Below are 230,173 nucleotides of genomic sequence, written 5' to 3' on the forward strand. Positions count from 1 at the left end.
CGTTGACATCGGCGTTTCTGAGGAACAGGTATAGATGAAGCAGAAGATCAGGATCACGGCTACCTAAGATATCCCGGACGGGGATATCCGATTGTCTGCCTTTTGCTCTCAGTGCTCTAGAGAGCTGAGAGCGAACAGCATGGAACCGGATACACGACCAGACAACATGCTCGATGTCGTGGTAGCCATCGCCACAATCACAAAGATTGTTTGCTGCGAGCCCAATGCGATAGAGATGCGCGTTTAGGTTGTAGTAATTGGACATAAGCCGAGATATCACCCGAATGAAATCACGACCTACATTCAATCCCTTAAACCAAGCTTTCATCGAAACCTTAGGAATAATCGTGTGTAGCCAGCGACCGAACTCATCTTCACTCCACATGCGCTGCCAACTAACGAGTGTGTCCTGACGAGGAATGTGAAAAAATTCATTATAGGCAATTTGCCTTTCAAAAAGTGTGCCTTCTGAAGCGCCCACCTTAGCTAGCGAGTCCGCTTTCTCATTCCCCGGAATCGAGCAATGAGAGGGAACCCATGCTAAGGTTGTGTGGCATATAGAGTAAAAGTGTAAATAGAACTTAATTCAGACCTTGTCCCCCGTCGCTATCGTGTGAGCAAACAGCGGCAGAACGGACAATGTCTTAACACACACATCGAGCTGAACTCGTCCTCGCGCACACACACTCTCGTGAGCGACTTTCCTCCACATCTCCACATTCTTGGATCAACGCTCGAGAAGGTAAGTTGCACATTTGGCGATCCTGCCATTCAATTATTTGAAAAGCGAACGGAATCTACATGCGCAAGCTCATAAATTTGTGAATAAAAGTCACATTTAGCAAGCGGATTGGGACAACCGCGTAATTATGCATTGCCAAACCTGAAGGTTAAACTGCTGCCGCTCAGATCGTTTCAAAACGATGCTAATTTTGATGTGTTATGCTAAAATAAATCTGCTAGAGTCGTTTCAAAACGACGCCATTTCCAAAATGTTGAGAATGCTTGCTTAATCGTTTCGAAACGATGCTATTTTTTCCTGATGTCAAAAAGAAATCTGCTGCGTTTCAAAAAGACGCCATTTTTGAAAACTTGGTTCAATCGCTTCGAAATGACGCCATTGCAAAAATGCGGATCTGCTTCAATCGTAAAAAAAAAAAGAACGATGCCATTTCGAAAAACGTAAATTTGCTACCTAATAATGCAAAGCGAGGAAAATGCTGAAACTAATTTTTTTTCTGTTTGTTGTTATGGAACAAATACATCACTATTAATAATACTGAATAGCTTTAGCAATCTATCAGTGATTAATAATTGTGTCGAAAATTACAGGCAAAAAAAATAAAATAAATTTCGAAGTCTCCAAAACAAATCACCCGAAAAGCTGCACAAAAATGGCAAACAACGGTAAATATGTTCGATCGATGGAAGATAATGAGGATCTCCATAGCGAGCATAATCTGGAACGAGAAACACACCACGAAATCATCGGCGAAGATATGAATCATGATGATACCAGTGGGTATTCAATGGAACACAGCGATGACAACTCATCTGAAGAAACCGAAAACGATACCAGCGATAACGACTGTAGCACTACGTACAGTTCGGATACACCTGACGAAAAAGAAGAAACTACGACAAAGGCAAAGGAATCTGACGTGAATCATGAACCGAAAACCACTGAAGCTAACAGCACGACCGAACGAGTGAAGCAAATTGAGAAAGTGCTGGTCGACCTATCCAAAGCTATCGCACTATTGCAACATCCTGTTTCCAGTATCAATCCTTCACAGCCAGTGCATACTGAAGCTGAACAGAGCTGGAACATTAGCCATCAGAGCTCCAGCACTCAGGGTTCACATACGACCATACGTCCGGAACACATCAAGGCTTTCCCTAGCGGCGTCCGCCCCAACAAAATGTGGGCCGAATGGTTCGATTTCATTGAAAACTTCGAAGTTGCGGTGTCTTTGCATAACGCAAACGACCCAATTTATAAATTGAAGTTGCTATATTTGTCGCTTGGACATGAACTACAGGCAATTGTCAAAGCAGCTAATCTACGACCCAGTTTGGGTGAGCCAGACTGTTACTCAATATTTGTGAAAAACATCGAGAATCATTTGCGCTCGATGACGGATACGGTTGCCGAACATCAGTCATTTATGAAGATGAGGCAAAGAAGTGACGAATCTACTGTTGCATTCCATGCCCGGCTCATGAAAAACGTAAAGCTGTGTGGTTACAATTCAAGCGATCAGAACCGATTCGTGCGAACCCAGTTGCTTGAAGGATTGAGGAACAAGGAACTGGTGAGAGCAGCACGTACTTATGGATATGACATACATTTTATCGTGCAATCAGCTACTCGAAACGAAGCATACGACGCAGAAACGACTGACCATGCACTCGATAATAGCATACTACAGATAGGACAGAGATATGGAGCTGATCGGAAGAGGTTGAACACTTTCCAAGAGCATGGGTACTCAAACGCTAAATATCGGCGAACAAACACGGATATTGAACGAATATCAGACCGTCGGTCGAACCCGTCAAGAGGAAAAGGCAATTTTAAACTACAATCGAGAGAGGACCAATCATTCCCGCCAACACAAGGTCGTCGGTCACGTTGCCCGAGATGCAATAACGCTTTTCATCGAAATCCGCAGTGTCCCGCCTTATCCAGAACGTGCGATAAGTGTGGTAAACGAGGACACTTTGCAGTCGCTTGTCGAACAGGACGTACCGTTCAGCAGATCATAAAGCCCCCCGAAATCGAATCCTCAAGCGAAGAACGCATCGTCAACAAACAGCAGGTAAATCAATGATTAAAATAGGAATTGAAAGCATTTTAAATATACGTTTATACAATACGTTATACAATATATCCATTTTATTTATTATTCTTCCAACATCCCTCCAAATTACTCTTCTAGAATATAAGTGCCCTCAGTTTGGAGGAAGCAATAGTCGATTGCAGTGTAGGATTCGCAAATCCTATTGGCTTCCTTATCGACTCTGGAGCCGACGTTAACGTCATTGGTGGTATTGATTGGCTACACTTAAAACGGGAATACGACAGGGGCCTGGCGAAACTTCACATCGCCCAACAACCTCAGCAAAAGCTACATGCCTATGCTTCCTCTAAACCAATGTTGATAGAATGCACATTCAAAGCCACAATCGAAGTACCAGGAACAACAAAACCATCGGTAAATGCTACATTCCATGTCGTTCCTGACGGTGCGAGATCACTGCTAGGCCGTTCCACTGCTCATGATTTGAAGCTCTTGCATGTGGGCAAAACCGTTAACAACACTGAAAGCGTAAATAGTAATAACTTCCCTAAGATGCCTGGAGTGCAAGTCAAATTTAGCGTGAATAAGTCGATCCCCCCGACAAAAAACGCATATTATAATGTCCCAGCAGCCTTTAGGGAGGCCGCCCGCAACCGATTACATGAGATGGAAGAAAGCGGGATAATCGAGAAAGTATCGAAAGCGCCGCTCTGGATAAGCGGCATGTCTGCCGTGGCGAAAGGCAAGTCAGACTTCCGTCTCGTGGTAAACATGAGGGCGCCAAACAAGGCCATAAACCGAGAGTATTTCAGGCTGCCCCTGGTAGATGAAATGCGAGTTAAACTTCATGGCGCAAAATATTTCACGAAATTGGACCTGAAAAATGCGTTCTATCATCTGGAACTAAGCGAAGAATCAAGGGATCTTACCACCTTTCTCACTGAAAACGGAATGTATCGTTTTACACGGCTGATGTTCGGGGTCAATTGCGCCCCCGAAATATTCCAGCGAGAGATGGTTCACTTACTTGCTAGTTTTGAAAATTTGATCGTTTACATCGACGACATCTTGATCTTTGCGGAAACCTTGGATGAGTTGCGACAAACCGTAAATAAAGTACTTTCTGTATTACGGAACAACAACCTCACGCTTAACCCGACGAAATGTGAATATAACAAAAGCAGTATCAAGTTCCTTGGTCATCAGTTGGATGGGGACGGTTTCCATGTTGATGAGGAGAAGGTCAGAAGCATTCGTAACTTCCGGGACCCTATCACTATTTCTGAACTGAGAAGCTTCCTAGGTCTTGCGTCCTTCATTAGTTCATACGTAAGGAATTTCGCAGAAATATCGCGTCCATTGTGGGAAATTGTTTCACAAAAAATATGGAATTGGGGTACGGACCAGAAGAAAGCGTTCGACTTAATTAAGCAACGCGTAGTGCATTGTACAACAGCGCTTGGGTTCTTCTCAGAAACTGATAAAACTGTTTTATATACTGACGCTTCCCCTAGAGCTTTAGGTGCCGTACTAGCACAAGAGAACGACACCCGTAATCCCAGAATTATTAGCTTCGCATCGAAAGCGCTTACGACAACAGAACGGAAATATGCCCAGAATCAACGAGAGGCACTCAGCGCAGTTTGGGGAGTTGAGCACTTCTCCTATTTTCTCTTGGGCAGGCATTTTACTCTTCGTACAGACGCCCAAGGAGTAGCGTTTATCCTCAATCGGACACGGGAGGATTCCAAAAGAGCTTTAACACGAGCAGATGGCTGGGCTCTTCGGCTGAGCCCCTATAGTTACGATGTGGAATACGTTCGTGGACAAGATAACATTGCGGATCCGTCATCTAGGCTTTACGAAGGCGAAGATAAACCTTTCGACGATGATTCCAGCCCATGGGAAATTGGAATGCTAGAGGCGAATGCTGTTGAAATTTTAACCGAGGAAGAAATTACATACGCCACATCGCAAGATGAGTCACTTCAACGAATATTGGCTGCCATAGAATCTGGGAATTGGTTAAATACAGACGCAAACTACCGTAATGTCCGAAATCAGTTGTCCATTTTTAACGGCATGATAATAAAGACCGGCTGTGCTGTTATACCGCCATCTTTACGCAGCAAAGCTTTAAGAGTTGCTCATGAAGGGCACCCCTCCATAGCAAAAATGAAAAGCATAGTAAGGCAACGAGTGTGGTGGCCGGGATTATCTTCCCAAGTGCAAAAATGGGTTGAATCGTGCGAAATTTGTGCAACAAATGGCAAACCAGAGAAGCCCACCCCCATGCAAAGAATTTTTGCTCCTAATGTCGTGTGGGAGACAATCGCAGTCGACTTTAATGGCCCCTACGTTCTGCTCGGTGGAATCTCTATTCTCGTTATTATAGATTATAGGTCAAGATTTCTTTTCGCGAAACCCGTAAAGTCAACTACGTTCGATTGCACGAGGAAGGTGCTCGACGAAATATTCGAAAAAGGATACCCAAAGAATATAAAGTCTGATAATGGACCTCCATTCAATGGAGCAGAATATAGACAATATTGCACAGAACGGGGTATAACAGCAGTATTCTCCACTCCTCTTTTCCCCCAACAAAATGGATTGGTAGAGAGCAGTATGAAAATCGTGAACAAGGCAATTTCCGCTGCTATTGCCAATAAAACGAATTATATAGTTGAATTGCGCGAAGCAGTAAATGCTCATAACGCGGCGGCTCACAGTATAACACAACTTCCTCCCGAGGAAATTATGATGAAACGGAAAATTAGACGAGGATTGCCTCTACTTAACCGCACAGAAACACTCATAGACGAGGCATTGCTTGACGAAAGAGATCGGAAAGCAAAACTTGAAGCTAAACGAAGAGAAGATACTCGTCGTGGCGCACGCGAATGCCGTGTGAAACCCGGCGATACTGTAATCATACAGCGCCAACTTCGCAGTAAAGGACAGTCACGATTCTCTCCCACAAGGTACACGGTAGCGGATGAGAAAAACGGGAACTTGGTCCTACATAGCGAAGCTGGCCAAACCATCAAACGGCACGTAACACACACGAAGAAAGTGTTTCCCTGGCAGAAACACCAGAATCCCGGTGAGAAGAACAGAGTAGCAAAACCTGATTGCAATGTCCCGAGTAGAGTGGTTGAGAATTACAATCGCAGAGAGAGTCGTGTGAAGGCGGCTCCGGCGTACTTGGATCAGTACGTACGACTGATCGAATAATTATTCTTCATCATATTCAATTGACCTAGAACGAAAAAAATGTTAAGAGAAAATATTACATACTTACAATCCGTGTTGTTTTTATTTTCATCCTTCCTCTCGCTGTTTACCGTCAAATGTCAAAAAGGCGAATTGCAAATTGTGGACTCATACAATTACATCACCACTAATTACACCACCTAATTTGGAAACGAACCGAAAAAACAGTGCAAAGTCGTATAGCGGTAAGATAGGGTAAGACACTTCAGTGACTGCAAAAATGGGGATAGGAATCCTTTTATTTGGATTTACTGATTCGTTTATTTACATCATTTTTTTTTGAGAGAGAGAGGGAGATGTGTGGCATATAGAGTAAAAGTGTAAATAGAACTTAATTCAGACCTTGTCCCCCGTTGCTATCGTGTGAGCAAACAGCGGCAGAACGGACAATGTCTTAACACACACATCGAGCTGAACTCGTCCTCGCGCACACACACTCTCGTGAGCGACTTTCCTCCACATCTCCACATTCTTGGATCAACGCTCGAGAAGGTAAGTTGCACAAAGGTAATCTTGAATAATTTTTCGACCAAAACACTCAATAGTTGTCTTATTCTAGTTAGGAAATAAGATGAGCGTTTATCAACTTTCATTGAACGAATTGCCTCTATTGAGCTGAGACTGTCTGAAAAAATAAAATAATGGTCGACGGGCAGTGTTTCAATGATCCCTAGTGCGTAGTATATCGCACCCACTTCAGCGACATACACGGAACAAGGATCTTTGAGTTTGAAAGAGGCATTGGAATTTTCATTGAAGATGCCGAAGCCAGTGGACCCGTTTATGAATGAACCGTCAGTAAAGAACATTTTATCAGATCTAACTTTCCCATATTCTGCCGAAAATATCGGCGGAATAGAATCGGAGCGTAGATGATCTGGGATTCCATGGATTTTTTGTCGCATGGACAGATCAAAATTGACAGAGGAATTGCAAAAGTATGGGAAGCAAACTTGGTTGGAGATGCCCGGTGAAGGGTGCACTTCATGGGTAAGGAAATCATGGTACAAAGACATAAAACTTGACTGAGGAGTCAGTTGGAGTAGATTTTCGAAGTTATCAATCACCAATGGATTCATGATCTTGCAACGGATGAGAAATCTGTAGGATAATTCTGTAAATCGAAGAGTAAGCGGGGGTACTCCTGCCAAGACTTCGAGACTCATCGTATGTGTCGAATGCAAACACCCCATTGCTATACGCAAGCAACGATTTTGTATTCTCTCCAGCTTGAGAATATGAATCCTGGCAGCTGATCGGAAGCAAAAACTGCCATATTCTAACACTGATAATATCGTTGTTTTGTACAACTGAATGAGGTCTCCTGGATGGGCGCCCCACCATGTTCCGGTTATTGTTTGGAGAAAATTGATTCTTTGCTGGCATTTCTGTTTCAAATACGCAATGTGTATTCCCCAGGTACATTTAGAGTCAAAATATACTCCAAGGTATTTGAAAAACATCGAGTGCCTGATCGCTTTACCGGATAGGTGAAGCTGGAATTGGGTGGGTTCGTGCTTCCTAGAAAAAACAACCATTTCGGTTTTCTCCGTAGAGAATTCGATACCCAGCTTGAGGGCCCACGTGAACAGGTTGTTCAGGGTATCTTGCAAGGATTTTTGCAGAACGGCGGGATTAGTACCGGTGATGGAAATAACTCCATCGTCTGCAAGTTGTCTCAGCGTGCAGTTTCTAGTTAGACAATCATCTATATCATTGACGTAAAAACTATACAAGAGGGGGCTTAGGCAGGAGCCTTGTGGTAGACCCATAAAACTGTATCGAGAAGAGTTCAAGCTGCCATGATTGAAAAACATGTGCTTTTCTGAGAGTAAATTGTACAGAAAATTATTCAGAATTGGCGAAAGTCCACGATTATGAAGTTTCTCTGAGAGAATTTCCATGGAAACTGAATCAAATGCCCCTTTGATATCGAGAAAAACGGAAGCCATTTGTTCTTTACGAGCAAATGCGATTTGGATTTCAGAAGATAGCAGCGCGAGACAATCGTTCGTCCCTTTACCTCGGCGGAAGCCAAACTGCGTATTTGACAACAAATTGTTCGCTTCAACCCACTTGTCCAAACGAAGTAGAATCATTTTCTCTAACAATTTACGAATACAGGATAACATTGCAATCGGCCTATACGAGTTGTGATCGCAAGCCGGCTTGTTGGGTTTCCGTATGGCTATCACTCTCACTTGTCTCCAGTCATGCGGGACAATATTCAGCTCCAGAAACTTGTTGAACAAGTTCAGGAAACGCTGTTTTGCCAAGTCGGGAAGATTCTTCAACAAGTTGAATTTAATCTTGTCCGACCCCGGAGCTGAATTGTTACATGAGAGGAGGGCAATTGAGAATTCTACCATCGAAAAATTCTCATAATCGCATTGGAGCGGAATGTCGCGTACGACGTTTTGTGCAGGAACGGAATCGGGACAAACCTTTCTTGCAAATTAGAAAATCCAACGGTCAGAGTATTCCTCACTTTCATTTGTATGGTTCCAGCCACGCATTCTTCTAGCCGTATTCCAAAGAGTGCTCATAGCTGTCTCCCTTGACAAACCATTGACGAATTTCCGCCAATATCCACGCTTTTTTGCTTTAATCAGACCTTTTAGTTTGGCTTCTAGAGCTTGGTACTTTCGAAACCATTCCACTAATCCAGTTTTCCTGAATTTTTTGAAAGCGGATGATTTTTCAAGGTAGACCTTTGAACACTCCTTGTCCCACCAAAGTGATGGAGGACGACGTCGGAAAGTTGTTGCAGGAACACGTTTCTTTTGAGCTTGAAGTGCGCTTTCGTAAATCAAACTCGATATAAAGTTATACTCTTCGAGTGGAGGAAGTTCATGCATTGAAACAAGTGCTTCAGATATTGTTTCTGCAAATTTTCTCCAGTCAATATTTTTCGTGAAGTCATACGCAATATCGACTGACTCACGAGAACCTGATTCATTGGCGATCGATAAAATTATTGGTAGGTGATCACTACCGTGGGGATCTTGGATTACCTTCCACGTGCAATCCAGGGATAACGAAGAAGAGCAAAGTGATATGTCTAGCATACTTGCCCGTGCAGGAGGGTTGGCTATCCTAGTTGCTTCCCCTGTATTTAAAACTGTCATGTTGAAGTTGTCGCACAGATCATAAATCAACGTGGCACGGCTGTCATCGTAGTGTGACCCCCATGCTGTTCCATGGGAGTTGAGGTCACCTAAGATTAGCCGCGGCTCCGGCAATGCCTCGATGATATCAAAAAACTGATGGCGGCCGACCATGGTTCTTGGAGGAATATATATCGTGGCAATGCAGAAGTCTTTGCCATTGATTTGTGTCTGGCAAGCGACAACTTCAATGCCTGTCATCGATGGGAGAGTGACTCTATAGAAGGAGTGACATTTTTTGATCCCCAATAGTATGCCACCAAACGAGTCATTTCGATCGAGGCGAATAATGTTGAAATCGTGGAAATTCAGCTCGTCGGCTGAAGAAAGCCATGTTTCACAGAGGGAAAATACATCACAGTTAGAACTATGAACTAAAAATTTAAATTGATCTAGTTTAGGGATGATGCTTCTGCAATTCCACTGTATTACAGTGGTCAAATCCTTGACCTCTTGCACTGAATTAGGCATCGAGGGAAATGAACGCTGCTAAAAAACCACATTTTTCTTTTAAAAATGTTCTCACAATCGGAAGCAAACATAATACTATACTTTTAAGAGGGTCATTTATATTTAAAGCATTTAAAATGTTGTCCACCAGGTCAGAAAGCGCAAGCAAACCAGATTGTGGCTGTTGCCTCGACCGCGAAAATGGAACAGACGGGGTGGGTGCTGCTCCGGGAAGTGCTGAGGACCCCTGGTGCGTAGAAGAACCGCTTAAACCAGGAGGTACTTGCTTCGGTCTATTCTCAGCACGTTCAATTCGAGTTTTCATTCCAACTGGGGAAGTTTCGGTCGTCTTTTTGGGGAGTGATGGAAAAGAAGTAATTTTTCTTTTCCTGACGGCACCCTGCGATGTACCGGAGCTTCCTGCATTGGGAGCGTCAGCAACAGGCTCGTCGTTCTGCAGAATGGAATAGGGATTGTCCTGATTCGTTGGTACGGAATTCTTAAGCATTTCTGCATAAGTCCGCTTGGAACGTTCCTTTAAGGAACGCTTGATTTTCTCCCCTCGTTGTTTGTACACCGGGCATTGGATAAGATCATGAGGGGTCCCGCCGCAATGAAGACACTTGTGCTCTTTCGCGCATTCTCATCATGGCTGTCTCCACAATCTGCGCAACGTTTTTTATTGCAACAATAGGCGGCCGTGTGACCGAGTTGCATACATTTGTTGCATTTCATTACCCGGGGTACAAACAACCGAACAGGTAAACGAAGTGCACCTATTGCAACGTAGTTTGGAAGGGCGGAACCCTCAAAAGTCACACGAAAAGAGTTTGTCCGATTGAGAACCCTTTTGTCATTTTTTTGTGACACAGATTTCAGTCGATCGCATGCAAGAATCTTCACAGTTTTTAGTGAAGAGTTCTTGAAGCGACCGACACCATCGATAATCTCTTTTCGAGTCAAACCCTTTTCGGTTATTACGCCGTCTATTTCGACGATGCAACAGGGCACGTATACGCGATACTCAATCGCAAAGAGGTCGCAGCGCGTGATTTCGTTCGCTTGGGTCCTGTTTGAGACGACAACTCGTAGTTTGTCTGGCCCCATCCGTGTAATCTCGGTAACTGCAGAAAACTTCTGAGTAAGTTCCTTCGAGATACGAATGACATTGAGAGGTTTAGATTTTCGTCTAAAGTATACAATGAATGGGCCTTTGGAGCCTTCATGGTTTTCTTTTGGACGAAAATCCTGTTTTTCGTCAATGTCCTCATCTTCGGAACTTCCAACTTCATATACAGAAGTTTCTTCCTCAACTTCTGCTTCATCTTCCTGCTCTTCAGGAGGAGGATCAGTATCGGAAATATTCAATGGCGTCGATGGGGGATCCTTCCCGCCCTCAGCCATATAAAAAAAATCGGTCAACTGTTCGATATGAACAGAATATAATGATTCAAAATAAATAAATGAGTGAAAAAAAAATATTTTTTTATAAGGTTATGATTTATTTTATGTCAAATAAAATGCTAAAATGAAAAAAAGTTCCAATAAAAATTCAACGGTATATAAGAAATAATGATCACCCCTAATGCCAACGTTTGCCGATTTGGTTAACACAAAGTTGAACAATGGTGTATATCGTGCACAGAAGGAAGAAGGAATGATAGGGAAACAAAAGAAAAATAAATTTCTACTTGCCGCGGCTGTGTGGCGTGTGTGATGAATGTGTCTGATTTGGATCCTCAGCGCGCACCACTTTAAATTTCGCTACACTCGCAAGCGCAACCGATGAAAAAGTACACTATTATTCGATGTGAAAAAAACACCTTTGTTGGATCGATTAATAACTTGTCCGATCTGCTTGCGAGTTGTCGAACCAATGATCCGCTTTTGGTGCAGGTAATTCTCGAATACGGTTAATCAGTGAGTGTACAATAATTTCGGGACGTCCGAACAGTACTCGCAACTCGCAAGATTACTCCTGTTAAACACGATGGATGCAAGAGACGGCTACGAACGGAATCTAGTGCTTTCCCCTTTAAACTCCGTTGAAGATGAAAAAGATTTTCTTCATCGCTAAACCCACAAATTCTCGTTAAACTTTCGTAACTCGATATGAACAACGGCCATTCCTCAGGGTTGCTAGAAAATACGGGTAAGTCTCGCGATACAGCTTGCCTGGCTGCTAACTGGCTTCTACTTAGCTCATGACTGGAGACTGCTACCGTCTGACTTCGAATTCGAATTTCCGTGATCTCTATTGCATACGAACACACTATTTATAACATTAGATCTCGATTCGAATTTCCTGCTCATGATCGGTTCCTCACCATGATCACCAAAACGTTGTAACACGGCGAAACGATCTACCAATTGCTTCTTCTCCAATGCATGTGTCTGGTCGGAAGGCTCTAGTTCCAATTATAATCGACTTGACACTCTTACTCCTACATCATTAATCGCTGCCTCGATTGTAGTCGAACATGCCTTAGGAACGGCACCGGTTGACTTCGATGCATGACACTGCTCTCCCGTTAGGTGATCTGGAACGTGTGAACTCGAAGCTGGTTGTTCTCACAGATTCTTCAGTGCCTTCAACTCCTCGTCTTTTTGCCGCAACAACTGCTCAAACGCCTTATCCTGCTCGTCTAATATCCGCTGCAACAACTCCATCTGTCATATAGCAGCAAGCCTTGGGAATAAGGTGACGTATATTTCATCACGAATAAAAACGTATTTTCCGTTCCTTTGTTTTTCTCTGTGATTTTCAGTAATATTCAAGACTATTTTTGACGGTATTTCGAAAGAAGCCGGGACGATATACTGAGAAGAAAGGATTTTTCTTGAAGTCGGAATTATTTTTCAAGTGTTTTTGGAGTGTGAAGTTGCCATTGGACCCGCTTCAAGGATTTTAGAAGTTCTCTATCATTCATCTAGATACATTTAATATAAGTTTTCGTTTTTTTCTTTCACGCATACGTATACATATACATATACATACACATATTTCATTTTATTATTTTTTTTTTTAATTTTATCATTTAATATTTACGTGTTCTAAAGAATCTTCTCTCTCATTTTTACGACTCTTTCGACTCTCAACTTCCACGTATTAGACAATACCAGAACGCCCCGGCATCATCGAAAAACCGTTGGGTGGTATATTTCCGTCCGAAAGGGAAACCTCTAAGAGTATCTCAAATTTGCAAAGACCTGACGTCTAACTACTCAGGTGTCTTAGAAATGACGAAAGCCAATAAAGATAAACTTCGTGTTGTGCTCTCAAATTACAAAGACGCTAACGCGATAGTGAGAAACTCTATGTTCACTAATGAATATAGAGTTTATATTCCGGCTCACATTGTTGAAATCGATGGTGCAGTTACGGAAAAATCTCTTCAACTTCAAGATTTTGTAAAAGCTAAGGGTATCTTCCACAATGCAAATATTCCACACTAAAGTTTTGGAGGTGAGATCTCTGAACTCTTTGAAATCTGAGGGTACAGAAAAAAAGTATTATCCTTCTGGCTCTTTTAGAATTTCCTTCGAAGGCACAGCACTTCCAAATTATGTGCTTATTGACAAACTTCGTCTTCCAGTTCGGTTATATATCCCTAAAATAATGACTTGCTTAAATTGCAATCAGTTAGGTCACACTAAAACCTACTGTTGTAATAAAACGAAATGCTCAAAATGTGGAGACGACCATAACGAAGTCACTTGTAACAAAGATGTTGGTAAATGTATTTTTTGTGGAGATGTTCCTCATATAATTAAGGATTGTCCGAAATACAAATAACGTTCGATGAAACTCAAGCAATCACTTTAGGATCGTTCTAATCGATTCTTCGCTGATATGTTCAAGGCAGCTTCACCTCAGGTACCCGAGGCTTCAGAAAATCCTTTTTCTGTTTTATCAGAGGATGATGATTCGGATTCTCAATTTGATCCAGTAATCACAGGAACAGTCAGGAAGAGAAAAATTACTTCTTCATCTAAGCCATCTAAAAAAAGAGGATTGATCTCTAATAATCCAGAATCTTCTAATTATTCTCCTCCACCCAAGAATAACCCTCCTGGTTGGAGATCTTCAAATTATGACGTTCATTTCCCTGAATTGTCAAACCATTCTCAATTTACTTCTCAATCGGTTCCTGAATCCTCATCTTTTACAGGAGGTATATCCTTTTCATCAATTGTTCAATGGATTCTTGATTTTTTCGGAATATCAGATTCAATGAAAGGTTTAATTTTTGCTTGGCTTCCTTCTATCAGCCAGATAGCTAAACAAAAGACTTCAAAGTGGCCCCTCCTCTCGTTCATTAATTTCGATGTCTAATTTATTGGATGAGTCAGGGAAATCCTCTATTTTGCAGTGGAATTGTAGAAGTATTCTTCCTAAACTTGATTCTTTCAAGCAAATGCTCCATTTTTTGAATTGTGATGCGTTTGCTCTTTCTGAGACATGGCTTCGTTCGGACAATGTGTTAAACATCCATGATTTCAATATTATCCGTTTAGACTGCGCTGATTCCTATGGAGGAGTTCTCATAGGTATTAGAAAATGCTACCCATTTTACAGGATTCTCCTGCCTTTAGTCACAGGAATTGAAATTCTTGCGTGTCAGGCACGTATCAAGGTTAAAGATTTATGCATTGCTTCTATTTATATTCCACCAAGAACTATGCTTAATTATAGAGATCTTGTGAATATTGTTGAACTTTTACAGCAACCTAATCTTATTTTGGGAGATTTCAACTCTCATGGAATTGGATGGGGTGAGTCTTTTGATGATCGAAGGGCCAATTTGATTTATGATCTTTGTGAGGACTTCAACATGGCAATTTTGAATACAGGTGATGGAACAAGAATTGCTCCATCTTCAGGCCGCACTAGTTGCTTAGATTTGTCCCTGTGTTCTTCCTCTTTTTCATTAGATTGTTATTAGAATGTCATCCAAGATCCACATGGAAGTGATCATTTGCCAATCACTATTTCCATTTCAAATAATTCAAAATCGTCTGAAACAACAAATATTCAGCATGATTTATCTAGAAACATTGATTGGAAGAGATTTTCTTCAATTATTTCAGAATCGGTGGCATTAGTTCATGAGTTACCCCCGCTGGAAGAATATAATTTTCTAACTGGTTTAATTCTTGACTGTTCTATTGATGCTCAGACGAAGCGCTTTCCTGGTAATTCGTTTCGTAGACGTCCTCCTAATCTATGGTGGGACCAAGAATGTACAAATCTCTATAAAGATAAATCGAATGCGTTCAAGGATTGGCGAAAATTGGGCACCCGTGAACGTTATGATAACTACATTTATCTGGAGCGTAAATTCAAAAGCTTCATTAAAGCTAAAAAGAGAGGCTATTGGCGTCATTTTGTAAATGGACTTTCACGAGAGACTTCCTTGAGCACTCTTTGGAGAGTTGCCAGCAGTGTTGTAAACGGTCGACATTTCTCTCAACCATCACATACCGCCCTTGCTCAAGAGTTACGGCTCAATATGTATTGCGAATGTAACCAAGAATGCATTGCTCGGTTCTAACAGTCACATCAGAAATAAACACACGACTATCAATTGAACGTTTATATGTTTTCTCTTTCTGTCGACCGTACCCAGAAGAGCGATGAAAATATGCTATTTCCATTCTACCATTCGTGCTCATAACCATCCCTCAATTCCGGCTAATATGACTGTAGTTTTAATGTCATTTGACATTAAAACTGCAGTGGTGTGCATTCTTTTTCTCCCTTTATTCTGCATTCAAGCGTAGCTGCACATATACATCCACCTGCTCACTCACACATCCATACACGATGGATGGTATTCAGACGGATTGCTATATCAAAGCAACCGTCGAACTCTCCCCTATCAAGTGCGAATGTGTTGAATGAACGTTTTCAGCGGTGAGCGTTCCCCGTGAACACTGTTGTTTAATTACGGGGCGATGGATATCTAATGTATAGGACGAAAAAAAGCCGAAATGTCATATGACATTTTTAGTTCGACGGTTGTTTGACTGTTCATTTTATGATGTTCATTAATGACACAGCACATACGTCTCCATGAACAGTCATACGATGGTGACCATTAGCAACACTGGTTGCCAGACAAATGAGAAATTCATCTCATTCAAATGAAGAAGTTGAATATTCAGAAAGGTGGATTTTTGACTTTGCCAAGAAGATATGTCCAGACTCAGCCCCCGCACCTTCTCCCTTCTTAGAGACATCTGATGATGTTGAGCCTCCGTTCAGTATGACTGATTTTTCTCTTGCTCTTCTTTCTTGCAACAACACGGCTCCAGGGTCAGATAGGATCAAATTTAATTTGTTGAAAAATCTACCTGATAATGCGAAGAGACGTTTGTTGAAACTGTTCAATGCTTTCCTTGAGCAGAATATTGTTCCACATGAGTGGCGACAAATTAAAGTTATAGCTATTCTGAAACCTGGTAAACCTGCGTCTGATTATAATTCTTATAGACCAATTGCAATGCTATCTTGCATTCGCAAATTACTAGAAAAAATGATTCTCCATCGTTTAGACAGCTGGGTTGAATCTAATAATCTTCTCTCGCCTTCGCAGTTCGGGTTTCGTAGAGGCAAAGGAACCAATGATTGTCTAGCGCTTCTTTCATCAGAGGTTGACTTTGCCTTGTGTAGTAAGCAACAAATGGCATCAGTGTTCCTAGATATCAAAGGTGCGTTTGATTCTGTTTCCATTGAAGTTCTTTTTCAAAAACTTCGTCGAAATGGGTTTTCCCAGAAATTAAATAGTTTTCTGTTTAACCTAATGCGTGAAAAACATATGAGTTTTTCTCATGGTTCTTCGTCAGTTTAGCTACATGGGTCTTCCTCAAGGCTCATGTCTTAGTCCAATTCTTTACAACTTCTATGTAAATGATATTGATGTTTGTTTATCGGGAAATTGTACCTTGAGACAGTTTGCAGATGATTGTGTAGTATCGGTAATGGGCAAAGACAGCACCGATCTTCATAATCCTTTGCAAGATTCTCTTAACAATTTGGTTGATTGGGCCTGTAGATTGGGTATTGAATTTTCTTCTGAGAAGACAGAGATGGTTGTATTCTCAAGAAAACATAATCCTGCACAAATACAGCTTAAACTTTTGGATATACCTATTCGTCGCTCGATGTCATTCAAGTATTTAGGTGTTGTGTTTGACTCCAAAGGAACATGGGGTAAACACATAGGCTACTTGAAATAAAAATGTCAGAAAAGAATAAATTTTCTTCGATCCATAACAGGAACTTGGTGGGGAGCTCATCCTGAGGATTTGATTAGGTTGTATAAAACAACCATTTTATCTGTTATGGAGTATGGCAGTTTTTGCTTCAGGTCCGCTGCCTGTACCCATATTTTGCATCTGGAAAGGATTCAATATCGCTGTTTGCGTATTGCTCTAGGTTGTATGCAGTCAACACATACAATGAGCCTAGCTGGCATACTTCCTCTTTCCGTACGTTTTTTCGAGTTATCATTCCGTTTTTTAATACGGTGTAAAAAACTTAATCCGAAGGTGATAGCAAACTTTGAAAAAATGTTGAACTCAGGCTTTCGATCTAGGCGAATGTCTCTATATCATGAATTTTTGACTTTGGAAAGTCCATCTACTTTATCTGGTTTCCAGATCATTCCTTCGATTTTATCCAATTCCTCTATTACTATCGACCTGTCAATGAAGGATTATGTGCATAATATTTCAGATGATCTCCGCCATTTAGTTATACCTGCGATATTCCTGTCAAGGTATAAACATATTGACCCAACCAAATCTTTTTTTACTGATGGATCTTGTCTTAATGGATCCACAGGCTTTGGTATATTCAATATCAACTTCTTCACTTTCCGTATGCTTAGTTTACCTTGTTCGGTGTTTGTTGCAGAATTGGCTGCAATATACATGGCCTTACTCCATATTCAGACCTTGACCCCAGATCACTTTTTTATTTTTTCTGATAGTCTCAGCTCTTTAGAGGTACTCCGTTCAGTGAAAACTAGATATGCGTCGTATTTCTTATCTGAAATCCATCAACTTTTAAGTGCTCTGATAACTAGTTCATTTAATATAACTTTTGTATGGATTCCGTCTCATTGTTCGGTACCAGGAAATGAGAAAGCAGACTTTCTAGCTAAGAAAGGCGCTATGGAAGGAGACTTATTCTATAGGCCTATTACTTTCGATGAATATCTTCATTTTCCTCGTGAACGGGCACTTGTATCTTGGCAGTCAAGTTGGAATAGTAGTGATAAAGGCCGATGGCTATATTCTATCATTCCTAGGGTTTCTCTCAAACCATGGTTTAAAGGGTATAATTTTTCTCGTGATTTTATACGGGTAGTGTGCAGACTCATGTCTAACCATTATTCTTCGAATGCACATCTTTTTCGAATTAACATCAGTGATAGTAACCTATGCGTGTGTGGTATAGGATATCAGGATATTGATCATATTGTGTGGTTTTGTTCTGAGTTTCAAAATGACAGGTTATTTTTAATAGAAAATTTTCGCAATAAGGGAATGCCACCTAATTTTCCGATTCGCGACGTTCTGGCTACTCGTAATATTGATGCTATTTCTTTAATTTATGATTTTCTCAAATCCATACACTTTCAAATATGAATATATATGTTTAGTTTTCCTTTGTTGTTTTGATTTCCATTATTAGCGTTTCCTTTTCTCTATTGCAACTTTCTTCTTCAGAATTCGAAAAGTGAGCAGATTTTCATCCCTTCCTCAGTCCCAAGGAGATAGCTAGTTCCTAGGAGATGGACATCTCTGTAACAAGAAGCTTAAACAAGAAGCCTTTAATATTATGTTATTGTGAATTTTGTCATTATCCATATTGTAACATTTTACGAAAAGATAATAGGGTTTTTATGCCTTTTTGAGAAAGAACATTGGCATTGTTCTACTCAAATAGGCTTTTCCCTATTCATTAACTCGGCTCATTGTTACTTAATGTTGCTGAGCCATTTGAAAATAAATTTAGTACAAAAAAAAAACTCCATCTGTCTATAAAGCTGACGATCCTGTTGATCTTGCTGTTTATTTTGACCAGTAGTCCTTTCAGCGAATGGTGTAGAAAATCCGACCGGGACCAGAGCTCTGGCACTGGAACATTGCTCACAACTACAATCGCGGTTCTGGATACTTTCGTTCACACCTACACATTTGAAGTGATACAATAGCCCACGAACATCGCATGTTACCATCCGGCTGCTATTTGGGGATTGACATAGCGCACAACTTGCCTCCTCGTCGCGGTTGTGACAATATGTGTGTAGAAATGTTTGTCGCGCTCAACCATCAGCGTCAAAGTTTGTTCAATCCATGAAAATCCATTAAAGTAATTGTCGCTCCCCAAACTCGTGATAGAAAGCTCAATGTCGTCAACGCGAATTACCATCTCAAGGGTGTGTAGTGAATGTGAACGAAAATACACTGCTGTTTCGCAATAAATTCCGTTCTTGTATCGAGCTGTGTGTGTTTTTTTTTTTTTTTTTTTTTTAAAGAGGTGAGGAACGCTCTACCAGCCTTACCTGGGAAGGGTTAACCCAGACGTCGAGTGGGGATCGCACCCACAAAAACCAAGCCCTCTACTCGTTGCCTTATTCCCCCTGGGACCACATCTAGGCGACTACTTCAGGGGGCGGCATGTGCTCACTTCTCGAGTTTTCAACGCTAACTAGCGTTGTCCTTCCCTTTTTCTCAATATTTTTTTTTTCTTTCTATTCGTTATTAATTCCACTGCGCTGATGTCCTCTTCGCAGGCATTTTGAATTTACCCGTCGAGACGTGAACCGATTAGGAATTGCCCTCCAACTTGACGCGCAACCCGTCACAGCCACCCTCGCGGGGTTTCTCACCTGTCGAGACGTGAACCGATTAGGAAGCGCCCTCCAACTTGACGCGCGCCCCGTCACAGTCACCCTCGCAGGATTTCTCTTCCCAACGGAGCGCCGATTAGGCAGTGCCCTCCAACCTGACGCGCACTCCGTCACAGCTACTCTCGTGGGGTATTCACCATTTTGATCGTGGCTTCATCCTTGATGCTCGTTTCTTCGAGATGTTCGCGGTGTTCCTCCATCCAGGAGGAAGCTGTGTGTGTGAAATCATCTCAAGGCATGAATGATGTCCTCTCATTGTGTTGTGCTGGTTAGCTCGGTCGCGTCTGTGGTTTCATTTCATTCCATAGTTTGTTTTAAACTACTTCAGTTCATTCACCTCTAGCCCTGAGAAGGACCCTTATGGAAAAAAAACTCTACTCCATACTTCTCCTTCACCTGTCTCGTCGCTCGTCGCTCGTCGGCTACGATGTGGCTCCGATGACCGCCAAACGAGAGGTGGTGTGGTTTCGAATCGGGGATGGCTTATTTATACCAAATATGTGTAAAATGGGCAGAAACGGATGTTTGAGTTGCTCGTTTTTGATGGTACGGAAGGTAAGTACACAAACCGGCAGAACAAATGTATGGGAAAATGGTAATGCGTCCAGTTTTCATTCATTTAAAGCTTTATGGATTACGAAATTGTAATGTAAAAAACATCAAACAAATCTTAGAGAATTTCCGATTCGATTGGTTGGATTGGCTAAATGGCCTTGTCAACAAGCAAAATATACGTTATTGGTCAGATGCAAGCCCACGTGTGCTTCATAAAATACCATTGCATTCGCATACGGATCGATGAACTACAACCGGAATAAATTTGAACTCAATATATCGAAAAACCTGTGTTTTATTGAGAAAAAAGTTCACACATCCTTAATGAAAGACCAGTTAATTTCATCTTGGTTGATAAGAAATGTGTTGGAATATGATATAGTAGTTAATTAGGCATCAATCATTACTTCAAATGTCTGCCAATGGTTTCTGACATTGTTGAAGGTGCTGTTAGTGTTGGATATGTTTTCAAACGTTGCAATTCTAGAATTGTCCCGAGTTCCAATATTTGCGAATGATGAGTTTGTACCAGACGAACGAAACGTGCGCGATCAACAATCGCCGCCATTCTAGTTTGAGCTGCTCGCTGTTCATTTTCCTCTAATTCTGAATCTTTCAGCAGATGTTGCTCTGTGACATCGATGTTCAGTTCCTGAGTTTGTTTGTCCAATAATTTATTTTCTTTCCTCTTGATGTTTATAGTGTCCTCTAGCTCTTCGACAGTTTTCTTACTGAAATGAAAATATTGATTACCTCGTGTCTACTATATTATCCACGGACACTAATTTCAAACATACACTTCAAGTAACATTTTTTCCTGTGCGTAAATCGTGTTTTCAATCTCTTTTTCAAGTGCCAATTGTCCCAAATCGGCGACTATTCCCATTTCTTTGTTCTTCAACCAATCTTGTACTTCCTTAGTAATTTTACATTTTTCAATCATTTTTACGTGGTCCTTCAGGTCCCTTATTTCAAGCTTTAACGTTTTGTGTTCCCATTCCTGGGCAATAATTTTACGCCTAAATATAGCCGCATTTATCATTGACTTAAGCTTTTTCTCGCCCGCTCGCTTTATTACGACATTTATGTCGTCAACGTCTGTGCGATGTATTAGAATACAGTTGAGGAAGTCACTAGTTTTTCCGGACATGCTTACTTCAATTAAACCACGTTTGATAATGATTTGCACATCTCGATTGGTAGAGTCGTCGTACTGAAAAAAAGAATATCAGTTATAAGAGGTCGTGTGTTCAAATATCTTGCATTGAAACGTGAATGATAAGTAAGTTTCTTTTCATAGTCAACAAAATAAAAAAAGAAAAAAAATAGTCCTCAATTGGGTTCTCAGATGGGGACCAACACTAGGGTAGGAGCCTGTTCGTCGGTCTCAAATGTTCCTATCTCACGCCTCCTCGAAGATCACATGACGACATTTTTAGATCGGGTGTGACCTGGCAACACACACCTTGTCTTGACTCCGAGGATAATGCCGACACGAATCTGCAGGCGATACGTTTGGCATCAAGACGTTGATGACATTCGCTGGATGTGCCATCAACCAAGTGAAAACATAGAGAACATTATGAGAGGCTGTTCCGTTTTGGCCAACGCAGCCTACACCGAGCGCCACAACAAAGTGTCACTCATTGTTCATGTGGTATATTGGAAGACAACGTACCAAACTACCGGTATCTGCCTACACCTGTCCTTGAAAATGACCGTTTGAAGCTGTTCTGGGATCGCACTGTTCTGACCGACCTCTCGTTCCACCACAAGCGTCCGAATATTATGACGTATAACAAGAGCGACCGACACTTCACCATCATCGATGTCGCTATTCCACTGAACCTGAATCTGGAGGAGACCCACGGTCTCAAAATTTGTAATTACCGACCATCGGCCGTGGAACTCAAAGGATTGTGGGAGCTGAGAGAGGTTCCGAGAATTGTTACAGTCGTTCTCTCTGGAACTGGAATTGTCCCGGAAACACTTCTGGGAGCGCTAAAGATGATGGACATCGTTCGCTTATTAAGCGATCGATCTTAAGTTCAAACTCAGGGCCCTCAATTGACCATCTTTGTTTTGTTATAGAATAACTACGCGATGGAGATCGATTCAGTGTCGAAATCCTGGCCACTCTCTATCCATATGCAAGCTCTTCTTGCAACAAGAGAAACTTCGGGCTGTTGTGCTATAAATAATTGTTATGTCATATCAGCTGTCTGCGCTGTCCGGTCTGCTGAATAATGGAGGAACAGAAAGAATATATTTACGCCTGAATGGCTACTACTGTGTAATTTACAATTTATAGAACCATAAACATATGTTCACGATTAAAAACCTGGCTCTGTTACAGTTAAAATGCTAATAAAGGCCGTTTTATATTATCCAGCACGTAGCGTAAACGGCACGTACAGACACGGGCAGACAAATACATGATGTATCCATATTATCAGGCATAGCAACTTCTCTGTACGGACCGGCAGCGCAGACGGAGCGGAGAAATTTGTTTTCGGAGCGGAAGAGTAAATTCGCGTTGACGAAATTGAGCCAAGCGTAGCTACTGGGGATTGAATCCGTTTCGTACCGAAGAGCGACGAACGCATCCATACCAAGAACTTCGATGTTTGATATGCATGTATGGTGCTACTCGCCCGTGTAGTTCGTGCCCGGCACCGGCAAAATATTCTTTTCGAGAATTCCTTCATGCATTTGTCTGAAACGAGCTGTCTATGCCCGGAGCCGTTCCGCTATATATACGCATACACATTTGAGACACACGCAATAATATTTGTCTTGCATGAAACGTGCCGTGCCGGTTACGCTACGTGCCTGATAATATAATATTACATTAAGCCTAAATAAATGAACAAATGGGATGAAAAAAATAAAATAGTTTTATATTCTCTGATATCTTGCTATCTACATCTACTGATGAGAAATGTTACGAGCGTTGCGTCGGCTCTGTCTTTGCATAGGTTTGTTATAGCACCCCCAAATCAAATTTAGGTTGTCTGGATAAGAAAAACCATCTGCGGTGATTTTTTTTGTAAAATTTATTTTTAGGTTTGATTGATTTAGGTTTTCTGGATAAGAAAAAAAATCTGCGGTGATTTTTTTGTAAAATTGTTTTTTTCACTTGTTTCAATAGTTATTGGAACTGTTTGATTCAATTCGTAAAGTATTTTTTGGTTGTGAATCAATATGTTTGGCGTCTATCAACATCGTTTTGAAGTGTTGAAAAAATTTTTCTATACAATGCTTATAAATGTAAACGAAAATGCTATTCAGAAACATATAATTTTTTATGCAATTTGATCAGCGATTCGTTGAGTTGAGAGCCATTGATGTAAAGAACTTTCAGATGATTATTGAACATGTTTTACAAAACAAGTTTTAAATTTAATTACATAATTCCTCCGAAAATTTAAGTTTATTTTCAGTTTATTTTCGTTTGATGAATTCCACCCCGGAGATAAATTTGCCGGTTGGTGGTACCACAGTTTTCGGTGTCGATGATTATGTGCGATCGTAATAACCTCCTATTGTTGAGGATAACTTTGTAATTTATAGTTCTATTATCATAACGAAAACCTGGCAGTTATAAACTTTTGCTCGGGTAAAGAAAAAAATGTTTCAACATAGGAGGCTAACAAACTCAATTGAAAAACATATTTCAAGTTACTTGCTGCATACAGTGTCGGGCAAAACATTAAGACAACTGCTCAAGCAAAAAATGAAATTCTGGTAAGTAATTATCGTGTAAACAAGAAGTATGTAAGGTTTCAATTCTCGAATTCTAGTTACAGTCAACGAAAAATAGGTCGTGCGGATAATTGCACGAAAACACAGCGGATGGTCATCCGGAAAATGTTCAAGGCAGGCAGTAGCCAACGCGAAATCGCAGAGTACTTGGAATGATCCAAAACTTCAGTTTTTAATGCCCTCCACGACTGCAAAAAAATCACAGGAGGGTTGTGCCCGAGACACGACCGCATAGTTGACGTAGGATTCCGTTGATTTTGGAGCAGCTCATGGCCACAGGATACTCAATATACATCACCAGGTTATAAAGTTATTACAAACAATGTTCCGGGCACCGTGCAACGAAAGAGAAAATGCTATTTCAATCTATAATATACTTCTTTGGTCATTGATTTATTTGACTTAGCTTTATATTTAGATAGATCTTGACTATTTTGACTTGGGTTTAAAAATAATACATGATGACTCTTTGTCTTCTTCTGCTTAATTGAATAAACATAAGAAAAGGTTTGTAGTGGATTTAGTGGTATTTTCTTTACATTTGTGAACAGAATGTTGTTCCGCAGTCTACCACGATATCTCATCTAACCCGTTAAAAGTATCTGGTTCATATAGGAAACGTTTTTTTTCAGAGCTTCCATTTGATGTATCAAAAGAGAAAAAAAAATTACAGATTTTGAACAATGAAAATACTTAATTCAAATGCAATTACTACACACAATTTTAGTCCTATGTCAAGATCGCGTCCGTGCCCCTAGGCTCAGACCCATCAACTTTTTCTAATATTTCTCCATTTTTCCAATTTTTCTCGCCTCATAAATTTTCCTTGGTTGAAAATGAACGCAACAAAACAGACAGTTTAAACCAAACGACCCGTTCGCGAGGGGCTACCATATACAATTTTACACTTACACTTGTGCTAAATTTTTCATAATACACGATCGGTTAATGATATGAGATTTCACGAAGCAACAAACATTAAAGTTGTAAATTTAATTTTTTTTGCTAGAATTAATCGTATCACCAATACAAAAATGCCCCTGACTTGCATATATTTGCAATGTCGATCTCCCCCAGGCAGCTTGGCTTTGATGTCTCTGTTAGGGAATACATTTCGATAGGAACGAAATCTACTTTCCCTACTTTCATGTATTTGCAATGCCGATTCCCCCCAGGCAGCTTGTTTTTGATGTCTCTGTTAGGGAACCGCCAAGCTGCCTGGGGGAGATCGACATTGCAAATATATGCAAGTCAGGGGCATTTTTGTATTGGTGATACGATTAGTTCCAGCAAAAAAAAATAAATTTACAACTTTAATGTGGGTTGCTTCGTGAAATTTCATATCATTGACCGATCGTGTATTATGAAAAATTTAGCACAAGTGTAAGTGTAAAATTGTATATGGTAGCCCCTCGCGAACGGGTCGTTTGGTTTAAACTGTCTGTTTTGTTGCGTTCATTTTCAACCAAGGAAAGTTTATGAGGCGAGAAAAATTGGAAAAGTGGAGAAATATTAGAAAAAGTTGATGGGTCTGAGCCTAGGGGCACGGACGGGATCTTGACATAGAACTATAATTGTGTGTAGTAATTGCATTTGAATTAAGTATTTTCATTGTTCAAAATCTGTAATTTTTTTCTCTTTTGATACATCAAATGGAAGCTCTGAAAAAAAAAACCGTTTCCTATATGAACCAGATCCTTTTAGCGGGTTAGATGAGATATCGAGGTAGACTCCGGAACAACATTCTGTTCCTAAATGTACAGAAAATACCACTAAAACCACTACAAACCTTTTCTTCTGTTTATTCAAATAAGCAGAAGAAGCCACATGCTGCTTCATCTTCGACTTCTCCGGGTCCTGATCCGTGGACTGCGTTGGCCATTTCATGACGTTAACTTGGCGTCGGCTTTATCCTGGAACCACTTTCTTATCCACCCAGTACAGGGAGCCAACCCCAGGCCAGAAGAAGCACCCCTACACCATAATGTTCCCTCCTCCATGCTTGAATGTCTTTGTGATATACTGTGGCATGTAAGCGCAGCCTATTGGGCGATGGACCCAAGTTTTTTCCGTCCCAGCCGATGAGGTTTACTTTCGTCTCATCCGACCACAGTATATTTCGCCACTGCTTTTCCTTCTCTGGACCGGTCCATTCCGGTTTCCTTTGGCGTCAGCATCGGGACCTTCCAGGGGCTGTGGGATAGGATCCAAGCTTGTTGGTAAACTTGGTAAACAGAAACTGATGGAATCCATGCTGAACCGGGTGCATGAAATGATCCGTAACAAAGGTTACACGACCAAGTACTATTTGTGAAGCTTTTCATGGTACGAATTGTTTTTATTTTTTCTATCATGACTTTTAAAACCGGTCTTAATTTTTGCACTAGATTGGATTAATTTTTCTCAAAGTTTTTTCACTTTCTTTTCTTTCTTGAACAGTGGTCTCATAGTTTTGTCCGACAATGTATGAGAAAATAGGTGCCATAATGTGTAGTTATAGAGAAAGGTCGCTATAGATAAATGTCACACTTAAGAAAGGAAATTCTTTGCGGGTTTGGAGGGATCTGTGTACAAGTCTGTGGAGTTTTGTCGCTCTAGAGAGCTTTTACTGTGTAATAGAAAGGTCGAAACTGAAGTCAAATCATGCCCGAAGAAATTCTTGAATTACATAAATCAGTTGAAAAATTAAACTTTTGCATTATTTATTATAAGAGAAATATTCTTTACCACTTACCTTATTATGGAGAAGATCTTGCAGTTTAGTTTCAAGTGCTAATAAAGCATTTTTCTGGGAAGAAATCTCTTTCTGGAAAGCATTAAGAGCTGCTTCTGAATCTGCCAGTTGTATTTCACAATATTTCAGCTGAAATAAAGTGAAAATTAAAAAAATATTGTTTGATAATCAATATGAATGTCACATAAATACTCTAAATTCACTCTCGATTTTGATACGTCTCATTTTACACAACGTTTGCCACATATTGTTGTCCATTCCAGCGGGACAGTTTGATGGTTGGTCCAAACTATCACATGTCAAAAGATAGTCCACGCATTCCTGCGGCAAGAGAATATTACTCTGCTGGGAGATTTTCTTCGCCATGATTCGTTTAGCCATGTCCTGATACACGGACAAAGTGACCACCGCTCGCAACTGCGCTTTTGGACGCTTCCTAGGAAATTGTAACATGATTCACAGTTAAAATGCTACGCATTACAGTTAGAATGATTATGTTACTTGAAAATCTTGTAAGCCTGATCAATAATCGCCGATTGTGCTGTATCCGAAAAGTTAATTTTAAATTGCTTATCCAACATGCGATCTTTAGTCTTCACAGTTTCGTATGTGTTCTTATAGTCGTTGACTTTATCCTGAAGTTCACACATAATTTCTGTCAATTCATTAATATGCCTGTTGGATTTTTCGATTGTTTCCCTCAGAAAATCGGCTTTTCGGTCGTATAACAACCTCCGGTAATTATAATGAGTGTTCCTCAGGATTCGCATTTCTTCTTCTCTTATGGCACTTTCTATGTGAATCTTCTCCAGTAGGTATTCGCCCACTTTAGTGTTGAACATGCTGATCTGCTCGTCTAGGCTTTGTATGATTTGAAATTTTTCTTCCTCCAGAAGTTTCTTGTATCGCATTCGTTCGTTGTATAGGAAATCGAGCTGTTCTTCGAATGCCTTCACCTCACGGATATCCGTTTCATTGTAGTATTGTGGATCTTTTCCAGTTTCCTAAAAAAAAAAAACGCAATATTAATAATAATCCTTTTTAAAGCCTATTTTTCTGCCATACCAAACAATGTGGGGTGGGTGGAGTCTTTTTTATTTCATCTTCCCAGCGGTGTTCCAACACTCCGTCCATCATTGTCATGAGGGCACGTTCTTTGAAGTCATCCGCCATGAGTTCGCGCTGTTTTCGGTCTCGTTCCGCTTTTTCCTGTGCCAATGCTTCCTTCATACTGGGAGTTAAATATGGAGCGACTGAAATTTCACTGTCTTTCGTGTTCACTATAATATCGGGGACCTCATCGGGTTGGAATTGTGGATCGATTATCAATTCCGCCTTGGAATTTTCGGTTTCCAATAATTTTGACATCGTTTCAATCTCCTGATGTATAACACGCAGCCGGTTGTTACGTTTCAAAACAACATCCATTTCATTATCCTTCAACGTTTTCAGTATATCGAACTTTTTGTTAAAGAGATCGCGTAATTTCAACATTTCAATCTAAGCGTGTACGAGAATTAGAAAAAATATGCAATAACCGAGAGGAGGATTGTTCTACTAACGTTTCCATACGCTTTCTCAAAGTATAGCTGTTCAAAACTGACCACCTCCAGCTGTTCGAATCGTAGGGGCATCGGGCTCACGTACAAATGTGTTGTCGTACCGGTGAGAGTATAATGTTTCTTTTCCGCCGCACGTGACAACACGTCAATCACGTTTCCATAGTCTGGATCACGATTAAGAATTGATTCTAACTGATAAGTGGGTGTAGGCTTCCAAGGGAGTAGAGCATCGTGACTTGCCATTAACTCTGTTTCACGATAAACCGTCATCTTCTGTAGAAAGTATGCGTCTCTTTCTCTTGGCAGCGAAGAATAATTTTCAACAGCAAGTTTTGTAAATATTGACCTGGGGGGAGTGAACCGTTAGACTAATTCATTTTTTATCCAAATCGTTTATTTGTAAGGCTCTATTGCAGGAGCTTTGCGGAGCCGCTCATTCAGTTTTGTTTACATTATTTAACTCTTTGTGGTCGTTTGTCTGCTATCAGCCACCACAGCAAGAAACCATGTATTTTTATGAAGAAACATCACATTAAAATATATTGTTAAGTTGATACATATATATATATATATATATATATATATATATAGTTCACAAAAGAAAAAGCTCATGTCATATATTTTTCATAATCTTGCATGTATCACTGGAGAAATAATTCCGACCAGTACGACACCCATGCCCAAATTCAATACGGCCGCAAAGGATTAATCTTAAATCTATGGTTAGAAGGATTCGACCGATTACTCGTGGTTTACTCGAGGTTAAGGGGCCAACAATTTTGTGGAACTGGTCAGGTTTGGGATATGGAAATTGGGTAAAGTTGTCTCAACCGAGGGTTGCCACACGCACTGTGTTGTTGTGCATTAGGACCAGGGATGGTATCTGGTGTTCGACTGGATATCGAGGGTGAGCGTCGGTGAGATGAGGGGACAAGACAAAGAAACTAATAACTTTTATTTTCATTATTTATTAACGATTTTCCATCTGTCTTGAAATTTTCTCCTATGATGTGCAACTGTACATTTGCTCAAACGTGATTTAGAAGACATAGGACGTCGTATTAACTATGATCTCAATAATGTTTCACGATGGTCTCTGAGTGATAGGCTTCCAATAAATTAATCGAAAACTAAAGCCATGTTCATTTCCAGACGACAGATTCGTACAAGTTTACCGGAGTTAACTATAAAAATAGAATATATACAAAAAGCAGCAAATCTTGGTGTTATTTTCCAATCAAACCTCGAGTGGGACTCTCAAATAAATGCACAATGTGGTAGGATCTATATGACATCTTCGACTTACAGCAGAAATGCTTCCTGTGTCCACCAAGCTTTTGCTATTCAAATCTCTTCTATTACCTCATTTTTCCTATGAATCAGAATTGATTTTGAACGCCTCAGCCGCAACGTTTGACAGACTAAGGGTATCATTAAACCAGTGTGTTCGATGGGTCTTCAGATTATCTAGATTTTCTAGAGTAAAACATTTACAACGGCAGCCGTTGGGATGTTAATTCCGTAGTTTCTTCAACTTACGATGTTATGTCACTTTATTTAAGATAAGGTACACCGGAGCAAGTTGAAATTCGGGGTAAGTTAAAACGCAAACCATAACTTTCACCAGGAATGGCGGATTGACGTGATAAAAATTTATAAAGTTAACATTATCTTTCAACTCACCTTATGACGGCTATTACCAGAATATTGGAATGCCTTAACGCAATCCACGTCTTTGTTTACTTTTCCTTGTTCTGTGAAATCAAAACAAACATTTAAGCGCACTGACTTAATCGGTCCAAAATCACTGATTTTTTTCAAAAATATCGCCAGAATCGCACGTCAGGTAATCAAATAAGGATAATCAGGTATAGAGGTTTAGGAAACTAAACTGAAAAATCTTTTTTAGTATAGCTCTGAACATTCAAACACACCCCATGTTTTTTTCAACCCTGGGATAAGTTGAAACCAGTTGAAATCGACTATTTTTCAAACATTGCTGTAGATGTCGAACGTTATTTGTCGGTGATTGCTGTAAATGAATGATGATAAATTAAAAAATTGAATCATTCATATTACGTTCCTCAGTAGGTTCTACATAATTTATGAATACACAGGCATGATATAAGTAAAATTTGTTAATTTTGCAATTAGGGGTCGTTCAAATATTACATAACGTAATGTGTTTACTATTTTAGACTTCCTCTTCCCTACGTGACATGCAACGAATAGTCATTTGCATAAAAATGTTTAGATTTAGTTGGATTTGTTCTTAAACAAGTGTCCACTAGGCACCCCCTCCTCCCTTTCTGAGTACTTTACGTAATATTTGAATATTATTTGATCCCATAAAACTCATTAGTGATCGTTTTGAGTGACTCTACTCTGACTTCAAAGCGTCTAAAATAGTATTATTTATGATATTGTTTCGAATAATTCATTTTTTATTATTTGATCCCATAAATCTCATTAGTGATCGTTTTGAGTGACTCTACTCTGACTTCAAAGCGTCTAAAATAGTATTATTGATGATATTGTTTCGAATAATTCTAGTATGTAGTGTCCATTTTGTGTGTATCAGACTACTCCCCGACATCTTGCGTGTACTAAAACCCTATTGACCCGGCTGACCCGGAAAACTTCGTTCCGCCCAAAATTTGTTTTTTGTTATCAATGCCTTCAAACATTCACGTTTTCTTACTATGAGAATAATCATGGGTCCAATCGCAGAACTGTTCAATGATTGATCTTCTAATCGACCCCGTTGAATTTTGTATGGCAGCTCCCCCTTAGAGAGGGGGGTGGAGTGTCTAACCACCTTAAAACCTTCACATGCCAAATTTGGTTTCATTTGCTTGATTAATTCTCGAGTAATGCAGAAATTTCTGTTTCATTTGTATGGCAGCCCCACCTAAGAGAGGAGGGACGAGTATCTAACCACCATAGAATCATTTATTACACCCTAAAACTTCCACATGCAAAATTTGGTTCCATTCACTTGATTAATTCTCGAGTAATGCATAAATTTGAATTTCATTTGTATGGCAGCCCCCCTCAGAGAGAGGGGAAGAGTGTCTATTCACCATGGAAACGTTTCGTGTCCCCTAAAACATTCGCATGACGAATTTGGTTCTATTTGCTTGATTAGTTTTCGAATTATGCAGAAATTTTACTTTCATTTGTATGGCAACTCCCCCTTAGAGAGAAGGGTGGAGTGTCTAACCACCGTAAAAATATTTATTGCACCCTAAAACCTTCACGTGAAAAATTCGGTTCCATTTGCTTGAATGATTCTCGAGTAATGCAGAAATTTGAGTTTCATTCGAACGGCAGCCTCCCCTCAGAGAGAGGGGTTGAGTGTTTATTCACCATGGAAACGTTTCGTGTCCCCTAAAACATTCGCATGACAAATTTGGCTCTATTTGCTTAATTAGTTTTTGAATTATGCAGAAGTTTGCCTTTCATTTGTATGGCAGCTCCCCCTTAGAGAGGAAGGTGGAGTGTTCAACCACCGTAAAAACATTTATTGCAGCCTAAAAACTTCACATGCAAAATTCGGTTCCATTTGCTTGAATAATTCTCGTGTAATGCAGAAATTTGTGTTTCATTTGTATGGCAGCCCCCCCTCAGAAAGAGGGGAGGAGTGTCTATTCACCATGGAAACGTTTCGTGTCCCCTAAAACATTCGCATGATAAATTTGGCTCCATTTGCTTGATTAGTTTTCGAATTATGCAGAAATTTGTTTTTCATTTGTATGGCACCCTAAAACCTCCATATGCCATTCGGTTGTAGGTGGTTCGAAAAGCGAAACCGCACATTAAACTTATGATAGTGCCGCGTTTCAACTTACCCCGCTCCACGTGACAAGTTGATACAATGCATATGATAGCTAAACATTTTAAATATTGATATTTTTCAAAACACCCGGTGTGAAACCCTATTTGTATGCCGCAAACAGATTGTGTAGAATGTATGAATGTATGAATTGGCTAAATTGAGGGAATCGACTTGAATGGGATGAGCGACAGTATAGGGGATGGTGTTTGCATGTATTGTGTAGTTTCTCTTCTTTTTTAAATGTATTTCAATTTAGTTTGGATTGAGTTCGTAACGGTTATAAGGATGTGGTATGAACAACGTTGAATCCGATTGTAGAATTTTTATAATGGTGAACCCTTGCTCTACAAGTATGAATAAACAAAACAAACAAAATAAACAAATAACGAAAAAGAAAAACACAAAGGCATTACATTTTCATACTAGACCGTTTCACACATAGATCGACTGGATATAGCAGATGTCGCGAGTTCCCAACACGTCTCTGAAAGGTCTTCCTTTGGCCTCAAGGGCATTGAAAAGGTACTCTCTGGCTGCGTAATTATCCGTACATTGCCAAACTGCGTAATCGATGTCATCGTAGCCGTTTCCACACCGACAGACATTGCTTTGAACATGATTTATTCTGTGGAGATGCACATCTAGCGAGTAGTAGTTGGACATAAGTCTACTCACGAATCACTCTACGAATGAAGTCACAATTTATGTCCAAACCTTTGAACCACGCTCTCGATGAAACCTTTGGAATAATTGAATATAACGACCGCCCAAGACTTCCAGTGTCCCAATCGGTTTGCCAACTCAAGGTTCCCTCGACGCAGTAATTGGCAAAAATCATCGTATGAAATCTGTCTATATTCGCCTTACTGGGCACCCACCTTTGCGAGAGTGTCCGCCTTCTCTTTGCTAGGATTGAACAATGAAAGGGGACCCAAACAAAGGTTATCTAATAGGATCTTTCGATCAGTGCACTCATCTGCTACCTCACTTTTGTGAGGAAATAAGATGGGTGCCTACTAGTTTTCATCGACTGGAGAGCCTCAAGCGAACTGATACTATCCGAGAGAATGAAGTAATGGTCTGCCGGCTTGTTGGGGATCATCCCCAATGCGAAGTCGATTGCTGCCAGCTCAGCAACATAAATGGAACAAGGTTCCTACAGTTTACGGAATGTGCTCGAATTCTCATTGAAAATACCGAAGCCAGTGAATCCATTGAGGTGAGACCCATCATTGAAGTATCTTTTCATGCAATTGACTTTTTGGTACTTTCGGCTAAAAATACGGGGAATGAAAGTTGGTCGAAGCTGATCTGAAATCCCAAGAGTTGCTTGTTTTATCGACAGATCGAATTCAATTGAGGAACTGCCGATGGTGAAGTGAGCACGGTCTGGAGTAAACGGTCGAAGACAAATATCTGACGAAACATAGTGGTGATAAAGTCTCAAAAACCGAGATCGTATATTTAGATGAAGAATTTTTTAAAATTTTTCAATCACAGGTGTGTTCGTGACTTCGCATTTCGCCAGTATTCTGGTAGAAAGTTCCCAGAATCGGTTATGTAGAGGTGTTTTTCCTGTAAGAACTTGACTTGATATCGTACTAATCCCGCTTCGTCGATTTGGGAGTTTGCGGACTTAATAGGGAAAAGTTGGGAAAGACGGACACCCCTGTATTATTATTAATTTACATTTTTATTTTAAATTTGAATGATATACAAACCTGCAATACAGTGTGTCAATGCCTTTGACACTTACTGTGTAGCTGGCTTTCTGTTAAATAAACAATAAACAAAAATAACTACAGAGAGCAGCTCGATGTAAATCTCCGTTTGCAGAAAAATAAGGTTCTCATTGTTATTGAGTTATTTTTTGGGGTATTATTCGCTACATAAGTGTTTTACCATCATCTTCCAGTTTATCGAATCAGCGGTGAATTTTTATCATTTTCACTCCAGAAATATTGATGAAAATAAAATGCTAATCAAGTCGGGTAAGGCGGACACTCCACCGACTAAAGACGAACATTTCGTTTTTAAAGAAATTGATTATCTCCTCTTTTTTTGTTTACCAGATGCCCACTAACTACGTTGGCAAGTGAAACCAGATATTATGGACGAATCAGCAGAGCGGTTTTTAAAACGCCATTTTGCAAAATTTCTGCCTCAATGACAAAAAGAGACCTAGACTATCAATTTGTGGTAGATAGCTATGTATTTTGTTGTGAAATTCACGAAAAAATTTGATCCATAGAAGTACTCCTCCATTGGAATCATCCCTATCCAGGCGAATAATGTTAAAATTGTGGAAGTTGAGTTCTGTGTCAGAAGAAAGCCATGTCTCTGAAAGGGCGAATATATCACAATCATAAATTTTAAGTAAACATTTAAACGAGTCTAGTTTAGGCACTAGACTACGGCAGTTGCATTGTAGACTTTGAATTATCCATCCAAAGATATGATTGATGCAAGGAGGGGCCATGAAGTAGTCAATTGCTTAAGATAAGACTTTAAAGATGGAAGCAAGGCAGATATAAGACTTCTGAGGGGGTCTTCAGTATTGAACGTGGTTAGTATGAAGTCCACAATGTCCGAAAAAGCTATCAATCCTCGATTAGACGCGAATTTTCAACGAGAAGATCGAGGAGCAGCGTTTTGACGTACGACTACGTCTTTCATTTCTATACCGGGGTGTAAAACCAAAGTTTCGAGAACGAAAGCGTTACGCTGGAGACCGAGATTTTGAGCGTTAATAGCTCTTAAACAACTGAACGAAATGGTATGATAAACACTTCATTTGAAAGATAAAATGTCTACGCGTCATATACTTGTTACTTTTTCATCCAAAAACTTGTTTCAATAGTCTTAAAATTGCTTTCAAAACAGGCTATTGAAATCAAAAATCGGTATATAAGCGAGCGCCACTCGTAAACCCACTCAGTTATGATTGAACAGCGATTGGAGCATGTTGTCGCTGTTGTTGTGAAGCAAATTTCGTTTATCATGAATGCGCTGATGAACGGTGTCACCAAGAGCCTGTTTGTGCACCTAAGGCCAAAAGGGAATCCATCAGGAGGAGAGTGATGCCACGGTTCCGCTTGAAACATCGGAGCAGCCGCCACACACACACACACATACACGCGCGGAATTCTCGTTGCTATCATCGTTGCTGAAAAATAATCTGCCAGTTCCCCTGGGAATTGAAAAATACATTCATGCGAAATAGTTTATTTTAATGTTTTCTATCCATATAACACTGCAACCAAATACATTTGGTTTTGTTATTTTTCAATCAATCGCAATTAACAGGAAAGCTTCTGAATATTTTTTTCCCCATCAGTGGAAATTTTCGTATCCAATATTGGATGCATAACATGAAAAACGGAAAATGTTTCACATCGCGAAAATCAAGTCATTTTCGAGCGATTATTTGCTTTCTACTCATATAATGCTTCGACCAAATACATTTCGTTTTGGATTTTTTCAATCAAGTGCGATCAACGTAAGACCACGTCTTTCGGCAATTTATTAGAGGTGCAATGAATCTTTAGGAATTCCCGCTCTACGCGCACTGGCAAACAATGTTTACTCAACAATTTCTCAAACTAGAAATGGGTGTTGTGAGAGAGGATTAGCGAACGCGAAAACGACAAACGGGAGAAAGATACGTTTGGAGGTTGAAGGAAATTGGCAGAAAACTTCTTCATTCTATCATTCAAATAATGTGATTCATACCACATTTGTGCTCCCGTGGCCGAGTGGCTAGCGTCAAACCTAACATGCCGGGGGTTCGGGTTCGATTCCCGTTCTGGTCGGGGAAATTTTTCTTCAAAGAAATTTCCTCTGACTTGCACTGTGGTCAGGCGTATTCTAGAGCTTGCCACTCAGAATGCATTCAAGGCGTGTTATTTGGCATAGAAATCTCAACTAAGTACTAATGAAAATGACGCAAGTAATATTACGTTGAGACGGCGGAGTTCCTCTAGGAACGTTAGTGCCATATAAGAAGAAGAAGAAGATTCATACCACATCGTTTTGCCAGAAAGAGATTATTAATGCTCAAAGGAGGAATCGAGTCCTCCGAGGAAATTACCCAGCGCAAATTAGAGTCGACTATCAATTGCGGCATTCGTACACAAATAATTTTATAATGCAGTTTCACCAAAGTGATTTCTTCGGATATATTCACTACATCATGTCATGTATTTCATATTCTTCATAAGGAAATCCATATCCATGGCACCTATCGGTAACGAATTATTATCGAAACCACGATTTTCGCTAAATGCTCCTTTCAGATCGGCCTGTAAAAAACTTTTCTGTACTCTAATCCATCAAATTTGGAGCCCTGAAAAGGGCCGTTGATTATATGCTAAGCTAATATAGCACGCTCTCCTCGGATACGATGGGCCAGCTGGATGTCCTTGGGCATGATGTGACGCGTTTTGCATGGATAGCACACAAATTGGTATCTTCGAATAAGCCTCCTGCAGCGTCATAACCGCGGAACTTTGGAAGCGCAAGTCGGTTTTGAAGTCCTGAGCAATTCCACGAACCAAATGCTGCAAAGGTAGCTTGCGGATCAGCAATTCGGTCGATATCTGATAGCGACGAATTTCATGCGAAGTTCCCGGTCGATAGCGATGTGGCTTCTCCACCTATCCTGCTACTGGTGCGCTTATCCGAGCTGACTTCGTGTGCCTTACCACCGAATGACTAACGAGCTGTCTGCGAAAGACTAACGAGCTCGAGTCCTCACGGTGCGAGAGTAGAGTAAGAAATGAACGAAAGCAAAGGAAGCGTCATTTTATAAACCATGAAAGTATAGAATCTAAATCCCACCCTTATTATATTCGTGAGTATACAGTAAGCTTATACAATAAAGAGGGTGGGGTTTACATTCGATTCTTTTATGTTTTATAAAATGACACTTCCCTTGCTTTCGTTCATTTCTTACTCTACTCTCGCACCGTGAGGACTCGTTTCATCGGGACTAAGCAGACAGCTCGTTAGTCTTTCGGTGGTAAGGCACCACGAAAGCAGCTCGGATAAGCGCATCAGCCGCAGGAAGCGTGAAGAAGCCACATCGCTATCGACCGGGAACGCATGAAATTCGTCGCTATCAGAAGTCGACCGAATTGCTGATCCGCAAGCTACCTTTGCAGCATTTGGTTCGTGGAATTGCTCAGGACTTCAAAACCGACTTGCGCTTCCAAAGTTCCGCGGTTATGACGCTGCAGGAGGCTTTTTAGAAGATACCAATTTGTGTGCTATCCATGCAAAACGCGTCACATCATGCCCAAGGACATCCAGCTGGCCCATCGTATCCGAGGAGAGCGTGCTATATTAGCTTAGCATATAATCAACAGCCCTTTTCAGGGCTCCAAATTTGATGGATTAGAGTTCAGAAAAGTTTTTTACAGGCCGAACTGAAAGGAGCATTTAGCGAAAATCGTGGTGTCGATGATAATTCGATACCGATAGGTGCCATGGATATGGATTTCATAATGAAAAATATGAAATATATGACATGATGTAGTGAATATATCCCCATATCGAAGAAATCACTTTGATGAAACTGTTTACCGTTTGTCGTTTTTAATTGTTGGGAAAGGGCATTATTTCTGCTGACTAAATTCCAAGAAAAAATCCATTCCTTCTTTAAGCGTGATTCATTCTGCTTCGGATCAACGGAACAGTATGATAATCATTTCATACAAAAGATAAAATGTCCAAGAGTTATATGATTGCTATTTATTGAGTCGAAAAATTGTTTCAATAGCTTAATGATAGCTTCGAAAACAGGTTATTGAAATCATTCGTATCCGTATGTAGCGCGCCCACTTGGAAACTCATTAATCTTATTGGAATGTGAGATGGGGAAGCTCATACTTACGTCTATGCATTATGCTGTACACTACAGACTTTTTTTCTCCGTACTGATTAAGAAGCCGACCGAACTATCGGTCGACAAGTCAGTCTGCAGTCGGCGCGGGCTCTTAATTTCGTTTTTGCAGGCCGAACCGAAAAAATTTCAGTCGAGTTAACTCTTTTTTACAGTAATGCTTTTGAATCCGGACACTTTGCATTACATTCAATATCATACCACAGCCATAACATTTTTTTTCATGTTGAATTTATGCGATTAATAGTTGCTAATATAGTTACTGATAGTTTCTTGATAGTTACTATTCAATCGCATTAATTCAACATGCAGAAAATGTTGTGGCTGCGGTATGGTATTAAATGTAACGCAAAGTGTCCGGATTCAAATACATTACTGTATACTTACTTCGATGTTATTCGTTTCTCTCTCAGGGTAAGCAACGAATATAATAAGGGTGGGGTTTAGATTCTATACTTTTATGGTTTATAAAATGACGCTTCCTTTGCTTTCGTTCATTTCTTACTCTACTCTCGCACCGTGACGACTCGTTTGTTTGGGACCAAGCAGATAGATAGTTAGTCTTTCAGTGGTAAGGCACACGAAAGCAGCTCGGATAAGCGCACCAGCCGCAGGATAGGTGAAGAAGCCACATCGCTATCGACCGGGAACTTTGCGTGAAATTCATCGCTATCGGAAGTCGACCGAATTGCTGATCCGCAAGCTACCTTTGCAGCTTTTGGATCGTGGAATTGCTCAGGACTTCAAAACCGACTTGCGCTTCCAAAGTTCCGCGGTTATGACGCTGCAGGAGGCTTATTCGAAGATACAAATTTGTGTGCTATCCACGCAAAACGCGTCACATCATGCCCAAGGACATTCAGCTGGCCCATCGAATCCAAGGAGAGGGTGCTATATTAGCTTAGCATATAATCATCGACCCTTTTCAGGGCTCCAAATTTGATGGATTAGAGTTTAGAAAAGTTTTTTGCAGGCCAAACTGAAACGAGAATTTTAGTTTGGATGCCATACAGCATCGAGAAAATTCCGGAAAGATCTAATCGTTGCTGAAAAATAATCTGCCAGTTCCCTGGGAATTGAAGAATACATCCAGTTTATTTTAATGTTTTCTAATTATATGGCGAACACAGCGACCAAATACATTTGATTTCGTAATTTTTCAATCAAGTGTAATTAGCTGGAAAGCTTCTGAAGATTATTCTTTCCCATCAGTAGGATATTTTCGTATCCAATATTGGATGCATAACATGAAAAACGGAAAATGTTTCGTATCGTGAAAATTATATAATTTTCAATCGATTATTGCTCAGTCGCCGAAATTTTCATACTCAGAGAGTTCATTCTCCTCTAGTTTGCCTTCCAAATTGCCATCGTAAACCACACCTTCTCTCGATTCAATCACGCACGAAAAGCATACTAAAATGATATTCTGGTGGTGAAACCGATTCATTTTTCGTGAGGCCCCGTGCACAAATTACGTAACACGATAAGGGGGGAGGGGGTAGATGTTGCGTTACTTTCTGTTTATTAGAGATAGGAAATTGCGTTACGAAAGGGGGGGGGGAGAGGTGGTTCAAAATTCGGATTTTTAGCGTTACGTAATTTGTGCACGACGCCTGAGGACATCGACAAGACAACATCGTTACTGAACGAGCTGAACGGCGAGGGATCGAGGGATTCATTACCTGGCCTGACCTGACCTGAAATGCAATCAGTTTGTTTTAACTGTGAGGGAGCGCAGAAAAGCCGATGCTGATACTCTCGTGACCAAGAGAGTATCAGCATCGAAATACGGTTCCTCGGGAAGACATAGAAGCAGCCGCCACACACACACATACACGCGCGCAACTCTTTTCGTTTGCTGGTTATCGAGAGGAAACCTGGAAAGAAATGATCGTTGCTGAAAAATAATCTGCCAGTTCCTCTTGGAATTGAAAATTACATTCAAGCGAGTTTATTTTAATGTTTTCTATCCATATAATACTGCGACCACATACATTTGGTTTTGTGATTTGTCAATCAAGTGCAGTTAGCAGGAAAGCTTCTGAAGATTATTCTTTAGAACAAGGTTTTTTGTATTCAATATTGGATGCATAAAACCTTGAGTCTCAACACTCTCGTTTTTGAACACTCTCGTTTTTGAAGTCACCCAAATATTTATTTATTCATTCATTCAGGATGGATTTAGATTCAACTTCAAACAAATGATCTCTAAATCAACGATAGTCCTACGTCACCCTTGCGGTTATACCATAGATATAACCCACTTCCTGTTTTTATTTCTCTCTTCTCTGGGTAATGACGTAAAATCCTTATTGCGACCAGGAACTGGCTGAGAAGGAGCATTCGGGTTCATTTTTTCAGTACTATTACCAGTAGAATCAGAGTCCGATTCTTGAGATGACAAAACCGAAAATTGGTTTTCATCTTGAGTGGCTGATGCGGTCTTTAGCATTTCAGCATAAGTCCGCTTGGAGCGTCCAGCGATAGAATGCTTCACTTTATCGGAGTGCTGTGTGTATCTTGGGCACTCCTGTAGAGGGTGATGATTCTCGCCACAGTGGATACATTTTCCCACTGTTTGTGTGCAAGAATCCTCCCTATGTTTATCACCACATTTGTCGCAACGAAATTGTTTCCAAGTTTCTTGCGGGGCCCAACTTGCGGATAAATTATTAAATGAAGATCAAACTTAGGTTGTAGACAACTTTTACATGATCTAGCAATATTCTTCTTAATTTGAAGATGAAATGACAACAAAAACATATGCCAAAGTCATATTATATGAGTTTCGCAAAAAATTGCAGTACAAACCATCCATACTTTAAATTAATAAAAAAATGTAGTATAAACATTATAATAATATGGTTTTGATTTTTTTATTTTTCTACAAATCCTATAGTTATATTTAGGTACCTATTCTATCAAATTACCTCGAAAAATCCTACTCAATTTGAACGAGGAAAGTGTCACCCATACCTGGGTGACGGGGCGACGAACGTGATAAACAGGCCACCAATCCGAGCTTGCCAGAGAAGTGCTTCTTCGTTGTTCCATTAAAAGTCACTTCGGGAGTCCCACAAGGCTCTCATCTTGGTCCTCTTCTTTTCATTCTGTTCAGTTAGGTCGAAGCTCTTGCCACGACCAGACGTGTTTACGGATTACACTGCGTATCGATTGTATTCGAATTGCTTTTGTTCCACACTTCGGTGTGAAGATAGACCTGCCTCGCGTTAGGACAACTAACGACAGCTCTTGCTATTTGAGTTATCATAGCAAAAATGACACCTGTGCGCTCCCGTGAGAACACCTTCAAAGTGGATTTGTCCAACTTCCCCAAGCGCCCATCGTTCGAGGAGATACACAAGTTTGTACACGAGACAATCGGTCTATCCATTGACCAGGTTTTCAGACTACAGATGAACCATGCCCAAAACTGTGCTCATGTAAAGTGCTGCGATCTGAAGACCGCTCAGGATGCTGTTGAGCAACACAACGAAAAACACGAGTTGGAGGTGAATAAAAACAAAATCAAAGTTCGACTCTTGATGGACGACGGAGGAGTAGAGGTCAAAATCCATGATTTGTCCGAGAATATTCGGAATGAGGAAATCGCAGAGTATCTCAAGCAGTACGGGGATGTTCTTCTCATCAAAGAATTGGTATGGGGCGATAACTTCGCCTACAAAGGAGTATCGACGGGAGTGCGGGTAGCGAAGATGATTTTACGAAGACACATTAAGTCGTTCGTTTCTATCCAAGGGGAACAATCATTGATTACGTATCGCAACCAGCCACAGACTTGCAAACATTGCCAAAATCTTCAGCACCCAGGCATCACTTGTGTCGAGAACAAAAAGCTTCTCGGACAAAAGACTGATCTTAACAATCGACTGAAGACAATACAAAACAAAACCTCGACCTACGCGGGAGCGCTTAATGGAACCAACCTCGGCAACGATCTTCTGCCGAAGTTTGTGGGTACCAATCTAAACAAACTCAACGAACGAGCGCGAGTTACTCAGCCGAAAGCGGATGATCGCTTGGAAGCATCCTCCTCTCGTTCAACTGCTACCACGTCATCTGGAACAACTTCGTCATCCCAAACCAATTGTCCCCTAGAACCATCTAAAGAGACAACGATGTCAATTTCCACAATAACGTCGACGGCACTCATTGATGAATCTATACATCGTGCTCATGGAGATGAGGCTGCTCTAGTGGACAACGGAATCAACGAATGCAACGACACTCGGGACCTGCTGAGAGTAGAGGGTTCTCAGCGCAACAAAGTCCAAAGTGAAACCGACGCAGTAAGTGTAAGCACTTTCAAAATTCCTCTTTCTATCCTTCATTCCCATCCCACCACAATGGAGATTTCCGAGAGTGAAAGCAATGAGTCGTCGTGTGAGAGTGTACCACCTCAAAAAGTAAAACGAGGAAGGGGGCGTCCAAAGAAACAACGGACATGCTCTCCGCCTCATGTATCTACAGATATCACTAACAAAGTATCGAATAAGTCGTCCCAGTCACGGAATGAGGGAGATGATGTTTAAGAAGTATTTCCTCTTCTACATATTACCCTCTCCTTACTAAACTATATTCAGTACCTTATGCCTCATCCATTACCATATGAATAATCTACCAATCAGCTACAACATTGGTAGTATTAATACCAACTCAATATCTAGTACTAATAAAATAGCAGCCTTGTCCACCTTCGCACGTTTAATGGAGTTCGACATAATTTTGCTCCAAGAAGTCGAAAATATTAATTTTAGTATATCTGGATTCAATGTGGTGACAAATGTAGATGAAAACAAACGAGGAACAGCAATAGCGCTTAAGCCTCACATCCCCTTCTGCAACGTGCAAAGAAGTTTAGATAGTCGAATCATAACAGTCAAGATCAACGACTCAGTCACTATATGTAATGTCTATGCACATTCAGGTTCGCAAAATTTCTCTGCTCGCGAAAATCTTTTCAAAAATCTCCCCTTCTATCTACAAAATAGTAGTGACTATTTGATTCTAGGCGGTGATTTTAATAGCGTTATAGCCTGCAAAGATGCCACAGGAACCAACAGTTTTAGTCCCTCTCTCAAACGTCTCGTTGATAATCTTGGGCATTATGATGTATGGGAGGTATTGAATGGAAATCGAATAGATTATAGTTTCATTCGGGCAAACGCAGCATCACGCATCGATCGAATTTACGTTTCACAGGTTGTTGTTCCGCATCTCCGTACGGCTGAATATTTTGTGACGTCTTTTTCGGATCACAAAGCCTGCAAGGTACGCCGTTGTTTACCTGATCTCGGACGTCCGTATGGACGAGGATTTTGGTCTATTCGTGCACATGTTCTCAACTCGGAAAACCTTGAGGAGTTCAGCAGAAAGTGGAACTATTGGCTTCGAGAAAAACGGAACTATAATAGTTGGCTAGAATGGTGGATAAATTTCGTAAAACCCAAAATTAAGAGTTTTTTCCGTTGGAAAACTAACCAAGCGTTTCGAGATTTCCACGCAAGAAACGAATTTTTGTATCGTCAATTGAAAATTGCTTATGAAAATATGCAGAACAACCTGAATGGGAGAACACAAATAAATAAAATTAAAGGACAAATGCTAAAATTGCAAAGCAATTTTTCCAAAGCGTACGAACATCTAAATGATCGATTAATCTGTGGGGAAAAACTTTCTTCTTTTCAAATCGGTGAAAGGGTACAAAAGAAGAAGAACAGTACTATCGACAAAATACAACATCAGAACCAGCTACTCACTTGCACTAATGAAATAGAGAGTCATGCGTTTGACTATTTCAAAAACCTCTACACTGCGGAGAATTTAGAACAAAATAATTACTTTCCAACAAATCGAATTGTCCCAGAAGGCTCCGTAAGTAACAATCAGCTGATGAACGAAATCACTACCTCGGAAATCTTCTTCGCTATAAAGTCAAGTGCATCGAGGAAATCCCCAGGCAGAGATGGTATTCCTAAAGAATTTTACGAAAGAGCCTATGATATTATCCACCCTCAATTGAATTTGATGCTTAACGAAGCAATTCGAGGGAATATTCCTGAAAAATTTGTTGAGGGGATAATTGTACTCTCCAAAAAGCGATCCGGAGACGATACAATTAAGTCGTACAGACCCATAAGCTTACTCAATTTCGATTATAAAATTTTGGCTAGGATATTGAAACAACGACTTGACCATGTGATGACTGAAAATGATATACTAAATAAAAGCCAAAAGTGTTCCAACTCAAAGAGAAACATATTCGAAGCCGTGAACGGAATAAAAGACCGAATAGTTGAACTAAATTGCAGAAGAAGGTCAGGGAAGATAATTTCCTTTGACTTTGATCATGCCTTTGATAGAGTGAATATAAATTTTCTTCTGGGCGTGATGCGGAACATTCGCTTGAACCAGGAATTTGTGTCACTAATTGGGAAGATAATGTCCTCGTCAATTTCGCGTTTACTAGTAAACGGAAATCTCTCTCCCGAATTCCCTATCCTACGCTCAGTAAGACAAGGCGATCCTATCAGTATGCATCTATTTGTCCTGTACCTACATCCCCTCCTTGAAAAGCTGCGCTCAGTTTGCAATGGTCCACTAGATCTAGTGATAGCATACGCGGACGACATTTCCATCATCACAACTGATAGCAATAAGCTTCCGATCATCGAACAAACCTTCGTGGACTTTGGCTTATGTTCGGGATCTATTCTGAATCTGACAAAAACCGTGGCAGTTAACATTGGCTGCTGGCAACAACCCGATGAGTCTGTTTGGCCGACAGTTCGTCCCTCCGTAAAAATTTTAGGGATCACATATTTCAACTCTATGAAGCAAACAATCGACTTCAACTGGAATGATGCAATCAGAAAGACGTCGCAATTGATGTGGATGTTCAAGCCGAGGATCCTCACATTACATCAAAAAATTATTATACTAAATACTTTCATCACCTCGCGGTTGTGGTTCCTGGCCTCTGTTATCAGTGCCCCAAATATTGCAATTGCTCGTATCACATCTCAAATAGGCAGCTTCATCTGGGATCGGCACCCAACGAGAATACCCATAGAACAACTTGCACTACCAGTTAGCATGGGTGGTCTCAATCTGCATCTGCCAAAGTATAAATGCAAAGCGCTTCTAGTCAGTCGATTCATCAGAGACATGGAATTCACTCCCTTTGCATTCACATTCTCGAATTGTCTGGGTAATCCACCGAATGTTGCAGCTGTTCCAGCACAATATCCTTGTTTAAAAAATGTTGCAAAAACTATAGCATACGTTCCTGATCGTCTCAAGCAAAATCCTTCGACTGCTTCTCTGCACGACTTTTTCAGAGAAAGCATACAAACACCAAAAATATCGTTGGAAAACCCTAACGTGCTCTGGAAAAGTGTTTGGGAGACCATCAAGAGTAGAAAACTTACATCGGCCGAACGCTCTTTATATTATCTACTGGTGAACGGGAAAATACCAAATGCTGCGTTACTTTATCGACAAAATCGAACAGACAGCCCTATGTGTCAGTACTGTCCAAATGCAGTAGAAAATTTAGAACACAAAATAACGCAGTGTCAAAGAATTAGGCTACTCTGGAGTGTCACTCTCTCACGATTGGAAACAATCGTGGGAAGAAGAGTCAATTTTAAGAATTTCATTCTTCCTGAGTTAAAGCAAATTAGAAGAAGAGACAAATTTAGAGCTCTAAGATTGTTTATAAATTATGTAAATTTTATTTTAGATGAAAATAACACACTTTCTGTAGAAGCCTTAGAATTTTATCTACAATGTGTACCTGTGTAAAACTATAATGTAATGTAATCTAGTGTTCGAAATAAATGTGTTTATAAAAAAAATTCTGTACGTTAATGACATCTCCTTCGTTCTCAAGCATATAAATGTAGCGGAACCGCGGGTAATACGGACAGTGGGGGTAAAATGGACAGGTGGTTGATTTGTATAGTTACATTTTAAATTTCAAATTTCTGTTAATGAGAACACCTTCTACATGTGTATACCTTCTACAATGAAAACTAATCAAAAGTGGAACAGGGAAACAAAAACCGAAAACCATTCATGATTCCGCGTGGGGATGTAATTTTAGCTGCTTCGATATTAAGCATTATGAGAGGTTTAATATCTAAATTCAATTCGCTGATGGTTATTTTTCGGTTTGTGAGTTAACAGAGAAGCGATATTAGGTATTTACGGAAAAAGTAAATTCATTGTTGAGTGGAAAATTTAAATTAATGAAATAATTGAACTGATGAGTAAAACGGACAGCTGCCAGTGGGAGTGAGATGGACTATGAAAAGTCTGTTTAATCTATTCCTAACGAATGACCTGCGTCTATAAATGGAAATCAAATCGCCAAATGTGACTGGAATCAAAAGCAAAATAATTGAGGGTCTGTCCGCTTATACTGCTGAAATGCACGATATCACTTCCAGGTGGATAAATTCGATTTTTTCATCATTTAACGGACATTCGTGATGAGTTCAGGCCTTGGTTGAATAAAATTATTCCTCTCGCGATCGATAAACCTCTACGCTTCATATATTACAAACTTGTCCATATTACCCCCACTATATGTCCATATAACCCGCATCGAAAAAAAGTCTTTTCATGTCTTTTAACATGTCTTTTCCTGTAAATTTCCTTGCATTTCCACTAAACCTTAATCTACAATATAAAGTCATCACCAGACACAATTTTCGTTCAAATTTTCCCCAACTTGCGGAGAATGTATTACTTTTTTACATAAAACATTCGATAAGTAAAGCTAAAAGTAAAGCTGGAAAGTGTTTATTTCACTCTAAAATCCATAACCATTTTTGGTTCACATAGATGGAACACAGAGCTCAATGTCGGCTATGTCGAATTGTGTGGTATGGTTGCCACATTTGCGCAACTCTATTGGACTTGAGTCGAACGGATTACAGAATTCAAAACTACAATCCGATCAGGTAATTCTGACTCAATCGGATTTCAGAATACTGGTTAATTTGTTGATCAGTAAAAAAATCTGGAATTTGTAAGGAAGTTGCACTATCGATTTCCTCAGGGCTTATTGATTTCGTCGACTAACCAAACTAACGAACTAATAATCCTTCTTCCATTAAACCGAATACATCCAGCAATATGTTGGACCGAATTCCACAGAACTTCATTTTTTGTTTCAACACACGATCTCTACCACGCACATATATCGATTATAAATTGTTGGTAAAAATCACGACATCGTAGAATGGCGTTGTCCTGATCATATCGAATCATCATTAAATTAAAGTGACCAGACGGTCAGAGGTCCAACGCGGGACACAAAAAAAATCGTTTTGTATATACGTTATATGAACATAAGCCATAGTTTAGTGAGTCTCATTTATTCATGAAATTCTTAACATGTTTCCTTGCAATTAAACCTGATCTGTATTATTTCTTTCAACGTACCGGCGCTTAGATGTAATTTTTCGATGGTCCAGATTTTGTTTACACCTGAGAAAACACGCTTAGCCAGAGCATTTAAGTCTGACGATTTGAGTTCTACCATTTTCTTCAAATTACCGTATGGAATGCCGCCACGTTTCAACTCATTTTTTAACGATTTCAGTGTTAAAGAAATGGACTAATTTCGAATGATGATCTGAAAAAAAAAACCTCAAAAGATAATTCAATGGAACAAATTTTCCTTAAATATTACGTTTATTACGTCTTCAACAAAAATGATTCAACGCTGTTGATTCGCGGCAGCAGCACAGTCAAGCAACTTGATGATTTTTTTCATACTGCCAGCTCCACCACACAGCGAAGGAGTTGGACATCCTGAGGCACCTCGTGTCCGCCGGATCTAGCCGATCTGGTATTTACAACATCTTCTCCCTGCCGCTCCCTAAGCCGCGAGATCGGAGCAATCGACCAAACGGCGAAGAAGAATCTGGCCAAAATAGACATTTTTATGCGGAAGCGTCAGACGAGACCGGCCGTGTCTGAACAGCAGGCTATCACCCAGAAGGAGTAGCTGGAGGTGCTGGTGAAAAACTTCTTTCCAGAGAAGTGCTATGTCGTGTTCATAATGAAAGACGAGACGTACTTGACGCTAGAATTCAGCGAATGGCGGGGGCCAAGGATCCGGTCAAATATCGTCCAATATATCTTCCAAACCATGTTCTCGTAAAAGGTCCTTCTCTGGCAGACGAGAAGGGAATGTCCAAACTGCCCTTATTTCGAGCCTTAAAGTGAACGGGGAGATATACAGTACGGAATGCCTGCCGGAAATTGTCGCCTTCACCAAGAAGTATCTCGCAAAGGTGATGTGGTCTTTAGACTGAACCTGGCAACAGTCCATTATGCCAAAGTATCAATGGAGGATTAATCGGCTGGAAATAAATATTGTAGCGAAGATCGGCATCCTACCCAACATCCTCCAGCTGCGACCAATAGAAAATTTTTGGGCGAACCTCAAATGGAACATTTCCTCCAAAAATTTCATAGCCAAAATAGAGAGACAGTTGACCGCCAGAACCACGAAAAGGGTCAAGAACCTGCCGACATCCATCTTTTCATCGGCCAACGAAGTTCCGACCAACTTCCGTAAGGCCGCCTGGCACTTCATTTACGATTCATCAAACAACTCTACGTCTTCCTGTCCAGCATACACTAGTTCTTCCGAAAATGACTGACTCTCTGCGGTCTCTGGGGATCAATACGAGACTTTTACAAAAACCATTTTTCAATATTCTTGCTGTCGTTCCTAGTTGACAAGTCTCTAAACAAAAAGTCCACTGTCGGTGCGATAAAACCAACTTCAACGTGTTAATCTACGGATGTATTGGAAGCGCTCTTGAACAGTCTGCCAAATAACAGTTTTTTTGAGGTTCATCCTTTTCAGAAAATCAACATGATCAAATTGAGACATTTTTGATTCTTTTGCCAAATGCGGGACGTTTCGCAGGACGTAATCTAACGCGGGACACTTAGTTGAAATGCGGGGCTGTCTCGCATAACGCGGGACGTCTGGTCAGTTTACATATGATACAATTCAAAATAAGAAATGATGTTCATAATGGATGAATTACCTTTAGCGGGGTCTCGTTTAATGTTTATCGGGGATAAGCTTGAAACGGGAATCGACGGTCAAGGATCTTGGATTACTACTTGATTTCAAGCTTACATTCAAGGACCACGTCGCCTACGTGGTGTCGAAAGCATCATCTCAAATCGGGTTCATGTTCCGCTTCGCCAAAGAATTCAAGGATATATATTGCCTTAAGGCTTTGTACTGTTCTTGGTTCGACCAATACTGGAATATTCGGCTGTAGTGTGGTGCCCATACTACCAAAACGAGGTGAACCGCATCGAAGCAATCCAACGAAAGTTTATCCGTTTCGCTCTGAGGCATCTTCCTTGGAATGACGGCCACAACTTGCCCAGCTACAAAAGTCGTTGCATGTTAATACACTTGGAATCACTTGAGGCGAGACGTAACATCACGATGGCATGCTTCATTGGTGACCTGCTTCAAGGTAACATCGACTGTACTTCGCTGTTAAGCTGTCTTAACATAAACATCCGCCGCCGTAATTTACGCTCTCATGTTTTCTTATGCGTCCATCCCTCGCGAACAAATTATAGATTTAACGAGCCCATGCGAAGGATGTGCCGTGTCTTCAACAGATACTACGATGTGTTTGACTTTAATGTTTCACGTTGTAGAAATAAGAGTTGTTTCCGCAGAGTTTTTAATTAATATGTGTAGTGTCGTAATTTTCATGTCATTGGGATAACTATTGTATCTGTTGGCAAATGATTAAATATCCGTCTTTTCCTTTCAGAACGGCTGGGAGATTTTTCGTCTAAGAGACCATCCTGACTTGCATTATATTCACACATGTTCCTGAGTTAGTCACTTACATTCAAGGCGTATTGTTTGACATAGAAATCTCAACCAAGTACTACTGAAAATGATGCAAGTAAAACTACGATGAACGTTGCGGAATGTTAGTGCCATTGAAGAAGAACATAGGGAGAGTCGTATGAAGGATGTGCGTTAACGATGAATTCCAGATTATTGTTTTTTTTTCGAATCACAATTTCTCGCGTCACTGTGCAGTAGCCTTCTATGATTCTAGCATTGCTCGCATTGCAGGTTTTTTTTATCATCCAGTGTAATTGTCATTTTGTAGAGCAAGTGCGATTTGAAGTATTTCAATAATTCGCTGTGCTCATTCAAAAATACTTTCAGCTTGCCACCGATACGTGTGGCTTTAGACGAAGTAAGGTTTCTTGCAAATGTGCGGATGCAAGTTCGATGTAGCGGGCGTAGCACCATCTGTCATTTAACAACATAAATAAATTCGTTCTGTTTGCAAAACGAACGACGATTAAATTATTTGGATATTTGTTATACAAAATAACAAGTCAAATTTAAGAAAAAAAGTATTCAGGTTTTTTACCTGCATGGGGCCGTATATAGTTATATAGTTTACAACATATTCTCATGCCTACCAAGTTTTTTGTGCACAATTTCATCAAAAGCGGTTGAGCCCTTTTGGAGGAGTTTGGGAACAGACACCGTGACACGATATTTATATATATATATATATTAGGCTGTCAAAAAAGTTCTGCGGTATTTCCGCGAGGTGTCGTTGTAAGCGCGTAGTTCTAGTTGTATTCATTGTATCGAGTCATACTATAGCTTGTTGGAAAGGTATTTTTGCGCGCTATAATATAGTCCTTGACAGTTTTTTGTTTGGTTAAGTCGTTGGTGAGTTATAGTGTCGCAAATATGGAGCAAAATAAAGAGAAAATCCGACATATTTTACAGTACTACTATGGACAAAGGCAAAAATGCATCTCAAGCTGCCAATAAAATTTGTGCAGTTTATGGACCCGATACAGTTTCCATTTCCACCGCACAACGATGGTTTCAACTTTTTCGTTCTGGTGTAGAGGTCGTCGAAGATGCGCCACGCTCCGGAAGGCCTTTCGTCGAAAATTGCGACAAAATCGCTGAATTAGCCGAGAAAGACCGGCATAGTAGCAGCCGTAGCATCGGCCAAGAGCTGGGGATAAGTCATCAAACCGTTATTAACCATTTGAAGAAGCTTGGATTCACAAAGAAGCTCGATGTATGGGCGCCACACACGTTGACGCAAAAAACATCTTTGACCGTATCGACGCATGTGAATCGCTGCTGAATCGCAACAAAATCGACCCGTTTCTGAAGCGGATGGTGACTGGCGATGAAAAGTGGCTCACTTACGACAACGTGGAGCGCAAACGGTCGTGGTCGAAGCCCGCTGAAGCGGCTCAGACGGTGGCCAAGCCCTCATTAACGGCCAGGAAGGTTCTGCTGTGTGTTTGGTGGGATTGTCAAGGAATAATCTATTATGAGCTGCTTCCCTATGGCCAAACGCTCAATTCGGGCCTGTACTGCTAACAACTGGACCGCTTGAAGGTAGCACTCATGAAGAAGAGGCCATCTTTGATAAACAGAGGCCGCATTGTCTTCCATCAGGACAACGCCAGGCCACACACTTCTTTGGTGACGCGCCAGAAGCTCCAGGAGCTCGGATGGGAGGTTCTTTTGCATCCGCCGTATAGTCCGGACCTTGCACCAAGTGACTACCACCTGTTTTTGTCCATGGCGAACGAGCTAGGTAGTCAGAAGTTAGCCACAAAAGAGGCCTGTGAAAATTGGCTATCCGAGTTTTTTGCCAATAAGAAAGCGAGCTTCTATAACAGGGGTATTATGAAGTTGGCATCTCATTGGGAACAAGTCATCGAGCAAAACGGCGCATATTTGATTTAAAACAGATGATTGTAACTAATTTTATGAACAAATGAAAATTCAAAAACAAATACCGCAGGACTTTTTAGACAGCCTAATATATATATATATATATATATATATATAGATATATATATATATATATATATATATATATATATATATATATATACAGCCATTCCATGTCAAACCGATATAGTGGTTCACAGATTTTCGTGGGAAGTGGAAATTTTGTACTTTGTCGCAAACCATTAGATCCGTATTTAAAAAAAAAATACTACACCTGTGGAAAATTCGAACTCTGTTCTCGTTATTGGTGATTGTATTCGTTTTTTATTCTTTTCATAGTCTCGGAACCAAGGGCGCTATATTTTTTCATATTTTTCTGAAAAGCACGTTTTCACATGACATATGTCGAAACCAGGGAAGCGTTTTTCTTCGTTTTTGAGTTTGGATTTTTATAAATTAACCGATGGCCCAAAAAAACATTTTTTTTGACGTAGGACTACGTCTAACCGGAAGATATAGGGGGTGAAATGGAAATCTAGGCACTGAACAAGTAGGAAAGATGCAAGATTTGGAACGCTTATAACTCGAGCATTTATCAATAGATCGCAAAGGTTTTGCATCAATTGATAGGAAATATACGCATCTACGCATCTATCATAACGAATAACATTTCATTTTTCTTGAGATAAATAATTGAATAATTGTGAAATATCAAGCATTGTCCAAATACATTATGTGCCCATTTTTGATTGGTCCATTTTGTGCTCCTCAAATCGTACCGACCAAAACGGGCAACCAGAGCAGCAGCGAAATAGAATGAAGCACGATTGGAAAGGAAAAAGAAAAAAATGAGGGAAACATTGGTCGCAGTCTCACACATGCGTAATTCTCGAGCCAGCCAGTCAGCTTAAAAATCCCCGCTCCGCTGCCGTAACGATCATTCTCATCCAAACCGTACACCACATCGGTTCGCATCACAACACATCAACAAACCAACCCAAGCAGCCATGCCTGGACATGGTAAAGGAGGAAAAGTGAAGGGAAAGGCAAAATCCCGCTCGAACCGTGTTGATCTGGAGTTCCCCGCAAGGGTAGCTAGGCCGAGCGCGTTAGTACCAGTGTACCAGTCCACCTAGCCGGCGTTATATAGCTTCGGCCGCCGAAGTGATCGAGTTAGCTGGCAAAGCTGCTCGCGACGATAAGAAAACCTGCATTCGGAACAGAACACATTCGGTTCGGTGGACATCAAGACAACAGGCAGTTGCAGCGAGTGGCGAGTGGCAAACGCAATCGCAAAACGGCATCAGGTAGCAGAAGAAAAAAGTTTGTTCTTTATACAAACTGCTTTGGTGGCAAATCCAGAACAAGGCGGCATCGAGGGCGTTCGAAATGGTTTTTTTTCAAAACCACGAGTACTAAGTTTTCTAAATTGGAACCATTCCATAAAACAAGGCGCTTTTCAGGGCCATTAAACCTTCCAAAAAAGAGTTTAGGAAATAAAGTTCAATGCTTTCTAAAACGTTATCCAAAATAATAATAAAACACAAATTGATGTTTTCATAATTTGTTTGCCAGGATCTGATGAGTATGTGAATTTGGCAGTTGTTCTGAGCTTATTGATAGTTGGGGACTTTCCTGATTATTCAATTTTCACCAATTCTTAAATTGTTTCCAGATTGAAAGTACAGTAATTTACAATTAGTTCGACATTTAGCTAATTGGACTGACATGTAATGCGACTTATTTAGTTGGACATTTTTGTAAACATAGAGATCCAAATTATGACCCCACATTGAAAGTCGACACTGTACCACTGTCATCGCAAATGTTCAATTACAGGTTAAAATTACCTCCAATGCGACACTGAGTGGCGCTTCGGCACGTCGCATTGAATGTAATTTACTGTACAACATGTCACAAAGCTGGATGGGAAGAAATTTTCCAACTGTGAAAGCTGTGGAGAGTGGCAACAAATCGCTAAACAGGAAGGTTTGGGGATATCGAGTGATAACAAAACAATAAACTCTTTAGACTTTTTGTGATCCTGAAAAGGACCCTTTTTAGCCTGTATGTGAATCCAACGAGCGAACAAATCGTAATGAATGTATTTTTTTGCCATCGCTCCCTTTTAACGCTCATTCGTAAAACATTCGATAAGTAAAGCTAAAAGTAAAGCTGGAAAGTGTTTATCTCACTCTAAAATCCATAACCATTTTTGGTTCACATAGATGGAACACAGAGCTCAATGTCGGCTATGTCGAATTGTGTGGTATGGTTGCCACATTTGCGCAACTCTATTGGACTTGAGTCGAACGGATTACAGAATTCAAAACTACAATCCGATCAGGTAATTCTGACTCAATCGGATTTCAGAATACTGGTTAACTTGTTGATCAGTAAAAAAATCTGGAATTTGTAAGGAAGTTGCACTATCGATTTCCTCAGGGCTTATTGATTTCGTCGACTAACCAAACTAACGAACTAATAATCCTTCTTCCATTAAACCGAATACATCCAGCAATATGTTGGACCGAATTCCACAGAACTTCATTTTTTGTTTCAACACACGATCTCTACCACGCACATATATCGATTATAAATTGTTGGTAAAAATCACGACATCGTAGTATGGCGTTGTCCTGATCATATCGAATCATCATTAAATTAAAGTGACCAGACGGTCAGAGGTCCAACGCGGGACACAAAAAAAAAACGTTTTGTATATACGTTATATGAACATAAGCCATAGTTTAGTGAGTCTCATTTATTCATGAAATTCTTAACATGTTTCCTTGCAATTAAACCTGATCTGTATTATTTCTTTCAACGTACCGGCGCTTAGATGTAATTTTTCGATGGTCCAGATTTTGTTTACACCTGAGAAAACACGCTTAGCCAGAGCATTTAAGTCTGACGATTTGAGTTCTACCATTTTCTTCAAATTACCGTATGGAATGCCGCCACGTTTCAACTCATTTTTTAACGATTTCAGTGTTAAAGAAATGGACTAATTTCGAATGATGATCTGAAAAAAAAACCTCAAAAGATAATTCAATGGAACAAATTTTCCTTAAATATTACGTTTATTACGTCTTCAACAAAAATGATTCAACGCTGTTGATTCGCGGCAGCAGCACAGTCAAGCAACTTGATGATTTTTTTCATACTGCCAGCTCCACCACACAGCGAAGGAGTTGGACATCCTGAGGCACCTCGTGTCCGCCGGATCTAGCCGATCTGGTATTTACAACATCTTCTCCCTGCCGCTCCCTAAGCCGCGAGATCGGAGCAATCGACCAAACGGCGAAGAAGAATCTGGCCAAAATAGACATTTTTATGCGGAAGCGTCAGACGAGACCGGCCGTGTCTGAACAGCAGGCTATCACCCAGAAGGAGTAGCTGGAGGTGCTGGTGAAAAACTTCTTTCCAGAGAAGTGCTATGTCGTGTTCATAATGAAAGACGAGACGTACTTGACGCTAGAATTCAGCGAATGGCGGGGGCCAAGGATCCGGTCAAATATCGTCCAATATATCTTCCAAACCATGTTCTCGTAAAAGGTCCTTCTCTGGCAGACGAGAAGGGAATGTCCAAACTGCCCTTATTTCGAGCCTTAAAGTGAACGGGGAGATATACAGTACGGAATGCCTGCCGGAAATTGTCGCCTTCACCAAGAAGTATCTCGCAAAGGTGATGTGGTCTTTAGACTGAACCTGGCAACAGTCCATTATGCCAAAGTATCAATGGAGGATTAATCGGCTGGAAATAAATATTGTAGCGAAGATCGGCATCCTACCCAACATCCTCCAGCTGCGACCAATAGAAAATTTTTGGGCGAACCTCAAATGGAACATTTCCTCCAAAAATTTCATAGCCAAAATAGAGAGACAGTTGACCGCCAGAACCACGAAAGGGGTCAAGAACCTGCCGACATCCATCTTTTCATCGGCCAACGAAGTTCCGACCAACTTCCGTAAGGCCGCCTGGCACTTCATTTACGATTCATCAAACAACTCTACGTCTTCCTGTCCAGCATACACTAGTTCTTCCGAAAATGACTGACTCTCTGCGGTCTCTGGGGATCAATACGAGACTTTTACAAAAACCATTTTTCAATATTCTTGCTGTCGTTCCTAGTTGACAAGTCTCTAAACAAAAAGTCCACTGTCGGTGCGATAAAACCAACTTCAACGTGTTAATCTACGGATGTATTGGAAGCGCTCTTGAACAGTCTGCCAAATAACAGTTTTTTTGAGGTTCATCCTTTTCAGAAAATCAACATGATCAAATTGAGACATTTTTGATTCTTTTGCCAAATGCGGGACGTTTCGCAGGACGTAATCTAACGCGGGACACTTAGTTGAAATGCGGGGCTGTCTCGCATAACGCGGGACGTCTGGTCAGTTTACATATGATACAATTCAAAATAAGAAATGATGTTCATAATGGATGAATTACCTTTAGCGGGGTCTCGTTTAATGTTTATCGGGGATAAGCTTGAAACGGGAATCGACGGTCAAGGATCTTGGATTACTACTTGATTCCAAGCTTACATTCAAGGACCACGTCGCCTACGTGGTGTCGAAAGCATCATCTCAACTCGGGTTCATGTTCCGCTTCGCCAAAGAATTCAAGGATATATATTGCCTTAAGGCTTTGTACTGTTCTTGGTTCGACCAATACTGGAATATTCGGCTGTAGTGTGGTGCCCATACTACCAAAACGAGGTGAACCGCATCGAAGCAATCCAACGAAAGTTTATCCGTTTCGCTCTGAGGCATCTTCCTTGGAATGACGGCCACAACTTGCCCAGCTACAAAAGTCGTTGCATGTTAATACACTTGGAATCACTTGAGGCGAGACGTAACATCACGATGGCATGCTTCATTGGTGACCTGCTTCAAGGTAACATCGACTGTACTTCGCTGTTAAGCTGTCTTAACATAAACATCCGCCGCCGTAATTTACGCTCTCATGTTTTCTTATGCGTCCATCCCTCGCGAACAAATTATAGATTTAACGAGCCCATGCGAAGGATGTGCCGTGTCTTCAACAGATACTACGATGTGTTTGACTTTAATGTTTCACGTTGTAGAAATAAGAGTTGTTTCCGCAGAGTTTTTAATTAATATGTGTAGTGTCGTAATTTTCATGTCATTGGGATAACTATTGTATCTGTTGGCAAATGATTAAATATCCGTCTTTTCCTTTCAGAACGGCTGGGAGATTTTTCGTCTAAGAGACCATCCTGACTTGCATTATATTCACACATGTTCCTGAGTTAGTCACTTACATTCAAGGCGTATTGTTTGACATAGAAATCTCAACCAAGTACTACTGAAAATGATGCAAGTAAAACTACGATGAACGTTGCGGAATGTTAGTGCCATTGAAGAAGAACATAGGGAGAGTCGTATGAAGGATGTGCGTTAACGATGAATTCCAGATTATTGTTTTTTTTTCGAATCACAATTTCTCGCGTCACTGTGCAGTAGCCTTCTATGATTCTAGCATTGCTCGCATTGCAGGTTTTTTTTTATCATCCAGTGTAATTGTCATTTTGTAGAGCAAGTGCGATTTGAAGTATTTCAATAATTCGCTGTGCTCATTCAAAAATACTTTCAGCTTGCCACCGATACGTGTGGCTTTAGACGAAGTAAGGTTTCTTGCAAATGTGCGGATGCAAGTTCGATGTAGCGGGCGTAGCACCATCTGTCATTTAACAACATAAATAAATTCGTTCTGTTTGCAAAACGAACGACGATTAAATTATTTGGATATTTGTTATACAAAATAACAAGTCAAATTTAAGAAAAAAAGTATTCAGGTTTTTTACCTGCATGGGGCCGTATATAGTTATATAGTTTACAACATATTCTCATGCCTACCAAGTTTTTTGTGCACAATTTCATCAAAAACGGTTGAGCCCTTTTGGAGGAGTTTGGGAACAGACACCGTGACACGATATTTATATATATATATATATTAGGCTGTCAAAAAAGTCCTGCGGTATTTCCGCGAGGTGTCGTTGTAAGCGCGTAGTTCTAGTTGTATTCATTGTATCGAGTCATACTATAGCTTGTTGGAAAGGTATTTTTGCGCGCTATAATATAGTCCTTGACAGTTTTTTGTTTGGTTAAGTCGTTGGTGAGTTATAGTGTCGCAAATATGGAGCAAAATAAAGAGAAAATCCGACATATTTTACAGTACTACTATGGACAAAGGCAAAAATGCATCTCAAGCTGCCAATAAAATTTGTGCAGTTTATGGACCCGATACAGTTTCCATTTCCACCGCACAACGATGGTTTCAACGTTTTCGTTCTGGTGTAGAGGTTGTCGAAGATGCGCCACGCTCCGGAAGGCCTTTCGTCGAAAATTGCGACAAAATCGCTGAATTAGCCGAGAAAGACCGGCATAGTAGCAGCCGTAGCATCGGCCAAGAGCTGGGGATAAGTCATCAAACCGTTATTAACCATTTGAAGAAGCTTGGATTCACAAAGAAGCTCGATGTATGGGCGCCACACACGTTGACGCAAAAAACATCTTTGACCGTATCGACGCATGTGAATCGCTGCTGAATCGCAACAAAATCGACCCGTTTCTGAAGCGGATGGTGACTGGCGATGAAAAGTGGGTCACTTACGACAACGTGGAGCGCAAACGGTCGTGGTCGAAGCCCGCTGAAGCGGCTCAGACGGTGGCCAAGCCCTAATTAACGGCCAGGAAGGTTCTGCTGTGTGTTTGGTGGGATTGTCAAGGAATAATCTATTATGAGCTGCTTCCCTATGGCCAAACGCTCAATTCGGGCCTGTACTGCTAACAACTGGACCGCTTGAAGGTAGCACTCATGAAGAAGAGGCCATCTTTGATAAACAGAGGCCGCATTGTCTTCCATCAGGACAACGCCAGGCCACACACTTCTTTGGTGACGCGCCAGAAGCTCCGGGAGCTCGGATGGGAGGTTCTTTTGCATCCGCCGTATAGTCCGGACCTTGCACCAAGTGACTACCACCTGTTTTTGTCCATGGCGAACGAGCTAGGTAGTCAGAAGTTAGCCACAAAAGAGGCCTGTGAAAATTGGCTATCCGAGTTTTTTGCCAATAAGAAAGCGAGCTTCTATAACAGGGGTATTATGAAGTTGGCATCTCGTTGGGAACAAGTCATCGAGCAAAACGGCGCATATTTGATTTAAAACAGATGATTGTAACTAATTTTATGAACAAATGAAAATTCAAAAACAAATACCGCAGGACGTTTTAGACAGCCTAATATATATAAATATATATATATATATATATATATATATATATATATATATATATATATATATATATATATATATATATATATACAGCCATTCCATGTCAAACCGATATAGTGGTTCACAGATTTTCGTGGGAAGTGGAAATTTTGTACTTTGTCGCAAACCATTAGATCCGTATTTTAAAAAAAAAATACTACACCTGCAGAAAATTCGAACTCTGTTCTCGTTATTGGTGATTGTATTCGTTTTTTATTCTTTTCATAGTCTCGGAACCAAGGGCGCTATATTTTTTTAAATTTTTCTGAAAAGCACGTTTTTCACATGACATATGTCGAAACCAGAGAGGCGTTTTTCTTCGTTTTTGAGTTTGGATTTTTATAAATTAACCGATGGCCAAAAAAAACATTTTTTTTGACGTAGGACTATGTCTAACCGGAAGATATAGGGGGTGAAATGGAAATCTAGGCACTGAACAAGTAGGAAAAAATGCAAGATTTGGAACGCTTATAACTCGAGCATTTATCAATAGATCGCAAAGGTTTTTGCATCAATTGATAGGAAATATATCTACGCATCTATCATAACGAATAACATTTCATTTTTCTTGAGATAAATAATTGAATAATTGTGAAATATCAAGCATTGTCCAAATACATTATGTGCCCATTTTTGATTGGTCCATTTTGTGCTCCTCAAATCGTACCGACCAAAACGGGCAACCAGAGCAGCAGCGAAATAGAATGAAGCACGATTGGAAAGGAAAAAGAAAAAAATGAGGGAAACATTGGTCGCAGTCTCACACATGCGTAATTCTCGAGCCAGCCAGTCAGCTTAAAAATCCCCGCTCCGCTGCCGTAACGATCATTCTCATCCAAACCGTACACCACATCGGTTCGCATCACAACACATCAACAAACCAACCCAAGCAGCCATGCCTGGACATGGTAAAGGAGGAAAAGTGAAGGGAAAGGCAAAATCCCGCTCGAACCGTGTTGATCTGGAGTTCCCCGCAAGGGTAGCTAGGCTGAGCGCGTTAGTACCAGTGTACCAGGCCACCTAGCCGGCGTTATATAGCTTCGGCAGCCGAAGTGATCGAGTTGGCAAAGCTGCTCGCGACGATAAGAAAACCTGCATTCGGAACAGAACACATTCGGTTCGGTGGACATCAAGACAACAGGCAGTTGCAGCGAGTGGCGAGTGGCAAACGCAATCGCAAAACGGCATCAGGTAGCAGAAGAAAAAAGTTTGTTCTTTATACAAACTGCTTTGGTGGCAAATCCAGAACAAGGCGGCATCGAGGGCGTTCGAAATGGTTTTTTTTCAAAACCACGAGTACTAAGTTTTCTAAATTGGAACCATTCCATAAAACAAGGCGCTTTTCAGGGCCATCCTTCCAAAAAAGAGTTTAGGAAATAAAGTTCAATGCTTCCTAAAACGTTATCCAAAATAATAATAAAACACAAATTGATGTTTTCATAATTTGTTTGCCAGGATCTGATGAGTATGTGAATTTGGCAGTTGTTCTGAGCTTATTGATAGTTGGGGACTTTCCTGATTATTCAATTTTCACCAATTCTTAAATTGTTTCCAGATTGAAAGTACAGTAATTTACAATTAGTTCGACATTTAGCTAATTGGACTGACATGTAATGCGACTTATTTAGTTGGACATTTTTGTAAACATAGAGATCCAAATTATGACCCCACATTGAAAGTCGACACTGTACCACTGTCATCGCAAATGTTTAATTACAGGTTAAAATTACCTCCAATGCGACACTGAGTGGCGCTTCGGCACGTCGCATTGAATGTAATTTACTGTACAACATGTCACAAAGCTGGATGGGAAGAAATTTTCCAACTGTGAAAGCTGTGGAGAGTGGCAACAAATCGCTAAACAGGAAGGTTTAACCGAACAAGATGGGGATATCGAGTGATAACAAAACAATAAACTCTTTAGACTTTTTGTGATCCTGAAAAGGACCCTTTTTAGCCTGTATGTGAATCCAACGAGCGAACAAATCGTAATGAATGTATTTTTTTGCCATCGCTCCCTTTTAACGCTCATTCGTTCGTCTCGTTGGACTCGCCCCTTTGGCTGAGTCTGCCGATTTGTCTCTATCCTGTGAGTGTGTACCGCTAGAGTATAAAACTCGCGGACCCCAAAAAAATATCTTATTTTCTTTCAAACCGTAAACCCGTGTGGTTGTACGGCATCGGCATCGTGTACTCAACAAAGGAGGAAAAGAGAAGGGAAAGGCAAAATCCCGCTCGAACCGTGGTGGTCTGCAATTTCCCGTAGGTGTATCCGCCAATTGCACCGGAAGGGTAGCTAGGCCGAGCGCGTTAGTACCTGTGTACCAGTCCACCTAGCCGGCGTTATATAGTTTCGGCCGCCGGAGTGATCGAGTTAGCTGACAAAGCTGCTCGCGACGATAAGAAAACCTGCATTCGGAACAGAACACATTCGGTTCGGTGGACATCAAGACAACAGGCAGTTGCAGCGAGTGGCTAGTGGCAAACGCAATCGCAAAACGGCATCAGGTAGCAGAAGAAAAAAGTTTGTTCTTTATACAAACTGCTTTGGCGGCAAATCCAGAACAAGGCGGCATCGAGGGCGTTCGAAATGGTTTTTTTTCAAACCACGAGTACTAAGTTTTCTAAATTGGAACCATTCCATAAAACACGGCGCTTATCAGGGCCATTAAACCTTTCAAAAAAGAGTTTACGGAATACAGTTCAATGCATTCCAAAATAATATCCAAAATAATAATAAAACACAAATTGATTTTTTTATAATTTGTTTGCCAGGATATGATGAGTATGTGAATTTGGCAGTTGTTCTGAGCTTATTGATGGTTGGGGACTTTCCCGATTATCCAATTTTCACCAATTCTTAATTTGCTTCTAGATTGAAAGAACAGTAATTTATATTTAGCTCGACATTGAGCTAATTGGATGGATCTGTAATGCGACATTTTTGTAAACATAGAGTTCGGGGTCCAAATTATGACCCCACATTGAAAGTCGACACTGTACCACTGTCATCGGAAATGTTCAATTACAGGTTTAAATCGCCTCAAATGTGACACTGAGTGTTTCTCCGGCACGTCGCATTAAATTTAATTTACTGACCAACATGTCACAAGCTGGATGGGAAGAAATTTTCCAACTGTGAAAGCTGTGGCGAGTGGCAAACGCAAAAGCTAAACAGGAAGGTTTAACCGAACAAGATGGGGATATCGAGTGATTAAACAGTAAACTAATCCATTTTTCAGGTAGATAGGTAGGTATTCACGTAGGAGAAGAAAATAAAACAATATATTTGAAATATATATTTAACAAAAGCTGTCCCCTTTGTATAGTCCTACGTCACTCCGGTTATGTCCCCGACATTACCCACCCGTCTTTTTTCCAAAAATTACTTTGTTCGAGAATCTATAACTTTTGAACTACTGGATCGATTTAGATGATCGATACATCAAATTAAACTCAGTTAGTTAGCCTTTTTTGAAAAAATTACACATTTGTCAATTAATTGAATTCTAGTCGCATACATCCAGTCTAGTGGCAAATAAATATTGAACGAAGACTGAAAACATGTTAACTTTGAAAAATCTTAACTAAAAAACGAAAAATAACACCTCGCTGGTATTCCGATAAGTTTTGTGAAAAAACCTCAGCTTCCAGGAAAAAAATATAAAAAAACATAGCACCCTTGGCCCCGAAACGATGTAAGCTATAAAAATAAAATCAATAATTACAAAATCCATTTTTAATCAGAGTGTAATATTTTTTCAGACAATACTAGCTCTTTGGCTTTAATTTGATATGCCGATCATCTGAATCGGTCCAGTAGATCAAAAGTTATATTTTTTGTAGTGTAAAAAATGGGAAAAATGATGTTTCGGACCATCTGTTAAATTTGAAAAATCATAACTCAAACACGAAAAAAAACGCCTCCCTGGTTTCAAAATATATATTATGTGAAAAATTCTCAGCTTTCCAGAAAAAGACGGGTGGGTAATGTCGGGGACATAACCGGAGTGACGTAGTACTATACAAAGGGGACAGCTTTTGTTAAATATATATTTTAAATATATTGTTTTATTTTCTTCTCCTACGTGAATACCTACCTATCTACCTGAAAAATGGATTAGTTTACTGTTTACTCTTTATGAACATGTTGATGGTTCTGAAAAGAACCTTTGGTGTTGTGTTTTTGTTATCACTCGATATGCCCATCTTGTTCGGTTAAACCTTCCTGTTTAGCTATTGCGTTTGTCACTCGCCACAGCTTTCACAGTTGGAAAATTTCTTCCCATCCAGCTTGTGACATGTTGTTCAGTAAATTACATTAAATGCGACGTGCCGGAGAAACACTCAGTGTAGCATTGGAGGCGATTTTAACCTGTAATTGAACATTTCCGATGACAATGGTACAGTGTCGACTTTCAATGTGGGATCATAATTTGTACCCCGAACACTATGGTCACAAAAATGTCGCATTACAGGTCCATCCAATTATCTAAATGTCGAGCTAAATATAAATTACTGTACTTTCAATCTAGAATCAATTAAAGAATTGGTGAAAATTGAATAATCGGGAAAGTCCCCAACCTTCAATAAGCTCAGCACATCTGCCAAATTCTCATACTCATCATATCCTGGCAAACAAATTATGAAATAATCAATTTGTGTTTTATTATTATTTTGGATATTATTTTAGAAAGCATTGAACTGTATTTCGTACACTCTTTTTTGAAAGGTTTAATGGCCCTGAAAAGCGCCGTGGTTTATGGTGGCTGCTTTTGCCACCAAAGCAGTCTGTATAGACAAACTTTTACCTTTTTCTACCAGCTGCCGTTTTGCGATTGCGTTTGCCACTCACTGAAACTAATTGTTGCCTTGATGAGCGCCGAACCGAAGCTGCTCTGTTCTTTCTTGATGCGGGTTTTCTGATTGTCGTGAGCAGCTTTTCAAGCCAACTCGAGCACTCCGACGGCCGAAACTCTATAATCGCTGTTAGGTATACTGGTGCTCCGGCACCAATCCGTTCGGCCTAGTTACCCTTGCGGAGCAATCAGTGAATGCGACCAACAGGGAAATGGAGACCTGCACGGATCGAGTGAGACTTTGCCTTTCCCTTAACTTGTCCTCCTTTGTTACGTCCACAATGCCGATGCCGTACAACCACACGGGTTTACGGTTTGAAAGAAAATAAGATATTTGGGGTCCGCGTGTTTTATACTCTAGCGGTACACACTCACAGGATAGAGACAAATCGGCAGACTCAGCCAGAGGGGCGAGTCCAACGAGACGAACGAATGAGCGTTAAAAGGGAGCGATGGTCTACACAGACGGTTCTGTTAACTCCGATGGAGTTGGGTGTGGAATTTTCGAGAACAGATACACCGGTAGCTTTTCTCTTCTACCGCAATGATCCACCTTCAGTGCGGAAGCTTTTGCTCTTTTAATAGCTACACAAGAGTGTACCCATGATCACCTTCCTACGGTAATTTTCTCCGATTCAGCTAGCTGTCTTCAAGACCTGCTCAGTGGAAACAGTAGACACCCATGGATAATACAGACAGAAGAGGCTGCTTCAGAAAAAACGTCTCCTACTGTTGGGTTCCTGGTTATTCCGGAATCCTCGGAAACACAGCCGCAGACAAACTGGCCGGTAAGGATAGCAAAATAGAACCACCAGTTATACCCTGTCCTCGAACTGATATAGTTCGCTGGGTCAAACAGCAAATTAGCGAAAGCTGGAACATAGGCTGGCTAAATAGCCCTCCCACCCATCTCCATCAAATCAAAAATACCACGCTTCCTTGGTTTGATCGAAACAACAGCAAAGAAAGACGGGTGATAACCCGTCTTCGAATTGAACACACTTTTTTCACACACTCACACCTAATTGAGAAAACCGAAAGACCACTTTGCGCATGTAACTCAGCCCAAGTTTCAGTTAGGCATCTTCTACTAGAATGCAAACACACCAAAGATGCTCGTGCCCGACACAATATAGGTCAGAGTCTCCGAGACATTCTCAGTAGAGACGAGACACAGGAAACCAATCTAATTGCGTTTCTGAAAGAAACCGGCTTCATTGGTAAAATCTAAAATACATTCTTATTTCAGTTAGTCACTTCACCGCCGCGTATGCATATACATGTAGATATAAATAAATAAAATGGAATATATATATATATATATATATATATATATATATATATATATATATATATATATATATATATATATATATATATATATATATATATATATATATATATATATATATACATGTACATGCGCATGCATGCACAGGTAAATGTACAAAATTACAAATCTAACAAATAAATTGGCGTGTGTATGTGTATGCATCTATAAACATAAAACATACAAAAATATTAAAACAAATAAAAATATATAAACATTAACATCTTCAATATATAACTCACAAATTAACTTTTTCCAGCATATGCAGCAGTACTATATAACCAAACCGCATACCTTTTAAACATATTATTACTTTATTTACTCAATTCTAACCACACTAATTCATTCTTATCCAGCATTTTACTAACACCATTAAATTTAACTACATTTATAAATCATCCAACATCACATCATTCCTTCCCACTCTATCCCACCCCTTTTCCTTACCTTTCCTTTCCTTTTCCTCCCCACCTCCTCAAGACTGGTGCTCAACGGCTCTTCTCAGAGCTAGAGGCGAATGAACTGAAAAGTTTAAACCCTCTTAAAGCCAAAAAGAAGAAGAAGAAGAAAATACATTCATTACGATTTGTTCGTTCGTTGGATTCACATGCAGGCTAAAAAGGGTCCTTTTCATGATCACAAAATTATATTCAATCTAAAGAGTTTATTGTTTTGTTATCACTCGATATCCCCATCTTGTTCGGCTAAACTTTTCTGCTTAGCGATTGCATTTGCCACTCGCCACAGCTTTCACAGTTGGAAAATTTCTTCCCATCCAGCTTGTGACATATTTTACAGTAAATTACATTCAATGGCACGTCGCATTACCACCACTCAGTGGTCGGATTGGAGGTAATTTCAACCTGTAATTGAACATTTGCGATGACAGTGGTACAGTGTCGACTTTCAATGTGGGGTCATAATTTGGACCCCGAATTCTATGTTTACAAAAATGTCCAACTAAATATGTCGCATAAATATGGTCCGTCCAATTAGCTAAATGTCGAGATAAGTGTAAATTACTGTACTTTCAATCTAGAAGCAATTTAAAAATTGGTGAAAATCAATAAGCTCAGAACAACTGTCAAATTCTCATACTCATCATATCCTGGAAAACAAATTATGAAAAAATCAATTTGTGTTTTATTATTATTTGGGATATTGTTTTAGAAAGCATTGAACTGTATTTCGTAAACTTTTTTTCGGAAGGTTTAATGGCCCTGAAAAGCGCCTTGTTTTATGGAATGGTTCCAATTTAGAAAACTTAGTACTCGTGGTTTTGAAAAAAAAAAAACCATTTCGAACGCCCTCGATGCCGCCTTGTTCTGGATTTGCCACCAAAGCAGTTTGTATAAAGAACAAACCTTTTTCTTGTGCTACCTGATGCCGTTTTGCGATTGCGTTTGCCACTCGCCACTCGCTGCAACTGCCTGTTGTCTTGATGTCCACCGAACCTAATGTGTTCTATTCCGAATGCGGGTTTTCTTATCGTCGCGAGCAGCTTTGCCAGCTAACTCGATCACTTCGGCGGCCGAAACTATATAACGCCGGCTAGGTGGACTGGTGCACTGGTACTAACGCGCTCGGCCTAGCTACCCTTGCGGGGAACTCTAGATCAACACGGTTCGAGCGGGATTTTGCCTTTTCCTTCACTTTTCCTCCTTAACATGACCAGACATGGCTGCTTGGGTTGGTTTGTTGATGTGTTGTGATGCGAACCGATGTGGTGTACGGTTTGGATGAGAATGATGGTTGCGGCAGCGGAGCGGGAATTTTTAAGCTGACTGGCTGGCTCGAGAATTACGCATGTGTGAGACTGCGACCAATGTTTCGTTCATTTTTTTTTTCTTTTTCCTTTCCAATCGTGCTTCATTCTATTTCGCTGCTGCTCTGGTTGCCCGTTTTGGTCGGTACTATTTGAGGAGCACAAAATGGACCAATCAAAAATGGGCACATAGTGCATTTGGACAATGCTTGATATTTCACAACTATTCAATTATTTATCTCAAGAAAAATGAAATGTTATTCGTTATGATAGATGCGTAGATATATTTCCTATCAATTGATGCAAAAACCTTTGCGATCTATTGAGAAATGCTCGAGTTATAAGCGTTCCAAATCTTGCATTTTTTCCTACTTGTTCAGTGCCTAGATTTCCATTTCACCCCCTATATCTTCCGGTTAGACGTAGTCTTACGTCAAAAATATAAAAAATATAGCGCCTTTGGTCCTGAGACCCTGAAAGCTATAAAAAACAAATACAATCAATAATAACGAAAACATAATTCAAATTTTCTGCAACTGTAGTATTTTTCTAATTTTCTAAGACCAGCTAATTGGCTTTAATTTAATATGTCGAATGCCTGAATTGGTCCAGTGGCTCGAAAGTTATGAATTTTTAAAAAAAAGTCATTTTTGGCAAATATGCGAAAAAATGGATTTTTCGGACCACCCTAAAATAGGAATGGTCACCCAAACAAAAAAAAATAAAAAAATACGGGTCTAATAATTTGGGATAAAGAACAAAACTACCACTTTCGACGAAAATCTGAGAACCGCTATATCGGTTTGGCATGGAATGGCTGTATATATATAATATAAGTATGTAGTCTACATTTGTTTGACGAATATGAAAAAATAAATAAATAAGTCATATTCACCTAACTTTCACCGGTTTGCGTTCCATTAAACTCCAACACGTTTTGATAATTGTTTCGTTGATTTTTTCCTGGCTGGTTACGTAATTCATTAGGTTTTGGTGCTCAGCTTCTCTTTCAATTTGACCCTACGATGGAATGATGTGGGCGGATTGTGCATGAGAAGAATGTAATCGAAAATCTATACCGCCACTTTGAGTTTTTCTGTGCTCGTTTCGTTTATATTAAATGCTTGGATTGGTAGTCTTTCTTCCTCGCCCTTTATCTCGTTAGCATCAAGGAGCAGTTTGAGATGCTTTTTTACAACGCCAAATTCATCCAAAATTAATATCTTTTGAGATCCATATTCCATCTTTTCGCTCTCTAATCTGTTGATTTTCTCTACATCGATCCATCGCGTAAATCCAAGTCCATTTGGGCTAAATCCTTTCGTAGGGTTACGAAACATGGACATAACATCGTCAGTTTCCAGATTGAGCTTCAGGTCGTTGTAATGCTGAGCCGAAGCAGAACTGCGATGAATTTTGTTACATATCAGGCATCCTGTTTGGCCGAGTGTCAAAACGTATCTGAAAATAGTTTTACGGTTCAGTTGATTTGTAACAAAATTGTACCCAGGTTATGTCTACTCACTGATGTAACGGATCGCACCGCGCCCGTTTTACTCCCAGACCGTTTCGGTCCTGGGCGACAAAAAATGCAACCAATTTATCTGATTTGACATCATAGATAGTGGTCAGTCCATCCATTCCCCAGGTTATCAAATGAAACTTGTCGGCATAAATTTGAAAATAGGGCACCTGATGCTTGACTTTGATGGTCAAATCAATTTTGATATTAACATCATTATTCTGGTTCTTGATAAGCTCAATTATATCGATCTCATTGGATAGATAACGGACAGCATAATATTTAGAATTGGTATTTTGTTTCCGTTCCAATTGAGTGTATTTCCTAGGTAAATCTAACAACATAGTCTCGGAATTCCCAGTTGTCAATGAAATGGTGAGTTGGTATATTTTACTTGATGAATGTGTATCGCTGTCTTGTTGCAAGCTAAAAATCTGTATATCATTTTCGAAAACACTAAATGTTGGTTGAAACAAAAGTGTCGTTGTTTCTAAATGGTAGACAACCTCCATCACGCCGCCAGGAAGTCCTTGAATTAGGAATATGTTTTTGTCCTTGTCGAATACCGCCATATGTGCACCATGTTCGGAAAATTGTATGCTTAATATAACTCCATGACTTAAATGAAAGTCCGTCAGTAGAAGAGGATCGTTTGAACGATAAAAAGATAATAGTTGAACTAATCCATTGCTCGTCCCTATAGCTATGAACGGGTACATAGGATTCTCCTGAATACAACTCATATTGTCGATTGCATACTCTGCTACTCTGATTCCAGATTTCATTTCGATAAAAATAATTTTATCATACATATTTGTACCGGCCATTACTTCTCCCAGCGGATTTAAAATGATAAAATCTGTGAAACGACATCCGAATTCTTTAACAGGTACATGTTCGATATTCTTTAGGTCATTGTCGATAACTGTTCGTATGAAATTTCCATCCACGGTCATTCCATATAATCCCTCGCTGGCAGAATAATACAACAGAAGCGAATATGTTTCTGGCGGATTAGTGGTCCACAGTTGATTCCAGATGCCTTTCTGGCGCTTGAAGAAGCTAACACATCCACTGGATTCGCTTATGAAAATTCCTCCTTTGCAGAAGAAAATGTATGAGGGATGTGATGATGGTGTCTCTGATGGTTTTATTATTTGGTTCAATTGACCTGCGGTTGAGAACTAAAATGAAAGGGAAAACAGTGGAAATTATTAGGTATGATACATTTCAAATATCAAGATGATAGTTGTTAGATCGTTGATAGGCTCCACCGTTGAATATTAAAATTCACTAATTGCAGAAGTTCTGGACAATCGACGTGGGATAATACAGCGTCGGACAAAACATTAAGACCACTGTTTAAGCAAAAAAAGAAAATGGCAAAACTTTGAGAGAAAATATTTCAATCCAGTACTTCAAACGATTTATACTAATTAATTTGCATTGTTCGAAGAAATTTATTACATACTACCTTAGAGAGAGGGGAGTAGTGTCGAACACCGATAAAAACATTTTTTTTTATCCCAACAGTTTATTTTATTAGGCTCATTTAGCAATTCAGCTGTAACAGAGCCGAATTCATTCGTGTACATTTTTTATCTTAAGATAACTTTTGTTGTATGTTACACTGTTACCATTTTTGAGACGTAAGAGTATCGCTATCTATCGATAAACATTTGTTTTATCTATAACACAGTAGCCCTTTTAGGCGCAAGAGAATTCCTATTCTATCGATGCACAACACATGTCGCCTTTTTTTCGGCGTAAGAATATTGGCTATTGTTCGAATGTTCACAGCGGGACTGTTGATATGAGGCTTCCTTTGTTGCGTTATTAATAGTGCCAATCACCGATGCAGCAGACCAAAAATTAGGCGGTAAGGGACTGGGATTACCGACACATGATGATTGTTACGTGGACAAAGTAGCTAGAATAACACACTAAGATGGTCAGTTGAGGGGCCCTGAGTTATGAGCTCATGATCGTTCGCTTAGTAGCGGACACGCAACCAATTAGGCTACGAAGACCCATTTATTGTCCCGTAGAACCTCCAAGTTTAGTTCGTCCCGTTCGTCTCGGATCTTTTTTGAGGCCTCGAAGGGATATTTCTTGGAGCCTCGCTTAATGGTAGAGTCATCCTTCGCGGTCGTTTTCTTTGGGCGTCCAATCGTTTCGAATTTTTTGCAATCTTAGAGAGCATCAAATACGAAGCTTTTGGATCGTCCCAAGTACTCTGTGATTTCGCGTTGGCTGCTGCCTGCGTTGGACATTTTGCAGATGACTATCCGCTGTGTTGCCGTGCAATTATGCGCGAGACCCATTTTTCGTTGGCTGCAAATAGAATTCAAGAAATCAAAACTTACATACTTCTTGTTTACATGATGAATACTTACCAGGATCCGAAAAGCACAAAATACCACCGAGAAACAATCAATTTTCTTCAAAAATCGGTCGAAACAACTGTCGGAACAGCCGAAACGAGGAAATTATTCTAAATGGGTTGAAGCACTGGATTGGATTATTTTTTCTTGAAGTTTAGTCACTTTTTTTTGCTCGAGTGGTCTTAATGTTTCGTCCAACACTGTGTATGTGTACATTCGACGGTCATAGATCTTGATCTACTCGAGAAAGTTAGTGCGGGTGAACCCCAGCCAAATTGCAAAACCCTATTTTGTTTTCGAAAGAAACAGTACTCTAAAAAAATAAACTTAAGAAATTTCAAACTCAGAATAAAAAACACTGAATCAATTGAACATCGGAGATGAGTGAATTGAATGATTTGCAAAGGAAAAGAAGAAGAATAAAAAGAAGAGGAAGAAAAAACAGGAAGTGGGTTATATCTATGGTATAACCGCAAGGGTGACGTAGGACTATCGTTGATTTAGAGATCATTTGTATGAAGTTGAATCTGAATTCATTCTGAATGAATGAATATTTGGAGAACTTCGAAAACGAGAGCGTTACGTTGGAGGCACAAGGTTTTATGCATCCAATATTGGATACGGAAATATCCTACTGATGGGGAAGAATAATCTTCAGAAGCTATCCTGTTGATTGCGATTGATTGAAAAATCACAAAACCTAATGTATTTGGTCACAGTGTTACATGGATAGAAAACATTAAAATAAACTCTTTCATATGAATGTAATTTTAAATTCCCAGAGGAACTGGCAGATTATTTTCAGTAATGATTAGATATTTCCACATTTTCCTCGATACTGGAAGCCCACCAGTGGTTAATGCTAACTCGATAACCATATGTTAATAGCACTTGATTGAAACATATTTGGTCACACTGTTACATGGATAGAAAACATTCAAATAAACTCTTTCACATGAATGTATTTCTAAATTCCTAGAGGAACTGGCAGATTATTTTCCGGATCTTTCTCGATCCAAACGGAAAGAATTCCGTGCGTGTATGTGTGTGTGTGTAGCGGCTGCTTCGAGATCTTCCCGGGGAACCGTTTGTAGCATCACTCTCCTCCTGATGGATTCCCTTCTGGCCTAAGGTGCACAAACAGGCTCTTGGTGACACCGTTCATCCGCGCTTTCATGATAAATGAAGAGCTTCACCACAACAGCGACAACATGCTCCAATCGCTGTTCAATTAGAACTGAGTGGATTTCCGAGCGGCGCTCGCTTATATACCGATTGGTGATTTCAATAGCCTATTTTGAAAGCAAATTTAAGACTATTGAAACAAGTTTTTGGATCAGAAAGTAACAAGTATAGAACGCGTAGACATTTTATCTTTCGAATGAAGTGTTTAACATACCATTTCGTTCAGTTGTTTAGGAGCTATTAACACTCAAAATCTCGGTCTTCGGCGTAACGCTTTCGTTTTCGAAACTTTGATTTTACACCCCGGTATAGAAATGAAAGACGTAGTTCTACGTCGAAACAGGAAGTGGGTTTTATCTATGGTATAACCGCAAGGGTGACGTAGGACTATCGTTGATTTAGAGATCATTTGTATGAAGTTGAATCTGAATTCATTCTGAATGAATGAATATTTGGAGAACTTCGAAAACGAGAGCGTTACGTTGGAGGCACAAGGTTTTATGCATCCAATATTGGATACGGAAATATCCTACTGATGGGGAAGAATAATCTTCAGAAGCTATCCTGTTGATTGCGATTGATTGAAAAACCACAAAACCAAATGTATTTGGTCACAGTGTTACATGGATAGAAAACATTCAATTAAACTCTTTCACATGAATATATTTTGAAAATTCCCAAAGGAACTGGCAGATTATTTTCAGTAACGATTAGATATTTCCACATTTTCCTCGATACTGGAAGCCCACCAGTGGTTAATGCCAACTCGATAACCACCTGTTAATAGCACTTGATTGAAACATATTTGGTCACAGTGTTACATGGATAGAAAACATTCAATTAAACTCTTTCACATGAATATATTTTGAAAATTCCCAGAGGAACTGGCAGATTATTTTCAGTAACGATTAGTTATTTCCACATTTTCCTCGATACTGGAAGCCCACCAGTGGTTAATGCCAACTCGATAACCACCTGTTAATAGCACTTGATTAAAACATATTTGGTCACAGTGTTACATGGATAGAAAACATTCAATTAAATTCATTCACATGAATATATTTTGAAAATTCCCAAAGGAACTGGCAGATTATTTTCAGTAACGATTAGATATTTCCACATTTTCCTCGATACTGGAAGCCCACCAGTGGTTAATGCCAACTCGATAACCACCTGTTAATAGCACTTGATTGAAACATATTTGGTCACAGTGTTACATGGATAGAAAACATTAAATTAAACTCTTTCACATGAATATATTTTGAAAATTCCCAGAGGAACTGGCAGATTATTTTCAGTAACGATTATTTATTTCCACATTTTCCTCGATACTGGAAGCCCACCAGTGGTTAATACCAACTCGATAACCACCTGTTAATAGCACTTGATTAAAACATATTTGGTCACAGTGTTACATGGATAGAAAACATTCAATTAAACTCTTTCACATGAATATATTTTGAAAATTCCCAAAGGAACTGGCAGATTATTTTCCAGCAATGATTAGATCTTTCCGGAACTTTCTCGATGCTGAATGGCATCCTAACGGAAAGATTTCTGCGCGTGTATGTGTCGATCCTTCGCCGTCCACCTCCTCCAGCACGTTAGGCAACGATGTTGTCTTGTCGATGTCCTCACGAAAAATTAATGTGTCTCACCACCAGAATATCGCTTAAGTATGCTTTTTGTGTGTGATTGAATCGAGAGAAGGTGTGGTTTACAATGGCAATTTGGAAGGCAAACTAGAGGGGAATGAACTCTCTGAGCTCGGAACTTTCGGCGACTGAGCAATAATCGATTGCGGGCGCATACAATATTGGATACGGAAATATCCTACTGATTTTTTTTTTTTTCCAAAATATATATTTTTATAAAGGCTCATATGGCGTTAGCCTCACGGGGCCGGGAGTTCAATACTTTTTTCTTATTATCTATGTTAGTAATATGTAACCGATTACTCGCGGTTGGCTCGAGGTTAGTATTACAAGTGTTTTCGTAATTGGGATGTTGCTGTCTCCAATGCTCTGTACGTGTGCCCGACACGGGATACTTCCTATTGGGATGCAGCTGACCATTAATCAGCAACGCCCCCCTAGTCTGTACCTCATATCTAGCGTGGTGCGTCTTTCTCGACTCGAGGAATCCAGGATAGAATGGTCACTAGCCGGCGCAATCATCAGTTCGTGTAGAGTTGTCATGAGCGGTACAACCTTTGGCTTTTGTTGAATGATCAGTGGACTGCACAACCTTTGGCCCGTGTGTCTGTAAAGAGTGTGTGTATGTATTGCCGCGACTAAGTAAAAGTTTATCGATCGGATAGGAGGGATATGAAACGGGGACACAACGAAGGAAACATCATTAAACGTTGACATCGGCGTTTCTGAGGAACAGGTATAGATGAAGCAGAAGTTCCGGTTCACGGCTACCTAAGATATCCCGGACGGGGATCTCCGATTGTCTGCCTTGTGCTCTCAGTGCTCTAGAGAGCTGAGAGCGAGCAGCATGGAACCGGATACACGACCAGACAACATGCTCGATGTCGTGGTAGCCATCGCCACAATCACAAAGATTGTTTGCTGCGAGCCCAATGCGATAGAGATGCGCGTTTAGGTTGTAGTGATTGGACATAAGCCGAGATATCATCCTACTGATGGGGAAGAATAATCTTCTGAAGCTATCCTGTTAATTGCGATTGATTGAAAAACCACAAAACCAAATGTATTTGGTCACAGTGTTACATGGATAGAAAACATTCAATTAAACTCTTTCACATGAATATATTTTGAAAATTCCCAAAGGAACTGGCAGATTATTTTCAGTAACGATTAGATATTTCCACATTTTCCTCGATACTGGAAGCCCACCAGTGGTTAATGCCAACTCGATAACCACCTGTTAATAGCACTTGATTGAAACATATTTGGTCACAGTGTAACATGGATAGAAAACATTCAATTAAACTCTTTCACATGAATATATTTTGAAAATTCCCAAAGGAACTGGCAGATTATTTTCAGTAACGATTAGATATTTCCACATTTTCCTCGATACTGGAAGCCCACCAGTGGTTAATGCCAACTCGATAACCACTTGTTAATAGCACTTGATTGAAACATATTTGGTCACAGTGTTACATGGATAGAAAACATTCAATTAAACTCTTTCACATGAATATATTTTGAAAATTCCCAAAGGAACTGGCAGATTATTTTCAGTAACGATTAGATATTTCCACATTTTCCTCGATACTGGAAGCCCACCAGTGGTTAATGCCAACTCGATAACCACCTGTTAATAGCACTTGATTGAAACATATTTGGTCACAGTGTTACATGGATAGAAAACATTCAATTAAATTCATTCACATGAATATATTTTGAAAATTCCCAAAGGAACTGGCAGATTATTTTCAGTAATGATTAGATATTTCCACATTTTCCTCGATACTGGAAGCCCACCAGTGGTTAATGCCAACTCGATAACCACCTGTTAATAGCACTTGATTGAAACATATTTGGTCACAGTGTAACATGGATAGAAAACATTCAATTAAACTCTTTCACATGAATATATTTTGAAAATTCCCAGAGGAACTGGCAGATTATTTTCAGTAACGATTAGATATTTCCACATTTTCTTCGATACTGGAAGCCCACCAGTGGTTAATGCCAACTCGATAACCACCTGTTAATAGCCGCGCGTGTATGTGTGTGTAGCGATGTCTTCCCAGGGAACCGTTTGTGGCATCACTCTCCTCCTGATAGATTCCCTTCTGGCCTAGGGTGCACAAACAGGCTCTTGGTGACACCGTTCATCCGCGCTTTCATGATAAATAAAGAGCTTCACCGCAACAGCGACAACATGCTCCAATCGCTGTTCAATTAGAACTGAGTGGATTTCCGAGCGCCGCTCGCTTATATACCGATTGGTGATTTCAATAGCCTGTTTTGAAAGCAATTTTAAGACTATTGAAACAAGTTTTTGGATCAAAAAGTAACAAGTATATAACGCGTAGACATTTTATCTTTCGAATGAAGTGTTTATCATACCATTTCGTTCAGTTGTTTAGGAGCTATTAACGCTCAAAATCTCGGTCTCCGGCGTAACGCTTTCGTTTTCGAAACTTTGATTTTACACCCCGGTATAGAAATGAAAGACGTAGTCCTACGTCAAAACCAACGATCCAAGCAATCTGCGAAGAATTTCGATGAAATTAGCCCTTGTCAGGGCAACCAAATACTTGTACTAAAGAGTACTTAGTTCTTAAATTCCTGTAATGTTCGTTCTCCCCAGTGTAGTGTATTGGACAAACCCCTTCTGCTTTTAGTGCTTCGATGGCATTAAGCTAATATAAGCTAATATAAGCTATATTGGACAAAACCCTTCTGCTTTTAGTGCTTCGATGGCATTAAGCTACCCTGGTATACAACAGGTTTCGTTAGGGACAGAGTATTTCTAATTCACCAATATTTATTTACGGTCTTTACAATATGACCTGATCCAAAAATTTTCTCCAATTAACTCGGTTCGTTCGGTTTTGTTCTCTCTCCAATTCCGCGGGCACCACACGCTCATCATGTCCTGTTCTACTTGGTCTAATTATCTTGCTCGTTGCGCTCCTCGTCGTCTCGTACCAGCCGGATTGCCGATGGACACCATTTTTGAAGGATAGTTGTCCGACATTCTTGCAACATGTCCTGGCCAACGTATCGTTTCAGCTTTGATCACTTTCTGGACACTTGGTTCACCGGTGAGTGGTTCATCCTTCGCCTCCATATGTCGTTCTCCTGTACACCGCCGAAGATAGTTTTTAACACCCGTCGTTCGAAAACTCCGAGTGCTCGCATGTCCTCTTCGAGTATTGTCCAAGTTTCGTGCCCGTAAGGACAACCGATCTTATGAGCGTTTTGTACAAGGAACACTTCACACGACTTTCTGCTTCGTGCTTAAGTCTAGTGTAATGTTCAGATACCATCTCAAATGTTCTGCCGACAATGTCTACTTCATAAACGGAAGATTCATCAGTAGATGAATCGACTGAATCTATTGAAAATCGAACCATGCCGCTCGTCTCATAACCCCCTTCAGCACAATGTTGAACAGCAGGCAAGAAAGACCATCAACTTGTCGAAGCCCCTGGCGGCACGAATAAATCTGTATTCTATCCATCGTAGCCTTGATCATTCTTGTAAGCTTCCCGAGGAAGCCGTTTTCGTCCATGATCCTCCATAGCTTCTGTAGTGTTATTGAATCATATGCGGCTCTAAAATCGATGAATGGATGATACGTTGGGACTCTGTACTCACGGTATTTCTGGAGGATCTGCCGCAAGGTTAAGATTTTGTCAGTAGTAGATTGACCTTCGATGAAGCCGGCCTGATCTGTTTGTAGGCGTGCCACAGACGACGGAAGATGATTTGGGAAAGCCCTTTGTAGACGACTTTCAAGACGGTGTAGCACGGAAGTTTTCACAGTCTAGTTTGTCACCTTTCATGAGGGTAGGGCAAACAGCACCACCATTCCATTCCTCCGGTAGCTGACCTGTTTTCCAAATTCTGACAATCAGTCTATGAAGACAATTAACCAACTTTTCCGGGGCCAATCTTGATATGTTCCGCTCTGATGCCATCTTTATCAGTTAATTTGTTGTTCTTAAGTTGTTTAATGGCATTCCTAAGATCACCTACCTAACTCAATCGCTCCCATCGTAATCTTGGTCCTCTGCCTGTACGCCATTCAGGTGTTCATCGGAAATAACTGAGCAATAGTTGTAAGTACATGAGCTGCCGCTTGTATCGTCAATTTCGACCAATCAGAACTGGGTATTTCTGTTAGAATAGGGGTTGAAATTTTTCAATTGTTCGATAGTTAGTTTCATGATATATATTATTTTATTCAATTAAAAAAATATTATGGAGTGTCGAAATCGATTGACGCAAAAATCTTATCAACCCATCATGAAATGATTGAGCAATAAGCGTTTGAAATTGGACATTTTTCACGATGCGATCGATTTTCGTTTTTCAATTTGTATCCCCAATATGTTCCCGAAAGACGTAATCCTACGTCAAAACGCGTAAACAATCATCGTGCGAAAGCGTTCACGTCTCAGTTTTTTTCTGAGATGATTTTCCTTTCAAATCACTGTGAAAACCACAAATTGTACTCGAGTTTGAAAAAATTCTGAGTATGTATACGTAATCATTACGTTCTGAGAATGTCTATATGTGAAATTTTCTCGAGCGATCCCCATACTATGAGTACTCGAAACAGAAACGATCATAATTTTAAAGATCAAAGAAGTTTTCACAATATTAACCAAATTTATCTACTTTGTGATTGACAAAAATTAAATTATTTCCAATGCTAAAGAAATGAATGGTGCTTTGTAATGACAACAGTACGAACGCTAGTAATATACCGTAATTAAGTTTACTTACGCTATACACACATCCTTGTTTATTTATGATTAATAGTGTGCCATCAATCGCGAAACAGACATCCAGCGGAGCGTCTATTTTGCCAAATGGTAGTTTCACATCTTTTTCTATCAAACGACAGATCTTAACATTTCCATAGATTTCCCACAGTGTTACCTGAGCTTTGTTGTAAGCTAGTTGACACACAGTTAGAGGCGACGATGGGCTACAAATGATTCGCTGTTTATCGGTGTGAATGCTGGTTCTTCGCTTGATCAGCAATTCCTTGTTTCTCCACACGTGAAGCTCAAGGCTATAATCCGGTATCCCGGTTAATGCTACGAGGTATTCATTTTCCGAAAAGCAAAGTGATACATATCTGGATGCTTTGTTATCTTAAAATAAATATATTGCAAGAATTAGAAAGTTGAAGGGGCTTCAAAATTCATCATGAAACGCATACCTGAGTCCAACACGAACAAAATCGCATTTTCGGGATAGGCTACGATGAAAATTCTTGGACGAGCACAACTCTCCGCGAATGCATATATGCTAAAGCTTTTGTGACCCGTAAGACAAGCTACGCCTTGGCCGTTTGCATGATCTGTTGCCCGGTAAAAGCTTTCTTTCCTTGTAGCAACATCCAACAGCAAAATATGGGTTCCCATTCCCATCGCCAATGCTTCCTTTCCAACGAAACATGCTGAACGGAAATCATGTACCTTTATCCAACTGAAAACGGTTTAGTTCTCATTAATGATTATCATTTCTGTTGATTTTTGATAATTTTACTAGGTTTTAACGATTGTTGCGTATTTTAGAGCCATACTGCGGAAAATTCAATAATCAAACAACTACAACACGTTGCTATGGAAACTGATCGCAAATTTCATTTCCGGGGAATCGTGCCAAAATGATGTCGAGTGGAAATGGTTAGTCAGAGTGCTTCTAATCGCTCAGAAGTTTAGCTACTCTGTGTTTTAAAACCCTTTTCATATATTAAGCTTCACCTGTGCTGTTGTTCATAAACATGCCCTGCAGTCACTTAGCCATGCTGACCCTTGTGCTACGCTTGGCTAGTTTCATATAACTGTTCATTTCCGCTAGAAGGTAACGTAATATACGCGCCCTACAAATTGACACGACTTCTGATGCCAGGTCGGCCGTCATTCTTACAAGTTCATTGTGCAAACAGAATACTGCACCATTGACAATAGTTGGAACATAGATGCACTTTACAAGCTTGATGTTTGGATGCCCTGGATTTTGAATTCTACAATGAATGTCTGGCATATCTGGAAAGGAAGAGCAAGAGTTGTGAATTTGCATATTCACACCAGTATTGGTATGACGCACTTGTACTTCTTCCGATCGTGAGCATAGTAAATTCTTTGTGTTTTTAGTCTATTACCATGGTGACCAGAGAAGCATAACGACGCGGTTCGCTGCTACGATAATGCTAGAGTGTGACGGAAAACTTGTTTTCTCCAGTCAAACGCCCGCACCCGTAGCTGCACAATATGGCATTTATTTACGTTCTGTTAGTATACTGTCGACGCCGGCATGTGGGAATCTTCAGAGCGGGTGGAATAATTCGATTCTCCTAATGTTATCGTTCTGCAAATGGGAAAGAGTGGAAATCCACAGACACAGTTTAGTCACTGGCCAGCAGGTTCACTTGGGCGACTTCCAGTGAAATGAAAAAGTTAATTAATGTCATTCTAATTGGAACAGTGTTCGTATCAAGTCGTGTGCGTTGGATTGTCTCCTGGAGATATGAATAAAAATGTGTTTCCTTCATTGTCGAGTTGTATGATCAAGATAGATTAAAGTACCTACGCGATGTTTTAAATTGAGTGATTGTACTAGATCTCTGGAAGCTGAATTGTAAAATGGAAGAATGATAAGACTGTGTTGACATCATCACCTATCGGGTTGATACGGAAACACATCATGTTCCTACTGTTCCGAATAAAGTTTGCTGGAATGTAAGTGTATTGTGTAAAAAAGATTGAGTAGTAAATACTACATGATTGTAAAATCGACGTAAGACGAAAATATCCTGTCGCAAAAGTGATTATGCGTACACAGAATTTCGTTTGTAGACTACGTTACTTATAGTTTGCAGCGAAATAATGTTATTATTGTGTTATTGTTTTAAAAAGGACGCCTGATGTCAATATCAAAGTGAATGCATAAATTATGGTGAATATAATACTTCAACTATGAGTGGCTCAGTAATTTCGAGCCATGGTAAACGGAAGAATCGACAGATTTCAAGATACATGTGAACACATCTGCTAATATAACATTAGGTAAATCTCTAAAACCCTTGGATTAACCCTTGTGAAAAATAAGCGCGTCTAACGAACAGTGATTGAAAGTGAAAAGTACGAAAATGTCCCGACCCCAAGTGGAGATTTTAAACCACGTCTCGAACTGCCAACTAGTGATGGTATTCTGGAGCACTACAGATTGATATTCATTGAAAGCGTTTCGACATCGATGATAATTATCGCAGAGCTAAGACTGTCAATTACAATGTGATAGTGTTCAACAGGTCTTAAGACAAAGCTGACCAGAGAGAAACGAAGCCGCTGGGATAATGAAAAATCCAAACAAAAGTTTCGTCGGAGATAACTATGTTAGTCTTGTCCCGATAAATGTTCTTCTGTGATGTGCTTTGATCACATTCAACCCTCTGTACACTTCACTGTTCTGTTATCACCTTTTTATTTCCCATCATTCCTTATTTTTCTTTTTTGTGTTTTACTTTACTTCTTTTACTTTTTATTTGAGGGGGTATTCTAGTGTAGTGGTGGATCACACCATTGAGGATAATGGCGGGTTCCTTCGGCTGAAGGAAGCCTGGATGATAGCTCAGGTTTATACACGAAATTACACGGAATATGGTACTTAAGGAAGACCATTGGATGTGGCTTGCACTGGAGAGTTAAAACACATTGGAACAATCTCTAAACACGGTATTTATTTTGGCGGTCTAACACGGTAAACGTTTGGATTTGGAATGAAAGGTATATTGGTAGGAATCTTCTTCATGCACGTATTTGTTTGTATGCGTTCGCGTCGGGCTACTGTGCTGGTTGCGGATGCGTCATACACCAAACACTGCATTTAGAATGAGAGGGATAGATTTGGATGGGAATAAGGATAGGGATCGGAAAGGGAAAAGACTTTGTTGGATAACTGCTCCTCTTTCGCGCTGTCGGTCGCGAACATACTCCCCCCGGGCTTAAATCGGAATTGGATCGCACAAATCACCACGAGTTGCCCAGTATCTATGACTGGAACATGGAGGGGAATGGAATTCCAGGTAACCTCTCGTGGTGGACAGGAATCATTCAATATGTTCCGCATTTCGTCATCTGTCTTGGGGAAGGATGCAGCGAAAACAAATTGACACGGTTGACAGCTCCGGGATGAATTACAATCGCTGTTATGATGTCCTTTACGCAAGTAGTTGTAACATATTTTCAGCTCATGGATTTTGGCTTGTCGTTTAGGAACGGATAACATACTAAGTACTCCAAATTTATAGTTGGGGTGCGCACCGACACACAGGGCACCGGATGGCTTGGCATTGATAGCACACATTTCGGTATGTGCACCTTTCATCGCGTTGTTGGGTTTCGTTATTGCATAGGTTGGTTGAATGGCATAATCACATGATGGACTTTCATAGCATTCAGGGATGACATAGCTTTCATCAACGATATCGGCATAGGTTAAAATCACAGCTTCTGGAATAGATGTTTTCCACATCTTTCTGGTATCGTTCTTCAGTACTGACACTTCGGTTAGATTCTTAGCATCTGCTTCAAAATCGGTGGGAAAATGTATATCGTCAAAGGCCACTGCATTAAAACGCGAAAAAGTCTCAGGCTCATCTTCATCTGTAGATGTGCGATCCGCTAATGGCTGCTGCTGAACAATAATGCGGGGATGATCGATTGGTGGAAATTCAACTTGCTGGGGGATGGAAACTGGGATCGGACACATCGTTTGCATCATACGTTCGACCAGGACACATGTTTCGTAATAGTGTGCCTCAAAATCAAGGTACCATTCATCATGTTCTTTGAAATGATCTTCGTGACACATAACGTATATTCGATGATGGAGGGCGACACACTCTTCAAAATGACGTTTTGAATTTCTCGCATAAACGCTCAAACTTGCGGCATCAATTTCGATTTCACTCACCGCCCCACAGACTGCGCCTCGAATACGCGTTATTTTTGCCTTCGCACTGTCACGTAAATAAATCAGTCTTTCTACATCCGCCATTTCTTCTTTTGGATTTACTTGCATTTGTGTGTGTTGCATCAATGAGATCATATGAATTGGAGAGAAAGAACACTTGAAAACACACACAATGGTATATACACGATTTCAGGATCGTGCACGTTCGGACACGTTACAGAACGGCGCTTAACACACGGCGTCGTTTGTTGGTTAGTTTCTTCTTTTCACGGGATACACGGATTTTTCGGGAAACACTACACTGGAAACGTCTTTTTTCCTCCACACAAGCCATGGAAAAACACACAACACTCGGTTGATTGCAAGTCACAAGTTGCTGGGAGCAACGGAAGTGGGCGCTCGGTTGAGCCAACACATTGTAATTACCACGGCTGTGGTTCACTAATCCGGTTCGAAGGACCAAAAAATGGTGGATCACACCATTGAGGATAATGGCGGGTTCCTTCGGCTGAAGGAAGCCTGGATGATAGCTCAGGTTTATACACGAAATTACACGGAATATGGTACTTAAGGAAGACCATTGGATGTGGCTTGCACTGGAGAGTTAAAACACATTGGAACAATCTCTAAACACGGTATTTATTTTGGCGGTCTAACACGGTAAACGTTTGGATTTGGAATGAAAGGTATATTGGTAGGAATCTTCTTCATGCACGTATTTGTTTGTATGCGTTCGCGTCGGGCTACTGTGCTGGTTGCGGATGCGTCATACACCAAACACTGCATTTAGAATGAGAGGGATAGATTTGGATGGGAATAAGGATAGGGATCGGAAAGGGAAAAGACTTTGTTGGATAACTGCTCCTCTTTCGCGCTGTCGGTCGCGAACATGTAGAGACACGAATTTTAAGACGTTTTTTTGTGCTCCGTAAAAATGAAAGAAAGAATAGTTTTACTATCCATTATATCATTATTTGTTCATCTATCTTTCAACAATAAAACAAAATTAAACGGAGAAAAAATATTCATGACTAGAATAGTTAAGAGTTGATGAAGTGAAAGAGTTCAATAAAAAGTTGTGCCATGGCGTACACGATTCCAGCCCTTCTATTTATCCGAAACATAAAAATCTAACATATTCTGAATCAGTAAAGATGCCGCTATCGCGTGAACCTCGGCCAAGTCAAAAACATGTTTTTTTTTACAAAATGGCGGTCGTTTGAAAATCAAAATGCGGTTTAAAACGTTTTTTCTTACGTTAAAAAATAGTGAAATTCAAAAAATATTATTTTTTAGAGGTTCATGCCATATATGCCTGCAGATTGTATCTATAAAAATTCGACATGAATCGTTTCAGTAGAACTTGAGATATCGTGTACGCCAGTTTGAAAAAAACTAGTTTCGAGAAAGGGCGTTTGAAGTTCATTGTTATGGCCGTACCAGGTTAGATACCGCATCACTAAAATGGCTCTAACTCAGTAAATAATAGGATTTCCGATAAGTCCTTTCTAGGGTATATTCTTGAATGCATAAACTACAGAAATATCAAGGAAAAAAATGATGTTTTTCAAATTTCTAGACTAGAAAACTGCCTTAACTTCAGCAGTCTACATTTGGCGATTGTTTTTCGCTCATAGACGCGAAGCATATCTTAGAAAAGGAATAAACAGACTTTACATTGTGTGCTTTACTCCCACTGGCAACTGTCCGCGTGTAGCAGGAATAACGTATCGATCTTAAAGCACCAAACTTCCAGCGCGCTTTTCTCGGAATCATAAAAATGTCACATGGTCCGGTCTGACTTAACACCGACCACATCGTCCCTCAATAATGAGCTTATCGCATTTGATTCGCAGCCATTCACAAGAAAGTTTCGTTTGAATTTGTAACGTAGGGGAGGAGGTGATAAAATGAACATCCTACGGAATATGCCCTTTTACTGTGTCCACATACCGCTACAATCCTCGTTTTTCGAGAAATATTCTAGCCTAACTACGGGTTGTTCAAGATATCGATCGATTTATAAATAAAAATAGCATTGTTTTCATTAAAAGAAAAAAAAAACTCGACGAACATATTCTTAGTGTGAGGTTAAAATGATCACATGGTGGTGGTAAAATGAACAATTACACATGACACGCTAAATTGGATAGATTTATGCGTCGTTTCTTATTTAAATTTGTTCAAGAGGGTAGTACATTATCATAAAAAATATGTGATTCCGCGATTTTTTTTATCGAGAAAATAAATTACTATGATTAATATGATATCACAGCTTTATTAGGTATATATTACTTAACAAACAAAAAAAATGGTGTCAATTGGTGACTGTCCCCTGAATACTCGCAATCGGTTTGTTGTCATCGTACGTAGGATTTTTTCAAAATATTGATTTTTGACGAAATGGCGACATTTTTCGTAAAAAAATGCGTTTTCTCCTCAAAAATCGCAAAAAAAGACATTCACCAAAATGTTATTTTTCAAAATATAAAAAAAAACTACGTACGATGACAGGAAATTTAGTGGAGAATTTGGGAATAACTTTTTCATCAAAACCGTTCCGAAGGTAGATCTCCCACCAGTTTGCAAAACTTAGGTTCGAGAAAAAAGCGATTCAAATTTTGGATCCACGCTCCTTACTAGAATTAGGTCCATTAATTGGCTTGTAACTTTGGAAAAGAGCATCGGACAAACCTGGCACAAAAACCATACACTATATAGATATCCCAGAATATACTTTATGCCAGATTTTTTATTTTTTATTTTTTCAAGTTTCCATAGTGTTATAATTTTTGAAATAGTAGGTACTTGTATGAAATAAACTGGGCTTATTCACCTAGATTCATATTTGAAATTTTACGTAACTTAGAAAAAAGGCGCTATATAGGTTATTTCAAGAGATAGAAAAAAAAACTTTGTTTTACAAAGATGTATCAATTAACTGGGACAACAACATTGTCGAACTATGTTTACCTCTATCTATAAATATAAGAAAGTTAGATTTTTTATTTCATCGACAATTTTGGTCACCCTATTTTTGATAACATAAAAATGACCGTGCATTATACGATATGTAACAACTTTGTCGAAGACAGTTTTTGTCTAGAGAATAACTGTCGAGCTCTAAATGTTAATTTCCACTTAAATACATCTCTTGGATCATTGTGCATTGGCCATGAGTAGAATCGAGTGACTCTGAACACAACTCGTGTATTCTGATGATGATGAATTACGGCGTTGAATCAATTCCAATGAGCTGTCTTTTGTCATCTATCAGGTGTGCGAGTCGAAATTTTCCGAAATTGGCGAAATGGACACATAATTTTCAAATATTTACTTTCGAAGTACAGGCGAACCTGTTTTTGTGAAGTCCATTTTTGTGTGATTTCTTGTTTGTGCGACTCTTTTTTTGCGATTTATTATGACATCGAGTCTTGAATCACACAATCGAAAAAAATAATGAAATCGCACCTAAACAGTCACACAAATGAGAAATCGCACAAAAAGCAACCGCGCCAAAACAGGTTTGCCTGTAATCTCCATTTGAGTCTACACATTTCACCAATTTCTCAGACAAATTGTGGATCCCTCCAAATAATTTTTTTTTTGTTTCGACGAAAACCATTCACCGACCCATTTTTGAACATCTTTATATTCGGCGAGAGGCTGTCTCGTAAGTACATGTCCTATTGAAGCATAAATCCGATAATCTTAAGGGGCCAGATCTGAAGAATGCGATGGGTTTTTCGGGAACATTAGATATTTTCGCAAATGAAACATTAACAGCACAAACTCATTTCGTATCAATTCATGCAAACACGGAAATACACAATAAGTATTGGAATGCAGCCATTTAAGCTCCGCTGTAATAGGGGAACCAATTCTCGGTGTAATTCCTTATCACATTTCACAAAGCTGCGGGTCGGGTTACGTATCCATTGAAATCTACCTTTATAACGCAGAAGAAAGAAACGTCGTCAGGAGAAAATTATCTTCCCTGTGTCTGTTTTTTATTCTGAGTCATGCTATAAATCAATATAGTTTTTCCTATTCTTTACTTTTTCTCCGCAGGATGACTAATTCATGCTCCATCAGAACTTCGAAGGACAAACAACGCCTATGTGATAACGTAACAACTCTTATTCTTCGGAACAAATCGATACTCAGATGTCTGGCACTGATGAACGTCATAATAGCATAATACTCAATAGGATTGCACCCTTCTTCACGGACTGAACTCAGTATGAAGAATTTTTTACGAAATAGTGAAATAAGTGCGAATGTAGACAACGGATCTAGTTCCATGCTGTTTTCTCCGTCTGTAAAGAAAAAACATAACAAGTTCAAAGCAAGTCTGTCGATGGTTCGCTGGATGAGAGGTAATAGACCGACCGACCAAAATAAAAGCAACGTCATTCAAGCAACACCTTGTTGCGGATTGATTACTGCCAACGATAAAGAGATTCAGACACAGAAAGAATTCCTCGATAAGTCAGTGCAATGTAATTTTTCTCTCGATGATAACCTAAATTACAGGTGAGTCCAGAAAATGTTGTTTAGAATCGAATCAAAGACAAATGGTTTATTACTTTTATATATACCAGTGCACAATGGTTCAGGAGATGCATTTAAGTAGAAATTAGCATTTACAGCTCGATAGTTATTCTCTAGACAAAAACTGTCTTAGACAAAGTTGTTACTCATGATAGAGCGCTCGTTTTTATGTTGTCAAAAATAGGGTGACCAAAATTTTCGATGAAATATAAAATCTAACTTTCTTATCTTTATAGATAGAGGTAAACATAGTTCGACAATATTGTAGCTCCAATTATTTGATATATCTCTGTAGAACAAAGCTTTTCTCTATCTCTTAAAATAACCGATATAGCGCATTTTTTCTAAGTTACGTTTAGGTCACCATTAAAAAACTGTTTTTTTTTTGCTCTAACTTTTATGTTTCAAAATTTACATGCAAACTGTCTTCGAAAGACTTTTAGAGCTCACTAATACAATGCAAAACGATGCAGAACTTGTCAATATCTCAACTTCACTCAAAGTTATTGATATTTCTTCCCAAAAAACACTCTCTTTTCATTTGTTTGTTATTTTTTCTCGGGCAAACGTGAACAAAGTTTATTGGCGGCATTTGAAGGAGCATATTTCACTCTACATGATGTGTGATTTTCAAAACTATGTAATTTTTGTGTTTGAGTAAATTAAAATTGAAATAATGAGTTTTTGGGTAAAAAACCATCAATAACTTTGAGTAGGATTAAGATATAGACAAGTTCTACATCGGAAAATGTTGGTATCGATAAGCTCTGAAAGTCGTACGAAGACAGTTTCACGTTTTTTCATGGTCACCCTAATACAACTTAGAAAAAAACGTTAAATCGATTATTTTAAAAGATATAAAAAGGCTTTGTTCTACAAAGTTGTATAAAATAATTGGGGCTACAACATTGTTGAACTATGTTTATCTATATCTATAAAGATAAGAATGTTAGATTTTTCATTTCACCGACAATTTCGATCGCCCTATTTTTGATAACATAAAAATAACAACTTTGTCTAAGACAGTTTTTGTCTAAACAATAAATATCTCCCATAAAGTTGTTTTTAGCGCCTTCTATCTGAGTTGTATTAGGGTAACTATGAAAAAACGGTTTATTTTTACTCTAACTTTTATATATAAAATTTTACATCAAAATGGTCTTCGTACGACTTTTAGAACTTATCAATACCAACATTTTGTGATGCAGAACATGTCAATACCTTAATCCTGCTCAAAGTTATTGATGGGGTTTCATCCAAAAACTCATGATTTCAATTTTAATTTACTCAAATACAAAAAATAACACAGTTTCGAAAATCACATATTAAATAGAGTGAAATCTGTTCTTTCAAATTCCGTCAACAAACATTTTTTATGTTTGTCCCAGAAAGAATGACAAACAAATGAATAGAGCGTGTTTTTGACGTAGGACTACGTCTTTCATTTCTATACCGGGGTGTAAAATCAAAGTTTCGAAAACGAAAGCGTTACGCCGGAGACCGAGATTTTGAGCGTTAATAGCTCCTAAACAACTGAACGAAATGGTATGATAAACACTTCATTCGAAAGATAAAATGTCTACGCGTTATATACTTGTTACTTTTTGATCCAAAAACTTGTTTCAATAGTCTTAAAATTGCTTTCAAAACAGGCTATTGAAATCACCAATCGGTATATAAGCGAGCGGCGCTCGGAAATCCACTCAGTTCTAATTGAACAGCGATTGGAGCATGTTGTCGCTGTTGCGGTGAAGCTCTTTATTTATCATGAAAGCGCGGATGAACGGTATCACCAAGAGCCTGTTTGTGCACCATAGGCCAGAAGGGAATCTATCAGGAGGAGAGTGATGCCACAAACGGTTCCCTGGGAAGACATTGCTACACACACATACACGCGCGGCTATTAACAGGTGGTTATCGAGTTGGCATTAACCACTGGTGGGCTTCCAGTATCGAGGAAAATGTGGAAATATCTAATCGTTACTGAGAATAATCTGCCAGTTCCTCTGGGAATTTTCAAAATATATTCATGTGAAAGAGTTTAATTGAATGTTTTCTATCCATGTTACACTGTGACCAAATATGTTTCAATCAAGTGCAATTAACAGGTTGTTATCGAGTTGGCATTAACCACTGGTGGGCTTCCAGTATCGAGGAAAATGTGGAAATATCTAATCGTTACTTAAAATAATCTGCCAGTTCCTTTGGGAATTTTCAAAATATATTCATGTGAAAGAGTTTAATTGAATGTTTTCTATCCATGTAACACTGTGACCAAATATGTTTCAATCAAGTGCTATTAACAGGTGGTCATCGAGTTGGCATTAACCACTGGTGGGCTTCCAGTATCGAGGAAAATGTGGAAATATCTAATCGTTACTGAAAATAATCTGCCAGTTCCTTTGGGAATTTTCAAAATATATTCATGTGAAAGAGTTTGATTGAATGTTTTCTATCCATGTTACACTGTGACCAAATATGTTTCAATCAAGTGCTATTAACAGGTGGTTATCGAGTTGGCATTAACCAATGGTAGGCTTCCAGTATCGAGGAAAATGTGGAAATATCTAATCGTTACTGAAAATAATCTGCCAGTTCCTTTGGGAATTTTCAAAATATATTCATGTGAAAGAGTTTAATTGAATGTTTTGTATCCATGTAACACTGTGACCAAATACATTTGGTTTTGTGGCTTTTCAATCAATCGCAATTAACAGGATAGCTTCAGAAGATTATTCTTCCCCATCAGTAGGATATTTCCGTATCCAATATTGTATGCGCCCGCAATCGATTATTGCTCAGTCGCCGAAAGTTCCCAGCTCAGAGAGTTCATTCCCCTCTAGTTTGCCTTCCAAATTGCCATCGTAAACCACACCTTCTCTCGGTTCAATCACACACAAAAAGCATACTTAAGCGATATACTGGTGGTGAGACACATTCATTTTTCGTGAGGACATCGACAAGACAACATCGTTGCCTAACGTGCTGGAGGAGGTGGACGGCGAAGGATCGACACATACACGCGCAGAACTCTTTCCGTTAGGATGCCATTCAGCATCGAGAAAGTTCCGGAAAGATCTAATCATTGCTGGAAAATAATCTGCCAGTTCCTTTGGGAATTTTCAAAATATATTCATGTGAAAGAGTTTAATTGAATGTTTTCTATCCATGTAACACTGTGACCAAATATGTTTCAATCAAGTGCTATTAACAGGTGGTTATCGAGTTGGCATTAACCACTGGTGGGCTTCCAGTATCGAGGAAAATGTGGAAATATCTAATCGTTACTTAAAATAATCTGCCAGTTCCTTTGGGAATTTTCAAAATATATTCATGTGAACGAGTTTAATTGAATGTTTTCTATCCATGTTACACTGTGACCAAATATGTTTCAATCAAGTGATATTAACAGGTGGTTATCGAGTTGGCATTAACCAATGGTGGGGTTCCAGTATCGAGGAAAATGTGGAAATAACTAATCGTTACTGAAAATAATCTGCCAGTTCCTCTGGGAATTTTCAAAATATATTCATGTGAAAGAGTTTAATTGAATGTTTTCTATCCATGTTACACTGTGACCAAATATGTTTCAATCAAGTGCTATTAACAGGTGGTTATCGAGTTGGCATTAACCACTGGTGGGCTTCCAGTATCGAGGAAAATGTGGAAATATCTAATCGTTACTGAAAATAATCTGCCAGTTCCTTTGGGAATTTTCAAAATATATTCATGTGAAAGAGTTTAATTGAATGTTTTCTATCCATGTAACACTGTGACCAAATACATTTGGTTTTGTGGTTTTTCAATCAATCGCAATTAACAGGATAGCTTCAGAAGATTATTCTTACACATCAGTAGGATATTTCCGTATCCAATATTGTATGCGCCCGCAATCGATTATTGCTCAGTCGCCGAAAGTTCCGAGCTCAGAGAGTTCATTCCCCTCTAGTTTGCCTTCCAAATTGCCATTGTAAACCACACCTTCTCTCGATTTAATCACACACAAAAAGCATACTTAAGCGATATTCTGGTGGTGAGACACATTCATTTTTCGTGAGGACATCGACAAGACAACATCGTTGCCTAACGTGCTGGAGGAGGTGGACGGCGAAGGATCGACACATACACGCGCAGAACTCTTTTCGTTAGGATGCCATTCAGCATCGAGAAAGTTCCGGAAAGATCTAATCATTGCTGGAAAATAATCTGCCAGTTCCTTTGGGAATTTTCAAAATATATTCATGTGAAAGAGTTTAATTGAATGTTTTCTATCCATGTAACACTGTGACCAAATATGTTTCAATCAAGTGCTATTAACAGGTGGTTATCGAGTTGGTATTAACCACTGGTGGGCTTCCAGTATCGAGGAAAATGTGGAAATAACTAATCGTTACTGAAAATAATCTGCCAGTTCCTCTGGGAATTTTCAAAATATATTCATCTGAAAGAGTTTAATTGAATGTTTTCTATCCATGTAACACTGTGACCAAATATGTTTCAATCAAGTGCTATTAACAGGTGGTTATCGAGTTGGCATTAACCACTGGTGGGCTTCCAGTATCGAGGAAAATGTGGAAATATCTAATCGTTACTGAAAATAATCTGCCAGTTCCTCTGGGAATTTTCAAAATATATTCATGTGAAAGAATTTAATTGAATGTTTTCTATCCATGTAACACTGTGACCAAATATGTTTCAATCAAGTGCTATTAACAGGTGGTTATCGAGTTGGAATTAACCACTGGTGGGCTTCCAGTATCGAGGAAAATGTGGAAATAACTAATCGTTACTGAAAATAATCTGCCAGTTCCTCTGGGAATTTTCAAAATATATTCATGTGAAAGAGTTTAATTGAATGTTTTCTATCCATGTAACACTGTGACCAAATACATTTGGTTTTGTGGTTTTTCAATCAATCGCAATCAACAGGATAACTTCTGAAGATTATTCTTCCCCATCAGTAGGATATTTCCGTATCCAATATTGGATGCATAAAACCTTGTGCCTCCAACGTAACGCTCTCGTTTTCGAAGTTCTCCAAATATTCATTCATTCAGAATGAATTCAGATTCAACTTCATACAAATGATCTCTATATCAACGAGAGTCCTACGTCACCCTTGCGGTTATACCATAGATATAACCCACTTCCTGTTTTTGGGAAGAAATATCAATAACTTTGAGTAAAGTTGAGATATTGACAAGTTCTGCATCGAAAAATGTTTGTATTAGTGAGCTCTAAAAGTCTTTCGAAGACAGTTTGCATGTAAAATTTGAAACATAAAAGTTAGAGCAAAAAACAGTTTTTTTAAAGGTGACCCTAACGTAACTTAGAAAAAAGGCACTATATCAGTTATTTCAAAAGATAGAGAAAAACTTTGTCCTACAAAGATGTCTTAGATAATTGGAGCTACAACATTGTCGAACTATATTTACCTCTATCTATAAAGATAAGAAAGTTAAATTTTTTATTTCATCGACAATTTTAGTCACTCTATTTTTGACAACATAAAAACGAGCGCTCTATCATGAGTAACAACTTTGTCTAAGACAGTTTTTGTCTAGAGAATAACTGTCAAGCTCTAAATGCTAATTTCCACTTAATTGCATCTCCTGGACCATTGTGCAGTGGTGGCCAGGTATATACATGGTGCGGGCCGCTTTAGAATTTTCATTATAGCAGCGGGCCGCAATGATTTTTTTCTTACTACTTTTCAGAATGAAATGTAAAACATACATATTTAACTGGTACTTTTTTTGACTCACTTTTTATTTTTAATTAGAAAGCATTCAGTTCTATACCTGTAAAATTCATAACTCGAGAAAAAAGTGAGATTGAAAACAACACTTGAATTGAAGATGTAAAAGTATCCAGAATTAACATTTTTGGCAAAATTATTCGACCATCTATTCATCACGCAGAGTCGAAAATGCTAAAGCTATTCGTCAATTGCTGGAGTTTCTCGATAGAATTCTTTAACGATTGGTAATTACAATGAGAACGTCCACAGGTAGCTCCTCCAACTTGGCCCAAAGCGAATAATCCGATGAAGTAATAAATGGCCAATCATTTGCGGAGATGAAGTCCTATAGGTTCATTGCTAGTCTCGTTTTTTAACCGTTCTAGGAGTTTTTTGCATCGATCCAAACATATTCAGCAATAAATCTGGGCATCAATAAATGACTCACATATCGGTGTACGCACCAATTAATTTATCCACTTCATTTCGACTGATGAACGCTTTTGTCTTCGAAGACGATTGCGTTGAACGTGTTCATGAACAATATAGATAACATTGTGCAGCCATACCAACCTCGGACGTCCCTTTTTAAGCCTATCGCCCACATCAGCTATTTATTTGTAATGTTTTTTTTTTTTATCTTCGCTTATTTTTCGTCGGCCTATTTCCGCCACTTTAGTGCCAATCACCGACATCAGGGAGGCGACTCCACCTGTTCCTACCTATCAGACTCAACAACTCATGAGCCGGGCCAACTTCTTTTACTTCCGCTCCGAAGGAAGACGTAACCAGAGATTTTTCGCCTCAGAAAATCCCAACGACGCCAGCTGGGATTGAACCCAGGCCGATCGGATTGTGAGGCTGTTACGCTAACCATACAACCACTGGCGCCGTCTATTTGTAATGTTGTAGGGTACGGAACTCGAATCGCTTCGTTCAATCATCAAATAGTTTCTACAATCTTTTTTGTTTGTTTCGATAAATAAAATTCTTAAACAAAAACATACTCAAACATCGTTTCGATTTCACTCGAACTTCTTTTCTTGAGCCATTTTATCTAAATCAGCTTAAATATGAGAGAAAGCGACGCGAAGCGTGTTTTCCAAATGACTGTTAGTAATTTTGTTCCTTGACTTTGATTTCACTTCTTCAATAACTGAAACAACTGCTCACAAATATTTGTGGATTCAAACAAAGTTGTCGACACTTGAGAAATTCTCAATATCAGAAAATGGGTAAAATGAAAATTTCCCATTTTTTGTTTGAACTTAAGTTTGTTTTCGAGTGAAAAAAAAGCTAGAAGCTAGGAACTCACGATGATCAAATGCGTGCGAGTTGATTGATGATTTGAAGGATATCCTTCAAGACATCCTCGAATCCTACATTCATAGGAAAAAGGCAAGCAGATTCCTCGGTAACTTCGAAATCCTTCTTTCATCTATCACCACTGAATGAAATACATAGTGGGCAACTCGTTCTTTCAAACTTTCAAACGAACAATTTTCCCATACATACAAATCAAATGTAAAATTTCATGGTTCTTTCAAACTTTCAAACAAACAGTTTTCCCATTCATACAAATCAAACGTAAAATTTCATGGTATGGGTACATTCAGGTACGTTCGCAATTCTTCGGATCGTTTGACGTTTACTCGCAACCAAGTAACTGACAGCATATAAACCCGGTTTAACTGACGTTACTTGCACAAATTTATGCAAGTGTAAGCAGAACAGAACCAAAAACGTGAAAAAATCCTTTGAGCAGTGCTTGGAAATATCTGTATCACATCAATATTTTCAGCTGAATTTCCGACTACATTCGATCATTATACCATTGCATTCGGGATACCGAAAATGAACCAACTTCAAACCTCACAATCACAGCAAGCTACTCACAGTTGATTCATCCAGTTTTGTTCATTCTGTTTTTCGTTCTGTTCTGCGTTCACGGAATGTGAGCAAAAGAAAATATCCCTAGTTTTGTCATTCATTGACATTAATATACCAGTTCATTCACTATCAGTATCGTTCTCGGACACTGACGAAATGGAGAAATTCGTTGAGGAAGATAAGAAAGTACAGAATCCTCATAATAGTGACAAGAAATTAAATTGTTCAAGCATGCAAGGTTTCCGTCTCAGTTAAATTGCTTTTATTTTACATAGCGAGTATGCAATTCCAATTCCACTTGTCAGAAATGCTTCAAAAGAAGAATTCCTATGTAAAATATACCGTCTTGACTCAAATTTCAAACATTTATTTTTGACTCAAATTCTGAACCCACGAACATAAAATGGTGGTGTCCAAGACACGACCGCAATGGGAATATTTCAAGCTTCCTTTTGCAAACGGATCAAACTGTGCCATAGGATTAGCAGATGAAATTGGGTGGAGGGTGGAGTGTCTAACCACCATAGAATCATTTACTGCACCCTTAAACCTCCATATGCCTAATTTAGTTTCATTTGCTTAATTAATTCGCGAGTAATACAGAAATTTGTGTTTCATTTGTATGGTAGCCCCCCCTTAGAGAGAGGGGTGGAGTGTCTCACTACCGTAAAAACATTTATTGCAACCTATATCCTCCACAGGCCAAATTTGGTATTATTTGCTTGATTAATGCAAATGGTTAAGGGTTTCATTTGCTTGATTTATTCTCGGGTAATGCAGAAATTTGTGCTTCATTTGTATGGCAGCCCTCCCTTAGAGAGGGGGGAGGGGTCTCAAACTGTCACAAAAACCTTCCCTGGCCCAAAAACCCCTACATACCAACAACTTCTCCCGCTCTCTAAGGGTGGGCTGTCATACAAATGAAACACAATTTTTTGCATAACTCAAAAGCTAATCAAGCACAATTTGGGATGTGAGGGTTTTTGGGTATGAGAAATGTTTTTATAATGGTATGGCACCCCTCCCTGCTCAGGAATGGTGAGGGCATCCCATAAAAATATTACAAATATTTCAACCAAAAATATTCCAGCCAAACATGACAATTGAAAATTTTCGGAAAACTCTGAAGGAAAAGGGGAAAATTCGGAAAATTTGGGAATTTATCCCATATGCTCTACAATTACATAGTGACAAGTGCTGTTAGTCCATTTGATGTTTGCGCTAGCGAAATTGATCTTCGTTCGAAACTGGAAATGGATTTTTTAATGTGATGAACCGCACTCCTATATCTTCTTCTATCTATACATTAAGATTGATAAGTTGATAAGAGCAGAACTCGAGGTAGGAATTGTCTGATTTAGGGGCTGTCTTTATTCTATCATATTTTCTGTATAAAACATTTATTCCATGTAACGGAAACACATGTTATTTACAAGTGGTTGAAAAATCTTGAACGAGAATTGTGTCTAAAAATAATCTGATATCAGATTATTGTCAGACACAATTCTCGTTCAAGATTGGGATAAATTCCCAAATTTTCCCCTTTTCCTTCAGAGTTTTCCGAAAATTTTCAATTGTCATGTTTGGCTGGAATATTTTTGGTTGAAATATGTGTAATATTTTTATGGGACTCCCTCACCATTCCAGAGGAGGGAGGGGTGTCATACCATTATAGAAACATTTCTCATACCCAAAAACCCTCACATCCCAAATTGTGCTTGATTAGCTTTTGAAGTATGCAAAAATTTGTGTTTCATTTGTATGACAGCCCACCTCTAGAGAGCGGGAGGAGCGTCTAACCACCATAGAAATATTTATTGCATCGTAAAACCTCCACATGCCAAATTTGGTTTTATTCGCTTGATTAATGCTCGAGTAATGCCCCCCCTTAGAAAGGGGGTGGAGAGTCTAACCACCATAGAAACATTAATTACACCCTTAAACCTCCATATGCCAAATTTTGTTTCATTTGCTTGATTAATTCCCGAGTAAGGGAGAAATTTGTGTTTAATTGTTATGGCAGCCCCCTTTTAGAGAGGGGGGAGGGGTCTCAAACTATCACGAAAAACTTCCCCGGCTCCAAAAACCCCTACATACCAATTTTCATGCTGATCGGTTATATATATATATATATTTTTTTTTTTCCAAAATATATATTTTTATAAAGGCTCATATGGCGTTAGCCTCACGGGGCCGGGAGTTCAATACAATTTTTCTTATTATCTATGTTAGTAATATGTAACCGATTACTCGCGGTTGGCTCGAGGTTAGTATTACAAGTGTTTTCGTAATTGGGATGTTGCTGTCTCCAATGCTCTGTACGTGTGCCCGACACGGGATACTTCCTATTGGGATGCAGCTGACCATTAATCAGCAACGCCCCCCTAGTCTGTACCTCATATCTAGCGTGGTGCGTCTTTCTCGACTCGAGGAATCCAGGATAGAATGGTCACTAGCCGGCGCAATCATCAGTTCGTGTAGAGTTGTCATGAGCGGTACAACGTTTGGCTCTTGTTGAATGATCAGTGGACTGCACAACCTGTGGCCCGTGTATCTGTAAAGAGTGTGTGTATGTATTGCCGCGACTTAAAAGTAAAGTAAACGAAGTAGTAGTAAAGACGAAGTAAAAGTTTATCGATCGGATAGGAGGGATATGAAACGGGGACACAACGAAGGAAACATCATTAAACGTTGACATCGGCGTTTCTGAGGAACAGGTATAGATGAAGCAGAAGATCAGGATCACGGCTACCTAAGAAATCCCGGACGGGGATATCCGATTGTCTGCCTTGTGCTCTTAGTGCTCTAGAGAGCTGAGAGCGAGCAGCATGGAACCGGATACACGACCAGACAACATGCTCGATGTCGTGGTAGCCATCGCCACAATCACAAAGATTGTTTGCTGCGAGCCCAATGCGATAGAGATGCGCGTTTAGGTTGTAGTGATTGGACATAAGCCGAGATATCACGCGAATGAAATCACGACCTACATTCAATCCCTTGAACCATGCCCTCGTCGAGACCTTAGGGATAATCGTGTGTAACCAACGACCGAACTCATCTCCACTCCACATGCGCTGCCAACTTACGAGCGTATACTGACGGGGAATGTGGAAAAATTCATTATAAGCAATTTGCCTTTCAAAAAGAGTGCCTTCTAAAGCGCCCACCTTAGCTAGCGAGTCCGCTTTCTCATTCCCCGGAATCGAGCAATGAGAGGGAACCCATGCTAAGGTAATCTTGAATAATTTTTCGACCAAAACACTCAATAGATGTCTTATTCTTGTTAGGAAATAAGATGAGCGTTTATCAACCTTCATTGAGCGGATTGCCTAATGAGCTGAGACTGTCTGAAAAAAATAAAAAAGTGGTCGATGGGCAATGTTTCAATGATCCCCAGTGCGTAGTATATCGCACCCAGTTCAGCAATATACACGGAACAAGGATCTTTGAGTTTGAAAGAGGCACTGGAATTTTCATTGAAGATGCCGAAGCCAGTGGACCCGTTTATGAATGAACCGTCAGTAAAGAACATTTTATCAGATCTAACTATGCCCCCATATTCTGCCGAAAATATCGGCGGAATAGAATCTGAGCGTAGATGATCTGGGATTCCATGGATTTTTTGTCGCATGGACAGATCAAAAATGACAGAGGAATTGCAAAAGTATGGGAAGCAAACTTGGTTGGAGATGCCTGGTGAAGGGTGCACGTCGTGGGTAAGGTACTCATGGTATAAAGACATAAAACTTGACTGAGGAATCAGTTGGAGTAGATTTTCGAAGTTATCAAGCACCAATGGATTCATGATCTTGCAATGGATGAGAAATCTGTAGGATAATTCTGTGAACCGAAGAGTAAGCGGGGGTACTCCTGCCAAAACTTCGAGACTCATCGTATGTGTCGAATGCAAACACCCCATTGCTATACGCAAGCAACGATATTGTATTCTCTCCAGCTTGAGAATATGAATCCTGGCAGCTGATCGGAAGCCAAAACTGCCATATTCTAACACTGATAATATCGTTGTTTTGTATAACTGAATGAGGTCTCCTGGATGGGCACCTCACCATGTTCCGGTTATTGTTTGGAGAAAATTGATTCTTTGCTGGCATTTCTGTTTCAAATACGCAATGTGTATTCCCCAGGTACATTTAGAGTCAAAATATACTCCAAGGTATTTGAAAAACATCGAGTGCTTGATCGTTTTGCCGGATAGGTGAAGCTGGAATTGGGCGGGTTCGTGCTTCCTAGAAAAAACGACCATTTCGGTTTTCTCCGTAGAGAATTCGATACCCAGCTTAAGAGCCCACGTGAGCAGATTGTTCAGGGTATCTTGCAAGGATTTTTGCAGAACGGCGGGATTAGTACCCGTGATGGAAATAACTCCATCGTCTGCAAGTTGTCTCAGCGTGCAGTCTCTAGTTAGACAATCATCTATATCATTGACGTAAAAACTGTACAAGAGGGGGCTTAGGCAAGAGCCTTGTGGTAGGCCCATAAAACTGTATCGAGAAGATTTCAAGCTGCCATGATTGAAAAACATGTGCTTTTCTGAGAGTAAATTGTACAGGAAATTATTCAGAATTGGTGAAAGTCCACGATTATGAAGTTTCTCTGAGAGAATTTCCATGGAAACTGAATCAAATGCCCCTTTGATATCGAGAAAAACGGAAGCCATTTGTTCTTTGCGAGCAAATGCGATTTGGATTTCAGAAGATAGCAGCGCGAGACAATCATTTGTCCCTTTACCTCGGCGGAAGCCAAACTGCGTATTTGACAGCAAATTGTTCGCTTCAACCCACTTGTCCAAACGAAGTAGAATCATTTTCTCTAACAATTTACGAATACAGGATAACATTGCAATCGGCCTATACGAGTTGTGATCGCAAGCCGGCTTGTTGGGTTTCCGTATGGCTATCACTCTCACTTGTCTCCAGTCATGCGGGACAATATTCAGCTCCAGAAACTTGTTGAACAAGTTCAGCAAACGCTGTTTTGCCAAGTCGGGAAGATTCTTCAACAAGTTGAATTTAATCTTGTCCGACCCCGGAGCTGAATTGTTACATGAGAGGAGGGCAATTGAGAATTCCACCATCGAAAAATTCTCATAGTCGTATTGGAGCGGAATGTCGCGTACGACGCTTTGTGCAGGAACGGAATCGGGACAAACCTTTCTTGCAAATTTGAAAATCCAACGGTCAGAGTATTCCTCACTTTCATTTGTATGGTTCCAGCCATGCATTCTCCTAGCCGTATTCCAAAGAGTACTCATAGCGGTCTCTCTTGACAAACCATTGACGAACTTTCGCCAATATCCACGCTTTTTTGCTTTAATCAGACCTTTTAGTTTGGCTTCTAGAGCTTGGTGCTTTCGAAACCATTCCACTAGTCCAGTTTTCCGGAATTTTTTGAAAGCGGATGATTTTTCAAGGAAGACCTTTGAACACTCCTTGTCCCACCAGTCAATATTTTTCGTGAGGTCATACGCAATATCGACTGACTCACGAGAACCTGATTCATTGGCGATCGATAAAATTATTGGCAGGTGGTCACTACCGTCACTAGGATCTTGGATTACCTTCCACGTGCAATCCAGGGATAACGAAGAAGAGCAAAGTGATATGTCTAGCATGCTTGCCCGTGCAGGAGGGTTGGCTATTCTAGTTGCTTCCCCAGTATTCAAAACTGTCAATTTGAAGTTGTCACACAGATCATAAATCAACGTGGCACGGTTGTCATCGTAGAGTGAACCCCATGCTGTTCCATGGGAGTTGAGGTCACCTAAGATTAGCCGCGGCTCCGGCAGTGCCTCGATGATATCAAAAAACTGATGGCGGCCAACCATAGTTCTTGGAGGAATATATATCGAGGCAATGCAGAGGTCTTTGCCATTGATTTGTGTCTGGCAAGCGACAACTTCAATGCCTGTCATCGATGGGAGAGTGACTCTATAGAAGGAGTGGCATTTTTTGATCTCCAATAGTACGCCACCAAACGAGTCATTTCGATCGAGGCGAATAATGTTGAAATCGTGGAAATTCAGTTCGTCGGCTGAAGAAAGCCATGTTTCACAGAGGGAAAATACATCACAGTTAGAACTATGAATTAAAAATTTAAATTGATCTAGTTTAGGGATGATGCTTCTGCAATTCCACTGTATTAAAGGGTGTGTCACATCAAATTGCATCACGGAAAAAACGCTGTAGAAATTCGCCCAGTAGACCGATCCTTTTGAAAATTTTAGACAGTAAAATAAATACTTTTAAACAACTTTTGGCATTTTTTTTATTCATACTTCGAGCCCAAGCCAGTATGCTCGCACCTTCCTCTTTACCCCGTCCATAAGGTTCTGTACAACGTCAGGTTGTAGTTTTTTTTGAACAGAAATCCATTTTCTCTTGAAGTCCGCCTCCGATTTGACAACTTTTGGGTTCTTCCGGAGGGCCTGCTCCATAATCGCCCAATATTTCTCTATTGGGTGAAGTTCCGGCGCGTTGGGCGGGTTCATTTACGTTGGCTTCGTACCACTCCAACACGTCCTTTGAATAGTGGCACGAAGCGAGATTCGGCCAGAAGATGGTCGGGCCCTCGTGCTGCTTCAATAGTGGTAGTAAGCGCTTCTGTAGGCACTCCTTAAGGTAAACCTGCCCCTTTACCGTGCCGGTCATCACGAAGGGGGCGCTCCGCTTTCCGCAAGAGCAGATCGCTGGCCACACCATGTACTTTTTGGCAAACTTGGATAGTTTCTGCTTGCGAATCTCCTCCGGAACGCTGAATTTGTCCTCTGCGGAGAAGAACAACAGGCCCGGCAGCTGACGAAAGTCCGCTTTGACGTAGGTTTCGTCGTCCATTACCAGGCAATGCGGCTTCGTCAGCATTTCGGTGTACAGCTTCCGGGCTCGCGTTTTCCCCACCATGTTTCGCCTTTCGTCGCGGTTAGGAGCCTTCTGAACCTTGTGTGTACGCAGGCCCTCCCGCTGTTTGTTCCGCTGGACGAATGAACTTGACAAATTCAGCTTATTGGCGACATCCCGGACCGAACTTCTCGGATCACGTCTAAACTGCTTAACTACGCGCTTGTGATCTTTTTCACTGACGGAGCATCCATTTTTGCCGTTCTTCACCTTCCGGTCGATGGTTAGGTTCTCGAAGTTTTAGTACTCTGCTGACCGTGGATTGGACGATTCCCAGCATCTTACCGATGTCCCGATGTGACAACTCCGGATTCTCGAAATGAGTGCACAGGATTAATTCACGACGCTCTTTTTCGTTCGACGACATTTTTCCAAATTTACGAAAAATTGACAGTGAAGCATGGCCAACGTGATCTATACACTCTTATCTGATTATAAGCGAAAGCTGAAGATATAATTCCTAAAAATTAAATTTCTACAGCGTTTTTTCCGTGATGCAATTTGATGTGACACACCCTTTACAGTGGTCAAATCCTTGACCTCTTGCACTGAATCAGGCATCGAGGGAAATGAACGCTGCTAAAAAACCACATTTTTCTTTCAAAAATGTTCTCACAATCGGAAGCAAACATAATACTATGCTTTTAAGAGGGTCATTTATATTTAAAGCATTTAAAATATTGTCCACCAGGTCAGAAAGCGCAAGCAAGCCAGATTGTGGCTTTTGCCTCGACCGCGAAAAATGAACAGACGTGTTGGGCTCTGCTCCGGGAAGTGCTGAGGACCCCTGGTGCGTAGAAGAACCGCTTAAACCAGGAGGTACTTGCTTCGGTCTATTCTCAGCACGTTCGATACGAGGTCTCATTCCAACTTGGGAAGTTTCGGTCTTCTTTCTGGGGAGTGATGGAAAAGAAGTAATTTTTCTTTTCCTAATGGCACCCTGCGATGTACCGGAACTTCCTGCATTGGGAGCGTCTGCAACAGGCTCGTCGTTCTGCAGAATGGAGTAGGGATTGTCCTGAGTCGTTGAGGCGGAACTCTTAAGCATTTCTGCATAAGTCCGCTTGGAACGTTCCTTTAAGGAACGCTTGAGTTTTTCCCCTCGTTGTTTGTACACCGGGCATTGAATAATATCATGAGGAGTCCCGCCGCAATGAAGACACTTGTGCTCTTTCGCGCAAGGATTCTCATCATGGCTCTCTCCACAATCTGCGCAACGTTTTTTATTGCAACAATAGGCGGCCGTGTGACCGAGTTGCCACGACAACTCGTAATTTGTCTGGCCCCATCCGAGTAATTTCAGTAACTTTGGAAAATTTCTGCGTTAGTTCTTTTGAGATGCGAATGACATTAAGAGGTTTTGATTTTCGTCTAAAGTATACAATGAATGGACCTTTGAATCCCTCCGGGTATTCCTTTAGACGAAAATCATGTTTTTCATCAATTTCCTCATCTTCAGAACTTTCTACTTCATACACAGAATTTTCCTCCTCAACGTCTGCTTCATCCTCCTGCTCTTCAGGAGGTGGGTCAGCATCAGAAACATTCAATGACGTGGATGGGGGATCCTCCCCACCCTCAGCCATAATAATGAATTAGTCACCTGTTCGATGTGAACAGTGTAGAATAAGAATAAAAAATAGAAAAAAATAAATGAGTAAATAAATTATATTTGTATTCAAGGTATATATAAATTATATTTATTTCAATTTTTTATTGTATAAAATTCAAAAATGAAAAAAAGTTTCAACAAAAGTTCAACGGTAATGTAAGAAAGATGTACACCCCTAATGCCAACGCTTGCCGATTTGGTAAATACAATGTTGGACAATGGTGTAAATCGTACACAGGAGGTTGAAGGAATGATATATGGAACAATAGAAAATAAACTTCTACTTGCCGCTGCTGTGTAGCGTGTGATGAATGTGTGTTGATCTGAACTGGATCCTCAGCGTCTCGATCGTGCACCACTTTTAATTGAGCTCGCTTCACTCGCAAGCACTGATGAAAAAAAGCACAATATAGATCTGCGTGAAAAAAAACACCGTTATCGGATCGATTCTCAAACTTGTCCGATCAGCTCGCGAGTTCTCGAACGAATGAGCTCGAATATTTCTATATTGAAATATTCGAGCTCATTCCGCTTCATTGAACATCCATCTACAAATACACAAGTAACATCAATTCATCTAAAGCAGAGAGCATCTCCGACGAGTTAGTTAGCTGGCGTATCACTATTTTCCAATTTATGAACGAGACCAAGCTGTTATAAACTAAGCCATGTTGAAAATCATATGCACGTATTTTCTAACAAGTAGACAGCAATAAATATTGATTTTCTATATTTCATTTTTTCTACTTTACGACAAACTTATATTACTTTTTTCAGTTGACGTTTAACTTTTAAGAGATCAAACATGTCAGTTACGTTAATGAAATACACCAAGAATCATCATATAACCTTTCGTTCAAATCATTTAATTCGTTTTTTTATCGGTCACATTCGATTTATTTTAAAGATCGTTAAAATATTCAAACACACTTACAATACATTAGTGTGTTTTATTCAACACCCAAAATATTCACTAGAAATAATTTATTTGGCAGAACAACGTTTGCCTGCTCAGCTAGGATATATATACATAGATTATACGCACAAATCGCGAAGAGATTTTTTGGATAAAAAACAAGATCATAATAAGTACAGCGCATACTCGTTTATATACAGTTTTTGATTTCTTTTTACTGTATATAATCGAATCTGTATATAATCTAGTCAAAAAAAACTTGTTTGTTTACGTGCTTTTTTTTTTGTTTTTGAATGTGTTGCCTCAAACTAGTTCTACATTAGAAAGTACGCTTCGGAAGACGTTTCTGATGCTTCCATTTGAAATATGAGAAAATTAAGTACAGGATATAGTAGTGGAACAACTAAATTAGTGGATTTAATGACCATTTTGGAAGTGAAAAACTTAAAAGTTAATAATTTTTAATATGTTATTATTTATTTTATCCTGAAACATTATATTAAACTAGATTGTTTCTATCAATTGAGTTCTTTAACCGCTCTACAATTTGTTCTTTGATGCCCAACTTCTATCTTTCTTAATTTGGCTGCAATATCGATATAAACGATTCCTGGTGAAAATTCAACCAAAATCTTCATAAATCAAGATTTTTACCTCACTGTACATGTAATAGCCACTAAAACTTCACCTTAATGTTGAAAGGTTACATTTCTTCTTGAAATAAGCCATATTTAAAATATGAAAGAAAAAAAAAATTTCAAACTGTATATAATCGAGTCCAAAATTGTATACAATCGAATCACATATAATCGAGTCCGACCTGTAGCTCGTTTTTTCCTGGACAAACTGGTTTCTGTATGATTGATAATTCTGGGAAGTGCTTGACGTTTATTGAGAGAGTTGTTGAGAGAATACGCGATCTTATCCATCGATGAAATTTTTTTTTCAAAATATATATTATTATCAAGGCTCATATGGCGTTAGCCTGACGGGGCCGGGAGTACAATATTTTGACAGTTTTTCTTATTATATATGTTAGTAATATATAACCGATTACTCGCGGTCGGCTCGAGGTTAGTATTACAAGTGTTCTCGTAATTGGGTTGTTGCTGTCTCCAATGCTCTGTACGTGTGCCCGACACGGGATACTTCCTATTGGGATGCAGCTGACCATTAATCAGCAACGCCCCCTAGTCTGTACCCCATATCTAGCGTGGTGTGTCTTCTCGACTCGAGGAATCCAGGATAGAATGGTCACTAGCCGGCGCAATCATCAGCTCGTGTAGAGTTGTCATGAGCGGTACAACCTTTGGCTCTTGTTGAATCATCAGTGGACTGCACAACCTTTGGCCCGTGTATCTGTAATGAGTGTGTGTATGTATGGCCGTGACTAAGTAAAAGTTTATAGATCGGATAGGAGGGATATGAAACGGGGACACAACGAAGGAAACATCATTAAACGTTGACATCGGCGTTTCTGACGAACAGGTATAGATGAAGCAGAAGATCAGGATCACGGCTACCTAAGATATCCCGGACGGGGATCTCCGATTGTCTGCCTTGTGCTCTCAGTGCTCTAGAGAGCTGAGAGCGAGCAGTATGGAACCGGATACACGACCAGACAACATGCTCGATGTCGTGGTAGCCATCGCCACAATCACAAAGATTGTTTGCTGCGAGCCCAATGCGATAGAGATGCGCGTTTAGGTTGTAATGATTGGACATGAGCTGAGATATCACGCGAATGAAATCACGACCTACATTCAATCCCTTAAATCAAGCACTCGTCGAGACCTTAGGGATAATCGTGTGTAACCAACGACCGAACTCATTTTCACTCCACATGCGCTGCCTACTAACGATCGTATACTGATGAGGAATGTGGAAAAATTCATTATAAGCAATTTGCCTTTCAAAAAGTGTCCCTTCTAAAGCCCCCACCTTAGCTAGCGAGTCCGCTTTCTCATTCCCCGGAATCGCACCCAGTTCAGCGACATACACGGAACAAGGATCTTTGAGTTTGAAAGAGGCACTGGAATTTTCATTGAAGATGCCGAAGCCAGTGGACCCGTTTATGCATGAACCGTCAGTAAAGAACATTTTATCAGATCTAGCTTTCCCATATTCTGCCGAAAATATCGGAGGAATATAATCGGAGCGTAGATGATGTGGGATTCCATGGATCTTTTGTCGCATGGACAGATCAAAATTGACAGAGGAATTGCAAAAGTATGGTAAGCAAACTTGGTTGGAGATGCCCGGTGAAGGGTGCACTTCATGGGTAAGGTACTCATGGTATAAAGACATAAAACTTGACTGAGGAGTCAGTTGGAGTAGATTTTCGAAGTTATCAATCACCAATGGATTCATGATCTTGCAACGGATGAGAAATCTGTAGGATAATTCTGTGAACCGAAGAGTAAGCGGGGGTACTCCTGCCAAGACTTCGAGACTCATCGTATGTGTCGAATGCAAACACCCCATGGATATACGCAAGCAACGATATTGTATTCTCTCCAGCTTGAGAATATGAATCCTGGCAGCTGATCGGAAGCAAAAACTGCCATATTCTAACACTGATAATATCGTTGTTTTGTACAACTGAATGAGGTCTCCTGGATGGGCGCCCCATCAGGTTCCGGTTATTGTTTGGAGAAAATTGATTCTTTGCTGGCATTCCTGTTTCAAATACGCAGTGTGTATTCCCCAGGTACATTTAGAGTCAAAATATACTCCAAGGTATTTGAAAAACCTCGAGTGCCTGATCGCTTTGCCGGATAGGTGAAGCTGGAATTGGGCGGGTTCGTGCTTCCTAGAAAAAAACGACCATTTCGGTTTTCTCCGTAGAGAATTCGATACCCAGCTTGAGAGCCCACGTGAACAGGTTGTTCAGGGTATCTTGCAATGGTTTTTGCAGAACGGCGAGATTAGTACCCGTGATGGAAATAACTCCATCGTCTGCAAGTTGTCTCAGCGTGCAGTTTCTAGTTAGACAATCATCCATATCATTGACGTGAAAACTATACAAGAGGGGGCTTAGGCAGGAGCCTTGTGGAGCCATAAAACTGTATCGAGAAAATTTCAAGCTGCCATGATTGAAAAACATGTGCTTTTCTGAGAGTAAATTGTACAGGAAATTATTCAGAATTGGCGAAAGTCCGCGATTATGAAGATTCTCTGAGAGAATTTCCATGGAAACTGAATCAAATGCTCCTTTGATATCGAAGAAAACGGAAGCCATTTGTTCTTTGCGAGCAAATGCGATTTGGATTTCAGAAGATAGCAGCGCGAGACAATCGTTCGTCCATTTACCTCGGCGGAAGCCAAACTGCGTATTTGACAGCAAATTGTTCCACTTGTCCAAACGAAGTAGACTCATTTTCTCTAACAATTTACGAATACAGGATAACATTGCAATCGGTCTATACGAATTGTGATCGCAAGCCGGCTTGTTGGGTTTTCGTATGGCTATCACTCTCACTTGTCTCCAGTCATGTGGGACAATATTCAGCTCCACAAACTTGTTGGACAAGTTCAGCAAATGCTGTTTTGCCAAGTCGGGAAGATTCTTCAACAAGTTGAATTTAATCTTGTCCGACCCCGGAGCTGAACTGTTACATGAGAGGAGGGCAATTGAGAATTCTACTATCGAAAAATTCTCATAATCGCATTGGAGCGGAATATCGCGTACGACGCTTTGTGCAGGAACAGAATCGGGACAAACCTTCCTTGCAAATTTAAAAATCCAACGGTCAGAGTATTCCTCACTTTCATTGGTATGGTTCCAGCTACGCATTCTCCTAGCCGTATTCCAAAGAGTACTCATAGCGGTCTCCCTTGACAAACCATTGACGAATTTCCGCCAATATCCACGCTTTTTTGCTTTAATCAAACCTTTTAGTTTGATTTCTAGATCTTGGTACTTTCGAAACCATTTCACTAATCCAGTTTTCTTGAATTTTTTGAAAGCGGATGATTTTTTAAGATAGACCTTTGAGCACTCCTTATCCCACCAAAGTGAAGGAGGGCGACGTCGAAAAGTGGTAGCGGGTACACGTTTCTTTTGAGCTTGAAGTGCGCTATCGTAAATCAAACTTGATATAAAGTTATACTCTTCAAGGGGAGGAAGTTCATGCATCGAAATGATTGCTTCAGATATTAATTCCGCAAATTTTCTCCAGTCAATATTCTTCGTGAGGTCATACGCAATATCGACTGACTCACTAGATTTTGATTCATTGGCGATCGATAAAATTATTGGTAGGTGATCACTACCGTGGGGATCTTGGATTACCTTCCATGTGCAATCCAGGGATAATGAAGAAGAGCAGAGAGATATGTCTAGCATGCTTGCCCGTGCAGGAGGGTTGGCTATCCTAGTTGCTTTCCCAGTATTTAAAACTGTCATGTTGAAGTAGAGTGACCCCCATGCTGTTCCATGGGAGTGGAAGTCACCTAAGATTAACCGCGGCTCCGGCAATGCCTCGATAATATCAAAGAACTGATGGCGGCCTACCGTAGTCCTGGGAAGAATATATATCGAAGCAATGCAGAGTTCTTTGCCATTGATTTGTATCTGGCAAGTGACAACTTCAATGCCTGTAATCGATGGGATAGTGACTCTATAGAAGGAGTGACGTTTTTTGATCCCCAATAGTACGCCACCAAACGAGTCGTTACGATCGAGGCGAATAATGTTGAAATCGTGAAAATTCAGCTCGTCGGCTGAACAAAGCCATGTTTCACAGAGAGAAAATACATCACAGTTAGAACTGTGAACTAAAAATTTAAATTGGTCTAGTTTAGGGATGATGCTTCTGCAATTCCACTGTATGACAGTGGGCAAATCCTTGACATCTTGCGCTGAATTAGGCATCGAGGGAAATGAACGCTGCTAAAAAGCCACATTTTTCTTTGAAAAATGTTCTCACAACCGGAAGCAAACATAATACTATGCTTTTAAGAGGACCATTTACATTTAAAGCATTTAAAATGTTATCCACAAGGTCTGAAAGCGCAAGCAGGCCAGCTAGTGGCTGTTGCTTCGACCGCGAAAATGGAACAGACTTGTTCGTTGTTGTTCCGGGAAGAGCTGAGAACCCCTGGTTGGTAGCATGACCACGTAAACCGGGAGGTACTTACTTCGGCCTATTCTCAGCACGTTCAGTTCGAGGCTTCATTCCAACTTGGGAAGTTTCGGTATTCTTTCTGGGGAATGATGGAAAAGAAGTAATTTTTCTTTTCCCGATGGCACCTTGCGATGTACCGGAACATCCTGCATTGGGAGCGTCAGCAACAGGCTCGTCGTTCTGCAGAATGGAGTAGGGATTGTCCTGTGTCGTTGGCACGGAACTCTTAAGCATTTCTGCAAAAGTCCGCTTGGAACGTTCCTTTAAGGAACGCTTGAGTTTTTCCCCTTGTTGTATGTACACCGGGCATTGAGTAAAATCATGAGGAGTCCCGCCGCAATGAAAACACTTGCGCTCATTCGCGCAGGGATTCTCATCATGGCTCTCTTCACAATCTGCGCAACGTTTTTTATTGCAACAATAGGCGGCCGTGTGACCGAGTTGCATACATTTGTTGCATTTCATTACCCGGGGTACAAATAACCGAACAGGTAAACGAAGTGCCCCTATTGCAACGTAATTTGGAAGGGCGGAACCCTCAAAAGTCCCACGAAAAGAGTTTGTCCGATTGAGAATATGAAATTGTTTCAACTCTAACTATTCTTAAAAATGCATAAACCAAAGATGCGTAAACGTTGTATCAACGTGAAGACAAAGCCGACATTGCTAAGGTTTTCTGAGCCTCTATCCTCATTAGGAGACAAACTAATTTACTCTGGATCGTATCTTTGTTCTTCTTTGGCAGGAGGATCCTTGATCCACTTCCATTAGTTTGATCTATTGTGGTATCATTTTTTGATATTCTATTTTATAGTGCTCTGTATTCTCTTCATATTAGTTATATCCGTTTAATTTGATTTTCCAATGTACTCAAATATTGATTTAAACTTTTTGATACTTTTACACTTACTCTCGTTTCCTCACTTTGTAATTGTACATACTCGAACGCATACAACTAAATTAATAATCATTTTTACTAACTGGAATGTATGCATCAAATTTTCGTTCAATTCGACGGAACACTTGCCTGCAGTTGCCCTCTACAAGCAATAACTGACTGATAACAACAAGGGCGGAAGTTCACGCAGTTAACTGAATATGTGCAAATACAATGCGCGCCAATCGATTGTTAGGCATCGCAGCACCACTGCAGTAAGCTTAAACAGTCATATTTGAATCGTTTCGGAAGCACATTCCTTTACTTTTTTGACGGCAATAATCAGTGTAAGCTAATGGCTATGCAATCGCTTATAATCATCGCTCTAGTTTGATAAAGAGTTATTCACATTTTCAGTGTTCGATGGATTTTTAAATTCCCTTGATCGAACTTCTTGTCTTCATTTATTCATTTCAGATCTCAGCATTTACCCCATCAAGGAATCACAATCGGTTCCATTAACGAGCGACTGAACATTATTAATGAAAACCATCATTATATATTTTGTGGGATGTGTAACTGTTGCGGCATGGAGGTTCCAATGTCACATAGTTTAATTTCTCGCTCACCCCTTGATGATGCTCGTCGAAGAAGTCTCGATCATATTGATTCAAACAAAGTAAATCAATACCGCGAGCGACCAGCGACTGGCGTGGCCATTGGAAATGATTTATCGAATGATCCGCCGCTATTTAGGAAAAACAATTTGTTTTCTCGCGAAAATATTAGTGAAACGTGGAAAACTCATAAAAACAGATCGGTGCACAGTGCTACGCAATCATCCCGAAAATCAATGTTGAACCATATGGAAACCAGAACAGAGGATCAATCGTTTTCCAAAAAATATGCACAGCGCAAAATCGGCCGCGTCAATCCATTCGTAACGCCTAGGGAAGAAGATGAGTATGAACAAGTGAATGAAGTGAATATTTCGCCGAAAGAACAACAACAAGCCTATCTGGTACTGGACATAAACGATCAAGCGCGAAGGCCATTCAAACGGAAAATATGTACTCCATTTAACAAACGGATAACGATGCCTCCGGAACATTTCAAGGTAAGCCGAGTATGGTATGTACACATATTGGTGAATCCACATGTCTGCGAAAAAAGTTGTTGGTTAGGCGCAACTATTTGCCAAACTTTTGCGCTTTAACAGACAAAATCATACCATTGAACAATTGCTAATGTTCAATTGCGCTGTTCGACTCTTGTTTTAAAGTTCATTACTTGTATAGCTTGTAGCAGTGTTATATTCATAATGATGTGTTTAAAAAATATTTTGATTATATGTAACCTTTCCAGCAGTGGCCATCAGGAGCTGAATTGTATACTGATCCCGGTGACTACAGGCGATCTCTGCCAATTTATGCGACAAACTCTTCAGAAGTAATATCCGATGCGAATTACTCACAAAATGCACACTTTATCCGATATCACCAATATCCCGAAAGCGCCATTGATTCCAACTCTATAATGTTCCGCAGCAATGTGGATGATCTTCATACATCGGAAAATTTTACCAACCAAAAAAAGCTATACTCAAACGTTCCGAACCGAAGTTCAATCGATCCGAACCGACTCCATACAGTAACACCTAATAATTCGAGTTTGTACAGTAGACTTAGTGGAAGCATCCAGAATTTGTTTGTCGGCAGTCGGAATCAGTACGGTGGTCAGTCAACGGTAGATGTTCGATCGAATTATAGTAAAAGTGAAAACAATTTACATGAACTGAGTAGGCGTCGGGGAGCTCGCGATCGTTTGATTTTCTTTGGTTCTCGAGAGAAAGTGCGTCAGCGCAGATCGAACAATTTTCTTACGAGTGGAGGAGGGAGCTTCTTCACCTACAACTATGACGAAGAAGAGGAGAGCAACTGGAAAAAGTACTTCAGTTTCAAAATGAATCTGTTACGGAAGCATAGATGGGGCTCAAAGAATCAAATGGATCCCAAAAGGTGAGTGATGATTCGAGTTGATAATTGTTATATAGTATTTGACTGAATAGAAAAAAATAGATAATTGTAATTTATTCTTATCGTTGATTCGAACAATGATCGGAAATCGAAAGGACTCTCAGAGGAACGTCCAATATCTCATTAACGTGACATATACCAGACGCAGAAACAATTCGAATTATTTGAATTTGAAAATGTAGTTGCATTATTATTATAATTGATAATTCTTCGTATTTTCGAGTACAGTTAAAAACTATCTGTAGAGTTTCTGCTTTTCTGTTTTACATGAAGTTACAGGTTATGAAAAAAATAATAACAGAATATGTAATTGAAACATAGACGACTTCAAATGCTTATAACACGATCGATTCTTGATAAATCGAATTTAAATCGGCCGATTGGAAATTTCCAGGCACCTAGTTGGAGTTGTCCGGAAAGCTCTAAAGTTTATTCAATCTTTAATGCACAGCTTGAAAAGTCTTTCTTCCGATAACTTTATCCTGTTCAAGAGCTGAGCTAGCCAAGAGCCAAGAGCTAGAGTACCGAACATTACTTGTTGAAGTATATCGACTAGTGATGAAACGGATTGTTGTTTTCTTCGAGGTTCTTTATTAGCAAATACAAAATTGATATAAACGGCATGTGACATGGTGCAAATAAATCGTTAAATGATAAGTGAAGAGAAGCAAGATCTAGCGAGTTGTATTTTCACTCATGCAAGAGTCGAATGGGCAATAAATTCATTTGATCCTTTTAAATCGCCGGGTAATGATGAGATCCGTCCGGTGATGATCCAGAAAAGTGGAGGATCTGTAGTGCCCTGCTTAACTGAAATGTTCAAAACTAGCTTACAATTGAACTATATTCCAATGAATTGGCGATAAATTCGGGTTGTTTTTATTCCTAAAGCTAATAAAAAAAAATATTTAAAAAAATTCAAAATAGTTTAGGCCTATTAGTCTTTCGTCATTTATGCTGAAATTAATGGAGAAACTAATTGATGACTATATCAAATCGCAATATTTGAAGTTGGCACTATTCAGTAAATTCCAATTTACAGGAAATCAACAGTAACAGCACTTCATACACTAGTAACGAAAATTGAAAAAACAATTGAAGTCAAAGAGTTGCTACTAGTCGCGTTCTTAGATATCGACGGAGCATTTGACAATGCATTCCACAAGATGGCAAAGTTCCAAATTTTCAGTTTTTATTATGTGTGGTATCAAAATCTATGTTTTCGGATACGCAGAGTTAATTTTTCAACTCGGTTCCACCAAAAAACTAAATAAGAGGCGATGCGAAGGGGAAAAGCGCGATATTTTTGATTGAAAATTTGAACGATCGAAAATCAATACTAGAGTTGAAAGTATTATTTAAAATGTCGTAGTTCAAATATTTGGCAACATAATGGGAGTGCCTCAAAAACATCACAAATAGCAATTTAACAACATGATTAGATAACTATACTTATTATAAAAACAGGAAGTGGGTTATATCTGTGGTATAACCGCAAGGGTTACGTAGGACTATCGTTAATTTAGTGATCATTTGTTTGAAATTGCATCTGAATCTAAGAATTGATGAATGGATGAATGAATAAATTGCAAGATTGCTGTACGTTCTTGTAAATCTGTGAGCGGATGAGTATATGTATGAAATTATCATATATATTTAGAAAACTTCAATTGAATTCTTTCACAGTTGTGAAGTGGTCCTGAAAAGAACCGGTTTGGTGTCATGTGGACCTGAAATGAGTGATTGCCGGATGGTTTGATTGGTGAGCCCATGTACGGATCTGAAACGAAACAATTAGTAGAAATAAAGTTATAACAAGATCTATGTAATGTGTGTGTATGGGTATGTGTGTGTGGTGGGTGCTCTGATGCTTCAAACGGAACCAATTTTCGATACTGGTACTCTCTTGGTCGCCTTCTTTTCTCCTGATGGATCGGCTTTTTTGCGCTCTCTCACAGTTCGAAACAAACTGAATGCGTTTCAGGTCAGGTCAGGCCAGGTGATGAATCCCTCGATCCCTCGCCGTCCAGCTCGTCCAGCTCGTTCCGCTCGTTCAGCTCGTTCAATAACGATGTTGTCTTGTCGATGTCCTCACGAAAAATGAATGCGTTTCACCACCAGAATATCGCTTAAGTATGGTTAAAGAAGGTGTGGTTTACGATGGCAATTTGGAAGGCAAACTAGAGGCGAATGAACTCTCTGAGTTTGAAACTTTCGGCGAATTATGTTTTTCGCGATGCGAAACATTTTCCGTTGCGCGCGCATCCAATATTGAAAGCGAACATATCCTACTGATGGGGAAGAATAATCTTCAGAAGCTTTCCTGCTAAATGCACTTGATTGAAAAATCAAAAAATCCAAATGTATTTGGTCGCAGTGTTATATGTTTTATGTAAAGCATCTGTTAATTGCACTTGATTGAAAAATCACAAAACCAAATGTATTTGGTCGCAGCGTTATATGTTAGAAAACATTAAAAAAACTCTTTCGCATGAATGTATTTTTTAATTCCCATGGGGAACTGGCAGATTATTTTTCAACAACGATAATATGTTTCCGGAATCTTCTCGATGCTGGATGGCATTTAAACGAAAGAAGTTCCGCACGTATATATGTGTGTGTGGCGGCTGCTTCGATGTCTCAAGCGGAAACGTTTTTCGATGCTGATACCCTCTCGGTCGTCTTCTCTTCTTCTTCTGATGGATCGGCTTTTCTGCGATTCCTCACAGTTCCAAACTGAATGCGTTTCAGGAATCTTCTCGATGCTGGATGACATCCAAACGAGAAAAGTTCCGCGCGTGTATGTGTGTGTGCGGCGGCTGCTCCGATGTCTCAAACGGAACCGTTTGTGGCATCACTCTCCTCCTGATGTATTCCCTTCTGGCCTAAGGTGCATCAAAAGTCTCTTGGTGACACCATTCATCAGCGCTTTCATGATGAACTTCACCACCAGCTCCACCACAGCAGCGACAACATGCTCTAATCACTGCTCAATTATAACTGAGTGGACTTCCGAGCGGCGCTCGCTTATATACCAATTGGTGATTTCAATAGCCTGTTTTGAAAACAATTTTAAGACTATTGAAACAAGTTTTTGGATGAAAAAGCAACAAGTATATAACACGTAGACATTTTATCTTTCGAATGAAGTGTTTATCATACCATTTCGTTCAGTTATTTAGAAGCTATCAACGCTCAAAATCTCGGTCTCCAGTGTAACGCTTTCGTTTTCGAAACTTTGATTTTACACCCCGGTATAGGAATGAAAGACGTAGTCCTACGTCAAAACATCACGAATAATAAGTATTTGGCAACATAATTTGAGATTCTTATTTAAAAAAGCATTTACGGTAAAATTACGGCGGATATGGTACTTGCACACTATGAGCGACGTTACATCCATACTGTATTAATATTATGTTGGCATCTCCGGTTCATTCTCCTACAATGGTGGAAATTTTTCATTGACCCTTCAAATCGAATCTCACTCGTGATGAGCTACAACATCAAGCCTGACTCGCACTAGTCGCTCAGCAGGGTTGTGAAATTGCTCGAAACAAATCATTTCAAGTTCAGTCCCACTCATAAAATGTTTTCTGAAACACCACCAAATCACACTAAGTTAAAGGAGAATTTCTTAGTGGAGTCCGCCAGCAAAATTGCGAATATTGCATTATTGCATTATCATTATCTCCAATTTGAATGACAGTTTAAACATGTCTTCGCCGCAGGAGATAATGCTTATAATGTAATGATAAACGAGATGGATATTTAAGTGGGACACTCTTAGAGTGCTTCATGCAGAAATGGGAATCGGAAAGACATCTTTTCACTGAATACAATATAAAGGGTGTGTCACATCAAATTGCATCACGGAAAAAACGCTGTAGAAATTTAATTTTTAGGAATTATATCTTCAGCTTTCGCTTATAATCAGATAAGAGTGTATAGATCACGTTGGCCATGCTTTACTGTCAATTTTTCGTAAATTTGGAAAAATGTCGTCGAACGAAAAAGAGCGTCGTGAATTAATCCTTCGCACTCATTTCGAGAATCCGGAGTTGTCACATCGGGACATTGGTAAGATGCTGGGAATCGTCCAATCCACGGTCAGCAGAGTACTAAAACGATACTTCGAGAACCTAACCATCGACCGGAAGGTGAAGAACGGCAAAAATGGATGCTCCGATCACAAGCGCGTAGTTAAGCAGTTTAGACGTGATCCGAGAAGTTCGGTCCGGGATGTCGCCAATAAGCTGAATTTGTCAAGTTCATTCGTCCAGCGGACCAAGCAGCGGGAGGGCCTGCGTACATACAAGGTTCAGAAGGCTCCTAACCGCGACGAAAGGCAAAACATGGTGGGGAAGACGCGAGCCCGGGAGCTGTACACCGAAATGCTGACGAAGCCGCATTGCCTGGTAATGGACGACGAAACCTACGTCAAAGTGGACTTTCGTCAGCTGCCGGGCCTGTTGTTCTTCTCCGCAGAGGACAAATTCAGCGCTCCGGAGATTCGCAAGCATAAACTATCCAAGTTTGCCAAAAAGTACATGGTGTGGCAAGCGATCTGCTCTTGCGGAAAGCGGAGCGCCCCCTTCGTGATGACCGGCACGGTAAACGGGCAGGTTTACCTTAAGAAGTGCCTACAGAAGCGCATACTACCACTATTGAAGCAGCACGAGGGCCCGACCATCTTCTGGCCGGATCTCGCTTCGGCCACTATTCAAAGGACGTGTTGGAGTGGTACGAAGCCAACGGGGTCACCTTCGTGCCAAAGGAAATGAACCCGCCCAACGCGCCGGAGCTTCGCCCAATAGAGAAATATTGGGCGATTATGAAGCAGGCCCTCCGGAAGAACCCAAAAGTTGTCAATTCGGAGGCGGACTTCAAGAGAAAATGGATTACTGTTCAAAAAAACTACAACCTGACGTTGTACAGAACCTTATGGACGGGGTAAAGAGGAAGGTGCGAGCATACGGGCTTGGGCTCGAAGTATGAATAAAAAGAAAATGCCAAAAGTTGTTTAATAGTTTTTATTTTACTGTCTAAAATTTTCAAAAGGATCGGTCTACTGGGCGAATTTCTACAGCGTTTTTTCCGTGATGCAATTTGATGTGACACACCCTTTAGTAGAAATCTCTTTGAATCATTATATTTTACAATACCAGCCTGGAAAGTTATATTTATTTTCTTAGAAGATGAATAGAACGAATTGTATGAGAAATCATGTGTGCAATCTGCAAAGATATTCAACCATGAACCACTCACAACTGGTAAGTGCGGTCGTTGATTTTCTCTTGTACTCTCCGGTACGAGAAGTGAATGGCAAACCATCGTTTCACGCCGTTGAATCATCGACTGTATGTTCTGTTCAATGTTTAAGCTTGAGATTAGAAATGATTATGGATTAAAATTAGATGATATTTTAAACAACAATACAGGGTGAACTCGATTATATCCTGTATATAATCGAGTCAAAAAAATTTTTTTCTTTATTTGTTTTATGCATGTATTTTTCGTTTTTTGAAAATAAAAGAGGAATTTGATTTTTGATTCTTCCCCTAAAGAGTCAGAAAACACCTTTCTCACATGAAAAAAAAAATTTATCCAGATTTTCTCATGAGGTGATAGGCGATCAAATTTTATGAAAAAAAAATCCTCCTACGCATATGTTCGAAAAAAAGATGAGAAAATTCAGTACAGGATATAGTAGTGGAACAACTGAATTAGTGGATTTTAATATCATTTTGGAAGTGAAACACTTAAAAGTTAATAATTTTTAATGTGTTATCATTAATTTTATCCTAAAAAATCATATTGAATTTGATTGTTTCTAACAATTAAATTAAAGCTTTATAAAAAGCTTTATAGCTTTATAATTCCTGGTGAAAATTCAAGCAAAATCTTCAAAAATCACGATTTTTACCACACTGTACATATAAAAGCCACTTAAATTTCACCTTAACGTTAAAATGTTAAATTTTTATTGAAATAATTCTTATTTGAGAAATAAAAAAAAATTCAAACTGTATATAATCGAGTCCAAAATTGTATATAATCAAATCACATATAATCGAGTCGGACCTGTATACTCTTAATTTCACAGGCCTAATGGAATTATGTGCTTCGGGTACTTGATAGAGTGTAAAATAGAAATGGTACATAAATTATGTTGAAAATTTAAATTATAATTTGAAACATGTTCGGATTTGCCATGCCATCCACTCTCATTCTATGAATTATATTCGTTTATGTAACGTTGTGTGTTTTTTACTACGCAACATTTTGTACTAGGGAACAAGTAATTAATATTCAATTTACACATTACTAATTCGTCATACGTTATTTAGAGCAGTACAATAATAACGTCCAATGCTTTTCAATTTGAGTATGTTGTGTTGAATATTTTAACACATTAGTTACAGGAACAAAACTGGTGGAATCAAGCATACTTGGAACTTCTTTGCTTGGTAATCTCATTCGCTTACATCCATTTACAGCTGAGATTATTCATCAACGTGAATTAATTTCCGACTTATCCACGCCGGTACACATACACTACCACATCGCATCGTAGTTTCAGATCACCACTACGAAAATAGTGATCCGCCCAAGCATGAGTCAATATAGTTGGGAGATTAGCACTTCAGTGCAAGGTATGTAATATATTTGAAGCGAACGAACAGCAGAAAATCATCAGCCGCTTATTCGCTAGCGCTGCACTCAATGTGCGCGATCGCATATTCAAAAGTTATTGTTTTCCGGCCGTTCTATAAACAATCTTTTTGACTGGAACGAACAGCGGTAATAGTATTAGCTTCGCATGGTTATAAAGGTGGTTGCGCGTATATTGGATTTTGTTTGTTGTTGGCTCTTAAAACCTTCCAAGAAGTTTACCTGTACTAGACTTAAAAATAAACGTATATTCTCATTCACTATCACATTTGATTTGTTTCCCCCTTTGTGAATCAGTACTTTATCAAGGTAATTTTAACCCTTTCAGGACCATAAGATATCCAAGACTAAATATGCCAATACAACACAATATTTTAGCTATTGTGGGTGTAAAGTAAGAGAATATCACCAGAAAAACATGTATAGGTGTATAGGTTTCTTATAATTTCATGGGAAATATTTTTCCGTAAGGACCATAAAAGTAAATAAACGAAGAGTTAGGTTTATTATATCGGTATTTTATTTATTGGTTTGTGATACAAAAACATAATAAAAATTGTCAGAATAGTAAAATAAATAGTTAGTTATGATATTCTACGAAACAATTTCGTTTACTTGTGAAGCACAACCGGACATTGCACATAACACATTTATTATGTGGTCGGTGTTAATTCAGACCGGACCATGTTTGACAGTTCTTTTTTTTATTCGTTAAGAAACACATTTGCTGCCTTGGACATACGTTTTATTTCGACATCCAGTGAAAAATATCGATTCAATATCGATTTGAACAATCGATAACGATTTTTGTAGAATGTTTTTTTATTTCCCTTGGTCGTGAGAAGGGTTAAATTGAAATATTATTATTATATTATAAAATTGAAATGTTATTACCAATGTTCGGCATTTTTCATGAAAGAAATGCCTATGATGAGCCTTTATTGATGAACTACGTAAAATGTCCCCAGGGCGAATGTACGTCAAATCCTGCAAAACAACAATATCAGTTTGACCAAAAATCATGAATATAATGAATTTTCGGACTTTCCTTCAATGATTTATTCCACCATCTTTCTGCTGCATTCCAAGCCATCTAGCCACTCTTCTTAAGTTTTTGGTTCTCAAGAACTGCCCAGATACCTCCGATGAGTTAAGGTACTCTTTGGATGGAATACACTCTGCTATCAGGATAGCATTGAAATACATCTCAGCCGTAGTGATTACTTTCCCGATCTAGCAACGAATAAACGCACAGGTCCTTATAGACCTTCAATGTACGGTTTAAAAAATTAAACACTTTTAGTTATAATCCTATCGTGATATTTTGGAAATATCTAATGTCTATATACAGCCATTCCATGTAAAGCCGACAAAGTGGCTCTCAGTTTTTCGTGAAATGTAGTAGTTTTGTTCCTTCTCGCAAAACATTGGACCGTTTTTTTATTTTTTTCATTAAGGCTCCCATTTTCATTTTAGGGTGGTCCGAAAAATAATTTTCTCCGCTTTTTTCCAAAAACAACTTTTCATCAATAAGTCATAACTTTCGAACTACCCGACCGATTCAAATGATCAACATATCAAATTGAAGCAATGCTAGTCTTCTAGTCTTTAATTTAATTTATTTATTGACATCTTTGACACAGAGTCACCCAGATTGGTTACGGACACTTTATACTATTCTTGAAAACTACTCTATTAACGTCAAAATAAAAAAAATCTACACACGTCATTAAAAAGTCTGCATCATCTGTCGAGTGGGCTATTGTAGCCATAGGCAGTATGGTGTCTTCGAATCCATAGAAGGCTAGTATTGCGAAGCTGGCGAGCTGGATCATGGAAACTGATGTCCTACTGCAGTCTACTGCAGACTACAGACTACTGCAGTCAATATAATGACGAATGACGCCAAAAACGAAGAGTCTCTGTAAAAGTCTCGTCGACTCGATAGCGTTAGTAGTTCGATGAGCGCACATCTCTGCTTGTATGGAGGCAAATTGTCAGGGCTTGACCATGGAAGTCGGCGTAACACAAATCTTATGAATCTTTCTTGAATCCGTTCAATTCGTGAAACGTGGACAGTGTGATATGGAGCCCAAATTTGTACTTCACATTCTAGAACACTACGACCCAACGACATTTCTTAGTAATACGACATTTCTTTTTCCCCAACCCTATATTCACACAGTTTTCACTCTCTGACACTTATGGGTCAGGATCTGTTGTAGTAATTGAATATGAATTATTGGCTTCGCGTAGTCCGTATGATTCGGCTGCTTCATAATGTATGGAAAGATTCGACATGTAATGAGTTAGAGACAAAGAGGGATATAAATTTTCTCCACCGTTCTCATATCGTTCATGACAGGTTTGGTTTGCTTGCTCGTGTACCATGAAGTGTGAAACGAAGCAGAGTTGTCTCGTACCTTTTTTGTGTCATGATTTGTAGCATGTAAAAGCAAAACGATGCTATTTCTGTAAGATCACATTTGAACAAACGAAAGCGAATTATTCAGTGAAACGGTCAATCGGCAAACACTGATAATAACTTCTTTGTTAGTATGCGTTCGGCTGTTTTTCGGGAAATGCAGTTTGTGTTCGTGCCATACACCACACAATGCGTTTTGATAGGAAGTGTTATAAATATCACAACAGTCCGATGTTTCTTGTTGCAATCAGAGCTTGTCTTGATGGAGAGAGACCAGGACTCCGACCGTGAATCGATCTCCATCACTGATGATTGTTGCGTGAATGTAGTTACTCTATAACAACACAAAGCTCACGATCGATCGAATAATAAGGGAACAAGTAACAAATGTGGTCATAAAAACTTGACGTTTATTGAATCTACGAGGAGCATTCAGAAACAACTATCAGTAAAATCGCCAAAAATTGAAAAATGCATATATTCAAAAAGTTCAATTACAGGCTTTCAAAGTATATCCCTTCCGATAAAATGCACGATTCCCAGCGAGTTTTCCACTTTTGGAAAGTCTGATAAAATAAGTTTTCTTCTAAGATAAGTAAATAAAATAAGAGCTTCTTCAAACTCGCCTCCGATGCTTTTACTACTGATATGTTCTTAGTGAATCGACGACCTCTAAGTTGTCTTTTCAGCTCAGAAAACAACGAATAATGGAAGCCAAATCTTGGGAGTAAGAAAGGCATAACTTGAATGTCGTTTTTCTCTGTTCGGTAATGAGGAAATGCGGTACAGTCAACCCTCCTATAACGCGGTACTCTCAGAACGCGTTAAGTTGAGTGGCGTTAACGTTCCCTATGGCACTTTTGCCGTCTCGACGTATGCATCAACTAGCGTCATTTATTAATACTTAGTTGAGATTTCTTAAGCCAAACAACACGCCTTGAATGTATTCCGAAAGGCAAGCTCTAGAATACGTGTGACCACGGGTGCACAATTAATTTCCCTTGGAAGAGATCCTCTTATCCTTCCAAGCTTATAATATTTTATGAATATCAAGTACCGTTACCTATTATTCACAGGAACTCCGTATACATTCGTGAAAAAGTTCACTAGACATTGAAATTCGTTTAGAAAAAAATTAAACTATAACATCGTTTAATGATGTATTTAGTATGATTCCTTGCTGTGGTGGCTTAAAGCAGACAAACGACCGCAAAGGGTTAATCTTTCATGACTCATATTCATAATTATCAATGACTCAATTCCTTCTATGATAGATTGAGCAGTACAACCAATATGACTTGATTGTGATAGTCTGCAAACGAACATTATTCCTCCGAAAAAGCTACTGCTCCCCATTATGAGTACAAACCGTTACAAATTGTTTGACGTACATATAACAAACGGCCCTTTTCAGGGCTACTATTTAGTTTCAAAGTTTCAAAAGAATTAAACTGAACAATGAAAAGAATTACATTTAATAAAACAACTGTTCTGAACAGGCCCAGACCCTTCTACGTTTTTGTTTTATTTTTTTATCATTTCCTTTTCTGATCTCTCATTGGTATCCATCCTACGCGGTACGAATGATGTGATTTGTACTCATTCTGAGTTTCTTATAGCATGGTTTCCATACAACACGGTAGATGGTTTCCATACAACGCGCTACGGATTAGCCTGGTTTGTATGTAAAATCCGAGTTTCTTGTAGCGCGGTTTCCATATAACGCGGTACGCACTCACCGCGTTATAGGAGGGTTGACTGTATCCATTTTGCGCACACATGTCTCAGCTTCAATTCGATCGCTAGAATGTTGTGTGTCGAACCTACGGATAAATTCATGATCTTCTCGGCTATTCGTTCTACTCTAATAGACCTATCTTATTGCACAATAGTCCACAATAGTCCACAATAGTGTTGATATTGATCTCAGTACAGGAGGTTCTGGGCCTTCCTCACCATAAGCCTCTTTCATCATATCGACCGTTTCTGGCGCGGATTTACCCAAGCGATGACAAAATTTTATCGCACAATGTTGTTCATTTTTTAACGTAGCGTTACACATAGTGAAAACTTCGGAGGCGTAAACCAACACGATTTCAAAACACATGTACTCATCCGCTATAAAGGAGTGTAGGGACAATACTAACAGTTGTTCTGGAAACAAAAAACTACGCTCTACACGCTCCCGAGGTCATTTCAACCGTAACCAGTGTTGCCTCTTCAAAAAAAATTACTGACAGTTGTTTTTGAATGCTCCTCGTACTATGGACCGATTCTTGTATTTGGGCATTTGAAGTGTAATTTTAATAACGTTAATCCTTTGCGGTCGGAATTAATTTCCCTTGATAGAGATCCTCTTATCTTTCCACGCTAATAATATTTAGTTTATACCGGGTACCTATTATTCATAGAAACATCGTAAACATTCGTAAAAAAGTTCACTAGACATTAAAATTCGTTTAGAAAAAATGTAAACTATTGCATCGCTGAATAAAGTATTTGGTATGATTCCTTGATGTGGTGGCTGGGAGCAGACAAACGACCGCAAAGGGTTAAATCAACGTTCTCACTGCCTCCCCAATCTAAAACCTATTGAAAATTTGTGCAAAAAATCCGTAAATAATTCTAAATTTTGAATGAAGAAAGACAGAAGATCCCTCTTCAGTAACTACTCAAACATATTTTTTTCGATGGAAAGACGCACTCAGAAGGTAATTATATCGACAGGCGGCCACACCAGGTACTGACTTGTTATTTTAGATTCTTGTTTAAAGGATTTACTGCCATATCATTTTTTGGCGTGTATTTCGTCACTTTTTAGGTTTACACTATTTTCTTTAGAAGATGAATGAAGTTTTCGTTGATTTGAATGATACATATTCCTGAGGAAACCCCCGATTCCTCCCCCAAGGGGAGAGGGTGATATTTCGATTTTCAAAAAACCCAAACTTTGACCGCTTTGCCCCACTCTCCCTTAAGTTCGATTGGGCTAATTATTTTGCATAGGGTGTTTTTTCGAGATGGTGAACATTTTTTATGCGATAACTGTTTGAAAATCGAGATGACCATTTTCATTACCACCCTAATGGACATGTAGTGGGGAGAATATGAACAGGTTCATAATATACGAAGCATAGAAATTTATCGCTCGCGAGTGGAAAATTTCGCTTTCGCTCAGTGTTTGTGTGTCCAGTAACTGAAATAGAACAAACAGAGAAAGCAATATAATAAAGAGTTCAATATTCTTCCCTTCACTTTCTATCATGCATTGGATGTGACCCTGGCTGTGACTATCCATTTCAACCCCACAAGTGCAATTATTTCAATAATTTAAATTTACCACTCACGAATGAATGTAATTTTCCGTACATATCTAATATCGCTTCTCTGTTAACTCACAAACCGAAATATAAACATCGGCGAATTCAATTTTGCAATGAAACCACTCAAAACGCTAATATCGAAGCATCCAAATTACATCCACACGCGGAATCATGTTTGATTTTTGTTTCTCTATATATATTTTAGAACATACGGGAATTCAATTTTCTCATTTTTCTCCCGAAAATTTCTAATTGTGATGTTTGGTTCGAATATGGCTAAAATTGTTGGAATATGTGTAATATTTTTATGGGCTTGTCATACTATCATAGGAACGTTTTTTGTGCTGTGAAATCCTCACATCCCAAATTTGCTTATTATTTCTCGAGTTATGCAGAAATTCGTGTTTTGTTCGTATATGAAAGCCCCCCCTCTAAATGTAGTGGCAAGAACAAATAATCTCTGAATGCACAAAAAAGAAGAATCTTAGGATGCATTTCTTGAGCCGAAATCTAGTAACAAAAAATTTCTAAGTGGGCGCAGTTTGTTTACAGGGGTCTTCATCGCAGAGTATATTTTAAAATTTAAAACACAATTTAAAACTATACAATTTACTATATACAACCACAAAAAATTGAATTTAAAAAAAAAAATAGGGGGTCTCCGTAGCCTAATTGATTGCGTGTCCGCTACTAAGCGAACGATCATGAGCTCAGTTCCCCTCAACTTATTCTAGCTACTATGTCCACGCAACAATCATCATGTGAGGGTAATCCCAGTCCCTTACCGCTCATATTTTCGGCCAGCTGCATCGGTAATTGGCACTATTATTAACGCAACAAAGGAAGTCTCATATCAACAGACCCACTGTGAACAGCCCATATGTGAACATTCAAACAATAGCAATATTCTTACGCCGAAAAAAGCGACATGTGTTGTGCATCGATAGAATTAGGAATTCTCTTACGGCCTAAACGGCTACTGTGTTATAGATAAAACAAACGATTATCGATAGATAGCGATACTCTTACGCCTCAAAATGGTAACAGTGTAACATACAACAAAAGTTATCTTAAGATAACAAATGTACGCGAATAAATTCGGCTCTGTTACAGCTGAATTGCTAAATGAGCCTAATAAAATATAACTGTTGGGATACAAAAAACAGGAAGTGGGTTATATCTATGGTATAACCGCAAGGGTGACGTAGGACTATCGTTGATTTAGAGATCATTTGTATAAAGTTGAATCTGAATTCATTCTGAATGAATGAATATTTGGAGAACTTCGAAAACGAGAGTGTTACGTTGGAGGCACAAGGTTTTATGCATCCAATATTGGATACGGAAATATCCTACTGATGGGGAAGAATAATCTTCAGAAGCTATCCTGTTGATTGCGATTGATTGAAAAATCACAAAACCTAATGTATTTGGTCACAGTGTTACATGGATAGAAAACATTAAAATAAACTCTTTCATATGAATGTAATTTTAAATTCCCAGAGGAACTGGCAGATTATTTTCAGTAACGATTAGATATTTCCACATTTTCCTCGATACTGGAAGCCCACCAGTGGTTAATGCTAACTCGATAACCATCTGTTAATAGCACTTGATTGAAACATATTTGGTCACAGTGTTACATGGATAGAAAACATTCAAATAAACTCTTTCACATGAATGTATTTCTAAATTCCTAGAGGAACTGGCAGATTATTTTCCGGATCTTTCTCGATCCAAACGGAAAGAATTCCGTGCGTGTATGTGTGTGTGTAGCGGCTGCTTCGAGATCTTCCCGGGGAACCGTTTGTAGCATCACTCTCCTCCTGATGGATTCCCTTCTGGCCTAAGGTGCACAAACAGGCTCTTGGTGACACCGTTCATCCGCGCTTTCATGATAAATAAAGAGCTTCACCACAACAGCGACAACATGCTCCAATCGCTGTTCAATTAGAACTGAGTGGATTTCCGAGCGGCGCTCGCTTATATACCGATTGGTGATTTCAATAGCCTATTTTGAAAGCAAATTTAAGACTATTGAAATAAGTTTTTGGATCAGAAAGTAACAAGTATAGAACGCGTAGACATTTTATCTTTCGAATGAAATGTTTATCATACCATTTCGTTCAGTTGTTTTGGAGCTATTAACACTCAAAATCTCGGTCTTCGGCGTAACGCTTTCGTTTTCGAAACTTTGATTTTACACCCCGGTATAGAAATGAAAGACGTAGTCCTACGTCAAAACGACAAAAAATTAGGATATACGAATGAATCGAGAAGAAAATGAGATAATTCATCGATTTCTTCTCGAGAAACTGTGTTCACCTTGAATTTCTGTGCTCTGTTCCAGTTTCTTCCTAATGAAAACGCAAGCTTAGTGTGAAAATGAAAAGGCTATTTATCACTTGGTTTTCATTATTTACATTCCTTGTATTATGATATTTAAGTGACAGTGTTCCCGTGAAATCATTTTATCGAATAATGCTATTTTTGTGCTCTGCTGTCATTCAATTTTCCGGTGAAAAATAACAACCCTCAAATTGCTTAAATAAAGATATGCATACTTGCAAGGTCATTATTTTGCTGAGCTTCGGAATCCGGGAATTTACTGCTAACCTAGAAAGGTCCAACGTATGAAATAACCCTACATCTCGCTCGCGTTGGCAAAATACATCGAGGAGGTGAGAAATAGAAGGAGGGGGAGTATAAGGTAGTGTAAGCCACTGTGGCGTCGAGACCGAGTATGGGTTTTATTCGGTCGGTCTACTCAGTCGGCATCCGGCATCCATCGTCGCGTTATTGTCGATCGTTTTCTCGCAGTCACTGTCGTGTTTGTGTCTATCCACCCCGTGTTACAATACGATACATTTTTGGAGATCGGGTCACTCGTGACGGTTTAATTTGTTTGAAACGTCGTGCTTATAGTGTATTTTAGTGCCGGATACGCTGTGTCGTTTGTTTATACACGAATTTTGTTAGCACATACAAGTACATTGTGATCACGTTTAACGGTAATATTGAATGCTGTGCAATGCATCACTTGAACTATTCCAATAATTGCTGGCACCTGTGGATTCACGTTTTTCTGAACTGGAAGAGAGTTTTCCCACCGTGTATGAGTAATGTCCCTCGTGGTTAACAGTTACAAAATTTTGCACTGTTTCTAAGAAATATATCAAAGTGCATGAGACAATTCTTCAGATGTTTGCTTTATGATCAGTTAATATTTGTTAAAGTTGACGTCATGCTTGAGAAGCGAAATGCTACTTTCACTCGGTCAAACTCAATTGAGCGAACTTTATCTGGCACTGCACAAAAAACGAGTATCAACAAACGAGATACAACCTAAGAATTGGGAGATGCGTTATAAAAAAAATAAACGCCTGCGCTTTACACTGGTCCATTAAAGATTTCTTTACGTTTTCGTTAGAATGAAAAACAATTATGAGAAACAGTTGTACTGTGTTTCAGAGGCGATTTGTTATTGTGTTTGTAATAAAACTGAACAGCGATGATCTTTCAATTGATTTTCTACAGCTTGTTGAAATGGAAGTGCATTTGCCCACGGACCGATTTTAACATCGCTAATTTCAAGATTATCTGATTTTTATTCTAGCGAAGATATATCGAATTCTTACCGGATAACAATTCTGTGATATCAACAGTTTATCTTAATTATATCTGCAGTTTAGACAACAGTTACACCTCCAGGGGATATCGTTATCTCGTTTTGTGTGTTTGTTGGGAATAGAGGAATGCAATTTATAATGGATTAATGCAAACGAATTCGTGCGTAATAACTGCAATTTGCACGACATACATTCTTTTGTGGTGATGTGAATGGTGACTTTTATATACTTCGCGGTTGAAAGGTTGAACATAATACCATAAAAGCTTACAAAGCGGGGTCTGTGAGAGAATGAGTGTACAACAATTCACAACGAAACGTAAAATCCATTCATTGCTGAAAAACTTGACGAATATTTGGGCAGACGGACGGTTTTGAGAGTGAACGTGATGAATCAATGCTTTTTTTCTATACTTCCGTGACTCATGACGAAAATCACCACCTAAATGATATGTTACTGTCATTCTGGGACGTATGAGCGTATTTTTTAAGCAACTCTAAAGCAACTATTTTATCCGTTGCCAAGGTTTTGTAATCCTTCGACACGGATTATTCTCATAACGCTTGACGCAAATGTGGGATCTAAACCGTCAAAAAATTTCACACTTTGCTTTTTGCGGTTCTATAGTACCCCTTTTGAATTATAATGATGCTTAACACTTTAAGCCCCGTGTCGGTCCTAGGGACTGACGTGGAGCTTTCGGTTAGAAAAACGATGATCATAGAACTGAGAGTTACATAATAAGGAAATATAAAAAATTGTTTGTTTTCGGATGATTGACTACTTTCTAGTCGAATTTATCAATACACTGAATTCTTTTTTTTACCCGACTGATACGTGCGCACAAAAAAATCGCGTAATTTCGAGCAAATCGCATAATTTAGAGAGAATCGCGCAAAAAGATTGCCTCATCCAGGGTTGCCACATTTAATTCTGTGAAACGTTCTGAAAAAATCTGTATATCTGTATTTTTAGCAAAAAACAGGAAGTGGGTTATATCTATGGTATAACCGCAAGGGTGACGTAGGACTATCGTTGATTTAGAGATCATTTGTTTGAAGTTGAATCTGAATTCATTCTGAATGAATGAATATTTGGAGAACTTCGATAACGAGAGCGTTACGTTGGAGGCACAAGGTTTTATGCATCCAATATTGGATACGGAAATATCCTACTGATGGGGGAGAATAATCCTCCGAAGCTATCCTGTTAATTGCGATTGATTGATAAATCGCAAAACCAAATGTATTTGGTCATAGTGTTACATGGATAGAAAACATTAAAATAAACTCTTTCACATGAATGTATTTTTAAATTCCTAGAGGAACTGGCAGATTATTTTCAGGATTTTTCTCGATGCTGAACGGCATCCAAACGGAAAGAATTCCGTGCGTGTATGTGTATGTGTAGCGGCTGCTTCGATGGTCACCTTCTCTTCTCCTGAAGGATCGGCTTCTCTGTGCTCCTCACAGTTTCAAACAAACTGCTTGCGTTTCAGGGCAGATCTCGATCCTTCGCCGTGCAGCACCCTCAGCAACGATGTTGTCTTGTCGATGTCCTCACGAAAAATGAATGCGTCTCACCACCAGAATATCGCTTAAGTATGCTTTTTGTGCGTGATTGAATCGAGAGAAGGCGTGGTTTACGATGGCAATTTGGAAGGCAAACTAGAGGGGAATGAACTCTCTGAGCTCGGAACTTTCGGCGACTGAGCAATAATCGATTGCGGGTGCATACAATATTGGATATGGAAATATCCTACTGATGGGGAAGAATAATCTTCAGAAGCTATTCGGTTAATTGCGATTGATTGAAAAATCACAAAACCAAATGTATTTGGTCACAGTGTTACATGAATAGAAAACATTAAAATAAACTCTTTCACATGAATGTAATTTTAAATTCCCAGAGAAACTGGCAGATTATTTTCAGTAACGATTGGATATTTCCACATTTTCCTTGATACTGGAAGCCCACCAGTGGTTTATGCTAACTTGATAACCATCTGTTAATAGCACTTGATTGAAACATATTTGGTCACAGTGTTACATGGATAAAAAACATTCAAATAAACTCTTTCACATGAATGTATTTTTAAATTCCCAGAGGAACTGGCAGATTATTTTCCGGATCTTTCTCGATGCTGAATGGCATCCAAACGGAAAGAATTCCGCGCGTGTATGTGTGTGTGTGTAGCGGCTGCTTCGAGATCTTCCCGGGGAACCGTTTGTGGCATCACTCTCCTCCTGATGGATTCCCTTCTGGCCTAAGGTGCACAAACAGGCTCTTGGTGACACCGTTCATCCGCGCTTTCATGATAAATGAAGAGCTTCACCACAACAGCGACAACATGCTCCAATCGCTGTTCAATTAGAACTGAGTGGATTTCCGAGCGGCGCTCGCTTATATACCGATTGGTGATTTCAATAGCCTGTTTTGAAAGCAAATTTAAGACTATTGAAACAAGTTTTTGGATCCGAAAGTAACAAGTATAGAACGCGTAGACATTTTATCTTTCGAATGAAGTGTTTATCATACCATTTTGTTCAGTTGTTTAGGAGCTATTAACACTCAAAATCTCGGTCCCCGGCGTAACGCTTTCGTTTTCGAAACTTTGATTTTACACCCCGGTATAGAAATGAAAGACGTAGTCCTACGTCAAAAAACCTGGATCGAAAAATTAAGGGAAAAAAGTTTATTTTCATTTCGAAATCATTTTTCATACTACTCTGAATTGTATGATGTTCATACATGGTTTTGTTGAACTTTGCCTTCAATTTTTTCGTCAATTTCACCCTTGAAGCTGCTCCTCGAGCCGATACATAGTTTCCAGTTTCCAGCTTCGCTTTCGAAATAGAGTTCATAATTGTGGGTGCTAGTCGATTTCCGAACTTTGTTTTGTTGGCTTTGTAAAGCGAAAATATTCGCTCAAAATACGCTGATGAATGTTATCAAAAGGTGTCTTACAAACGACCTTTCGACATCCAACAGCTGGGACCAAGTAATATCACAGTCACTTAATTTTTGCCCCATAAGATTCGTCTTGAGTAGCCTGAATTCGTTATCCAATCCTTGTCTATTGCCTGTTTCAACGAATTGAGGAAATTGGAGCATCAAATCATTAAGGTTTAGTAGCTTGACGAAATTTTGAACTTTCAGATTGAAAAGTGCAATTGATGTTATTGACGAGCGGTAGAACAAAGTTCAGGAACAGCTTACTCGGTTTAGTCATAGGGTTCGTTCTTCGATAAGCACCTCAATGGCGAGATAGCTGATTGAGGCGTAATGGAAACCTACCTGGGAGTGTCTTAAAACCATAATGATGTCCCGGCCCCCGATCTCCGAGAGATCCAGCGAGAAATCGGGCTGCTGAAGGCAAATAGAGCCGTTGGAAAAGACCGACTTCGGACCGAACTCTATAAACACGGTAAAATACACTGGCAACGGCACTTCATTGGGTAATATCCAGGATTTGGGAGGAGGAGAAATTACCGGAAGAATAGATGGAGGGTATTGATTGCCTCATCTATAAAACAGGAAGTGGGTTATATCTATGGTAAAACCGCAAGGGTGACGTAGGACTATCGTTGATTTAGAGATCATTTGTTTGAAGTTGAATCTGAATTCATTCTGAATGAATGAATATTTGGAGAACTTCGAAAACGAGAGCGTTACGTTGGAGCCACAAGGTTTTATGCATCCAATATTGGATACGGAAATATCCTACTGATGGGGAAGAATAATCTTCAGAAGCTATCCTGTTAATTGCGATTGATTGAAAAATCACAAAACCAAATGTATTTGGTCACACTGTTTCATGGATAGAAAACATTAAAATAAACTCTTTCACATGAATGTAATTTTAAATTCCCAGAGGAACTGGCAGATTATTTTCAGTAACGATTAGATATTACCACATTTTCCTCGATACTGGAATACCACCAGTGGTTAATGCTAACTCGATAACCATCTGTTAATAGCACTTGATTGAAACATATTTGGTCACAGTGTTACATGGATAGAAAACATTCAATTAAACTCTTCCACATGAATATATTTTGAAAATTCCCAGAGGAACTGGCAGATTATTTTCAGTAACGATTAGTTATTTCCACATTTTCCTCGATACTTGAAGCCCACCAGTGGTTAATGCCAACTCGATAACCACCTGTTAATAGCACTTGATTGAAATATATTTGGTCACAGTGTTACATGGATAGAAAACATTCAATTAAACTCTTTCACATGAATATATTTTGAAAATTCCCAGAGGAACTAGCAGATTATTTTCCAGCAATGATTAGATCTTTCCGGAACTTTCCCGATGCTGAATGGCATCCTAACGGAAAGAGTTCTGCGCGTGTATGTGTCGATCCTTCGCCGTCCACCTCCTCCAGCACGTTAGGCAACGATGTTGTCTTGTCGATGTCCTCACGAAAAATGAATGTGTCTCACCACCAGAATATCGCTTAAGTATGCTTTTTGTGTGTGATTGAATCGAGAGAAGGTGTGGTTTACGATGGCAATTTGGAAGGCAAACTAGAGGGGAATGAACTCTCTGAGCTCGGAACTTTCGGCGACTGAGCAATAATCGATTGCGGGCGCATACAATATTGGATACGGAAATATCCTACTGATGGAGAAGAATAATCTTCTGAAGCTATCCTGTTAATTGCGATTGATTGAAAAACCACAAAACCAAATGTATTTGGTCACAGTGTTACATGGATAGAAAACATTCAATTAAACTCTTTCACATGAATATATTTTGAAAATTCCCAAAGGAACTGGCAGATTATTTTCAGTAACGATTAGATATTTCCACATTTTCCTCGATACTGGAAGCCCACCAGTGGTTAATGCCAACTCGATAACCACCTATTAATAGCACTTGATTGAAACATATTTGGTCACAGTGTAACATGGATAGAAAACATTCAATTAAACTCTTTCACATGAATATATTTTGAAAATTCCCAAAGGAACTGGCAGATTATTTTCCAGCAATGATTAGATCTTTCCGGAACTTTCCCGATGCTGAATGGCATCCTAACGGAAAGAGTTCTGCGCGTGTATGTGTCGATCCTTTGCCGTCCACCTCCTCCAGCACGTTAGGCAACGATGTTGTCTTGTCGATGTCCTCACGAAAAATGAATGTGTCTCACCACCAGAATATCGCTTAAGTATGCTTTTTGTGTGTGATTGAATCGAGAGAAGGTGTGGTTTACGATGGCAATTTGGAAGGCAAACTAGAGGGGAATGAACTCTCTGAGCTCGGAACTTTCGGCGACTGAGCAATAATCGATTGCGGGCGCATACAATATTGGATACGGAAATATCCTACTGATGGGGAAGAATAATCTTCTGAAGCTATCCTGTTAATTGCGATTGATTGAAAAACCACAAAACCAAATGTATTTGGTCACAGTGTTACATGGATAGAAAACATTCAATTAAACTCTTTCACATGAATATATTTTGAAAATTCCCAAAGGAACTGGCAGATTATTTTCAGTAACGATTAGATATTTCCACATTTTCCTCGATACTGGAAGCCCACCAGTGGTTAATGCCAACTCGATAACCACCTGTTAATAGCACTTGATTGAAACATATTTGGTCACAGTGTAACATGGATAGAAAACATTCAATTAAACTCTTTCACATGAATATATTTTGAAAATTCCCAAAGGAACTGGCAGATTATATTCAGTAACGATTAGATATTTCCACATTTTCCTCGATACTGGAAGCCCACCAGTGGTTAATGCCATCTCGATAACCACCTGTTAATAGCACTTGATTGAAACATATTTGGTCACAGTGTAACATGGATAGAAAACTTCAATTAAACTCTTTCACATGAATATATTTTGAAAATTCCCAAAGGAACTGCCAGATTATTTTCCAGCAATGATTAGATCTTTCCGGAACTTTCTCGATGCTGAATGGCATCCTAACGGAAAGAGTTCTGCGCGTGTATGTGTCGATCCTTCGCCGTCCACCTCTTCCAGCACGTTAGGCAACGATGTTGTCTTGTCGATGTCCTCACGAAAAATGAATGTGTCTCACCACCAGAATATCGCTTAAGTATGCTTTTTGTGTGTGATTGAATCGAGAGAAGGTGTGGTTTACGATGGCAATTTGGAAGGCAAACTAGAGGGGAATGAACTCTCTGAGCTTGGAACTTTCGGCGACTGAGCAATAATCGATTGCGGGCGCATACAATATTGGATACGGAAATATCCTACTGATGGGGAAGAATAATCTTCTGAAGCTATCCTGTTAATTGCGATTGATTGAAAAACCACAAAACCAAATGTATTTGGTCACAGTGTTACATGGATAGAAAACATTCAATTAAACTCTTTCACATGAATATATTTTGAAAATTCCCAAAGGAACTGGCAGATTATTTTCAGTAACGATTAGATATTTCCACATTTTCCTCGATACTGGAAGCCCACCAGTGGTTAATGCCAACTCGATAACCACCTGTTAATAGCACTTGATTGAAACATATTTGGTCACAGTGTTACATGGATAGAAAACATTCAATTAAACTCTTTCACATGAATATATTTTGAAAATTCCCAAAGGAACTGGCAGATTATTTTCAGTAATGATTAGATATTTCCACATTTTCCTCGATACTGGAAGCCCACCAGTGGTTAATGCCAACTCGATAACCACCTGTTAATAGCCGCGCGTGTATGTGTGTGTAGCGATGTCTTCCCAGGGAACCGTTTGTGGCATCACTCTCCTCCTGATAGATTCCCTTCTGGCCTAGGGTGCAGAAACAGGCTCTTGGTGACACCGTTCATCCGCGCTTTCATGATAAATAAAGAGCTTCACTGCAACAGCGACAACATGCTCCAATCGCTGTTCAATTAGAACTGAGTGGATTTCCGAGCGCCGCTCGCTTATATACCGATTGGTGATTTCAATAGCCTGTTTTGAAAGCAATTTTAAGACTATTGAAACAAGTTTTTGGATCAAAAAGTAACAAGTATATAACGCGTAGACATTTTATCTTTCGAATGAAGTGTTCATCATACCATTTCGTTCAGTTGTTTAGGAGCTATTAACGCTCAAAACCTCGGTCTCCGGCGTAACGCTTTCGTTTTCGAAACTTTGATTTTACACCCCGGTATAGAAATGAAAGACGTAGTCCTACGTCAAAAAAGGCGATCGTTTTGAGTGCGGCAACTACCGCGGCATAACGCTCACTAACGCCGTTTACAAGGTGCTCTCTCAGATTCTAACAAGTCGTCTATCCCTGATAGCCAAAGGCTTCGTAGGACAGTACCAAGCGGGCTTCATGGGGTCCGCGCCACTACGGACCAGATTTTTGCCCTCCGACAAATCCTCCAGAAATGTCAGGAGTACAATATGACCACTCATCACATACTCATAGACTTTAAGGCAGCTTATGATACAGTCGATCGAGAACAGTTATGGCAGATCATGTACGACTACGGTTTCCCGGACAAACTGACACGGCTGATCAAAGCTACCCTGGAGCGAGTTATGTGCTTCGTGCGTGTTTCGGGGGCACTCTCGAACCCTTTTGAATCACGCAGAGGTTTAAGGCAAGGGGCTGGACTATCCTGTATGCTATTTAATATAGCCCTTGAGGGTATAATCCGACGTGCGGGCATGGAAACGAGGGACACGATTTTCAACAAAAGTACACAACTCCTGGGCTTCGCAGATGACATTGACTTAATAACAAGAAACTTTGCGACGGCTGAGGCAAACTACGCCAAACTAAAAGCGGAGGCCAGGAGGGTGGGACTACTAATTAATGCGTCAAAAACCAAGTACATGATGGGAAGAGGCTCAAAGGAGAAAACGGTGAGCCTCCCACGGACAGTGACAGTGGACGGCGATGAACTGGAAGTGGTTGATGAATTCGTGTACTTGGGATCTCTGATCACCGCCGACAATAATACCACGAAAGAGATCCAACGACGCATTCAAGCTGGAAATCGTGCATACTTTGTGGTCCGCAAGACGCTTCGGTCAAGGAGAATACGTCGCACAAAGCTAAAGGTGTATAAAACCTTAATAAGACCAGTGTGTAGAGTACAGAATAGGGTGATGAAATAATAATAATAACAACAATAAAGAAACATGAGAATCATGCCATGAGAACTATAGACCAATCACATGTAAGGAAAAGATGAGCCAGGCTATAAAAGCGCTAGCGACTCCGCGCAGCGGGCATTCTTACAACGGACGTGATACGGGCAACATCTAACAAGGAACACTAGCAGCAGTGGAGCAGCGAACAAGGAAGCTAACTCGAGCAGCCAATATCGAGCTGGGTGTCGCATCGGTCTACTTCAATAGCAGCAGCAGCAACTAGAGGTGTGCAAATCAGCTCATCATGATGAACAGCTCTGATCATATCAGCTCATCTAAATGAGCTGTTCTTTATGAACAGCTCTTCAGCTCAGTTGTCAGTGCCGACTTTCAATTTGGGTCCCAAACTCGATAGCCACGAAGCCAGTTTGAAAATGTTAAAATTCAAATGAAATTTTTCACACCATATTATTAATTACTTGAAACACGTATTCCAGACTATTATTTACAACAGACTCGGCGAGTACAACATTTCCGACATTTCTACTGAGGCTTTACATTACAATAGAAAGTTTTCTTAAAAAAAAAAAAATCTTATGAGATTTTTGCACCGCCTGCAAACAAAGTGTTTTTCATTGAAATAGAATACTCATTTGATACACAGAAGTTAATTTTCATTAATAATTTGAATTTTAAAAACGTGTTCATTCTGCCTGAGAGCCAATTATTATTTTTGGCGCCCCCTAAACTGGTAAACAAAGCTCAATGCCGTCAACGCGAATATAACAGTTGAAAAGACGAGGGACAAATGAAACTAAACTGATGTCTTAACACGAAGAGCGAGAGACGGTCAGTTCATTTGAATCTTACAGCTCACACACTCTCTTCAATTCTACAGCTCTTTTCTCTCCTTCATCATCATCAAAGTGAGCTGAAGAGCTGTTTGATTTTTTTTGCGAGCTGTTCCGCGTCAACTCACTTCAAAGAGTCGATTCTTCGGAACAGCTCATGAGCGGATGGCACATCTCTAGCAGCAACAGCAGCAGGAGCATCGGACACTGAAGCTAATCCGAGGAACCATCGAACTGGGCGAACAGCAGGAGCAACAGCAGCAGCGGACATGGTAGTTAAGCCGAACAACCAACAATCGAGCTGTGCCTCGCATCGCATCGGACTGCAGTAACATCACGAGCTAAACATTGTCGGCACTCTCTCTCCGCTGATAGCGCGAGGACGCGCTTCCATTGAGCTGGGAGAGTGTCACAGTGTGGAACACAACCAACGCCGCATTAGCACAACCAACGCCGTGATTAGCAACCACGTACTAGCCGGCTTCATAATAGAGTATATAGAGTTTTCCTCGCTGTAACAAGTAAAGAACTTCCCGGGATGAGGCTTCATGTTTGAAGCCCATCTATCGATCGCAATGGACGATTATATTGGCGGTCGCGACACAGTGATCCTTTATGGACTCGAGACTGTGACGCTGCTCACAGAGGACATACTCGCTCCGACCGCCTTTGAGCGGAAAGTGCTGCGGACTATTTTTGGTGGAGTACAAACGGAGAGCGGAGAGTGGCGAAGACATATGAACCACGAGCTACAGGTACTACTTGGAGAGATTCCCATTGTACACCTGGCGAAAGTCGGGAGGTTACGACATGTCGGACATGTCGCGAGGATGCCGGACGACAGTGCAGCGAAACACGTTCTCTTCAATGACCCCGCCGGCACCAGAAATAGGAGGGCTCAACGTGCCAGGTGGCTCGACCAGATCGAAGCCGACTTGCGAGTGACGGGACGCTTACGGAATTGGTGACGAGTGGCCCAGGACCGAGTAGAATGGAGACGAATAATTAAGACAGTACGAGCCACCACGGTTCTCAACTGATTATGTATGTATGCATAGGGTTCGTTGAAACAAGTCAATATACGATTGGCGTAAGGATTATGGTCATTCTTAACTTGGTACGAAAAAAATAGTTTAAGCTCTTTAAATCGCTCAAGATTTCGCTTAACAACTGCCTCCAACAAAACCCTTACGTTGTGTTCAAAATTTTTATGAATCAAGGTATTTATGTATGCACTGTAATAAATTTAATATTTAAAATTAAATTTAAAAAAACTCTGTAAATTTTGTATCTTTGCTGAAAATCTGTAATTCTGTATATAACGATTCTGTATCTGAAATTCGGCGAAAAATCTGTAAGTTACAGAATATTCTGTATATGTCGCAACCCTTTATGAACATGTTGGGGGTTCTGAAATGAACCTTTGGTGTTGTGTTTTTGCGTTTTTTTTTTACAAACTTTCTCAATTTTTTCTCACTATCTTATAGTTGTTTCTTGATTTTCTGACGTAGGACTATTTCTTTCATTTCTATACCGGGGTGTAAAATCAAAGTTTCGAAAACGAAAGCGTTACGCCGGAGATCGAGATTTTGAGCGTTAATAGCTCCTAAACAACTGAACGAAATGGTATGATAAACACTTAATTCAAAAGATAAAATGTCTACGCGTTATATACTTGTTACTTTTTCATCCAAAAACTTGTTGCAATAGCCTTAAAATTGCTTTCAAAACAGGCTATTGAAATCACCAATCGGTATATAAGCGAGCGCCGCTCGTAAACCCACTCAGTTATAATTAAACAGCGATTGGAGCATGTTGTCGCTGTTGTGATGAAGCTAACTTCGTTTATCATGAAAGCGCTGATGAACGGTGTCACAAAGAGCCTGTTTGTGCACCTTTGGCCAGAAGGGAATCCATCAGGAGGAGAGTGATGCCACGGTTCTGCTTGATACATCGGAGCAGCAGCCACACACACATACACGCGTGGAACCCTCGTCGCTATCATCATTGCTGAAAAATATTCTACCAGTTCCCCTGGGAATTGAAAAATACATTCATGCGAAAGAGTTTATTTTAATGTTTTCTATCCATACATCACTGCAACCAAATACATTTGGTTTTGTGATTTTTCAATCAATCGCAATTGACAGGAAAGCTTCTGCATATTATTTTTCTCCATCAGTAGATAATTTTCGTATCCAATATTGGATGCGAAACATGAAAAACGGAAAATTTTTCACATCGCGAAAATCATGTAATTTTCGAGCGATTATTTGCTTCCTATTCATATAATGCTGCGACCAAATACATTTCGTTTTGGATTTTTCAATCAAGTGCGATCAAAGTAAGACTACGTCTTTCGGCAATTTATTAGAGGTGCAATGAATCTTTAGGAATTCCCGCTCTACGCGCACTGGCAAACGATGTTTACTCAACAATTTCTCAAACAAGAAATGGGTGTTGTGAAAGGATTGAAAAGGATTAGCGAACGCAATAACGACAAACGGGAGAAAAAGATGTTTGGAGGTTGAAGGAAATTGGCAGAAAACATCTTCATTTTATCTTTCGAATAATGTGATTCATACCACTTCGTTTTGCCAGAAAGAGATTATTAATACTCAAAGGAGGAATCGAGTCCTCCGAGGAAATTACCCAGCGCAAATAAGAGTCGACTATCGATTGCGGCATTCGTACACAAATAATTTTATAATGCAGTTTCAAGTGATTTCTTCGATATGGAGAAATATTCACTACACCATGTCATGTATTACATATTCTTCACTATCAAATCCATATCCATGGCATATGAAAGTATTGACGACTTGAATGTATCTGCAATGTCGATTTTCCCAGCTTCTTGGTTTCGAAATCTGTATTGGGAAAACACATTCCGGTTTGCAAAAATGCAAGCGAGTACAAAAGTACCCGTTTGCAATGCCAATTTCCCCAGGGTCCATGTTTTTGAAATCCGTGTTAGGAGAACATTCCAATTTGCAAAAACGCAAAAGTTCCCGCTGCTTGCATTTAATTTGCAATGCCGATTTCCTCAGGCTCCATGGTTTTGAAATCTGTGTTAGGGAAACATTCCGATTTTCAGAAACGCAGGCGAGTACAAAAGTACTCGCAGCTTGCATCTATTTTGCAATGTCGATTTCCCCAGGCTTCATGATTTTGATGTCTGTGTTAGGGAAACATTCCAATTTGCAAAAACGTATACGAGTACAAATGTTCCCGCTGCTTGCATCTAATTTGCTGAGTCGATTTCCACAGGCTCCATGGTTTTGAAGTCTGTGTTAGGGAAACATTCCGATTTCCAGAAACGCAAGCGAGTAAAAAAGTACTCGCAGCTTGCATCTATTTTGCAATGTCGATTTCCCCAGTCTCCATGGTTTTGTAATCTGTGTTGGGGAAACATTCCGATTTGCACAAACGCAAGCGAGTACAAAAGTACCCGCAGCTCACATTTATTTTGCAATGTCGATTTCCTCAGGCTCCATGGTTTTGAAATCTATGTTAGGGAAACATTCAGACTTGCAGAAACGCAAGCGAGCACAGAAGTATCCGCAGCTCACATCTATTTCCCAATGCCGATTTCCCCAGGCTTCATGACTTTGAAGTCTATGTTAGGGAAACATTCCCATTTCCAGAAACGCAAGCGAGTACAAAAGTACCCGCAGCTTGCACCTATTTCGCTATGTCGATTTCCCCAGGCTCCATGGTTTTGAAGTCTGTGTTAGGGAATCATCCATCCATCCCAGCGATCGTACCTCAATCGTTGCGCAATCATAACTGAGTGGATTTCCGAGCGGCCCTCGCTTATATACCGATTGGTGTGATTTCAATAGCCTGTTTTGAAAGCATATAACGCGTAGACATTTTATCTTTCGAATGAAGTATTTATCATACCATTTCCTTCAGTTGTTTAGGAGCTATTAACGCTCAACATCTCGTTCTCTGGCGTAACGCTTTCGTTTTCGAAACTTTGAACTTACACCCCAGTATAGAAATGAAAGACGTAGTCCTATGTCAAAAATGTTATGGCTGTGATATGATATTGAATGTAATGCAAAGTGTTCAGACTAAAAAGCGTCCGGATTCAAAAACATTACTGTAAAACAGAGTTAACTCGACTGAATTTTTTTCAGTTCAGCCTGCAAAAACGAAATTAATTGGAAGAGTACAGCATAATGCATAGACGTGAGTATGAGCTTCCCCATCTCACATTCCAATAAGATTAATGGGTTTCCAAGAGGGCGCGCTACATACGGATACGAATGATTTCAATAACTTGTTTTCGAAGCTATTATTAAGCTATTGGATCAATTTTTCGAGTCAATAAATAGCAATCATATAACTTTTGGACACTTAATCTTTTGTATGAAATGATTATCATACTGTTCCGTTGAACCGAAGCAGAATGAATCACGCTTAAAGAAGGAATGGATTTTTTCTTGGAATTTACTCAGCAAAAATAATGCCATTTCCCAACAATTAAAAACAACAAACGGCAAACAGTTTCATCAAAGTGATTTCTTCGATATGGGAATATATTCACTACATCATGTCATATTTCATATTCTTCATTATGAAATCCATATCCATGGCACCTATCGGTATCGAATTATCATCGACACAACGATTTTCGCTAAATGCTCATTTCAGTTCGGCCTGCAAAAAACTTTTCTGAACTCTAATCCATCAAATTTGGAGCCCTGAAAAGGGCCGTTGATTATATGCTAAGCTAATATAGCACGTTCTCCTCGGATACGATGGGCCAGCTGGATGTCCTTGGGCATGATGTGACGCGTTTTGCATGGATAGCACACAAATTGGTATCTTCGAATAGGCCTCCTGCAGCATCATAACCGCGGAACTTTGGAAGCGCATGTCGGTTTTGAAGTCCTGAGCAATTCCACGAACCAAATGTTGCAAAGCTAGCTTGCGGATCAGCAATTCGGTCGACTTCTGATAGCGACGAATTTCACGCAAAGTTCCCGGTCGATAGCGATGTGGCACACATCGAATAACTTCTAAAAACTGGTTAACACACTTCCTGCGACTGGTGCGCTTATCCGAGCTGCTTTCTTGGTCCCTTACCACCGAAGCTGTCTGCTTGGTCCCGATGAGACGAGTCCTCACGGTGCGAGAGTAGAGTAAGAAATGAACGAAAGCAAAGGAAGCGTGATATTATAAACCATAAAAGTATAAAATGTAAACCCCACCGTCTTTATTATATAGGGTTGGGGAGAAAGAAATGTCGTATTTCTGTTCGAAATTTGACCCTTTATCTAACATACTTAAAATAATCCAATTTAAGTCAAATATGCGCCGTTTTGTTCGCAAACTTGTTGCCATTTAGAAGGCAACTTCATTATCCCTCCTTTTATAAGCCCCCCTTCTTATTTGCAAAAAAACTCAGACAATCAGTTTTCGCAAGCCTCTTTTGAGGACAACTTAGTATCACCAAGAGCATTTTGCATGAACCGGAAGAGATGATAATCACTTGGAGCCTGGTCCAGACTATACGATGGGTGCAATAGGACATCCCATCCGAGCTCCCGTAGCTTCTAGTGGGCCATCAAAGATATGTGAGGCCGAGCGTTGTCCTGGTGGAAAACAACACCATTCCTATTGATCATTTCTGGCCGCTTCTGGTCAATCGCCTGCTTCAAACGGTCAAGCTGCTCACAGTAGAGAACCGAGTTGAGGGTCTGGCCATAGTTGAGCAGCTCATAGTGGATGATTCCCTTCCAATCCCACCAAACACACAGCAAAACCTTCCTGGCCGTCAATCCGGGCTTGGCGATGATTTGGGCCGGCTCAGCGCGCTTCGACCACGACTTTTTTCGCTTTAGGTTGTCGTACGTGATCCACTTTTCCTCACCAGTCACCATCTTCTTCAAAAATGTTCGTTCCGTTTCAGCAGTGCATCGCAGGCGTTGACTCGGTCTAAAAGATTTTTTTGCGTCAACTCGTGTGGCACCCATACATTCAGCTTTTTATGGAATCCAATGTTTCCAAACGGTTCTATGGTCTATACCCAGTTCCTGGCCAATCGAGTGCTCACATGCCGGTCTACTTGGATGATTTCAAAGATTTTATCGGCTTCCACGACGATTGGCCTACCAGTACGGAGTGTATCTTCGACAGCCACTACACCAGAACGAAATCGATCAAACCAACGCTGTGCTGTGCGAATCGTTATAGTATCGGGTCCATAAACTCCACGAATTTTTTCGGCCGCATTCGTTGCAGTTTACCTCGCAGGTGGTAAAAACGTAAAATATGGCGAATTTCTTGCTTGGTGGACTCCATCTTTGACGCGCTATAACTTGAGACTGAAAAGGAAAATCACAAAACTGTCAAAACGACACTTGTAGCACAGATTGTCGTCTTTAAATAGCCGTATAGTATGACCCGATGCGATAAGTACAACACAAGATATGTTTAAGTGTTGCCATATATGGACAATATACGACATTTCTTTTTCCCCAACCCAATATAAGCTTACTGTATACTTTCTTCGATGTTATTCGTTTCTCCCTCAGGGTTAGCTACGAATATAATAAGGGTAGGGTTTACATTTTATTCTTTTTTGGTTTATAATATCACGCTTCCTTTGCTTTCGTTCATTTCTTACTCTACCCTCGCATCGTGAGGACTTGTTTGTTGAGGGACCAAGCAGACAGCTCGTTATTCTTTCGGTGGTAAGGCACACGAAAGCAACTCGGATAAGCGCACCAGCCGCAGGATAGGTGAAGAAGCCACATCGCTATCGACCGAGAACTTTGCGTGAAATTCGTCGCTGTCAGAAGTCGACCGAATTGCTGATCCGCAATCTAGCTTTGCAGCATTTGGTTCGTGGAATTGCTCAGGACTTCAAAACCGACTTGCGCTTCAAAAGTTTCGAGGTTATGACGCTGCATGAAGCCTATTCGAAGATATTAATTTGTGTGTTATCCACGCAAAACGCGTCATATCATGCCCAAGGACATTCAGCTGGCCCGTCGAATCCAAGGAGAGCGTGCTATATTAGCTTAGCATATAATCAACGGCCCTTTTCAGGGTTCCAAATTTGAAGGATTAGAGTTCAGAAAAGTTTTTTACAGGCCAAACTGAAAGGAGTATATTCGTTTGGATGCAATTCAGCATCGAGAAAATTCCGGAAAGATCTAATCGTTGCTGAAAAATAATCTGCCAGTTCCCTGGGAATTGAAAAATACATTCATGCGAAAGAGTTTATTTTAATGTTTTCTATCCATGTAACACTGCGACCAAATATTTTCCAATCAAGTGCTATTAATAGGTGGTTATCGAGTTAGTATTAACCCCTGGTGAGCTTCGAGTATCGAGGAAAATCTGGAAATAACTAATCGTTGCTGAAAAATACTCTGTCAGTTCCCCATGGGAATTTTGTAATTGATGCGAAAGAGTTTATTCTAATGTTTTTTTCAAATGTTGATTTTTAAATCAATCGGAATTAACAGGAAAGCTTCTGAAAATTATTCTTCTTCATCAGTAGAAAATATTCGTATCCAATATTGCATGCGCACGCAACGGAAAATGTTTCGTATCGCGAAAATTATATAATTTTCAATCGATTGCTCAGTCGCTGAAAGTTTCAAACTCAGAGAGTTTATTCCCCTCTAGTTTGCCTTCCAAATTGCCATCGTAAACCACACCTTCTCTCGATTCAATCACTTACAAAAAGCATACTTAAGCGATATTCTGGTTGTGAAACGCATGCCTTCAACGTAACGCTCTCGTTTTCGAAGTCCCCCAGATATTCATTCAGAATTGATTCAGAAGCAACTAAAAACAAATGATCACTAAATCAAAGATAGTCCTACGTCAGCCTTGCGGTTTTACCACAAATATAACCCTCTTCCTGTTTTTCTGAAGGCTTTGTACTTATTAAATGTTCAACGCCGGGTATCTTTTAGCGTATGCACATATCGTACAATAAAAATGATGGATGTGATGGGGAATTCATAGGTGGTCATCAGCTCATTCACTATCATATATTTCACTATTGAGCACATTACCGTATCTTAAACTGTGGTTTCGGGGACGAATGAATTGTAAGATTTGAAGTCTCCGCAAACAATGTAAATAAAAATGCAAAAGAACTGAGGTTTTGGAGACAAACTCTACGATCTGTCGAGAAATAGACGAGCTATAAACCAACAGTAAATACAAGGACGGATGACCTTCGGATTAAAGTCCTTTAAAATAAGAACAGAGCAGCAGGAAATACATAGCTCATCATGTTGCTCCTTAGTTATGTTTCTATACAATGCAGATGTAACGTCAGTCAATTTTCAACATAAGTTATCAACCAAAGAAAGCAGTTCTTGCTACCGAGAAAATTTGTTAATGCCATCCTGCATACAATGAGTTGTAATTTGAAGCCATTTTTAATTTGGGAACCATGCATGGGTTTGTGAAAACTGAATGATCAATTTAAAAGATCCCAACCACCAATAAGTTCAAAAACAAGCATAAACAAAATAAATCAGTTCATATTATGTCACTTTAGAATGCATTGGTATTGTGAATAACTTCTAAAAACTCTTCTTTGAAAGGTTTAATGGCCCTGAAAAGCGCCATGTTTTACGGTGGCTGGTTTTGCCACCAAAGCAGTCTGTATAAACAAACTTTTTCCTTCTTCTACTTGCTGCCGTTTTGCGATTGCGTTTGCCACTCGCTGAAACTAGTTGTTGCCACCGAACCGAATGTGCTCTGTTCTGTAGGCGGGTTTTCTTATTGTCGTGAGCAGCTTCGCAAGCCAACTCGAGCACTCCGGCGGCTGAAACTCTATAACCGCTGTTAGGTAATACTGGTGCTCCGGCACCAATCCGTTCGGCCTAGTTAACCTTGCGGAGTAATCAGTAAATGGAACCAACAGGAAAATGCAGACCCGCACGGTTCAAGTGGGACTTAACTTGTCCTCCTTTGTCACGTCCACACGTCCACGTTGCTGCTTGGTTGCTTTGTTGATGTGATGCGATGCGATGTGAAACGATGCCATACAGCCACACTAATTTACAGTTTGAAAGAGAATGATATATTTGTTTAGCGATTGCGTTTGCCACTCGCCACAGCTTTCACAGTTGGAAAATTTCTTCCCATCCAGCTTGTGAAATGTTGTACAGTAAATTACATTTAATGCGACGTGCCGAAGCACCACTCAATGTCGGATTGGAGGCGATTTTAACCTGTAATTGAACATTTCCGATGACAGTGGTACAGTGTCGACTTTCAATGTGGGATCATAATTGGGACCCCGAACTCTATGTTTACAAAAATGTCCAACTAAATATGTCGCATTACAGGTCCGTCCAATTAGCTAAATGTCGAGCTAAATTTAAATTACTGTACTTTCAATCTAGAAGCAATTTAAGAATTGGTGAAAATTGAATAATCGGGAAAGTCCCCAACCATCAATAAGCTCAGAACAACTGCCAAATTCACATACTCATCATATCCTGGCAAACAAATTATGAAAAAATCAATTTGTGTTTTATTATTATTTTGGATATTATTTTAGAATGCATTGAACTGTATTTCGTACTCTTTTATAAAATGTTTGATGGCCCTGGTAAACGCCGTGTTTTATGGAATGGTTCCAATTTAGAAAACTTAGTACTCGTGGTTTTGAAAAAAACCCTTTTCGAACGCCCTCAATGCCGTCTTGTTCGGGATTTGCCACCAAAGCAGATTGTAGAAAGAATAAACTTTTTTCTTCTGCTACCTGCTGCCGTTTTGCGATTGCGTTTGCCACTCGCCACTCGCTGCAACTGCCTGTTGTTGTCGTGATGTCCACCGAACCGAATGTGGTCTGTTCTGAATGCGGATTTTCTTATCGTCGCGAGCAGCTTTGCCAGCCAACTCGATCACTTCGGCGGTCGAAACTATATAACGGCGGCTAGGTGGACTGGTGCACTGGCACTAACGCGCTCGGTCTAGCTACCCTTGCGGAGCAATTGGCGAATACACCTACGAGGAACTGTAGACCAACACGGTTCGGGCGGGATTTTGCCTTTCCCTTCACTTTTCCTCCTTTGCCATGTCCAGACATGGCTGCTTGTGTTGGTTTGTTGATGTGATGTGATGCGAAACGATGTGGTGTACGGTTTGGATGAGAATGATCGCTATGGTTCTGTTCTGTTATTGTTTTTGAAGGGACTTTAACCCAAAGGTCCTGATCGCTATGGCTGCGGAGCAGGGATTTTTAAGATTTGTGTCGAGCAAAACCGTATGTGAGCTAACTGCTCGCTAGTTGGAGTGAGATTGAGTATTACAAATGGCGAATGGCTTGTACACTTTTTGTTATGCAAATAACAAATGTATGGACAAATGAGTGTGCTTCTAATTTTTATTAATTTAAACCATTCACGGATAAGGGAATCGAAATGTATAACATATCAAACAATTCTTACAGAATTTTCAATAGGAGAAGGAAGAGAAACATAACAGTATTATATCAATCACTTGCACTACGATTTCATTTCCAACAGCATGGACCAAACACGAGCACATCGAGTCGTTCCACTATGCTGAGCGAGATTAAAAATTGGAAGAATGCCGTTGTGTGCAAATATTTTCAAAACGGAAAACAAATTTCTAGAATGTAAGTTATATTTATATTTTGTGTTTGCTTGGTTGTACCGAATTTGTTGAAAATGAAAATTTGTTGTTTTCTCAACGATCAATCTTTGAACACAATATTGTGGAGACTCAGTGTTCAAACAATAAAAGCTATTATATACGCCAAACAAAAGTTTTATTGCCGGTTTTATTCACTGAATAAAATTCTTCAAAAAATATGACTCTTTGATTATACTTTTGGGCTCACCTGTCCCGTTTTCATTCCTAAACTATTTGGTCAGTCTACAGGTGGACCACTTACTCAGCAACACAGCATTCAATTCAGAAGTAACTCTGCAATATATTCAAGAATAAATCTATGCATCCCGTATCACGAATATTAAGTTCATATTAATTCCGCAGAGTAAATATGAGCGATATCGATGTCAATATCCATAACCGGAAAAAATCGCAATTTGTTTGCGTCTTTCTATCTGCGCTTATTTCCTTTGTGTTTTTCCGAAAAACTTCAAAATTCACATAAGAATTATCTCAAAAACTGCGGGACAGTTTCATAAAAAAATATTGTATCAATATTTAAAATATTCAATCAGGCAAAATCAGACAATGACGATTTATCTCTATATATAAAAATGGATTTCTGTCTGTCTGTCTGTCTGATTCTTATGGACTCGAAAACCACTGAACCGATCGACATGAAAATTGGTATGTAGGGGTTTTTGGGGCCGGGGAAGGTTTTCGTGATAGTTTGAGACCCCTCCCCCCTCTCTGAGGGGGGGCTGCCATACAAATGAAACAAAAATTTCTGCATTACTCGAGAATTAGTCTAGCAAATGAAACCATTTTAGGCATATGGAGGTTTTAGGGTGCAATCAATGTTTCTATGGTGGTTAGACTTTCCACCCCCTCTCTAAGGGGGGGCTGCCATACAAATTAAACACAAATTTCTGCATTACTCGAGAATTAGTCAAGCAAATGAAACCATTTTAGGCATATGGAGGTTTTAGGGTGCAATAAATGTTTCTATGGCGATTAGATACTCCACCCCCTTCTCTAAGGGGAAACTGCCATACAAATGAAAGACTAATTTCTGTATAACTCGAAATCTAATCAATCAAATGGAGCCAAATTTGGCATGCAAAGGTTTTAGAGGGCACGAAACGTTTCAATGGTGAAAAGACACTCCTCTCTTTGAGGGGAGGTGGGGGACTGCCATACAAATGAAGCATACATTTCTACATAATTCAAGAACTAATCAACCAAATCGAATCAAATTTGGCATGTGGGGGTTCTAGGGGGCAAGAAATGTTTCTAATGTGGTTCAACACTCCCCCCATATTACTTAGAAGGGGGGGGGGGGGGGGTTGTTTGCCATACAAATGAAACACAAATTTCTGCATATTTCGAGAATTAATCGAGAAAATAGAGCCAAATTTGGCATGTGAAGGTTTTAGGGGGCACGAAACGTTTCTATGATGGATACACTCCTTCCCCCTCTCTAAGGGAGACTGCCATACCAATGAAATACAAACTTCTGCATAACTCGAGAACTAATCAAGCACAATTTGGGATGTGAGGGTTTTTTGGTATGAGAATGGTTTCTATGATGGTATGACACCCCTCCCTCCTCTGGAATGGAGAGGGGGTCCCATAAAAATGTTACACATATTTCAACCAAAAATATTCCAATCAAACATGACAATTGAAAATTTTCGGAAAAGTCTGAAGGGAAAAGGGAAATTTCGGAAAATTGAATTTCCATATGTTCTATAATTACATAGTGACAAGCGTTGTTAGTCCATTTGATGTTTAAGCTAACGAAATATTTTTATCTTCTTCTTTTTATACCAATAAAAATGGATTGCCGAATATGTTGATAAGAGCAAAACTCGAGGAAGGAATTGTCCGATTTAGGGCTGTCTTTATTCTATCATATTTTCTGTATCAAACATTTATTTCATGTAACGGAGAAACATGTTATTTGCAAGTGATTGAAAAATCTTGAACGAGAATTGGTTAAAATTGAATAATCGGGAAAGTCCCCAACCATCAATAAGCTCAGAACAACTGCCAAATTCACATACTCATCATATCCTGGCAAATAAATTATGAAAAAATCAATTTGTGTTTTATTATTATTTTGGATATTATTTTAGAATGCATTGAACTGTATTTCGTAAACTCTTTTTTAAAAGGTTTAATGGTCCTGGTAAGCGCCGTGTTTTATGGAATGGTTCCAATTTAGAAAACTTAAAGGGTGTGTCACATCAAATTGCATCACGGAAAAAACGCTGTAGAAATTTAATTTTTAGGAATTATATCTTCAGCTTTCGTTTTAAAATCAGATAAGAGTGTATAGATCACGTTGGCCATGCTTTATTGTCATTTTTTCGTAAATTTGGAAAAATGTCGTCGAACGAAAAAGAGCGTCGTGAATTAATCCTGTGCACTCATTTCGAGAATCCGGAGTTGTCACAACGGGACATCGGTAAGATGCTGGGAATCGTCCAATCCACGGTCAGCAGAGTACTAAAACGATACTTCGAGAACCTAACCATCGACCGGAAGGTGAAGAACGGCAAAAATGGATGCTCCGTCAGTGAAAAAGATCACAAGCGCGTAGTTAAGCAATTTAGACGTGATCCGAGAAGTTCGGTCCGGGATGTCGCCAATAAGCTGAATTTGTCAAGTTCATTCGTCCAGCGGACCAAGCAGCGGGAGGGCCTGCGTACATACAAGGTTCAGAAGGCTCCTAACCGCGACGAAAGGCAAAACATGGTGGGGAAGACGCGAGCCCGGAAGCTGTACACCGAAATGCTGACGAAGCCGCATTTCCTGGTAATGGACGACGAAACCTACGTCAAAGCGGACTTTCGTCAGCTGCCGGGCCTGTTGTTATTCTCCGCAGAGGACAAATTCAGCGTTCCGGAGGAGATTCGCATACAGAAACTATCCAAGTTTGCCAAAAAGTACATGGTGTGGCAAGCGATCTGCTCTTGCGGAAAGCGGAGCGCCCCCTTCGTGACGACCGGCACGGTAAACGGACAGGTTTACCTTAAGGAGTGCCTACAGAAGCGCTTACTAGCCAACGGGGTCACCTTCGTGCCGCCCAACGCGCCGGAGCTTCGTCCAATAGAGAAATATTGGGCGATTATGAAGCAGGCCCTCCGGAAGAACCCAAAAGTTGTCAAATCGGAGGCGGACTTCAAGAGAAAATGGATTTCTGTTCAAAAAAACTACAACCTGACGTTGTACAGAACCTTATGGACGGGGTAAAGAGGAAGGTACGAGCATACGGGCTTGGGCTCAAAGTATGAAAAATGGGAAATGCCAAAAGTTGTTTAATAGTTTTTATTTTACTGTCTAAAATTTTCAAAAGGATCGGTCTACTGGGCGAATTTCTACAGCGTTTTTTCCGTGATGCAATTTGATGTGACACACCCTTTAGTACTCGTGGTTTGAAAAAAATCCCTTTTCGAACGCCCTCAATGCCGTCTTGTTCGGGATTTGCCACCAAAGCAATTTGTATATAGAATAAACTTTTTTCATCTGCTACCTGCTGCCGTTTTGCGATTGCGTTTGCCACTCGCCACTCGCTGCAACTGCCTGTTGTTGTCTTGATGTCCACCGAACCGAATGTGATCTGTTCTGAATGCGGATTTTCTTATCGTCGCGAGCAGCTTTGCCAGCCAACTCGATCACTTCGGCGGTCGAAACTATATAACGGCGGCAAGGTGGACTGGTGCACTGGCACTAACGCGCTCGGCCTAGCTACCCTTGCGGAACAATTGGCGAATACTCCTACGAGGAACTGTAGACGAACACGGTTCGGACGGGATTTTGCCTTTCCCATCACTTTTCCTCCTTCACCATGTCCAGACATGGCTGCTTGTGTTGGTTTGTTGATGTGATGTGATGCGAAACGATGTGGTGTACGGTTTGGATGAGAATGATCGCTATGGCAGCGGAGCAGGGATTTTTGAACTGACTGGCTGGCTCGAGAATTACGCATGTGTGAGACTGCGACCAATGTTTCGGGCTGCCATACAAATGAAACACAAATTTCTGCATTACTCTAGAATTAATCAAGAAAATAAAACCAAATTAGGCATATGGAGGTTTTAGGGTGCAATAAATATTTCTATGGTGGTTAGACACTCTACCCCCTTCTCTAAGAGGGGGCTGCCATACAAATGAAACACAAATTTCTGCATTGCTCGAGAATTAATCAAGCAAATGAAACCAAATTAGGCATATTGAGGTTTTAGGGTGCAATAAATGTTTCTATGGTGGTTAGATTCTAAAACACAAATTTCTGCATTACTCGAGAATTAATCAAGCAAATGAAACCATTTTAGGCATATGGAGGTTTTAGGGTGCAACTATTCAATCAAATGGAGCCAAATTTGGCATGCGAAGGTTTTAGAGGGCACGAAACGTCTCTATGGTGAATAGACACTCCTCCCCTCTCTTTGAGGGGAGATGGGGGACTGCCATACAAATGAAGCATACATTTCTACATAATTCAAGAACTAATCAACCAAATCGAATCAAATTTGGCATGTGGGGGTACGGGGGGGCAAGAAATGTTTCTAATGTGGTTCAACACTCCTCCCATATTACTTAGAAGGGGGGGGGGGTTGTTTGCCATACAAATGAAACACAAATTTCTGCATATTTCGAGAATTAATCGAGAAAATAGAGCCAAATTTGGCATGTGAAGGTTTTAGGGGGCACGAAACGTTTCTATCTATCATGGATACACTCCTCCCCTCTTTCTAAGGGGGACTGCCATACCAATGAAATACAAACTTCTGCATAACTCGAGAACTAATCAAGCACATTTTGGGATGTGAGGGTTTCTTGGTATGAGAATGGTTTCTATGATGGTATGACACCCCTCCCTCCTCTGGAATGGAGAGGGGGTCCCATAAAAATGTTACATATATTTCTACCAAAAATATTCCATTCAAACATGACAATTGAAAATTTTCGGAAAAGTCTGAAGGAAAAAGGGAAATTTCGGAAAATTGAATTTCCATATGTTCTATAATTACATAGTGACAAGCGTTGTTAGTCCATTTGATGTTTATGCTAACGAAATATTTTTATCTTCTTCTTTTTATACCAATAAAAATGGATTGCCGAATATGTTGATAAGAGCAAAACTCGAGGAAGGAATTGTCCGATTTAGGGCTGTCTTTATTCTAACATATTTTCTGTATCAAACATTTATTTCATGTAACGGAGAAACATGTTATTTGCAAGTGATTGAAAAATCTTGAACGAGAATTGTGTCAGAAAATAATCTGATGTTATAATGATGAGTTTTGGTAGTAGTACTAGGAATTTTATTGTAAAAGGAAAATTCAACGGAGTCGATTAGAAAATCAATCAATGAACAGTTCTGCGATTTGACCCATGAACTTTCGCTTAGTAAAAAACGTGAATGTTTGAAGGTATTGATAACAAAAAACAAATTTTGGGCGTGACGAAGTTGGCCGGGTCAGCTAGTACATACATAAATACACAGTGTTTTATGATAAGGAAAGCTTCTGATGGACTCAATCTTTCTAAATCATCTGACCTGAATACTTGCCATCTATCCCCGGCAGACGAGATGATCATTGTAGGCATAGAGAAAAATCAATTGTTATTATATGCCAGATTGTCTAACGATTAACGTGCCAGGAACATTATGAAATAGAAACCACACAGTGATAAATATAAATATGTGATTCATAGGCTGGGTGAGTTTTGCAAAGCGTTTTGTAAGTTATTGTATGCATATGAAGCGCTATATTCACTACACGGAAAGCACCGAAAGCAATTGATCCAAAACTGTGCGAGCTAGCTGTGTCTCCGAGGATTCCCAAAACTGATCATGGCTTTTCGTTCGTTCTCTCCATGGCTGGCATATATTTCTGTCTGAAGGGTCAGTATCGGGGATTTCTCTGCTAAGATGGTACGTTACTGAAGCCTAAATTGAAGTTGTGAGTTGTGATTGTGTATAATAATAGCATCTATTACCAGAACCCTTTTATTGCATTGATATCATGTCGGATATGATCTTCTCTCGTGAAAGTTCTCTATGGTGGTCCCGGCTTCAAAATGCATAAAATTAACGCGCTGTCGATATCATGGTTTGCGGGGATTTTTCTGTGCACCGAAATGCAGATGGATGGAATTTCAACTAAATCAGTTGCAATTTGTATTCAGCTGTGGTTGGTTCGATCAAAGTATGGAAGAGGTCGATTGTGAGTTGGCAGACTGGGAACTGATCGATTCTACTGATGAATGGGTCTGTTTGGATCTATATCTGGAGGATTTGCAAGCCTACTTAAAATTCCGGCGTCAGTAAGTAACTGTTTTATCTCTCTTTATTTTGATCGTGGTGTCAGCAATAAGCCAACCGAAATAGTTCAAGTGATATTTTCGAATTAAACAAATACACATCGGTTGAAAAAAAAATTTTAGAGGGTCTAAACCATGAATTTTTAGCGGGTTCGTGAAAAGCATTATCAGAAAAAACTGCAACGATGGATGAAGAAGCCATGTGGAGAGGAATGTACGATATAATACAAGAACAGAAGAAACAGCCTGTATCGGAACATCAATCAATGTAGGTCAACTTATTTTATTTATGTTTTTATGTTTATTTCACTCACCAATTGATCGATTCGTTTTGCCAACTATATTTGCTTGAAATAGTTTTCTTACTAATATATAAAAATATATTGTGAATTTAATAACTGAAGAATTGTCTAAACAAGTTAGGTGTTTTATGAAGATTGAACCAAATTTAATTTCAAAATTCATTTTTTTTACCATAGATTACAAGCGCAATGGAACCCATTTTAGGAACAAAATATTTTATATATTAGGTTACGTTGATGGCCATTGTTGTTCTTATACCGGATACGCCAACTGCCAAACTGTTGTGCTCATGTTTACTAGCTAGCAGCGGGTATGTTGACGTTTTCAGTCATCAGATTTCATAGGACCTTTTCTCAGGTTATGATTCCGATATCAAAATGACAACATAAAAATGTCGAGTGCGAGTATCCGGTGTCAGTAATATATTAACACGTTGAACCCCATGTTAGTCCCTAGGGACAAAACGGATCTGCAAGATTACTTCATGTCCTAGTCCCAGATCCAGTTTTGTCCCTAGGGACAAAACGGATCTGCAAGATTACTTCATGTCCCAGTCCTAGAATTTTTAATGAAAAATGAGCAAAGCTGTATTTATCCGTAACATAGTTTCCTCCTAGAGTAATACACTTGGTATAGTGAGTCTTCAACATTTAGATTTCCTTTCTGTAGTACGAAACGTCTAAGTCTTCGAAATACGCCAAAATACGAAATCTGCAGACTGCCTATTGGACTCAGGAGTGTGATAATGGAAATACGTTTCATCCATTGTCACGAAACGTCGTAAAGTCCACTCGATTACGCTTCAACAACGCCAAACCGGCTGTCATCAACGCGGATAGCTCTTTCATGTCCGAAATGTCGTGCAAAATGTGTCCTACTCTTTCTTTTGAAATAACCACGGCCTCAGCTAACTCGCGTAACTTCACTTTACGATTTTTCAAAACAAGTCGATGCACTTGTTTTACGATTTCTGAATTCGTAGCCTCTTTTGGCCTTCCAGGTTGAGGTGCATCTGCGGCGCTTGTACGGCCCATTTCCCATTCACTAAACCACCGATAAAAATGTCGTTTTTCAAGAAACTGGTGGAAAAAGCTGTATGAATTGGACTTTAATGACTCGTTTTTTTAGCTCGAAATAGGGCTGTAGGTGACTCTACCAGCTTGTAGGCGACATCTAAATTTCAAAAGCGCGCCTGGTGGTACGAGGGTGGTCTGATAAGTATTTACCCTCATCGTCCGATGGTGTCAGTCTCGCAACAGATATTACTTATCGTGTAGCCAAATCGGACTCGTTGTTTTGTTTTGACAGTTTGTAGAAGCGGGCGTTTACGCAGATTTTAGAAAAATGGAAAAAATGGAACTTCCGCCGTCACCACGGCCAAATTGGTCAAATTGCACTATGAACTGCTGCCCCATCCTCCGTATTCTCCAGATTTGGCCCCGTGCGACTTTTTTTTCCAAACTTGAAAAAGTCACTCGCCGGGCAGAAATTTGAGTCGAATGTGGAGGCCGCCACGGAGGCCTACTTTGCAGACCTCGAGAAAACGTATTTTTGAGATGGATTAAAGAATCGCTGGGTATCGAGCTAAAAGGAGACTATGTTGAAAAATAAATCACCACTTTTCCAAAAATTAGGTGTTTTTTGTAGGCTAAGTACAAATCGGACTGCCCTCGTATGTGGAAGTACTCTTTCTCCACTACACGCCTGCGTAGTTTGAAGGCGTTGCTTTCATTCAGTTTTTTTCTAATTGTGGAATTATAGCGTCGTTTTCTGGTGCTATATAAACGTGAACTAAACAACGCGCTGTTATTCACTTTAATTTTTAAATGCTGTATTCTACCGACCTTGCGACTATTATCATTTTTCCCTCTACTTAAGAGATACCTTAAGGGTAATCATTACATCTCGGACAATAAGGTGAAGGCAGCTATCGCGTCCTGGGTTCGAGAAAAGTTGAAAGATTTTTTCTATTGCGGTATGCAGAAACTTGTGAAAATTTCTAACTTCCACTTTCCACTTCCAAAATGTTTTTTAAATCTATCGTGACGCTTCGAATTTACGATGACTGTGCGAAGTCTATGACCACGAATGAAGTTGTATGCGGCGGTTTTTGCAAAGCAGCTTTCCATTATAAGTGCGTTTATCTGTCTGAAACTTTTTATAGAGACATTTGTGGAAACTCAGCTGCTCTGCAAAGGATGTAGTAATTTGATAAAGAACGCTCGCTTTAAACATGCCATGTCGTCGACAAATGCAGCCACACTTGAACTCAGGGTAACATCGGTTAATGCTGCGCACGAAGGCATTATCGAATCTCTTAAAACGAAAATCCGAGACAATATTTTAACTCAAAATCGGCCAGTTCCAGTAATCAGTGCGCCAACAACATCCAGCTAGCGTCGTCTACGCAATGCTTGTACGTCGTCGATTAAATCATCTGCTCTTTCACGTTATTTTCAATGCATTTGGCAATTTATCATCAAAATTTTCGAGGCATGCGTACTAAAACTAGCGAGTTCTATAGGAAAATGACGAGTTGTGACTACGGCATAATTGTTCTGACCGAAACGTGGTGGTGCCCAGACGTAGTAAACACTGAGCTTGCATCAAACTACTGCATTTTTCGTTTTGACCGCAATTCTAACACAAGCACTGTACAACGTGGCCGCGGTGTTTTGGTCGCTGTTAAATTCGATCTTCGTTGTAGTGCAGTTATGTTAACAAGCTGTACTCATCTCGAACAAATGGCCGTTTCTATTCGTCTTCCCGGGACAACTATTTACGTCTGCGGAATTTGCATACATCCGGCTCTCATCCTGATTTTTTTGAATCGCATGCAGCAACTGTTCAAGAGATTTGCGACCTGTCCTCAGTGACGACATCATTGATACACTTGGCTACTACAATCTACAATCGTCATGTTGTTTCGACGAAGACTGCAAAGTTACCTGCTAGGCAACGCCTCTACTGAATCAGAAATTGCATTTGCAGAATCAATGCTCACATTTGGACTTCATCAAATCAACTCAATTCGAAAAGCAAACGGACATATTCTTGACTTGGCGTTTGTGAGTAAATCTACCTATGAAGAGCTCACAGATCCACCATTTTCGCTTTTAAAAATTGACCCTTACCATCACCCGTTTGTTCTCCGGCTTGAAATCGTGACTGGGAATCAACATCCTATCGGTATAAGTAACGTTGATGACTTGGATTTCAAACGATGTGTCTGTACGATGTTCTTCGATGTGTGGGATGCTACACTCGGTGACGCATCCACGGACCAGACAATGCACTGTTCTACGAAAACACCTTGAGGCGCTTCACAGCGAATGTCAAGGAAGTGCGTTTCGAAGCTACACCAACCGCACCGAGTCGAATTTGATTTTTCGTCAAAGAAATTTCCTCAGACTTGCACTGTGGTCACGCGTATTCTAGAGCTTGCCCCTCGGAATACATTCAAGGCGTGTTATTTGGCTTAAGAAATCTCAACTAAGTATTAATGAATGACGCTAGTTAATGCATATGTTGAGACGGCAAAAGTTCCACAGGGAACGTTAACGCCATACAAGAAGAAGAAGTTGTCTTCGATTTGTGGTCCGGAAACATCGACTGTGCCCAGTTAATCAACGAGACACATTTCTACGCTCCCACCAGTCAGCTCCGCGGAAGACAACTATTGGCGATACGGTCACATAGAAAGTAATACGGGCAGAACTGTCCCTTGACCAGCTGTTTCTGTGCATTCAACGAAGTTGGGTGTCACTTCGATTTTAACGTGTCCTAATGTGTCTTCAAACGTAGTATTAAAAATATTAGGTAGTTTATAAGTTTTGTCATTCGGCGGGATCTGTCTAAGACGAAGTGAAGTAAATTAAATAAAAAATTAAATTCCCCAATTCAGATGTTCCACTACTATACAGAATCGTCTTACGCAGCGTACTTTTTTGAGGCAACGGAGTCCGAAACAAAAAAAAAGTTCTATAACTATGTCATTGTTGAAATTCGAACATATGCGCAGAAGGATTTTTTCCATCGAATTAATCGTTTATCACCTCCTGAGAGATTCTGGATAAATTTATTTTTCTCATGTGAGAAAGATACTTTCTGACTTTAAGGGGATGACGACCCAGTCGCAAAATTAATAATTTCGAGTTTCGAGGTACATCAGGATTTGGATGATCAACGGCAACCCCTTATAGCACTAAACTTCAACCTCGTTTTTCTCGAATTCATAATTGTGTTACTTAATCCGGTCTGACTGAACACCGACCATATACAGTGGAAAGAAATCCGAGACTGTATATAATCGAGTCCGCCCTGTATTTGTTTTAAATAGTTCGTCTTCTACAAACATGTGTGCACGACTTATCAGGCTACCCTCATATATTCAGACACAGGTGGAATTCACTGCCACCAAATCACGAAATTAGAGACCAATAAGCAACAAAGGAGCTCAAAATATGCACTCAATGGTGACGGTGGAAAAAAAGCGCCAGCATTTAGGTCCGAAGAACGATTCATACTATAAAATGAGTAAATAGAACTAAATTATAGCGTGTTAGAATCCTCGAGTGCACCAGAGTTCATACGATATGCGGCAATTTTATAGCAATATGAGTTTCGAAACTTTCGAAACTAGAATTTTTATGTTTCAAACTCAGAATGAGTTGGACGTGCTTGGGAATTCAAATATCATAAATAAATATCACTTTCCCCGACGAATATAATAGTACCTCTAGAAGAATTTCTAATCGTAAATCATTAAAGGAAATTAAGGCAGAGAATAAATGAAATAGGATTGAAAAAGCATGAATGGATGTTTTTCGCACATATATGTCGTTGCGGTCGTTGCACACAGCGTATACCTACAAATATCGCACTATAGGGTGCTTGCAGCGTGCATATGTAGGGGAGAGGGAGGCAAGTTGGCGACGTTAAGCTTTGGCGGGCTTGGAATTTTTTTTTTTCAATGTTGATGCTGATTCATATAGCCTGAAGTGTTTTCTATCATATTATCTATTGGAAAAAAACTAAAAAACTTGTCCACCCAAAAGCTTTGCACAAAAAGCGTCGAACTCGCCATCTTGCCTCCACGTGGAGGCAAGTTGGCGAATATGGTTTGGTCACCTAAAAATCAACAAAATGTAATAACAATTATTTATTTATTCTTGGTTGGAACAGTGGAAATGCCATTTTCATCAACACTGTAAATGTCACACGCAGGAAAACGATACTGAGCTCATATACCTTCCAAAGTTCGAAGAAATACGTCACAATTTTCTTTAATTGAACGCCATTAATCGAGCCGCTAAGGTGTTTTCTGGCTTTCTCAAAGATAGCTTATGAGCCTTCATAAACATTTCAACCCATGTCCGTCCAGCGCATGTTCCTTTGAAAGGGTGCTCTATGCCATTTTTAACCGCAAACGAATAGGCAATTCTTCGAAGCTGGACCTGAATGTGGCTTCAAAGCGGCCTTTATTGGACGACGTATCGACGTATCGACGTAAACGCAAATGCTGAATTGAAAATCTAACCTCCATGTCTGGATATTTTCGTCGATAGCGTCTCAAAGTTGGTTCTGGCACACCGAACTGTTTTGAAACACTCAGAACAGACAAACCTTATTCTATAGCTTTCATAACATTCTCCAAACTGGTGTCCGACCAATATTGGTCTCTTTTTCGCTCATAAGTTCTAACCATCTGCAATAAAAAACCAAAAATCCAAACCAACTTGCCCCCAAGCGACTTTTTCAATAAAGAAAAAATTAACTGAAAAAAATTGATGACTGAAACTCGCCGGAACCAAACAGATTATGTACAATAGAGTACCTTTATCATGTATAAAATTATTTTGAAATTTTAACTTTTCTCATAAGATGGATAATGAGATTTGAAAAAACGGAAAAAATAACAAAATCACGATTTTTCTCATTTTTATTTTCCACTTTCTTTGTGACAACAATTTCGGCAGAGTTAAGTGCGCTACACATACAACGTCCCGTCACCGTGAAGTCAACGTAAAGGAATGAAATGTCAAATATTCTTCCATGGAAATCGTATGGTGGCATTCACATATACCATCACCGGCAACTTTGACGTCGGCAAAATAAGTCCAAGAGAATAGTTGACGGGACGGTGACGGTGACGCTGTATGTGTAGCGCATTTTACCGAGTACAAAGTTTGGCCTTGTTATGATGCATCTTCAGTAAAAAGTAGGTTGCGCTGGCAATTTGGCAATTTATCATCAAAATTTTCGAGGCATGCGTACTAAAACTAGCGAGTTCTATAGGAAAATGACGAGTTGTGACTACGGCATAATTGTTCTGACCGAAACGTGGTGGTGCCCAGACGTAGTAAACACTGAGCTTGCATCAAACTACTGCATTTTTCGTTTTGACCGCAATTCTAACACAAGCACTATACAACGTGGCCGCGGTGTTTTGGTCGCTGTTAAATTCGATCTTCGTTGTAGTGCAGTTATGTTAACAAGCTGTACTCATCTCGAACAAATGGCCGTTTCTATTCGTCTTCCCGGGACAACTATTTACGTCTGCGGAATTTGCATACATCCGGCTCTCATCCTGATTTTTATGAATCACGCGCAGCAACTGTTCAAGAGATTTGCGACCTGTCCTCAGTGACGACATCATTGTTACACTTGGCTACTACAATCTACAATCGTCATGTTGTTTCGACGAAGACTGCAAAGTTACCTGCTAGGCAACTAGGAGGTTAAAAAAAATTGATGCCAAATGTCTTAAAACTGCATTACTCGTCAAGATTTACAGTTATCTCTTTTTTGTCAAAAAAAATTTTTTTAGCACTTGGTCGTTCTTTCGCCTGAAAAAGTGATTTTTGACAAAAAATTTTTTTTAGATAACCGTAAATCTCGACGTGTCATGCAGTTTTAAGACATTTGGCATCAAAATTTTTTTTAAAACACCGAAAAAACTCAAATTTTAACCGTCTGCGATGCCAGTAAATGAAGTTCGGATGAGATAATATTTTGCATAGGGTATATTATCGTGCAAATCAACATCTTGTAGCAAGTTCCGAATGAAAAATCGAGATAACTATTTTTAGTGACACCCAAAACCATACTTTTCGTTTTGTATTCCGAAAAGAAACTCCTAGAGTGCCGATTTTTGACAAAAAAAAATTATCGGCAATGCGGACGAAAATTAAACGTTTGTTTGTCTTCGATCCCGTGGCCGAGGGGTTAGCGTCTCACATTATCATGCCGGGGGTGCGGGTTCGATTCCCGTTCTGGCCGGAGGATTTTTCGTCAAAGAAATTTCCTCAGACTTGCACTGTGGTCACGCGTATTCTAGAGCTTGCCCCTCGGAATACATTCAAGGCGTGTTATTTGGCTTAAGAAATCTCAACTAAGTATTAATGAATGACGCTAGTTAATGCATATGTTGAGACGGCAAAAGTTCCACAGGGAACGTTAACGCCATACAAGAAGAAGAAGTTGTCTTCGATTTGTGGTCCGGAAACATCGACTGTGCCCAGTAATCAACGAGACACATTTCTACGCTCCCACCAGTCAGCTCCGCGGAAGACAACTATTGGCGATACGGTCACATAGAAAGTAATACGGGCAGAACTGTCCCTTGACCAGCTGTTTCTGTGCATTCAACGAAGTTGGGTGTCACTTCGATTTTAACGTGTCCTAATGTGTCTTCAAACGTAGTATTAAAAATATTAGGTAGTTTATAAGTTTTGTCATTCGGCGAGATCTGTCTAAGACGAAGTGAAGTAAATTAAATAAAAAATTAAATTCCCCAATTCAGATGTTCCACTACTATACAGAATCGTCTTACGCAGCGTACTTTTTTGAGGCAACGGAGTCCGAAACAAAAAAAACAGGAAGTGGGTTATATCTATGGTAAAACCGCAAGGGTGACGTAGGACTATCGTTGATTTAGAGATCATTTGTTTGAAGTTGAATCTGAATTCATTCTGAATGAATGAATATTTGGAGAACTTCGAAAACGAGAGCGTTACGTTGGAGCCACAAGGTTTTATGCATCCAATATTGGATACGGAAATATCCTACTGATGGGGAAGAATAATCTTCAGAAGCTATCCTGTTAATTGCGATTGATTGAAAAATCACAAAACCAAATGTATTTGGTCACACTGTTTCATGGATAGAAAACATTAAAATAAACTCTTTCACATGAATGTAATTTTAAATTCCCAGAGGAACTGGCAGATTACTTTCAGTAACGATTAGATATTACCACATTTTCCTCGATACTGGAAGACCACCAGTGGTTAATGCTAACTCGATAACCATCTGTTAATAGCACTTGATTGAAACATATTTGGTCACAGTGTTACATGGATAGAAAACATTCAATTAAACTCTTCCACATGAATATATTTTGAAAATTCCCAGAGGAACTGGCAGATTATTTTCAGTAACGATTAGTTATTTCCACATTTTCCTCGATACTGGAAGCCCACCAGTGGTTAATGCCAACTCGATAACCACCTGTTAATAGCACTTGATTGAAATATATTTGGTCACAGTGTTACATGGATAGAAAACATTCAATTAAACTCTTTCACATGAATATATTTTGAAAATTCCCAGAGGAACTGGCAGATTATTTTCCAGCAATGATTAGATCTTTCCGGAACTTTCCCGATGCTGAATGGCATCCTAACGGAAAGAGTTCTGCGCGTGTATGTGTCGATCCTTTGCCGTCCACCTCCTCCAGCACGTTAGGCAACGATGTTGTCTTGTCGATGTCCTCACGAAAAATGAATGTGTCTCACCACCAGAATATCGCTTAAGTATGCTTTTTGTGTGTGATTGAATCGAGAGAAGGTGTGGTTTACGATGGCAATTTGGAAGGCAAACTAGAGGGGAATGAACTCTCTGAACTCGGAACTTTCGGCGACTGAGCAATAATCGATTGCGGGCGCATACAATATTGGATACGGAAATATCCTACTGATGGGGAAGAATAATCTTCTGAAGCTATCCTGTTAATTGCGATTGATTGAAAAACCACAAAACCAAATGTATATGGTCACAGTGTTACATGGATAGAAAACATTCAATTAAACTCTTTCACATGAATATATTTTGAAAATTCCCAAAGGAACTGGCAGATTATTTTCAGTAACGATTAGTTATTTCCACATTTTCCTCGATACTGGAAGCCCACCAGTGGTTAATGCCAACTCGATAACCACCTGTTAATAGCACTTGATTGAAACATATTTGGTCACAGTGTAACATGGATAGAAAACATTCAATTATACTCTTTCACATGAATATATTTTGAAAATTCCCAAAGGAACTGGCAGATTATATTCAGTAACGATTAGATATTTCCACATTTTCCTCGATACTGGAAGCCCACCAGTGGTTAATGCCAACTCGATAACCACCTGTTAATAGCACTTGATTGAAACATATTTGGTCACAGTGTAACATGGATAGAAAACTTCAATTAAACTCTTTCACATGAATATATTTTGAAAATTCCCAAAGGAACTGCCAGATTATTTTCCAGCAATGATTAGATCTTTCCGGAACTTTCTCGATGCTGAATGGCATCCTAACGGAAAGAGTTCTGCGCGTGTATGTGTCGATCCTTCGCCGTCCACCTCCTCCAGCACGTTAGGCAACGATGTTGTCTTGTCGATGTCCTCACGAAAAATGAATGTGTCTCACCACCAGAATATCGCTTAAGTATGCTTTTTGTGTGTGATTGAATCGAGAGAAGGTGTGGTTTACGATGGCAATTTGGAAGGCAAACTAGAGGGGAATGAACTCTCTGAGCTTGGAACTTTCGGCGACTGAGCAATAATCGATTGCGGGCGCATACAATATTGGATACGGAAATATCCTACTGATGGGGAAGAATAATCTTCTGAAGCTATCCTGTTAATTGCGATTGATTGAAAAACCACAAAACCAAATGTATTTGGTCACAGTGTTACATGGATAGAAAACATTCAATTAAACTCTTTCACATGAATATATTTTGAAAATTCCCAAAGGAACTGGCAGATTATTTTCAGTAACGATTAGATATTTCCACATTTTCCTCGATACTGGAAGCCCACCAGTGGTTAATGCCAACTCGATAACCACCTGTTAATAGCACTTGATTGAAACATATTTGGTCACAGTGTTACATGGATAGAAAACATTCAATTAAACTCTTTCACATGAATATATTTTGAAAATTCCCAAAGGAACTGGCAGATTATTTTCAGTAATGATTAGATATTTCCACATTTTCCTCGATACTGGAAGCCCACCAGTGGTTAATGCCAACTCGATAACCACCTGTTAATAGCCGCGCGTGTATGTGTGTGTAGCGATGTCTTCCCAGGGAACCGTTTGTGGCATCACTCTCCTCCTGATAGATTCCCTTCTGGCCTAGGGTGCACAAACAGGCTCTTGGTGACACCGTTCATCCGCGCTTTCATAATAAATAAAGAGCTTCACCGCAACAGCGACAACATGCTCCAATCGCTGCGCCGCTCGCTTATATACCGATTGGTGATTTCAATAGCCTGTTTTGAAAGCAATTTTAAGACTATTGAAACAAGTTTTTGGATCAAAAAGTAACAAGTATATAACGCGTAGACATTTTATCTTTCGAATGAAGTGTTCATCATACCATTTCGTTCAGTTGTTTAGGAGCTATTAACGCTCAAAATCTCGGTCTCCGGCGTAACGCTTTCGTTTTCGAAACTTTGATTTTACACCCCGGTATAGAAATGAAAGACGTAGTCCTACGTCAAAAAAAGTTCTATAACTATGTCATTGTTGAAATTCGAACATATGCGCAGAAGGATTTTTTCCATCGAATTAATCGTTTATCACCTCCTGAGAGATTCTGGATAAATTTATTTTTCTCATGTGAGAAAGGTACTTTCTGACTTTAAGGGGATGACGACCCAGTCGCAAAATTAATAATTTCGAGTTTCGAGGTACATCAGGATTTGGATGATCAACGGCAACCCCTTATAGCACTAAACTTCAACCTCGTTTTTCTCGAATTCATAATTGTGTTACTTAATCCGGTCTGACTGAACATCGACCATATACAGTGGAAAGAAATCCGAGACTGTATATAATCGAGTCCGCCCTGTATTTGTTTTAAATAGTTCGTCTTCTACAAACATGTGTGCACGACTTATCAGGCTACCCTCATATATTCAGACACAGGTGGAATTCACTGCCACCAAATCAGGAAATTAGAGACCAATAAGCAACAAAGGAGCTCAAAATATGCACTCAATGGTGACGATGGAAAAAAAGCGCCAGCATTTAGGTCCGAAGAACGATTCATACTATAAAATGAGTAAATAGAACTAAATTATAGCGTGTTAGAATCCTCGAGTGCACCAGAGTTCATACGATATGCGGCAATTTTATAGCAATATGAGTTTCGAAACTTTCGAAACTAGAATTTTTATGTTTCAAACTCAGAATGAGTTGGACGTGCTTGGGAATTCAAATATCATAAATAAATATCACTTTCCCCGACGAATATAATAGTACCTCTAGAAGAATTTCTAATCGTAAATCATTAAAGGAAATTAAGGCAGAGAATAAATGAAATAGGATTGAAAAAGCATGAATGGATGTTTTTCGCGCATATATGTCGTTGCGGTCGTTGCACACAGCGTATACCTACAAATATCGCACTATAGGGTGCTTGCAGCGTGCATATGTAGGGGAGAGGGAGGCAAGTTGGCGACGTTAAGCTTTGGCGGGCTTGGAATTTATTTTTTTTCAATGTTGATGCTGATTCATATAGCCTGAAGTGTTTTCTATCATATTATCTATTGGAAAAAAACTAAAAAACTTGTCCACCCAAAAGCTTTGCACAAAAAGCGTCGAACTCGCCATCTTGCCTCCACGTGGAGGCAAGTTGGCGAATATGGTTTGGTCACCTAAAAATCAACAAAATGTAATAACAATTATTTATTTATTCTTGGTTGGAACAGTGGAAATGCCATTTTCATCAACACTGTAAATGTCACACGCAGGAAAACGATACTGAGCTCATATACCTTCCAAAGTTCGAAGAAATACGTCACAATTTTCTTTAATTGAACGCCATTAATCGAGCCGCTAAGGTATTTTCTGGCTTTCTCAAAGATAGCTTATGAGCCTTCATAAACATTTCAACCCATGTCCGTCCAGCGCATGTTCCTTTGAAAGGGTGCTCTATGCCATTTTTAACCGCAAACGAATAGGCAATTCTTCGAAGCTGGACCTGAATGTGGCTTCAAAGCGGCCTTTATTGGACGACGTATCGACGTATCGACGTAAACGCAAATGCTGAATTGAAAATCTAACCTCCATGTCTGGATATTTTCGTCGATAGCGTCTCAAAGTTGGTTCTGGCACACCGAACTGTTTTGAAACACCCAGAACAGACAAACCTTATTCTATAGCTTTCATAACATTCTCCAAACTGGTGTCCGACCAATATTGGTCTCTTTTTCGCTCATAAGTTCTAACCATCTGCAATAAAAAACCAAAAATCCAAACCAACTTGCCCCCAAGCGACTTTTTCAATAAAGAAAAAATTAACTGAAAAAAATTGATGATTGAAACTCGCCGGAACCAAACAGATTATGTACAATAGAGTACCTTTATCATGTATAAAATTATTTTGAAATTCTAACTTTTCTCATAAGATGGATAATGAGATTTGAAAAAACGGAAAAAATAACAAAATCACGATTTTTCTCATTTTTATTTTCCACTTTCTTTGTGACAACAATTTCGGCAGAGTTAAGTGCGCTACACATACAACGTCCCGTCACCGTGAAGTCAACGTAAAGGAATGAAATGTCAAATATTCTTCCATGGAAATCGTATGGTGGCATTCACATATACCATCACCGGCAACTTTGACGTCGGCAAAATAAGTCCAAGAGAATAGTTGACGGGACGGTGACGGTGACGCTGTATGTGTAGCGCATTTTACCGAGTACAAAGTTTGGCCTTGTTATGATGCATCTTCAGTAAAAAGTAGGTTGCGCTACCTTCATTACAACGGGTCAAATTACCGATTCGTCATCTTGCCTCTCTCGCCAACTTGCCTCCTTTTGCCCTATAAGTCATCTGTTGGGCAGGCAAAAGTGATCACTGCATACGATTTATATGGATCGACAAGATCGAGCTTTGTTTTAATAATTATTTTAGCGAAATAATTACAAAAAATTACGCGCTACTCTATATTAATAACATGCAAAAATATGTGTCTTTACATAGAAATATTTACTTTTAGCGTCAAAGCCATATACTCGAAGAAAATTTGAAATTTCTGTTATGGCTATGATCCATGTCAATGGAAGCAGATTGATTATTCAAGAAGTTTCACAGAAACAGTGTAAACTGCACATTGCGATTGTATAGCTGGATTAGGGGAGGTGTGTTCCCTTTTAGGCTTCGTGCTTTTTGCCCTGGAATGCTGGTCTCTTGAAGAAGTTAACTATAATGAACATTCGTGTGCAGATATGCTTATTCGGTGATTAGTTCTGCAAAGAAAGCGGTTGATTACGTTGAAATTAAGGACATACTGAGCCAAACAGAACAACCAACCAACAGTTATGATTTCCGGGTACATGAATGTTTTGGGGAGAAGTGAAATATGTTTCTAAGAAAATTGATCGTAAACGGAGAAAATCCACTAATTAGTTAATTCACGGAAAATATAAGGAAGCATTCGAACGTGAGCTCGATCCTCTATGACTCTAATCTAGGTCCGAACATGTTGATAATCCTTTCCTGCCAATTTTTCGATTCAAATCTTGCGGGAAAGTTGCTCAATGAACATCGTGAAATAGCACCTATAATAAATTAAATAATATGCGTCACCCAAAAACTCTTGTTCATGAAATAGGTTGCCTCAATGTTTCACAAAGTTCTTGTTAGTATTATGAAAAACATCGCGCTAGTAGAAGTACTGCAGTTGTATTTAAATCATCTACAAGAACGCCGATTGATAATAATTCTGCCTCTGCGGCATAGAAACTACGAATGTAAACAGGCAATGTGTGCCCAACACATGCTTTGCATGTATGTGTAGCAAGAGCACTATTCAATGAAAGCTACAATGCATTTGTTTTCTCTCTCACATGCTCATTCTCTCACTCTCAATTTCGCGTATCGTCGAAAAGTACGATTCCATTTTGACATACCACCTCAGTATTGAATTTTATTCGCATAATAACGTTTGGTCATTCGAGTAATGAATATCGGTGTTCCAGCAAAACAAGTATATTAACGTGTGGATCAAAGTTTTGGTGCTGCAAAATGTATCTAATAATGAGTTTGAATCTTTTGCAACGTACATTGTATGTAACAAGATCCAAATCAATCTCAAACTTATCTTGCCGAGGCGTACATCTTCTGCAGAATAAAGCATTCATCAATGGCAAATGGGTTGGTGCGCACACTGGTGAAACATTCGATGTGACAAATCCGGCAAATGAAGCCGTGGTCGGAAATGTACCGGATATGTACGTTAAAGATGCTTGCAAGGCGATTGATGCTGCCCATAGCGCTTTTTATAATGAGCGGTGGCACAATAGCACAGCGAAGGAAAGGTCTGCCTTGTTGAAGGTAGTAATCGTTCTTTATTGAAAAATTCAATTGCCCTCATATCATGATTTAATCTATTCCGACTTCCACAGAAATGGTTTCAATTGATGGAAACGAATCGCCAAGAGATCGCACAGATAATGACCGCTGAATCTGGGAAACCAATGGTGGAATCGTTGGGGGAGGTCACATACGGCAATTCTTTCGTTGAATGGTTTGCGGAGGAGGCCCGTCGTATTTACGGTGAAATCGTCCCACCACCCCAAGCAAATCGGCAAATTATGCTCACGAGACATCCAGTAGGTGTTGCTGGATTGATCACACCGTGGAACTTTCCTCATGCTATGATAACACGGAAAGCCGCCGCAGCAATCGCTGCTGGTTGCACGGTTGTAATCAAGCCGGCTGAGGATACTCCTCTGACTGCACTAGCGCTGACCAAATTGGCCGAGGATGCTGGCTTCCCAGAGGGTGTTTTCAACATTATAACAAGTAGCCGAAAAAACGCTGCCACTATAGGTGAATTGCTGTGTAAAAGTGAGAAAGTTGCTGCAATTTCATTCACTGGATCTACAGAAGTGGGAAAATTATTGTATCAGCAATGTGCGGGCGGTATCAAAAGAATAGGACTTGAATTGGGAGGGAACGCTCCCTTCATCGTTTTCAATTCTGCCGATATTGATAAGGCCGTTACCGGGGCAATGAACTCAAAGTTTAGGAATTGCGGTCAAACATGCGTTTCAGCAAATCGGTTTCTTATTCAAGATGGCATCCACGATGAGTTTATAGCTAAACTGCTAGAAAAGGTTAAAGCATTGAAGATTGGTGATGGTTCTCGCGATGGAGTTCAAATTGGTCCATTGATCAACCAGGCACAAATCAAAAAGGTATCTCAATTCGTAGATGATGCCATTGAGAAGGGTGGTAAAATTATTCATGGTGGACAGCGATTGTCAAAACATGGACAATTATATTACGAACCCACAATTGTCACATGTCTCCGAGATGATATGCGTTTATATAACGAAGAAGTTTTTGGTCCGGTTATATCAGTAATACGTTTTAAAACTGAGGAAGAAGCACTCATGATAGCCAACGGGACTCAACGCGGTTTGGCGGGATACTTTTATAGCAACGATTTGAACCAAGTGTTTAGAGTTTCTAAACTACTCGAGGCTGGAATGATTGGAGTCAATGAGGGATTGATCTCTGCAACGGAAGCTGCTTTTGGCGGAATAAAAGAGTCGGGCATAGGACGAGAAGGATCAAAACATGGTATCGATGATTATGTTTATATCAAGTATCTTTGCTACGGAAATCTACAATGAATAATCAATACCAAGAAATATCTTCATAAAACAACCAAAGATAAACGCAGAGATTCGCAGCTGATGTAATCTGGTTCTATATACTCGATGTATATAGAAAAAAAAGCTGAAAGCTGTTTAATAGTTTATAAGAAAAATGTAGCATCAATTGCGCTCAGTCTTCCCAATAGGTAATAATTATCTTAAAAATAGAGAAATCAGTAATTCCAATACACTCGTTGAAGAGAAATAATGTTAAAAACAATATTAATACATTGTTGCTCATCTAGAGAAAGAATGCCTAACAAGGACTTTCAATTTACCAGAACAAAAGGAACTATTTTGTTCAAATCAACACAAATAATATACGAAATTGAAAATATAAATATGGTTTCTGTGGAATATTCACTTTTGGGAACCATTTAGTCCGTCTGGTGGAGGTGGGAAAATAGTTTTTTGGAGGTTTTATATTCGGATAAATAATGCTGCCGATATTAGGGAATCTTGTGTCTCACGTATGCCGCCTGTTGAACAAGCTCTCTGTTCTTCAGTAATAAAGTATTTTAAATTCAATTGGGTTTGAGAGAAGTACAATTACCTTTCTTCCTCGAAAACGAAAAATATAGTGGAACAATAATTGTAACTCTATAACTCAAAAAACTGTAAATCTAAAGGCAAACTAAGTTAACACATATTTTCTTTTATTAATTCAATCACTCCTATTCTTTGTTGAAACAACACTTCACACTAGTACCTTTTGTACTTCCGCGCACTTTAAAAATCGTTCCACTCTCCGACCGCTCCGCAAACGAAATTGCCGAGAGTTCCTGAAAATTGTAGGCCGAAGTCGTAGTATGCCAAATGGCGACTTATTTCCGCTCGAAAGTTTCTTGCAAACGATTTCGCCGTGTAACTGTACGACGTTCTCTTATCGATAGTCATGATCGATAATAGTCATCGATAATGGATACCTGAGGAAAACTGGACCCCTAACAGATGTCGTAGTTTTTTTTTTTTTTAAATTTTCGATAATTCTTTTTTTTTATAACTTGACAACAAAAAAACGTTACGGTTTTCGAAATTTTACACCCCAGTACAGATGCAGATGCAGTGTGGTGCAATAATACAGAAGCACTCTCCACCAGACGGCATGAAATGAACGCGGTACCTCCACCGAACAATAATACACCACAGTGTGCGATATCTATCTTCCATTCATTCTTCGCATCAAGCAAAACAACTGTGTCTGACATCTGCATTGAGAATGACTGCTGTGTGCTAGTTGGAGCGAGTCCGTGATTTGAATAATGATGGTTAATCTTTTTAAATTATAAAGGCTTGCATATTTCTCAGTTCATTCTAACCTTGAAAAAGGCCAATTTGGAAAACTAAGCTAAACTCTAAACTCTATGGCCATTTGGAAAACCTAGGTGCTGTTGCTAGTTGGATGACTGAATGATGTAATATCGCGAATAGCTTGTATATGATCAATGAAATGAAAACGAGCGGAGCAATATTTTCTCTATCCACATTGACTGTAGTACGAACGCTGCATTTGATATTTATGTTTCATAAAAACGTGCCCTGTTTTCTGATTGGCATCAGTACTGAAAGACGTTGTTCTACGTCAAATGCTGGATATTTGTATCGCCATAATACAATATGCTGTATTTTGACTGTACGTGGTTTCAATATGAATGGTAGAAAGCCATGCGTTCTGGAGCATTTGTAACAAAGAATATTGCATCAAAATTCAATCGATGAATGATGAATCGCCGTATCTATGTCCGTATCTATATCCTTTCAAAACAAGGGTTCTCGTCTGGCCCTCCACCCACGAGATTTATGATTTTTAATACTAAAAACTTTTACTTCTTAAAACACCTCTCCTCCGATTTTGTTTTTATATTTTTATTGGAAAACACTTCTAATTTTACAAAGTTTGATGTATAGTGGTGCTGTGTCTGACTCACCAAAAATATTAATGTTTTTAAACTTATGAAATTTTCAATCTTTGTGAAATCGTGTCTATTTAAGACAAGTAACATGAAAAATAGAATCTACTAGTGATTCAACATGAATAACTATATATAACGTTTAATTCTAGGACTAACCGTTCAGGAGATATAACCATTTCAATATAGGAAAAATCGTGCTTGTGAAATATTACAAATTGTATACTGCTGATGGACACTACGACTGAGGATCCGATAATTTACTAACATTATTTTCATTACAAATGAAACACAAATTTCTGCATAACTCGAGAACTAATCAAGCTTTTTTTTGTCATATGGAGGTTTTAGGCGGCAATAAAAGTTTGGCCCTTCTCAAAGGGGGAGAAGGGTTGCATAACTCAAGAACTAATTAAGTAAACGGAACCAAATTTGGCATGGGAAGGTTTTAGGGGTTAATAAATGTTACTATGGTGGTTCGACAATCCTTTCTCTCCTCTAAAGACAGGCGAGAGGTGGGCTGAATAACTCGAGAACTAATCAAGCAAATGGAACCAAATTTGACATACGTAGGTTTTAAGGGGAAATAAATGTTTCTATGGTGGCTTGATACCCCTCCCCCTCTCTAAGGGGAGAAGGCTGTCATACAAATGAAACACAAACTTCTGCATAACTTCTGCATAACCCCCTCTCTAAGGGGAGAAGGCTGCCATACAAATGAAACACAAACTTCTGCATAACTCGAGAACTAATGAAGCAAATGGAGCTAAATTTGGCATGTGAAGGTTTCTGGAAACGAGAAATGTTTCTATGATGGATTGAAATACCTTCCTCATCTGAAAGGGAGGTTGGTTAGGTGAACAAACTTAACATGATTTTTTCATCAAAAAATTCAGTAAATATCAAATGTAAATAGTAATTATTAATACAAATTACAATTCTACCAAAAAATATTAATCCTTCATATTCACGTAACACAATTTATATATCAGGTTATCCAAGTTATCTTATTTTTTCGATAGCTGGCTGTGTGATCAATATCTCACGTAATAGCGATCATACAATTTCAAGTTTAGGCTCGTTGTAAAGGTGACATTTCACACTAAAAGAAAATCTTTTGCTGTTTTTTTTTGTTTGTTCCATTCAGTTGTGAGTTACAGGGTATAAACAATGAAGGTCAACAAAGAGAAAATCCGGTACATTTCACACTTTTTCTTTTATAAGTGCGAAAATGCAAGACAGGCCGCTGAAATTGTGAATGGTGTTTATGGTGCCGATACAGCAACAGAAAAATACGTGCAATTTAATCAATTTTTGAAATTTTTTTTTCGAAATTTTCTCTTAATTTTTGTTAAATTTTTTCCTAAAATTTTTTTAGTGCGATACACTAAATTAAGATCTCTACTGTCAACAAATGGACCGTTTGAAGCTAGCGATTGAAGAGGTGTTGTGTTCCATCTGGACAACGCAAGACCACACGATTCCGAGAGCTTGATTGGAATATTTTAATGCATCCACCATATAGTCCGGACCTGGTACCAAGCGATTACCACCTTTTTCTCGCATTGCTAAATTTTTCAGGGTAATAAGAAATTGGGACCAAGAGATGATTGTAAAAATCTATTGCTAGAGTTTTTCGTCAATAAGGACCAAGACCTCTATATTATGAAGCTACCTTTAGAAGGGCAATAAATTTTACAACAAAACGATGCATATTTGACGCAAATCGAACAATCCGAAGTATATTAAAAATAGTTTTGAATTTCACCAAAAAATAATGAATTACTTTTTCCCCAACCTAATATTATCTTGATAGTTTGAAGAAATAACTTGTTAATTAATAGGGGTAGATTTTTCGACCTTGTCGATCCCCAAAATCAGTTTTTGTTTTTGTCGACCCCTAAAAACCGAAATTGACCCCAAGGGGTCGATGTCGACCACTTTGAGAATCCCTGAGATATAGCTTGTTCAGCTTCTATTTAAGTACGTGGCACTGAACGAGGTGAATCAGCAGACAGATTGGTTGGTGAATAGGGCTACGAGGCGATAAAGTACATTGAGACTTGAGGTAAAGGTTATTTCAAAAGGGACGCAACAAAAGTAGACTGATAGAGACAGTAAACCACGCCATATTTTTTCCCGCTCTCTTGACATTTCTCTTCTGTAAAGTTTGCCATTTCATAATGGAAAGATATACGATCCAACAACGAGTCGATATTATAAAAAAATTACTATCGAAATTCGGAATCAATTTAGAGCTCGACAGATATTCTTTAGACAAAAACAGGAAGTGGGTTATATCTATGGTATAACCGCATGGGCGACGTAGGACTATCGTTGATTTAGAGATCATTTGTTTGAAGTTGAATCTGAATTCATTCTGAATGAATGAATATTTGGGGGACTTCGAGAACGAGAGCGTTACGTTGGATACACAAGGTTTTATGCATCCAATATTGGATACGGAAATATCCTACTGATGGGGAAGAATAATCTTCAGAAGCTATCCTGTTAATTGCGATTGATTGAAAAATCACAAAACCAAATGTATTTGGTCACAGTGTTACATGGATAGAAAACATTCAAATAAACTCTTTCACTTGAATGTATTTTTAAATTCCCAGAGGAACTGGCAGATTATTTTCCGGATCTTTCTCGATGCTGAATGGCATCCAAACGGAAAGAATTCCGTGCGTGTATGTGTGTGTGTAGCGGCTACTTCGATGGTCACCTTCTCTTCTCCTGAAGGATAGGCTTCTCTGTGCTCCCTCACAGTTCAAACAAACTGCTTGCGTTTCAGGGCAGATCTCGATCCTTCGTCGACCAGCACCCTCAGCAACGATGTTGTCTTGTCGATGTCCTCACGAAAAATGAATGCATCTCACAACCAGAATATCGCATAAGTATGCTTTTTGTGCGTGATTGAATCGAGAGAAGGCGTGGTTTACGATGACAATTTGAAAGGCAAACTAGAGAGGAATGAACTCTCTGAGCTCGGAACTTTCGGCGACTGAGCAATAATCGATTGCGCATACAATATTAGATACGGAAATATCCTACTGATGGGGAAGAATAATCTTCAGAAGCTATCCTGTTAATTGCGATTGATTGAAAAATCACAAAACCAAATGTATTTGGTCACAGTGTTACATAGATAGAAAACATTCAAATAAACTCTTTTACATGAATGTAATTTTGAATTCCCAGAGGAACTGGCAGATTATTTTCAGTAATGATTAGATATTTCCACATTTTCCTCGATACTGGAAGCCCACCAGTGATTAATGCTAACTCGATAACCATCTGTTAATAGCACTTGATTGAATCACATTTGGTCACAGTGTTACATGGATAGAAAACATTAAAATAAACTCTTTCACATGAATGTATTTTTAAATTCCCAGAGGAACTGGCAGATTATTTTCAGTAACGATTAGATATTTCCACATTTTCCTCGATACTGGAATCCCACCAATGGTTAATGCTAAGTCGATAACCATCTGTTAATAGCACTTGATTGAAACATATTTTCTCACAGTGTTACATGGATAGAAAACATTCAAATAAACTCTTTCACATGAATGTATTTTTAAATTCCCAGAGGAACCGGCAGATTATTTTCCGGATCTTTCTCGATGCTGAATGGCATCAATACGGAAAGAATTCCGCGCGTGTATGTGTGTGTGTGTGTACCGGCTGCTTCGAGATCTTCCCGGGGAACCGTTTGTGGCATCACTCTCCTCTTGATGGATTCCCTTCTGGCCTAAGGTGCACAAACAGGCTCTTGGTGACACCGTTCATCCGCGCTTTCATGATAAACGAAGAGCTTCACCACAACAGCGACAACATGCTCCAATCGCTGTTCAATTTGAACTGAGTGGATTTCCGAGGGGCGCTCTCTTATATACCGATTGGTGATTTCAATAGCCTGTTTTGAAAGCAATTTTAAGCCTAATGACACAAGTTTTTGGATCAGAAAGTAACAAGTATAGAACGCGTAGACATTTTATCTTTCGAATGAAGTGTTTATCATACCATTTCGATCAATTGTTTAGGAGCTATTAACGCTCAAAATCTCGGTCTCCGGCGTAACGCTTTCGTTTTTGAAACTTTGATTTTACACCCCGGTATAGAAATGAAAGAAGGAGTCCTACGTCAAAACTGTCTTAGACAAAGTTATTACTCATGATAGAACGCTCGTTTTTATGTTGTCAAAAATAGGGTGACCAAAATTGTCGAAGAAATAAAAAATCTAACTTTCTTATCTTTATAGATAGAGGTAAACATAGTTCGACAATATTGTTGTTCCAATTATTTGAGACATCTTTGTAGAACAAAGTTTTTCTCTATCTCTTGAAATAACCGATATATCGCCTTTTTTTCTAAGTTACGTTAGGGTCACCATGAAAAAAAACTGTTTTTTTGCTCCAACTTTTATGTTTCAAATTTTACATGCAAATTGTCTGCGAGATACTTTTAGAGGTTACTAGTACAAACATTTTTCGATGCAGAACTTGTCAATATCTCAACTTTACTCAAAGTTATTGATATTTTTTCCCAAAAAACATGCTCTTTTCATTTGTTTTATCATTCTTTCTGGGGCAAACATAAAAAATGTTTGTTGACGGAATTTGAAAGAACAGATTTCACTCTATATAACATGTGATTTTCAAAACTATGTTATTTTTTGTGTGTGAGTAAATTATAATTGAAAATACAGTATTTTTCATGGTGACCCTAACGTAACTTAGAAAAAAGGCGCTATATTGGTTATTTCAAGAGATAGAGGAAAACTTCGTTCTACAATGATGTCTCAAATAATTGGAGCTACAACATTGTCGAACTATATTTACCTCTATCTATAAAGATAAGAAAGTTAGATTTTTTATTTCATCGAAAATTTTGGTCACCCTATTTTTGACAACATAAAAGCGAGAGCTCTATCATGAGTAACAACTTTGTCTAAGACAGTTTTGGTCTAGAGAATAACTGTCGAGCTCTAAATGCTAATTTCCACTTAAATGCATCTCCTGAACCATTGTGCAATGGCCTCAACTTTAAGAGCGGTACGTCCAATTTATGGTCGTCATAATCGTCCTGCCAGATCAACGCTTTAACACCTGTCTAACCCAACTCCTTCAATTTCATTTCAACTAACTGGTAGCTACCATGTTCTTAGCCAAAATGGCATTGGAATTCGACAGCGGACAGTGGATATAGTCCTTTCACCTAATACCAATATCGTAGGGGGTCTCCATCATTGTTCGTTTGTTACCATGTTTATTATTTATTTAGAGCCATTATCAGCAAACCGGAAGTCAACACAAGATTATTTTCTTTTTCCACTCGTCAGTCATTTTCATTCATTACCTATAATATAATATAATATAGGTCCTATATAATTAGGGGTGTATGTTATTTCCGGGCAATTGGGAGTAGAATCACTGCAAAAATCAAAAGCAGGTTCAGGAGCATGGGGAGATCGGTTTAAGACGGTTTTAGAATACGTCGAAAAATGAGATTTCCGATTTGGCCTCTGTTTTCCCCTTTTTTTAGCACTCATGAACCACACCGACCAGTATAAAACATAGTTTAAGAGTTAAATATAGTATTCAGTTCAATGCAGTAGTTGCATAGACGCGCAACTGATAGGTACTATTGAGACAATTTAGTGTAGTGTCAGACATAGTTCCTAGCAAATATATAAAATATATATATATATATATATATATATATATATATATATATATATATATATATATATATATATATATATATATATATATATATATATATATATATATATATATATATATATATATATATAAATCAAAACAAAAAATGCAGGATGTCTGGAATGAAAAACACAATCAAAAAACGATTCTAAATCCGAACGGATCAAAAGTTCACGATGAAATCTCTTATTACATGAATTTCATAGAGTATGTTACGAGCCCTAGAAAGAATGGAGCAAGGAAGTTCGATGTTGTATATTTGATTTAAGGTTATAATAGAATAACAATGAAATAATAAGCTTCACAAAAATCAATAACTGATTTCCCTCAAAGGCATGATGCTGACAAAATGTGTCCGGAATTTAAAGCAAAAGTGTCCGGATTTCTAATCATTTTTCTTAAATTTTGAACAAATAACATGATTTCATGGATTTCTGTGATTGATAACTTCATAATATTTTTCATTTTTCATAAAAAAGAAATTGAAAAATGCTCAACGAGAAGACAAAAATTACAAGTTTCCGGTATATATTTGACAGAATGTATGCCTTTCTTATTTTTTAAAGGAAACGAATGTTTTCTGACTGAATTTTTCATTATATGTCAGGCTCTTGCACAGGTGGTCTCTTTCATGTAGTGTGCAATTATTCGTAGACATTGTTCGGTAGGTATGATATCTGATATATATGAATTGATTTAGTCAATGTTCACTTCTGATTTTGCTTTTGGTTTGCTGTGTTTGCATCAGTTTCATTCGAGATATTTTTAATCGTATCGCAAATTTAATGTAATTTTTCTCTCATTGTTGAATTTCTCATTTCAGAATTCAAGATCTGGATGGCAGCTTCTTTGAAAAATTCGGTTCAATCCTCCGTCAAAAATCAGAAGTTCATGAAGAAGGTCTTGCTGCTCCGCTTGAACCTTTCCCGGAGGAATCAGCGGAGGAAACATATCTTACCTCTCAGCAAGCTTGCCCGGAAGACGAAGATGCTGCAAATGAAACATTGCCAGATAGTGATTATGAGGAACAACAGGATAAGCAAAATGAATTCATCGGAGATGCCTTTGGCTGGAACGTAAGTATTAGTTTTCAATCATTACCATGGAAAGTTGGAACCAACAAAAGACGTATCGAAATCATGAAAAGTGCTCCATAACCTGTATTTTCCATACAAAATCAGCATCAACGTGAATCAACAATCAAACTTATTCGCCTGATTTTAGATTTTGAACTTTTTTCCCACATCCCAAGTTTTAGTTCCTAGTAAGGAAGTGTAAACTATCTCATGGTATGTAGTATGGACATCTGTAGCAATGCACAAACTGCTGCAATCAAATCAATTACCGATTGCCAACGAACATATCGTTCGAACCTCGTGCTTCAGATCGGTCCCGTCTCAACGAAATTATTTATAGTTTTCGTTGATGTTTTCGCAAATTTTCTCACCACCATTCACGATTTAAAGGTCTTTAGGGAGAGAGTTTTCTTTTGCCTTTCAGCTCGATCGGACGGACGGTGAATAGTTGGTAGAAAAGGAAAAGTGCCGTAAACCGACTTCGTTCGGCCAACCATTTCATGTGTAAACAATAATAATTACCTGTTAGTTCGGTATTTGTGAAGACTCCAAATTATTGGCATAAACAGAGCACTTGTTCGTACGTAATTATTTGCGGATACTCGAACTCGAAATTTGATGCGAGATCACTCTATTCAATAACTCACGAGAAGAGCGAAAAAGTGGTATATTTGTAGAGAATATTCATGTTTTTTTTTCACGGTGAGACGTTTTGAACTTGAAAAAAACGTTGAAGTTTTGTTGGTAGAAACGTGTAAAAATAAAAATAATAAAATATATACTCATTGAGCGCTGGCGGCACCGTGGGAAACAGATCTTTAGATCGTGAACAAAAAATGAGAGAAATGAGGAGTGTATTAAAAATAAAGATGTACTATATTTCAGTTCAAGTACAACGGGTGGACCTCTTTGATCGGTGTGTCCCATTTACTCTGAATTAGTGTTCTCAAATATATTTCCAAATTAATATCGGAACGCCAATTATTGTGGATAAAATAGTGTGCATGGCAAGAACATTGGTTGAAATATTACGGCTGATTATGGTTGGATCACAACCGGATTGATGGATTGAAACAAAACGTGAAAAAATATCTTCAATACAGTTCTTAATACAGTACAGTGGCTGTTGATATCTGTGAAAATTAAACGCTTGCTATCTCTGAAAATCTAAGTTCATATGAAGGCGGCCGGAGCATTACGGAATTATGTTGTAGTGAGAAATTTATGTCTAATATCGATTTCAGCTGCTAGTGTTCGTATTTAGTACACAAGTTGACAATTATGTTTTACAAATACTAAATGATGTTTCCATTGATGAGAAAGGGCGCTACATGTCAACGCGTCGCCCGAAAACGCCGAGTTCATTCTTCGTACTCATAGTGGACTACCTGTCTTATTGGAAATCTGTACACGATTCATTTTGCATGGTATCGGAGTTTGTTGATCCTCAGATTTTGACACGACTTTGAAAAATGCATCGAATGCATTAAATTCATGGAAATCAATCGAAGATAAAACAATTTCAAATGTTGCGAGAGGTATTCCAGATTATGTTAATTTTTTTTTAATAGTACAGTAGAACCCAGATTATCCGCGGAATAGTCTGGCTAGCTCACCGCGAATAACGAAAATCACAATGGTCAGATAATGTGAAAGCCATGAACAAAACAAAAGTGCATGAGGCTATCATTCACTGAGAAATTGCAGATGGCCTACCAATACAGATATGTTAGAGGAACTTTTATAGTTTTGTGGTCGTGATATGAGATGTCTATCTACTTTTCCCTTTCCATTGCCGTTCAAAATTTCGGTTCCGGAAGCTACTTGAAGTCCGAGTTTGCAAACTTCGCGTGCGAGAAGCGGAGTGAAGGATGTTCACGTTGCGCGAGTAAAATTAGACCCTAGACCTAACCCTCCTATTTTGAAAACAAAAACAAAATAGATGCGTCATTCTGCATGCACACACCTAAAAATGAGGGATGTATCATTTTTTTTAAATACACGCTCAAAAGAAATAGGTCAAATTTGAGTTAACCAAATTTTGATTTTGATCTGGTCCTAGCTTCGGCTGGACATATACTAAAATTGGAACGATACAGAGAAGATTAGCATGGCCCCTGCGCAAGGATGACACGCAAAATCGTGAAGCGTTCCACATTTTTTAACGCGCTGTGATCTCTTTGCGATCGAGTATCGCGTATACGTACCCTGTTGCAACGTTGAAATAGACGGTGTAATAAACGAAAAGGGTTTGACTCGAAAAGAGATACTCGATGGTGTCGGTCGCTTCAAGAACTCTTCACTTAAAAGTGTGAAGATTCTTGCATGCGATCGACTGAAATCTGTGTCACTTAAAAATGACAAACGAGTCCTCAATCGGACAAACTCTTTTCGTGTGACATTTGAGGGTTCCGCCCTTCCTAACTACGTTGCAATAGGTGCACTTCGTTTACCTGTTCGGTTGTTTGTACCCCGGGTAATGAAATGCAACAAATGTATGCAACTCGGTCACACGGCCGCCTATTGTTGCAACAAAAAACGTTGCGCAGATTGTGGAGAGAGCCATGATGAGAATCCTTGCCCGAAAGAGCGCAAGTGTCTTCATTGCGGCGGGACTCCTCATGATCTTACTCAATGCCCGGTGTACATACAACGAGGGGAAAAAATCAAGCGTTCCTTAAAAGAACGTTCCAAGCGGACTTATGCAGAAATGCTTAAGAGTCCCGTTCCAACGACTCAGGACAATCCCTACTTCATTCTGCAGAACGACGAGCCTGTTGCTGACGCTCCCAATGCAGGAAGTTCCGGTACATCGCAGGGTGCCATCAGGAAAAGAAAAATTACTTCTTTTCCTTCACTCCCCAGAAAGAAAACCGAAACTTCCCAAGTTGGAATGAAAACTCGAATCGAACGTGCTGAGAATAGACCGAAGCAAGTACCTCCTGGTTTAAGCGGTTCTTCTACGCACCAGGGGTCCTCAGCACTTCCCGGAGCAGCACCGAACACGTCTGCTCCTTTTTCGCGGTCCAGGCAACAGCCACAATCTGGCTTGCTTGCGCTTTCTGACCTGGTGGACAACATTTTAAATGCTTCAAATATAAATGACCCTCTTAAAAGCATAGTTTTATGTTTGCTTCCGATTGTGAGAACATTTTTGAAAGAAAAATGTGGTTTTTTGGCAGCGTTCATTTCCCTCGATGCCTGATTCAGTGCAAGAGGTCAAGGATTTGACCACTGTAATACAGTGGAATTGCAGAAGCATTATTCCTAAACTAGATCAGTTTAAATTTTTAGTTCACAGCTCTAACTGTGATGTATTTTCTCTCTGTGAAACATGGCTTTCTTCAGCCGATGAGCTGAATTTCCACGATTTCAACATAATTCGCCTCGATCGAAATGACTCGTTTGGTGGCGTACTATTGGGGATTAAAAAATGTCACTCCTTCTATAGAGTCACTCTCCCATCGATGACAGGCATTGAAGTTGTTGCTTGCCAGACACAAATCAATGGCAAAGACCTCTGCATTGCTTCGATATATATTCCTCCCAGAACTACGGTAGGCCGCCATCAGTTCTTTGATACTATCGAGGCAATGCCGGAGCCGCGGGTAATCTTAGGTGATTTTAACTCCCATGGAACAGCATGGGGATCACTCTACGATGACAACCGTGCCACTTTGATTTATGATCTGTGCGACAACTTCAAATTGACAGTTTTGAATACTGGGGAAGCAACCAGAATAGCCAACCTTCATGCACGGGCAAGCATGGTAGACATATCTCTATGCTCTTCTTCGTTATCCCTGGATTGCATGTGGAAGGTAATCCAAGATCCCCACGGTAGTGATCACCTACCAATAATTTTATCGATCGCTAATGAATCAAGCTCTCGTGAGTCAGTCAATATTTCGTATGACCTCACGAAGAATATTGACTGGAGAACATTTGCGGAAATAATATCTGAAGCAATTGTTTCAATGCATGAACTTCCTCCACTCGAAGAGTATAACTTTATATCGAGTTTGATTTACGAAAGCGCACTTCAAGCTCAAAAGAAACGTGTACCGGCTACCACTTTCCGACGTCGTCCTCCATCACTTTGGTGGGACAAGGAGTGTTCAAAGGTCTACCTTCAAAAATCATCCGCTTTCAAAAAATTCAGGAAAACTGGATTAGTGGAATGGTTTCTAAAGTACCAAGCTCTAGAAGCCAAACTAAAAGGTTTGATTAAAGCAAAAAAGCGTGGATATTGGCGGAAGTTCGTCAATGGTTTGTCAAGGGAGACCGCTATGAGCACTCTTTGGAATACGGCTAGGAAAATGCGTGGCTGGAACCATACAAACGAAAGTGAGGAATACTCTGACCGTTGGATTTTTAACTTTGCAAGGAAGGTTTGCCCCGACACCGTTCCTGCACAAAACGTCGTACGCGACATTCCACTTCAAAGCGATTATGAGAATTTTTCGATGGTGGAATTCTCAATTGCCCTTCTCTCATGTAACAATTCAGCTCCGGGGTCGGACAAGATTAAATTCAACTTGTTGAAGAATCTTCCCGACTTGGCAAAACAGCGTTTGCTGAACTTGTTCAACAAGTTTCTGGAGCTGAATATTGTCCCGCATGACTGGAGACAAGTGAGAGTGATAGCCATACGGAAACCCAACAAGCCGGCTTGCGATCACAACTCGTATAGGCCGATTGCAATGTTATCCTGTATTCGTAAATTGTTAGAGAAAATGATTCTACTTCGTTTGGACAAGTGGGTCGAAACAAACAATTTGCTGTCAAATACGCAGTTTGGCTTCCGCCGAGGTAGAGGGACAAATGATTGTCTCGCGCTGCTATCTTCTGAAATCCAAATCGCATTTGCTCGCAAAGAACAAATGGCTTCCGTTTTTCTCGATATCAAAGGGGCATTTGATTCAGTTTCCATGGAAATTCTCTCAGAGAAGCTTCATAATCGTGGACTTTCACCAATTCTTAACAATTTCCTGTACAATTTACTGTCAGAAAAGCACATGATTTTCTCTCATGGCAGCTCGAAATCTTCTCGTTACAGTTTTATGGGCCTACCACAAGGCTCCTGCCTAAGCCCCCTCTTGTACCGTTTTTACGTCAATGATATGGATGATTGTCTAACTAGAGACTGCACGCTGAGACAACTTGCAGACGATGGAGTTATTTCCATCACGGGTACTAATCCCGTCGTTCTGCAAAAGTCGTTGCAAGATACCCTGAACAATCTGTTCACGTGGGCCCTCAAGCTGGGTATCGAATTCTCTACGGAGAAAACTGAAATGGTCGTTTTTTCTAGGAAGCACGAACCCGCCCAATTCCAGCTTCACCTATCCGGCAAAACGATCCAACACTCTATGTTTTTCAAATACCTGGGTGTATATTTTGATTCTAAGTGTACCTGGGGGAGACACATTGCGTATTTGAAACAGAAATGCCAGCAAAGAATCAATTTTCTCCAAACAATTACCGGAACATGGTGGGGTGCCCATCCAGGAGACCTCATTCAGTTGTACAAAACAACGATATTATCAGTGTTAGAATATGGCAGTTTTTGCTTCCGATCAGCTGCCAGGATTCATATTCTCAAGCTGGAGAGAATACAATATCGTTGCTTGCGTATAGCCATGGGGTGTTTGCATTCGACACATACGATGAGTCTCGAAGTTTTGGCAGGAGTACCCCCGCTTACTCTTCGGTTCACAGAATTATCCTACAGATTTCTCATCCGTTGCAAGATCATGAATCCATTGGTGATTGATAACTTCGAAACTCTACTCCAACTGACTCCTCAGTCAAGTTTTATGTCTATATACCATGAGTACCTTACCCACGACGTGCACCCTTCACCAGGTATCTCCAACCAAGTTTGCTTCCCATACTTCTGCAATTCCTCTGTCATTTTTGATCTGTCCATGCGACAAAAAATCCATGGAATCCCAGATCACCTACGCTCCGATTCTATTCCGCCGATATTTTCGGCAGAATATGGGAAAGTTGGATCTGATAAAATGTTCTTTACTGACGGTTCATTCATAAACGAGTCCACTGGCTTCGGCATCTTCAATGAAAATTCCAGTGCCTCTTTCAAACTCAAAGATCCTTGTTCCGTGTATGTCGCTGAACTGGGTGCGATATATTACGCATTAGGGATCATTGAAACATTGCCCATCGACCACTATTTTATTTTTTCAGACAGTCTCAGCTCAATAGAGGCAATCCGCTCAATGAAGGTTGATAAACGCTCATCTTATTTCCTAACTAGAATAAGACAACTATTGAGTGTTTTGGTCGAAAAATTATTCAAGATTACCTTAGTATGGGTTCCCTCTCATTGCTCGATTCCGGGGAATGAGAAAGCGGACTCGCTAGCTAAGGTGGGCGCTTTAGAAGGCACACTTTTTGAAAGGCAAATTGCTTATAATGAATTTTTCCACATTTCTCGTCAGTATACGCTCGTAAGTTGGCAGCGCATGTGGAGTGGTGATGAGTTCGGTCGTTGGTTACACACGATTATCCCTAAGGTCTCGACGAGGGCATGGTTCAAGGGATTGAATGTAGGTCGTGATTTCATTCGCGTGATATCTCGGCTTATGCACAATCACTACAACCTAAACGCGCATCTCTATCGCATTGGGCTCGCAGCAAACAATCTTTGTGATTGTGGCGATGGCTACCACGACATCGAGCATGTTGTCTGGTCGTGTAACCGGTTCCATGCTGCTCGCTCTCAGCTCTCTAGAGCACTGAGAGCACAAGGCAGACAATCGGATATCCCCGTCCGGGATATCTTAGGTAGCCGGGATCCTGATCTTCTGCTTCATCTATACCTGTTCCTCAGAAACGCCGATGTCAACGTTTAATAATGTTTCCTTCGTTGTGTCCCCGTTTTATATCCCTCCTATCCGATCGATAAACTTTTACTTAGTCGCGGCAATACATACACACACTCTTTACAGACACACGGGCCAAAGGTTGTGCAGTCCACTGATCATTCAACAAGAGCCAAAGGTTGTACCGCTCATGACAACTCTGACGAGCTGATGATTGCGCCGCCATTCTATCCTGGATTCCTCGAGTCGAGAAAGACGCACCACGCTAGATATGGGGTACAGACTAGGGGGGCGTTGCTGATTAATGGTCAGCTGCATCCCAATAGGAAGTATCCCGTGTCGGGCACACGTACAGAGCATCGAAGACTGCGACATACCAATTATGAGAACACTTGTAATACTAACCTCGAGTCAACCGCGAGTAATCGGTTACATATTACTAACATAGTCTAAGCAAAGATTGTCAAAATATTGAACTCCCGGCCCCGTTAGGCTGACGCCATATGAGCCTTAATAAAATATATATTTTGGATAAAAAGAAAAAAAATTTTGATCGTTTCAGTCTTTAGTTAATCCCGATCTTTCAATAATGCAGTGGAAAATTATTAACAACTTCATTTCGCAAATGAACCCGGTACATCCGACACCCTAAGGTTTTCCACATATTTCCGAGACGTTCATGTTTCTCCGTTTTCAAATCGTTACAGCTTCAACTATTCATGAATCATTCTACAGTATATGTTGATCATTTTTTGAGTACAATTCTAAATTAAATTGATAAAAACAGGAAGTGGGTTATATCTATGGTATAACCGCAAGGGTGACGTAGGACTATCGTTGATTTAGAGATCATTTGTTCGAAGTTGAATATAAATCCATTCTGAATGAATGAATAAATGAATATTTGGGGGACTTCGAAATCGAGAGCGTTACGTTGGAGGCACAAGGTTTTATGCATCCAATATAGGATACGAAAAACCTTGTTCTGAAGAATAATCTTCAGAAGCTAACCTGCTAACTGTACTTGATTGACAAATCACAAACCCAAATGTTATATATGGATATTTTATGGATAGAAAACATTAAAATAAACCCTTTCGCTTGAATGTAATTTTCAATTCCAAGGGGAACTGGCAGATTATTTTCCAGCAACGATTAGATATTTCCACATTTTCCTCGATACTGGAAGCCCACCAGTGGTTAATGCCAACTCGATAACCACCTGTTAATAGCACTTGATTGAAACATATTTGGTCACAGTGTTACATGGATAGAAAACATTCAATTAAATTCTTTCACATGAATATATTTTGAAAATTCCCAAAGGAACTGGCAGATTATTTTCAGTAACGATTAGTTATTTCCACATTTTCCTTGATACTGGAAGCCCACCAGTGGTTAATGCCAACTCGATAACCACCTGTTAATAGCACTTGATTGAAATATATTTGGTCACAGTGTTACATGGATAGAAAACATTCAATTAAACTCTTTCACATGAATATATTTTGAAAATTCCCAAAGGAACTGGCAGACTATTTTCAGTAACGATTAGATATTTCCACATTTTCCTCGATACTGGAAGCCCACCAGTGGTTAATACTAACTCGATAACCACATTTTAATAGTACTTGATTGAAAAATATTTGGTCACAGTGTTACATGGATAGAAAACATTCAAATAAACTCTTTCACATGAATATATTTTGAAAATTCCCAAAGGAACTGGCAGATTATTTTCCAGCAATGATTAGATCTTTCCGGAACTTTCTCGATGCTGAATGGCATCCTAACGGAAAGAGTTCTGCGCGTGTATGTGTCGATCCTTCGCCGTCCACCTCCTCCAGCACGTTAGGCAACGATGTTGTCTTGTCGATGTCCTCACGAAAAATGAATGTGTCTCACCACCAGAATATCGCTTAAGTATGCTTTTTGTGTGTGATTGAATCGAGAGAAGGTGTGGTTTACGATGGCAATTTGGAAGGCAAACTAGAGGGGAATGAACTCTCTGAGCTCGGAACTTTCGGCGACTGAGCAATAATCGATTGCGGGCACATACAATATTGGATACGGAAATATCCTACTGATGGGGAAGAATAATCTTCTGAAGCTATCCTGTTAATTGCGATTGATTGAAAAACCACAAAACCAAATGTATTTGATCACAGTGTTACATGGAAAGAAAACATTCAAATAAACTCTTTAACATGAATATATTTTGAAAATTCCCAAAGGAACTGGCAGATTATTTTCAGTAACGATTAGATATTTCCACATTTTCCTCGATACTGGAAGCCCACCAGTGGTTAATGCCAACTCGATAACCACCTGTTAATAGCACTTGATTGAAACATATTTGGTCACAGTGTTACATGGATAGAAAACATTCAATTAAATTCTTTCACATGAATATATTTTGAAAATTCCCAAAGGAACTGGCAGATTATTTTCAGTAACGATTAGTTATTTCCACATTTTCCTTGATACTGGAAGCCCACCAGTGGTTAATGCCAACTCGATAACCACCTGTTAATAGCACTTGATTGAAATATATTTGGTCACAGTGTTACATGGATAGAAAACATTCAATTAAACTCTTTCACATGAATATATTTTGAAAATTCCCAAAGGAACTGGCAGACTATTTTCAGTAACGATTAGATATTTCCACATTTTCCTCGATACTGGAAGCCCACCAGTGGTTAATACTAACTCGATAACCACCTTTTAATAGTACTTGATTGAAAAATATTTGGTCACAGTGTTACATGGATAGAAAACATTTAAATAAACTCTTTCACATGAATATATTTTGAAAATTCCCAAAGGAACTGGCAGATTATTTTCCAGCAATGATTAGAACTTTCCGGAACTTTCTCGATGCTGAATGGCATCCTAACGGAAAGAGTTCTGCGCGTGTATGTGTCGATCCTTCGCCGTCCACCTCCTCCAGCACGTTAGGCAACGATGTTGTCTTGTCGATGTCCTCACGAAAAATGAATGTGTCTCACCACCAGAATATCGCTTAAGTATGCTTTTTGTGTGTGATTGAATCGAGAGAAGGTGTGGTTTACGATGGCAATTTGGAAGGCAAACTAGAGGGGAATGAACTCTCTGAGCTCGGAACTTTCGGCGACTGAGCAGTAATCGATTGCGGGCGCATACAATATTGGATACGGAAATATCCTACTGATGGGGAAGAATAATCTTCTGAAGCTATCCTGTTAATTGCGATTGATTGAAAAACCACAAAACCAAATGTATTTGATCACAGTGTTACATGGAAAGAAAACATTCAAATAAACTCTTTAACATGAATATATTTTGAAAATTCCCAAAGGAACTGGCAGATTATTTTCAGTAACGATTAGATATTTCCACATTTTCCTCGATACTGGAAGCCCACCAGTGGTTAATGCCAACTCGATAACCACCTGTTAATAGCACTTGATTGAAACATATTTGGTCACAGTGTTACATGGATAGAAAACATTCAATTAAACTCTTTCACATGAATATATTTTGAAAATTCCCAAAGGAACTGGCAGATTATTTTCAGTAACGATTAGTTATTTCCACATTTTCCTCGATACTGGAAGCCCACCAGTGGTTAATACCAACTCGATAACCACCTGTTAATAGCACTTGATTGAAACATATTTGGTCACAGTGTTACATGGATAGAAAACATTCAATTAAACTCTTTCACATGAATATATTTTGAAAATTCCCAGAGGAACTGGCAGATTATTTTCAGTAACGATTAGTTATTTCCACATTTTCCTCGATACTGGAAGCCCACCAGTGGTTAATGCCAACTCGATAACCACCTGTTAATAGCACTTGATTGAAACATATTTGGTCACAGTGTAACATGGATAGAAAACATTCAATTAAACTCTTTCACATGAATATATTTTGAAAATTCCCAAAGGAATTGGCAGATTATTTTCAGTAACGATTAGATATTTCCACATTTTCCTCGATACTGGAAGCCCACCAGTGGTTAATGCCAACTCGATAAACACCTGTTAATAGCCGCGCGTGTATGTGTGTGTAGCGATGTCTTCCCAGGGAATCGTTTGTGGCATCACTCTCCTCCTGATAGATTCCCTTCTGGCCTAGGGTGCACAAACAGGCTCTTGGTGACACCGTTCATCCGCGCTTTCATGATAAATAAAGAGCTTCACCGCAACAGCGACAACATGCTCCAATCGCTGTTCAATTAGAAGTGAGTGGATTTCCGAGCGCCGCTCGCTTATATACCGATTGGTGATTTCAATAGCCTGTTTTGAAAGCAATTTTAAGACTATTGAAACAAGTTTTTGGATCAAAAAGTAACAAGTATATAACGCGTAGACATTTTATCTTTCGAATGAAGTGTTTATCATACCATTTCGTTCAGTTGTTTAGGAGCTATTAACGCTCAAAATCTCGGTCTCCGGCGTAACGCTTTCGTTTTCGAAACTTTGATTTTACACCCCGGTATAGAAATGAAAGACGTAGTCCTACGTCAAAATTGATGTTTTTGGGTGAAATAAATGGGATCGAGATCGACACCTTGTCTGGCTAATTACTGATTACTGAGAGCTTATTAAACCCCATAGCTCCCGCTGCTGATGCAGTATTAGGATTGCGGAGCGAATGATTCGGATTCTGGTCTAGAAATCTCAGCCAGAACGATTATATACGTATTGAAAGGATATTTCACGTTGTTCGTGTCTGGCCACTTCAAAAGCCAGACAGTTTTGAAGATCAAGCAGGTGATGGACAAATTTCTGCTCCTTGTCCGGAGTAAACACGAGAGGTTTGATTGCAGCTTGTGAGCATCCACGGGAGATGTGCTAACTGGAAAAAATCGGGGGGTGTCGGTTTTACCCATAGTTTTGGTTTCATCCTGATTTCCCCTACTCTGGGGTTGACCAACCTGATATGACTACCTTGCTCGGTGAGCTCCTGCTCTTGTTCTCCATCGGATTTGATGCCAGTTCGTGGTTCATCCATCTTTTCCATAAATAATTTTCCTATAAACATAAGCCTCAATTATGTTGAGCTTGTCGCCGTCGATTACAATATTACTACCAAGAAGCCCTCTGTTGCGTTCAAAACCTTTCTTTAGTTTTAGGCGCATTGATCGCCCGATTGAGGCCCAAGCATCCCTGCTTCGTGTTTCAGTCGGATATAGACATCCGAAAACTCAGCCACCGTCGTATTGAAACGCACTCTTCCCACATTGAATAGTAGATTGAAGAGTACCATTGCTTTGTCAAAGTTTTTTTACAATACTCAAACTATTCCGAAAAATCACATCAGACAGTACACCGTATGCAGATGATGTTCTATGATTTCTTATGCACACGGTTTGCTCACGTAGGATATTGCGAATTCGTCCCGGAGCTGAGAGAATTTTCACAAACGACCTATATTGATTTTAACTAGCAACGGTATTTTCGAGCAAACAAAAAAACTTTAATTTCTAATGATCGCCCGATGGAATTTAGATTTTCGACCATTCAACCCATACCTAAGCATAATTTCAAACTCACTCACGAATCCTGCGTACCCCTAGTGTTGCAGAGGGCAGAGTGAAAGATCTGCATCCTGCGCGGCAGCTCGCTTTGGCCTTAACCGAGGCCCAGGTCGGATTCGCGTCGACTTCCTTGACTTCCTTGTTGAGGCTGCGTCGCCACGAGTCCCTGGGTTTGCCTATGTTGCGATGTCTTACCGGATTCCAATCCAGCGCTTGTTTGCAAACTTCGTTCCCGCCCTTTTCGTAGTGTGTGACCGACCCACTTCCACTAGCGTTCTCGAATCTCAGTTGATTTCGGCTTCTGGTAACACCGACGATGGAGCTCGACGTTCGAAAGCCAGTTGTGAAGCCACCAGGCACGAATTATGTACCGCAGGCATTGGTTGACGAAGACCTGCAGCTTCTGGGTGTTCTCCGCTGATTCACACCACTTCTCGCTGGTGTACAACAGCACGAATTTCACGTTTGAATTGAAGATTCGGATTTTGGTGCAAAAACTTATCTGGTTGGATTTCCACACATTTCGTTAACTCGCAAAAGCAACACTCGCCTTCTTGATCCGTGTACGTATGTCGATCTTGGAACCGCCATCCGACGCTATCTGGCTGCCAAGATATTGAAAGCTTCCTACGTTCTCCACTACTTACTACGCTACTGTATGTTGTGTCGATTGTTTATATCCAATGATTTGGTCTTGTTGACGTTGTTTTTGAGACCTACCGCAGAGCGTTCGGCAAGGTCATACAGCTTACTCTGCATATCGGAGTACAGTTGTGCTAGTAGTATAATGTCATCAGTCAGCTCGAAGTCGTTCAAATGCTCCATAGTAACAGGCTGCCAAAGCAGCCCACGGTTCGTTACGTGGTCAATTGTATACACCATGATCTCGTCAATTACGATGAAGAACAGTAGCGATGATAGTATACATCCTTGTTTCACACCGGCAACTACCCGGATCGGGTTGGACAAGGCTTCGTTATGCAGGACTCTGCACGTGAAAGCCTCGCTTCGATGAGGTTAACGATTTTATCTGGGACTCCTTTTCGTCTCAAGGAGTCCCACAGATTTTCCTGATTTACTGTCCGGACGTGTCTTCGCGTTGAAGTCGCCGGTGTAGATCTTGATGTCACCATTTGGAACCTTATCCACGATGGCATTCAATTGACTGTAAAAGTTCTCCTTGTCCTGTAGCTCGGCAGTATCGGTTGGCGCATAACATTGGATCATGGTTAGGTTCCGAACCCGTGTTCTGAATCTGGCAATGATGTTCCTCTCGTTGATAGGTTCCCACTTGATAAGCGCAGCCTGTGCTTGGGCGCGATTTTGTAGAGCCCACTACGCATCCCACCTGCTGCTTTTCCGGAAGTGCTTATTACACCCGAGGGTGCTATTCACACTAAACCCCCATATCTAGGGGTACTTTTCGCCATTCGCAACCCACGGATCCGCCTGGTTCCATGAAGCTTGGATCCTGCGTTTTGGGATATGATCACTACGACGCCGGCAGCTCAAAGAAAAAGTTATTAATACTTTAATGAAGATTAATTTTATAATTCAACAAGTATTGATACAGACAAACTTTGGTGTATTTTACATATGTGAACTAAATCAAGACATACTAAGATTTGTACTTGTCGGTTCCGAAAATAATGCGCTGATGTCATGTATTTTTTTTTAATTTTCATTCAAGTTGCCTTATTTTTCGTAAGGTAGGCATGTTATTTAACTTTTATGCTCATAACCTGCTCATAACTTCTGCAAACAGCATCCTCGAACCATTTTTGCGCCTGAGGATAGTCAGCTGACTATGGGGAAATTCCCCTCTGTATTCAGTTGGAAATGACTTTTGGCTTCTTCACGCAGTTTCTCCGCCAAAACGGCTAAACAGTCAGTCGGGCGTATAGTCGTTTTCCACCTCTACGACTCGACTATCTCATTTCAATCTTCCCCGTCAAATTATTTTCATTGCATTTTGAAGTGACTTCCTCCAAAACGAATTCGTTCCTCTCTCTCTCATGAACCACGTATGCATGTATCGATGTTTGAGTTCAACGTGGTTTGACATACGCTAGATTTTTTGTATCGTACACGAAAATTACTCGAACGTTTAAAATAGCGTGCATTGTGTGTGCGCTATTTTACACGCTATTTACTAATGCTAACGCGAGAACCTTTATAGCATGCCTGATAACTGTCTAAGTTCGTTGATTCGAGTTCACGATGGGTAGACAATAAACAGTTCATTAACGGTGTAACTACCTTTTTGCATCAGAAATCAAGTTTTTGTTCCTTTTTATATGGACGTACAAATAAGATTGCGTACACGGGTAACAATTTCGTTCCTAGGGGGGTAGGAATGTGGATTGAAGTTAGTTGAATGAAGAGGCACATTTGTATTCATTAATCGTGTCAGTTAGAATAAACACTGACTAGACTAGTTCATCAGTCACTCTCACTCTCATCACTCTCAAAGCTAGTCAATTCATTTTCTAGTCAATACAAATTATGTTGACGGCGAACGCCGAAATGGTGCTAGTCGAAGCGAAGTGACTGAGGGAATAGTCTATATTCATTTTTCATCTTCGAAGATTTCGGGCCCTGTAGAGGATACATACCATGCAAGACAAGAATTTGTGCGTATTGCATACATTCAGGACTTTTTTATAATTCTTCATACATGCTGGAGTAAAAAGCACTCATTGCATACGTTCTTGAAAACTATGTTATTTTGAATCGTGCCAGATAATACATTCGGATAGAATCCATTCGAAACGAGAATTGGGTGTAGTGGGATCTCCTAAACCTCTACGGATAACCTCAGCGATGGTGTTATTGTGGGACAACAGAGTGGACCGTAAGAACACACTAGACAACCCAACAGGCCAGCGGAATTTCTGATACGATTTCGAATTACGTGATTGTGTCAAAGGGAAATACGAAAAACGTTTTAACTCGCGAGACAATTTACATTAATGCATCTTTATTCGGGGGTATTATGTGCAGACTAACATTGAATACAATCTGTTCTCTGTACGTTTCATTTTCTCTTCATAATGTTGCCGGCATTGCGGTATAGATTGACGGCGTTAACATAAATTTGCCCCCACTTTATTGTAGTTATCGTGTTTATTTTTTTTTTGAACTCATTCCAACCATCATCAATTCGTTGAAAAATGATACTTAATTCGTATCAGCGGTGCAATATTTCAACCAATCGAATACCACGCACATCTATTTTCGAAAGGATCTATCCTAAATTTAAAAAAATAATTTTATACAAACCTATTTTTCGATTTTGTAGATCCAAGGCAATCATCATGCGATGCATGTTGAGTAATTAGGCCGCAATTGCTAACGACGGTATTGCGAAGGAAAGTGAAACTTTAAAGCTAGAAACATGAGTACTTTTTCACTGCCACGGGTATTTGCCCGGGAAAGGCAAAATAGTGACCATTTTTGTTTTCTCAAATTTGGTTCACTACGATTGTCCAAATCGTTCCGTTCCGAGAAACGATCCAAATCCGTAGCACGAACAGATAGTGTATATGGTCGGGCAAAAAGTCAGCCAGCAAATGGTATGTACAATTTATTGCCAGTACCTGTGGTTAACCGTTGCGGTAATCTCATGCGAAACCAGTTCCGGGGTGTACGAAAAGATGTTATGGAACGCCAAGCAACCATGATGGTCCACTCAATGACTGTAATTAATGGTTCCAAATTTTCTCACCTTCTCGTCAGTTCTATCACCTTACTTATTATATATTCTGCATCATTGTAACAGATCGAGGAGCTCTATGAGGAGATTTTGTTCGAAATCCTCAATAACATTGGCTGTGAGAACGAAGAATTGTGCGAGGAAAGTCTCATCCACTATGTTCAGGAAGCATTTAAAATATCGAATGAAACACATGAGCAAATCCTGGAAGCAGCACGAAGCAAGGAACCGCCGGAGATATGTCTGAACGTGGAAGTAATCGAGGCTAAGGAGCTTGAACCGAAAGACTCAAATGGCCTTTCAGACCCCTTCGTGACAATGTTCATCGCTTCAAATCCAACGCATCGATACAATACCTCGGTTAAATCGGCAACGCTCGATCCTCTTTGGGAGGAACATTTTTCACTGTAGGATTTCCCTCGTATCTACATTTTCTCATATAAACTGTTGAATGAAATATATTTCGCAGGCCGATTGATGAAAATGCAAACGATGCTAACCTGATTGTAGAGGTGTGGGATTTCGACCCGGCGGAGACGGTTAAGGAGAAGATGAACAAAGTTTTCGACGTGAAAGGTGTTCGAGGACTGAGAAAGCTTATGAAGGAAATAGCGGTCACTGCATCAACTGGCAAGCACGACAATGAGCTGATTGGACGTGCCAGCATACCGTTGAAGGTAAGACATTGAAAATGATTCGTAAATGTTTATAACGGGTCTTCTATTATCCTTTTCTACGGCCATGGAAACTAGGCAACGAATCGACTCCAACTTCAGTGAACATAATCCTTACATGAGTTATAACACGTATTTACCTTTGAAAAAAAAATCTATTGAATCAGTTGAAAAAAATGGTGGCAATATAGTTGCCACGGCCCATTAACCCCAAAAACACTGCCTTGTAAATTCACTTGCCTTTGGTTATGCAAAAATCAAAACAATATTTCTAAGGGTGGGTTTAGACTAGTGATATATTCACGTAAAGAAATATGATGAGATTTATAGAAATCGCATCAACCGTTTACACTAGCGTGAACTTCTATAATGAATAAATTCATATTTTCGGTGCATTTATTCACCTGAAGTAGAACTGCATCCAACATTAGTGATATCTCACCAGTGATGATGATGATGATGTTGGATTAAAGAGGCTTTAAACTTTTCAGTTCATTCGCCTCTAACGCCAGTGAGAAATTCACAAGCGTTTACATATGCTGAATTTATTCAAGTTATATATACCTCGAATAAGTGTATCATATTTATTCTCACCCGTTTACACCTATTTTCACGTGAATAAATCCATCTATAGCTATAGATCGCCCTAATGTAAACCCGCCATAATGCAACGATACCGATTATTTTAGCGTTTCACAATATTTCTAGTGCAGCGAAAACTCCTGTTTTTTTATAGAGTTTCAAAGAAAAATTAAAATTTGAATTTTTCATCAAATACACCATTTTTTTATATTGAAAAAATGCATGATCTTATACAGTAGATCCTAAATAGTACGTTTATAGTGAAAAACATTTCAACTTGTTGAATTTTCAATGAATTTAAACAGCGTTTTCTGCCGACGATCTAAAATCGTGGTTTTGTTGGATTAATATCGTACAAAAAATTGAAGTATTTCCAGATACCTTTAGAAGCTTTTGGCTAAGTAAAGTGTTGAAATAATATTCCAAGTGCAGTGAAAAAAATATTTTTTGTTGGAGGCAATATACTCATTTAGCATGAGCATCATCATGATGATTTTGTGATGAGAATCATCATTTTCTTCTAGAGTCCACTGAGAGAAGTTTCAGCGCTTCATATGGTCAAATGGCTTTATTTTTTTAATCGATTTGATCTTTTAAGGATGTAGATCTTTTTGCAAAATACGCCATAATGAGGTTCGTGAGAAGTCCAATTCATAAGAACGCCGTGTGACTGATTTGGAAAATTTCGGATGGATTTACTTGCGGCTGCGATACTTTCGTTGTCCCTCGCTGGTACGGTAACATCCAACAGCAAAAATCTAGACTCAAATTGGTCACTAAACTATGCACAGCCTGCCGCCTGGGACGAATATTACGGCCGGAAATTGGAGTAAGTGCTCTTAAAGTTGCAACCATCGACTCCGAATTTCGGTAGTAATTTTCAATGATTATTAAGGGTTGCTCGTTCGTGTACATCACCATAATAAAAATGTTTTAAAGGTTCGTTAACACGAAGACACAAAGGGGTCATCCATTATGATAAAAAAGTTTTAAGGAAATGTCTTTCATAACGTTTGAGAGGTATTTTCAAGAAAATGCCTGTAGAACAAAGTAGAGATGAGCAAACCGTTCATGAACTGCTCAAAAGAACTAGTTCACCAAAAAGAGCACACGAACGGTCGTTCATTTTTACTGGGCAACAGTTCATATTAACTTTGTACACAGTTCAGAACGAGCTGTGTACGATGACCACTGGCGGGACTGTGTATGCAGTTCAGAACGAACTGACCGCTGGCTGAACTATGCATACAGTTCAGATAAACTGTATACGGTGATCGGTGTATGAGAGGAAGGCGAACGAACTTAAGTGCCCACCTCTTTTGTTAAACAAAGCCCGCCAACCAGGCAGGGCCACCGTACCTCAGAATTGACGAATATATGCTTGCCAAGAGGCGCCTCTTGCTGCTGCTTGGACCAAAGCTATTTGGCATGATCCTCGCCGCGTTGATGGCTTTTGCCGCCTTCCCGCATGCATAGGCGACGTGCTGGTCGAAGTTTAGCCCGTCGTCGATCATAACTCCGAGGTATTTCACTTCGATGTTGTCTGTGAAGCTCACGACCTCCACACCTTTGGGTAACTTCAGCCTAAGTACACCGTCGTACATCGTGTTTCAAAGCGTTAGACCTTGTGGAACTCCCGCCGAGATGTTCTTCAGTATCTGACCCCTGTCTGTGTTGTATACTTGGATCCGATTCAGGAAGTAACTCCTCAGTATCCCGTACGGGTAGCCAAGGATAACCTCCCAGCTGGCACTATTGTATGCGTTCTTTACATCGATCAAAATCACCGCGCAGTAACGATCACCTCTTCGTTTTTGTTTAAGCGAGACCTGAGCTTTCCCGATAACTGTTCGAATAGCGTCCACTGTCGACTTTCCTTTCTGGAACCCGAACTGCATTTTCGACAAACCATTATCACCCTCCGTGCATTTCACCAGTTTGTTGAGAATGACCCTCTCCAAGAGCTTTCCTAAAGTATCCAGCAAACAAATAGGCCTATACGATGCTGGATCTCCAGGTGGCTTTCCTGGTTTCGGAAGGAGCACCAACTTTTGGATCTTCTATTTCGCAGGGAAGAGACTGTCATCCAGGCATTTCTGCAGCACCATCCTGAACATGTCGGGGAAAGCACGGATCGCCGATTTCAAGACCTCGTTGGGGATTCCGTCGGGACCGGGTGCTTTTTTCACCTTTAAACGTTTTGCCACCGCGATGAATTCTTTGTTGGTGACTTGTGCGTTCTCGGTTTCTTCCTCACCGTACAGTTTGGGTGGCACGTCAGTGAGTCGTGTTGCGGAAAGAGTCCATTCATGATGACCTGTAGTTTTTCCAGACATAATTCCATGGGAGTCGTTGAACCACGGAGTTTCGACATCACAATTCAATATGCTCCACCCCAAGGATTTCCGTCGACGTTTCGACACTGCTCCCTATAGCAGTTTGATTTGCTTCTACGTATCTCCAATTTCAAGACGGCTCACTCAGCAAAAACTCGTCGTCTATAGAAATTTCGTCATAGAAACATTCTCAGTTTGCAGTCAAATGCTAATAACATGTCTTCTTCTTCTTCTTCAATGGCACTAACGTTCCTAGAGGAACTTCGCCGTCTCAACGTAGTATTACTTGCGTCATTTTTATTAGTACTTAGTTGAGATTTCTATGCCAAATAACACGCCTTGAATGCATTCTGAGTGGCAAGCTCTAGAATACGCGTGATCACAGTGCAAGTCGGAGGAAATTTCTTTGACGAAAAATTCCCCCGACCAGAACGGGAATCGAACCCGAACCCCCGGCATGTTAGTTATGACGCTAACCACTCGGCCACGGGAGCTAATAACATGTACCAAGCTTGAATTGATTCAAAAATTTCAACTACTCCTTTGGATAATTCTGATCGCTTTTGTAACTCCGGACGGAAATGATAAATGCACTCCAACATTCCTGCCTTTTTTCTATCCCCGTTGTTAATCCGGGTCCGGAAAGTTTTTCGCCTAGCTAGCTCATCTTGAGACTAATTCTCCTATTAGCAGCAAATTCGTAATCGTTAGATTTTAATTGAGCCTTTTGAATGGCCTTCTCGATTTGATTGTTCATTTTAGCAGTAAGGAAAATTTACAGTGCATTGAGTCTGGTCACAACGTTATTCAGAGATAATTCTTTGATTTTCAAATAGTTCTGTGCAAGATCTACTTCATGTAGTGCATCAGCGTGCAGCGTGAAATAATAAATTACTGGATGGAGGTACGACTTGACATAGTACTCAAGCACTCGAAAGATTGCACAAAACTTTTTTTTTTTTTTTTTTTTTTCTCTATTATAGTGATTTTCAGCTCATTTCGGCTGGTTCGTCACTTTTACTTCCATTTTTGGAAGAATGTCGGGAGTGAGAATTGAACTCGTGATCTCTGCGTGAGAGGTATGGATGTTACCACTACGCCAGATCGCCTCCTCATTGCACAAAACTTCGATGGCCGTGAACACCTCATCGAAGCTCGCAAAAATTTGTTTCGCAGTATCATAATGAACATTCCATTGAGTTTGCGACAACTTTTTTACCGTTACATCTATATGGCTCAGAGGCACATTCCAGAAACGAATTGAAACTACTAAAAACGTGTAAAACGTGTAAACAGCTCTAACAGTTCCGAAAGATGTCACACACTGTGAATTTTCAGTGAAAACATGTGAACATAAGTTCAAAAAGTGGTCTACATCCTTGAATAAAATATTGAAGTTATTTTCGATACTTGAGCGTGGTCGTGGGTGTCACCCTCAGTGGGGTGTTATCACCCGGAGCGGCCCCCTCACCCCCCGTACACTACGCCACTGATCATGTGAATCTCGCTCCCAACATGCATCTACAGACTTCCCACCTCGCTGTTTCCGTCTCGCTATTTCTGTGCGCACATCCCGTCTCGCTCGTTTTTGACGTAGGATTACGTATGTCGGGAACATATTGTAAATATAAATCACTTTCTCTAGCATTCCGTACAGGTACGCGTACTTGATATCAAATGTCTAACCTGCAACTTCTGGTATCCGGCTATGGTAAGAAAACGACGAAATGTAGACTGCTGAACAACAAGAACTCGTAGTCCCAACCGGAGCGTTGGCCAAATAATTGGTCTAAGCCTGGTTTTGGAACGATCGACATTTCCGGCTGCATTCAAATTTTCCTTATAAATCCATTTGCAGTCTATGACATTGAAACCATCCGGAGGATCTCCAAGTGTTGTTGAAAATGAGAGATTTGCATTTTTGTATCCCTTTCATCCAGTCATTTTTCTCTTTGCGCGTCGTAGTTTCTTGTAGCCTTCTCATGTCTGAGTACGTAATTGTTAAATCTCGCTGATAATCACCCTTATCCCGGAAGGGTGCGAATCGGGTTCGAAATTAGCACAATGTTACACTCTGTAATCCGACCGAGATCGAGATGAAATTCCTGAACTAGTTCGGGCTCCGGAATATGGGTGAATATAACTTCGACTTTCGACGTTCGACTTCCGCTCCATTCAACTGGTCCCCTTCGGGCTCAGCTGACTCTTCATATCCAAATTCTCTTCGTCCTTTTTCCGGCTTCTTATCAGGCTTCGGTGACTCCTCTGTCGATTCTCCCATACTCCGTTCATCGGAATACGTCGGCATTCTCTTGTCCAAGCTCACGTCTTCCACAAACTTAGCATCCCGACTCATGGCAATGCGTTCGGTTTCCTTTTCATGGAATCGGTAAGCTTTAGTTGGTTAGAATATGTTCCCGCTTCTCGGCGGATTCGGCATCGGTTGACACCACTTTTCGAACAGCGAAGGTCCAATTGACCGTGACGGCACACTATTTTGAATGTATGTGGCTTTATTTTATTATTTATATATATTTTTTTTATTTTTTTACAGTCTATTCCAGCATCAGGTTTGGTGATGTGGTACAACCTGGATAAAAAGAATAAACTTAAGCGCCAAGGGACCATAAGGATAAGACTGAACTTTAGTTCACAGAAAAACAACCAGGTGGCAGCACAAGAGCACCGACATTTGTTGAGAATACTTCTCCTGCACGAGCTTGAAACCTCCAAGGTAGCACAGTACTGGTGGTCGGGTAAATTTACTCCACAGGGTGAGTCTGTGCTGACTCAGCACTCTGCCCAAAGTAGTCTGCCGGCAACTGCGGTTGCATTTATCCAGTGGTCTGTGTACAGTGCCATTCACCTAGATCACCATCTGGCATTCAGTTTATTCGATTCGCTGTTGGAGAAAATCATACGGCCTATACAAACGAAATCGGCCTCGGACGAAGAGCTGAAACTATTCTGGGAGGCCACAAAAAAGCTGCTTCCTTCACTCTTTTCGGTGATTCGTAAATTGCGCAAAAAGACTGCTGGTGATAAGATGGTGATCAAAATGTTGACTGATGTGCTGAATATCCTTGCCAAGATATCAATGCTGACGCCGCCCGATGAGACAGACCTTTTTCCAGTTCAACAATATGCCTGGATTCGGCGGGCGAACGGCAATGAACCGAGCTGGGACATTCGAGAGGCGTTGAATAGCGCCGTTGTGTCTGGAGCCGAGAATTGGCTGAATGGCATAAAAGAATGTCATTTCACACAATCCGGATTAGATGAGGATCGTTTACAGAATTTAATCAAAATAATCCAACTGGTACGATCCGATATTCAACGTTCCATTGAATACTACGATAAACTTTTCCAAGAGTAAGTAACAGTCTGAAGAATACAATTATTCGTCTAACGTAAAATTTTCATCGTTCCAGGATTGTTCGCTTCCAGTATACCAAAGAGTTATATATTACTTACGAGTTAAAGTTGGCAGAACTGATTAAACCTACCGTGGAAGAAATTTGTCGCAGTTTGAAACGGATTGATATCCCGGAAGCAAGCGGAAATGGATTTATTGAGTTCGAAGACATAAATATGGGCACGACTCTATTCGAGTTGTACCTTGTCTTGAAACGATTTTCCACCCTCGGGCCGGCTCTGAGTCCTGGAGAATCCAACTTCGCAATTGACGAATATCATCGATGGTTCACGGGAGGGGTGACACATTGGTTGGATATTTCAGTCTACAAAGCATTGACCAGAATTCACAAAGCTATCGAGCTGGACAAACTACATCCAGTGGATGAAACAGTAAAATATTCTTCCTCGGCCGTAGACACTCTTGCGATATTCTACCAAATTAAGATATTTTGGCAACAACTCGCTTGGCCCGATATAGAGGGAGCTTACATTTTCGTTGCTAAAATTGTTGATGTAAGTTAATGTTGTTTTTGCATTGATTTCGCTTTATAATTCTGTGATTACAGGACATCTGCCGATGCTGTGTTTTCTATGCCGATCGCATGTCCACACGGGTTGAAAATCTTGGAGTGGTCGAACATATTTACGAGAAAAAATTCGAAGTTACACAAGAATGGTGCCTTGCAATCAACAATATCGACTACATTCGACAAAGTTTGAAGCCTTTTGCGTCTGAACTGGGAGTAGATGACATAATTGCGAAACTGGGCGATGTCCAAAGCCCCATCGAAGCAGAGCGTTGTGCCGAAACACTACGGGCTGTGCTCGAAAATGCCATTGATACTGAACGAAACAAAATTTTAGACTTGGTAGAAAAGTTGGCCAAGAAAATGGCTCCCGCCATGCGAAGATTTTTGGTGGAAGGAGCCGAACTACTACAACAGGACTCAAATTCGATGGATCGTCTGATGATGTATATGGAGGAATCGCTGGCAATGCTGAATAGTGAGCTCAATGAGACGAACTTTGAGCGTGTGCTAGACGCAATTTGGAGTGAACTAACAACCATATTATATGATCTCATTCAGAGTAATCTTGACGTAAGTACTGCGATCGATGCTGAATTTGATAGTTTTATTGTTATTTTTGTTATAATCGAAAAAATAACTTGGTGATTCTTGTACCGCGGGACCTTGAACTTACACTGGGACAATATCATTATACGTAACGCGCACGGTTACAAATAATAAAAAACAAACTTTATTGACGACATGACTAAACGATACATTTTACGATAGGCGATCAACAATTGACTCGATCCACAACAATAACAAAGGTAAACAACAACCAATGACAACCACATTAAAATACATGTATGCGAATCTCCAGCATCGCTCAGTGACAGACATGCTGTCGTGTGCGAGCCCTGCGGTCTACGCTGCGTCGGATGAACATAGGGCCTGATCACGAACGTCACTTCACGGTGAAAACGAAGTGAATTGTAGACAACCTTATTACGGCTGTCACCGTGTGTGTAGAATCCAGATGAGTTCATCCGTCGTGACAACTTTGATGAATTCGGTGTTATTATGAATACCACGATACTGTCATGTCACGGAGAAAAACAGGTATATTTGTCACTTGTGTTTTAGATGGTGAAAGCTAGTCACGCGGAATGGAGTAAGTTTAATTTCGTATTTATTTAGCTTTATGCTAACATTTAGAATATTGTCTTGTCTTGTTTAAGAAACAAAAGATAAACAAACAGCAATTCACCCGCCTAATGGCCTTTTTAGAACGAAATTCTGACGTATCCAGAGGACGTAAATTTGTTTATTTGGATTCGATAAATGCGCTATGGGATGTAATTGAGGACTAAAAATGTAGCTCCCGTAGACCGATTGAAACATGGCGAAGGTCTATTTCCGATTGTCCTGAATGAACAAAAATTTTTTGTTTCTATTTTTAGGATTAGACTAAGAGAGAGTTGCAACACAATAAAATGGCAATGGAGGTCACTGGCCCAAATACGTTCATTATCATTGTATATGTATAATATTGATTTGTTTGATATAAAATAATAACTGTAAAGTTTTTCCAACACTGCAGAGCTAGTTTTTGTAATTCAAATATTCACAATTGGCGGACCAGAATCGAGACGATAGTTATAACTTTTTACGTTATAGATATTTTCAACGGTATTGTTTTGAAGACATACTTTGAATGAAAGAATATTAAAAAAAGGGCTGACCAGTTTCTGTTTAATTAATTAAATCAAACCTTATGTCCCGTGTATCAAATTACACGAGAATGGGAAGGATAAGAGGATTAAACTTCAGAATCCCATAAGGGAGTAGCTCAGATTATACTGAACGTGAGGTGGATAAATTCGGGTTTGTTCTGAGATATAGAAGATATTATTATTCATCAGAATTGTAGAATCGGTTCATAAAAAATGATTCTAAATATTTCTCACTATTCAAACGAGTAAGACAGAGCTAAGTACAAGAATATGCGAGATTTCGATTATTAAACATAATAGTCATGTTTTATCTCTAGCGTAAAATTACATTCCTATATGTTCAACAACTACATTATTCCCGAGCAACCAAGTATTCCTCCCCATCTTTGAGCCAGCATTTTATTCAGCAAACTAATCATCGAGGTATAATCGCAAACTTGTATTCTAAAACATACGATTAATTAAATGGAATATTATCTCATACGCTGTATTGATTTTACCTGCATAAAGTTCAAACGTCCGAAATTATGCAACCGACACAACGTTCAAACACCCGACATTATGCAACCAACATGTCTCTTATAAACGGGAATGAACACTTTTCACTTTCACACTTTCACTTTCACAATGATGATAGACACAAAAGGATTAAGTGAGGTGTACGTGACGTGCCAGCGTACGTGGCAGTGATGTTCGTGATCAGGCCCAAAGTATCCGAAACGCGGCAAAATAGAGTTGTCCACAACAGTGATTATGATTATTCTTTTCCACCCATTAGAAACGTCGTCCGCCAGCTTTCTTCGCCAATTTACGCGATACGCTGCACATAATGGTGGCCAACTTCAAAACCACCCGAAATCAAGAATCGGAGCATGCGTCCGATAAAGAAACACTGGTGCACATCGAGCGATTGCTGCAGCTACATGGTTACGAAACAACCGATCTCATTCATCAGTATTACATCGATAGACTACAAGAACAGGAAGCCCAGGACGACAGCGAGTATGGAGTGCTAGCGGTTCAGTGCTTCTTCAAAGATAACATCCTTGAGCTAGAAATCATGAACGCGCGTAACCTCAAACCGATGGACTCGAATGGATCGTGCGACTCGTTTGTGAGAGTGCATTTCATTCCGGAGGAACGATTCGTGGGTGTTATTAAACCGCGTACGCAAAGTCACTCAAAGACGTTATTTCCGCTGTACGATGAAAAATTTATCATGTAAGCACATTGTGATTCATCGTGTATTTATTGCATAACAAGTGGATTATTTACAGCTCGTTTACACCGGAACAGCGTGCCGTGAAGGATGCAATCATTCTCTTCAGTGTAAAAGACAAGGATTTGTTTGGAATGTCCAATCAATACTTAGCCGAATGTTACTTAAGCTTTAACGATATCGCTAACATTGCTAGTGAAACCGGCAAAATTGAACAGAAGCATTTGAAGCTCACCCGTCCTACTCGTTTAGGTTTGTATTATTCAAACAGTTTTTTTTAGGAAACCCTATTGAAACTTAATTTTTCGTTTTATTTTCAACAGATACAGACAGTATCCGGGCACTAGAATATCGTCAGGGGGATAAACAAGCGAGGGATTTTATCAAGAAACTAAGACAGAAAATGGGACAGTAGAACATTGCTTGACATTTGCTGCAATAGGATTTTTATGAACCTCATTTAGTCTTTCATATAACAGAGCTGTTGTTTATATTTTTATGCTTTTTTAAAATCCATTTAATAAATGCCTCAAATTGTTTTAATTTCCTTTTTTCAAACATTTGACCGTAATAATTCAAACATATTACATCCCCAAACCTTTACAAAGCAAATACCGTTCTGAATTATATTTCGGACACTTTGTAATAACAATGCCCGATGATCTATATCCTCCGAAACGGCTCGAACGATTTTCAAGAAATTATGCACAAAAAATTGGTAGGCATGAGAATAAGACGTAAACTATATATGATACCGCTAGGGTACCAATTACCGTATGTTTAATACCAATTAGGGTGGCCCTATGCAAAAAAAATTAAATAATTTTGATTTCTATTTTTTCTCAAATTTGGCATAAAACTATATATAACCTCAAAGGTTCACCCCCATCTCCTGTTTTTAATCGATATTTTATTATTTTGGTATAAATTATATTCAAATAATCGACCCGTAGTTTGTTTTTCAAAGAGAGCGAATTTATTTACGTTGTTTAATGACATATGGCGCTAAGTTCACTTCATTGAACATTCATCCTAACATGCGTCAATAACCTTAATTCGGCTGAAGCCATGCGTATTGCCAGCGAGCTGGAAGACTTTTTGAATAAACATAATGAATTATTGAAATCCTTCATATCATACATGCTCGGTTTGCAAGGTGACGATCACGTTATTTTCATACATTCTTATCAATGTATACATTCAATGCGTATGTCGTTGAATACATTGCTGGAGTCATGGTAGGCGACGGCACAGTGACGCGAGAAATTGAGATTCGAAGAAGAAACAACAATATCGAGTTCATCGTTGACATCCACCGTTCAAACGACACTCTCCATCTTCTTCTTCAATGGTACTAATGTTTCTAATGTTCCTAACGTTCACCATCTCAACGTAGAATGACTTGCGAACGATATTGAGGTAGAGAGCGAGCGACTGCGATTCTAAATAATCAGAAGCGGTGTGAGGAAAATACACTCACTTGCCAGACGCTATCATGAGCAACGCAGACGCAGCCTTCGATATTGCCAGGTCGAAACACATGCATTGTCATGATGTTACAAAACGTGTGTACAAACAAAAAATAATAATGAAATGTAGAACGAGCTTCATTACAACGTTACATGTATTCGGTTTCACGCCTTGCTGAATGTATTCGGTATTACTTAGTATTTGTATACTAAGTATTAAAACAACATCGAATAAAAATTTTCATTTAAATTGCAACAACTTAAAATTGCTTTTATTGTTCGATATTGTTACCACAAACATGACCGTGCGGCAATCTAAAACTTCTATAGCCTTGCATAGCAGATGGAAAGTGTACAATAATTTTCTCGAATAATTCACCAACGACACGACCGCAACCTTAGGTGGATGTCCAATATATTGGGCTGTCAAAAAAGTCCTGCGGTATTTCCGTGAGGTGTCGTTGTAAGCACGTAGTTCTAGTTGTATTCATTGTATCGAGTCATACTATAGCTTGTTGGAAAGGTATTTTGCGCGCTATAATATAGTCGCGCTATAATATAGTCCTTGACAGTGTTTTGTTTGGTTAAGTCGTTCGTGAGTGAGTGTCGCAAATATGGAGCAAAATAAAGAGAAAATCTGACATATTTTACAGTACTACTATGACAAAGGTAAAAATGCATCTCAAGCTGCCAATAAAATTTGTGCAGTTTATGGACCCGATACAGTTTCCATTTCCACCGCACAACGATGGTTTCAACGTTTTCGTTCTGGTGTAGAGGTCGTCGAAGAAGCGCCACGCTCCGGAAGGCCTGTCGTCGAAAATTGCGACAAAATCGCTGAATTAGCCGAGAAAGACCGGCATAGTAGCAGCCGTAGCATCGGCCAAGAGCTGGGAATAAGTCATCAAACCGTTATTAACCATTTGAAGAAGCTTGGATTCACAAAGAAGCTCGATGTATGGGTGCCACACACGTTGACGCACAAAAACATCTTTGACCGTATCGACGCATGTGAATCGCTGCTGAATCGCAACAAAGTCGACCCGTTTCTGAAGCGGATGGTGACTGGCGATGAAAAGTGGGTCACTTACGACAACGTGAAGCGCAAACGGTCGTAGTCGAAGCCCGCTGAAGGGGCTCAGACGGTGGCCAAGCCCTCATTAACGGCCAGGAAGGTTCTGCTGTGTGTTTGGTGGGATTGTCAAGGAATAATCTATTATGAGCTGCTTCCCTATGGCCAAACGCTCAATTCGGAGCTGTACTGCTAACAACTGGACCGCTTGAAGGTAGCACTCATGAAGAAGAGGCCATCTTTGATAAACAGAGGCCGCATTGTCTTCCATCAGGACAACGCCAGGCCACACACTTCTTTGATGACGCGCCAGAAGCTCCGGGAGCTCGGATGGGAGGTTCTTTTGCATCCGCCGTATAGTCCGGACCGTGCACCAAGTGACTACCACCTGTTTTTGTCCATGGTGAACGAGCTAGGTAGTCAGAAGTTAGCCACAAAAGAGGCCTGTGAAAATTGGCTATCCGAGTTTTTTGCCAATAAGGAAGCGAGCTTCTATAACAGGGGTATTATGAAGTTGGCATCTCGTTGGGAACAAGTCATCGAACAAAACGGCGCATATTTGACTTAAAATAGATGATTGTAACTAATTTTATGAACAAATGAAAATTCAAAAATATACCGCAGGACTTTTTTGAAAGCCTAATATCAATGACCAAAAACTGATTAAGACAGACAATCATTCATAAAAATTAACAACGCAAACATTGACATGGAAAACCGTTCGGCAGTGCCATATTCGCCTCAGCTGAGCAAAACATTCAATGCTCATATTAATGTTGAGTTCTGTGGTTCGATGAAAATAATGATGAAAAATGTTGCAAATACATTTGCAACAACGAAATTTATATTGGTATTCTTCATTTAATTTGTCTACTTTACGACAAAAAATATATTCCTATTTTCACTTCAGATTCGTTAATGAAATACATCGGGACTGGGATACAAAGAATGGTTTGTGGTTTTTTTTCAATTTTTGTCGGTGGCCATCGACTTGGCGCTCTATTCCTCGGTATGCCAAACACAAGAGTAACGAACGTTTCACGTATATGTAGATCGTTAAAACGTTTAAACACAAAATACATTAGTTATTTTTTATTTAACAAAACTAGAAATAATTTTTATGGCAAAACAACATTTGCCGGGTCAGCTAGTATATATATGAATCTCATGTCACGATGGCATTGCAAATTCATGCAGGTCGGGGGTGTTTTTGTTTCGACTGAAATGTGTTTCCCCAACACACACATCAGAACCAAGGTGTCTGAGGAAATTGGCATTGCAAATTCATACAAGTCGGGGGCATTTTTGTTCCGTCTGAAATGTGTTTGCCTAACACAGACTTCTAAACCAAGATGTCCGGGGAAATCGGCTTTGCAAATAAATGCAAACTGCGAGTACTTTTGTACTCGCTCGCCTTTGTGCAAACTAGAATATGTTTCCTTAACATGGTCTCCTAAACTTAGGGACCTGGGAAAATCTTACAGACACTAGAGGCGAATGAACTTTCAGGTTTAAATTCTCTATAATATAAAAAGTAGAAGTTGTTGATTCATGCTAGCCGGAGGTACTTCTGCACCCGCATGTTTTTTTTTGTACTCCGAAAAGTGTTTTCCTAACACGGATTACCAGAACGGATACGAACATAACGCTTTGGCTCGGTTATTCAAGATTGCTTTGAAGGATATGCCTTCATATCTTCTGCTCACTAAAATGATTGCTAAGCTTAGGTAGTCCCACGTCAACCTTGCGGTTATATTATAGATACAACCCACCCATTTTTATCTCCTATTTCTAATATTTGTATTTATATAAACAATACCAAATAAATTATCCGTCGTTCGTTTTTCAAACAGGTTGAAATTCGACTAAAGCTAGGCGATCGCCAGCGAGCTGGAGCCTTTTTGGATGAGCACAATGAATTAGGGGTAGTGGGGGCAAATTGGTCATGGGGGGCAAAGTGGTCACCTGCTTGTTTGGTAGCATTTCTATTGACTATCGACACCGTATTGATAAGCACCTTATGTTTGAAGAAGTTAATGAATTTTGAGTTACCCTGTACTTCAGTAGAACTGTCGCATGTTGAAATATAAATAAAAACAGAAATTGCTCTCTCGATTGCCATTCGGTCGTAGTTCTGTGTGCATGGTATCTAAGGAATTTCTCGTGCAATTTATTTTATTCAATCTGGTATGTTGGACAAACCATCAGTTTGGACGACTGTTCACATATTCTAGGAGAGGTGAACATATATTTTGTTCAATCTCAGCGATTAATTAGCATAGAAATTACTTTGATGTTTGGGGGCAAAGTGGTCATAGGTACATAACGACTTACAATGTTATGTTTACTAAAGCTAATATAACTCATCACATTATGCTCTTGAAGAGGTTCCTTTTGTGGTTTTGACCCTGGAAAAATATGCCACTCCAACTAAATCAAGCCTCATCATGCGGAAAGTTATGTGTTTCTTACAACGTTTTTGTATGAATGAGAAAATTTAAATTGAGAATCTAGGTTAATAGGCTAAGCTTATTTCATACATGTACCTACTATATCAAATATGAATTGAACAAATTTGGACGAAAAATGCATAAATCTATCCCATTTAGCTCGATATGAGCGACTGACCACTTTGCCCCCACTAGGTGACCACTTTTCCTCCAAGCAAAAAAAAAGGTTTTTTTTTCTAATGATGAACAATGAACTATTTTGAATTTATATAGTAAAAGCCGTATGCTATCTTGAACAACAATGAGTTGAGCTATAATATTCTTAGAAAAACGGGAATTGTAGCGGTATGTGGACGCTGGAAATGGACATATTCCTTAGGGTGACCACTATGCCCCCTTTTCCCCTATTGAAATTATTCTAAACACGCACATGCTCGGAATGCGAAATAACAATCACGCTATTCTGGTCAATCCTGATAAAAAACACCGGCTGGAAAACACGTGTATAGTAGATCCAATGCGTCACAGTTACTTCACTCATTAGGAACATCATTACCGTCATCCGGAGGCAAATTGATCACCGGGGTGAAATTGATCAATCGTATTACTGAAAACAAACATAAAATTTCAGAGGTATTATGCAATTTAATTTTAAACAGTTTAATCTGACATGTTCGATAATAATCTCAAAGTTCGTTTTGTCAATGGCTCTTAACGAATCGCTTATTGAATTGCGTGAAAATTAACATTTTTTTGAATAGTATTTTCATTTCCGTTTTTAGCTATGGTAAAGAAATATAATTTCAACACACCAAAGCAATATTTATAGACATTAAACACATTAATTCACTTCCAGCCGATACTTGATGAGTAGAATAAGTAATCGAATACTTGTAATTACTATTCGAACAAAAAAGAAAAAAATATTTCACAAAAAAGCACCAAGAATGACCAGAACCAAATCCCATCATGCGACATATCAATCGTCTTGGTTGGTCAAAACTAGCTCATTGGTGACTATTTCAAGGCCACAATTGGATAACCCGAATGGTCTCCTGTGACCTGCAGATCAGTGTTCAAATCGAATTATGGAAAGGCATGACCATACCTTTAGGTGGATTAAATCAGGTTTTTGTATCCTCAGACCCTTGAATCATCATTGAAATGACCGTACGTGAAAAAATAATTGATTTTCTATACATTTTTATGCATAGAATACTAGAAAATCCTATGAAACATAGATTGATCAATTTCACCCCGAAGCTACATTTTGAAATTTTCTGCTAAAAAAATTCCAAATTAACGCTTAGGGATTTTTTCGAACAAAATTTTCAATAACGTATTGTGGTCTTAGAACCAGTACTGTTTTTAAAAATAATTGTGTATAAATCTAACATAAAACATCGGAAATATTCACATTTTTCTGAAATAAATGATCAATTTGCCCCCGGTTTACGGTACTCATTTTGAATTAATATTATTAAACATGTGGTTGGAGGAGACGAAACAAACAAGAGAGTGCGCTCCATTGATTCTTATTTGTGTCGTTTGATGAATTGACTTTCTACAATGTCTTGAGCTGTGCCAATGATCCATGGTCAATATATAGGACTGTGATTCCTATGATACAATCAACAGAATACATTCACTTGCGAGACGCTATCATGAGCAACACCGACACAGTCTTTGTTCAAACGACATCACGTATGTTTAAACAAAAGAAATGATGTCTTCAATGAACTTCATTATAAAATTACACGTGTTCCGTCCAACATGTTGCTGGATGTATTCGGTTGAATGACAAAAGCAAGGATTATCTTATACGCACATTTTTGGTTTTTAGGATAGAGAAATTTCCTCGGAAACCCCAGATCCATCTACTGATCAACTGTTATCCTGTATTCTTAAATCCGATCGAATCAGAATTACCTGTACGGGTCGCAACTCAAGTTCAATGAAGTTGTGCAAATGTGGCAGCCTTGCCATACAACTGTTGATCATTTGCATTTGCACATTGAACTATTTCTGTGAAACGAAAATGGTAATAAATTCTCGGGTGAAATGAACACGCTTTTAGAATAAAAATTATAAATGAAAAAAGAACTGTTCGCGACCGACTGCGCGAATGTTGAGAAAGTGTGAAATGCAATTGATTCCCTACTAGGGGAAAACAGGTAAAAACCGACACCCCCTGGTGCTTGTAGCTGAAAAAACAAGCAATTTTTTGAAAATTTTTCGATGTCCCTTGTACACACTTGCCATTTTTTACGTTTCGAGGTACCTCACATCTGCGGAAGTCGCTTTGCTGTCAAAACAAACAACAAAGCAGGACCGGCCAGCAAACATGAGACAGTCCATGTAAAATTTCGCTCATGAAATTTAAGTGTTTAAGAAAATTGTAGAAAATTGTATTCTTTTATGAGCTTAATTCATCGTAGATCATTGTTCATGTAGTTTGTGAGATGGTGGTGGTTTTGTTGTTTATCAATTCTCGAAATCTTTTTTTTTCTAAATTTCGAGTCCATTCGGGGTAACACATTCAGTCAGAGTTTCAGAGCATTTCATAGCACGTAAGATCCGATCGAGATTCAAAGCAATCGGATTCCGGAATATGGGTGACTGTCCGATATTGTTACTACAAACATGGTTCATTGGTGGTGATCTAAATCTTTTATCACCTTACATGGCAGATGGAAAATGTACAAAGCATTTTACAAAAAGCATGAATGGGACTCAGCACTTATAAATTTATCCGTCCATATTAAAAACGGCAGCGTGTATTTTCCATCAACTGGATAGCAATTTAATGAAATTAATATTGATTTTCTTTATTTTATTTTTCCATTTTACAACAAAAATATTTTACTACTAGCTGACCCGGCAAACTTCGTCCCGCCCAAAATTTATTTTACGTTATCACATCCACGTTTTCATACTAAGCGCACGTTCATGGGTCCAATTGTAGAACTGTCCATTGATTGATCTTCTAATCTACATACTTTTGAAATTACCTTTTACTATAAAATTCCTAGTATTTCTATCAAAACTCGTCATTATAATATCAGATTATTTTCAGACACAATTCTCGTTCAAGATTTCTCAATAACTTGTAAATAACACGTTTCTCATGTTACATGACATAAATGTTTGATACAGAAAATATGATAGAATGAAGACAGGCCTAAATTGGGCAATTCCTTTTTCGAGTTTTGCTCTTATCAACACATCCGGCGATCCATTTTTATTTATATAGATAGAAAACGCAAACATCAAATGGACTAACAACGCTTGTCAAAATGTAATTGTAGAACTCATGCGAATTGAATTTATGGAATTTACCCATTTTCCTTCTGAGTTTTCCGAAAATTTTCAATTGTCATGTTTGGTTGGAATATGTTTGGTTGAAATATGTGCATTATTTTTATGGGACCCTCTCTCCTTTCCAGAGGAGGAAGGGGTGTCATACCATCATAGAAACTGAAACTTTTTTCGGCGGTCATCATCTAAAGCACTCCATTTCTCTGTATGTCATAGATCTCATCTCCATCTCCACATCAGACTCGGGTTCGGGAAGTCCACTTTCCCATGGTCCAATGCAGTACACGGTCAAACCTTCACGTATCCGCTCGATATCTACGTGAATCTATCCTTCATCGATCACAATCGGTTAATTTTATTGATTGTTAAAACATTTGAACACACTTACAATACATTTGTTATGTTTTATCGAGCAACCAAAATATTCATTAGAAATAATTTATATGGCAGAACAACGTTTGCCGAGTCAGCTAGTATAACCATAAAATTAATATCACAATCCATTCTTTAGAGTAATCTCATGGTTTCATTATCATTTTATATGATATTTACATTTTAATTATAACATACGATGTCTGTTGAAAAAGTATGTCGAATTTACGCGGGTTACGTATATTCGATTCTAGATTTTTTTTGTGGCATTATGTTGGTACTCATGTCTCTCACTCATGCTGACGGCTATTTTTAATGTTCAGTTAATATTTGACAACTGCTTTTCTTATACGTGTTTTGGTTCATCTTCGAATCATGCCTATTTCCTATCTCTAGAGAAATCCCTTCATAGTGCTGAAGCGGCTATGGCTATGGAAATGGTTAATGGAATGTGATAGAGTGGACCACTCTATCGACAAGAGCTGAGCTATCACGATTTTTGTATACCCACGGATTACTTATATTCGATTTCAGTTTTTGACGTGCTCGGGCTTCCGGCATGCTTTGCGTCGTTTACATCTTTTCGACCCTCCGACAACATTTTTGCGAACTCCGATAAACGTCGTATCGCTCCAAAGTAGGTTCACCAGATGTCACAACAACACAGAATTTGATACAGATTCTTTGATCCATTTTTGCAATTGGCAAAAATGGAAGATGGACCAAAACAAGTTTTGGTACTTTTTGAACAGACCTCGTAGTAAGTGAAAATCAAACAGCACTACCTATTTTTGTTTGTTTTCGACGTTCACTTAACGTGAACATGTAGAATTTAACCGTGCAATGATATTTAAATTTCTCTCGTGTTTCATCAGATCTCATCATCGTTATCAATTTACCAGTTTACTATTGCTTGGTAAGTGTTTCGCAGTTGACAATAAAACATAATTCATTATGATGTAATTTTTCTTCAAAAAATATTTTTAAATCTTGTATAAATATTTTCAACTACAGACCAGCATATAGATATGAGGGAAATTGAATAATTAGTGGACAATGTGCAACTGGAAAATAAATGTAAGCATTAGCTAAGTTGAGGAAGCAGGAAGAACGGATGAATCAGAAAGAAAAAGAGGGCTGCAAATTCACAAATTAAGAAAGTTGGTACAAAAGGATAATGACAAAATAAATTAAACTATGTTACAGAAATTAAGAATCAAGATTCAAGCTCTGCTCTGCAAGCTGCAACAAATAACTTCAATATATTCCTTACGGTATTTTAAACCATGAAGCTACAACCAGTGTTGCCGAATTTTCATCTGTACCAGAGGGGGTTCAAAATCTTGCTCATCTGTCCTTTTTCATCCAAAAATATGTACCATTGGAAATATTCGTTGTAGAGAAAAATCTTTTTTATTAGCATGAAATAAAAAAAAATCTTTCATTTACTACAGATACTATATTTACATTTGCAGGTCATTCGTGTGTTCGATTATGCTTATGCATAGTTTTTCTGGATCTAGATTGCATAGTATTTTCAAGCTGCCGCCACGATGATTGATCAAATCTTTTGATCTCAAAATAGTGTCCATCGTATCGTTGCTGAGCAGATTTCCAAGCTTATTTTTGTTCTGATTATATTAAAAAAGGCATAGTGAAAACGTTACAAACAAGGCATCGCAGCGCCGAAACCCCCATCATCACGGTCGCACGGTCCGACGCGTTTTCTTTCAGACGATCCTTGTGAGGAATTCCGTTCTTATGAAACTGATCAATTATTGCATTGTAAATGCTTTTATGGTCAGCAGCACCAAGCGATACTGCAGCGTCAATTCATCATGTATCTTAATATTGTTTTGTTCAAATGTAAAAAATAAATCACAAACGGAAAAAATCTGTACCAATCTGTACTTTTTAACGAAAATCTGTACCCTGTACCGTACAGAATCTGTACCATAAACAACAACAAAATCTGTACCTTACCAGATAAACCTGTACGAGTGGCAATACTGGCTACAGCATAAAGAAACATCAAAAAACGACAAACATTTTGGGGGAAAAAGAGGTAGGGGCAAATGCTTGCAAATATCACAAGAGAGGTTGTTGAAAACTGTTTCAAGTAAATTACAAAAAACAAGTGGTAAAAGTTCTATAACAAGTTTACAAGCCATATATGGTTGTAGACAATTTTTAAAACATTTGTATGTGCATGGAAGGTTGTAGTACACATTTGGACAGGCCAAGTCGTTGTTATTTTCGCATGATTTTTTGTATTAGTAATTGTACAGAAATAAAATTGAGATTAAGACCACATCAAATCGTTATGCAAACAGAGTCTCCGAAATTCGGATTCACTCTGTCCGAAATTCTATTTTTATGAATATGTTTATCTTATGAATAGTGTCTGAAGTGTGATTCTTATTCGCTTCAATTGAAAAACATTTTTATTCGATTATTTTTTATGTTTTCAATCAAATAGGTACCATAGTAAAAAGTTTAAATATATATTGAACTAATTTATTGAAATTACAACCACCCAACCACCAATACCTGTGCATAAAGTTCAGTTCTGTTTTCTGAATCAAATACCTTAAGGGGGTAATCTAGTGGAGAGATGCGAATTTCGGACGTTTTTTCGTGCTCCGTAAAAATAAAACAAAATACAATGTTCTGCCAACGTGGTAACGAAGGAGATGGTTTGACGACGAGTGGCGAGCGCTCATGAACGAGAAGGATACAGCACGCGCAACCATTCTGCAACGAGCGACTTGACATAACGTGGAACGATACAAACTGAAGCGAAGTCAGCAAACACATCTATTTCATAAAAAAGTTGATGGATCTGAGCCTAGGGGCACGGACGGGATCTTGACATAGAACTGTGATTGTGTGTACTAATTGCATTTAAATTGAGTTATTCACTCAAAATCTGTATTTTTTCTCTTTTGATACCTCAAATGGATGCCCTGGAAAAACCGTTTCTTATATGTACTTGTATCCTTTAAACAGGTTAGATGAAATAACCTGGTGGAATTCGGTACCGCATTCTGTCCAAAAATGTAAACAAAAATACCATTAAAGCCATTACTACCCTTTTCTTCTGTTTATTGAATCATAAAGAAGAAGACAAAGAGTCATCATGTATCATTTTTAAACACAAGTCTAAATAGTTAAGACCTACATAAATATAAGCCTGAGTCAAATCAATCTATGACTACAAAAATATATTATAGATAAAAATAGCATTATCTCCTTCGTTACCACGTTGTCCGGAACATTGTTTGTAATAACTTTATAGCCCTGTGAGATCGCGACTACTCGAGCTATCATAATTTGATTTACGTGGGTATACCCTTTCGATCTTCTAAATCAGCAGCCATTTGAATTCATTTATTGCATTTTCACATAACCAAGCAACATACTCGATATTATGACATCCTGGACCACAATTACACAAATTGTTAGTAGTGAGACCTACACGATAAAAACATGAATTGAGCACAAATTGATTGGACAACATACAATATAATATAAAATTAATGCCTATCATCGGTAAATGAAGAATAATTCATTTTAAGCATCAACTCACATTATGATCTAACGCTTGAATTTAGGCAAAAAGATTGCTCGTTGCGTCGGGAGGAAGCGAGTGGATAGTGCAATCGAAAGAAAACATACCCAATAACAATTTGACGATTTAAATTGTTAACTTTTTTTACTATATTCACTGTTCATGTTTCAAGCAAAAAAAACATCTAGATAAATTTACTGTCAAATGATATATAACACAACATATGTGGCAATAACCATTTTGAGTAATATGCGTTTGAAAACTCTTAATAAATCGTTACATTTTTCGTAGAGTGACCCCCCTATAAAGAAATCAAAGACATAGTCCTATGTCAAAAGCTGCATTAAAATATTGTTTCAATATTTCACTACTTCAAGGCCGATGAAAACGACTACTAGCCTTTAATCCAAAAACACAAATGTTCCTAATTTTGTTAACCTAATTTGACGCTCAGAAGTGGTATGTAGTAATTTACGTTGAGCAGGATGATTGCATTCCTCCAAATACCGAATATCGAACTTCATTTGCAATGGCATAGGGTTATCGCCGGGAAACCTGAGAAGGAAACTGAAGGAACTCTCTAAAACCAAGCGGCGATTTATTCTGTTATTCATAGGCTGACCAAAAAGTTCAGGCTTGAAAACGGGACACGCATGCAAAAAAATATATATATTAGGTTGCAGTGTTGGAAAAAATCATCTTCGCTAAGATCAAATGCATAGATTTTCGGGCTAGGTTGCATCGAAAACCTATATATTCCAAACGAAAATTAAAATGACAGATCCAGGCAACCATTGAATATGAGCAAATGAACTTTTGTCCTTCAATATGTTTTGATGTTAATTTTTTCCACCCAGTGTCAATTTCATCTTGATTATCGGAAACGTCAGAACTGAAATTCATTCCAGCCAAATGAATATCAGCTGTTGTTAACTTCTAACCCGAGGCTGCTGTGTTCGGTTGGGTTTTGCAGTTACCGGATTCCGTAATCGGAAATACCTTATGAAATTCCCGATGTCGCAAATGACATGACGGTAGCTAAAACCACTCGTTGTATCCATTCTGCATATGCCGTTGCTACCGTCTCGCCAAATAAAATTTATTTTGAACTAAAATTCACTGCCAGAACGAATATCGTTTCGGATGTGATGAATATCAATTTGTTGCTTTTGATATCCAAAGTATAAATAACAGCGAAGTTATGAACCCCACTCAATGTCGCATTCATTCATTTTAGCAAATTTGCTCATGCAACAGCGATATGAATAAAATGAACTCGTTTGTTATTGTCATCAATATAATGAGGGCAGTGTGTTTCAAGCTGAAAAAAAGTCACACTGGAACAAAATCATATTCGTTTCTCGTAAATATTTGTTGATATTCTAAGACACTGGTAGGTTGTATCATAAGTTTCCTCCCTTTTTTATGCGAAATAAATACACGATATTTGTAGTTAAGGATGAATTTACGATGTTATACGGATGCTTCAATTGCCAAATCGATCAACTCCATAAAACAAGATGTTGAGAAAAATGATCAAATATTATATATTTTATTATTATTTATTATTCAATAGCTAAAAAGATTTTGTCATTTAGTGGTGTTAATACTTATTATTAATGAAATTTGTTTTGAATGTATACAGTTAGGGGCTAATCAAGTGCTTTGATACTAAAATTTAATATTCAAAAAATGGAGTCAATCGATTTGGCATGTGAAGCATCCATATATAAACCGTTATGTTCTATAACCTTCTCTATCTCTCAGGAAGCCTCAAAATGCCTTCTTTCCAAAATTATTGAAGTTTTTTATTCAAAATATTCATCTAGGTGCTTTTTTGGTTTTGAAAGATTTACAACGGAGAGATTGTTTAACACGTTCGACGCCCGACGCGACGTTTTTGAGTTTGTTGCAGAGCCCAACTTGCGATTAAATTATTAAATGAAGATCAAACTTAGTTTATAGATAACTTTTACATGATCTAGTAATGTTTATTTTCAATTGGAGACGAATTGATGACAATAACACATGCCAAAGTCATAGTATAGGAGTTTTGCAAAAAACTGCAGTACAAACCATACGTACTATAAATTAATAAAAAGTATAGTATAAACACTATAATATTATGGTTATGATTTTATTATTTTTCTTCATATCCTATAGTTACATTTAGGTGCCTATTCTATCAAATACCTTTCAAAAATTCTACTAAATTCGAGCGAGGAAAGTGTCACCCATATCTGGGTGACGGGGCGTCGAAAGTGTTAAAGGAAAGGGATAATCGGATGGAGCATGGTCTGGGGAGTACGAAGGATGAGGTACAATGTCGCAATTAAACTGTTATAATTTTTACCAATGCCTCATTAGTTCGTCCATCCAGGCCGTTTTCCTGCTATGGTGCCTTTCAGTTGATTCAGCCTCTCCAAGAAAGGATCCCTTTCATGACACTGGAGACGCAAATCTCAAGGTTCAGAAGGCCGGTCTCCATCAGTAGGTGTGGAGCCAAACTTCTTATCGATTCGCATATCGCATTGATTAAATGTTTATGTACCATTGTCTTGAGAAATTAGTGGCATCCACTATCTCACGCATAGTAGATCATGGATTTTCAGTGAATACAGCCTTGATAATGTCCGTATCTGTCGTTGCTGGGCGACCGTTGCAAGTGTCCTTTGCACTGTTCCATTTTAGAAAGCAGTGGAGTATAACATACCGCAAATGTTTTTCTTGGCTCACCATATTGAACGGTATAGAACAAAAAATACTTTGTCACCATCGAAACGTATTTTAAAAGGGCCTTATTTATTTATTTATAATGATACTACATCCCATTGAGAGATTAGATCTTGTTCACAATTTTTCGCCAATAATCCCGATCCATGGCTGCAGTTCTCCAACTCCCGGCTGCACCGATTCTTGCCAAGTCCTGCTCCACCTGGTCCAACCACCTCGCTCGCTGGGCTCCTCTCCTTCTTGTTCCTACCGGATTCGATGCGAACACCATCTTTGCAGGGCTGCTGTCCGGCAATCTTGCAACATGCCCTGCCCATCGCACTCGTCCAGCCTTGGCGACTTTCTGAATGCTGGGTTCGCCGTAAAGTTGCGCCAGTTCAAGATTCATTCTCCTTCTCCATACTCCGCTTTCCTGTACACCACCGTATATTGTTCTGAGCACTCGGCGTTCGAAAACTCCAAGCGCTTGTGAGTCCTCTTCAAGCATCATCCATGCTTCGTGCCCATAGAGAACAACCGGGCCTCATGAAGCCTTTTTTGATTGAGTAAAACCAAGCAAAACGCTGAGGATACAATTCAGACAGATTCATCACACACGCCACACAGCAACGGCAAGTATAAGTTTATTTTTCTTTTGTCCTCCTATCATTCCTTCTACCATCTGTGCTCGATTTACACCATTGTTCATCTGTGTGTTAACCAAATCGGCAAACGTTGGAATTAGGGGTGTCTATTTTTCCTTGGTTTCATTACCGTTGAAATTTTATTGGAACTTTTTTTCATTTTATAATTTATATAAAAAAAAAATTGATATAAACATTATCCCCAGCATAACCTTATAATATATTTTTTTACTTATTCATTTTGATAATCATTATATTCTGTTCATATCGAACAGTTGGCCGATTTGTGTACTTTGGACTTTAGACGAAAATCCAAACCTCTCAATGTCATTCGCATCTCGAAGGAACTAACTAAAAAATTTTCTGACGTTACCGAGATTACACGGATGGGGCCAGACAAACTACGAGTTGTCGTCTCAAGCAGGACCCAAGCGAACAAAATAACGCGCTGCGACCTCTTTGCGATTGAGTATCGTGTATACGTACCCTGTGGCAACGTCGAAATAGACGGCGTAATAACCGAAAAGGGTTTGACCCGAAAAGAGATAATCGATGGTGTCGGTCGCTTCAAGAACTCCACACTAAAAACTGTGAGGATTCTTGCATGCGATCGACTGAAATCTGTGTCATATAAAAATGACAAAAGAATTCTCAATCGGACAAACTCTTTTCGTGTGACTTTTGAGGGTTCCGCCCTTCCAAATTACGTTGCAATAGGGGCACTTCGTTTACCTGTTCGGTTGTTTGTACCCCGGGTAATGAAATGCAACAAATGTATGCAACTCGGTCACACGGCCGCCTATTGTTGCAATAAAAAACGTTGCGCAGATTGTGGAGAGAGCCATGATGAGAATCCTTGCGCGAAAGAGCACAAGTGTCTTCATTGCGGCGGGACTCCTCATGATTTTACTCAATGCCCGGTGTACATACAACGAGGGGAAAAACTCAAGCGTTCCTTAAAGGAACGTTCCAAGCGGACTTTTGCAGAAATGCATAAGAGTTCCGTGCCAACGACACAGGACATTCCCTACTCCATTCTGCAGAACGACGAGCCTGTTGCTGACGCTCCCAATGCCGGATGTTCCGGTACATCGCAGGGTGCCATCAGGAAAAGAAAAATTACTTCTTTTCCATCACTCCCCAGAAAGAATACCGAAACTTCCCAAGTTGGAATGAAGCCTCGAACTGAACGTGCTGAGAATAGGCCGAAGCAAGTACCTCCCGGTTTACGTGGTCATGCTACCAACCAGGGGTCCTCAGCACTTCCCCGAACAACAACGAACACGTCTGTTCCATTTTCGCGGTCGTAGCAACAGCCACTACCTGGCCTGCTTGCGCTTTCAGACCTTGTGGATAGCATTTTAAATGCTTTAAATATAAATGATCCTCTTAAAAGCATAGTATTATGTTTGCTTCCGGTTGTGAGAACATTTTTGAAAGAAAAATGTGGCTTTTTAGCAGCGTTCATTTCCCTCGATGCCTAATTCAGCGCAAGAGGTCAAGGATTTGACCACTGTCATACAGTGGAATTGCAGAAGCATCATCCCTAAACTAGACCAATTTAAATTTTTAGTTCACAGTTCTAACTGTGATGTATTTTCTCTCTGTGAAACATGGCTTTGTTCAGCCGACGAGCTGAATTTTCACGATTTCAACATTATTCGGCTCGATCGTAACGACTCGTTTGGTGGCGTACTATTGGGGATCAAAAAACGTCACTCCTTCTATAGAGTCACAATCCTATCTATTACAGGCATTGAAGATGTCGCTTGCCAGATACAAATCAATGGCAAAGAACTCTGCATTGCTTCGATATATATTCCTCCCAGGACTACGGTAGGCCACCATCAGTTCTTTGATATTATCGAGGCATTGCCGGAGCCGCGGTTAATCTTAGGTGACTTCAACTCCCATGGAACAGCATGGGGGTCACTCTACGATAACAACCGAGCCACGTTGATTTATGATCTGTGCGACAACTTCAACATGACAGTTTTAAATACTGGGGAAGCAACTAGGATAGCCAACCCTCCTGCACGGGCAAGCATGCTAGACATATCTCTCTGCTCTTCTTCATTATCCCTGGATTGCACATGGAAGGTAATCCAAGATCCCCACGGTAGTGATCACCTACCAATAATTTTATCGATCGCCAATGAATCAAAATCTAGTGAGTCAGTCGATGTTGCGTATGACCTCACGAAGAATATTGACTGGAGAAAATTTGCGGAATTAATATCTGAAGCAATCATTTCGATGCATGAACTTCCTCCCCTTGAAGAGTATAACTTTATATCAAGTTTGATTTACGAAAGCGCACTTCAAGCTCAAAAGAAACGTGTACCGGCTACCACTTTCCGACGTCGTCCTCCATCACTTTGGTGGGACAAGGAGTGTTCAAAGGTCTACCTTGAAAAATCATCCGCTTTCAAAAAATTCAGGAAAACTGGATCAGTGGAATGGTTTCGAAAGTACCAAGCTCTAGAAGCTAAACTAAAAGGTCTGATTAAAGGAAAAAAGCGTGGATATTGGCGGAAATTCGTCAATGGTTTGTCAAGGGAGACCGCTATGAGTACTCTTTGGAATACGGCTAGGAGAATGCGTGGCTGGAACCATACCAATGAAAGTGAGGAATACTCTGACCGTTGGATTTTCAAATTTGCAAGGAAGGTTTGTCCCGATTCTGTTCCTGCACAGAGCGTCGTACGCGATATTCCGCTCCAATGCGATTATGAGAATTTTTCGATGGTAGAATTCTCAATTGCCCTCCTCTCATGTAACAATTCAGCTCCGGGGTCGGACAAGATTAAATTCAACTTGTTGAGGAATCTTCCCGACTTGGCAAAACAGCGTTTGCTGAACTTGTTCAACAAGTTTCTGGAGCTGAATATTGTCCCGCATGACTGGAGACAAGTGAGAGTGATAGCCATACGGAAACCCAACAAGCCGGCTTGCGATCACAACTCGTATAGGCCGATTGCAATGTTATCCTGTATTCGCAAATTGTTAGAGAAAATGATTCTACTTCGTTTGGACAAGTGGGTCGAAACGAACAATTTGCTGTCAAATACGCAGTTTGGCTTCCGCCGAGGTAAAGGGACGAATGATTGTCTCGCGCTGCTATCTTCTGAAATCCAAATCGCATTTGCTCGCAAAGAACAAATGGCTTCCATTTTCCTCGATATCAAAATGGGGCATTTGATTCAGTTTCCATGGAAATTCTCTCAGAGAAGCTTCATAATCGTGGACTTTCACCAATTCTGAATAATTTCCTGTACAATTTACTGTCAGAAAAGCACATGAATGTCTCTCATGGCAACTCAAAATCTTCTCGTTACAGTTTTATGGGCCTACCGCAAGGCTCCTGCCTAAGCCCCCTCTTGTACAGTTTTTACGTCAATGATATGGATGATTGTCTAACTAGAGACTGCACGCTGAGACAACTTGCAGACGACGGAGTTATTTCCATCACGGGTACTAATCCCGTCGCTCTGCAAAAGTCGTTGCAAGATACCATGAACAATCTGTTCACGTGGGCCCTCAAGCTGGGTATCGAATCTCTACGGAGAAAACTGAAATGGTTGTTTTTTCTAGGAAGCACGAACCCGCCCAATTCCAGCTTCACCTATCCGGCAAAACGATCCAACACTCTATGTTTTTCAAATACCTGGGTGTATATTTTGATTCAAAATGTACCTGGGGGAGACACATTGCATATTTGAAACAGAAATGCCAGCAAAGAATCAATTTTCTCCAAACAATAACCGGAACATGGTGGGGTGCCCATCCAGGAGACCTCATTCAGTTGTACAAAACAACGATATTGTCAGTGTTAGAATATGGCAGTTTTTGCTTCCGATCAGCTGCCAGGATTCATATTCTCAAGCTGGAGAGGATACAATATCGTTGCTTGCGTATAGCCATGGGGTGTTTGCATTCGACACATACGATGAGTCTCGAAGTTTTGGCAGGAGTACCCCCGCTTACTCTTCGGTTCACAGAATTATCCTACAGATTTCTCATCCGTTGCAAGATCATGAATCCATTGGTGATTGATAACTTCGAAAATCTATTACAACTGACTCCTCAGTCAAGTTTTATGTCTTTATACCATGAGTACCTTACCCACGACGTGCACCCTTCACCAGGCATCTCCAACCAAGTTTGCTTCCCATACTTTTGCAATTCCTCTGTCATTTTTGATCTGTCCATGCGACAAAAAATCCATGGAATACCAGATCACCTACGCTCCAATGTTATTCCGTCGATATTTTCGGAAAAATATGGGAAAGTTGGATCTGATAAAATGTTCTTTACTGACGGTTCATACATAAACGAGTCCACTGGCTTCGGCATCTTCAATGAAAATTCCAGTGCCTCTTTCAAACTCAAAGATCCTTGTTCCGTGTATGTCGCAGAAATGGGTGCGATATACTATGCTCTAGGGATCATTGAAACACTGCCCATCGACCATTATTTTATTTTTTCAGACAGTCTCAGCTTAATAGAGGCAATCCGCTCAATGAAAGTTGATAAACGCTCATCTTATTTCCTAACAAGAATAAGACATCTATTGAGTGTTTTGGTCGAAAAATTATTCAAGATTACCTTAGCATGGGTTCCCTCTCATTGCTCGATTCCGGGGAATGAGAAAGCGGACTCGCTAGCTAAGGTGGGCGCTTCAGAAGGCACACTTTTTGAAAGGCAAATTGCCTATAATGAATATTTTCACATTCCTCGTCAGGACACACTCGTTAGTTGGCAGCGCATGTGGAGTGAAGATGAGTTCGGTCGTTGGTTACACACGATTATCCCTAAGGTTTCGACGAGTGCTTGGTTTAAGGGATTGAATGTAGGTCGTGATTTCATTCGCGTGATATCTCGGTTCATGTCCAATCACTACAACCTAAACGCGCATCTCTATCGCATTGGGCTCGCAGCAAACAATCTTTGTGATTGTGGCGATGGCTACCACGACATCGAGCATATTGTCTGGTCGTTTATCCGGTTCCATGCGGCTCGCTCTCAGCTCTCTAGAGCACTGAGAGCAAAAGGCAGACAATCGAATATCCCCGTCCGGGATATCTTAGGTAGCCGTGATCCTGATCTTCTGCTTCATCTATACCTGTTCCTCAGAAACGCCGATGTCAACGTTTAATGATGTTTCCTTCGTTGTGTCCCCGTTTTATATCCCTCCTATCCGATCGATAAACTTTTACTTAGTCGCGGCAATACATACACACACTCTTTACAGATACACGGGCCAAAGGTTGTGCAGTCCACTGATGATTCAACAAGAGCCAAAGGTTGTACCGCTCATGACAACTCTACACGAGCTGATGATTGCGCCGGTTAGTGACCATTCTATCCTGGATTCCTCGAGTCGAGAAGACGCACCACGCTAGATATGGGGTACATACTAGGGGGGCGTTGCTGATTAATGGTCAGCTGCATCCAAATAGGATGTATCCCGTGTCGGGCACACGTACAGAGCATTGGAGACAGCAACATCCCAATTACGAGAACACTTGTAATACTAACCTCGAGCCGACCGTGAGTAATCGGTTACATATTACTAACATAGATAATAAGAAAAACTGTCAAAATATTGAACTCCGGCCCGTCAGGCTAACGCCATAGGAGCCTTGATAAAAATATATATTTTGGAAAAAAAAAACCAAGAATATTTATATTCTTAGATGTTCCTGCTTTGTTCTCTACAATTTTGTCCCATCAATTATAATTCCTTCCATCATTGTCCACTCTTCATCCAAAACTGTTTGCGTCGATCTGAACAGAAAATTTGAAAATACTAATGTTACTTTGCGAATCGACTTTCATACAGTCCATTTATAATGTTATGTTTGTCCTAGATAAGCCTTCAATTTTTAATGTACCCCAGCACCGCAGCATCGTAAAAATGTTCCACTGTTTTGAGAAATTTAGTCTCCGTTATTTACCCTCAATCAACTAGACTTTTAAAAATAATTTGCACCTCACTAACGGGTGTTAAATAAAAAATGAGATTTTTTTCAATACCTTTCAGTAACTCAAATAAAGAGCGTAAAATTTTCTTTCTCCAAAAAATTGCTCTTTGGGCTCCCTAGAAACAGTAGGCGTGTTTGGTTTTGCTAGTTTGAATTTAGTCAAAGCAAAGATGGCGTCGAAACAGCACGTGCTCCGCGAACGCATTATACGGTTCTACGAAACGCATTGCCAGCAAGGAAAAAAGTTCACGGTGGCACATTTTAAGGAAGAAAATGTACCTGTCAGTACGGTATATCGTATCTTGGGTTCCCTGAACGTAGAGCGGAAGGTCGGAAGTGGTCGTCCGGTGACGATAATAACGAAGCAGAGGAAGACAAAGGCAGGTAGAATCGTTAAAGAAGCTGTTTGACAACAAGGACGCAACCAGCCTGCGTGACGCCGATCGGAAATATGGCTGCTCCCACGTATTGATCCATCGGACCGTCAAGATGGAAGGAATCGTCTGCAGGAAGAAGACGAGGTCGCCGGAGTACACGGAGGAGCAGATTGAGACGCTTAAATCATAGTGTCGGTGGATGACCAAAAAATACCACGGGACGTCTTTCGTTCTGGACGACGAAAGCTATTTTCCGCTGTCCAAAACGCATATTCCAGGAAATGATAATTACTACTCCGGCGACAAGTCATCCACACCGCCTGAAGTGAAATACAAGTTCAAGCACAAGTTTGAAAAAAAGGTTATGTTGTACATCGCCATTTCCGACCGGGGCATTTCAAAGCCTTGGTTTAAGCCGAGCGGTCTGGCAATCAACCAACAAATCTATCGAGAAGGGTGCCTCGATAAAATCCTGCTGCCGTTCCTGAACGAGCATCACGCGGATGGGAAGTACGTCTTCTGGCCGGACAAGGCGTCTTCCCATTACGCCAAGAAGACGCTGGCGTATCTTGAGGAGAAAAAGATACCGTTCGTGCCGAAAGATCGTAACCCGACAAACTTGCCCCAGTGCCGCCCAATAGAGGATTTCTTTGGCTCACTCAGTGCCCTAGTGTATAAAAACAATTGGAGGGCCAAGTACACGAAGCAACTGACTACAAAGAATCCGGAATTGTATCCGGAAAATGGACGTAAGTGCCATACAACGTCCTTGTGAGAGCATCGCGACAAAGTTGCGTCGAACAGCAGACCACGGCCCTTACTCAAACATTCACTGACATTTTTTGAAGAAAATACATAATATTTTTTTCCAAAATATATATTTTATTAAGGCACATGTTATTAATAAAAAATACTGAAATCGATGAAAAAAAATAATTTATATGTGATTGAAAAAATTCTTATCTTTTATTTAACACCCGTTAGTCAAAAAATACTTGTACCCTTCTACGTTGAAGAATTCTAATAAAACCATCAAAATCTCCAGCATCTTCAGTAGCAAATAATCGTCTCTTTCACCAATGTTTGAAAGGTCAGAGGGGTGACACAAGGGCCCTTCTACCAAAGTTATCAGTGGAGTTCAAAAACTATACGAGGGCTTACTATACAAAAAACAATACACGCACGAAGTGTTGGCATCAAAAACATGTCTAGTGGTCAGATTTTCGTGAAAAGTGATAGTTTTGTACTTTATCGCAAAACATTGAACCCCTTTTTTCAGTAGGGTGACCATTTCTATTTTAGGGTTGTCCGAAAAATCAGCTCTTCCCTCTTTTTTCCAAAAATGACTTTTTTCAAAAATTCATAACTTTCGAACTACAAAACCAATTCAGATGACCGACATATCAAATCAAAGCCAATAACCTTTTTGAAAAAAAATACTATATCTGCAGAAAACTCGACATCTGCTCTCGTTATTATTGATTGTATTCGTTTTTATTGTTTTCATAGTCTGGGGACCAAAGGCGCTATATTTTTTATATTTTCCCCGGAAAGCTCAGGATTGTGTCACCCGGTCACTCACTAACTGATGTTGGATAAAAATCAATATAGTTTGGGGTTTCAAATTATTCACACAGTACACCAGAACATTTTCTTATGATGGGAAACAGGAGCGCATTCCGTCAAAAACACTAAAAATTCACTCGATAGAAAGTTTAAGTGTAAGGGATCGTATATTACCATTCTTAAGTAATTTAGCATAATTTTCGCTGCTGCTCTGGTTGCCCGTTTCGGTCGGTACTATTTGAGGAGAACAAAATGGACCAATCAAAAATGGGCACATAGTGCATTTGGACAATGCTTGATATTTCACAATTATTCAATTATTTATCTCAAGAAAAATGAAATGTTATTCGTTATGATAGATGCGTAGATATATTTCCTATCAATTGATGCAAAAACCTTTGCGATCTATTGAGAAATGCTCGAGTTATAAGCGTTCCAAATCTTGCATTTTTTCCTACTTGTTCAGTGCCTAGATTTCCATTTCACCCCCTATATCTTCCGGTTAGACGTAGTCCTACGTCAATCTAGAGGCGAATGAACTGAAAAGTTTAAAGCCTCTTTAATTCAACATCATCATCATCCTACGTCAAAAAAAAACCTTCAGTTTTAGTTTGGACATAACAAAATTGTATTCAGAAAAATAGCCTGGCTTTATTGAGCATGTAAAGAT

The 230,173-nt window shown here is 39.6% G+C and overlaps 3 protein-coding genes and 1 non-coding gene across 16 annotated transcripts; 3 read left to right on the top strand and 1 right to left on the bottom strand.

Annotated features, from left to right (window-relative positions):
• Positions 1-20,469: 20,469 nt before the first annotated feature.
• On the bottom strand, positions 20,470-110,586 carry LOC129763179 (cilia- and flagella-associated protein 43). Of its 4 annotated transcripts, none has more exons than XM_055762004.1 (14): positions 79,922-82,021; positions 79,576-79,860; positions 79,029-79,297; positions 78,587-78,960; positions 68,581-69,761; positions 68,135-68,516; positions 67,951-68,075; positions 28,237-28,582; positions 27,740-28,174; positions 27,176-27,678; positions 26,867-27,110; positions 26,675-26,803; positions 20,973-21,388; positions 20,470-20,906 (listed from the first exon to the last, which is right to left on the bottom strand). In XM_055762004.1, exons 3-14 carry the CDS (start codon positions 79,237-79,239, stop codon positions 20,579-20,581), a joined length of 4,674 nt encoding a protein of 1,557 aa, XP_055617979.1. In that variant the 5' UTR covers positions 79,240-79,297; positions 79,576-79,860; positions 79,922-82,021; the 3' UTR covers positions 20,470-20,578. The 4 variants fall into 4 exon arrangements, with proteins under 4 accessions (XP_055617979.1, XP_055617977.1, XP_055617976.1 ...); XM_055762002.1 differs by having other exon boundaries at positions 79,358-79,860; XM_055762001.1 differs by lacking the exons at positions 79,576-79,860; positions 79,922-82,021 and adding an exon at positions 110,458-110,586.
• LOC129763178 (protein unc-13 homolog 4B) lies at positions 80,077-206,508 on the top strand. Of its 10 annotated transcripts, none has more exons than XM_055761991.1 (13): positions 80,077-80,553; positions 86,861-87,325; positions 110,902-111,541; positions 111,793-112,442; positions 179,150-179,402; positions 195,562-195,902; positions 195,965-196,172; positions 201,642-202,459; positions 202,519-203,017; positions 203,071-203,604; positions 205,525-205,967; positions 206,024-206,217; positions 206,289-206,508. In XM_055761991.1, the coding sequence occupies exons 2-13, from the start codon at positions 87,033-87,035 to the stop codon at positions 206,378-206,380; spliced, it is 4,965 nt and encodes a 1,654-aa protein (XP_055617966.1). In that variant the 5' UTR covers positions 80,077-80,553; positions 86,861-87,032; the 3' UTR covers positions 206,381-206,508. The 10 variants fall into 10 exon arrangements, with proteins under 10 accessions (XP_055617966.1, XP_055617964.1, XP_055617965.1 ...); XM_055761989.1 differs by having other exon boundaries at positions 80,078-80,553; positions 111,790-112,442; XM_055761990.1 differs by lacking the exon at positions 80,077-80,553 and adding an exon at positions 80,731-80,880 and having other exon boundaries at positions 111,790-112,442.
• On the top strand, positions 168,919-170,903 carry LOC129763180 (3-sulfolactaldehyde dehydrogenase). Its single transcript, XM_055762005.1, has 2 exons — positions 168,919-169,350; positions 169,422-170,903. Exons 1-2 carry the CDS (start codon positions 169,042-169,044, stop codon positions 170,655-170,657), a joined length of 1,545 nt encoding a protein of 514 aa, XP_055617980.1. The 5' UTR covers positions 168,919-169,041; the 3' UTR covers positions 170,658-170,903.
• LOC129763859 (U6 spliceosomal RNA) lies at positions 181,458-181,564 on the top strand. The gene has a single exon (XR_008741045.1). It is a non-coding gene; the product is annotated as a U6 spliceosomal RNA (small nuclear RNA).
• Positions 206,509-230,173: the final 23,665 nt, after the last annotated feature.

Source organism: Toxorhynchites rutilus, chromosome 1 (assembly GCF_029784135.1).
Source record: "Toxorhynchites rutilus septentrionalis strain SRP chromosome 1, ASM2978413v1, whole genome shotgun sequence".
In the NCBI taxonomy this organism is placed as follows: domain Eukaryota; kingdom Metazoa; phylum Arthropoda; class Insecta; order Diptera; family Culicidae; genus Toxorhynchites; species Toxorhynchites rutilus.

Coding starts and splice junctions, on each gene's coding strand:
- LOC129763178 (XM_055761989.1), top strand. CDS start 87,033: ATGAAGAATTTTTTACGAAATAGTGAAATAAGTGCGAATGTAGACAAC. Junction 112,443..179,149: donor AATCAAATGGATCCCAAAAG/GTGAGTGATGAT, acceptor TTCTCATTTCAG/AATTCAAGATCTGGATGGCA. Junction 202,460..202,518: donor TACGATAAACTTTTCCAAGA/GTAAGTAACAGT, acceptor TCATCGTTCCAG/GATTGTTCGCTTCCAGTATA.
- LOC129763179 (XM_055762000.1), bottom strand. CDS start 97,463: ATGACAACTCTACACGAACTGATGATTGCGCCGGCTAGTGACCATTCT. Junction 79,298..97,368: donor CGCACCACGCTAGATATGAG/GTACAGACTAGG, acceptor AACCGTTTTCAG/TTGGATAAAGGTACATGATT. Junction 78,961..79,028: donor TTTGTTCGTGTTGGACTCAG/GTATGCGTTTCA, acceptor ATTTATTTTAAG/ATAACAAAGCATCCAGATAT.
- LOC129763180 (XM_055762005.1), top strand. CDS start 169,042: ATGTATCTAATAATGAGTTTGAATCTTTTGCAACGTACATTGTATGTA. Junction 169,351..169,421: donor AAAGGTCTGCCTTGTTGAAG/GTAGTAATCGTT, acceptor CGACTTCCACAG/AAATGGTTTCAATTGATGGA.